The sequence below is a fragment of the Sebastes fasciatus genome, chromosome 15, assembly GCF_043250625.1.
Source record: "Sebastes fasciatus isolate fSebFas1 chromosome 15, fSebFas1.pri, whole genome shotgun sequence".
Taxonomy (NCBI): domain Eukaryota; kingdom Metazoa; phylum Chordata; class Actinopteri; order Perciformes; family Sebastidae; genus Sebastes; species Sebastes fasciatus.
Window position 1 is genome coordinate 15,509,921 of NC_133809.1, and position 288,358 is coordinate 15,798,278.

The following is a 288,358-nucleotide window of genomic DNA, read 5'->3' on the forward strand; positions in this document are numbered from 1 at the left end:
GAGCCGATCAGATGACGTATCCATTCTGAATTGAAAAGTTTACAATACTCACTGTGTGTGTGTGTGTGTGTCCAGCTGTTTTGCACAAACACAGGCTCAATTGGTTAACATGGGCACCATATTAAATTAACATAGAGACCGTAAGTTCACCTATAGACCAACATACGTAACCACTCAAAATTGTTCTCGGTGGTTAACCGTTGACATCCCTAGATGTGACGTAATGCATCATTCTGTGGCTAGTATATGTTTGACATAGGCTGAGAGAAGCAGCAACATTTAGCTCGATTTATAGTTGTGTGTTAAAGGGTAATTATGTAGCTACATAGCTGGTTTAGGTACACAGTGGATGAGGTATTCCTCCTCAAAAATGCAACTAGGCCCAGCCTTAGTGCATGTTGCACAGAACAAGTCAGTCAACGCTGGTTTCATGCTAATGCAGGCTCTATTATTATTATCATTTCCATCATCTAGCTTTGTATATACTCTATATATGCATGGACTTGTGCCAACATATTCAATATCTCACCTACAGTACACAACACGGTAGTCATGTGTGACTTAATTAGTGATTGGTTATTCCTGTTGTCTACTACAGACAGGCAAGAAGGTACAGCTAATGAGCTTTCCACACTCACACCAGGAGTCATCTGGAGAAAGATCGAAGCTCTCTCACACACACACACAGAACACAAGGTTTCACACAGGACGGATGTGCAGACTAGACAAGAAGATGAGTGAGAAGAGCGGTGGCCACCTTGAAACACCTGGTCAGAATCAATTAAGACTGAAATATACTATATAAGCTGGTGTCTGCTCTTACAGAAAATATAGTTTATTATGACCCACAGATCACAACTTTTCTGCCCCCCAATGTGATGGTGACACCAAGATGGATATATTCCTGGTGGCTCGGAAAGATGTCCATATTTCTGTACGAAACAGTCTGAATCCAATCTACCAATTCCTCTAGTGAAAGATCTACACTAAGACATAAAATACAGAACAAAAATGTAGCATGTAGTGACAACAAAAAGAGCCCTGATCCGAAGACAGCTAACCCGAATAGACTCCAGGATAATTAGTCCCGATCCAAAATGCAGTCGACCTGAACAGACCCTAATAAAGAGAGGACAGCAATGCTGGCAGCAGCATGATGCGTCAACAGTTAACAAGCAAAGGGTCAAAATGAGTAGCTATACATGTCAAGACTCCCTTCACTTCATTCTCGAGTCTAAAGAGCCGATAGCAAGTCTGCTCAGATCCCTTCAGTTATTAGACATATCTAAATACATACCTGAGACCCGCTGGAATACAATGGGACCCTATGGACCCGGTTAGACTGAATACAAACAAACATACTATGTATTTGAGACCTGTGAGGACCACCTGTTTGGTTCCGGTAATAAATATACATACAATGATCAATGTCTTCTCAGTTTTTCCTGTTGTAGTAAAAAATAGAAGCACAGCTGCATTTAAATGATCCTCTGCGTTCTGTATTATTAGCTCTAATTCACCACGACCGTTACAGCCATTACTCCAATGTCTTTGTTTTGAATTTTATCATCAATATATTGCAGTGAAATTTTCTCCAGTACACGGGCATTTAGTCCCCTTATTTAAATGCCTTTGAGAACACATACAATCTGCATTAATTTGGAAAATACTGGAGGATTTATGCAAACACACATACACACACTCCGAGATAGCACTGTGGGTCACAGAATCCTGTTTCAACACATCAGCATAAAGCCTAATCTGGAAGTGGCACAGTTCTGAAGGAAATTAATTATGCATGTGTTTTCATGGGATAATATGTCTCTTTTGGTGTCTTGCTGGATATGGTTGGTGGCGGGGGTTTTGTTGACTTGTGTCCTGCTCCTTAAAGTACAGGCCAGGTCAGTAGCTGCCCATGTGGGATGACAGGTTACCCTGCTGATGTCGGCCTTTTTTAGAGGTTACAGCGCGACAGGACTGGAAAGATTCTCTGCGTCCGCCCGTTGACATGAAATATCTGCCGTGACACCCCGTTGAGAGGGGGGAGATTCCATAAAACATTCTGCTGACACCTGCAGCCGTCGACTTCTATTACTCAGCAGACATCAGCAAAGTCATTTTCATTGGATAGTCTTCCAGCGTCACCTGTTTTGTCTGCTCTACTTGGTTCTTCACTTTCCTTTTCCTTCCTTCTTCTGTGATAAAAATAGTTGGCAGGCCAAATTTAAAGATTTTGTCATAAAATACAGATATCCCCATACCTTAGCATATCATTCATATGCTGTCCTTTCTATACATTGCTGTATAACTGTCAAGTATCTTCTTGGTCTACCTCCCCTTTTGCCCTTTTCTCCTTTAGTGAGAATGAGGAAATTTTGCCCTCCGTCCCTACTGTATTGCCTGACATTGGGTGGACATGGGTCACCAACCTCCATCAATAATACTGACAACTGGTGTTTAGACAGCAACTCCTCTGGTTAATAAAGAATGACAGGAGTGTCATGTAGTTTTCTAGCCACATCAGCAATGCAAACACTTTTTCTAGATGCTCGGAAAATGTGTCTGCTCAGTTAAATATATATTATACCCAACAAATATACAGTGTACTACAGCCTAAGAACTGAATCGTACAGTACTTCTGTAGCTCTAAGGGTACAGTTATGCTCTAACTAAAGAGTGTTTTTGCTGGTTGAACAGTGTCTGAAACCCCCTTTCAACAAATAACCACTTTCTTCGACGCCTGGCCAGGTGTGCAAAGATGTGAAAGTAAGGTTTGCACTTCTCTCTCAAGACACATACTATTTCTGGCAGTTTTTGTGTTTACAACCGAGTGCAACGCATTCTTTCCAGGAAAGATTATCCAAAAGTGTGCACCATGTTCGAACACGTCGTACAACCTAGTTCTTTTCAAGCATACCCCCGCAGTTTTTTTTAAGTGCAACAAATGGGCATGACCCCCATTCATGAACTGCTGTTCTCTCTAAACAATGCATGAACACAGTTTCCCACACCGCAACGCTTCTCTCTTTACTTCACTAGTTCTCTTTTGCAGCTTGCATCCAGTTCAACACTCAGGCACTAGCTTACAGGGCAGTGAAAGGACTGCTTCATCCATCCTCCAAGCCATGTTCAAAATCCTACACTCCATTGCATTCTACAGCCTTTGAATGATTGGCCACACCACATGCTAGCACTTATTAATGTCTAATGTAAAATAATAATAATAAAAAAACTCTTTAAGCACTTTTATTCAACACACTGGTCGTTCTTTGCATAAAAAGGAATGTCCTTACAATGTTTGACGACGTCTTGCTTTTGCTCCTATAGAGATGGAATCCACGTATTGTAAGTCACGTTTGGACAAAAGCATCTGCTAAAAGGCCTGAAACCCATCTTCTGTATTGTAAATCTCCACATGTAGCATACAATGATGCATTGACATATACGATGCGTCACCCTACACTAACATAGCACAGATGTGAATTTTGTTAGGTCTGTTCAACTATTACACATCTTAAATGTTGCCAACATTTTCAATTTATTTCTAGCCTCATGCTGTTATTTTCTTGGTCTTTTTTTTCTTGGAGCCGTAATATAATAATTTGACTCAAGGCCATAAAATGTCAAAAATGATTTATAATTGTGAGCAAAAGGCCATGAAACAATAATTAAATGACATTCAACAAGCATTCCTCCAAGAACACCTTATTTACTGAAATAATTACTATGATCCTAACTCACATGAATGACAAATTAAATGTTGATATTTACATGATAACATATCCATGATATTTATACGCTATCATTGTCTTTGCACTTTGCTGACAAAGCTACAAGGCTTATAAGAAGGTATCCCTCCCTACAGCTGATCCACAGTCAGTGGCAACCTTGCTGGTCTCAGCAACTGTTACTGTCTGAGACTGATCCTTTACTCCAACGGCTTTACGAGGAATTTACAGCTGTATTTTTGTTACTTGGCTGCTCAGATGAATCGCATTAAGACGAACCAAGCTTAACACAGGAGACTAGAACCAGGGGATTTTATTGTTCCCAATGGACCTCAAAGAGGGAAGGGATATGCCGAAGAAAGACAGCTGGATAGAGGACTGGACGATGGTCTAAATGGAGAACTAATGTGTTGTTCTGTATTTGTAAAGTACCATATCCAAAATCTGAGATGATATCTAGTCTCATATCATGATATCGATATAATATCGATATATTGCTCAGCCCTAATGCCAATAAGATTAAACTAAATGAGCAAATATCATCGGTTAGGTTAGCATAATCAGGTATTTCCCACTCATTTAAAACTGTATGAATACTGTTAATATCATGTCTATGTTTGTGGGTGTGTGTGCAGTGAATGTCATATGGTTTGAGGTTTCATACTTAATACCACAAACATTCATTAATTCAACCTCGAGGGCCAATAGAATCAGTAAAGCAAAGGCTATTAAGAGTGCTCAAAATGGTGTGCACATAATGGCTGCAGGGACAAGCTAATGCGCATTTTCATATCTAGATGTTCCTCGTTTATCTCTTTTTCAACTTTCTGACCCCTTTTTAAAATCTAACACACCACCGTCCTTCGTCTTTTTAAACGCAGAGTACTTTGATCCGGAAGTCAAGAGGTTTATATTGTGTCTCTTCCCTTACAACACAAAGACAAATCTCTTCTAAATTGCAGTCTGTTTGCACCCTTCTTTCTCTAACCTTAAGATATGTCTAGCGGCAGGTCAGCTGCTGAAAAATCATTTGCCCTGCTGCCACTCCAAAGGATAGAATAATTCATGTACAGCATTAAATATGACTATTTTGAGTCACCAGTTAGAAAAGTGTCAGCAGGTTGGAGGGTACAAGGTTAGTCAGGGTGACAAAGACTCCCTCGACAGACAGCCAAAGGTCTGCAGATGCCATTTCACTTGTCTCAGATACCATCTGCTATCCCCCTAGCCACTGATCCTTTCTTTCACACTTATTCTCTGTTTTTCTGACACTCTTACATCTACTTTATACCGCCCTTTCCACACAGATATAAATGTTTTTAGGAGAATCCATCTGTCTGTCTCCAGCAATAATCAGCTTCAACTCCCCACTTTTGTCTGTGGTTTGCATATCCCTTATTTTTGCTTCCAGCTCCATTTTAATCATGCCATGTCAAAAATATGAGGATTATGAGATTTGCATTGTTTCCACATGAAGCAGACTGGGGGGCTATTTTTTAGATGTGTCAAAGTGATTGCTTTGTTCAAAACAAAAAAGCACGCATGCACGTGTATACTCAAATCCAGTCGTGCACACACACCATACACACATTCATGCAGAGGTACAGAATTAGGGGTTTTAAATACAAGGCGAAAAGGCCCACACTGGGATTTGAGAGGGGAAGATCCCAGCAGCAGGCTTGCTTTGTCCAGCTCAGCTCTCTACAGCACACATCATTAATAACCTCATAGAAGAGGAGAGAAGAGCAACTGTTAGTCCTTTTGATTTATGGCAGAGCCTCTGTATTTAAGAGTGGATCCAGAGTTTCACAACATAAGCCCACGACCAACGGTGAGTAAAGCATAGTCCCCGGAGTGTGAAGGTCAAGGTTTGTTTTCAGAGAGGTCATCCTTTTCTGGATCAGAAGATGGAGCAAGACACAAAAGAGAGAGAGAGAGCAGGGGAAGGGGTGTGACTTCCAGACTGACATAACATCCCGCTGTTTTCCATTCCACTCCTGGAAGGTATTTGTCCCTCCAGCGACTCTCTGTGCCTCCGTCGGTGCTATTTCAAGAGCAGCATGCCTAGGGTTAGATCAATACATACCCAGAGCAAACAGCGAGTACTGGGCATATACCCTTCCCTACTGCAGTGCAGAGGGGAGGATGAAAGGTGTGCTAACTCCACAGTGTTCTGGGACATGCTGTAACAAGCTGTTCTACCTGGCGGTAGAGGTTTCCAGGTTTGGAGAGACCGAGAGGGCCGAGTCAAGTAGAGGCTTTCAATGTTTGTTCTCTCCGTCTAAACTTTATTCAACTTCAGAGATTGAAGGTGATTTTCAAGTGGTACTGAAAGATGCCAAACTTAAGGGAGGGTGTTAAAAAAAGTGCAACGAGTTTCCTGAGGAAGGAGTAAAGATGATGGAGATGTTTCTTTTTTTGACAGAGCGAGTGGGCACGGCATGCTCTCAACAACAGCGTCGGCTCAGAGACAACATCGACATGCACACGGAGGTGAGGATGGAGGATGTCTATCATGCTCTCACCGAGAACCTACCTGGGCCTGTCAGCTATCTTCCCCATATAGGCTTCCCAGGTTTAGAGTCAGAAAGATGAGAGAGCAAGCGAGAGGGACAGAGAGGGCAAGAGATAGAGAGATGAAAACATAAAGACAAAAGCAAAGACAGTGACTGAAGGGTATGAGCAGACGGAAAAAGAGAATAAAATAATGCAAAAAAAAAAAAGCCCTGACTCATGCTAGAGTGGGTAGATAAAGCCAGTAAATGTACAAGCATCAGCACAAGTGCAAAGTTAGGAATTTCTGTTGCAGCAGCAATTAATAAGCACTATCTCTTTGGGCATGGGTAGGAGGAAAAGATAAATCCTGATCATGTCAACTTTTTGGTGGTTCTGGTGGATTTGACAGCTCAAGAAAGGATCAGATTGAATCCTCTCATCAAACCTTATCGTTAATTCCCACATCGAACCGGAGTTTGCCTTGCGTTATCTCTGTGCATAATGAAAGCGCACTAAATCTGGCTTGGGGATCCTGTTTTCCATCTCCAGCAGTTTCTATTTTTTTTATTTTTTTTACATCACATCCTGGGAGGAGTAAAAGCTTGTGTTTAATTAGATTTTTGGTATTATCCTGGTTCCTTCAGGGGAAACACCTGTGAGCTAGATACCAGTTAATAATGAAAGAGATAGAATACAGATATAATGAGTTTAACAATTAACAAGCATATAATTAAGCTGGCTGAAAATAACACCTCTCTGTCTCTATTAAGCTACTGGCACTTGATGTAGCCAATACGGTACGTAATGGAGGTTTATTGATCTTACAGTGTAACACAGATTCACTATTATTTTCACTATTATTCCATAGTTGTTTGATGAAAATGTTACTGAACATCATCAGGACATGGCCATTTTACTATTATGCCTATTGATTTTTTATTTCATCTCTTTCGTCTGTTGAAACTACGGGTAGAAATTTTATTTAAACCTGGCACATTTACTCTGACATTTTTAAAAGGTCAGTCTTAATTAATGTGTGTTGACCACTAAAAATAAACAATAAACAATCTTAACGGTGCTATTGATAACATTCAGCCACTATATGTAATTTCCCTCCCCAGTTATATTGCATTTACTTCACAACAAGTCATTGCCAGGCACTTACTGCCAATCTTACTCAGCCATTTATCCGTGTTTTCCACACTAAATGAGATACAACGTGATACCAACGTTGTTTTACTATTGGCTCACAAGCCTTGTTAGAAGTGGGAACCAGACGTCAGATATCTTCCACAGAGATAAACAAAATTTTTCAAATGATTAACTCAAAATCATAATAATTCTTTTCAGGAAAATACGTACTTTTTTTGGCAGCTTTCTAAAGACTCTCTAGATGTAGTATATATATATATTTTTTAATATTCGTCTACATAAAAATGCTTTTAAATGAAAAAAAATAAATAAATAGCATTTTCAAGTTGTATCCGTGTCCCACTGTTAACTGTTTGATTATCTCTCGGTATAGGTCAAATATGTGTACATTTCGAATGTTTCAAAAATCAGTCAATGATTTATGAAAAATGCTTTTATAGGTTTGATGTCTCATTTTGAACTCAGGGGTGTATATACATAAATGTATCCTATCAAATGTGACTTTGGGCGACTAGCTAATCAAGCACTTCATATAAAACTGCACTTGACCGCTTCTGGTTTGAAGTAGCTAGCAGAGGAATATCACAAACGGTGCTCAATACGGAAGAACGTTGTTTACATTTCCAAAATTGCGTGGTTGAGGTCTAATTTAACAATTTCTCCCTCGTCCTCTTCCTCCTGATCTAACAAAGCAGGTGAGGGATGTGTGAGAGGAAGCCAACCGCCCTCTACAACTGCGCATCACTCCATATTCATAGAGCCACGCCCACTTCTGAGCGATCCAATCTAATCTGGAGGATTTGATTTAAATCACTCACTTAACTAAACCCCGCCCACACATTCTGTGACATATTTCACATTACCGCAGATGAAGATGCTCCAACTTCTGTTTCACTGGGACTTTAAGTACACTGTGCTATATTTCATCCAGTTATGATATCCTAACAACGGACCACTTGTCTCTAACCTTTTGACCCGAGACATGGCTTTTTCAGGAAAAATACACAGCAAGCAGAGATTTAAATTGGATTAAGGTGAACAGCTCTAAAATGGTATGTAATCCTCATGACACAACAGAGCCTGGGTAGGGTGGGGGGGGGGGGGGGGGGGGGGGGGGGGGAGATTTGGGGTGGAACAACGGTGACCTTTTACCTGGTCACCTCAAAGGCCAGGCTGCAAAATACCCCGCTGGTTCAAGGAATATCCCCCTCACCAGAAAAACATAATTCTCATATTGCCCCGCTGTCAACAGAACGATAGATCCTTTGTCAGCACTTTTGTCATATTGTGCTTTATCACAAGGTTAGCCGAAATGTCAGCCGCTCTCGCTATAGTGGCATTCAGTTTTATGGCTGCATTGTAGCTTACACAGAAATGGACTTAACTCAGTATTTTATCTACATGCACTCAGTAGTGGAGGGATAGCATCACAGATCTGTAGCACACCTGATACAGCAAATATCACATAAATAAAAAAAAAAGATTATAGCTCAGTTTTAAATCCATCACAAATAATATCAATCAACTAAAGGCCCGGGGTCTATAGAAATAATTTAATGTTATAAATTAAAACATGTACAAGCAAGGTTAGCATGAGCAGCAACACATGCCACTAAACAGTTAAAATAAATAACATCTTTTCTCCCTTAAGATGACAGAAAACATTCAAGGTTTCTAATGAAAGCTCTGATAAAAAGCTGCTAAGTGGACCTTGAGTCAAATTCAAGGTTTTGTTCATAAATGACTTCATGCAGTCTCAAAAAAACACAATTACCGCGTAATTGGTGGTTAATATATTAGGGGTGTACAGTGTGGCAGTCTTTAAGCTCCATTAACCCTCTATATAGATCCACAGCTCACTTTATGGGTCTTGTTGGCAGAATGCTTTCTATGAGGGCGATTTTTCAAGGGCCCTATCAATATCCAATGGCAGCGTAAGCTCCGAGGGCAGAGCAGTGAGTGATGGGCGCGGCGCTGTCATCATGCAGGGAAGGCTAATGGGAAAACAGTTCCAGCGCCTGCTCCTGCATTGCACATATGATTACAGATATGCGGTGCGAAGAAAGAGGTTGTGTTAAACGACGGTTGATGACAAGAATATGATTTCTCTAGCTCTAAGGCACAGTATCAGCACCATAAATACTGTAATCTGCAGCCTGGTGGATTTTCACAGAGGTGTAAAAAGGCGAGATTGAGTTACAGTGACCTGCCTGTTTCCCTGACGTGGCCTACAGCGTGTGGGTGGATGTGGCGGTGGGTGGAGAAAGACGAGTGTGTATGGGGTTGAAGGTGTCAAGGTTCCCTAGATGGGGGGTTGGATGGTAATGTGGAAGCAGGCGTAATTAATCTCCAGATGGGTGTGGGGGCGCTGGGCAGCGAAGTGTCTGTGTCGTGCCTCTCTATGCCGGGGTGTTTCGTGATGGCCCCCGCACCCTCCTCACCCTGGGCCCCTGGGGCCATCCTTCATTCTTATTTATGAGCTTCCACACGGCCACTCAGCTCTGCTGTACCACCTCTGCATCGATCCCTCAAGGTCGACAAGGAGCTAAGCTGCTGCCGGTGAGCTGTATGCACAAACGGCTATAAGAGGAGAGGTGTGTGCGTGTGTGGAGACTCGTTGCGGCTTCCGACAGTATTTCCGTTTGTCCTGTTCAGGAGGGGTTATACCCTTTGAGCAGCCATGCCGCAAAACCCCAGGGTGCCACACCCAATCCTGCTGCAGAACCACATCAGGACAAGGTTTCCTTCGTAGGAAACACGCCCTGCTACAGTATGCAGGATTCTTTAAAGCCTCCCGGAGACATTTGAAAACCTGGTACAACCGCGCATTACTGTTCTGAGGAAAGCGTCACAGGGGAAACATGAAATATCAAGTAATCCTTACCAAAGGAGATTAAGATAAAAGTATCCCACAGTCTTTTATGGTTCATTTTAATGTTGCTACACATTCTGTAAGTGCAAATTGCAGCAAAGGGCAGCAACACCACAGGACCCTCAGAATGCAATATTCTGCATTAAAATCCGGTGTGTGCATTTAAAATAATGCAGTATTTCCACTAACAGATGCATGCTTGAATCAGAGGATGGTTATGGGAGAAAATGACAGGCCTGATGACCTTCGTCCCTTCCAGCTCAAGCTTTTCTACTTCTTACAACTCTATTTTCCATATGTCAGAGCTGCTGCAGCCTTGAGCCTGTTATATCCTTCTGTAACTCAAATGACTAATCTTCCAAAACTCGGTGCTTCTCGGCGTCTGCCACAAATGCCCGCCTGGTACACAGTGACTATAGGCTGCAAAGTTTTCAGTCAAGCTGTGAGCAAAAAGTCTGCAGCGTCATCCCTCCTCTAATAGAACTTTGTGGCCTTTGTGCACAAGTGAGCGGCTCAAGGTCAGGGGTTAGCAGGGAGGGCGGCGGGATTCAAGTTGGGGGGAACGATGTCATCGCTGTATCCAGGCAGGGAGCTTCGAGCTGCGGGTAAGAAACTTCCTGCTCTCCCCTCAGGGGTGGACGGGCGCTGGGTGGGTGAGTGACGCAGAGCTCATAAAACCCCCTGCGGACCGAAGTGCTACATTTCACGATCTTACTCATGTTTCTCTGGAGCATCCCCTGTGATTGCCAATCTGTGAGTCACGCCACAGTCAGTGGTGTTTCTATTTGTTTCCGTTTGTCTCCTGCTTTGACTTTCATGAAGAGAGATGGCCATCTGTTCTATCTCATTTAAATGAGGGAGGTTATCACAGCAATGATCATATGAGTTTCTGTCAATAGAAATGATGCTCGGCAGTGAAAACGGAGGAAATGCTGTATTTGTAAAGACATGTGGAGGCAATGAGCAACAGCACGCTACAAATATCCCTGACTTTTCTCACCAAATATAAATAACAACTTCACACTCGTGTTTTTTCATATCTTGTAGAGTTTTGCTTTCTTTATTGTGCATACAGCACTGTGGCCATTTCCTGTATTTTCATTATATTGCCCACCCTTTTGATTTATGACGCATCTTAGCCGATATTGATGTTCAATAGAAAACCGCACATTTGGTCATTACTCTTCCAGCTTATATGAACATTGCTGTGTGGAACTGAATTATATTGTGTGTTGTACAGAACCTGCACAGTTTCTAATATTTTACTGTTTTCCAGTACACTTGCTTGCCGGTTTTAGCAGTTGTAGAAACATACTGGATGTTTATGTTATACCGTTTATCTCCTCTTGCAAAATGTCCCCAGGTGTGTGTTTAAAAAGAAGCATTGGGGTATGGCAGAATAAGGGCCAGTCTTGTCTCTTTTTCCTACTGAGCCATAATTATAAGAGTGGAAGGACAACACATTTTGGAAAAAACAACTACGTTCATGTAATTTCTATTCTATTCAATATATTCTATTTCAAAAACAGATTACATCTTCATGCTAGTAGGTGCTATGCTTTCATTCTATCCATCTTAATAGGGTACTGTAAAGCAGACGCAGACAATGGAAGCTCATTTCAGTTATTTGAATCATTCATAATCTACTGCGCATGTTTCTTTAAATAAAAAGCATCTGTCCCTTAATGTACAAACATTGCATGTCATAAAGGCTTTGGAAAAAATGTTTGCGCTGCTCTGATATGGTTGCCATGGTGAGTCTAATTAAACGTGGCTAATTTAAGTCATTCCACAAAATTGCATTATTGTCACAATACAAAGTATGAGGCAGATGAAAAATGCATGGCAAAAACACACGAGGGAAATCATCAACCTTGGTACCGCCTCCGTTCTTTTCCCCGTTCGCCACAGTGCCAATGGGCCTTGAAGATGCCTCACCATCGCTTATTAACGTCACTGGCATGCTAATGATGTGGCCATTGCTTTAATTCCATTTGCATCAGGAAAACTATCTAGCAGGCACACGAGCATGAATACCATTAGGGTGCAACTCATGAGACGCAAGCATGACAGGCAATTCACTGTGGAATGAGCTTGGCAAGTGTCAGGTATGATGTGAAAAGAGTGCATGCAATTTCTGAATGGAAAACACAACAGTATAATGTATTCGCTCAAAGTGATTCAAATTTGTGTGCCTTTTTCTGGCGACGGAATCTTTGTTGAATAAAAAGTGCCACTTTGAAATTTAAAAGTGGTAAAAAGGCGAGATAGTTTGACAACACAATCCTAGGGCTGCAACTAGCAATTATTTTCAAATGGTGGAAAATGCTGATCAGTGTTTACTGAAGATGACGTCCTCAAATATCTTGTTTTGACTACAACTCAAAGATATTCAGATTACTGTCATAGAGGAGTAAAGAAACCAGAAAATATTCACATTTAAGAAGCTGGACTCAGAGAATTCTGACTTTTTCTTAGAAAATTACTCAAACCGATTAATCATTATCAAAATAGTTGGCGATTAATTTAATAGTTGACAACTAATCGATTAATCATTGCAGCTCTAAACAACCCATGCACAAAGACAGACAGAAGTATACAATAGGTAAAATAGATGAATGGAGTTAATTGTAAGCCAAAATGAAGTGAAACTGCTGCCAAATTTAGCCCACTGAGTTGCAGAGCCTGCAAAAAAGCTGAGAGCATATGATCGGCTAAAAAAGTTAGGGGGCAGGACTTGCCAAAATCATTTCATGTAATTTGGAAAGAAAGTAAAACAAAAAATAATTTGACTTTTTTAGAATGGACACTTTTTTTTCATTTAACCATTTCTCTGGCCGTCTTATATATTTTTTCTACATACATTCAAATGATCATTTCCTTTATAATGTCTTATTATTTATCAAATTTTGGTTTATAAGGAGCTCCATAGAGGTTGATCATCATTTCCCTAAACAGCCTCCTACATTGTTCAGTGCATTTTGCGTCTTGAGGGGACATGTTGTGAAATACATGACTGTCCGTCCATTCATACATAATACTGTCCATGCATGCAGGTGTTCAGTTACACTAATATCTCCTCTCAGCACTATTTGACCGGATCACAATATGCTAGCAACCCAAATTGGCTCATGGAACCAATATGGCCGGCACATTGCATAGTGAAGAGGCCGAGCCGAGCTTGAAAAGAGCTTTGTGGGGGAAATTGAAGAATGCTGAGAATAAATGTTTGCTCTATAGGATGTACCGGCCACAGTGTGCTGTGTTGGTGAATAAATGATGAAGAGGAAGAAGGCGCTGTCCTGCTGAGCTTGTCAGCTTTGGACAGCTTTGTGTGTGTGTGGGTGTGTGTGTGTATGCAGAGCTGACAGGATAGCTGGCCCAGTTGGATTTATACAGAGGCAAGTTTCAATGTCAACATTTTATGGGGACTGAAATTATATATTGTTTTTTAGGTATTTGAAAAATTTGTACACTGAGAGCAGATTCTCCATTTTACAAGAATCGATTGTCTCAGCCGTGATCATCTTGTTGCATTTCCTTGTCTCTGTATTACTGTATCATTCATAAAGTAGACTTTATGCACATGGCCTACTACAGACTATGTTTACAGTTCTGCATCAATGCCAATTTTCAAGTGTTCATATTATCAATACAATGTTGAAATATCTAAAAACAAGACTAAGGCTCAAAATGACCCTCACTAACCCTGTTCACCATCTTAGTTTAGCATATACTAACATTTTCTCTCAGAAATATGACTGTGGCTATTGGGAAATATCTTTAGTTTTGCAGGTATTTTTCTATAAACAAAAATGTTGGATAAATTAAAACGTTCACCTTCTGGTGCCGCTAAATGAAAAGCCAGGGGATCACCTAAAAGATTACAATTCATCCTGAGGGGGACAGGAATCTCTGTACCAATTCCCTGGAAATTCAGTCAATACAGTACCTTATAGTGGTGATTGAGGAAAAAGTCAGAGGATGACCAAAGATCTTAGGATTTCTCATCTGGGTACCATGACTGTCTGTACATAATTTCATGGCAATCCATCCAATAGTTGTAGAGATATTTCAGTCTAGACCAGGGGTCTCCGACAAGGGGCTTGTGAGCTACAAGTGGCTCGCTACCTGTTTCTGAGTGGCTCGCTAAAGGTCCATAATGTCCATAAATTTGATAACACAAAGTCTTGTTTAAATTTCTATCCATTCAAATTCACAGACATCCCACCCTCTTCTGACACAAAATGATTATTTGCCAATGAGCTGTCAATTAAACAAGTTACGCTGCTTTCAAGTTTGGTTACATCAGTGACGCCATAACATTAGGCGATGTTAGCAGACTAGCAAGCGCACACCAGATTTGACAATGACCGCAGAAAATAGCCAGGACAACACATTCATTAGGAATGGGTAACAGAGTTTCTTTTTCAAGAATCTGAATGACAAATGTGTGTGTCTCTCATTTGCAGTGCGAGCGTGCCGGTAAAAGATGTAAACATCAAGAAACGTCTAGCGCCACTTCATCAAAGTCCACAGCAACTTTTCATGGGACTTTCTGGCTGATAGCTAGCAGTCTACAAACAGAGAAGGTAAAGGAGCTGAAAACAACGCTTACCAAATATACAAAAAAGGCCAACGTACATTAAGTGGCGCATATCCTAACGAAACACAAAAAGCCATTTGTCTATGGTGGGATTGTAATAGAGGTGATGACTGAGGTTGCTGAAATGGAAGACAGAAATGATGTCCGTTATTGGTGATGTACAACTTGGTGCTATAACTCTCTGCCACTTTCATTTAGTCAAATTAGCTCTCAGAGGAAAAAGGTTGGAGACCCCTGGTCTAGACCAACAGACGGCGTTAGCGTGGCCATAACACCTTTACAATGTTAAAATGTTAAACAATTACTATTAGCATGAAAAACTGGAAAACAAATTTTGAAATGTCACATCTCCTTGCTGCCACCTATTATTATAACTATTGCTGCTACAAGAAGTCATCTTCCCCACAGGGATAATTGCATCTTAGCACGGTTCAGTAATGAGATGAAAACAGGCGAACCGGTTATCCATTCTCCGTGCTTTGCATGAAGCATGACAAAATTTAGTCAAATGTATCGCTCCAAAGAAATCAATTGTTCCAGGTCGAGAGCTGGAGAGAAATTTTGCTGGCTAGCTGTAAATCTGATCACTACAATGACGCCTCAATACCTGTTATTCCCTTTTGGGTTTAATTATTGAAGGCTGAATTAGGCAGTGTCCTGCTGAGTGTTTGTGTGTGCACATGCAAGTACAGTATAAGCTATGTTAGACACACATGCTGCAATTGCTGGTAGTCTATCAGCATCACTAATGCAGCATGGAAACTGAAAAACTTCTCAAGTGCCTGTCAAGAGATTTCGCTCTGTAGCCACTTAAGGACTGCAAATTATACGCGGAGTCTCTGGAAGCTCTTTAATGTACGCTTCAGATGCATATGACAAGACTCTCCAGAAGTATTCTAAGCAACGACGTGTCAGACAGTCACAGCAGACACATGGTGGTGGTATGTCACTAATCCATCAGGGATTTAGTCTGTTGCTCCCTCCCTCAAAGACGCCGGGAAGTCAAGGACAACATCTCTGAAGTCAAACGGAGGATGCTGATGTTATTTTTTTATGGCACCAGTAAGATGATGTCACAGAAAGCTGACATGCACCAGCCCACAGAGAACTTTTGATACTTCTTGTGAACAAAAACAGACAGATCTGTTGAGTTATTTGTCATGTTCAAGACACAAGTTGATTTTTGAAGGTGTCTAAAAGACCTAGAACCACACCGACAAGGACATCCACTCCAAACTTGTGGTGTGAATGTGTATGTGTGTGTGTGTGTTTGCATACGTGTAGTATTGTGATGAGCCATGGAGGTGTCACCTGCTACTGCGTGTGGTTGCGTTCCTCTGTGGTGTTGACAGGGAGAGGGGGGTTATGGGATAGGAGCGGCGACAGCGGTCTTTCAGACTGCAGCAGGTGCTGTCAGCCCGCTGTGTTCCCACTGTCTCCCCCCTTCATCTTTCTCTCTTTCTTCCACCAAACTCCCTGTTTATTTGTCCTCATCCTCCGCTGTGTGTGTCTCCCTGGGCTCTCTAACAATGTCAGTCTCCCCAACAACATGAATCTCTAATTCACATGTGTGAATAGGAACTCTATATATAGTAGGTGTAAATCATTTTGAGTGACTCGGACGGCATTTTTTTTTAAAGTTAACCGATTTGTGCACAAATACTATATTTAGTATGATAAGGAAAGATGCCATAACATTTGTTCTGATTGGTCAAAAGTCTTGAAATTTGGTACACACATACTTTTTAGGTACCTTAAAAGACAACTTAAAATTTTTTTTTTTTTAAATCAAATGAAAAAAAACACGCTTTTATTTTATTTTTAGTCAAATTCAGGATTTTTGAAAAAATAGGAAAAACGCTAACATTGTGTAACTGTTTTCTACATGAAATAATTTGTTATACTCCATATGTGTGCATATCATTGATATTCAACTTGTTATGAGTTCATAGATACCAAATACGTGATTGTGCTGCTTGTAGTTTCTGAGATAAAGACATTTTCTTATCATACTATATCTAGTATTTGGGCACATGGGACTACTGTTATTTCCTAAAATATAATGGAGTCTATTGCAAAAACAGTAGTCCCATCCATGTGCCCAAATACTAGATATAGTATGATAAGACAAACTCACTTTTCAGCCAAACGGTTTGACCAATTTTGAAAATTTCCACACATTAAAGCTTAGGCAAGCCCATACATTTCCTCCAAAATTTCAGTTGTGGGCACAAATGGGTTAACTAGGAAAGGAAAACACTATCAAACATCAAACATGCCGAAGTCGAAGTCTGGAAAGTTATCAAGCAGCAGCTGTATAATGTCAAATTCCAGCGAGACAGCTGGAAGATTTATGGGATCAAGACTTCCAATCAAGCACAGGCATTTTCCATGATGGCCCAACAGATGGAATACCAGCCTGACCACATGTAACATGTTTAATATCATCAGATAAATGAACAAACATACCTAAGCCTGATTAATCTGCCGTGTCACACATTTCAGTAAACACAGCATACAGGATGCATAATCAGTTCTACACCGTACTTAAATATATACGAATATCCAACAGTGTGATTCGTGGTAGAACAACTGTACAGGGAATGATAGTAAGCTGACAGCTGTCAGTCAGTGTTTTATGCTCCACCAAGGATTAGTCTTTGCATTAACAAACACCTAATTACCCTAAACTGCTTTTCATTCAGATTCTATGAATATTTAATGGCACGCAGTAATGAAATTTCGTAGAAATAAATTCAGCAGTGCGGGGCTAAACAACAATGCAGAGTAAAACTGCAATTATTAAATGGCGCAGGCAATCTCAGCATGAGGCCTTTTAATTCAAAAGTAATTAAAACTTGGCCAAATTATTGACAGCAATAACACTCACTCACTGTTGAGGGATTCAAAACATGACGTACATGCAGTTCTTATCATAAATTTGTTTCGTAATTACATTCCTAAAGCGCAGCGTAAACACCAATGAAGGCTACAAAGTGGATGGTAAACACGTCATTTATATGCTAAACTCCTGCGCTGGTCAGTGAAGCGGCTCTCGGTTAGCAAACCATGCCCAACTATTAAAGGTAATATCACATCTTTCCGTTGAAAACAGCGAAGCCGATGCTATACCACGACCCACCAATTAGTGTCTTTTTTTTTTCTGGTGAAACCCAGAAAAAAAAAAAGACATCAGAGGGCTTGTTCCCTGACTTCAGCTGCGTGTTCACATGCATTGTCCTGGACAGCTATTGATCCACTGAGAAATGAAGAGGAAGAAAATCAATAGCTTTTACATGAATGCACATGAAGCAGTTTTAGTATGTGTGTGTGTGTGCAGGATGAGGGCAGAAAGGGTAAAACGCACAATAGCACTGCAAATGTGCACACTTGCAAACACATACTGTAAGTGTGTATATATGCACACACTCACATGACCTCAGTCTGGATATACGAGTGGATGTTCATGCAGAGAAAATAATAACAACAACGGTTGTTAGGGTCAGAACCTGTAACCTGCTGCTGCCGCCATTACCTCTTTAAGGGTGAGAAAGTTGGGCCGAGCTGGCCACGCTCCACTGGAGAGATTTAAGAGGTCTTTGGATCACAGCCAGGGATTTCATTTCTCTGGAGTATCAAGGCTGACAGTGGCTTAGTTTCCTAGTGATACACACATTAAAACCATCAAAATGCATCTCTCAGTTTCTGTCTCACACGCGATCCCTTCCTCCTCCCAACCTTCAATCCCGTCTCACTCTCTTTCTGGAGAGACATGCAGAGCATTCATAGGCCTGTGACAGATTAGGTCTAAATGACCTGTCATTATATTTGACCAATGGCCAATCAGACCAGATAGAGACACGGACAGACAGGCAGACGCCTGCCTAGATCTGAATCTACGAGCCAATGTGCCGCCATGGCAGAACGAACAGATCACCCAAACCACCCACAGTATCACCCATCAGCTGCAGCTCTTGATAGAGTTAGTACGGCAGATGTTCATCACAGGTTTTAGGTCTTGCAGTGCCGATGTAAGGGTCTGCGACCTTCTTTGGGATTATTTCATTCAGCCTTCCTGCAATGTTTTCCTCCATGTTTAGGAAAGCTGCTTTTACTATTTACAGTAGCTGCAAGGAAATTTCTGGCCAACTACAGCCTAATTTAGAACCATTTTTCAGACTAAAGGCCTGGTCACAGCAGCATTTAAAATGGCAAAAATCTTGTGGTGAAATAAATTAAAGAAAAGATAAAAAGATAAGATACAAAATTTCAATTCTGGGAAAACAGCAGGGAGAGATGGTAGGGAAGTCAAAGCGTTTGTGGGATGCATATTTTATCATTTATCAGATTCAGATCATATATATATAATATATAATTTATAAAGTTTATAGTAGATTATCACTGTGTTTTCTTGACAGATTTGCTCGTGGCATGCAGAGAAAGTAGACTAGATGTCGAAACTATTGCTGAAGATCTCTAGTTTTCAAAAGTCAAACCACTGCAGGACAGATGTTTTTATTTAAATCTGACTTTTATCCAATAGCTATGAAGAAAGCAGAGAAGGCTGTCATCAAGAGGCTGTGTTTGCTGTCAAACTCCACACATGTGGGTCAATTGCAGGTTAACATTTCACCGTCTTTGCTACGCTGTATACCCAATGGGGAAAATTGCGAGTCATCGCAAATCTGCATAGCTTGTATGCAGATTTAGGCGGAATATGATGGAAACTACCACAAAGAAAAGGAAGAGCAGTTACAACAAAGAGAGTGAAACTACTTATAAGTATTTATAAGCTGGTGGAAGGCGATTCTCAGAGTTACTTGTTAAATTTGCCAGTTAATTTTCTATTTCACATGGGGGGGAATACGACATGAAGCCACACAGTTCATGTGAGTCTCACAAGAAACGTGCGGCTCATAAAGAGATGTGCTGATCTATGGATGCATTCGGGCAAAGCATAGAGATGTTACAAGATAAGGGGCAGAATAGAAATGTTTATTATTTAAGTTAGATAGACATATCAAAATCGTAGACAGAGGAAACAGAGCATGTTAGCAGTTAGCTCTCAGTTTCAACAAAGATGTGCGGATGAATTTTACTGCAACACTTTCTGGTGTGATCAAGCCTTAAAACACTTTTTTACACATTTGTGTAAGAGTTGCGTACAGAGTGTATATTTTATTTGTATGTTTCTAATAGTTTTTTTTACCATGAGGTGTCTGGGAGCTGGGTAGCACAAACTTGTGGCAAAGGCATGCGCACAGCCAACAAAGTGACACATCAAAAGCTCCTCAGAGTTACAGTAATCAGGAGAGAGCCTCAAATCTGCCAGAGTCTGAGGCGGTGAGTAATTAAGCCTTTCTGGCAGAGCAAATGGGTGGACAAACGTTTGATTTCACTAATTCCTTCTCTCTTTGTCAGTTTAAACATGTCAAAGGAAACCTGTGTGTGTGCGTTCACATGTCTTTTCCCTCCTCTAGTCTCCTGTGGCTTCATACTAGCTGTACATTTAATAGTAGAAAAGTGTAATCATTCTGTTGAGTTAGTCATTCCAGTCATATCCAACACACACATACACACAGCTGTCAGCGTAGGGTGTCTTGCAGCTGGAACAGAGGCTGTCATAGGGACCTAATGTCAAACCAGAGCTGTAGTCACAGTTGAACCTGCAGGCATAACCAAAGTCCATATCAATTCTCCCTCTCTTCATTCTCTCCTTTTCTTCCATGATGAGAAAATTCAGACTCATTCGGCCCTATCTGTTTTTCCGTCACAGATCATAAGAGGTTGGTGTCAGTGTCTTTCTAAATTTTAAGAAGCAGTCGGTCTGATAAGAGATGTGACAATAGGGACCAGCGGTAAATGTTTGAGGGGGATTGGAGTCTTTTCCTTGTATGACACGTGTCTGGAAACCCATGACCCCCACAGCTCAGTGCTTACAGCCACATTAGTCACTATAGGCACATAAAGCCTGTCTTGCCTCTGCTTTGTCAGCTTGGGGAGTTGGATTACATCACATCTGAATCAGATTATTCTTCTCTGACCTTCTCTTTCACCTAAATTCAAATGAACAAGAGGAGCTCAAATACTGTATAGGTATGTCTCAAAGAAGGACAACTTTCTTTCTTTTTATCTGTTTTTGAATTCCTGAGGACAAATATAATCTTGCTTTGGTGCATACATGTGGCAGTATTTGTTATTGTCTCAGTTTTTATCCCTCCACTACTCTTTCTTCCTCTTCAGATATGCTAACTCTCCTTCCCGGATTAGGCTTTGTTGGGATTTTGAACACTCATCATTCAGTTTCCATTTTTGACGCAATTTGCATGAACATAAATATGAACCCCATATCCTGAGAGGAAAGTTGTTTTTTTTACCTTAACACAACAAATAAAATCAGTTAAAGTGGCAGTAGGCAGTATATGTTTGGCATCATTGTACAAAGATTCCACAATAACCTTTCAGCATATTGTAATTCAAGTGTTCTGAGAGATAACTAGACTTCTGCACCTCCTCATGGCTCTGTTTTCAGGCTTTATAAAATCTAGCCTGTGACAGGAGACTTTGAACAATTGCAGGTTATTTCATTGAGACCGGAACTTGGCGTTCCTTCAACAGATTTTTACAATGGCGGTCGCGTTACAAACTTTCTCATTTTACAGCTAAACAGTACAGTACAAGATGATTCTGAAAACATTTGAGCGAGAAATAGGCATTAGCGTAACATAATATTGATTCATAATTGATCAGCGCTGCCTAGTTCACGAGGGATTGACAGCCGGCTCTCATGGACAGCAGACCTCAGATCAGCTCTTACTGCTTGTTTTCCTCCGGTCTGTGCAGATGCCGTTGGGAGCACCAGAGGACACAGAGGCACATGTTTTTTTCAGGTTACCTGTTTCATGTACTACTGTCAAGATATAGCGACCGTTTTATAAAAATTGTAATCATATTTGCTCCAATCTCGCCTACTTCAGCTTTAATGGGGTAAAACAATATGAGGACATACATATGAAACTACAACTCTCCTTACTTTTAATACTGCATTTATACTGTACATTTCGAGAAATATTCTTATTTAATTCATATTTGTACTATTCTTGCATTTATATTTAACACACTTAATAGATCCCACCTTAGCTTTTACTTATTTGCACTGTGGTTATATGTTGAATATCTTTAATGCACCTACAAAGTATTGCTTGTAAATTAACTGATGAATGTAAAACAGGTTATCTGCACACTAAAAGTAATTCTAATACTGAGGATTATTTTCAAATATTATTTCATGCATATGTCTCTACAGGTCAGAAGCAGTAGAAGGTAAGTTTCTGGCAGTGAGAACTGATTCTCGTCTACGGCAACTCTCTTGGTTTCGCTCTAATAAATAGGTGCATCTCCCTCCAGCTCCTCGGTATACTGTAGACATGAAAACAGCTTGTCCTGCTACTGAAAAATGAAGACAGAGAGAACGAGAGAAACAAGTGTTCAGACCACACTCATCCATTTCAGAAAGACAAGGAGAAAATAGACCTATAATGAGAAAGAAAGTAGCACATTGTCCTGTGCACATTGTAATGGACTGCTTTGGGGTTAATAATCACATACCCAAATTACTTAAATATACTGTAACTGATTTGATACTTTTATCTCCACTTTGTAAGTCTCCATCCAGCCCTCTCTGTCTATGAAGGAGCTCTAATAATAAGGGCTGCTCCCTCTTAATCGACCAATCAGTCGATTTAGTCATAGTCGACTAAGATTTCTTTAGTCAATTAGTCGTTTTTAATAATTTAATAACTTATTTCCAAGAAACTTATGAGCACACCTCTGGTAAACACAAGATTTAAAGTGGTGCTTTTGTGTGATTCTTTGTGGAGGTACTCAGTTTCACAGATCTGTTCATTGAATCAACAGATTAGAGAAGCGAGCTTGAGACCGCAAGGTCAGCAGTTCAATCCCCTGGACCAGCAGGATAAATTTGGGTGAAAGGTGCAGCGCTTGCCCTTAAGCAAGGCCCTTAACCCCAACCGCTTCAGTGGAGCTGCTCAGTGGCCAGGGAATCAGACTGTGGTTGTACTGGGAAGCTTCCATGTGTGAATGTGTAACTGTGTGAATGTGATCAGGGCGTTCCTGAAAAAGAGAATATTGCTCTCAGTGAACCTCCCCCTGAATAAATAAAGGTAAAAAAAAAATCAGCTGATTGATTAGTCAAGATAATCATATGAGTGTTAGTCGACTAAGAATTTCTTTGGTTCGAGGACAGCCCTAGTAATAATGTTTTCTTTTTTACTCACAAGTGATTTGGTCACACCCATACATACATACAGTACATACATACATACATACATACATACATACATACATACATACATACAGTACATATAGCTACAGAAAGTTTTGAGGCTGCAGATGTGGATTAATCTCATAAAATACATAATTAGATACTTGAAAATGTTAAATTCCATGGAAGTTTATTTCAGAGGTTGACATCTAGTTTTGCAGCATTAAATATGAAACTAGTTTTTGAAACGCATAACATACTTGCAATGATTTTTTTTTTTCTACTAATGCTACTATATTCAGAAATGTATCAGAGACAAGCGTTTTCATAACAAGCGAGTGAAGATAATTATGCACCACTGAATCAGTGTTGGCTAATTGAGCTGTGACATCATCTCTCCCACACCCACACAAACACATCAAAGCAGGTGTGAGGGGGTGAGGGCAGAGCGGATGGTCAGAAGGGTGAGCGAACCTAGCAACTGTTGCCACACTAAATTTTTAAGTAGAAAGCTGGAAGTAAAAGGTCAGAGAGTCCTTGAGTGGATTTACAATCCTGATCTAATCCCCACGTCTAATGAGGAACAATCAGCTTATACTCTAAAGGCAAGCCTACAGTACCTGGACCTGTGTAGACACAATTTGCACAAACGAAGACATACAACTACAGAAACATTAGCTTATGTTTGTCTAAATCTCTAAGATCTTGTATGGTGTGAATGTGTGTGAATACATTTACTGGTGCACAGATGCGTAACCTACTGTATGGAGTCCCGGTAAAAGATAACAGTGTCATGACCGCTGTGTCGCCTGCTTTGCTCTGCTCTCCAACTGTGAATGTGGATGCTGTCCAGCAGAAGCAATGGTGATTGCCTTGGACAACTTCCATAATGAAGCACTGGCTAGCAACTCTGACACTAGATTACTCCCAGAGACACTATTTCCACCTGCTCGCCTTGAAATATCACAGAATATATGTGTTTGTTTTATCTGGTAAATGAGCTTCTAAGGAGGAACACAACCTCCTCCGCTTTCTCTGATTGCCGTATCACTCGTACTATGATTATCAGGGTCCTAACCCAAAAAACCTCATTACACTTCTTCCCTCGTGGTTACTCGATGCTTCTTTTCCTGCTGGTCCCTCCCCCCCCCCTCTCTCTCTGCACTATTAGTTTGTGCTCCCGGCCCCCATCAAATCAATCTCGGCTCCTTAGCGGTGTGAAGTTTCTCACCTCACTACACCTGCTGCTATGATTAAACAGACATGGGACACTCTTGTGTGACCTATCCATCATGCATGTCTCACGCTGCATGTGTGTGGGGGCTGGATATACTGTATGTAAGGATGGTGAGCTGATGTTTGGTTCCGCATGCGCAAATTAAAACATTTATCGAGTGCAGTTGCATTTGACTGGCTATAAATTTGTTTTTTTTTGTGTGTGTGTGTGTGTGTGTGTATTTGAAGGTGCTATTTTATTTGTAAGGATGTTTAAAGGGTGGGTCCATCTGCTTTCCGTTTAGTTTTTTTCAAACGGAAACACCCACTCAGCAATTGCAAAAAGCAGTGACGAAGGTTTCCAAAGTAAGCTAAGCTTTGAAGTGGGGCTGAATGTATACTCTCTTGTTCTGTGAGGTAAAATTACTGCTTTTTTTAATGTAGTCTGGTGGTTTTGAAGAGAGCGATATATCAGCTTCAGTTACTGTCAGAAAGGGCCTTCTGTCAACGAGGTAAAGCGGCTGTGGACAGGAGCAACTGTCTTCTAAGCCACCAGACTTCATCATTTCATCATCATCATTCGTCATTTTACCTGCAGAACACGGGAGTAGCTGATGTAACGCTGCATCAATCGGGTGTAGTTTATTTATTGTGTGACTTTTGGATCCGAACTAATGTGGCGTCCACACAGCAGTACATTGCTTAGCTTCCGTGCTGGTACTCCTGTCTGCTTCTCCAAACAGGGAGCGTGCTGACCGCCATCTAAGTCACTGTTTGTAATGTTTATATACGGACTAAGGATGTATATATACTGTATATGTAGCAGCGTCATCATGCATAAATCTATTATGTGGGAAAATGTTTTAGAAGGGATTAGAAAAATAGCATTTTGACGCTAAAACATACGTACTTTGACCAAAATTTTAATGTTTGGATTTGAATACATAAGGAACACACTACTGGGAAGCTACAGAATGTAACTTAAAAATAAATAAATAATAATAATAATGGACCCACCCTTTAAGTCTAAGACAGTAGGAATAGGCATGTTTTTTATGCATATACACCTACGTACAAGAGACAAGCTTTCATCACTTGGAGGCTGCACGTCAGACAGCTCAAGGTCTCCAGAGGTGACGCAGAGGACTTCAGTATAACATCTTATAAATCACCCAGGTGCTACTTCTCAATTTGTATGTTGTTTGTGCTTAAAAAAGCCAATATGTTGCATCTCTTTTCTTAATTACAGTAGACATGCAACATGGTTATCGTAGCGTGATGGTCTGGATGCTTCATGCATAAATGCGCTTTCAGTGAAGAAGTTTCGGTCTGTGAATTGGACAGAAATAAATCTGCGATTCCCACTCGCCTCCCTGCTGTGTCTACCTCACTCTACTTTAATTCTGCTTCCTACATGCCTCCCCATCTGGCGAGCGGCTCATTTCCATTCTTTGCATCTCTTGTAATTTAGTTTTCTATCCCCCTCCCTCCTTTGTCTTGTTTTTTTCTTTTCATTTCCTCCCTTGAATCCCTTTGCCTTGTTCACCTTGAAAGGTCTCTTCTCTTCTCACCCCCCCACCACCACCACCTCTTCCTGTGTGAGAGAGTATCTGTTTCAGAGCCAGGAACTCATAGAAATGCTGCTAGTGGACAGAACAGAAACATCCCCACCACCCTCACTCCCCACCCGCCTCTCCCTCCATCTCCATCCCCCTCCTCCTCCTCCTCTTCACAGGGATCCATGCTGTCTAGATAGATGTGAATGAAGGTCATCTTGTAGCTGACTAAGAGCCAAACACATTGCTGGTCTTCCTCAGCAATTCAAATACTGGAGCACTGCTCTGTTTTCTCATGCTTTAGCTATGTATACAGCTGTGTGGACAAACGGCATTGACAGTTACTGCAGGAAACTGATACTACAGGGTGTGTGTGTATGTGCATGTGTTTGTAACATGCATGCGTCAGTGTGATTTATATGTAAATTGCGGAGACCTGTGGTCGCAGGGGGGCGATTATAATTAACAGCTTAATGGTTGATGCAGACCAATCGAAAATGTGCTTGTGGCTACAGGCTAACACTTCCGTTATTGATCCTCAGTAGGTAACAACCACCTATGTAAAGTGGCTGTTAAAATGCCTGACATGGGCTTCAAAGGTAAAACAAAATGGCAAATAAGTGCAGAATATAGGAATATTTGAGTGAAGTGAATCTATACCAGCATCAGTGCTGCAGAGCTCTTATTTCTCTTTCAACAGTGACTGTAATATCACAGCAAAAACTAAATCCCCAAGCCCTAGCACAGTGAATAATGCTTGCATTTCTATGCAATATATAGCTTGCTGTACGTTCCCTCTCCACTGAAGCTGCCGGACTCCGCCTTGGCTTATAGGAAAGAAAATTAACAGGACAAATCGGCCTTAATGAGTCTAAATCCGCTAATAAAGAAAATGAGCTCTCAATCAGTCAACCGGGCAATTTTTATTTCACCCTCTCTCTCCCAAACGCTCTGAAGTAATGTAAGAGAGGACCTCGGGGAAGACTTAGCAGATATATTGCTCGCTGCATGTGTTCATTCACTTTCATAATCCCTCTCATATTTCAAACATTTCCGCAGAGCATCAAACAGTACATGTGCTCTCTGCAGGATGTACTGTAACTCTGGTCTGATGCTGATTTGCTACATGTTCTCCATCTTTTCCCAAAGGCCTGCACAAGTACAGGTTTTCCGGGGGAATTTAACCATCCCAATATGGAAATTGGATGTAATAGATAACACAGATATGTCTTTTTTTATCTTGGTTTCTTAGTTCATAAAATAAACATCAAATGGTCCCACATGCTGAGAAACTGCAACCGAGCAATTAAAAAGATAAGATGTACCGACTATTATAACCTCAACTCCACTCTTTAGACTCACTTTAGGCCCCACTGGGGCTGGAGGACTCTGCAGAGGTGCATTTGATGCTCGATTAAATCATTACATGATAATAACAAGGTTGTGTATTGACGTGCATTTTTGAAACAGGGTCATGTATTGATCTGCCTTTGATGAGGGTCATTTATTGACGACTTCCAACCGAGATCGATCTGCGCCCTTTAGACGGTTCAATAGTACGCTGCCTCGGACTCATCCTCCTGCATCTCTTCATCTTAGTTACTGTACCAAAAACTAAAGGGGGGATGGGAGGGTTAGAACAAGGGGGAACTGGTCTGAGTGCTGAAAATAAAACAAGGATCAAGATACGATTAGGGATGGGTATTGACTTTAAAGATTTTTAGTGCTAGGTCCAAAATATTACTTGACAAATTGGTATTGATAGCCAAAAAATTAGTAAATGTTTTTCAACAAAACCCTTTTTTTTTTATTTAGCACGTTTGGATACTAGTTTTCGATACTTGAGTCTACAGGCACATTTTGGTCAGGGTGGGGGGGTTGTTGAACATTTCAATAGCACAAGTAAATGCTGTACAGTAAATGTACAGAAATGATAGTTCTCCACTTAGAATCAAGAAGACAATATCTGTGAGTATCTGTTTGTTAGGGATGCCCCCTCTTAGTCGATTAGGTGACTAATTGGTCATTTTGGTCTTAGTCGATTAAGATTTCTTTAGTTTATTAGTTGGTCGTTTTGGTCTTAGTTGACTAGGATATCTTTAGTCGATTAGTTGGTCGTCTTGGTCTTAGTTTATTAGTTGGTCGTTTTGGTCTTAATCGACTAAGATTTTAGTAGATTAGTAACCTTTTATGCTTTTTCATATTGAATGACTTATTTCCAAGAAACTTATGAGCACATCCGTGTTAGTCGACTAAGAATGTCTTTGGTCGAGGACAGCCCTAGTGTGTGTTTTGTTCTCTGCCTGCAGTGCAGCCTCAGCAACCAGATGAAGTGTCCCTAATAGGATCCCTGTGGGATTCCTCAGCAGCTTTTCACAGCGAACCTGCACACTGTCAGCAGCCAGCACTGACAGAGCCAGAGTCTAAAACTAAAGATGGGACATACTACTCTCCCTCTCTCTCTCCACTAACACACACACACACACACAAGCGTACTTTCAGTATACAGAAACACACAACCATCAGTCATCAGAATGCATCTGTCAGCTTCCAGTGGAGTGTTGAGATGAGTAAGGCCGTCAGAATTATTGTAGCTTGCCAAAATGTTTACACCCTCGTCAACCTCCCAGAATAATTGGATGTGTCCTCCTTCCTGTTTTCCCCCCTCAACTCGTGCTCCAGTTGGTTGTTGTCTTATTTTCCCTCCTGACACAAACATGGAAACGGACAGCTACTTAACAAGCTCTCTAATGCGGAACTGTTTGTGTGTGTTTCCTTGACAGGTAAGACACTGTCAGAAGTAGTTAGACTTTCAAAGCCGCTAATTGGTGTTTGTGGCACCAAATAAAGGCAGCCATGAGGAAAATAGAGAGCACACAGGTGGCTTATTATTCAACTAACTAGGTTCTTTAAACTACCTTATCTGTGGCCCATTCAAATATCAAGTGGAATATGAAGGGAAATAAAATGGGTCCAGACAGAGCTGTTTTCGTGGGCTGTACAGGGGGTGCGGGAACATTAGCTGACAGAATAATAATAATGTATCTCTGCAGAGCCTGAAGGATTGGCTGGTGAACATTATAAGAAGTAATTAACCAGCTCCTGTCTTTAGCTAATTGGAGATTGGGAGTGTGATAGTCATTAGCAGCTCCCATTTTCTTGTCATGGCTGCACAGCACAAAAATAAAGAGAAAGGGTGAAAGCATATGCAATTCAATTGGAAATTTCTGGAAGCTAGCTGAAGACATGAATATAAAAAGACAAATTAACAGCACATAATACTGTATGAATGCCATTTTCCTATTGAGCCCTTCTAGCCAGAGATCGCTGTCTCTGCCAGCTGGCTTTAATCCTCGCTCACCCTCCATTGTACAACAGATGTAGTAAAGACATCCAGGATAAAAGACCAATTCAGTGTAGAAAGAGAATCGCTCTTAAAGTAGAGTACATATCACCACGTCTAACAAAGAATAAACTATTCAGAAGCCTTTTTGCACAGAGAATCAACATCTCCTAAAGGTAAAGATAAGGACACATCATCCTGCTAAAAATTACTTGGCATGAGATCAATGCTGCCAGGCTAAAATAAGCTGCCGCCATGCTTGGGATGATTTCAATATGGTGCAAATGTTCCACTTAAGGAAGGCTTGGGCAGCTTGGGAGCAAAGAACAGTTAAACCATGCCTCTTGTTGCTGTCTTTCTTCCCTCCTCTCTCTCTCTCTCTCTAGTGCTGTCATGAGAGTTTGGCTTGAGACTCTTAACTACCAAAGATGCAGGGTGTAAAAAGCAACAACAACAAGTACTCCACCCGAAACACACTGGAAACAGACTCAAGCTTTACAGATTTAAGGATTTTCAAATTCAATTCAATCTATTGTCTCATGATTATTTCATTGAGCGTGGATTTTTACACTAGCCTTGGGCTTGATTTTGTTTCACTGCACAGTTATTTTTGAGCATCATTTGATCATTCTAACATTATGCAAAGCACATTCATGACCATAATAAGAATAAAGATATTGCCTTTTATTACAAGAAATCTCTAACATCATTTTTAAATATATCAGGGCTGACAATCAATTAAATATTTAATGACGATTAATCGCATGATTGTCCATAGTTAATCACAAATTAATTGCCGATTTTTTATCTGGTCAAAATGTACCTTAAAGGGAGACTTGTCAAGTATTTAATACTCTTATCAACATGGGAGTGGAAAAATATTTTTTCTTCATTTTTATTTTATTTTATTTGACCTTTATTTAACCAGGTAAAATCAATTGAGAACCAATTCTCATTTACAATGATGACCTGGCTAAGATGCAGTAGCAAGAGTATAAAGACACAGTCCACACAGTCCATGCAAATGTATGTCTATATTTATTATTAGAAATCAATTAACAACACAAAACAATCACAAATATTGTCCAGAAACAGGTACTGCATTTAGCATAAAAAAATATGCTCAAATCATAACATGGCAAACTGCAGCCCAACAGACAACAACAGCTGTCAGTGTGTCAGTGTGCTGACTTGACAATGACCAAAACTGAATGGGATTATCATAAAGTGGGCATGTTTGAAAAAGGGAGACTCGTGGGTACCCATTTTCATTGACATATCTTGAGATCAGAGGTCAAGGGATATCATTTTTTCCTCACCAATATTTAGCATAAGTTTTGAGCATTATTTAGCCTCCTTCCTCTTTAGGTTTTCTAGTTTCATATGATGCCGGTATCTTCACTCTAGCTTTAAAACTGAGACCGCTACAACCTAAAAATCGCAAGTTGCATTAATGCATTAAATAAATTAGTGGTGTTAAAATCAATTTGCGTTAACGCATTAACTTTGACAGCCCTAAAATATATATTTTAGATTTTTGTTCAATTTCCCAATTTTACTTAATACAATATGCACATTATTCAAAATATCCACTATGCATTTGGGAATCAAATTATTATTTGGATTTACTTTTAATTTAGCATATAAGGTATTTGAATTTTGTATAAATTATAGAATTTATGTTTTTCAAAATTTCTAAACATCAAGTATTTTAAGGATCCAAACAACCACCACCCACAAACACACAGAGATTTTTCCTATAGCATAAGAAGAAAAACGGTCCAGGAGTCTGACTGTTAGTGTCTGGCTGTTTACATCAGACGCCTCCTCGATGACAGAATTACTCCTCAACACCTTTATTCTCTGACCGTGTGTGTTTGTTTACAGCCCAAGGACATCCATGCCACAAATGCACTACTTGTCATATGCCTGAACGTATGTGAGTGTGTGTGCACGTGTGAGTGTGCGAGCATATCTGGCGTGTGTGTGTGTGTGTGTGTGTGCCTGTTTGTTACATCCTACCGCCCTCCCAGTATCAGACACAGATCCTCAAGGTCACAAATCAGGCCAGGTGGTCATTCGGAAAGATTAAGGACACATTCCTAAAAAAGAGACACCTTTGATTTATCATATCACGCCGATCGCCACGGCGATCTCGGCTACAGGAGGGCAGCAGTTAGAGGTTATCAAGCGGGGCTTTCGGCAGACACCCAAGAGGTTTTTAGACTAGACTCCTAAACCCTTCTACGTTACACCCCAAAATGATGGTCGGTGAAAGCGAAGGAGGGGATATTAGGAGGAAAAGTGGGAGAGGGACAGAGAAGGAGGGGGCGAGGAAGAAGCAAAGAGGCAGAGTGTAAGCGAGACAGAGACATTAAACCCCCACTAGTCCCCCCTGACAGATGCTAGCTAGGGCGGCATGCCATGGAGGCGCAGTCTTAAGGTGACAGGCTCTGCCATAGTGAACAAAATTGATAATGCCATATGGCTAGAGGAGAGCGTCTGTAGATTCCAGTCACGAAGCCATGAACGAGGAATAATCTCCCTGCCGCTGTTGTAGGACATGGTTTTACTGCCCTGTAAGACTGGAAGGAGGGGAGAGGAAATGAAGAACTGGGAAGGAGGAGAAGGTGGAGGAGATGGAAGGAGGAGGGGCATGCTGCAGGAAAGGCCGCACTGATGACCCTCCTCCTCCTCCTCCTCTCGTTGGGTGCAACCCTCGCACTGAACAAGCAAAAACATCCTATCTCCTAACAGGCGGTTTCCTCTATAGTTACACAAAAGCTGACATAACTATTCCTCGTGTTATCTGATCAAAACGTGCTCGGATTTTACAAGAAAGGAACGCAGGTGGCACTGAGCATTTACACACACTATAGAGCAGGGATTGTGTATTGTCACAGTTTACACAGACGCTTTATAGAGATGGGAATTGTGCGAAATGCAGACTCACAGTTACCTTTTCCCCAGGTACACCGAGCGACCAGAGGGGAGGCGGCGGGCCTATTCTGGTGGCGAGAAACAATTAATTTGGAATGTGCAGCACCGGGAGCTCGGAGGTTACACTTAAATGGAGCACAGCCAGCTACAGAGACTGGGCTTAATTGTTTGATTGATTGGCCGCGACTGCAAGGCATATTTCTGAAGCCCCTCTGCGCCGATCAATGAGTCAATGAGCGCCTCGCCAAACCTCGCAGCTTCCCGGCCTCGCAATTCAATTAATGCGGAGGCCTTGGTGGCCCTTGCCTGCGATCGTGTTACAGCCCTGGAGACAAGCCTCTACTGCTCCCCCTCTTTCTCTCTCATTGAACTGGCAGCTTATTGCGGCAGATACGGGCAGATAGGGGGGGGGGGGTGGATGCGGGGTGTGTGGATGAGAGGAGGGGCTGAAAGGAAGAAGCAGAGGGGGCAGGGAGGTTGGCTTTATTAGATTGGTAACAGACACTACATACTGTATCGGACACAAATCGAGTTACCCTCCTAATCTGTCATTTAAACAAATTATCTTGGGTGGTGATGCATCAGCAGTATCGCTCCTCTCCAGGGGGTTGAGGTAAGGGGGAGGGGGGGATGGAGGAATGGAGGGAGGGAGCGGCGGTGATGGAGGGTCGAGGCTAATAGAGACACAGGAGAGACTGACACTTTGTCAGGAGAGCAATGGCGGGAGGAAGAGACGCTGACGGGTGACTGGGGGCAACGTTTTAGGATTCAGGATACGAGCTGAATTCATTTGGAGAATGCTGTTTATATTCACCTCAGTCCTGGTGACAAAACATCTGAAATATTGTGATTACTAGCAGCCTAGAACGCTACAGTATGCACTATCGGCATGTGACAAATGCTGAACTGAATATTCGGTAATCATGCAGGAATGTAAACACATTACTAGTACTGTACAGTCAGGCAAAGAAGAGGAAAGATAGCAATATTGTGAACTATGAAAAAAAGGGAGAATTCATGAAAATGTGTAAGTAGTGTGGGAAAGCTGAATAATTTTCCCGTTCCATCCAAACCAGCTGACTCCAAAGAAGGAGAGCGATATTCAAGCTGAATTGGAGGCGCTGGCTTTTAAAATGGTCGACAGCTCTGACATGACGTTTGGTCCAGGTCAGGGTCAAGGCTGAAGCCACCATTACTGAAGATTGACAGGTTCATTGAGGGGAAGACATACAGATAAAACAGGTCAACAGAAAACACCTGCGACTCAGGGGCTACCAGTGCATTATGTGTTCAATGTGTTGCAATGTAAACAAACTGTCACAGTGCAGAATACAACACAACAGAGCAGAAATATTCCATCCAAAACTACAGCTACTGATGTGGGAAAATGAGAGTGCAATATATAAATTATCCATGCAAGACTTAAAAGGAAAATAACCAATATTCGTACTGCTTTAGAGCACATTATAACAACATGGGTTTGATAAGGCTGTTAATTGTAATTAGTTATTATCCTAAAAGAACAAAACATCTAGAACAAACATCCAGAAGATACCCTACTAAAGAGCATAATCATCAAGCCAAATTCCCTGTTCATTACTGAATTTTCTGTTGGATCTCTGTTCTAATCAGCGGCACCAACTTGTGCTTGTTATGACAATTTCAGACCCCGGAAGCCCAAGAGGGGGCAGGTGGGGTGACAGATGAGTAAGGTGTAAATTGAAGTGAGTCATGTGAGGTTACGTCATTTCCCACTAGTTGCTGATAAGGGTCATAAATTACTAAATGACGTTAATACAAACTAAGACATGCTGCAGTTGTCAGAGTGAATGGCGTTCAAATAACCAATGCAATTAATGTCTGCCTGTGCTTTCATTGACACACACCGGTGCATTTTATACATTAGAGAAAAGTGCCATGTGGATTTAGCTCGAGACTACTGGCCCATTTTCTTTATGATAACTCCTGGCTCAATATACAAGATGTAAAATACACTGGAGAATGGTTAATGGGGCTTGCCAAGACCCCAAGGAAAATGTTCCTTAATCTGAATAATACTTCAGCCAGTACAAGATATATGAAAGCTTATCAGAACACATTCATATACCTGACAGGTATTGGAATTGCCACTTCTGATGTCTTGATTACACTGTATAAGGTATAAGGCTTTGCAGATAGTGGTTACGGTAGTATATAGAACATAATGTGTGGGTGTTTTATGTGACTGTGAGGTAGTGGCTTGTGCTTATCTGTATGCAATAATTGAACACATGGGATGTGGTAATAATCTGACAAGATGTCATGTATATAGTGGGCGAGCTGCATCCTCCATTGTTCTAATGCTTGTTTTACAACAATCTATATTGTCTTCTCAGTCAATTTATTTTACTGAAGCCATGTCCTGGTGCGTTGTAAAAATGCTAACGTGAGACAAACTGCTGATCAAAGACGCACACACACATCACAAAGTGAAGCGGTGTGAAAGCATTGACCAGGAGATGAAGGCAGGTCTCAGAGGCCCACTGCCTCCCTTTGACCCTCCAACCTCTGGAGCTCCACTTAAGAGTCCCAACTCCTCCCTCCTCCTACCGTACATCCTCTGCCCCCCTCAGCTCCCTCTGTACACGGCCGTGGGATGCTGCTGAGTGCACACTATCCAACTCTGCCGACTCAGGAAAACAGCAGGGTCAAGGTGCAAAGGTCAGCTTTAAATCTACGACCCCTGCCATTTACACATGACACCAGTGTCCTCTGCGGAGCTCTTTGCTTCCTATCGGGTCCGCTGGTTTTTCAAACAGCTCTTTCTCTGTATTTTTCTCAGCAAGGAGCATTTGCTGTGACCTCATCTACCTGTGCTGTAATGTGCCTCCCAGGGTGCAACATGTTATGTAAAACAAAAGCCAGAGCATTTTGCATAACATATACGTTCGTTCATAAGTCACAAGTTAAAAATATAATAAAGTAAAAAAGATATTTCAATTGGTGTATTTTTTTAATTATCTATAATTCCCTGTTTCATCATTTCAGTGTATATATTATTAATTTAATTAAATATAAATGAAAAAAATTTACGAACAAATAGTGTCACATACACTGAAATTCGGTAAAGAAAACTGCATCTTCGTCTCGGTGTGTTTTTGCTTCAAAATGCCGTGACATTCACGTTCCACAGCTGTCCTCATTAGGGCTCATACACCTGCATACAACATACACTATACAATTGCACACTCACTCACACATTCATACAAACAAAGACACAGTAATTGGCTGTTTGTAGAGACTGGCCTTGTTTCTCAGGTTCTTCCGAATCACGACCAGGAACTCACAAAAACAGGTATTTACAGTACACACACACACACATAGCATACATTAGCACATGGGATCACTCACTGTGCTACGGAGCTTTAGTTTCCTTCTTCTTTCTTTTGCTGTTTCTATAAGAATGATGAAGTACCCATCAGGCTACACTGACCATGACCTGTGTTAAGATTCATTTCTTAACAGGTCATTAATCTTATGGTTAAATACAAAATGTACAACTCTAATCTAGATTTGATGTATTCAAGAACAAATCCACAGTCACAACTATAAATTAATACTGTTATGTATATGTTAGATTTCTATAATAAAGGCTTCCCAGCTACAGGATCTGTTTCTTTACTTGATAAAGTGTAAATATGAACTGGAAACTCCTGTTTGAATGCTTCAAAACACAAGTAGTAAAATATTAGTTTGTCTGCTACACAATATTTGATATAACCTGAAGGGCTATACAGTGTATAAACCTCGCATTCATAAGTGACTGATTATGATTGTGAATCAACCTTTATGTACTTATATTTGTGTAGGTTGTTTTTGCTACAAATGTACTTGCAGCTGAAAATGGACCTATTTAATCAGTAATGTATAAACTATATATACTATATAAAGAAATATACTAATTACAATTTTTGTATGACATTAATTATGACTATAATGACTTTGCATCACTGACTATCTAAATAATTTGTTTCATTTGATATTTCCTTTACAAGTAAACAAATCCATACAGTAATACACTGTAAATGAACAAGTTGTTTATTAAAATACTTATTGTCTTGTGTTATCTATTGGATATTAATGGGTCCTTAATGTAAGGTTGGTTTCAGGTTAATGGGCATAAATGATGGTTAATTATAAAAACAATTTCACAGTTCCAAAGGTAACTTTAATGGGCCTTCATTTCAAAATGAATGATTTCTTTGTATGTAAAACAATGTTAAATTAGATAAAATGTGCAGTATACTGCTTGCTATTCCTGACATAATCCTCCAGTGTCTGCAAGATTGTTCCTTAAACTGTTACAGAAGAGATGTTAATTAATTAAAGGAATTAAAAATGATTCCTTTAAACTTAATCCACTAAACCTGACTACAAAGTATTTATTTAAACAAATGAGTAATACAGGCACATAGACATACAGTATGTTAGCATGAGTCACATGTTTTCTCCGTGAATTTGACTCACTCCTTTCCAGTAACACAGAGACGATAAATGAACATGGCTGAACATGTTACGTCAACCACAATGATGCTAATCCATACTACAGGTTTACTGTAGGACACTCTGACCAGCACCCGTTTCCAGGCTTACCAAAGACACCCAACTACACTTTAACATCTCAGTTTACTGATAACAAACTGAGCAAAACAGATTATTTTCCTCAAGATATTTGACATTTGGGTCTCTTTTTTTCTGGCTGTAAGGGTGCCAGCACTTAAAAATAATCAGCTCCAGAGCCAGAGCAATAAACTCTGCACACAAATGCGGAGATTTCATTTTCTCCTAATTGCTTCTGTGCATTGAATAAGTGAGTAGTTTTTAGGGCATGCTGTGGCAGAGTGCATCTCGACTCTGAATTTGACATTCAGCTTTTTTTTTTCTTCATCAAGTGGGTAAAAAAATGACTGTGCTGAATAAAGTTGAAGCTCATCATAAACACACAAACACAGAGTGAAATTGTGAGTGTGCGTTTGATGCAACAGGATTTCTAAGTGCTATGGTTAGTATTTATGTGTGTGTACATAAGAGTGTGTGCTCCTCTCTAAGTCAGTCTCAGTCCAAGTGGCTGTTGAAATATGAATGCATGGTGCAACTGCCCTGCTATCCCACTTGCAGTGCTTCTAAAAGTCACTGTCTTATCGCAACGAGCTGTGACAAGGGAATTCAGGGGGAAAGGGTCTGCTTCAAAAGCCATTTCTACTGCCACTAATTGTCTGTCATTCTGAGCTGATGGGCAGCAGGACACTGACAGACAGCGCTGATCGCTGAGATGGGACACAATTGGATTCTGCAAGAAGGAGCCTGTCTAAATGCCTGAATTGAGTGAAAGTTGGAGTTTCATTAAGATTTTTTTTTTTGTCAGTCTACACCTACACCCAATTATTGCCAATGGCGGAAGAAGTATTCAGATGTTTTATTTAAGTAAAAGTGCAAAGACAGCAATGTAAAAATACTCCATTACTGCTTTCAAACATAGTAGTAGTAAAAGAGTATCATCAGCAAAATGTACATATAAAAATATACTCATTATACAGAAAAAGGGCCGCTGTGACTGATATGTTATGATGTATGACATTATCAGAATGTTCATACTGATTAGGAGAGGGAATCCCCAGAGGCCCCAAGATACAACATTATCACGATACGGTCTTATTGCGATTTTAAATATTTTGCGATAAGATGTATTGTGATATATATTGCAATTTATTACCTTTTTTCAACTGAAATATTGCAGTTTGATACAGAATAGCGTCCGTCAGATTGTTAAGAAGTTAATAGTTTACATAATAAATTATCAATATTTGCCGTCCGTGTATCGATACATTACTGCCACGTAAAATATCTAAAATATTATGGGGTATTAATTCTTTCCCCCTCCCCTAATACTGATGTATCAATGTATACCGTTAGTATTACTCAAGTACAGTACTTGAATCACAAAATAGTGCGCATCCCATTCACTGATGTAGTTGTGTAAATTCAATTTATGTGCACAAATTGACTTTTGGTGTCTGCGTGTGGACGCTTTTCTGGTCGAAGAGTGACCTCAGAGGGAAGTCCAATCGAAAAAAGCCTGTCTGAGACAGCAGCAGGCGAACACAAACATTACATCGTTTGCCTCATTGCCCTTTTGGTCTCTTGTGGCATAAAACCAATTACAGACCATTAACACGAGGTGTACAGTAAAATATATCAAATCTAGAGCTGAATGATTAGTCAATTGATTAGTTGATTGGCAGAAAATTTATCGGCACTATTTTGATGATTGATTAATCGTTAAAGTCATTTTTCAAGCAGAAATGCAAAACTAGCTTTTCTGTATTATTTTCTCGACAAACATTTTTATCATGTCTGTTAAATATGTGCAGACCACCAATGTATGTTCACACATGGTTTGTTGTCCTGTCATCCCCGCCCCCTCTTTCCACCCTCTGTATGAAATTCCAGGTATGGAAGACATTTAAATTAACTCCAAAGCTCCAAAGTCCGTGTTATATTTACCTCGATGACGCATGGTGGGCATTGGATGACACTGATTCACCTGCTGTTCTGGTGTGGGGCCTGGCTGAGGTGTGAGAACGATACTGAACAAAAGGATAGAGCAGAATGGAAAACACCTGTCTCGCTTGCTTACACAGACCACAGGAGGCTGAGTCGACACACTCGGGTCAATGCGAAGCAGATGAAACTACTGCGGACGTAAGTCTGTGTATGTACCATCAATACCATGAATAATTCTCTGTGTGAATGTCTGAAGGTCTACCTTCAGAGTCGGTAGACTTGGAACTTTGCGCCACATATTTTTTTATTTTTCGGTTCTTTCTTTTTATTTCTCAGTCTCTATCTCTGTGTCTTTTTTATCTCCATCTCTCTGTAGTGGTGTACCCATGCTGAGACAAGAGCAACGTGTCTCTCTTCTCCGTGTCTTTGAGGATCTGTTGGCCGGGCAGACAACCCGCCGGCTCAGCTGACCCAGTCCAAACCAGATCCTGAAAGCACGGAGGGAGAGGGGGGCGTTCTTTTTAGACTCTACGCAGGCCTGGATGACAGGCCACCCTCCCTTTTGTCTGATCTGGGAGTACGACAGTCGCTGTTGTTTCAGCTGCATTGCAGTCATCCCGAACACGTCCATATTTCACTGGGGGAAAGAAGATAGATCGAAGAGAAGGCAGCTGAGGACAGCGCCGGAGCTGAGGAAAAAGAAAAGATGGACAAGAAGGTACTCTAGAGAGACAACAAAAAGTAAGAGAAAAGGACCGATGAACAAAGTCAATTTAAGGGGTTTTAACGTGCCTCATCCGTCCCTGAGTCATTAGCGGGCCATGATTTGTCTGAAGACACAGAAGGTCACATCAACATGTTACTCATCTCCAATCAGCCCTCAAAAATTAAACAATCCATGGACACAAATTTATCTACCACTCACCTCACCTACAGTACTCATTAGATACCTCCCTCTTACTATTCATGACTTCAGAGCTGCACAATTTACATCCCTGCAGTCCATCAGTTGAGCAGACAGCAGGCAGTAACTGTATTTCCGAGAACTGAGCTGCAGCAGGTAACTCATTTTCCTGACGCCCATTGGGAGGGAATTAAATAAGATGGACCTGAAATCGTCAGACAGTTGACCTATAAATCCACAAGTGGGCCACGGGTGGCGAGGGGAATGGACAGAGAAAAACAGCTTAAGGAAGAAGGGGATAAGGGGCTAGGATCAAAAAGATAGGTCCAAAGAGAGGGAGGAAAAAAATGAAGGTGACAGAAGAGGGGGAAAAAAATGACAGACACATATAAGAACATTATGTGCTTTTTATCCCGTCAGCTGTCAGGCGGGACAAACACACCCAGGCGGTGAGATATGACACAAGGGTGTGTCCCATTCGGCCCACTTTCCCCCAGCAGTTCCTGCGGATGTCTGGTTAGTCTGGCCCTAATCCTCTCTATGAGACTGACACCCCCGCCTACGCAAACTGGATTTATTTTTTTTCCCCCCTCTCATCTGTACTTTTACACGATAACAGGTTAAAGGATGCCGTGTAAAGAAGAATGATTTTCCATGCGGATAAAACGCTTTCATTCTTTTGACAATCACTGCAGAGATTTGCTGCAGCGAGGAGCCCCAGATAGACGAGGGAGAGTGAGTGAAAGAGGGAGACAAAGTATAAAGTGGCAGCAGAAAAGCACATCATTTGTGAGTGTTAAATGGACCGCAAGATGCAAATAACACTGAGCTTATCTGTGAATGTGATTAAAAAGCGATTGTTGGGACACATAATGTTTAACCTACATAGCCCATCTCCAGCGATTTTCCACCGAGAAAGTCCCTCTTATCTGCTAATAGACCTTGGTAATCCCTCAAACACGCATGTACTGCACACGGGCCGCTTCTAATGAATACTGAATGAGAGACCAGACTGCTACCAACAGATAGTTCAAACTACTGCATGTGCAGCCTACTGTTAGACATCATGGAGAGGCAAACTCCGGGTTTGTTCACGTCAGTCAGGACTCACAACAAACCAAATGGTTTATCAATGACTCTTAGCCATCGAATAACATTGACAACCCAGAAATAGCTCTGCTGAAGCTCAGGTTGCAGGACTGCTCCGGGCCAATCGTATGCCCCATTTGCTCGATAACAGCTGACTTGCAAAAATGTTGATTTAATCACTAATCATCAGCAAACAAAGAGCAACATAAGGATGAATCATCCAGGGCTCGCTGAAAATCACTAAGAGGAGAGTCATGCATAATACATCCTAAATGTGAACGGCTCTGCCACATTCATTTTAACTGGTAGGCGTGTATAACATTCAAGGTAAGATTGCAATTTAACTCGAATTACCCTTTGAAATGAATCACCGATATTTGTTATATCACACTTTGTAAACTGTCACCAGATCAAATTAGTGCCAATCAGTTACTTTTTTATTAGTGATGTGGAGGAGAAGCGGGAAAGTGCAGGCTCCGGGGGATTTGGGCAGAAAATGAGGACTGTGGAGAGAGAGATTGTAGAGAACCAGTAGTGGAGATCAGCAGTGTGACCGTATCCAGAAAATTAGATTAACTGAATTAGAGGGATTAGATTGACTACAGCTGGATTGGACCTGATGCCTCTAAGAAAGAGAGGAAGACGGAGCAGGCGAGGGAGCGCAGCGCACGAGAGACGAGGGGAAGGAGGATAGCCGGAAGAGTAAGATGTAAAGAAGTTTCTTTGGGAGTTGGGTGGAAAAGTCGTATTGCGGTAGAGAGAGAGGAGCGGAAGGAGGAGACAGCTCAGCAGATTTAGGTATCCTGGGTAACTTTTAGGGGCTGGCACTGAAGGGAGCCGCTGACGCTGTCTGCCGGTCCTCACAGCCGGGCTCTTCTGCTCCACAAGACTCAGCTGAAGCTGCAGTGCCCCTCAGTGGTTAAATATTGGCAGAATCTCTCAGCACGATATGGTCAAAAGAAGAGACATAGAGGGCATGAAAGAGACAAGAAAATGCTTTAAAAAACTTAAAAGCTACGATGTAATTAATTCTCTGAATAGATAAAATGTAATGCTAAATATGTGTGAATTAAAATTATGATAATTTTTAGGTTAGGTGCCATTGCGCTCTCTACATTTGACCTGTGTTTGACCTCCTTCTCCTCCTCCAGTGTAACAATGCTTGGAGACATGTGATAAGAAGTCATTATCAGCCCATTATCCTGGACAGAGCCCTGTGTCATGTATGAATAACAGGTAAGGTGTGTGAGAATATGCAGCAGAGAGAGACAGAGCTCTAACCGGGAGGGGGGAGATGAAGCCTAAATCAATGTTATTAATTCATGTTAATTGCTGCCCCCTGGTGTCAGTGCCGCATTTGTTGTTACTTTGCTGATACACACGCTTTCGGGCGCCGCCTCTTTGCCCAGAAGATAAATCTCCCACATCGATAGAGAGACAGATACAAACTCTTGCTGCTTCACAGCCTCACACTGCGGTTACCTCCGGCCCAGACGCAGCGAAATCTAAAAAAAAACTACACTTACGATAACTCGCTTTGCTCCCCCCCGCCACCCAATCCTCTGGTGGAATTTGGAGAATATTAACCAGGCTGTGGTGATGTATCACAGACAAACAGGAACTGACAGATTTTGTTATGAATTCTCCCTCCTGCATATTCCACTGTGATTTAGAGGCTTCACGCAGCCTGCACTGCAAAACTGTAGGGCGTTGTCTGCATACTGATGTCCTGCTCACTCTGAGGATCAGAGGCCTCCTACGATCGCTCTCTAACCGGACCAACTGTCACACGGCAAACAGAGATGTTACTGGGAAAAAAGATTGCATATAAGCATTCCTTCAAAAGTAAACTGATCTATCAAAAGGCACAATATCTGCAACACAGACAATAAGGTTGACTATGTTTGAGCTGATTCTGCCCCCTCTTTTTAAAAAATATGCACACACCATGCGAATCAGAATTTGAATCAGCCTATAGCTCCTCTGGTCACAGATCAATGGAAACCGATACTAACTGGATCTGATGATGTAAGGATGATTAATGGCCTGCAATAAGTCAAACCCAATGACATGATTTTGAGATGCAGGAGTGTGTGCATGTGACTTTTATTACTCTGCTCAACCTCATCCTGGTATTTAGGTTAACTTAAAAACACTGTTTTTCAACAAAACCTTCCCAAAGACTTAAAAACCAAAGGCCTCATTAATTTAGTGTTTTCGGATTAATAGATAAATATAATCTTACGATCATTTTATATGTGATTCACAAAAAAAGATCACACAAAAGATGCTTTAGTCTGTTTAAACAACAGGTGAAGTAGGATAAGGACTTGGCATGATTACAGTGTGTTAGCGACCAGATCATATATTCTTTATATTGTGTACACTATTGATATCTATCTCTAATGTTGATATAAATATTTACTGTCCCTTTGCATTGTCTGGATAACCTGCTGCTGTAACAGCATTTGGGATCAATAAAGTACATCTATCTATCTATCTAGATGAGCACAACAATTTAACATTTCTTGGGAGACAAAACCACTAGTTATGGACATTTCCAATAGATATCTCATCCTATTTTTCATTTAAAACACAAATTCATTTGATGATGCAAATAATATAAATTGTTCATAAATGGAGCCAACTCAAATTCAATGAAATTTAAGTTGTGTCTAGTCTAAAATTTGCATGGAAATACAATTTCAATTCAACGTAAGGGGTTTAGAAAACCTACTTGATAGGTTTCTGAATTTGACAACACAATAATTCTGTCAATGAGGTCCTGGGTCACTTTGTGCTGCTACGCTACGGTAAAGAGCTCCATCTGAATCTCCAACTAAAGCTACCAGTGCATGAAAAGAAGTGCATGAAAAGAAACAGCTCAGGTCTGCACCTTTGGGTGTGAAACAGCTGTATGTATCTGCACTGAACCGGAGAAACACCCTGTTTGATGTATGTCTTCAAAAGAGGCAGACTGACTCACATGATCACCTCATCCATGTGACGGTGCGAGAGCGCTGAGCGGTCCCAGAGGAGGGAAAGATTGCATGTCGCCGCTTGTTTGGAGCCAATCTGTTTCTTCAGTCAAGTCAATACTGTAACAGCTGGATAGACTAGAGGAGTGGGCTGCTGGATCAATAATGATGCCACTTTCTTACCATGAGACTCGTGCAGGTTTAGTATACAGTGCACAGACACACACAAGAAACTGCATACAAAAGTATTTCCTTTTTTCTATTCTGTATGTTGTCAAGGCTTAAGGGTGGTACAGACATCAAGAGAGACCACCTTCTTGTGATCACACACTACCATTTGCAGTTGTTTTCTCTTTCAATTTCACAGAAACCGCAAGCATCCCTAATGTGTTGTACCTTGTATAACAACAATAATCCTGTGTATACTGTATTGTGAACATAAATGGTATAAAAGGTCCACAAGGAAGTGGGCCACTGCAGAGCTTTTGCCTCCACCCCCCGTTTGTCTTCTGAAACTAGTCTCATTTCCAGCAGGAGCTTAAGGTGGTATTTATACTCTGTAAGCAGAGAAGATGCCTCTCTGTGCCTCTCCCTTCAGCTCAAAAAGATCCCTTTAGGTTTATTAATAAACACAACAAACGATAGTAGGTGTTTTTTTGCAGAATTACACAAAGCTAAGCTTAAAAAGAACAACTCAGTGAACAAAGGGAGTAAAGTTAGTCCATTTCTGACCCACTTCCACAGAAAGAGGACCGATACTAAAAAAGATAGTGTGAGGTGAGTGTGTGAGGTAGATACATATCAGGATAATGAATGATGATTCCAGCACGGCTGACATTGCACTCCACAGGAACTCAAAGGCAGAGGGGAGAATGGGAGGCCCGATTTAGAGCAAGCAGCTGTTGTACACTTCGCCTCGCTACACATCTGCCAAGTCACTGTGGGCGCTGAGGTGACTTCCCAAGCCCTACCAGTCAGTCTCTGCCTCTTTATTACATAAAACTCAAATTCTCTCTGTCACAAACTCACACTGGACATACGTAGTCACCTGTATAATTGAGGGAGAGTACTATTTATTAACGGGCCTGAACTGCAGTACTGGATTGTACGGGCTCGTCCCTCCTCCTTGGGTAAGCTCAGGAAGCTGCGTCACATGTGCTGACTCTGTGTGTCTGTGAGATGTACTTAGCTCTTGCTCGTTGGTGCCATGTGACTACACATAGCTGAGCTCAGCCAAGGTAAACAGCGTGTCATTACTCTGCCTAGGTAAATGCTACGTTGCATAAGATCAGGCAGTAGTCTTTGAAATGCTGCTGTTTAACCTATTGTCTGTTTTAAGTTATGGCTTGTTTTTTGTTAATTCCACTATGTGGAACCAAATGGTCCTGCCATTGTCCACCTGTGACCCTTTGGAGTACGGCTGCAGCAAACAATTATTTTCATTACAGTTTAATCTGTTCATAATGTTGTTTTTTTTTTATTTAATTGGTTTATTGTTTAGTCTTTAAAATGTCAATAAATAATGAAAAAAATGCTTCTTCAGACAGCTTGTTTTGTTCAACCAACAGTCCAAAACCCAAAAGGTATAATCATGAAAATAAAACATAGAAATGTGTGTCACATTTGAGAAGCTGGAAACAGAATGTTCTTACTTGTTAAAGGACTTTAACAATTGATTATCAAAATTGTGTTGATTTGCTGTTGATCAACTCGATTAATCGGCTAATCGTTTCAGTACTACATTGGTGCACTTGCACTTGTTTGCAGTTGATTGTCTGAATCTTCAAAACCAGTTTTAGTGTACGCTTTCCCACTTTTGTCTTGGATATAGTTAATAGTTTACACTTGATTTTAAAATATATATTTTTTTATTTATTTATGTTTTCTCTATATGTATTTTTTAAACTGTATTAAATATAATTTAGTCAGCCTACTCACGTGGTACCAAAACGATGCTAAAATTCAGAAAACATGACGGTACTTGTTTTTCTACAGTAGCACAGGTACCGTAGGTACCGGGGATCAGGGCTCGAGACTAACGGCGTCCTGCAAACGATAGTAAAATGTCCTGATAATGCTACATTGTAAACAACAAATTTGAGTTGAAATCAGCAGGAAGAGAGTAACATTGGCTGTTAGCAGCTGCTGGGCAGCACAGTCCTGCTTGGCTAAATAACAGAGCCATCAGCTAATGTACGGAGGTTGCATTGAATTCTATTATGATGCTTGCAAGCTCCATTCAGTAAAATGTATTGGTATTGGTAAAATGTATAAGGCTATGGTAAATTCTAACGTTATCATGATGTGTACTTGTAAAATTTAGTATTTGGTGAAAAACTTCGGATCATCAGGGATTAATAATAAATTCGCAAAAAACAGTATGCAAATGGTAATAAAGGAGTGTATGTTGAAGTACATTTTGTTATTTTATTGTGGTATCAAATTGGGTATCGAGAATCGTGGAATTTCACTGGTGTTGGTATCGACTACTACATTTCTGTAGTATGTGGTACATGGGACAGATTTATTATGTGAATATAGAGAATGACAGTTGATATTTGGCTTGTAGCCACTGACCTCATCACCTGCAAGCATACACCAGGTTCAGCACAGCAGATAGGAGAGTGACGACAATAAGCAGGAACTAAGATTCACGGTCTACTATCAGAAACCGGCTCACGCAGCAGCACACCAGCAAGCGTTTAAGAAGAATTTGCAAAGAATTAAACTCATATGAATCAATTCTGTAAAAGCGTCATAATGCACATGCCACACAACATCTTAAGAAAAATAAATATGGACAGCTACTATGAGAAATTTGAAATTACTAAATATTGCACAAAGGTAACAAGCAGCAGCAGCAGCAGCGTAAAAGCAGACATTGCCAACGACACCACAACATCGATCACAAGCAGATCAGCAGGAGAGCAATAAAACAGGAGCACCAGCAGCAGCTTCATAACGTTAGCTTACTGTTATTGCCGAGCACAAAAAAATGCTACCAAAACAGAGCAAGACATCACAATAAAAAAAAAAAAATCATTCATTAAAGGACACATTTGAGACCAATCAACTAGAATAGCTTTTTTTTCCACAAAGCCAATAAGGGGCAATATGATCAGACAGTTGCTTATGAAATGTTACATGTTCAGCAGCAGCATTTGAAGCAGTGATACAGCTGAGATAGCAATTTAGCAGTGCAGCAGCACAGCAGATCGAAAGAGGTTTAACAGGTTAAATAAATCGCCTTATGGAAAAGGGTGCAGTGAATATAGAGTGTATGCAGTATGTTGCAGCAAAGAGAGTACTGTATGTCGGCAGGCAAGGTGAGTTTGTCTGCCTGAACTAGCTCACAGAGGCCATGCTTCAGATTGCAATGGTTCATCAGGGTTCATCATGTAGCTCCTATATTTATATATATTCTGAAAATGATTCTATTACTGTAATACACCTAAATACACAAGTGCAAGTGGAAATCTACAGTACATCCAGTATATGTGTGGGATAAATGCTCAAGGTTTCACATTTTTATGCGACTTCAGCCTTTAAATATATAATCTTAGATACATTTCTTTCAAAGTAGGAGTACTGGAAATGCTAAGGCTACATTATGTAGACATAAAATACATTTTACTCATATAGTACTTAGTTTTCTTTGCTTAATTTATCACCAGGGACTGATTGTTGATGGCTATCAACAGTGTTAGTCTTATTTTATCAATGAATCAGCTGAGAAAAGTTGATTTATGGCTCCTCTCTTTATTTCTGAAGACACTGATGAACAGAAATACATTAAACTGTCTAATGCTAACTTTAATAAGGTGGAATTTCATGTACTGTAATATCAATTGTGGCCTAAATTATGTTAAAGTTTAAATTAGGGATGTCGCGATATAATTGTATTCACGATATCCGTGATATATAAAAAATGAAATATTGATATCATGTTAATAACACACATATGGTAATATCATGTAAATAATCCAGCCCCTTTTAAATCATTTTATATATACAGATATGGTCACAGACTCTCTCTCCACCTCCCAACACTTGTATTTTGAGTGTAATTTATTAGCCAAAAAAGAGGCAAAACACACAATAAAAAATGTCAAAGATGAATTTGGCTAATAACATTAGGCAACACTGCCACACTGAGGTAGAGCTAACCATGTGAAAAAAGTTCTGTAGCACTTTCTTTTACAGTTTGTAGAACTCCTATCAACAACCATTTCTCTGGATCCCAATTTCCAGAATACCCGAGGGACGCTGGCAATATCCTGCTGCGGTTATTAAACTTTGACTTTGAGGTGAAATCCAGTCCCGACTAATAGGACTACTCAGGAATCATTGCAGAGATTTGTATGTGATAATGAGAAATAGAGGTGCAGTCCCAATTCATTCAGCCTTCTCACCTCTGGGTGTAACTTGTAATTACTCCTGTGGAGCTTTGGGGAGGTTGGCAGATTAAAAAGGAAATGCCCCGAGGCCGGTTGGGCACCACCGAGCCTCTCCTGGAGTGACACAGACTCCCCGGCTGACAGGAATGTCAATGCACCTCTCAAGGTGACACCTGACCGGACATATTCTCCAGTTTTGTGCTGAGATCACTCACAGAAAAATAAGTACCTAGAGTGTGTCACCCACAGTGTTCTCTCCGCATGTGAAAATAAAGTGTTGAGATAAATGTTAATTAAAAGTTATGACATCTAATATGCCATGGTGGGATGTCACAGTGTGCAATTTTGAGGTACTTGTTCTTTGAGTATTTCCATTTTTATAGTCAGCAGTCACTGTGCAGATTAAAAACAGTGATGAATTTATAAAATATGATGCAGTGCTGTTTAGGGCTGTGTATTGGCAAGAATCTGGCGATACGATACTTATCATGATACAGGAGCTACGATTCAATATATGGCGATATACTGGGATACTGTAAGCACGGCAATATATTGCGCTTTTTTAAATCTAAATGCTAGGAAAACAGTCATACTATAAAGAACACACCACCTTATGCATAAAATCTGAGTAAAAAAATTTACATTTTTATGCAATCAGAACAGTGGGATCTGCATTTACATTTATCAGAATCCCTGTACTTTGAGAGGGCACATCTCATTGACTGAGATAATCTTTGCATGTAAACTATAACTACACGTATCAAAAATTTAGTGTTTTTGAGAGTCGATACAGTATCACAAAACACAATATCGCGATACTCGATATTTTTTTTATTTTTTTTTGAACCCCTAGTTTTGTAGATCAAACTACACAGCAGTCTATAAAATTATATATTATATTGTCAGTGATGTAGGCCAATCTCCTGTATAAAGAGTACTTTTCATTTTAATACATTAGGAAGAATTTACTGATAATACTTCTGTATATTTAAGTCAAATTTTGCCGGACTGTTACTTGTAAAGGAGTAGCTTTATAGTGCTGTATGCTACTTCTACTTAAGTAAAGGTCTCTGAATACTTCTTCCACCACGGATAATACGCAAAATTTGTATCACATACAAAGAAACTGATCAGACAACACTGACAAGTATTTCTATATCGTCAAGGTTTTCTACTGGTATGTGTTGTGCTCCGTCTGCAGGTTGGGTAAATGTTTGATGGCTTAACTGCCCACATGCTCTGTCCCGCTGTAACTCAAGGCCCTGTCAAGACATTTACTGTAGCAATTACTGACATTGAACAGCTTTCAATCAGCCCTTAATTCACGCCTTCAACCTGCAATCAATGTGCACATTACACTGAAATTACACACTGATAATCAGTTCTGCAAATCAATAAACCACCGGGCAATAAACAAGCTGACAGAGGTGATGTGTCTTTGTACGAGGCTAGTGCACCCTCCAGTGGTGTGCGAAGGTAATCTAACTGTGATTGATTCATGTAAAAGGTAGAAAACGTTTCATTCCAGCTCTCCAATGAACCAGGTTACGATCTTAGAGACAAATAATCACTAGCAAGTGTCGAAACATAGGCCAGGATGTGTGTGCTGCACAAAAGTAGACACTTTGGGACCTCGGTGTTGCTTGAGCTGGGAGGGAAAGAGAGAGGAGGGCTGAACGATTAGAGGTGGGTTTTAAGAAGGAGCCTGGATTGATTCACAGGAGTTGGCAGAGTGAGTAATGGTAGCAGAGTCCTGCACCGGGGCTTTTATGAGGTACTTACTCCCCCCCCTCTGCAGCACTAAATGCTATAGATCATGTATTTCAGCTCTGCTACTACGCTTACTACTGCCGTGCTGCTTGTCAGATTGGTCCGCATCATTAATTGGAAGATTATAATACTATTAAGAGGTGGCAAGGAGGGAGAAGATAGCAGATATGTTTTGATAAGAGTTCTGCTCGCTCGATTCTGCTATACCTTCGTATGTCTTTATCAATCAGGCTTACCACTTTCTTCCAACCCATTCTGTGAATGGGTTTAAAGCTCAGGGTGGTATGAATACAATGATATCACTGAGTTAGACAGAGATGCATCATGTATACTATTCTGTGCTGGATTAACATTTGATTTACTCGTATTGCTTGTGATGCAGTTAGGAAATGTGTGTATATCAGATGGATTATCTTGGATGTGTATCCTTATAAATTCACAGTCTAAAACTAGACTTACCGCCTCACGGTTGTATGCCTCCGCCAACCAGTGAAGATGCAGTTTAAATCCATGTCTGTCCAAAATGTCATCACTTCATCATTTTATCCTAGTAGACATTTGTGGCAAATTGTCAGAATTAGCATATGATTTCTTGAGTTATGGCCGAGAAATTATATATTTGACGTGACCTTGACCTTTGACCTTTTACCACCAAATTCTCAGCTCATGCTAGAGTCCAAGTGGACGTTTGTGCCAAATTTTAAGACATTTTTAAAGGCGTTCCTGAGATATAGTGTTCATCAGAGTGATACGGAAGAACGTACAACCCGAAAACATAATGCCTTCGGCCATGGCTGTCGCTGGTGCAGAGGCATAAAAAGTGATTGACGGAAAAGCTGATGCAGGTTATTCGAACAAATGCATAATGCTTAATGAACGAAAACTGGCTTGGAACTTCAAATGCTAAAAGTGGACTTTTTCTACCAATTTCTGATGACTGCACTTCACTCATACCACTATAAGAGCTGCAAACCTAAACTCAACTTGACATCAAACAAGACGTCCAAAAGCTAAAGGTGTTAAAGGGTGTTTTATGGTTGGATATTCACTGAGAACAACGGGTAAAAAACAAGGGAACTCAACAGATTATACACATAAAGGTTGTTTACTAGTCAAGTACTACAGTTGTATATCATCAGGGTTATCACGGCTTAGGTTTTGAGACTATACATCTATAAAAGCCTGCATTACAAAGTGGGGGGCGTAGAGTTTGAAAGACGTGGGGCGAACAAAGAGACACTATTGAGCTGCATTTTGGGAATTGTAAGATCCAGCAGTTTTGGAATTAAAGCCATATTAGGAAATAAACGTCTGGATATCGCAGCCTTTGTGGCATCAACTTTGAGAATTATTTTTTTTTTTTAAATATGACTCTTGCTAGTCCCCCGACTTTAAGAGCACAACTACATAACTAGAATACATTTCTAATTCTTTACAGACCAATTCTTAAAGGAACCATGTGTAGGATCTGGCGGAATCTAGCGGTGAGGTTGCAGATTACAATTTATTTCATGTGCAAAGCGTGTATTATTGCTACGGTGGCCAACGCGAATGGCCCTCTCTAGAGCCAGTTGCTGTAAGAGTAGAGTGTGTGTGTACGTGGGAAGTGAGTGGTGAAGCAAGAGAGAGAGAGAGAGCGGTGGTGACAGGAGCGAGTAACGTTATCGACTCCGGCCCAAGCAGGAAAAGTGTGCGAGAGAGATACTTTGGCACTGCTCCACTGACAGTAAAAGAGAGATATAATGAACAACGCTAGATATTACTCTACAAGGTTATGGACACACTCATATTTTTCACATTAACAAATCTTTATAATACTATGACCAATCATTCCTGAAGACCGTCTGTGTTTAATTGATCACAATACAAATGGTCGCTTTATTCTTGTTAAGATTTTCACTGATGTAGAAAAACCTTAAATGTATCAGTAAAAAATAATTAAAACTTAGTCATTGTTTAATGTTCCTCCTTGTATTAAAAGACCTAATCAACAAGAGTAGCAGGTTCCAATCATTTGTGGTGGGACTTTGGTTTACTGTACAGTGTGTAATACAACCTGGACTGAGGAAATAGTAAATAAGCCATCAAGCCTTACATTGCGCTGAATTTATACAACTTGAAGATATATGATATTTATTATGTTTTAGTGATGTACAGAGTTCTTCTCTATAAAAATGTCTTCATTTAAAATAATTTAAATACTCACACAATAGAACTAGTAACTGAATTTAAACCAGGTGAAACAAGACAGCAAAGGTAAGCATGCAGATAATATTTAACTATTTAGATATAAGATACAAGTAGTCATGAGTTATGAGACGTCATAACTTTGAGCAAATATGATAAAAAGTTATTTTTACACCCCTAATATTTGCTCACAGTTACAGACTGCAGCTTTAAGTGTGCAAAGTTTGACCAAGAAAGACTGTCACCATTTTACTTCCACATACTGTGATTTCTGCATAATAACCCTCCTCTGTAGTATAAACACTATTTCATCCAATTGTAACCAAAACCTTAAAATACTTTCATTGATCCTCTGAGGCAGTGTTACCCTGAGTTGACACATTAAGTATATAATAATAATATTAACACTGATCTGCAAACGGAGGTGAGACATTAACAGCAAAAGGCACTAAAAAAGAGCCATCTTTATTTTGATTGTGGACTTTATTTTACATCTCATAGTATTATAGAGAACTGAGATCAGTGTGATATGATGAGCATTGTTGAAGCATGAAGTGAGACTGGAAACATCAGACAGAGTAAACGGTATAACGAACCTTTAGACATTTTAACAGCTAATTGTTTATGAGTAAAACACACAAAGGCAATAACAATGATAAAGAACACCCCACAAAATAGATGTACAACTTCTGATTCCATTATTTGACGGACCTGTGAAAGCTGGTTATAAAAAGGACACTGACAATAATATAAAAGTTTTTTTCATACATTTTTTTATTAAAACAATAAACATCCAAAGTGTTAGAGAAAGCAATTAAAGCACACCAAGAGTTAGGCAACTGGAACGTTTCAGTATGAACTCAGCAGTGCTCTGCAAGATAAGGTTGTCAGTGCATCGTAACATCGTGAATTAAAAAATTCAAAACATGAAAAGAATCAAATACATCTCAATTGTGAGGGCGGTGTCTTGCCAGTGAGGAAGCCAAAGTTACAGTCAGCGTGAAAGCACTGACAATAAAATAAAGGTAATACTTCATTTTACAGGTCCGCAAATTTAAAGGTTAATAGGTGACAATTAGCAAGTAACCTATTTAAAATTTCTTTGGAGTTACTGCCAAATTACCCCAAACTTTATCATCAACATTATTTAATAATTATATTCCGCTATTTCCCAATATCTGGTAATTTATTTAATACATTTCAAGGAAAAGAATACAAAGTTAATTGATGTGCTTTATATCCATGTCTGCTTATAAATAGATCATAATAAGCAAATAACGTCATTGAAATTTCTTAAAAAAACTCCCTGAATCATGACATTAGCTACCAGGTTACATTTGTGTAGACAATAAACGACACAATGGTGAGATTCGTGCCTGACTGTAAGTGTCTTCTATTAGTTTTGATTTTCCACCTCTGATGAAGAGCAGCATACAGCTGCTTATCAAGCCTAAGGGCCCTATTTGAATGATTATATGCTATTTTAGCATATAATTATTAAATAATGTTTATAATAAAGTAATTTGAGGTAAATATTGGGGTAATTTGGCAGTAATTCCAAAGAAATTTTCAAATAGGTTACCTGCTAATTATCACCTAATTACCATGCCGTTTTGTGGACCTGTAAAATGTATCGTTACCAAAATAAATAACTACACACTGCTTCTGCAATTTGAGACATTTTGTCCTTCATCTATCAGTATACACATCTTTATAATAACCGACCCAATTTATACAAAAAGCATAAGGTATGACTACTGAATGTTTAAAGTTGAAATACAGCCAGGAGTCATTCCAATGTTCATGAGACAAATTAGCTCTACGGACACCGAGATACTAGAAGAATTACATGTTTTGCTTTTTTACAATGCAGAAGCTGGTTTAGTGAATTTAACATAAATTATTATACTTAAAAAGCTTATTTTCAAAACAGTTCTTCAAGTACACTTCCAAAAAATGTTGGCAACTGTATTCCATGTAGTTTTGGTTGTTTTTGTATGGTAGACAAATCGGACAGAGGAATAAAACATTTCATGGTTGTTATATATTGTATATTGTTATTTATGTGTGTGTGTGCAATTTCTCATATGCAATTTATGAAATATGTTGAAAACATTTTGACTAATACTGCTTCAATACATTTTGAAATGATGGACTGAACAGCAGACCGCAATGTCCGAGAGTCAAAAGAGAAAAGGAAACATTAATTTGAAAATTAAATACTTTGGGATTTATTAATGTTCAGCCGTGGACTGCATCCCGCTCTCCCAAATGTGTTGACCAAAATATTTACCTGGGTACAACCTAAGCATCAGATAAGAAAATCTAGGTATGTCAGGTGTTTGTGTGGTATACTGCCACCCAATCCAAAGTCACACCTGTGAAACCCATGAGAGGGTCCGTCACTCATGAATCAGAGTGCATAATCACCGCAGTGCTCATAAATAACTCTCAACAATTAATAACCGGCGAGACAAGCTGTTCCTTGTCCTGGAGTGATTGCTGATAATGACTTGTCAGCATGTGTTCTCTCACGTTAAGTGTTTGAGCATATGAAAAAGAGGAGGCGGTTATCACATACAGTCACGTCCTGTGACTTTTTTTTTGGCAAACAGAAGCATGAAACATTCTGCCGACAGTCTGAAGTAGCGTTGGTTACCTCTCTCTTCCTCCCCGCTGCACGATGCGTCGCCACCAGAATACAACAACCCCAACACATTAAAATGTTAACATTGTTAACAAAATAGCAATCAAATTAAATCTTTTAAAAAGAATAAAATCTGGAATCCTTCTCCTGTACAGCGACTGGCGATTGGTGACCCCCCCAGCCCAGTTGGTTTTTGGCAGTGGTCTAACACTTGTGCTTCATGGCAAGCTGTAGAAAAATCAGGGTGGGGGATAATACAATCAGAATCTTTAATTGCCTTATCAGCCAAATGCTACAGAGTACTGCAGATATATGCATGCAATAGCGACCACAGTTAGTAAAATGATGTAAGGTACAGATTTGATATTTTAGAAACGTTCCACAGAGGTGAAAAAGTTGTTAGGGAGAGTTTATTAGACGAGTGCTGGAAGGCAGCCAGGGGTCATAGTGTTTTTTTTTAGTCAGGCAATGACAAGGGAACTTAATTTATCTCATTAACAAGGGTCCTAATGGGCTTGGCTGGAGGCTCGTTAGAGAGATGGCCAGGCCCACCAATCTGATGCAAAGCTACGGGGTGTGGAGATGTGAGGATGCAAGACACACACACACACACACACACACACACACACACACACACACAGACAACAGAGTATGGAGTATGCTGCTGCAGAATGAGGAATTCTACAGACTGAACAAGTGGGGGCAGTAGAGCAGCACGCAGAAATGACGGGTCTCTTGTTTAAAATTGAGTGAGCAGCGCAGCGAGATCAGTTGCGGTCAAAAAGTGAGGCACAGAAATGAGATTGCAGAAGTGAACAGAAGAGAAAGAGTCAAGGTGACCCTCTCACAGCACTGCAGACACTTAGCACTTACAACACACGCAGATGGCTTGATCCTGTCAAGCCATCTTTAAAGCCATGCTCAGATAAAAAAATGCAATGGATGAAATGACAGTAATGATTTCTTTATCCATCTGTAAGGCCACCAAACAGCCTTTTTAACAGACGTGCAAAATTATGAGTCTTGATGATAACGTGCAAGACAAATGATAAGTGATAACACACAAAAGCGAATGGCAGCAAGTGAAATGAGAAAAAACGCCTGCAAATGAGTGATTCTTCACGGGGGGCTCTGCAGTCATTCTCTCGTGAAAACCACCAGAGCCGAGGCGTTTTGCTTTGCTTATCACAGTTTTTTTGGTAATTCATCACAGTGGGGAAGCTCATCTGTGAGCAGTAAGAGGGCCGTGCAAGGCTCCTGAAATGTCTTTCAATTATCCCACCATCACTAGCTCAAAACATGTTCAATATGGCAATGGATAGCTATGCCTATTAAAGTTATTGACATTCCACTTTAGATGGCACATGTCTCAGTGAACGACATGACAGGGCAGCAGGCCAGGGCTGCCTAATCTTACACAAGAAGCCAAGCTTGCAAAGCCAGAGATGCGTGATATACTGTGTGCTATTAGAAAGACAGCTATGATGATGATCATCAGGTGCGCTCGTTACAAAGCAATCGATTTTTTTTTTCTTTTGTTTTGCAGTAAAAAAACAAAAAAACATTATGCTAATAGCCACATTAAAGAGCATGCAATTAGTTTTCCTGACAAACAAGAGACACAGAATGGGGAAGATGGAGAATGAGGGAACACCCACTACTAAAGAGCGAGTAAATGAGGGAAGAAGAAAAAGACTATTATCTTCCCAGAGCAGAAAGCACCACTGCTGAGAAGCTTAAAGTCACAATGAAGCAACAAATATCCTCAGGTTTAAGTAAAATGTTTGATCTTTAGGCTGAACTAATAATGACTTTAAAATTATGACGAGATATTCCGTCATAACGAAATCAGAATTTCAATAGGCTGTATTAAATTAAAACACCTTAAGCCCACCCTGAGGTTATGCGTTGTTGTGTGTTGACTCACCTTCTGTGCAGTAACAGAGAACTGTTCGGCACTGTTCATCATGTCTGCGGTCCTCTCCTCGGCCCGGCCTAGTCGCTCGCCGCGCTCGTTCAGGGCCTGGCTGGCCTTCTGTACGGCACTCGTCACGCTGTCTGCGGCCGAGTGTAGTATACTGTTACCTGCAGATAAGGGCGGGAGTGAGTAGGCGAGATAGAGCAAAGAGAAGTGAAGAAGAAACGTAAAGTAGGACACGAAAGAGAGGAGAAAAGACAAAAGGGGAAAGAAAGTGTGACATGAGAGGCATGTAGTTAAATCAGTGACCATGAGTGTAAGTGTTAATGGTGGAAGACAAAAAGTAAATGGCTTCCATCAGGTGCAACGTGGGAAGGTGGCTAATGAGTTTCCTTCAAAGTTAATTTACGTCCAGGAAAGATCAAGTGAAATTAACCTTTTTCAAATGTCAAAGCATGCAACACCAACACCGGATTTAATGTCTCTTTTTTAAGAAAGCATGTCATTTCTGTGCTGCTTTTCTTCAATTTTGAACTTACGTTGCCAGCCCAGTGATTACTCTCCTCTCCTCTGAACTATAGTGTAATAAAGAGAGGATATGTGCTTGGCTGCATGAGCTGCCCTGGAGACCCAGTAGTGGATATAAGACAGAAAACACATCTTCCGATGGCTGTGGCAGCCCTGCGGATGTTTCCTCTGACAAGCCATTAATCTACGGCACGTCGGGACTGCTGCTGTTATGCGCCACGCTAGCAAGCAGACTGCGAACAGCAATCTTCCTGCTGCTTTATCATTGTCGGCAATACAGTTGTATTGTTCCGGAGGGGGATAAACTTGCAGCATGCCAGTTTGGGAAAAAAGCTGCCTTGATTTTGAAGTTGTCACCTACTCATGTGAACGGCTACCTTTGGTTGCCCAAAAAAGAGTCAAAGGAGAATTTCAATCTGTGATGGCATACTGCTTTTGTAAGACATATCTTTAAGGTACTTGGTGATGACCACCCCAGCCACTCCAGGAAGGTCAAATCCACCACAACTACACTGTTTGACTAACTTTAAAAAGCGGATAAATGAAAAATAATAATGAAAAACACCTCAAACACCCTGTGGAAAATAAGCTAGATTCGATTTTCCCAAGGTATATATCCTCGGATATACAGTAAATGAGTTTGAGGAGAAGGAACAGACAGAGCCAAGCTTGAAGGTACTGACTGTATTAAGACTTGACAAGCCAGATTCTATCTGCTCCCACAGGAAACTGCAATATAGTGAGTGTATGTCCCGTGGCACCCGGGCAGGTACGCTGAGTGACAGATAATTGGGACAGCCAGCTCTACTGCAGTGGGTTATATGACGGCACAACAGCAGCTGGTGTTCCTTCAAAAGAAGTTAACTCGATGAAGCCGAAGCAGTTTATGTAGAGACACACCTGTGCCGCAGACACACAGATGGATGTATAGATGTTCATCCACACAGCTGCGCACACAAAAGGGAATGGAAACGCATGCACATACACAAGAGCCTCCTTTAGTCAATTTTCCAGCGATTACAGTAAACTGAACCGCAGACTGCAGGCCACATTGCATATGACAAACAAATTTTGACTGATGATGAAATAAGCTTCACATATGTCAGGATTCCTTTTTAAAAGGTGTAAATTTAAGAATCTATCCATAAGAACTCCACAATCTACAGCTACAACATGAATGTAATATTTACTTTCTCAAGTAGGAAACTCTGCAGCCAGTAGCAAAGCATGTGTAATTATCAAACCTCTGAACCGACATACAGCAACCAAGCGAACTCTAGCGAATGGAGCGCGAAAAATTGTCCAGATATACTACGAGCAATGTCAGAGTGCTATAGATTAACTGTCAGTTACTGTCAGCGTCGATCTTGACCAGTGAAAGTAGGTTGGAGGTGCGCAAAAGTTCGCATAAATAGAGCCAGAGCAAGCGTTTTTTTCAAACAAGCGACAAGTCGCTTTGCTTGACGCAGAGAGTAGGTTAGTACATCTTTGGGAAAAACTGTAACAATTAGAGCTGTCAAAGTTAACGCTATACTAACGCATTAACGCAAATTTGTTTTCATTAATGCAATCGATCTTTCGAAGGTTGTAGTTCAGTTTTAAAGCTAGAGTGAAGATCCTGGTATCATATGAAACTAGAAAAAACAAAGTCAAACCGTGTCATACTAACTTGTCGGGAACAAGGGAAGGGAATAATATTCCAAATTTGCGCTCAATTTTGGCGAGGAAAAACTGTCGTGGCCATTTTCAAAGGGGTGAAAATGGGTTCTATGGGTACCCACGAGTCTCCCCCTTACAGACATGCCCACTTTATGATAATCACATGCAGTTTGGGGCAAGTCATCGTCAAGTCGGCACACTGACACACTGACAGCTGTTGTTGCCTGTTGGGCTTGAGTTTGCCATGTTGTGGTTTGAGCATATTTGTTATGCTAAATGCAGTACCTGTGAGGGTTTCTGGACAATATTTGTCATTGTTTTGTGTTTTTAATTGATTTCCAATAATAAATATATACACACATTTGCATAAAGCAGCATCTTTGCCCACTCCCATGTTGATAAGAGTATTACATACTTGAAAAATGTATGATTAATTTGCGATTAATCATGGACAAGCAAGCGATATTTTAAATCGATTGACAGCCTTGGAAACAATCTGATGTTCGCACATTCGCACGGTATCCAGTTAGGAAGAGGTGTCATGCATTGCAAAAGTGGATTCTGGTTTGCGTAGGCTAAAACACATTCCTGCTCTGCTTCTATTTGGAAAAAAAAAAAAAACTTTCTCTGAGAGGCTTTAGGTCATCCCCAGAAAGGATAAGACCTTTTCACCTTCAGATAGATTCCTCTTAATCCTCTCCTCCTCTGGAAGAGCCTAGGGAGTAATACTACCATCATCCTCAACGTAACCCCCACACACACACACACCATACACTCGGAGAACACCTCTCTTTATTTGTCTCCTTTCTTCTCTGTTCTCAGAACCGAGTGGCGGGCTGCAGCGTGGGCTCCCCCGGTGGAGAATGTAATTACAGTAAAAGGCAGGGTGGAGACATTCTGGAGAGCTTAGCAAAAGGGCTGCACAGCATCAGGAGATGAATGAAAGATGTGTAGGAGTAGATTATGTTATGTGGAGCCATCGCTAAAGTGGGAGCTGATCAGACATCAGTGTTATCAGCGCTACGAGCGGTTCTTTTTATGTTATTTAGGAGGAGTTATTACTGCAGTCATTTTAATGATGAAGGAGTTTAGAGGTTTTTTTCTGTTATGACATTGGTAAATCTAAAGGAGGGGGACGATTTTTTGTCAGCTTACATTGTTGATTAAGAATGATCTACAGTACCAGGCCAATCCTAGCACGCCTCTCTCAACAATGCAGGAGGAATTTTGTTGCTATACCCCCTGATATCATGTCAAGCCAGGGTTTCTCTAACAATGGAGAGTGAACAAAAAAGTTCAAGTTGTTTTCTGGCAACAAAATATTCCAGAAAATAGAAACTATGAGCAAAAACAAACATAGCGAGGAAGGGGAGAGTTCATTCAAAGTCAAGCCCTCCTTTTTCCAGCTCTGCTGTAAGCGGTAGATTACAGACTGCGCTGCTGTGGCGCTAATGAAAATAAGATGATGGTTATCAACAAGAACTTGTCAAGATACACTTCCCAAGATGCTGACAGCAAAGTCACATTTATTCTTAAAGCATATGGGATTGATTAGATTGTTAACTTCAAGAACAAAACACACCTACACGAAAAGATCCATTCAAACAATACATGCTACAGTGCCTTTATACTTTCGCTCTGCAGCGTTACATGGTCATATTATCACGGCTAGGATAATGCTGTGGGGTATAGTGTGTGGGTGTTTGAAGGGAGAGGGTGTCTTAGAATAATTTCTTTTAAGTATTAGCGAGCACATACTTATCTGCACTTCAACAAGTTCCATCAAAAATTCTCCTTATTGCCCTGATATTACCAGAGGGCTTCAGGCTTCTGTTATTCATCCAAAGAAACTTATGAAGCATTCTGTCAAGGATTTCTGTGAGTGATCCCAACCCTATACTCAAAGCTGTACCTACATATCCAGAGCCTCTTGACACTGAAGTACTCAGTAATTGCTGTTATTTTCAACTTGGATCTGATTTTCCAAGTTTCTTCTACTCTGAGATCATCATTAAAACATCTCATCACTTGTTCACAGAGAGGAAATGCAACATGATTCGATTTCCCTAATGTTAATTACAAGTGGAAAAGCATGTCAATTCAAGCAGTAAACAGCAGGAAACAAAAGTGTAAAGCTTTAAAGACGGATCTATCTGATCTAAACAGTCAACTGTACTGTGTTAAAAAAAATAAAAAATATCTTGTATATCAATTTTTGGTTGATTTAAAATGAATAAATACACAATTATGTCAAATGTGGCTCCAATGTGTTAAATCAAAAAGTAGAGGACGGGCAGCCATAAAAGTGAACAAGGAAGTGTGTGAGGAATACTAAAACAGTATCAAATACATTTCCGTATTATAACTGCCATTTTGTGATAAACCCCACCTGAACCCCAACTGTATTTACAATGTGAGTGTAAAGGTTTTTACACACCGAGGGCGTGACGAATAAACGACACGAAAATTTAGAAATACTAGCATGTGAATATTATATGTCAAGGGCTTTTATTGTGAAAGGTGGGAACAGAAAGGAGTGGATCTGGTCTGCGCTGCCTTTGTCAAGGTTGAAAGGAGTAATAAAGTTTGCTGTCCTGGTTCGGACTACGGAGCAACGCGATTGGTTGCCTTTGTTCGCGGTGTGAAAGCTCAGGAAATCCAACTTGTTCCAGAAAGTACGTCGCTTTTTCGCCGCTTAATATTTGTGTTCTGTGTGAAAATATTCATGACAAAAACAACAGTTTAAAAAATATCTATTGACATGCAAATTAAATCACACAAAGAAAACACAGCCAGTGTGTAACAGCCTTTACGGTGATAAAATAAAGTCTTTTTATTTATCTTTCATATGTCGTTGTGAGTATATTATGCTAATTTGAAAACTAGAAAGTCAAGTCAACTATAAATAAAGCAGAGGCTTGAAAGTAACAATTTCAAATAGATTATGCATACAGTAAAATAATAATGTATAAAATGAAAAACAAGAAATGGCTAATGTAATCGACATCGTAGAGGCCTAAAGACACAGCTATGCAGCTCCTGCTGCAAGATAAACCCCCGCTGCTGTTTCATTAATGCAAATCTTGACATTAACCGCTGCAGCATAATGAAACTATAGCAGAGGTTCAACCAGGAGGGCCACCTCCCTCCGGCACTCCTCACACACACCTATTATTTCTCTATTGCCTTTTATCCAATCACTTTTCTCCACATTCTTCCTGTAGTTATTCCCCTTACAGTTAATTCTCTCTTTCAATGGTCACTCCCAAACCTTTTATACAGGGCAGCTTTGTCTTTCTCTACATTCCTACCAAATCATTTAGCCATCTGTACATTTCAATCTTTTTCCAACACCACTCCCTCCCTATGAAATACAACTATATACACACCCTATTGTATATGCCTATCATTATAGAGAGGCGAAGTCACTCCCCTTCTGGTGTCCACCATGGGACCTTATTTTGGAAAAAACACGTCAACGGTGAGAGATAAATATTTTTTGATCCCGTTTGAATTGTGGTAAAGATAGAGAAAGATCATTTTGTCGTAGTATCATTTAGTTTTTTATGAGGAACCGCTCCGTGAACTCAATCTCATGTTGTAATGTAAATGTAATGTAATCTTAGCTGATGCGTTTCATCCAGCGACTCCTGATCTTTTTATCAGCCAGGAAGAGAAAGAACGAGCGAGACCCGTTGCTCGTGCGAGTACATCCCAGTACAAAAACACACAGGTATCGTAGCTTCAGCGAGAGAGACGTGACATGCGCAATTCAAACTCACCGTTGACTACCGTTAATATTGTTCCGAAATAAGGTCCCACAGTGGTCCACCGGATGGGGACAGAATTTGTCTCTCTATAACATTGTCTTTTCAACCATCACAATGCTGCTCCTCCCCGTCCCTACCACCACTGGCGCCTCGACTTGCAGTCACAAGCTACCTTCATTTCGACCTACATAAACTCTACTGCACTATCACTCAATTGTTAATGTAAAATGTTATGATGTCAAATGATTCAGTGCTGAGGTTCACCACTAATGATCCTATTATAAACAGTAATTAAGTCATTAATCTGTATTATCGCCTTGGTCCATCCTGCTTGAACTACATTTTATTCATTTTAATGTACATATTTATGTGTCCTGCAGATACTCACATTTACTGTGGAGGTAGACGTGTAGGCCTGAATGACTCCTTAAACCCCGTGGTTAACCACTCAGAGAAAAACAAGGAGATCACTCAGCCCCTGACATTTGTTTCGTGACCTTGCTTGCTCAGTCGGCCTTTAGTTTAGTCACTGTCATACTGGTTAAAAAGCAAGGCACTAAGGAAACCGATGGGGACAAACGTGGAACATTCTGTGCTGAATGTACCACGGAGCCGTGTCGACAGCGACAGAAAATAAATAGCTACTAGGTATTCATGAACAGCCTATTCTCAGTGGCTTTAATCAGCAGATAAATGTCAGAGTCACACAATGCATTAAACAGCCATCATTTCCATCATTATAATCTTGTCTAAGCTTAAATGTTAATGTGTGAAATGATATACAGAAGTACAGAATACTGAGGAAAGCATTAGGGAAGAAGCAGTCCATCATTGAACTGCCCTCATACGTCAAAATGATACGACAAAAGATTTACCTCTGCACAGTATTAGTCAGTGACTCTGCACACAGTCTGACAGTGAGGGGCAAGGACAGTGAAACATAACTCACATAACCTTTGGATGTAAAATCCCTTTCAGCATGTAGTCAACCCCGACAGAGACGACACAAACCAGGGACATTGACCTTGTGCTCAATGGGAGCAGACAGAGGCAAGCTGTGTGTGTGTGTAAATGTTAACTACAATATATACTTAAAAATGACAACACAGAGGTCACTTAAGGCCCTGAGAGCCAAGAGCAGAGCCCGAATTTAACAAGGCAGGCCTCATTTTAAACTTTTTTTAAAATCCAACTTTGCAAAATGACCCAATTTGAGTGCATCTACTGCCTAAAATAGCTTTAGATGTACTAAAGCTTTTTTTTTTTATTTGCTCAGTGCAAGATAATAGGTGTTTTCAGACCAGAGGAACTTTCTCATAGTTATTAGAGTTGTTTATTTATTCTTATATTACTAAAAAAGCTAAGAGAGCTTGTGAAACATCAAACAATCGACCTACAATTGTTGGGACTCATCACTTGTTAGTAGGGGACACACTTGTTCAATAAAGTAACTTTGATTTCTGGAGGAACTCAACACTTTTTAGTAAGGGGTATAACTTTTTTTTTTAATTTAGTCCAAGTAGTTTTACATACTGTACCACCGGCTTACCTTGTCCTAGTAGACGACCGTGGTGTGCAACAAATTCTTTCCTCTTCCTGTTCAAATAGACCTTGCAACGGAAAATGACCGAATCTACAGCTTCTTCTGAGATGAGAAAATATCAAACGACATAGTCAGCTTTAATGGTCAAAACATGATGTAGTTTTGAAATTAGTCATGGAGGGGTTACCGTTTTTTGGATTAATCAATCAAAAATGAGTATTGAGAGTTGAGTTGTAAATGTCATGCAAAAAAAAATAGTTACTGTTTGATTATTCATCCATCAATTGATTGTAAACCTCTCTAAGAATGAAAATTCACACACAGCATTTAGAGTCAACTACTGGGAGACAAGTTTGCCTTGTGCTGAGGGTTTAAAAGCATCCACTTAGCTCATGGATTTAACAATTCGTTTAGAATCAAGTCATGAATACGTGCCAGTGAGAGAGAAAAGCTCAGGCGGGAATTGGGGTATAACAGGGTGTAACAGTGTGGGCAGCGGCCCAAGTCAGCACTGATAACAAGGCAATTAGCTGCTTTTATTTCTGGACCAATTATATGCCCCATTAAGGATCAAAAACATGCGCCTGTGCATCTATACGGCTCTGACAGAAGTCTAAAAAACTCTGCCGTATCAGTTCATTTAGAAGACTCTTTACAGGATACAGAAAAAAAGCAGTCAAACATGTTACAAAATATCTTTCCTGAATTTAATTGAGTGTTATTTAAATGGTTTTGTATCATGATATCAACTCCCCCCAATTACTCCAATTAATTTAACAGGTGTCTTTGTGGCTCTATCGCATGTTTTACATTAGGAGACTGAGGATGATACCGGTGGATGATTAAATGTTAACAATATTACATTAAGGATGCGATGCACGGATAAGATGACTGTTGACTGCATTTTCAACTCTTGTAGTAGCATAATCAGCATGGGGAAACAGTGCCAGATTAAGCTCAAGTAAGAACAAAGCTGCTGGCATCTACAGACGGCTGATGACATTGTCATGACATCCTTAGCAGACACATGGGGAAACTGACAACTGATATCATGTTCAATCATTCTATTCTCCCCATCTTGAATGTCAAAACATGCTTGTCCTTCTAGGGTAATTAATAATGATGATGATAGTATATAATAGGGCTGATACGATACACCATTATCCTGATTTGATACTATCACGATACTTGGGTGCCGATTCGATATGTATTGCGATTTTTAAGTATTGCGATTCGATATTACGATTTATTGCGATTTTTGTTAACTTTTATAACACTGGATCATGGGAAAAAAGATGAATCATACACTTCTAGAGACTTTTACTTTGGAGAATATCTAAATTAATCCAGTAATAATGTTTGATTTTCAGCATGTATGTAGTCTGAGATGTCCTGAAGTCAAATATATCAGTCATTGTCAGGCATTATTTATTAAATGTTTTTCCAGCAACCAAAAAAATCCAAGAATAAAAGACATTTCCCTCACAAATTAGTGGTATTTTCCATTTAATTTATAGGGGACATGTAATGTTTTATACTTCTGGTGAATATAATCTAATCAATCTTATTTCCATATATGTATGTTGTATATACAGGTCCTTTGTTAACACCTTATTTTGAAAACCGGACGTAGTCACGTGTGAATACTTCTGCTTACTTCACCAAGTTTGTTTTGCAGAGTTTTCTGCTCTGTTATATCTGCCGCTGTCTGCTCGCTGCAGTCGGCCGCGAGTGACGGATACAGAACGGATATAACGTCATGTTACTCAAGACTACCACAATAAAAGCGTTAACTTCCTTCTACCTCTGCATAGACTCAAATGAAGCAAATATATCGATTCTGGCATTAGAAATCAATTTAAAAATCGTATTAAAAAAAGAAATCAAGATACATGAGTGAACTGATTTTTTTTCCCACCCTTAGTATATAACCAGAATTTTGTGCATTAACTATCTACCGTTTTTGTTTTCTGGGGGCTGCCGTCCCAGAGGATTCTGCAGATAGAGTCTCCCACAGTTATGGTCCCACACCTGAGCAGCGTCATGATTTTTGTTTTGCACTGGTGTGAGACTTAAACTGGAGTGGACAGAGTTGGCAGCAGGCTGGCATCCTCTCTGTTCCTCCTGTCACAATGTGCATGGTGAACTGTCAACTTTTTACGTCTATCACACACACAGCGTCCTCTACTCGCTGCGAGCCAGGAGTTCATTATCCGCCAGATGGACTTACAGAATGGTGTCAATAGCTCCATCAATGCTATAGCTGTTTCTACAAAAGCTAGCTCTTAAAAGTGTATTTTAAATAGGACATCATTTTGTGGGTGAATTTGTTCATATTACAGTACAAGCTTTTCTATCAGCAGCAGGCTATGTGTCTTATTATCATCCACAAGAACAATGCTGCAGGGCCTCTAAGTGTAATTTTCAGATCTACTGGAGGCGTGTAGTTGATATGCAACATTTGCACTCCATAATCCATCCTACTCTAAAGACCCCCATGTTCAGTGCTCTCGGGGACACCACTACCTTCCCACCTACACACACAGAGACTATAATATGCACCAGGGTCAGTCTAAGAGAGTTAAATACGGACATGGTTTTCATAGTAGGAGGGAGGTCAAGGCAACCTAACATAGCGCTGAAGAGAAATTTGTAACTTCTTCTTTTTTTTTTTAAAACGATCTATCTGGTAAGTGATTCTTGTAAATGCGGGCCAGATGGACATCCAGCAGGAAGCAGGTTCGGGATGCATTTCCATAAATAATCCCATGAATAATACAACAGGTTGAATGGTGTTTAAAGATGAGGGTTGAGGGGTAAACAGATATCTGATTAAACCGCTCAGGATGCTGCTTTCCCTATTCGGTTTGACTGTAGAGGAAACCATTAACCAGCACCAGAACTGAACCCTTAACCTCCTGTGTAACAAACACACAATTTGCAGCCAGGAAATGACCAATTATGTGGATTTAGATTTCCATTTTACATGTAAACATTTGGGAATTGGTTGCGCTTTGACTTGTTTGATCAGCCTGTTTTCACTTATTAGTTGTGGATGAAATGAATGTTATTTTCAAAGGGGGGAGGTTAGCTTTCAATTGACTGTTACAGCTCTCACTGTGATGATTTATGTTATTTTAAAGGGAGGAAAACAACTGAAAATAGTGAGTCTTGCACTTCAAGCACGCAATGAAATGTGTCAACATCACATAAATTAGGGTGAATTATTATTTAGTGTTGTATTGAGTATTTCTTTGTGCTTTAAACCAGTTGATCTGTGTCAGATGCTTTGAGTCACAGCTGATGCATTGGGTTGGACATCCTCATTGACCTCACTTCAGCGGAGCGCTCAACAGATGCCGTGTGCGAGGAATAAGCATGCATTTTCATACACACCAGATGCTGGTTGTCATCATACATAATCAGATTCAAACTGGCTTACAGCACAGTATGATGGCAGCGAGTCTGGCATAGCAGAGCCACTGTGTTCTGAACAGAAATATTAACAAGGAAAGTTAGCAGTGTTTTTTTTGTTTTGTTTTTAAAACTGTCTTACCCCCTAGCAGTTTGGACTGACAGTTGACGAACTCTGGTTTCCGTGCTGAGCTGTAGCGCTGGCAGGTGTGGTGAAGAATCTGGATGAAGGTGCACTTCTCCCCTGCTGAACCAGCAACCCACTGGTCAAAGGCATTCTCGAACATCAGGTCAAACTCTGCACAGTCCTTGCAAGAAATAACAGTAAGAGGGAGACGTGAGTGAGAAGTGAGTGGGTGAAGTCAGGGAAAAGAAACGTCTAAACTATGAGGGCAATAGACTGTATATAAGAAGTGGACGTAGTCAACGGTTTTGAAGCCTCGAGTTCAGCATTTCGCCATCTCGTTTTTTTTTTGGAACCAGAAATGACACGAGAGGGTGGAGCTAAGTACAAACAAACGCTAGCCACGACCTAAAGCATACCCTGCTTTATCATCTATTTGATTCTAAATGGGACCATAATTTACTAAATGAACATCATGCTGTATTGAAGAAGACTTGAAACTGGTGATTGAGACCATAAACTCATGTTTACAATGTTTACTGAGGTACTAAATCAAGTGAGAAGTAGGATCATTTTCTCATAGACTTCTATACAATCAGACTTCTTTTTGCAACCAGAGGAGTCGCCCCCTGCTGGCTATTAAGAAAGAATGCAAGTTTAATGCACATCTGCATTGGCTTCACTTCTCAGAACCAGAGGCTGCTGCCTGGACACAACTAGTTATTTTGTATCAGCAATAACCCCCAAAATCCCTTGGCTACAAAATGACTACATAAATAGGAGTGGGTTGAAGGGGACTAGAAATTACATACTTTGCTCGGGTCGATGCCGTTGACCTGCCGTAGCTGGTCGATTGTCCACTGTGACCTTTTTACGAAGGCAGAAGATCCCTGGAACTGCTTCACCTTAGTGATGGATACGTGGGAGGGTTTCTTATTCGTCACTGTGGAAACAAAAACAATAAAACACACCAGATAAGATTTAACAGCAGCATTAAATTACAGAATATGAGGTTTCTGCGAAATTTGTAGCTCCGGCCTGATGTTTTTGATTTAGTTAGAAAAGTCTAGATAGGATAAGTGGACGCTTCAGGTCACAAGATGATAAATATTATAGTCAAACAAAAGTAAGAGCTTCCTTCTGTGGGCGGCAGAAACAAAGGCATCCATTAACAATGGACATTTCACTGTTGGAGCCAACAGCAACAGATGATAACATTTCCTATGAGAAGACGCAGCTTAACCATGAGCAGACAAACCCTGTAGACGTGGATTTGGCTTTCATATTTATCCTGCCAAATTGTGCGTAATAATCTTATATACTGTACACTGTGTGCAATGAGTTTCTGTTCTATTCCAGCAACATTTTGCCACTCTGCTGGTTTAAAGAACATAAACACTTGGTTATATTGTTCCTGTCAAAGAAGAAATTGCTGAGCATTTTTACACTGTGCTGGACACATCTCATGTCTCTTAAAGAAAGTGATGTATTTCCTCTACGGCTGACTAAATCTAAGCGGGTAACAAATTGCATTGTGTTCGAGCATGGAGGTATTACCTTTTAAACAAGTCAGAACAGAAAAATGGACATAAAGATAACACAAACCAACAGGGGCATTACATTGTGCTTCCATTGCAATTATTAGGTATTGTGGAGTTGTATCAGTTGGTGCAATAACAATCATGCTTTTGTTGCTATTGTTGTACAACAATAAAGGTTCATAACATTTGTACGATACAGAGAAAAAAGTTGCTTGTATATTCTTTAAGCCATTTTTTTTGTACCTTGGTAAAGGTTCGCAGTTCAGGCATACACCGATAACATCACTTGCCCACTGCCCCTTCTGTCGTTTTGCTTTTACATAGAAATAGCAACCATTTAGTTCATTTTCGCATATCAGTGCCATGTTATCAATACATTAGTCGAACGACGGATGCTACAAACTGAAAGTGACTACTACTCTGTGAGTAAAAGTCAGATTTCACACACACGGGATGAGAGAGAGTTGTCCGACAAGACGATGGCGGAGGATTTGGCATCAAAGCGAAAAGCAAAATTTAAACCCATTGCTATAAGGGAACCATAACATTAAGGAGGCAATCGCCGTGCGGTGGACGGAGCGCTCACAGCCGGTGTGCGAGGCGCAGCAGAGAAAACTCGACAGGAGAGGCAAGACGCACAGCCATCCAACGTTAAAGGTCAAAGTAAGCGCTCTACATACAGCATATTGAGCGTCATCTCTTCTTGTAAAATGTCTAGTGTAGTCTGTAACACGGGTGTTGTTAACTGGTGGGAAAATTGTGACATCCCAATGATCTAATGAGCTTGTCTTACAAGATTAGTAACAAGCTTATAAACTGTAACTTTTTTGAATAACTAACTAAGGTGCCTCTGACTTTTCACCTCATGTCTGATGACATCATTTTAGTCTTACACATCAGCATTACAGTACCTTCACTTCTATTCCCACTGATCTGTGTTTGACTCTTCAACACCACCACATGTTTACAGATCATCGAAGCTCACAGTTCTATCATGTGTCCTGACTGCTGGAATGTGTGTGAGGCTGGATACTCAAACCTTTGTACTTCTCAGGGGCAACGTGCTCCTGTGTTGCTTTTTTAACCCCGGCAGTGAACCTCTGCTTCCGCTTTCCCACATTTGCCATTATGTCATATCAGAAAGAGGGAAGTGTCCGGGTCACTTTCACCTCTGTTGATCTTTTACTCTGCTTCTCATCTCGCAGAACAAAAACACTACGATACCAACTGGATTCCACGCTACATTTTGCGTTTTTGTTCAGGTTTGTTTTGTGAAAAATCTACCACACCTTTCTCTGGAAACCAATGTTACATCAGGTGATACATTCAGTAAGCAAATTCCCCTGAGAGGAGGGATGTTTGGATGTGTTTTGTGAATCCATTTAGACAGCTGCTGTTAATACTTGGAAGTGCTGGCCTGAGGTTGCAGGGTGGAACAGATCGACAGATACAATACAGGCAGGCAGGCGGTATTTTCTTTCTAATCTTTTCTTTGAGAAAGTATTTTTACTCAAACAGACAGCCACAACCATGACAAATAGATGAAGTGAGTGATCAGATCTGTCTTGGGTCACACAGAGGGGCTAATAGAAGCACTAGAAACCAGAAAATGTCATAAAGAGGGCGACAGCTGGATGTAATGAACCGGTGTGTTGAAGGGTAGGAGACCAGAAACTAAGGTCATCCAATTCGCAGCGAGAATAATTTCTCTGTGAGCTTCATTCGCGGCAGATGATAGACTATAGCACAGAACCACCACTTCCCCCAAACGGATTTAGGAGAAATGGGGTTTTATTGCTCTCACTTGATATGGGAGAACTGGTAGAGCAGCTGAGAGATCAGAGGACCATGAGCTCAACTAGAAACCTTCTCTCTCTCCTCGCCTCCATCTAATCCTACCAGAAATGTCCTACAGGGCTGGAACTGATGATTATTTTCAGTAGCAATGAATCATTTTTTTCAATGAACTGAAACTGCTTTGTCTATTAAAGGTCACAAAATAGTGATGAAAGCCCATTATAAGTTCCCAGAGCTGTGCAAAAGCTGTGCAAAATCACGAACTATGTTTGCTTATGGTAAAATGTACTGACTCAAAGCAGAACAATCAGTCACCGTAGGGGAATGACATATCACGAATCACGTACTGAAAATACAGCGACAGTAGTTTTTACTATAGCAACCACTCATGTCAAGGCTCAGCGGTTGTACATTTTTGCGCCTACAGCACACCGTAAAACATAATCATCAGTTTTATATCATCTATTATAAATGAGTGGGACCCTCGAGCATGAGAGGCTTTGACTGACAAGTTCCTGCATTAGCATACTCACTGCCATCATATCACAAGCTTTGTGGTGAGCCTTGCTTTCAAAAACAATTGTCCTGACTCCAGGATTTAATAACACTGGAGAAATGGCATGAAAAATGAGGAACGCATACTAAATGTTACTCACACGGGGAGGAAAATTTACGACTTGGTCAGTCGCAATCTTGTAGCGCCGTTCTGGCTATTTGTCTTTTTTTTTTTCAATGAAACTATGACATTACACTGAGACCTGACTGCTGAAATGTATCAGTGAATATGTGAAAGAGACGTCTCAAGGCCATGGAGCTTAATCATCAACACACCAACACAAGGTCTTAATCAAACTGCCAGACACCTTTGAGGCTCTCAAATCAATTTCATATTCAGCTGTTGACTCCCACCTTGTCTGAGTGGCTCCCCTGCATATTAAACAATTACCGAAAGTTAGAGGAGCTGAATTTATTGAAACAGCAATCAAGGAGAGGACTGAGAGAAAATATTTGCTCAAGCCCTTCTACTAAAATGAAACCTCAAGTTGCTCTCGTGATAAATTCAACCAGTTACTAGATACTGGGAGTGTGGAGAAAAATTAATTTAGAGAAGTCATTCTCAAGCAAAATAATGACAGAAGCAAGCTGAGATGCAACCGCTGATGACAAAACCATAGAAGGGAGTAAGAAATTAGTTTCACATCATTGAACATTATAGCTCATTTACCAACACGTGATATCCAGTGCCACAGTAAGCTTCTATTTTAGACTGTAGCTTGTAACATTTTTCAGCTAAACTACTAAACCAGACAACAACAGCCCGTCCACTAATCCCTCCATGCAGTGGTGTAATGTAACAAAGGAATAATACTTGGTTAAGAGTACTTTTTGGGAGTATCTGTACTTTGATTGAGTTTTTATACTTCTGTCAACTTTCACTTTTACTCCACTACATTACCTAAATAAATGTGTACTTTTACTCCGATACATTTCCCTTAAGCATCTTCTTTACTTAGTTACTATTGCAAGCAAGCAGGTTTGGCGAATCAGTGGTTCTAGCTTGCAAGTTACATCATTTACGTGACGGGCATGTGAGAGCAAAGTGTTCACAAAGCCGTCGTTAAGTTTTGATTTCCGCTCAAGTCCAGGCAGGCTGCATGTCAGATCATGTTACTTGCAACTACAAGGGAAGGACAAACTGGAGTTTGTTCTTTAAACCCTTTAAGTTGTGGAGACCTTGTTTTTCTTCAAGTGTAATGTAGCTTCCATTTTTAAGGTGGTGTACATGTTGAGAGGAATAAACTTCATAAATCTCATAATGCTGAATTTTTTATTTACAATATTTACTTGTACTTTACTTACTTTCAATACTTAAGTACATTTAATATCAGAAAATTACTTTTGATACTTAAGTAAAGTAAATATCAGACACTTTAAGACTTTTACCTAAGTAATATTCACCTAATAGGTGACTTTATCTTCTACTTAAGTCATTTTCTGGTTAGATATCTGTACTTTTACTCAAGTGTGGCTTTCAGGTACTTCATCCACCACTGCCTCCGTGTATAATTTGAACATGAGTGGTCATGACGCTGACGAGTTGAGACTGAGATTCACAGGCCAAAGTTCACTGAGCTTGAACTATTGTACAGAGTGAAGAGACAAAGATACAAAGATCCCTTCCTGAACATGAACTGAAGTGGATTAAATATTAAACTATAATGTGATACACGCCCCTGACTTGTTTCACTTTTACAAAAGCAAACACAATAATCGCAATCGCACCCTGAACACAATGTGAAAGCATAATAAACTTTATGAGAATGAGAAAACACCACTTGGCTAGAGATAATATATCTGAAAACAAGGAAAAAGCCCTCAACCACTGAGAGGCTGCCAAAGCCATTGTTTCCATGTGGGCTGTCAGAGGAAGGCCATGCAAGGTGTTCCTGTCCGGGTCTTTTCTCGTGCTCTGATGGTGACATGCTCGCACTTCCTCCAGTGGATCAGTCCCTTGTTGTGCTTGGCTATGCGGCCTGAGAGAAAACTCATATTGTAGTATTCACAGACTGCGAACACCACAGAGTAAACCGTCTAAGGATCAGCTATCCCTAAAGGAAATATTATCAGAGTTGCGGTTGTTAAGAGAGAAATGTGAACACTAGGAGGAGTTCTAGCAAAAGCTGTAATGACAAATATGATCATGTGAGAAGTGTGCAGGTTTTCGATTATGAATGCATGCAAGCATTTGTGGATATGTTTAATACAGCGCTAGGGAAACAAATAAAATCCAGTGCAACCAATGCTGTAGTAAGTGTGGAGCAACTATGGGATTCATGCAGAAACACTGGAGCTTGCCAATGACCTCAAGGACCACCCGCATGGGCATAACATTAATAACTTTCTTTCCCCTGATATAATACAACTTAATCCTCGTGTCAACACTGACGCTTATCAAAAAATCTCCATCCACAAGCCAGAAATATGAGAAACATCAGCATTTTTGGGCCATCCGAGAAGAGATATGAAAATGCAAAACCATGGAATAACAAAAAGATCACTTCAGATATGGAAGATAATGTGTAACTGCACATTCTAGTCAGGGAGGCACCGTGTTGCCCTTGGAATGATTGTTCTTAGACTCACCAAGAAGAAGTGAAGCAACTAATACACAAGATAGTAGTGTGGAGGATTATACTGTACAGTGCATATTACACATATACACACACACATTACACAGCTTACACATCAAGCCAACATTAGCTGACATTTTGGAAAATGGTGCAAACTGTATATCTGTATAGTCAGTATTGCAGCATCATGACAAAAGAAAGTGTTACCAGACAGACACTTTTGCTGTTTCTTCCACTGTAGGTGGCCCCCTGTGGCCACAAAGTTGTATCAGGTCTCTGTTTATGGTGTCCTTACTGAATGCTCGGAGTAAACGTCAGAGACAAAATCAGTTAGATTGCTTGTTTTGTATTGGCCGCGTGTGACGCAGTGCTGCACATCGCGACAGAACTTTTGTCTGACGCCCTGTTTCTATTCATTCCTGTCGCTCGCTTTGAAAGAGATGCAATGGACGAAGAACGGCTGATTTGTGAAGTTGAAATGAAGAGTTATCTTTAAGGACGCGATCGGGAGATCGGCATTAATGCTTTATAGTGGCCGTTACTGTTAGCAGCCGATGTGTTTTTATGTTAAAAGGATGGACTGTATCTTTTGTAGTGTGTAAACTACAAGACTGTGACAGAAAAAGAGCTTGAGTTTTCAGTTTAAATAAATAATTACATTTCCATCCATTCTGTTAATGGCACAGTTAGGGAAGGCTGTGTTAAGATGCATTAAATTACCTTTTCTGTATTGTTTTCACATACGTTTACAATTTGGCCACAAAAAATGTACTTTTGGCCACCACATTTAGGAGCTTGGTGGCCTTGGTGGGGCCAGTGCTTAAAAATATTAGCGTCTATCCCTAGAAAATATTTTTAAAAAAATATGAAAACATTACTGAACTTTGTATCAGCAAAATGCAATCGTGTTGCTAAACAGATTATTATGTTTATATTCCAATTTCTGATTACAGTTTGAAGATCGCCTATTAATCACCCTTAAGAGATGAACGCATGTTTTTACTAATTTGACTCCCATCTGTCCTACTTCAAAAGAAGCATTTCACAGACTCTCTCTCAACCAGGTGGGCTGAGGATCTCTTGACAAATCAGACCGCGCTCTGACAGTAAGTAGACACGGTTGCCATGGCAGTCTCATTTGCATGGCACAAAAGACACCTGAGAAGCAGAGGCTGGCACCTGGCCAGGAGGTTCATACGGGGACAGCGAGTTAGGGACGGCTCACATGCGGTTTTGATTTCCAGGCTGGATCACAATTAACAAGAATTCAAAGTCATCTGGGCCGTTAAGGAAGCCAAACTAAACAGCTGAATCCACACGGATCATTGTCAGCAGCCTGATGCAACATATGATTCTAAAGAGTTTATGAAAGATCAGATGAATTCATGCTTTCATCACTGAACTAAAGAGGCTGTGTTAAATGAGTCAAACTACATAGATGACATACTGCCTACTCCATGACCCTATCTCTTGAGAAAAAAAACAACAACCTGAAATGATATTCTGCTATATTTATATGTCCGAGATTGGTTTAGCGTCTTGGTAACAAGGACACTCTTACAAGGTAAATATTCAAACAGTTTGCCTTACAGGTTGAATTTTGCAGCGTGTTATTAGAGCTGTTGTTGAGGGCACGTCTAACACTTTTCACCGTCTGGGTCTGTGATTACTGGGCTATTTTAAAGCTGCCCCCTCTCCGCTTGAGCTGGAACACACTGTTATCTTCAGAAAGAAGCTGTCACTGGAATGAACCGCTGCACTGGCTAGACTTGCAACGCCACCCCGGAACAAAGGCCTCTACAGTCTATTCATGGGTTGGAAAACACAGTGACTGCTGTTTACAAGGCCTTCTCAGATAGGATGGTGCCCGTGCAGTGGCAAGGCACCAATAGTAAAAGGGAGTGCATAAAGCACGGTGAATAATAGCCGTAGAATAGAGATCAGCTTTGTGCTCCTATACAACAGATACAGACTCCATTAGCTTAACATAACAGCACTAACAATGGAGCAGTGAACAGTGGTACGTCGTCCTCTTCACTAAAGACTGTAACAAAGCAGTGGTATTAAATCTGACTTACTATAAAACTTGGTGTTGTATGATTTATATCAGATTTTTTTTTGACTTCCATCAACTTCACATTAATCCTAAATGTCTAAAAAGCTTTATTACTTTACTTTATGAAAGGATCTTCGATCAGCGAGCAGCAGACAGTAAGTATCCAACTTTAATCACAACCAAATTGCAGCGATCCTTTAAATGACGTTTCACAAATTCTTGATATAAGAAAATCATCTTTTGAATATGTGACAAATTAAGTTGTCACAACTGAGCAAGGTTTTACAAGGAAAAGTTCCTAATGCAATTTTTGTTTTGTGTGTTTTGCCACCTCGAAGTGTGGTTTAACTTTGATTTAAGACACTGTACAACCCCTAAAAACAACAATCATGCACTACTGCTAATAGCTGTAAATGTTCACAGTGGGAAAATGCATGGGGTAGAGTTAATGGCTGTTGAAATGACTAAAACACCAGGAGGAGACAAGGAATTATTGTTGAAAGTGTCATTTTTCACATTGAATAAAACAGAATTTGCATGTTTCCATTTTCATTAACCCAACAATGACTTACATGGCATTGATATAGCCTTGTTTTTGCATCATTTTCAAACCATGTGTTCAAAATAAAACGAGTCTGGGTCTATGAGGATCTTTTGAAAGCCAAGTCCTTCCTTTCATCCGAGCTCCCTTAAACACTCAGAGTTCAAAACCCAAATGAGCTTTTTAAAACATAGCTGCCTTTTGCCTCCAGTCACATCTGTTATCCATCCAATTATAACACTCACCCAAGGACAACACGCTAAAAGGATTCTGGAGGCTTGACAAATCATGTGCGTCAGCCATCCAAAAATGAAAACTCTCATTTGAGACACCAAAGCTTCTTTTGAGTTCAGTTCAAATCAAAGAAACTCAGACATTATGTAATTAAAGAATGTGGCTGAACTGAAATGTTGTTCTACTCTGCATTTTTTTAATAAACAGGTAAGGAGTGTATAATATATGTACGGTATGTAAGCAATAATTGTGATGGAATTTTCCATCAATTCCTCTCTTATTGGTAGAAAGGTCAGAGTGTTTGTCAGAGTGTCCCTCTGTTGACATTCTTGTTTTGGAGTCCTGTCTAGAGGAGCCACCGTTATCTGTACAGCTGTGCCTGTAGTGGAGACCGTAGAGCCAGTCGCTAGAGCAACCAGGGTCAGAGATACCAGAGGAACGAAGTAAGTCATAACATGATAAGGGGTAAGACACTGAGCACCGGGGAGGAAGGGCAGAGTTGTGAGGCCTTCACGCAGAGAGCATCTATTGTGGAGACCTGACAATTCTCCTTGATCAAGCTTCAATAAACCTTCTTTTGTAAGACATCATCAGCTCCGGACCTCTTCCTTCCAAAGATAACTTGTGTATCAATTATTCCACCACAATAATAATGTGGCATTCCTTTATTTAGCCAGTTATCAGTCTGCAACACAACTAGAGTTACTCCAAATGGATTACTACATGTCATATGAGTGAGCAAAAAACTAAAAGTATCACTAATTTTAGGTTAAAACAAATAGTTTCTGTACATTATCGCATAACATTTGTGGCAATGCCATATATTATAATCTAAATAACTATGTAAATATGATCTCAGCTCTTGTTTCTCACTTCTGTTGAGATCACAGTTTGATTTGATACTTGACTTGGCTTTAAAATCATAAAACTTTTAAGTCTTTAATCATAGCAACTGAACTGTAACATGGTCAGACAGCAACACTTTGGTTCTGGGGGTGATGAGATACCATGTTGACAGCTTATGATACAGTGCAAACACGCTACTGATCACTGCGACATCTCCCTTGATGTCTGACATGTGGAGTGCAGCTTGAGGAGATGATTAATGAAGTAACGTGAAGTTATCACAGAGTAAAATAATCAGAGCAGCAGCTAGTGAAGAGATGAAAAAGGAAAAACTGAAAATGAGGGTCCGCTGGGAGATAAGGTTAAGGAGGGAGAGAAGAAGTCATCGGAAAAGCAGTGGCAACGAATGCTGAGAGTTGTTGAACCAGTTGGCTCGTTCAAGGCTTCAACCTCCCCAGTAGGTCAATGCAAAAACTGCCTAATGACAAACTCACCAAATGATTGTCACTTAGCAATACACAGGACTAAAACAAATGATATTTTTTTTGTCTTATAGCAGGGGATAAATGGTTTCACATCTACACTACATCAGGCGTAGATTACATTTAATCACAATGAAGGACAAGCAGTACATCGCAGAATCCTATGAAGAGGAACCAAGGAAAAACATCATCATCAAACACAGAGGTAAAGAACCCAATCACACTTTCCACTGAGGCAGGTCATTGTGCTTCTCTTTCTCATCTTGCTTTCCGCTCCTGTGCACATCTAGGGAGGAAACACAAGGTCTCTTGTGAGGCCTGTATTCCACATTATGACCCCCTGAGCTCGTCCATCACACAGTGCTCCATTGGCCACTTAATAATGCAGCTATTGAGCCTAAGCCCCAGTCCACATAGTAGACATTCCTCTAGAGCCAGAGCCCACGGATATAAAGAAATATTTAATTACACTGGGGCACCGACCTGAGGCTTCTCCCCTACTCTGACACGATGGAACCAACTTCCCATCAGCCTCCCCATCATGGCTCCCTACTGGTCATTTGATACCTGAACGGATTTCAGCATGACTCTACCAGGCTCAAAACTAAAAATGACATGTTTTTAAGTTTGTTTGTTGGCTTGCAATTTGTCATTAGTCAATTCTTGAGTCATGGCCTAAAATGTATTTTGTGAGGTCACAGTGACCTTGACATTTGACCACCAAAATCGAAGTCCTTCATCCTCGATTCCTAGACATTTATGCCAAATTTGAAGACCTTCGCTCAAGGAGTTCCTGAGATATCATGAGAATGGGATGGACGTGAGGTCAAGTGACCTTGAAAATTGACCTTTGATCACAAAACTCTAATCAGTTCATCCTTGAGTCTAGGTGGACTTTTGTGCCAAATTTTGAAGAAATTACCCCGCGGCGTTCCTGAGATATCGCGTTCACAAGAATGGATCGGACGGACAACATAATGAAAACATAATGCTTCCGGCCACGACTGTCGCCGTAGCGGAGGCATAAAACAGCAAAAGAGGTGGTGTCAGGTCATTACATTTTGAAGAACAATTTCTCAGCTCAGTGTGAAAAGAGATAAAATGCATACAAAAACCTGTTGCATGTGCCAAAACTCTGGTGAGTGTTGATACACGAAGACCTCATAGCAACCTAATCTGGATATAATCACGCAAAAGCATGCGCTGGTATTTCAAACAGTCAAAACAAAAGCGCATTCCTCAACACTTACTTCTTGAAAGATGACCTAAACTGAAATCTTTTAACCAAAAACAAACTCGGTGTCAAACCTGGGTCACATAGTATTGGAGAGAAATGGTAAGTGATAACCTGTTTGTAAGCACAAGACGGATAGTGCTTTTAGATCATTCAGATGAGGTCAAATGTATTGTTCATCACAGTAGCATACTGTACACTCATAATCATGAAACATGTCTTTAGGAATCATTTCAAAACGGCTCGTGTCATTTTCCTATTAAACTAAATCCCAACTTTCTGTAATTGTATCCCCCCCCAAACAAACCGCCGTTACTAATGGTCACTCTGGAGATACAGGACTATTTACTTCTTGTCTGGGTGGTCTGGCTTTTGGTTCTGTGATGTTTGCAATCTAGGAATTTAAACCCGCTATTCTACTACTCCACTAATGTATCTATTATCACAATATCTTAAATTGCTCAGAGCAATTACTGAACCGTCTGTTGGAGTTGGATTAATTACTGGTGAGTCATTCCCAGTGAATTCTACCTTAAGCCCTAGAAAGTGAAATCAAATGATGAATCAAAGCATTACAGTTCAGGCTTGTTTCCAGATCTCATTTCCTGGCCCATCTGTTCTCTTTTAGACTAGGTCTAGTGAAACACCGTCTGTATTTAATAAGGAAGGAGAGACATGAAGATTAATATTGCACAACCCACTTCAAATATTCATTGAATACATACTGCTTTCAAGATAGCCTTAAGAAAACAGACAAGTTTCCCTGTCATGGTTCTGATAAAGGTAAATTCAGAGAAAGATATTTTTGGCACTACAAGAGCAGAAGACATTTTTTGAATAGCAAAGAAAATGATTGCTCTGTGTAGTACAATGCTGCGGGGCACTTTGTTCTTTCAGCTTTGACACACTGTCTACTTTTCATAAGATTAAAGCTAAAAAAAAGCATTGGCATTTGTTTGCTGTTTCTGTTTCAAAGGACGTGCTGTAGCTTTTGACGAAGGGGAAAACATATCTTATTATGTATTGGAAAAAAAAGTGTGTTTGTGTGTGGATAATGTATGTCGAGGGTTGCGTTCACAATTCCTACCACGTACTGTATTCAGTCGGGATTAGAACCCCATCTGAAATTACTTCTCAGGATTATATGGTGAGGTCAATATTTCATGTGGAGTAAATACAAGCTCACATATTATAAAACTTTACGTGGTATCTTTGAGTTGCCATGGTTAGGTTAGGACCCCAGCTCCGTGAGCAGCAGGTATGAATATAATAGTGCTTAAAAACTGGCCTCCAACTCATGGTTTTCAGCCAAGGGTGGTGTTTTATCATAAAGGTTATGATAAAACACCACCCTTGGCTGAAAACCTGAATGCTCTCCTTCAAGCAAGTGGATGAACATCACTGCTACACCTGCCATTAAAATCTTTCTTCAATCACGAAACATGCATCAGCAGGAACTCTTTAAGCTTTTGTCTTATGCCAAGTTTTGGGGTACGTGATAAATGTGGCATATCACCAAGGAGGCCTGGATGCTAATGAGCATCCATCAGTCTTTCTCAACGGGTGACAGAACCCCTCAGCAAGAACCTCCTCCAGAAATCCAGACTAGAGTAGGATTCAAGGTCATGAAGACAGTCAACTGAGCCACAAATGACATTTATAAAAACATCCCTTTACACAGAACAGAAGGCTCCATTATGTATCCTCCTTAACAAACCCCAGGAGGTATTATAATAGCATTTTTAATTCCAGCACTCTGGATTAATTCCTTTACACCAACTGTAGCTAGACAGCTAAACTTGTGACTATAATAGGAGCCCAGGGGGGCGTCATCTTATGACTCTGCTGGAGAGCTTTTTCCCCCCTCACAGCAGTGTTTCCTGTCTACATTCACAATAGCGATCTAAAAGATAACACAGATGACATAACCTCATCTCCAAAATGACGCAATGGTGACATATGTGTGCAATTAAAGGGATCTTCAAGACACATGTGTCCCGTATTAAACTGGAAATTGATGATTAACTGAGGGGGTAGTTCCTAAAATGACTTGTTCAGTAGTAAAAATCGAGTGAATAGTGGAAGGTTATCCCAAACATGAAGGTCACTTGATTTACGATGTTATAAACATTCTACTGCACCATCTCCTTTTGCCTTTAGTCTCGTTTTAAATCTACTCGTCCTGTTCTCAGGAACATTTGGTCAAAGTGGAGAGGAGGAGGAATAATAAAGGGTCATAGGAAAGAACAAAGAGACGGTGATCTGGCCACATCAACATATACAATTGCACACTAGGAACACATTTGTCCAGGGATATATTAAACAAGGGTTGACACATGGCTCTGTAACACAACCTGGATCTGTCTCATGGAGTTTATGATCACTGTCACAGCAGACGTGTCTAAAGAAGAACTGCAGTGTGCGGCCTGTATCTATGACCAACAGTACTGTGAATCATTTGGTTACACTTTATTTGTATTAATGTATGATGCATAGGGCTGTGTATTGGAAAGAATCTGGCTATACGTATCATGAAAGAGGGGTAACCATTCAATATATTGCGATATATTGTGGTACTGTAAGCAAGGCGTTATACTGCGATTTTTAAAATTTAATTTTAGGAAAACTGAAAAATTTAGCGTAACTTTGGAGCATTATTTAGCCTCCTTCTCGACAAGCTATGACAGCTATGATATACTTGGTACCAATGGATTCCTTAGGCCCCAAAAGGGCGAATAGCAGCCGGGCCGGTTAGCAGGTTAATTAAAAATCAATAGTGTTTTGGAGAATCGATATCACACAACATAATATCGTGATACTCGTGTATCGAAATGTTCTTACACCCCTAATGATGCGATCTTGTGTGATGTTGGGAGGTATAATGTTGAGCTATTAAAGAAGGAAGGAAAATTAGAGGTAAGCAGCTCCACTGGGTGTGCTTGCTGCCACTGCATTAGGAGATAAAAGGAGTGACTTTAATGGGGTGAAATATTGGAAAAACTCACCAATGTCAATAACAACAAAGCTGAAATCCAGATCAATACTTTCTTCAAGTATCCAATTAGGGGCTGCTGGCTCACTCACTGGATATTTATATTGGTTTTCAGTCACTCCCCTCCTTAGGGACACCTTTGTGGCTGATTTATCAAACTTTTAATTCATCTTCAAGAACTTTTGCAGAAAGTATCATCATTTCCCTCAACTCGCATCTTAAAGAGACAGAGTTCTTTAAGACAAAGCCCCCAGCAAACACAAACAGATAGGATACAGGAATATGATACAGTACACAACAACACCTTGACAAACACTATACGCGCTAAACAATAAGCTGTAAAGAGAGGCTGAACAGATGTCTGACACTATTTGAAAAAGAGTCCGATGGCATCAGATGAAGGACGCCTCCGTTTGCAGCCCCCAAATGAACAAACCGGTGGGGATAACATAACTATAAATGATCAGGGTGCACAACCGCACATACAGTTTTTGGTCTAGGTCTCAAATGTGATTTATGAATTGATGTTGCTTTTCAGCAGCAATCGATCACACAGCAACCACTAAAGACGGCAGAGTCTGCCCATATAATAATTTTCTCTGGCAGAAAAACGCTGGCAGGGCGCTGGGGAGTGCTTCATCCCAGCGCTGCGTTAAAAAAGTGTTCCCAGCGTCTTTCTGACAAGTTCAGAGACTTTCAAATAGAAGCGCTTGGAGCAGCCGCACAAAAAAGAAACCCAACCCAGGTTGCACTTGCTCAAGTGGCTACTTTTTGATCCAACGAGACATTACATGCTTTGTACATATACGGCAGTTTTGGATTTGTTGGATGGCAGCTGGTTACCCCTGCTTCATCTTTAAGCTACTATTAACATCCTGACCAGCCCCCTATGGCAAGCACAGAAATGAAACTGATCTTGATCTTCACATCTGACTGAAAGTTTAAGGGCAAACAAGCACACTTTCCCACAAGGTTTTCCCGTAATGTGTCAGACATTGAGATTAAACCCCTTCTCTGATGGATCAGAAGGAGTTACAGTGTGATGACCGTATGACTCCGTGGTCCAGACAGAGCACTGAGTGAGAAAAGACAGCGAATGTGTCCCCTGGGGTCCTGTCACACACACACACACATACAAACGCACACATAAAAACAGTGTCATTGAAGGGCACAGATTGCTGCTCTGCCAGGATGGATCACAAACATGCAGGAAGTTTCATTTGTTCCCTCAGTCACCGGGTTTCCATCTGGCCTTTTCATGGATGGCTGTTCCATGTGGCAGGAAAACAGCTGGGGGGGTTGTGAGAATGATATTAAACTATAATATCATTCTTCCTTCCCTTCTGTCTGTAGCGCGAGAGAAACAAAATGAGACCCTCAATTTTTGTTTTTGGCTTCCATTCATCTTGTAAAACTCACTAACCAGTGAGACGGGCAATTCCCAACAGTTTAAAAAGTATCCTCATTTATTCTGACAGCATCTACCAATTACGCATAAATGAAAGAAACATGCATTTTCCTGCATGTGTGTGTGCTTGAACTCCCACTAGTACACAGCGTGTACCGATACAGCACTGTCAGGGAGTCTGCAGGGATGCTAAGCCATGCCCTTAATGTGAAATACCAGAGCAGAGCCCACCCGGCGTCTGACAGAGGGAGTCCCAACAGTAGACCACTAGAGTCCCTGCAGTCTGCTGTCACCGGGCTGTTCAGCCACACAGTTGCCTGGAGAGAGTGAGATGCCAACGTGCCAGCCCACATCCTATCTAACCTTTAAATCCCGATGAACACTAAGCTTCAAGTAAGTTGTCTGACTGCCTGGTGTTGGCCTGAACTATGAGAAAGTTCTGTGTAGATATATGATCTTTATTTATATATAAGTACAGTACTTTTAGAAAGTGTTCCCTACAGTCCCTGCAGTGCATCAGCAACTGTTTGTGAAGGTACTGGACTTATCTGCATAAGACTGTTTTGTGCAGAATGTCTGCCATCATCTAGTACTGTATGTCTTATAGCATACAGTATCAGCCTGTTTGACACATTGGCTCTTCATATGTTAGTAGCATTGCATTAGGTCACATTTTATTACATGCATTTTTACTCTAAATGCACATCACTTTGTACAAGGTGAAAGAGCTGCACCCAATTTGGCATCAAAACAAACTATGTGTGCTCAACAAGCATCAGGGACTGATCAGTAGTGTGAGGAGGTTCTGTAGCCCCTAAAAAACACCAATCATATATAATCCAAACAGAATTAACATAAAAGCTCTGCTGTTGGTATTCAGTAATTAAAATGTACACAATCCTAATTGTAAAAGCTTAAGGCTTAAGAGAGCAAACTTGAAGAGTGCTCAACTATAAGCATAATCATTAACAAACCAATGCACCATATGATTGATTTCCCTTTGCATTGCATGGTAGATATTATGTATTAGATTGTCAATCTCACTACTCTCTCAGAAGCTGTGATAAAATAAAAATATGGAAAACATTTTGCAGAGTGCTGCTGCCCAGTAAATCCAGGCGTCTCAGAGTTTTATGATTCTTGCATTTTCAGATTAGGTAGAAGCATTACAAGTTGAGGAAATTCTCCAAACTCTAATGCTCATAAAACCGCTTCAAAATCCTTTGGATTATCTAAAAAATGAAATGTCACCTTGCTCAAAACAAGGTTGTTTTTCTCACTTTGTGAAAAGTTGGCATTTTGAAGATAAATGGTTTTCAAGACGGCAACAAGAGGCAACTGAGCGAACCTATAATGGATGTTCGACACACACAGTTGCACCCCCCAGATTTGTGGTCTTAGAGGACGGTCAGACGGAGACAGGAGTCGCATTGAAATGAGGAGGAACCAGATGGTGTGCTGGTCTTTTGGTGAAAATTTAGTCTTTAATGTTCACTTTGCACTGAGAATCATCCCAGGACATCCCAAGGTCAGAAACACAACTCCACTAGGATGTTTATGTTGCTACGTTATCCTGATAGCAATTAATTGCTGAATTTACTGTATCCATACTTGCTTGATAGCAACTTGAGTATATCAGGGTTGTGTTTCTTTGAGTTTATTTCTACCACCTCTCTAACTATCCAACTATGAAGCGAGGAATCCCTGTCTGTCTGTATGTCTTTCTTTCAATCGACTTCACACTTGGCGGGTGTATCGCTCAGGACCCAAGGGAGTGCAGTATCAAATGTGGTACAATTTGGCCAGATGGTGGCGCTATAACAATGAACTTTACGATTTGGCCTGTAACTCTTTAACCATAAGTCTCAGAAACTAAAAAGTTCAGACGAATCTATCCATACAAGCCACGCCCAGTTGCGCCTAGATCAATTTTCTGCTATTTTGAATAGTGTCCAAATCAGATTTTTTTGCTACAACACATTTTGAGCAATCATCACGAAATTTGCTACAGAACATCTCTGAACCAAACCGTGAAAAGTTACATTTTTGTACTGTTGATGTTCCATACAGTTTGGCTATAGCTGGCGCTCAAAGTTAGCTCAAATGCTGTGGGCAGGGCAGGGCTTTTATTACACAAAAATGTCCTGAACACTTGGTGCTATTGCGACCACATTTGGTGGACATGTGTAGATATGATGTCTGAGTGACCATGACAAATGTGGTGTCATTTGGCCAAGAGGTGGCGCTATAGCAGCATCATCTAACTATAAAGGAAGGATTCTCTCTCTGTCTGCCTGGTGTATGTATATATGTATGACTGTCCTTCGCACATCACAAGAGCCTTTAATCCAATTCACACTTGGCGGGTGCAAGCAGCCATTCTGCAGCTCTCGACAACGAAGCAAGCAGCACTTCTGGGGGGCCAAGCAATCGGCCCGTTCCAGATGGGCACGTGCTCTGAACGGTTACTGATCAAAAATCACTTAATTCAACTTTAAATAGGAGCACAGTTTCTTGCGAGTTCTGTCTCACTTAATCCTAGTTTGGACAGCGGACCTCATAGTATCTCAGATATCTTGCATGGCTCCAGGCTCTGTGATTGAATTTCTCAGCGGCAGTCCTGGGAGAGGTGCGAGGTGGTGGGTGGAGAGCATATGGTGTTTTTCGGTGTCCTGGTGAGGTTCACGCCAGGCAGGAACTTCCCTGCAGGGAGTGTTGTAGATACAGAGAAGGACTCCAGCTGCTCCTCTGGGTGACCTTCATTACCACAATTAACATGCGTGCCACTCAGAGGCACGCTAGGCTGGGGTGAATGCTGCACTTTAAGTATGGGCAGAGAGGAGATGGGCAGAGGGGCACGACACAGCTGGCCAGTGATAAAAAACTAAACAAATGTTTAAGAAATGGGTTCATCAAAACTATAACGAGTGAATAAAAAGATTTGATTTTTCAATGTTAAATACGAGGTCATGCATTTATTCAAAGTACTATACTATATTGTTGTGTACTTTGGACAATTGAGACCATGGTTGAGCCTAAATCAATACACAGGATATATTATATTGCTATCCCTTGTGTGATCAGAGCATAGACTGTATATATATAGATGGACGACCCGTCTCAACATCCTCCCACTGTACACAAGTGAAGCAAAAATATCCCGGATACAGGAGCTGTAGAGTGTCCGATCAGACTTGAAGCTGTTGTTGGCACTTAGGCACGTTGTTCCCGCCAATCTAGATCCTTGCTTGTGTTGTATGAACTCTCAGATGTACGTCACTTTGGACAGAAGTGTCTGCTAAATGAAATTGTAGAATCTTGAGATTTTGACGTCATTTGGAGCCAGAGTCTGCGCAGTAGTGATCGGGTGGTGGCGCCACAATATCGAGGTCACCCGTCCGAACCAATCATGAGCCGAGCACGGCCACAGCTTGTCAGGGAGAGAGATTCACAGCTGCCAATCATGACGTCTCACCCCTTTCCTTTTATATCATTAAATAACTAATTAAAACCAAACTTATCATAAAAATGAACACTTGAAGATACATCTGCGTGATAAGAACTACCTAAAATGACAGGAACCATCTGAAAAAATGGATTTGATGTGTACTCAGACTTTTTAGTTTATTCCATGTCCCATCCGCTAACATGGAGGAGGCAGGATTTAAGACCTATACTGCAGCCAGCCACGCCAGGGATGATCGAGATATTTTGCCTTCACTTTCGGGGAGCTGTCATGTCGTCCATCTTTATATACAGTCTATGGATCAGAGGTTAATACAATAATGAGTTACCATGCAAATGGAAACTGTAGAAAACATCAGGCCTCCCCTTAAGACTACGAGACAGGCAGATATATTTTCCACTTACTCACTTGATCTATCAGGGTGAGTGAGTCATCGGGGTTATCAAGTGGGCACGTCCCCCACCAATGTTTTGTTGCATAAGACCCATGAAACCTCAAAAAGGCAAAATTGCACAACTATATTGACTTTTTAATGTTCTTGCAATATGAATTCCCACAGTAAACATATTGCAAAGGGCAACCATACCAATGCAGAAAGAGACTCATAAAGCTGGACGCCCCTGCACCCCCTCTGCCTGCTGTACCAGAGCTGTAATAAAATCCAGCTCTCAATCCCAAACTTAACTGCCAACAAAAGAAACACTGAAAGATGCAATAATAGACGCAGACAGACTTTTTATCAAGTGACAAGAGAAACCCTTCATTTCTGGAAAAAGCCAGACATGAACCACAGAGGTGAGGCTTAAAAGATTTTGCAGTGAAGCAGTTGCAGGTACACTCCATTTCTTGTTAGCCTGGAATGACACAGTAAGTCTAACAGGCTGTATAAGTAGAGCACATTTCAGCGATGTTTTTCATCCACATTTCAAGTTTCATTTGCACTTTATTTGTGCTACGTGCATAAAAGTCAGTGATTGTGTATTGTTGGCGCTGCCAAAATGTGGCTTTTTAGCATAGTTTCTCAACAGATTGTAACAGGATATCATTAAATGCAAAATAGATATATTATCTAGTAACAAGTTGAACATTATTTGATTTTATTACACTACCGGTTCAGTCAAGGGTCTATATTTGCAGCACATACATTTAGAGACATAGTGAACTGCAGTTTTTTGTATGGTAAATCTTTAAATCATTTCTTGGATATTGTGATGGTGATATGGGATGAGTAGAAATACTGCACATTTTCTCCCAATGTATGCGCAACATAGCTGGCCACCAGCCCTTAAAAAAATGTGCTTTCTCTGTCAATTAAACAAATGAATGAACACTTTTTGTCCTACAAAGAAATGAGGCAAGCTATTTTATGGAGCTACACATATGACATCAAGCATCAAATGTCTCTTCACAAATCTGTCATATCCATTGAACAGTCTAATGAAGCCCAGACTTAAAGCCAGAAAGTTGGGTTAGATCATCTAAAAAACGCCTATAATCTGAGTTACAAACACTCCGTTTCTGTCAAAAACCCTGACTATAAAAAAATCAATATGGAAAAAAACAATCAGCTTATTGCACAACAGCTAATGGGCCCTTTGTTCAGGAACTTTTGCTTGTTATTCTATAGCTGGTCGATGAAAGAACGCAAGGCCAAGCAAGGTGAACACAGAGACCATTACCTCCTACTTTCCACTGCTTCTCAACACGGACCCGGTACAGAGACAAACTAAAACAAAGCTTAATTAGTCAGTGAGAGGTTCTGATTTGTAATGAGAGAAGAACAGAGCAGTATTAGACTGCTGTGTTGTTTAGACAGAAGACCTCCCACATGTGTTATTGATCTGCCTGTCTGATGGTTAGAGACTATAGAGGAAGCTGATGAAGAAAAATCTATGTGTGAGAGTTTGGTTATTACATGTGAAAAACGTGCTTTTTACAGTGTTGATCTTCAAAACAACACTGATCTGGAGTACACTTGTGCAAATGCAATTGATTTTTTGATAGAGCTTATTCTTCAAATAGTGACCCAAGATCAGATGACGCACCCTTTTAAACATACTGGTAAGTTAATATTTGACTGGCCGCTGCCCCAAACCCATAGACTTTTATTGACGTGCAACTGGCAGCCGAGTCAAAGTGAAACTGCAGCGCTGTTATTCTCCGACGTGAGATTTGGCTCCCTGTCAACAAGATCACTTAAAAGTCTAACACCACCATGGTTTCTACATAAAGCTGTAAGTGACACATGAACTAGCACCTCAGGTCAAACCATTATTAAAGCATCAAGCATAAACCCTTCAGTCCTTCACTGAATGACGCTCAAAACAGTATGCTCATAAAACAAAAAGAAAGTACTTATGACACAGCCTGTGTCCTTAATAATTGTTTTAATATGAAACACTTCTCAAACATCATGAGGCTTTCCAATATATACACCGATCAGCCATAATATTAGGACAGCATGGGCACCCTGACCGGTCTGCGGCAGCCCCATACGCAATAAATATATACATACATTGGCATAAAGCAGCATATTTGCCCACTCCCATGTTGATAAGAGTATTAAATACTTGACAAATCTCCCTTTACGGTACATTTTGAACAGATAAAAAATGTGAGATTAATTTGCGATTAGTTGCGATTAACTATGGACAATCATGAGATTATATATAGCAGTCCCCTGGTGCTTTTGCTGGGCAGCATTTGTCTTCCTTAGATTCAAATCCAAAAAAAACTCCAGCTCGTCATTATGATAGAGAACCAAACTGAGGAAGTACTGTAAGAAGGAGATGTGGGAGATGAAGACCAACAGATGTTGAATATAACAAGGAGAAGGTCAAAGATATGAAAGTCAATAAAGTGAGAGGGGGTATGAACGATGAAAGGGGGGGAGGAAGAAATTGAGGAATAGATGAAAGAGCTATCGCAGAACAAGACAGGGAAAGAACACATTAAAGTTATGGGCAGGATTAGTCGTATCTCTTTAGCCCCAGTTGTTCCATCAGAGTTATGGGTTGCATGGGAGGAGAGAGTAATGGGAAGTCAACTCCATTTAAACTTTCATCAATGTATTCAAAGGTCACAGAGCAGGAAAACAGCTGGGTGGACTCCTGTTATGCTCTGGAAAGAGTTTCATCACAATTCCTCGAATTCATGTGTCAACTGTGAATGACTACATAAAAACAGAAAATCAGCATGATGTCATTAAGTTGTTAATAAAAAGGCATTTGTCCAGCAGTATTATTTTTTGTTCTTTTTATCTGTTATTATAATCAAAAAACTTGATTTTGATAATTTCATTTCACAATTCTGATCTGAAGTTTATCAGAAAAAGGCCAAATTCAATTTCCGTGTTCTTTATTTTGGCAAGACCTGCAGCCTGTTGGTTCATTTCATGACCATCATGATATGCCTTGATTAAAGAACATCTTGTTCAAAAAGAGCACGGCATAACCGATCGTGTTTAACGCCTGCCAATCACGAGGAGGAGGGCAGATAAAAATGTGTTTTCCTTTTTAAATAAAAAAAACAAAACTCTGAATGTTGATGACTCAAATTACAAATGTGATTATAGAAACTTCTATTTTCAAGCTTTCAAATTGTATTAAAATACATGGACACTGTTCCAGACCCTTCACACCCAAAAGCAACTTAAACTATTTGGTTAAAAGAAACAATAAGGGGCCAAGACTGGAATCAGTAGAAATTTCTAAGATGAAACCTCTGGGTAAACAAAACTATCACCACAATTCCTAAAAAGGCTAAAAGAAATTTTAGTCAATCATATGAAATAAATTAGATAAAGTATACTTAGAGGCTCTCCGAGAGTTGCAGATCGCCTATTTTGAAAATAAAGTCAGTCCAGAGATTTTAGACCATCTAACATGTTTCTGTGAAATGTTTCACTGAGGTGAAAGTTACCAGTGGAATTTGCTTCCCCTTCTGTGATAATAAAGCACTCCTTAGTTAGACTGTGGCTTATCTGAGCAATCTCTTTTTCTGATTACCTGACTGGAGTCTGACCCCGATGAAGTTCAAGATTTACTGGCAAAGACGAAAATCTTTACTTAAAAAAAGCCATTTATTCTAATCACACAACAAGCTGGCTTTTATCTGATAACTGTGACAAAAGTGATATTATGGGAAGCAGTGTGTGTGTGTGTATTAGTGTGTGTGGGAGTGCTGTCATGAGTGTGTGTATTTTCCAAAAGTGGGTCTGATGTTCCCCACAAGGTCCAATTACTCAGGCTCAGTAGATTCAGTGTCTGTTTGCATCAAAGCTGAGCAACATCTAATGGCCTGATCTAACCAAACACACAGGACTGCGTTCACAAACAAACACACTCTCATCATCCAAACAAAACAGCAATCCGTTTAGGACCACCACTGTGGGGCGGTCCACATATGTAGCCTGAACACCTGGACTCTGGCCTACAGTACCTGCCAGACATGAAACCGGCAGCACGCTGGACAAGTGTCCTGCACAGCTGTGCACATGTCTCTTGGCACTTGCCTGAACGCTGCTCTTCTCCAACAGCTCTACACTACAGTCACTCACTCTCTCCAGTTTTACTTTCAGTTCTCACTCAGTCACTCACTTGCTTGTGGTCTGATTAGAAAACCAGGGATCTAGGAGACCGTCTTGGACTTTGTCCCAATCGCTAGCGTAAGCACCATGCACTGTTGAGCACTAAAGTTGGCTCATGTAGATTCAGCCTCGAGTGCATGTTGCTCAAGAGCCACAAATCATTCACCGTGTTAAACTCCCTACTAAATCAGACACAACAATAGAGTTGTTAGGAGTCTGTTGACTGAAACAGTCGTTATTTACTCCTCGTTTCCAACACTGCGGCTCAAACTCTTCTTTAATACGGAAAAATAACAAGCAATAAAAGATGAACATAACAAAGGGTATAGTATGCGGTATCAAATCCGACTCTGCACCTCATCTTGTAGACTGCAGCTGGAGATCTGCTTGGAAAAGCAGAATTCTCTCAGTTTTGGGGCTGTAGATAAATCCACTCTCCCTTTAAAGAGACCGATAGAGTTAATTCCAGATACACTGGCTTAGCAAATCCACGTGCTTCACTTCAAAAAATCAATACTAGCTGCTTTAGAATGATATAAGAATCATCAGGCTCAGCCGGCATGTAACCGTGGAATCAGATACGGCACTGAATTCATTCCATCTGATGGTATCAATCCTGCTATGCCCTATTAGAATCCCTCACACAGAGAGGCTTTTCTCACTATACTCAATTTAAATCTTCCCTTGTTCCCTCTGGAACAGCTGTAGTCCGACAGCATACCAAGGCAGAGAACATTGCTGCCAAGTCGTAGACGTAAAAACTGAAAATCAACTGGGATACATCACAGCCTCAGAAAATAGTCACCTGCGGCCAGCTTTTGTAAAATCAAGTCTATTAAAGTGTATTTTCATCAGTGACTTCAATAAGTTCACCACTGACAAGAGCAAAGTAGTAAGCATGTACAGCATGATGCTTTTATAAACAGAATTTGGCCCTATTGTGTGTTGCCGTCACACACATGTATGTGGATTATTATGGTATCCTCCATTCACAACCTATAATAAATGAATGACACTAGCCTTCTACATGCATTCTATTAAACTATCTCATTAGACATACGCTTTACTTAAAGCCTGCAGGACAAGAAGATACAGATTTAATTTATCATGCTATCACTGAGAAGAGATTTTAGGGCCGATACAGAATTAAATAGCTGGATTGGGCATCGACAAAGGGAATGCAATTCAATTAAATGTTTATATACTATATATATTATATACTAAAATTTTAATTACTGTTTAAGTTTTGACCAATTTGTTGCTGCATTAAAAAGGTTTACAATTGAATTGTAATTAATACAAATAATTTCTGTTAATTTTGAAGATTTTTTTTACCAAGTTTGTGGTGTAGGATTTATTATTTTAATAATAAATAATTGAGTAAATTTATCTATTTAACCTCTATCTATTTATTTGTTACATTTAGTTTTTACAAAGTTAGGAAAGCAATGTTTAAGTCAAGCCTCATGTTGCCTTACACATAACAGAACGATCCCAGTCACTTCCACACAATGATGCATACAGTTTTGTTAATTAAACTCTGGTATCGGATCGGTAGTCGCTATCGGGACTGAAAAAGTTGGATCGCTGCATCCCTGGTAGGAGCATTGAGAGGCTGCATGCTTCAAGAAATTCACCTCTATAATATAGTATGTAGCAGCAAATTGGACTTCCTGTAGTCAATGCCCAGTTTGCAAATAGATTCAATATCCAATAAAATGAAATGATAATATAAACAACCTAGATGCATCTTGCAATTCATGAGAAATGAGACATGCCAGCGGTAGGATCCTTTGAAACTGCCGAGGTATCAGTTTGTGACATGACTCATGAATTAAGAAAAGGGAAAAAAAAGATAAAATAGATGTATAGCTATCTCAGCCCTGGCAGACAATGACCATGAATCGCATTGATGGAAAGGATGGATCAGCACTTCTACTTGGTCTCTATATTTATGAGTAGAGATGGTGGGGGGGGGGTACTCAGTGTCAAATGTTTGCTTTTCCAAAGTATAATTCAGCATATGCAGTCTGCATTGTTCTGTAACCTCGGGGCTGGAGGGAGAGAGACAAACAAATATTTACTGTGAGAGCTGCAGGGGATTTTCTGCAAAAGAGCCTAATCGATAATTCTCAGTCCTCGCTTTTCAATCACTTACAGGCAGTTAACAAGCCAGTTCCTCTCCCTGAGCAATGGACACACAATTTTATAGCACAGAGACTTGGGTTTTTAAAAAAAGATGATAATGCCATTTTATTTCTCTATTTTACGCATTCATGAAGGATGGTAGAGGGGGGGATTTGGGGAATCATTAACTCTTGGTTGGAGAGCTGGAAGATTCACTCACATAAAATGATTTAGCAGAGGTGGTAAGTCAATCAGATTCTGACACACCTCGTATTGTTAATTAATAAATTACATATTAATTAACTATGGATTGCATTTTCTGTGTGTTATGCACTGCACTGTAAACATGAATGAAGTAATATTAAATCAGGCTTTCATTCAGTGATTCAAAGGCTTAAATCATCACTTGCCAAATACTGTGATTCTAATGTGCCATGGATAAGCCATGTTCATTCATGTTCCTGAAATCCTGAACTCAGCCAACATCTCTGCCAGAGGGATGGTGACACTATCATGCTCATATTATGAAACACACACACACCATCTTGCAGTAACTACCAGAGAGTAAATATATTCCAATGGGAGATAATTGGACAGAGAAAGAGAGAGAGAGAGAGAGAGAGAGTGAGTGAGAGAGAGAGAGAGAGCAGGCCTGCTGAAGTAGAAGAGCATGATTCTCTTTAAAGTTGTCCAGCCAGGCAGATGAGTCTCCAAGGTTAATGCATGGAGTTTCTAGTAGAGATGGGTACCGAAACCTGGCATTAAACAGGCACTGGTGCTAAATTATTAAAGACCGTAGTATAAGCTCCGATGTTATCTGTTTACCAGTAGTACAATTTTTTTAAATCACGCTGCAGTATCTCCTCTGTGTCGGGGCTGAGCGCCTCAAAATACATACACACACACAAAAAGCCAATATTTCAATATCAATACACCTGTTCAACAAGCATGAAGATGTTAACATGTAGAAAAGTGATATGTCAATCTGCTCTGTCCGCAGTCTCTCACCCACCGCTGCTAGGTTTTACACGAGCAAGGCACGCTAGCTCGGCTAATAGTGAATCGTAACGGCTAAAAAAAAAGTGGTCTGTTTGTAGTCTTAACTGTTTAGCTTAGTTTGCCACCTATCTTAAAAATTTGGCAAATTTTTGTAAACGTATCTGCTGGCTGAGACAAAGCAGCAAACATAAGGCTGCATTCACACCAGATCAGGCAATGCGGCGGTGTGGGAGTGTCACTTAAATGGCCCATTTATTATATTATTATATATTTATATATATTAAAAAGCAATCAGCAATGAAAAAGAACCGATAAACGTATAGACAAAGAACCGAACCGATAAGGAGTATCGATAAAATCCTAACGATACCCATCTATATTCTTTACAATCTCCCTTTTGAGAAACTTTGTGAAAGGAAGGAAAATGACAGCGATACTGAGCAGCACTGAGAAACATGGATGTATATCTGTGTGCAGAATGGACAAAAGAGAAGCTGTCAGTTTATACAGGACATGCATGAATTGATCAGCTCCTTTGGTCCCGGCAGATATTTTATGTATGCAGCACTTGAGATATTAGACACCTTTCTGGCCATCAAAGGAATTGTAAATCAAGGTAAGACACGCATCAACAACACCAGGAGGGTGTAGAAGAAATATGTCTCTTAACCTCAACAATACATGTATTGTATCAGTAAGAGCTGGTATGAGGAGAAATACGCTATATAGATCATACATTTTCATTGTGGTGCACATAAATGATGATGCCTTTACTTCCCCCTCATTATGTTAAATTCTAAAGCAGGGAAATAAAGTGACACAATTAGACATAGACGATGCATCCAGCAAAGTCATTTCCGAATCATTATGCATCACAGCTCCACAGTTCTTAGACTGACCATTACTGTACAGTAACGCACAAGCCAATTATTAGTCTTTCCATTCCACATCAAGAAAAAAAAAAGCATTTCTGACTCGTGTTACACTTGGAAAAACTCATCATGGTAGATTGAGAAAAGTAATAGCTTTCCAACTTTTACTTTCCATTTCAAACCCTCCTTCTTTCCAGTAAAGACTATCAGAGGTTAGGACCCTTGAGATCTTTCCCTCCCTTTCTGCACCGACATCTCTGTCTCTTCCAGTACCAACAGCTCCTCCCTGTCTCCTACTATCCCAGGCTGTTTCTCTCTACTGAACAGAGTTAGTGTCTGCACCTGTAGACTAACACAAAGGAGATGCAGCCAAACTCAAATTTGTCATTTTCTATCCATTAACCCTCTGAGACCCACAATAGACCTGTTTTTGTCTTTTTTTAGGGGAGTACAGGGGGTGTTTAGGGGGAGATAGCAGGTCAGCAGTAGATGTCACATAGAAGTGGTGTACATCATCTGAAAGCTGGGAACCTGAAGATTAATTTGAGATGTAGTTCCAGTCATTAATCAGAAATAAACATGAATTATTTAATACATGAATTATTCAAAATAAATTGTTAAAGTGTATAAGAGCTTAGAACATTATGAAATACGTATATGATGACCATCCCCATTCTCTATTATGTCTCATAAGTTGTTGCAGCAATTTGTGGATTGATACCATTTGTTAATTGTAAATTTAACCATTTTTACCACTCCAGAATTGATCAAAAATGATCAATAATCTCTCCAAAATACAACATTAAGACACCAAGTCCTTGAGGAACACCATAGAAAAAACCAAGCTGTGGATTTCTCGTACCAAAGTTGTTTGGATAGTACCAATAGATTGGGTTTTTCTAGCTTCATATGATATCAGCAACTTCACTCTAGCTCTAAAACTGAACCTGCTCCAGCCTCTGAAAGACAGTTAAGTCGGTCAGGATCGCCTGCAAGTCTCAAAGGATTAAAGTTAAATCACTTTTATTCATGGAAATTTGGCCTCTTCCAAAGAAGTCTTCCATTTCAAGTGTTGCAATCATAACTAAATTACTTCCAAAAAAGTTGAATAAAATCTTGTGATGGGTATTTACTCAAGCACACATCACAGTGGAATACACATCAAGACAAATACCGATTATTTTTGTACATTTCACTTTTTAAAATGTGTATAGTGATAAAAACAACTTCAATGTACCCAGAGTCTTCAACTATGCCATCTGGCAGCTTTTCACACAGCTGGATACTTTTTGCAGATGTACCAAAGCTTTGTCTGCCAAACTGATGATTGTGAAGTGTCAATTTTCAAGCCAAAACTCACTTTGGTAAGTCCCCGTGTGCTGATATCCGTCCAACAGAGAGCAGGTTGAACTGTTGAGCCAAGGTCATCATCATATGTATTCCCTTTTAACTACAAAACATTTTCTAATTCGTTGCTACTGTTAGATATAAGCTGCTACTGTTAACAAAACCGCTCCTTCGCTTGTTCTCCCTTTACTCCCTTTCCTTCCATTCCTGACCTATTCTCTCCTAATGATGAAGTTCATTGTATTGATTATCTACTTTCCCCTGCTTGCAAACAAACAAATGACCCAATCAAGTACACTAAAGTCCCTGCAGTCAACCGGAGACGGGTACATAAATTACTTGAAAGCACAAAGCATTCCGTTTGTGCCTATGTAAAGGCTTGACAGACGGATGGCACCGGTCGCTGGGAAAAACGTTATCAAGCTCCATTTTTTGAAGGAGTTTTCATCGGGGAGTGCTGGGGCTTGTGAGACAAAACGTGTTCCTTCTGCAGTGTATTGAAGAAATGTGTTGCAACTGCGGCTGGCAAACACCTAACACTGAAAAACTCAATGTTAGTGAACTACTGCCAGTAGATGTTTTGCCTTATTTGAGCAATCGGCTTAAATATTTCTCAGCAAAACCGAATACTACAACCAGAGTCTTAAACCTGAAAAGTCCAATGCGAGTGAGTTATAAAAAAGAATGTGGAAGAAAAGGATATGGTTAATTTAGACCAAATATTTGTTTCATTCATACTCCATATCATTCATAAACTGATTCCCCCAAGCACGCAGCAGCCATGTGAGACAAACAAAAGTCCTGTTTGTTCAATTTACTGCTTGAACAACAACAGACCATTGCACAGAGAAAGAAACAGTGGAGAGAATGTACGTCAGCTGAATGGGAGGCAATACTCTGCTAGGGGAATCCATCTAAAGGGGTTGACAGAAGAGGTTTTTAGAGAGTAAGCAGTCCAGAACATTGACTTTGACTTCATTGTTGGCAAAAGTTTGCCTCTCCAAGTGAACGTCAAGTGCAGTTGTTGAAAGAGGGCCAAGTGTAGCAAAGAGGATCCTGACAAGATTGAGGACTTGAATTAAAACTGAAGACAAGGTCTCAGGAGTGTTAAGGACACAGTCTATCAGGTTTGTCAGGCCTAAAAACAAATGACAGCTAGTTTCTTCAGTTTCCTTCATTTGTCTTAAGATTACTGCATATATAAAACAGATCCAAAATGAATTACGCTCATATTAATCTTGGTGTAAGACCTCCAAAGGACCAATTCGCCTTACACCCGGCAGCAGGTGGCTACATTTTTCCATTAATCAGGCGACTCCTTGACCTAAAGGAGGAGTTATTACCTCCTAATTGCTGTGACAGAATGAGAAAATAGCTTTGTAAAATGTCTAGGAATACAAAGCGCTGTAAGGACATTTTGTAATCATCAAGGAATGTCAATACATTGAGAAATAAGAATGAACTCTGACGGAATAAGCCTTATTTCTTTAACACAGACGCGGATCATAAAAATATTTTTCTTCATATGAGCCATTTGTATTTTCAATATCTTCTCAGACAGTTTTAATACAGCCACATAAAATGTGTAGGAAAGTCAGTTGGATTGAGTAACCGAAGTTGGTTATTAAATGTTTCGTTGTGAAGTCTCTCAGTTTGACAAGAGCAGAGCATCAGCTAATTATACGGATGGCTGACTTTTATAAAGCTCTTTGCTCTTTTTATTACAGCTCTCTCGTCTTTCCTCCTCTCCTCCCCTTTATTCGCTTCATTTCACACTGCACAGATGAGAGGAAGGGTCCGGGGGTACAAGCTTTGTTTGCACAAAACAAAAGCTGAGAACACCGCAAAGATGACTTCTTCCAGGTGCGCAGGGAATTGTGTTGCCACGGTCTTTGCTCTCATCAGTGAGCCAATACATATGGTCAGAGTACACAGTATCAAAAACATGTGTGGTGTGGTCCTCTTCTCGAATAATTACCTCTTCAATGGTCCCTAAGTGGACACATCACCTCATCTCCCTGGGCCATTCCCTGCGGTCGTGTGCCATCAACACTTTCACAAGATTCAGAACAACAACAACGGTACACCCCAGGAAGGAGGCCAGAAACTAAACCTCTTCGCTCTAAACCACACTTCTGTCAAAACAAGAGAGAAAAGTCTGCAGGTTAAGAAGAACTAGCCTAGATGTGTTGTTGTTATGACAAGCTGGGACTGTGAGTGAACCCCCTAGGTGGGAACAACCTTTTTTTTTTACAGTTAGAAGTCTTTGTTTATCAGTCCTATGGATTTTTTGTCTGCCTCCCAGAAATGTTTTCTGCCACTTTTGAAACCTATGCACTAAATAACGGAAAAACATTTCAGATCTGTCATTCAATGTCCAATATATTTTATATAAAAAACATCTGCATGGTAAATTCCGGTGTTCGGATTACACTGTAGCTTCTGGGAAAGCCCTATTTTTCAGGTGGTGGGAGGGTACTGTACACAGTACTGTACTTTGCTATTGTCATCTATGGTGGTTATTTGCATAAAAACACGATTATGATTATTTAAAGGGACTGTTTGTAACTTTTTAAGCGTATACATGTAGCGGGTCGGCACACATGCACGTTCGCATATGCGCGCTCGCGTGTGGTCGTCTCCTTCAAACATCTCCATTTATTCAAGTTTCTCGCCAAAAACTACATTTTACGAGATTACAATTGAACAAATCGTGATAACGTTGTAATTTAACTTCGCCCAATTGTCCTTTTTACCGAGCAGAGCATGAACGCTTCATGGTGCTGCCCACCGACTTCTAACAGGTACCCTGAATGTATGATTGAAATAAATCTCACCCAAAGGATTGAAGTACATTCAGAACAATTTATCTCAAGACTACCTAAATTTAGGAAAATATAAAGGACAAGAAATCCATTCCTAACCCTATACACAACAACTATGAACAGCTGTAAACAAAATAAATGATCTGCAAACCACAGCTAACCAAAAATAACTCCCTTAAGACAAATATATTCTCAAAGCATGGAAGGTGCAATAAAAGAATACCCCCAGTCCCTTGCTTTAATCTCACATTTACATCTCCCGTCTCCTCTGTGTCTCCAGTGTAAGCAGGAACCCTGCTGTTGTAAACACAGAGTCATGAAGAAGGAGTGGAGCTGCACCAAAAGCAAGCCAAAGAGTGAATGAGGAGTTAGAGGGAGCTGAGGGGAGTCTTCCAAACTAACAACCACGCACTGCCTCCACCACACCAATCATCACATTCCTGCTAGAAAGAAAGCACCCTACTGTTTCTGCTGAAAAACAACACACACACACACACACACACACACACACACACACACACACACACACACACACACACACACACACACACACACACACACACACACACACACACACACACACACACACACACACACACACACACACACACACACACACACACACACACACACACACACACACACACACACACACACACACACACACACACACACACACACAACTTGTAGGTTTGTTCCATGAACTAAAGTTCTGTTTGGATAGAAGACAACAAGGCTGAGCTGGACAGTCCAGAACAGAGGAGGGGCTGATGCAGGAGGATGATAGACAGTTTGGCTTCAGTATAGAAAATCACTATGAAGAGAGCTGTCAGAACCACTGGGGCATTTACCGATTTTCCGACATGAACACACACACACTCGTTCTCTGTCGACTGGATGAAACACGCTGGACGTCTATACAGAGGGAGGTTTTTGTATGCACAACGGCACACACGCCTCAGTCCACCTGCAGAGCACCTGAGCCTTTCATCTATCCTGCTCCACCTGCTGTGGATGTGAGTGTGAGTGTGTGTGTGTGTGTGTGTTCTATGAGTGAGCAAGTGAAAGAGATATCAGAGACCATGCAGATTGGATTATGCAGTGGCCTGACTGCACGTCTTCAAAGTCAATGGGCCTCTCGCACAGATGTTCTCATCCTTTCCATTTTCAAATTTAATAAATTGAATAAAAGAAAAAAACTTCTGAAAAACGTGTGAATGACTGATGTGTTTGTATCCAGGTAGAAATGTTGGTGAATTAAATTTTGAGCTCACATATGATACTGTAGCCTAACAACTATTAAAAATATATATTCTTACTCCTGTTACTGTAGATTTAAAAGAAGAAACCAAAGAATGTCTGTCTGCTGTCAGGCCTTGTGTTAGGGCCACATAGTTACCAAACTTCTGAAATTGGATGAGCGCATTGGATCCAGAATTGGAGGCTGAAGTGCCTTTGAAGAGTGATAGGAATGGAGAACGACCAAACATCTGCAGGCATTCAAGTGTCAAGGCCAGGTATGTTGTAGCAAACCAAAAGATTTCTGTGTGAAAACTATGTTTTTGGAGTTGGCCAAGAAATTGTTATTTAATGCCTTATCCAATACCCATCCACACTCAAGTTTAGTTCTTACGAACAAATAGTTTGGACATTTCTGGTGCCTTCTCTGCCTCACTAGGATGGCAGGCTAGCAGGTGCGGCCTCAGATTTGTTGTCAATGTAGAGTTAAGCAGCTGCTTTTTTACAAAGCCGGCAGGCAGCCTTATCTTTATTGGTAATTTTGCCATCTATGGTGTAGAACCCAAAAAACTTCCACACACTGCTTTTCAGATGCTTCAGTGTACTGATTATCCAACAAACATGGTTTCCTCTCTAGTGTAAATAATAGTGTAAAACGTATTTTTCTCACGTTTGAACCAATGTTAGAATTTTGAATTAAAGTGACAGTCCTAGCATATGTTGAGGTCTTTCCCTGCATACTGTTCCAAAACAACCCTGTCTCCTACAAAATTACGTTCCCATACAACTAAACTGCATTCTCAATTTCATTTCGAGGGAAGCGTATTTTCTCCCGGATTACGATCTCAGTTTTAAACTGTTTTAAACACGTGGTTAACATCGTAAATTGAAACAAATTAAAAAAAACACAACAAAACTACTTGGTTAGGTTTAGTAAAAAAAACATCATGCTTTGGCTTTAGATAACTATGTTTGTTATGTTATTAAGCTATGGATGTAAATCAAAATAAGTGAAGGTTGATTTTTTTGTTTCATACAGGACACAAACAGCGGTCTTCTGGGTAAAAGTCCTGTGTTTGTTGGACCCATCCACCACCCCGACCTCCACCTTACGCGGACTATCATTACAAACACATTTGTGATACAACAAAAGCAAACACAATCCACAAAAAATATGTTTCCCTCAAAGCCAAATTCAAAATGCAGTTTTGTTGTATGGGAACGTAATTTTTAGAAGACAGGGCTGTCCAAAGCTTCCAATAGATTGCTATTCAAGAACTTTTCATTTTGCCATCTGCCCTTCACTTGTCTTACCTTTTACCTACTGTCTTAGCTCTCCTCTCCTAGGCTAAGCTCAGGTCACTCAAGACCCTCATCTTGGCCAAGAGGAGACTAGTTTGAGGGGGAGGCCAATATGATAAGAGGGGGCGAGAGTGAGGGGTGAAGACAGTTCATGTTTTAAAGAGTATTCTGGCACAAAAATGAGCTGAGCTGCTGCAAGAGCCTAATTAGTCTAGATAAAGACTGCCGCAGCACACTGATACAAAGAGGTTTTGGTATGGATGGCAAGCGCACACGGACGCACACACATACCTTAACCGGGAATGTGTTATTAGTGTCATGCTGATGTATCTGGTCCTGTGTGAGTGGGCTGTATGTCTCTGCTCTCAGTAAATACTGGGAGGCCAGCATCAGTCACTGCTGCTACACTGGCCCTGTGAGAAACCCACAGAAGGCAACATTCTTCACAACAGAGCACAGACCACCCGCACACCCACGCCTGACTAAACCTTGTTAACAAACATTTGTCCAGACTCCCTGAGATGTTTGAAAAAGTTCTATCAGTTTGATGCGATGTGGAAGTAAAAACCAAACCAGTAAATGCTGAAAAGAATGTGGCCCGACACTAGTTTGTTTAATCTTGTTTATTTAATCCATTCAAAACCAAAGTGTAAAAACTAGGGCTGTCAATCGATTAAAATATTTAATCGCAAATTAATCACACATTTTTTATCTGTTCAAAATGAACCTTAAAAGGGAGATTTGTCCAGTAGTTAATACTCTTACCAATATGGGAGTGGGCTCACAGGTACTGCATTTAGCATTAAAAAAGATGCTCAAATCATAACTGAAGCCCAACAAGCAGCAACATCTATCAGTGTGACAGATGTGATTATGACTTGACCCAAACTGCATGGGATTATCATATAGTGGGCATGTCTGTAAAGGGGAGACTCGTGGGTACCCATAGAACCCATTTTCAGGTCAAGGGGACCCCTTTGAAAATGGTTATGACAGATTTTCCTTGCTAAAATTTTGCGCAACTTTGGAGCATTATTTAACCTCCTTCGTGACAAGCTGAAAAATTAAATGGATTCTTTTGGTTTTCTAGTTTCGTATAATGCCAGTATCTTCACTCTAGCTTTAAAGCTGAGCCCGCCACAACCTCCGAAAGATCGATTGCGTTAATGAAATTAATGGCGTTAAAACGAATTTGCGTTAACGCATTATCACGTTAACTTTGACAGCCCTCGTAAAAACGACAAGTTGTAGTTTAGTTGGGGGTTATGTGCCAGGCTAGCTGTTTACCGGTTTCATTTCCCGAAATGTTGATCTATTCCTTTAAGTCATAGTAAGTTCACCTACACCTTAACATAGCAATAACTATTTTAGAAACATTGAATTGTATCAAGTTTTTGTAAGTATTTTAAACTCATGTTTGTGGGTATCTGTCTCAAAGTCAATCTTCAAATGTGCCGATCGAGAGTAGTGAAGCCAAACACAATTATTCACATTGTGATCTACTGACTAACTGACGAAAGCAACAGCGATCCCACTGTTTAAGTAAAAACATTCTGGATCAAAAGTTCTGGTATTGATAGTAGTTCTTGAAGTTGTCCATTCATTTCTGAAGGAAACATTTATGTATTTCCTAACCTTGAACTTCATACCTTCTGTATATCTCTAAAAAACATGAAATATGTTTTTATGGGCAGCGTTAACATCTCCCAGATCTTTATAAATATGTATCCATGATCTCTCATTTCTGTTTCCATCTGGACTTAAGGATAAGGATGGGCTCACCTTGGGCAAACCCACCGCAGCCTAATATGTATGTACATGAATACAGAAAGTCAGACCGATGTGTTCTTGGCCTGAGTAACCAAGGTCATAACTGATCTGACTTTCTAAGCAGCTTAATATGCCAGTGAGCTACACAATGTGCTCGCCCATCCATCTCACCATGTAATCAATAGCTACGAGGCCGCCGATGATGAATGGAGTGAAGTGGAAAGTGCAATACATAAACTGGTGTGGTAACTGTGGAATCATAGCCTTGGAGACAAAACACTGACACTGGGATCTGTTACTGAAGTGTTTCTTTGACGGAAAGTAAGAGATCTGTGTCCCTCCGACAAAGACACATGGGTGCAATAGATGGGTGCAACTGTAATATACACAGTTGTCATAAATCACCGGCTCCGACTAAAGATATTAAAATTAAATAATCCATGATCATCATATGATTAAGTAGATCATTTCTACTTTATGTTGTTCAACCTTCAGCTGATCAGTTGTGACAGAAAAGAAACTTAAACATCAAAATCAAACATAAACAAACGCTACATTAAACCACACAAAAAGAGATGCACACTAACCAAAACAACAGCATGAGATTCTCAGAATATGACATACATAAGATACAGCCTACGCAGTAAAATGTAAACCAACCCACAAAATAACATGCCTGCATAAACACACTGTGCATGAATACACCCATAAACCATGGACGCCAACATGCTTCCCACAGAAAATTCATATGTTAACATGAAGAATCAGAGTTTGTTTACATGCGCACAAGTATCCCAGTTATGATCGAGTGTTTCCTGTTATGTGTTGGACGTTAAGCTTACATCGATCGAGCAAAGTTAGGCAGTGGAAAAATCAAAAGGCAGGCATTCCCTAGAATGATTTAGGAGCCAACTGATGGCTCCCAGGGATAGGCGCTAATATTTTGACAGTAAACTTATGTGAAAACAACACAGTGAAGGCAATTTAACACAACTTAACACTCCACATTCCCCTCACTAAAACCCCCCAAAGCCAGCAACCTGTAGCAGTTAGATACAAACACAAATGTAAACAACAAGTTCAACCAGAGGTGTGAAAATCCTGAAGATTGCTCGAAGGAGAAATGAGATATAAAAGGAAGAAAATGTGTTTTCCTCGCGGATCAGAAAACAAAATGAAATGAAAACATGCAGACTGATAGGCTACTTCAGTGAACTTTCAGTGTCTTATCTAGCTCAACTGGCCTCACATCTCTCCTGCCAAACATTCTGTGGGCGGTCCAGTGTTTCAGTGTTTCAGCCCTGAGGTCCAGCCATAAAGGCACCGCGTGAAGCCCAGTGATCAAAGAGAACGCTCGCTAACCAACTTGGTCCGTGTTGAGCTTTCTGGCTTCGCTCCAGCACTCTCCTATGTCATCAAGACCCCTGATGCTGTTGTGAAAAGCGCTAACATACGTTTTCTGTGTGTAGCTGAGCCACTCTGTGTGAACGTGTGTGTGTGTGTGTGTATAAGATCAAAGACATCATAGAAATCTCATCACAGCACAGGCTAGGAGCGTGAACTGGTCACAGAGGTGAAGCGAAGCCAGAGCAACACAGCACCTAGAGTTTAGTTTTTATAACCACATTTAGAACAATAAGTCATATGACAAAGTCAATTTGATACCATGTCAAATACAATAAATGATACACAAACTATTTAAATGCTTTATGCTGGGACCACTTGTTGCATTTTAGCTCTAGCCGTTACTCTTTCCATCAATCACTGAGTGTGCTTTGGTCAAACTCAACTGTAATTTCACCGAGTTTAATGTGAAAAACGCAGAATCTACAGTCTTCGGCCTTGGCGGAGGTAATAACGGCTTGAAAAATAGGAAGGAAATTATACATACTGACTTCATATTGCAACGTGATGTTGAAAATTGTTACCATGATCAGTAAAAGAATCAGGAAAATCAGTTTAGTTTAGTCCTAAATTTGTATTAATGTGTAACTCGGAGCAGCGGCTTGTCACTAAAATGAGAATAGCTGGTCCACCTTAACCGTCAGCCCATGAGTTAGTCTGAGCCAAAGTTGTTGCTAACTTCAGGGTTAACCCTCATCACTTTAAATCAGCAGGTGACAAGACACGGGAACTTAGCTTAGATCTTGAGGAGTTGTAGCATTTATTCACCGACGGCCTAAACTGTAAACACACTGCACTGCTACGTTTACTGCTAATTTCATGACACTTGCTAATGCACACAACCTACACACAAGTTATTCCTTAAAGGAGTTTGCTACTTGCGTAACACATTTTAGTTTTAAAAACATCTTAACGTACATAATTCCCGATGCTGAGGCCCAGCGGGGAGTGGACTTAGGCCCGGTGGGCCGCCAGGCTTCACTGGCAGAAACCCTGATTATCACATGATCTTGTGAATCATCTGGGTTGTGTTCTCACCCCAAACCACACCAGAGAGATTTCACTCTGAAGCAGACTAAGATCCAGACCCAGGCTGGAGCCCACCAGACTCAAAGCAAAGGGGACAAAATCACCCAGTTTGTCCAAACCAGTTTAATCACGCACCCAAAACATGTATAAGCCTTTTGTCAACTACCGATTCAGGCCTTGTGGACACAAAAAGCCTCCTCTAATGGAAACCAGTTTATTGCTACAGGCAATTTCAGAATATTATTGTTCCACTCTGCTGACATACAACTGTCTGATTTACAGGATTTAACCCTGAAGCCAAACAACAGTTCTTGTTTTCCTGGAGCCACATGTAATTTTGAAACAAGAAGCACTAGTCTTCAAGTGGCAGCTGTCCAAGCCTTGTTGTTCGACTGATGGATGCAGCTTTCTACCTAAGACAAAAAGACATGTGTTCAGCCAATTCAAAGACTCAGACCTCACCCACGCTGACTGCTGTGGTTACAAGGTCAATTGCATAACATCCATAACATGCCTGTGAAAGCAGGGATTCATTCCAGACAGATAAGAAACACATGCAGGTCATTTTTCTGCATTTCCTGTATAAGTCATATGAGTTGAAAATATCTTTCTTTCTTTTCATGAAAATGACAGTATTGGAGCAGATGATGCTTGAGTTAGAGCAGCAGTGATGGCCTGGTGTTTCATCCTGGCACCCTGCTTGAGAGTGAAGTGCCCGTAGCAGTCTCTACAGCACAGCTCGTCATGCTGTAGGCTTCCTTTAGCCGTGACATACCACACATTACATAACTCTGCCACTGTATGGCCCCTCATCCCTCAACTATCTGCTACTGTAGCCACGAGACTGTCAGCGACCCCTTGGTTATACAGTATGCACAGGAACTCACACAACTCGGAACAATGCTTGGCTGGCTTTAAGAAATGCCACATGACTAAGTGAACTATAACAGTGCTTGCCTTCACTACTGTGCTCCATGTGATAAGAAAACAGCAGCTTAGTCAGGAGACTGTTGGCTGACTAGCAAACTAATGCAGGACTTTGCAGTGATGCTAGTACTGGCCATAAACGCTGCAATTTCCTGATTTGTTTTAGAAAATTATGCAACATCCTGCAGCACATTGTAACTCAAAAGGTTACAAAATGTTCCTTTTTTAAAAATGATCAACACTGAATCAACAAAAGGCTTTTCAGCAGATGGATGAAATAGCTTGATGTCTCTGCTCATAATAAGCAAGATGGCAGTGAATGAATGGAAGTTTGCATGGAATCCATGTAAAAAAAATAGCCTTGACTCCCACTTACATCAAGCATATACCAAAACAGAAAACGCACCTATTCAGCTGGGTTATATAAAAAGTATGAAAGAATGCAACAGCCCACAGTCCCTTTAGTCCAACATTAGGCTGGTCCATCCTTACAGCAAGGTTGGAGTCACTGACTTTATCTTGCCCCAACCAGAAGGTGAAGAGATCTGAGGTATAAATTCTCCACTGATGGCAACTTTAAGACAGTTTAAATTGGCCACCCTTCAACGCTTCACAGAGGATTTAAGACTGGCCCTGGCTCAGTCATTCTGTCTGTCTCTCTCCAGGTTACACTGACACACTTATATAGACAATAAACTGGCCAGCATCCCCACAGCTTTGCCGTGTTAAAGAATGAGCAGTCACACTGACACAGTCTGAGGTCATGTGTGTGATTACAACATAAAGAATGGGAAATCCTACATAAATACATCATTTGCCAAAATTTGTTATATTTCTATGTCCAAGTTAACGACAGTATGTGATGGTGAGTAATCTAAAGTAGCGATGAATAACCTATTATAGTTGTTTAATCAATTAGTTGAGTTAAATAAGATGAGTTAATTATTTTTTTGTGGGATTTTTTTGCCGTTATTAAAAAGTGAAGAGTAGACTGATGCCAAGAAATGAGAAGACAGATGGGGAATAACATCCAACAAAATTCCCTGGCCAGACACAAACCAGTGACACATTGCGATTCATGGTCAGTGCCATAAACCTCTGGGCTACCCCAACTACTAATAAAATTGATAACCAATTGAATCATTTATCAAGCAAAAAGGCCAAGCAATTGCTGATTTCGATAGGATAATTTACTGCTTTTCGCTGTTTCATAACACTGTAAATTGAATTGGATTTCTGGACTGTCCGTTGGGCAAAACAAGCAACTTGAAGACATCACTTTGGGCTCTGGGAAATTATAAATGGACTAAACAATGAACCAAGCTACATTTAGGATTCAAAACAAACAGCTTTCCACTCAAGACCAATCTCCAATCTATCCATATAATGTCATGTATTCTGTTATAATCATTCTTTAAATAATTCAAGGACGCTAACAAGATCAGATAAGTTATGCATTTCAATTATGCCATGCAGCCTGAGCAGTTACGATATCCGGTGACTTTAATAGATATTGGAACAGCAGAGCTCAAATTAGGCACAAAGGTGAACGTTGCTGCTGGGGACGTGATGACACTGGTATAACAACAAGTGGATATCAAGTAACACTCATTTCCACATCAAAAGGAGAAATGACTCATCATAAACCCCTCAGAAAAACTGTGTCCGCTTTCAGAAACCTGTGGTGGCTAATTGTCACTTGCGCTTGATACAAATGGCTTTTTATGCGTTTGTGCCTGAGAGTGTAAACACAGAAGATCAGTGTTGAGTAGCTACCAGAAGGCAACCTTGAATTTGAATCTGCACAGAGAGTTTGTACTGATTAAATTCCTCCTCGTCACTATTAAGCAACTTTGAACCTTTAGTGATGGAGTCTGCTGCTGCCAAAGCAGAGTTTAATACACATTCAAATGGTAGGATTAAGAAATACCATTGATCTTCATAAGCAGTTCTGCTGGCACTGAAATTAATATGCTCTAGCTATTCTCGTGAATAATATGCATGGCTAATTCAATTAACAAGCAATATCTCAGCTAACATTCAAATAGGGGGGAAAAAAACAAAATAATTAAAACCTCAATTTCTGCTGAAACAATTATTCACTTTCAGCGTAAATCTAATCTAAAAAGGATTGACCTAAAGCCCAGCAGTAAATTGATCTAGCATGTCATTCTATTGGCAGAGGAAACATAAACATGCTCATCAGTGTGAACATTAGTGGGAGAATTAGGGGAGACGTGCTGAAATGTGACTTTGGGTGGCAACAGCACCAGCGACGCACATATTATACAAACACATAAAAAAAACAATTTAAACACAAACAGATCTGAAGAGAAGAGAGTTTCATTTGTCCTCTGACCTGAGACGCAGATGAAGGTCATGTAGTCTCCCTGACCACCAGTGGCCAGGAATGGGATCTTCTTCTTGGTCCTCCGCTTCACCTGCACAGCAGCGAGCATCTTCTCATCGTGGGGTAGGAAGACCACCTTGTTGATGGCTGACTTGGCACTCATCTCTGAAGTCGGCAGGAGTGAACAGCTGGCAAACAGTTCAAAGTGGAGAGGATGAGATCCACCCTTTCACTGAAAGGGAGAAGAGAACAGCAAATTAAATTAAGCAGAATAGATGGATGGACCAGGCTAACTACTTACAGTACACACAAGTCTGCCTTTCTCACTTTCCAAAAGTCTCCTAATTTGGCTCTATCATCGTCATTGTGACTGGCCACAGACCACTGATGTGACTGCCAGAGAGGATGTCTATTAACCACCACACCCTCTGATCTTTATTCCACTTCAGCAAGACCTTCTGCACTTCGTTCTGCTGAACATACACGACCCAAAACAGCAGGTGCGCTTGGAGACACCCACACAGTCGGTGCGCCCGAGGCCTACCGCTTTGCACTTGCATGATTAAATTAAGGCCCAAAGCCATTGGTACGTGTGACCCCTTGACACCGGTTGTATGTCTGAATAGTGATTGTGGACTACAGATTTGAAGACTCGAGTTCGGCATTTTGGCTGTTGCCATCTTGGTTTTTGGCCATCGCTATCTTGTTTTTTTGCAACTAGAAGTGACACGAGAGGGTGGAGCTAAGTAAATCCGAACACTGAATAAGACATTTTTAGGCGACCAAAATGTTACAACTAACTTTCGTGAACTGAAAACACACTGCGATTAAAGTTTCAAGACGAAAACACGGACAACTCCAGGACCGGACAACACTGTGGTAGCAAGCAGAAGCCACATCTACCCAATGAAATTACAGTTTAATATTCTGTCGGTTCAGGCTCCCGTCACGAGGACGCCGAAACTGAAGTAGAAACGTTTGAATTTCTCCTCCAGCCAAGAGAACGGCATTATACAGTATGTCCTGTTTATTGATGTTTTTATTTTTATCTGTATGATTTATTTTACTTTTATTTCTTTTTCCCTATTTGGGTTGAATTTTTGAGTCGGTCTCTGCTGGCTATTAGAAAAAAGTTTAAGGCACGTCCGCATTGGCTTCACTTTTCAGAACCAAAGGTTGCCTCCTGGTCTGATGTGTACAGTGATGTGGAAAGGAATTTCCCCTTGGGGGGACAATAAAGTTTAAAGTACAGAAAAGCAGAACAGGCCTATCGTTTTTTTTCTTGCTTCTGAAGCAACCCTTATAATAAGATAAACACAGAGAGGCTGAAGTGAGTAGGAGAAATCATTCTGTTAAAGAACAGTTCAAATTGTAAAGTTTATGTCTTCTGTGTGTCATTCTCAGCCTCAGGCCAATCCCTACCCTTGGTCTCCAAAAGTACACAAACACACGACCAATCTAAATTTATACACTCTCTACTGCGCACAGTGTATGGCACGTTAAAGTAATGACAGAGGGAGTTAAAGGGTTCCAAAAAGAAAGAATAGTTGTGTCTCCCTGTGTTGCAGACAGTCTCCACGCTCCATCTCTTTAAATGCTTTGCCAATGTTCTTCTTGGAAGCGCCGCCACTCGCAGAGATGAAATGACTTCAGCTGAAGCTGTTAAGAGTACTGGTAAGTCTCACTGATACAGAACAGCAATCATGTTTCTATTATTACAAGCCAATGTCTACTAGGGAATGCATTTCGTGGTGACTGGGAATATACCACGAGAGACGCTGCAGAATGTCTGACGGTGTCAGGGAAAAGTGTGCTTAAATGCAGCCAGATGCAGTCATAAAGAAGTGGGTTAATTAGGTCCAAATGCTCTCATGAGGACCATGGAGCTTAATCATTTTCTAAGCCGCACACGTTCACTTGAGAGACACACAAGCACTCACAACAACCACATACCGCACACAGGCCACCCCTGATGAACCCATCTATCCGTCAGTCTCAACCAGTCGATGAATTACTCTGCAGTGAGGCAAAGTGAACCACCCTGCAAAAAATGCCTTCATCAAGCTTGCTCGCTAATAAATAACAGACCACAAACACTAAGTTGTTTGCTCACAGCGCAGCGAGCTTTAAAATGAGTGCTCAGCAGCTGAGGAGAAGCAAGTGGAGTCAAAGTTTCACTCGCTGATCCTCATAAAAAGCAGAAAACCTGCAGGGCTACAAGGTTTACATGGATAGTAAAAAGTACACAAGCCAATTTCTCCGCCCCCCAAAACTTAGTGGCTGAAAGGCTGCCATTGTTGACTGGTGGTCATTGTTACAGAAGGATTACGTCAGGCCAGAAGGAACACTTCAACAGCAGTGGAGCAGAAAAGCTTTGGACACAATACCATGGCTACAATATAATGCAATCTAATAAATAGCACTGCAGTAAGTAGTACTTCCATTACACTATTATTGTTCAATTTTTGGTGAGTGTGTCAGCTAATATGGTGGTATGTGAGACAGCATTTAGTAGTGATTTCATACTGAACTGCATTAAAGGCAAATTTAAAGCATGTAATGTGTACACAAAAAGGACAGTCACCCACAAAAAATTTACATTACAGGTTTCAAAAAGGTAAAATGTATTGCAAAACCACCGTATCATACTGCATTATGATGTACATATGTTCTTGTAATTGTCATTGTCAATTGTCAATAGACATATGAAAGGCTCACTGCATTAGTTCTACATTTACAAACTTTGTTTTGTGCACTCGTTTCTGTTTTAGGCAGTCAACGGTCTAATTGAATATCCTCTCCTTCTATCCATCTCCCTTCCTCTCCGCTCTTTCAGCAACGCAAGACTTCACAGTAAACAAAAAACCTGGGCCAAGATCTTGTGGAAAGTAATTAGAGAGGCTAATAAATATGCCTCCGGAATTTAAAGAATGTCTAACATCCCAACATTTTGGGCAGAAAAAAAAAAGACCTAAACTTTCCGATAAAAAATATGACACCCGTGATCACAAGCGCAACGTTGTTTTTTTGCACACAACCCTCTTTCTAAAGCAGGGAAGCTCTTTCAATCAGGGGCCTTTTCAGGTGAGCCAAGCATCATGTCAAAACTGTGCTTTGAGCTGTGTGTGTGTGCACGTCGTACTGAACTCTCATACAAAGACTGCACGACCTGTACTGTGCCAGTCCGACCTCAAAGTGCACAAACAAAAGACTTGGACATCATGTCCTTTGAATACATCATATTCACACATGCACAGCCCTGTTTTGTGTATGTATGTGCTGAATGCATCCAGCGCTTACTTCTTCATGTAAAAACTGTGCTTTGAGATGTGTGTGCATGTTGTACTGAGCTCTGATAAAGACTGTACTGTGCCATTCCAACCTCAAAGCACTCAAACAGTACAGCCATAGAAATAAAATAGGAGTAGAAGGGTCATTGAACGGTTTGCTGTGGTAATTGGACGAGTACGAATGAAAATGGCGACTGTTGTTAGTTGTTATGGTGACGACAGAACCCACGTCAATGGGACCGTAAAGTGTGTGGTCACAGCTCGCCAAGAAGAGTTTTCCGTAACCAGTGCAGCTACAGCTATCTTCTAGCTAGCTATCTTGCTAATTCCACCATGCTTCAACGCCACACTGCTTACCGAAAACGATCCGAACAAGTTGCCACTCATCTGGCGATAGAAATGTGCTTTCCTCCGCTGTGACAAGAGTGTGTGAATGAAACATTTAGTTGTTGCAATTTGACTCATTTACATTTTCTATGTGCCTCGTAACGTTGCTACTCCACTGTTAGTTTCGTCGTAACTGCAAAACTTCACCTCAGCGGGAAAAGGAGTCTGCGACTTGCCGCAAGTCGGCTTAAGTTTATGCAGATGTCAGCCTGCTACAATGGTCGCTATGGCAACGGTACACATGAAAATGTCCGCCGCTGTGACCGTCCTACTACGTTGATTTGAATGGGAATGTCCGTCCTTCTCCTATATTCTCTTTCTGTGAGTAAAGCACTCAAAAGACTCATCATCATCATGTCCTCTGAATGTATCCAGCATTTACATCTTCACCAAGGACGGTAGTTTAAACTCTTATGAGTATCAGAGATTTCAGCACTTCCGACACAATTTGAAGACGGCAGAGACTGACTGTTTTCTGATAAGGATTTTATATTTCCTTGTTGAGGGGCAAAACGATTGCACAATTGTGCGATTCATCATCATATCATGCATCAACCAACCTACATAATACTGTACACATCTGTATTCATACTCATTTGCATATGCTCACTAACTGCCCTAAATAAGCCCCTTGGTATCCATCTTTTAATATCTGTTTCCCTACTTGTTCACTGGATGGTACAATGAAGAACACAAAAACTGAAAAATCAAGGTTAATTGTTGGAAAGCCACTCTCAAGTCTTTTTGCTCTCTAGAACAAATCTGCCCAGCGGAGTTGCTCTCCGTGGAAGCCCCTAATCCGTAACATCCATCCCCTCTACTCCTAGTTCCTCCAGCTGAGAAGGAAGGCTTCCCACATCTCCCTGCAAGCTGTCACCAGGCAAAGGGAAGCACATATCCCCCCCTCAGGTGGCCCGCTGAAGCATGACGGGAAGGAGGGATAAGGGGATGGGGGATGCGAGGAAAGAAAACCAGAAGGAGGAAGAGGAGGAGGAGGCAGACAAGAACCTCTAGGCAGTGAAATGTAGCCAGCAACAATGCATAGCTTACGGTTTGACTTTGAGCAGTCTTATGCAATGCTCACAATGCAGGGCTTAGCAGATGTACTTAGGCCAAGGAGCTGCTGTGGCAGTGAAAACGACGTACATATATTTTACGGCTGCTTATCACCCCATTTCCGAGCAGAGCCCCTTTCAGGAACACTTCATTAACGGTGGCTGTGTACTGCCAGGCAGTCAACGGAGCAGCTTGGTCCTCTCTTTGCCCAGCGTGTTAATGTGAAATCTGTTCAGTCAGTGCTCATGGCTCTCCCGGGATCTCATTGGAGTAGGGTCTTTGAGCTGGCTGCACAGCTACTTCTTAAAGCATCAACACAGTCCTGCTCTCCAGCCTGTGCTCACAAGCCCATGGGAACCTGCCACTGTAGCAGAAACTGCAGAGACAGGGGGAAAGGGACAGGTGGACGATACAGGCCTCGGCACACGGAATTGAAGGTGTGTCTTTCATTTCCTGTGGAGACACATAAAAACTCAAAGCCAAACCTTCAGTTGGCACGGGCTAATAAATCCATCTAGGGAGGAACTACCGAGCATATTTGCTTTTCTGCTCATGAAATTGAAATGCTGGCAGCTGGCGTGAGAATTATCTAGACAGCGAGCCATTAGAGATCGATCACATAGTAGTGAGCTACAGTATGGTTGTGGGACTCGTGAGCTAAGGCAGACAACACCCACCACTGAATGGGGAATTATAACTCATCAGCTTTTTATATGATTTTTTTCATACTTCTCAGTCTCAAACATATCTTACCATGATATGTGACATGCTACTTCAGTACACTATAAGAACAAATATTCCTGTTACCACTACAGAAAATTGCAAATGAACATTTAAGATCCAGCAATTCCCATTATAGACACCACTGCCTACCCATGTAACAATTGTCATTTTCTTCAATTATTAAAACTCCTTAAATATGTTGCTTGTAAAAAAGTGTTTGCTTGAGCCATGAAGGCCCAGCACTAGGGGGGGTGTGACGAAATATCGTGCCACGAAATATTGCGACATAAAAAACGTGACGATATGCATCGTCGAGATGAAAAACTGAATCGCGATATCATATATGCGTACATACAGGCTCTGGGGCTAAGCTGCAGCCTCTTCCTGCTGCTCTGCAAGGCCTATGGAAGGAGGCTGAGTATGCGTCATATGTTTCGGGTACAACACATGCGCAGTAAAATCTGGTCTGCCCTTGCCAAAATTTAACCAATCGCAACGCACAGCCGCAGCTTCAGTTACATACGCATGTGTCATACCCCAAAAGCCATGCCCGCCCGTGATCCAGCCTCTTTCAATAGGCCTTGTCGGACCTCCACACGCGTCACAACACACAGCGCAGTCAGCGAACAGCTGATCAGAGAAGCCGCGATGGAGAAGAGCTGACAGCTATGCCCGTTGCTGTAAGTGCAATAAAACCTTGCAAGTGTAAAGCCAAGATACGTTATCACACCTGTTCAACAAGCATAAACACGATGAAACGGTTAAACCTGTAGGAAAGCAACGTTTCAATCTGTTCTGTCTGCAGTCTCTCATCCTCCGCTGCTGTTCACACAAAAGCAGAGCGCGTTAGCTCGCTGGCAGTAGGCTGTGTAGTCGTAACTGTTTAGGTTAGTTTGTCATGTATCTTACTGGTAAACGACAAATCTACCAACAGCAGAGAACAAGAGGGAAAGCAATGTTAGGGCAAAATATCACTTGCAGTTGGAGTGTAGACTAAACCTTGAATTATGTACGAAAGAGGTTTTTGGAACATAATGACATCTGGCAAGAGAAGACCAACTCAAACAGATAAAAGATAATCCTCCTCCAGAAGCAATTCATCCCCTGTATCTACTCCTCCCACTCACATTTGACTGACTTTGGAAACTTTCAAAGACAAAAAGTAGTTTCTTTCATTCCACGCTGCACTCTCAAAAGATGTCTGAAAGAAATAAAACACTTCGCCTCATCTGCAGCTTCTCATGCACGTCTTCCAAGTTGATTCATGGCTCTGTAAAAAGGCCTTGATTTTACCGAAAAACCTCCCATAGTGCGCACATCCTCATAGATTACATCTTTAGAGAGTGATGTCACGCGACAGTGTCACTTTGAAGGAGCGGCATCCAACAGCGCCACATGAACAGATGGTGAATGTTACCTCCCATAAAATAATTGAGAGATTACACTGTCTACCCTGCTGTTTTTCTGGTGTCAACGCCAGCCTGTGGTGTATTGAAATCTAATCCGATGTTAGTGTAGCCACAAATAACAGACATGCGCGGCAAAAAAACGTTTCAGTCACAGGTCACTTACAAGTATCATGTTGGATGACAAGAGCCAATAACGCCAAGAATTACGTTGTACTACACATTCCAGTTCATGCTGAGGGAAACCTCTCTTTGGTATTTCATAAGACATGAAAGTCAGTGAGTAGTTCTACAATGTACTACTCCAAAACCGCACATGGGGGAATCTTAAATCACTCTCTCTCTCTCTCTGTAGTAGCTCTACTTTGAGGATGGATTGTGAAACACTAAGTAAAATATTTATTTTTGTGTCTGAAATTACCTTGTACAGAGTGCACACCAGGACAGCTGTTACTAAATTAAGAGTAAGACTTCAGGCCTGATTTAGCTGTCAGCAAAGCTCATTCACACAGTTGCTCTGCCATCGCAGACTTCCACAAATCTTCAAATATGCTTAAAGCTTCAGTAGGCAGAATCTTCTTGGAATCATTGGGCAAAAAATTCAATAATAACCTTTCAGCATATTGTAATTCAAGTGCTCTGAGAGATAACTGGACTTCTGCCCCTTCCGCATGGCTCTGTTTTTCGGGCTTTAAAAAAAATCTAGCCTGTGATGGGAGACTTTGGCCAATCACAGGTCATTACAGAGAGAGAGCGTTCTTATTGGCTGTACTCCGGCTGGTGGGCGGTGCTTGGTCACAAACTCATTTCACAGCAAAACAGTACACTACAAGAGGTTTCTGAAAACATTTGAGGTGAGAAATAGGCATTACAGTAACAGAATATTGATTCATATGTGATCAGCGCTGCCTAGTTTGACCGTTTGATCGGAGTTCGCGAGTGATTGACAGTCGACTCTCATAGACGGCAGCTGGACGGCAGACCCCAGCTCGGCTCGGACTGGATGTTTTCCTCCGGTATGTGAAATCTTGCAGATGCCATTAGGAGCACCGGAGGACACAGAGGCACCTGATTTTTTTTTCAGATTACCTGTCTCATGCACTACTGTCAGGATATAGTGAACATTTTATAAAAATAACTTCTTTTTAAATCATATTTGCTCCATTTCTACCCACTGCAGCTTTAATTTAGTCAAATCTGCTATGCTGTTTTAGTATGTAAAGACAATTTGAAAACCGTACACAGGGCAGAAGGAGTGGAATCTACAATACTAAACATCCTTATTAATTATTTCTCCCTACAGAAATGACAAGCAGTGCTGCAACTCAACCATGTTCTCTGAATCCAGCATCTAGCACTCTATTTTCTTTGTTGACACTCAGGTTCTGAGTGTCATTTTTTTCTGCCTTCGTTTTGGAGACAGCAGGGCATCTAGATTCCTCACAACTAAATCCCTGAAGAGTCTTTTCATGTGTAACTCCAAGCCTGAATCACGCAGTTTGCTGTGTGCATGACGACGTTGGCGAGACAAGAAATTACAGGAGAGAAGGTTGTCTAATTAAAGTCTCTAAAGAGTTTCTAGGTTTTGAAACTGATTTTCAGATAAGAAACAAGGAAAGCCATGTTAGTTTGTACCACTAAGTGGCTATTCTGAGAGATGCTACTACTGTAATTTGTAGGCCACTTTATTCTCGAGGGAGCATTACAGCTGTCTGTTTGAAATGCTCTCAAAGAGGGGAGTACTTTCGAGGAGGAGTATGAGGGAGGAGTGGATCATCAAAAAACATTTTTGGCTTACGATCCTTCTCATAACTCCAGTATTCTTTTTCTATCCTGCCTTAGAAATTTGTAGGGGTGTAAATCACAAGTTTATTCACGATACAATATTATAACGATTCGTTGGGCAACAATATGATATTTGCTGATATTACAAAGTCTGCCACAATACGATTCGATTCAATTCAGGGGCCTGCGATCAATATGAGACTACATCTTGTGCCCATTTAACACAATCGGTTACATTTGCGCTTGGATGGAAATGGTGACACAGACGTGACATGGGAATTTAAAAAAAAGGTGTATCTTTAAAGATGACGATATGTAATCGATGTTTTCACTTTGCGTCGCTGATCATTGAATCGATATATTGGTTTTGTTACACCCCTAGTAATTTGTGTCTTTAGTTGTATTTTTTTTCTGAGGTGACCATGGATGTATAAAGAGAACAAAGCTGACGGGGGGAGCTCAGAGCTAGCAGCAGACTTGGCAAAGTTAGCAAAAGTATACACGTATGACGATGTCCGGTTTTCAAAATAAGGTGTTAACAAAGGGGACTGTATGTACAAAATACATATATGGAAATAAGATTGATTGGATTATATTCACCAGAAGTATAAAACATGACATTTCCCTTCGGATATATTTCAGGACATCTCTGACTACATGCATGCTGAAAATCTAATATTTTAATGCATTCATTTAGATATTTTTCAAATTAAAATTCCCTAGAAGTGCATGCTTCAATTTTTTCTCATGATCTGATGTTAAAAAAGTTAACAAAAATCGCAATAAATCATAATGTTGAAGCGCAATATTTAAAAATCGCAATACATATCGAATCGGCACCCAAATATTGTGATCGTATCGAATCGGGAAATAGGTGTATCGTCCCAGCTATATGCTATATGTCTCATGTTATAAAGTAATGGAAACCATTGATCACAAAAAATGAAAAGCTCTCCATCAAAGCAGCAGGTTGAATGACTCTTTTACCTCAAAAAGGAAAGATATGGGACCCAAATAGAATGGACCCATCCATTTTCCTCAGCTGCTAGTAAAGGTTATATAGTGCCATGGAGGTATGGGGGCCAACCATGAATCGATGAATGACAAGCAAGACCCCCAAAATTATCTCATTCTTTCTAACCCAGCACCTTATATTATGACAATAACCCATTTGGGAGGGACGGGACAGGACAGTGGTAGGTAAATAGCAGAAAAGCAAACATAGAGCACTTACCACTAGATGTCTCAAACGCAACTGCAGGGATCATTACCACAATGACTCATTTATATACTGAGGCAATGGCTCGAGGCATTCACAATACACAAGTGAATGCAGAATTAGTTTACATAAGCTAAAAGCGAACAGCACTGTGTCAGTGTCCATAGCCAGAATAATAGATTTGGATGATGTACTTTGAGCAAAATCAGCAAAACTTCTGAGGTAAACAGACAAAAAACACACAACCAGCCTTGTGTCTGAACGTACTACTTCTCCATTGAATGTTTTGCAAAACAGAGGTGATGCTTATGATCAGCATATTATGAAAGCACGCAGGGAGGGAAACCACAGTTTCAGTGAATCAGACTCCAAATCTTCATGTCATTTTGTCAGAAACACTGACAGGCTGGTTTTTGTTCCACTTTTCAATATATGGTCCACTATAGAATCTTAATGTCTTTATGTCTGCCTTCAAAGATATGGGTCCTCTTTGGCAACAGAACAAGTTGAGAGGTGGTGGACACACAGGGAGGAAAGCCAGCTAGGCAGTTTACATTATGCTGACTGTAATAGGACACTGATGTATGGGGAGAGGTATAATCTTATCTTTTATGGCATGCCGGAGCAAATTAAGCCCTGAACTCTTGCTTAGGAAGAAGCAATATTTTAATGTAAGTGGGTTAGTTAACGCCACTGGGAGGCACAAGGGTAGGATTAGGTGCCTCACAGCTAATCTGAACCAAACGTCCCTCCAGGTCCCAACCTGTCACGTAGATAAAGTGGTGGAGACATGTGGTAATTGGCCTACAGAAATACAGGCATTTAAATGAAACTCTCTTTTTTCCATCTTTGGCTTTAGCAAAGAGCAAGCCCAAGCATTTTTGGAGGCTTAAAAAATAACTCATAATTAAGTATAATGAAATTTGTGAAAGAAAATGTCAATTTGGTTTCTTTTTCTAAAAGAAAAACAAGACAAAACCTGTTAAATTAACTTTAAAAAAAAAAGTACAGGACTTCCCATTTGGTCACTGTGAAGATTCAAACCTTGTGTCTCCACTTTTGGTGATATTTAAATATTTTGAAGGACCCTTTGAATAATAAGCACCATCCCAACCAGCCAAAACAAGGAGGCTTCCAAAAATATGACATTTTGGAAATGCAAGGGTTTCACCTAAGAACATCAATATGTCATTTGCTAGTTTTGGGGGCCCTAAGCAGCAGCTTAGTCTGCGTATGCCTTGGGCTAGTTCTGCTTTAGCAACACAAGTACAGCAAACATATATTTCAAAACACAGCACCAATAACACATTATCAGTGTCGGCTGTGGCTCAGAGGGTAGAGCAGGTTGTCCACCAATCGGAAGGTCGGTGGTTCGATCCCCGGCTGCTCCGGGTCACATGTCGATGTGTCCTTGAGCAAGACACTTAACCCCAAAATTGCTCCCGGAGGCATAGCCATCGGTGTGTGAATGAGTATTTAGATTAAATCCTGATGGGCAAAGTTGGCACCTTAGTAGCCTCTGCCATCAGTGTATGAATGTGTGTGTGAATGGGTGAATACTGACATGTAGTGTAAAGCGCTTTGAGTGGTCGGAAGACTAGAAAAGCGCTATATAAGTCCAAGTCCATTTACACTGAGAGAAAAGCAACCGCCAAGGACTACGTTTACTTGCACCAAATATTCCGGGTTTTGCCCTTATTCTGGCAATATTACTACTAAGCTGTTTACATGGCTAGTGAACATGAATATTCCACTAATATTCCCGTTTACATGCAGCCATGCATACTCTGAATGACGTAAAACGTCCCCATAACTTACGTCATGCTGACCTACAAACAATCCGTTTAGCTAAACAAGTCAGCTGGCTAGTTGTCTTTTTCCCTATTCTTACCATCATCATCATCATCATCATCTGGTCCATTTGAGGAGCTCAGAGCATCCCCCTGGGCCGGTGAATCCCACGTCAACGTCATTCTCGGCTGTGTTTGACAGGGGTCAACGTCACAACATGCCGTTTATCACATCAAGTGGAACGACAGGAGCCGCCTGTATCATTTTTTCTTTGTTTTTTTCAAAGTTTGGACTTGTTCGACCGTGCAAACACAGCCTCCCTCTTTCATTCGTTCAACCACCTTCTTCAAAAGGTCAACGTTGAGATATTTGCACATATCCAAAAACCTGTTGGTATCCAAGAATATCATAATAATTATAAATAGGTGTGTTTGTCCTTCTTTTCGTTTGGGCATATATTCAGAATAATAGTGGAATATGATTGTGCATGTAAGACGTGTAGTCAGTGAAAATCCAAATAATGTATTTAGCATTTAATGTTAAACAGATATAGATTTTCTCCAGCATCAAGGTTGATCATGCCTTTAATAGTTGAGTTGGTTCATTTGCACCAGTGCAAACCACCATCATCAGATTTCTTTAGATCCTTAAAAATTGACAATAACGTTTTGAGACATGTGAGGATTTCATGATCTTGTAATTGTGATCTTATGATGGAAGTGTCTCATATTGCATTCATGAGCAAACACACTGATGACACAGAAACACATCCTGCAATCATCATCTATTCAAGGTGGGCTACACCCAAATCCACTTGTCTGAGGTTCACACGAATTACACTGGAATATTTGCACTTCCAAGTTTATGTGTAGAGACGGTAGCCCACTGACAGCTCCTAAACAAGGAGGCGCGGTTCACCTCCGTCAACATCATAAAAAAACCACACAAAAATGTACAGATAATTAACTTGAATTATACTAATTGTTGTCAAGGCAAAGCAAGAACACGTCAACACTAGGGATGTCATGAGAACCGATACTTCGGTACCAAGTCGATGTCAAAATTCTAAAAAAGTGATGGTACTCTTTTTCTACAGTACCGAATGCCTGTGTACGATGCCTGTAATGTTCGTTGGTAGGGATGTGACGGTGAGGAAAATGTTCCCACCGGTTAATAAACTTGTGACAACACCGGTGTCACCGATTACACAAGAAAAGATGATGGTCAACATGTGCAGAGCGCCGACTCTGATCTTTACCGTTGGGTGGCGGTGTGTCTGGCCTTTCCAGTAGCGCTTTTGCTGCGGGGGTCTACCTGACGCCGCTGCTCCGTGCACACCAGCTATGACGGCTCCATCAGCTTCGCAGCGATTCCCTCATTAACGTCATGGTTCCCTTACAGCGTCGGGATTAAACATGAAATATTGCCAAATACGTGCGTTTGCTTTTCACTTCGACAACAAATCCTCCGCCATCTCTCGGTCTGTCAACTCTCGTCCCGTGTGTGACTCCTGCTACTCTGAGCTGACAGACCAGATGCGTTCACGGTCAGTATGTAGTGTCCGTCGTCTAACTATCAATTGATAAAATGCCACTGATACGCCAAAATTAACTAAATGGGTCAATTATTTTTATTTATTACTCAAAGGCTAGATGCCTGTTTTTTGTGAGGTTCAAATGTTTTTAATAAAAGAGTGCGTTGCGTGTTGAATTACAGTAAAGGGGATTTATTGTTGTTGTTTGTTTTTTTATCGTGGTATCGAATTGATATCGAGAATCGTGGAAATTCACTGGTATTGGTATCGACTACTAGATTTCTGGTATCGTGACATCCCTAAAACAAACATAGATTTTCTCCAGCATCAAGGTTGATTATGCCTTTAATAATTGAGTTCATATGGTCAATTTGCACCAGTGCAACCCCACCATTATCAGATTTCTTTAGATTCTTAAAAAAATTTACAATGTTTTGAGACATAAGTGAGAATTTCATATAATCATATAAGTGTGATCTTATGATGGAAGTGCCTCATATTGCTTCATGAGCAAACAGACTGTTTGTTTGTTTATTTGTTTTGCACAATTTAAGACTATACAACATAACAAAAAAATAATAATAATAATATACAGTGCAGGAAGAGACAAAAAAAAACACTGGGCTTATCTGAAGATTAATATAAAGATATAATATGACTACATAATAGTGATAACAAACAATTAGGACAAGATATATATAATAACAACAATAACAATACAGTAAATAAATTTAAAAAAAGACAAGTGGAAGTGTATGGTTAGTGTTTGTGAGGAGGATATTGATTTAAATATCTATAAAGACTTCTGGGAAATCGTAACCAAACAACAGGATGACTGATGACACAGAAACACATCCAGCAATCATCATCATCTTATTCAAGGTGGGTCCTGTTGGTAACCAAGAATATCATAATAATCATAAATTGGTGTCCTTCTTTTCTTTTGGGCACATATATTCGGAATAATAGTGGAATATCATTGTGCATGTAAGACGTAGTTAGTGATGATCCAAATGATATATTTAACATTTAATGTTAAACAGATATAGATTTTCTCCAGCATCAAGGTTGATAATGCTTTTAATAGTTGAGTTTATATGGTTCATTTGATTTCTTTAGAACCTTAATGTTTTGAGACATAAGTGAGGATTTCATGATCATATAATTGTGATCTTATGATGGAAGTGTTTCATATTGCTTCATGAGCAAACACACTGATGACACAGAAGCACATCCTGCAATCATCATCTTATTCAAGGTGGACTACACCCAAAATCCACTTCACACGAATTTCACTGGAATATTTGCACTTCCAAGTTAATGTGTAGTGAAACTGACAGCTCCTAAACAGGGAGGCGCGTCAACACCATAAAAAAAACACACAAAAATGTACAGATAATTAACTTGAATTATACTAATTTTGTCAAGGCAAAGCAAGAACATTCATCACCAAAGTTTGCGTCCGAAAGCCCAGTAGAAATGTTTATAAAACAACGCTTAAATTCATAAAGTCTGCACACAAAAAAAAGATACTGTAAATTTCATATTACAATAACACATCAATTAAACTTTTTCCACGCGGAAAACTACTACTGTGTGAATTGAATTAGCCAGTGTGGAGTTGTGCGTTACTTACCGATGTGTTTCAGTGGTGACTTCCACGTGTGATCGGTTATAATTTCTCCAGTTGCTGTCACAGTTTCACCCTCTTCTTCCAGCAGCCTCTTCCTCGCTATAGCCCGTCTTTTCTCAGACTAAACGGTGGCTTTTAGTCTTTACCATCGCGTCGACTTCACTTCTACTTTCTGCAGTTTGTTGGGTTTGTAAGCGACAGGGGGAGAGTTTGTTTTCCCTGCTGCTGTTCCTGCGTGGAGACCGTCTGACTGACTGACTGCGGCTGAGTGTGTGTGTGTGTGTGTTTGTGTGTTTGTGTGAGTGTGGATGAGAAACCAGTAGCAGGTTCCCAGACACACAAACTCCCTCCCCGCCAATCACGTACAGTGTGACGTCACTACGTAGCCTGCACTTTCACTACGAAGAGCTTAAGAAGAAGAAAAACCCAAGCTACAGGGGGCCATAGTAAAGTCCTAAAACATTTTAGTGCAATTTTCCATTTGTGACGTTTTAATAGTGCCTGGTTATGGGTTTTATAGACTCAAAACTCAAACTTAAAGGCCCCATATTATGCTCATTTTCAGGTTCATACTTGTATTTGGTGTTTCTATTAGAACATGTTTACATGCTATAATGTTTTAAAAAACACCTTTATTTTCCTCATAGGCTACTGTCAGCTTGAATATGCCTGTATTTACCATGGATGTATTAAGAGAACTGGATACAGCGTTGGAGGCGGGGCCCCAGACATTCCTACGAGAGTTGCTCATTGGCGCATGAAGCCTAAATGGCTCGACTTCCGTCTGGAAAAGTACCCGTATCTTGGCGGATCTTGGGCAACTGGGACATGCACAGTAGCGTCCGCTCGGTCACATGACTCGGTCAAGGGTCCCAACGTCACGCCGTCGTCACGGCTTGCGCTCCAGCCTCGGTCTGGGTAATAACTCTGGTTTCAGCTATTAGGGCATTTTACAACTTTAAAAACTTAATTTTTTAAATAAGGGCTATTAGAGTGTTCATACTGGGAAGTTGATTCACCTCAAAAAAATGCATCCGCTGAGTTACAGACGTCTCTTTCCCAATGTAAGTCTATGGGAAAAAGTATTTTTGGGCCCAACGGCATCACGTGACTGACACGGAAGTTGCAGTACTGCCGTTTGGCCACTACGAAAGTCCAGATCGTCGACCGGCGCACTTCCCGGGGGCTTGATTTTGACAGAATTGCAACAGAATTGCAACAGAATTGCAACAGAATTGCGTTGCTAGGCAACAGCTTGGGTCCATGTGTCAGCTGATGACATTCACATACACTGCAACCAGGAATAAACTGGGACACATTTGGAACGTTTACGTTTAAAATTGTGTCAAGGGACTAAATATTGTATATTAGTGACATCACGAATGGACAGAAATCCTGACAGCTTGTTTCAAATGCAGAGTTTCTAAATACGGGCTGTGTGTATTTCCCTGTGGATTGAGTGTTTCAATACTTTCACAGTATTTATATAGGATTTAAGCCTGCTTTATAAAAAAAAAAAAAACATGAAAATCTAACTTTTTTATAATATGGGACCATTAAAGGGGAACACCACCTAAAATTAAAGCTGCAGTAGGCAGAATGTTTTTAACATCATTGGGCAAAAATTCCATAATAACCTTTCAACATATTTTAATTCAAGTGCTCTGAGAGATAACTAGACTTCTGCACCTCCTCATCTATTTTCAGGCTTTAAAAAGTCTAGCCCGTGACGGGAGACTTTGATCAATCACAGCTCATTTCACAGAGAGAGCATTCCTATTGGCTGTGCTCCGGCTGGTGGGCGGTGCTTGGTATTTCCTCAACTGATCTCACCATGGCTGCCGGGTCATAAACTTTCTAATTTTACAGCTAAACAGTATACTACAAGATGTTTACATTCTGTAACAGCAACAGAATATTGATTCATATTTGATCAGCGCTGCCTAGTTTTGATCGGAGTTTGCGAGTGATTGACAGCTGCTCAGAGACGGCAAGGCTCCAACTCGGCTCTGATTGGATGTTTTCCTCCGTCTGTGAAATCTTGCAGATGTCATTAGGAGCACCGGAGGACACAGAGGCACATGATTTTTTTTTTTTTTTTCAGATTACCTGTCACATGCACTACTGTCAGGATATAGTAACATTTTATAAAAATAACTTTTTTAAATCACTCCATTACTACACACTGCAGCTTTATTCCAATATGTTATTTCCGTGGCCTAGGAAAGTTCAATCAATATTTGTGAACATGAGTAAGTCTGAAACTTGTGTTATCAAAACTGATAACAGTTTCTATGACAGGCTAAGATTAGCTATTGGACTAAAATAGTAGCACATTTGTTTTATGGTTTTTATTAGTATGACTCAAACCTTTATCTTTGATTATAGTGGGCATTCCACACTCAATGAACATGTTCAGGAGCTATTGCATAAATCCTACATACTGCACCTTTAAATAAAAGTTGTTAAACATATTTGAATTACTTGTTTAGACAATTCTCCACAACCAAGTACTCATAACAAAGACACTTTGAGTCCTTATGGGGATATTATAGAATGAATGGTTTTATTACCTTGTCTGTGTGAATCAAAGTAGCTTCCAAGGGTGTGACTGAATGAATAACTGGGACATTCCCAAGGCTCACTATATAAAAACCAAAAGTAGCTTTACCTTTTTGAATTAACTGTTTGGACAGTATACTGAGTGGCCACATAACAATGACTTTTATAAGACTATAAAGGTCATATTTTATAGCTTTATCACACTGTCTCTTTGAGTCAAACCCTAAATATCTCTGATTACTTCCCACATTAGGCCTATATGAGTGGGAAGAGTAGGCTTTCCCTAAGGTTACCATTGCTTGTTTAGACAGGCCTGCACTAGCTGAATATTTTCCAATAGTTCACTGCTGGATGTGTGGGAGGTGTCAGTGCTCAAGACTGTCCTAAACTGCCAGCAGCACTTTACTACCATCTTTTGTTTCTACCGTCATGCCAACAGATATTTGTTCCCTGGGAATTCACAAACACACACACACACACACACACACACACACACTCACACACAGAGGCTGTGGATCTGCATGTGTCTTTCTAATGTTTTGCTTGGCTGGTTGCAAGTCATCCAAATCCCCCTCTCTAATTCCTCTCCTGGTAGATTTGATTTCTTTTATAAGGCCTGTCTTCATTTTGAGCACACTTGGACGACGCTGCCTCATCTGAGATAGTCCAAGTTTTATGTGCTTCTGTTTCTTTTGCCTCTGGGTCTCTGCCACTGATCATTAACATGTTGCAGAGGGATAGGATGAGCATTTAAGCCATCATTATTTGTCATGATATAAGCAGAGGACCGGTTTGTTGTACCGTAGCAGATGTCTGTGAGTCAACTGAGAAAGCTGTGATATTAAATGCATGATAAAGGATAAACAAATCCACTTGTGGCTTTTCCAGACAGCAGTCCAGTAATCAAATGGGAATGTTTCGGATTTCCTTCAAAACATTTGCAGAAGTTTGTCTCTGCTACGGTAATCTGCTGCAACACCGGAGTCCTTGGTGTCATTTTAAGCAGCTGTATTAATTAACGGCAGATGTCATTCAGTTTCTCACTTGTGAATAAAATGTATTTACCATCTAAAGCTCCCAGACAAATGATTCCCTAATCCACGCGGCCGAAAAACAAAAATCACCCAAATAATGAAATATGAAAGTTCCTTCTTCCTCCAAGCCCTTGAAGCCTCCTCTGGATCACATTACCGTTTGTCTGGCTTTGTGATTACACACTAGAGCAAGCTACTCAACCATCTGGTAGAGCATGTGGAAATAGTTCATTTCAAGGATTTAGAATTGAAAAATGTTTGCTGTGTCTTCTGAGACTCTTTCTTTGCACTTACCTTCAGATAATCCACTTTGATTTACACGCAGGCTCTTCTGTTGAGTGTAAATTTTGGACATGGATGGGGAGTGTTTTGACTGCAGGACCATTGGGACAGCAACAAGAAAGTATTATTGGATACTAGACTCTCTTAGAAATACTGAACTGTACCTCAGCGCTCCCCCACATGAGCAAACACTGTAATGAGTCACTTTTTCCAGGTCGAAGGGAAAAAAGTGAGTGGCCAGAGGGGGAAAAATAGTACAGGCAACCACACAGACACAGAGAGGGTTAAAAGGGCATTAGCTGTTTCCTGCCTGGTGAGTCTGGGAATCCAGGCAGCTGGGTCTCTCTGGGGAAAGACGCAGCCGGTGATTGCTCTGATGAAAGAAGCAAAACACAGAACCAAGTGTTTTTTTTTTTTTTACTAATATGGCACTACCAGTCACTATAACAGTCCAAAGAATGATTGCCCAACATATATGCTGAAAGTTTGACACTATTGCTCAATTCCAAAGCTGAGGTTAGCGTTTGGACGCATGACACACCACAGAGGCTGAGACATCCTTCAGGTTTTGCTCACGTGGCTCCAAGTTTTTCCGCGATGTGTTATAGGAGTGGAATCTGTGGGGAGGGAATGGTGGTGGAAAAGTAACCAGAAATATCTTATACAGTAGGCTACTCTCGTACTGTTTGTTTAGTGCACTTTTGGAATTCATAAGGAGTTATTTATTTAGTTTTACAGGAGCTGTGCTGTGCTTCTCTGACCCCAAGTACAGTTTATCCACTTCAAACTCAGAGTTCATGCTGCTGGATGTTCTGTACCTGCTTGTTGCGGTGCTTCATCACTCATATATTAAGAGTAATAGTCAAATCTAAGTTAATTTTTTTTTTAGGCTTCCATGCACCACTACATAAAGAGGAAACACTTAAATGACTTATGCATCATTTTATACGCATTTTAAAACCAGAATGTCATATTCCACGCTCACAGTACGGTTGTAGGAAAGTATTGAATATATCGAATATCGCAATATTATGTTTTGTGATACTGTATCGATTTTTAAAAACACTGTATCAATTCTTAATTAATACTTTACATGCAAAGATTAACTCAGTCAATACTTTATTACATTTGCAAAGATATGTGCCACCTCAGTGTATGTGTCCTCTCAGAGTAGTGCTATGATGTTGGATGTTGCAGGGACTGTAATAAATGCAAATGCAGATCCCACTGTTCTGATTGCATAAAAACATAAACGTTTTACTCAGATTTTATGCATACGGCGGTGTGTTCTTTATACTATGACAGTTTTCCTAAAATTAGATTAAAAAAATTACAATATATCGCCTTTCTTACAGTATCGCAATCTATCGCAATACATTGAACCGTAACCTCTACATCATGATACGTATCGCCAGATTCTTGCCAATTCACAGCCCTAGCTCACAGTCAGTGAAATATTCCAACACAGTCTCACGGCAGTTCCTGAAATAGTCACGAAATTTAATCTATTTGATTTGTGTACAAAGACACCAATTTCCCTTTTTTTGTGATGCTCAGCACAACTTTCAACAACATATTTTTCATGCTTTTTCCTACGAATGTCCAGCAACACGTGACGCACATGTCAATTTTCACTCCAGTCTTTTCAAAATAAAACGACTTAGTTAGGTTTAGGAAAAGATCAACTTGGTTAGGCTTAGGCAACAAAACCACTTAGTTGTGTTAAGGAAAAGATCGCGATTTGGGTTTAAATAACACCGGAAGTTGCGTAACTTTATACGGAAGTTACGTGACAAAAAACACTTAGTCAGCTTTAGGAGAAGATCGTTGGTTTGGGTTAAAACAACTCCGGAATCGTGTAACATAATTACGTAAGTAACAGGAAATCAACTTTGACTTGTGGTTTCACACAGGACGCGAACACAGGTCTCCTGGGTGAAAGTCCTGTGTTGTTTGACCCATACATCCACCCTGACCTCCTCCCTTCACAGCATTCGCCACACTCTATACTTCTTGGTTCACAATTACGTGGATTATGTATAATTCGATGTCATGCTGACCATCATGAAAAAAAGGTAAAATGTTGTCACTATTTCACAAACCGCTGTGCGACTGGGCTGAATATTCATATCCAAGATGCCTCAAGGCTGTCCCTTTACATGAAATGGAAAATTATAGATGCAGCCACTTTCTGCACCACTTTATACATATTTCCTTGTAATTTTGTAGGGAGTATTAGGCATCATTCAAAACTTTGGGATCTTGTTTTGAATTTAAAAAAAAGAGCTTGTGTGAGTTTGAGTATAGATCATCCGCATAACAAGCTTTTAATGATGGACACGCCAAAGAATCCACAGGGTTGAGATGTTAATCTGTGTACTTTTTCCATCAAAAGCTCTCCCACATGGAGGCAGGAGCTTCTGTCAGAGCTCTACCTGGCACTCCTTCTCCCCTGGCTCCATCCCTATCTCACCCCCTCCATCCCTCCTCCCAAAATCCTGGAAAACATAAACATCCTTCCAACCCGTGGCGTTAGACAAGGAGCTACGGCTGGCTGGATCAGGGGGAGCGAGGTGCAGTCCCCGTGGTGAGCAGGGTAAACATGGAGATCTGACGATAGAGGAATGGAACGGAGAGAGGGATCCTTCGCTCCGACCACCGGCTGCCTCTCATCTCCCCACACCGTCCAGATGGCTGCTACAGTACACACTCACACACTCCCCAATGCACTTTCTCTATTAGTCTGTATTTTTTTTTCTTTCTCTGTCTCGCTGCTGCACTAATCAAACACTGAATTCATGTGGTTTGTTGTTTACTCTTCACAGTGTCAGGCATGAATCACGCACATCAGACACTGGTTACAGAGCTGCATGAGAGCTCACTAGAGAGCAAAACGTGTCTCACTGTGGTCGAGCTGACATGCATGCATTACTTCAAAAAGTGTGTGTGTGTGTGTGAGGAGTCGCGTGCTTTCATTTGATGTGTTAATTTTGACGTGCATGTTCCAAGCAGAGAATATCAAGTTTGATTTTCTTTCATCAGAGATGTTTGGTGGTTCTCAGTAACTTCGTGGAAAGAACTCGCCACATTCAGGGGAGGTGGACTGTGTGTTTATGTGAGGAGGGGCGTCTGAAGCCTCTTGTTTAGGTTTCACTTGTCAACTGAGGAAATAAGTGTTTGCCATTGTGTGTGTGTGTGTGTGTGTGTGTGTGTGTGTGTGTGTGTGTGTGTGTGTGTGTGTGCACTTCGCTGCACTCCTCATGCTCATTTCACATTATCGAACCAGGTCAAGTGTAACAATCCACTTTGCTAATCTTGTGTGAGTAAGTGTGAAATAAGAAACATATTTGGACCTCGGGTCTGGTATTGATTTGACCTGCTAGTGCCTGATAGATTAACCAGCTCGTTCTTATTTCCAGTGGCGTCAAATACCGACGCTTTGTCACGGCCGTCGGCGTTAGATACCGACGCTTAAGGCACCCTTTTTCATCGGTAAGTAAACTACAATGTAAACCCATCCGCGTCAATATTAAGCGCTCAGGGAAAGTGCGCCGGGAGCGTGGTGACGTCGCTTAGGAGCAAAAAGACACACCGGGTGGGCGGGAAGGTTTTCATCCAGGAGGCTGCTGTTCGTGTCCCGTGCATCACGTTCAAGCCCCCAGGAAGAGCGCAGGGCTTTGAAGCAAATATTCGTAGTGGCCAAACAGCGGTACTACAACTTCCGTGTCGGTCATGTGATGCCATTGGGCCCAGAAAGACTTTGTCCCATTGGCTAACATTTGGAAAAAGATGTTCGTAAATCAGCGGATAACTTTCCAGTACGAACACACACTTCATGTGAGTGAGCCCCAGACTGAGGCTGGGCCGCGGGCTGGGAGGCGGGGTTAAAGGAAACGCTACTGCGCCTGCTCTATAGGCCCAATGGATGCGGAAGATCCGGACAATCTGGACAATCCGGGTACTTTATCACTCGGCAGTTGAGCCATTTTGGCGTCATGCGCCACTGAGCAACTCTCATAAGAATGAACGGGCGTCCGCCTGCAACGCTGTATCCAGTTCTCTTTATACATCCATGGTCATGTTACAATCAGCTGTCCGTTCATCTCCTCTGTTCAAAACGTTCAGTAACATTTTCACTTTACAAACGTAGTTGTTTTAAGCCCAACCATGTTGTTTTTTTTCCTCTAACTATAGTGGTATTATTGCCTGAACCTAAGCATATGTTTTTGTTTACTTCACAACAAGCACGTATTTACTGCGACCGAAAAGAGTGACGCCAAAGGGTCTGACAAAGCATCAGAATATGACAGATTGGGATAAAAACGCATTGCAGCATCTCTCACATGTGGCCCCCTAACCAATCACATCAGATACACTCAATTTATGTTATGAAGCTGACCTATGTGTTGTTTTTAAGACATTTACTGTTTTGTCTTTCTGATTTCACAGAGAAATCTGTGTTAAGGCAGAACGATTTTTTATGGCTATTTCATACTTTCTAAGGCATATTGCTTTTACGGTGAGTCATTCCAGGATGATGGTTGTCAAAAAAGCTTCATCTGATTCGTCCATAAGATCTGTCAGATTATAGGATTTATCTATTTGACCTTTCAGGCACTGCTGGAACAGAAAGAACCTGGCACTTTTATGAGATTATCCCAACAACTATTCATTTAAGTGCTCACACTGATGTCATTTTTGACAATGGGTTTTGCTTTTTTAAGCGTGAATTTTTGGGACCAGTCGTTGGAATATACCGTTGCCAGAGACAGCCTCTTTAATTAGATTTCATCATCTGAATGCGCGGCCAACCACAAGTAATGACTTTCATGCTCAGATCAATCATAGCTGCTTTGTCGCTTTATACAACATAGAGAAGACATTTGATTTGAATCCCTGTTCTGAATTCTGCATTACGAATATAAAGCTGGTTGTTTAATCAATGACACATTTAGTTTTAATATAAAAGAAATCAATACGTAATTACATTCAGACTGTAGGTTTATGAGGCAAAGAGGGAGGTTGGATGAGACTTTATAAAAACCAAAACACGTGTCAGAGGTGGAATTATCTTTTGCATTTCAGATTGGCATTATAATATGAAAGCAGCAGTTAACATCAAAATTGCTGATTGCAATTGCTAATGTTCTGCATCTGGTGGAGCACGAAGGAAGCCGTGACTCGCTGTAACTGTGAGATGTGTTTCTGTCAGTCGTCTCCATTTCCCCCTTTGCCTGCTATATCACGCATCGTGCCAACACATGGAGAAACATTTAATCTCGCTTTGCCCACAGGCAGCAGCTTAGCTCAGGAGTGAAAACAGGATTTTTTTTTCCGAAGGAGAACGCATCCTGAATCAAAGTTAATACTCGGGGGTGTGCTGGAGTCAGATTTCGGAGCAACTCGCCTGGGCTAAAGACTCTGTAATGGAGCCACGCGCCATTAAACACCACAAACTACATCCATCTCCATCATGGCAGTCAGACAGCTGAATGATAGGTGTGTGGAGTGCGTGCGATTGTGTGTGTGGTATTCTTCAACACACCAAGTCACCTCTGTCATTATAAACGATTCAGGCACCTGAAAGCCTCTTTGGAGTCTCTCAATCCACGTTATATTGACAAAGTCCTTCAGTATGACCCCTTATATCTTCCCCTATAAGTACAGCATTGCAAATGTTGGGATCCATAGCATACCTGTATATCAGTTAACACATTTGATAATGTTTTTTATGATATAAGCTCATTCAGTTTGTCACAACCACAGTCTGTCTCTCTGAGGCCTCTGTCCTCTGTCCTGTGTCCCTGCCTGCCACTAACCCACTCCGGTAAAAGCAGCTAATTTAGCCGATCAATGAGCAGAACCCTCTGGGTAACACAAAGAGCCAAGGATCCAATTTCATTTTTAGCAAGTTCCATTTGGTCTTTATTGTCGGCAGGACGAGCGGTGTCACTCGGAGACGCTGTCGTGGCCGTAACGCCACAGGGAGATAATGTGGCGATACATGGACACGGGGGGGACTGACTGACTTATTTTCTATTAAGTCTTTGATATCTGAGAACAATTTAGGGCAAACAGGTAATAAAACGGGGGATGAAATTGAGGGAGAAGGCATCAATGAGGTCCAGGAAGACGAGAGAGGCCTTTTTATATATTGATCCACAGGGATTGATTTTCAAAAAACACCTGAATTATCTCAATATGTTACACTGAGGCGTAGTTCATATTAAAATACATGCCTTTATTAAAGATAAATCTGTCCCTAATGTCCCATTTGAGTGTCATTTTTTTCAAGAGCAAGATTCCTATTGATTCTTGCAGCTTTATGATTTTGACAAAATATCTCCCAGGAAACCTCTATTTCTTTCTTGTCAGACAAGTCGGCATACTCCCATCATGCCCCAGGCAAAGACAAGTTCTTCCAAAACCACGAAAAGGAGAAAAAAAAAAAGGAATCCAACACTTGTCTGTTTGTCCCAGACGTATTCCCTAACGACGACGGCCTTTTAAATTGCATTAACTCAGCTGAAAAACAAGATTGAGCCCAGACAAAACAGGTTTTAGTGAGCGAGGCGATGCAAATTAACCAATTTTGTGCAACAGTGCTTAAAGCCAAAAGGTCCCAGGGGGAGAAGTGGATTACTTTAGAAAAGACTCCCACAGTAAATAGCCCGAGAGAAGATTCAACTTGAAATGTTACGTGAGCTGGAATACATGACATCTGTAGCTGTAATTTGTTGCACACCATTTGTGTACGCTTGTGTACTGTATGCATGACCGTAAAAATTGTTGCGTGCTGCAGAAAGTGATGATGCAAGCGTCTTGGCTCACAACAGGCTCATCTCATCTCTATAAACACCATGTGACATGACCTCATCAGCTGAGAGGACACCCTCCGGATCAGCTCTGAGACTTTAATGACATGCTTATAATTTCTGCAAGTGCATGCGTGATGTCCACGACTTCAAGGCAAGACTAACAAGGTGGATGACCTAAGGCTCCCAAAAATCATCCAACAGATGAGATGTAACGGTGTCAAATGTTGATTATAGTTAAGACTGTTTTCATGTTTCTATTAAGGCATGAAAAGAAGATGGATAACCTCTTTTGTAGCAATAAATGAGACGACTTCCAGTGTATGCGTCAGCGCTAAAGACTTCAGGACAATGACCAAGATGTAAACTTTGCTCCATAAAATCTCCCTAAAATAGACACCTCCCCAAGGTATCTGAAAGGCCTTTACATCTGTTAACAACTGGATTAAGTGATGGCAAGAATGAACACTATTTTGTGAGTTTATAGATTTCATGTTTTAACATTTGAACTAAAAAGAGCTCAGACTCGAACATGTGTTTTCTAGAGCATTTAAACTTAGCAGCTCCAGACTGTAATGATGACATCAAGATAAGAGTCTTGGCACATGTCAGTGTTGTTTAGCCCAGACCGGGCCTTTTCCATGGAAACATATCTAGAACGAACTGACCAAGATAATGGGAATAACATGTGTGAGTCCTTTTTAGGGTGGATTTTTTTGGTGTGCTTTAATATGTGAATCCAAGACGTCAAGCGTATAAACCCATAAAGCCCATAAACTGCGTATAGTGACGTTGCATGGTGTATTTAAAATAAATGGAAAGGGACTGGAAAAATAATGAGTCCCACATTATTTACACGCATTTTGACTTTTAAGGAGAAGGATTTTTCATTATCCTGAGTATTACATACATTAATTTTTCCAGCAAAGAGGAAAAAAATAGTGTTGCTGTGCTGTGTGGGTTTCCAAAATGGTTTGGCTTGCAAAAATCGCATAACGTAATTAATGCAGCGCACACCCTGGAAACACATCAGACTACTTTGTGATTAAAGTTTATGCCATTTGTTGTTGATTTACAATCCAAAATATCCAAGGCTCTCAATTATGCTGAAAAACGTTGCCAAGTTAACTTATGGCATTGATTAAAAAAATATATGAAGATAAAGTATATTATGTTTTGCATCCAAAGCAAATTAAAGAAAAATGGAATGGATAAACTTTAAGGTGCTAAGATTGGGTCGTGTCTAGAAGGGAGCCCGCAAATTGCGAAATCTGATCTGAGATCTGCAAAAACTTGCAAAAACTCTCGCGAGAATCACTGCCTGACGACTTATCCTATCCTAACCCTAACTATTTTATGTCGATGCCTAACCTTAACAATCTTGCGAGAGTTTCACCAGTTTGCTGGTTCCCTTCTAGCCACTACCCTAAGATTGGGAGCATTTCTATTGCTTCTGTACGGCTCTCAACATGGCGACAGCTGAGCTGGTGGCTCGTAGGTAACGGTGCTAACGAAGGCAACAGTGCTTACAGCAAACAGTATTTACCTGAGTTATCAGCTGTAACTGCCGTATGAGCGCAGTGCAGAGCGGCGGCCATGAGCTAGCCAGTGGGGCATGTTCACATGCGCGAACATCCAGGCCGGCCCGGCTATGTCAACACTACACAGAGAATCTCGGATTACAACACACACAGAGGGAGAGTGACTTCATTCTCTGCTCAGGTAGACATTCCTCCTCTGTATCTTTACATAGCAAATAGTTTGCTGCTATATTAACGCTCTGGATATCATATAGAGAACCTTTAACAAGACAACAAGTCTACAGCCATGCTATGGGCTCTGTGAGGCTGTACTCAGGCAAAGTGTGGTGCCTTAAACTAAAAGCTAACATGAGCATGCTAACATGTTCACAGTGACAATGCTAACATAGTGATGCTTAGCAGGTATAATGTTTAGTATGTTCATCTTGAGGGGGACATGAATGTCTGTACCAAATGTCGGGGTAATCCATCCAATGCTGTAGAGACAGCTCACACAAAATCTAATGGTGACGTTAGAGGAAACGTCAGGGGTCCACCAATATCATAAGGATTTGAATGAATGTATATACAAAATTTGGTGCCAATCCATCAAGTACATGATGAGCTTTTTCACTGGATAAGGGAAAACGTCGGCCTGCTGGCACTTGATGAAGAGTCAGGGACTCATCAAAGTCGGTAGGGTTCATCCTCTTGGTGTAATGAATGTCTCTACAAAATCTCATGGCAATCCATAGAATAGTTGTCAAGACATGTCAATAGAAACTAAAAATGTCAACAAGCTGGTGGCGCTAGATGAAAGTCACAGGATCACCAATGTCAGTACGATTCATCCTCTTGGGGATCACGAATGGCCATGCATGGTTTAAAAACCTGCAAGATCTCCTCATTTTCTATCAGCAAGCATTTTAACCTCCAGCAAAAATGACATACTGTATACTCGGACAATTATTGACAGTTGATGTCAGCAGTTGGAAAAAGAGAATAAAAAACAATTGATCTAGACGAGGTCAACACACTGGTCTGAGGAGAAAGGAGAGTTTCCTTCGAGGAAATTTGACCTGAAACCGGCTTATCTGCTGTCATGGCTGACATTATCTATAGCGCTCTGCAGGCGATGGGGGTGAATGTCAGAAACACTTTCCTAGAGAGAGATCCCCATGACATTAACAGTTACTTTAACCAGCTGTGAACTTCAGGAATGAGGAAAGCAGAGCAGCACTTAACTTGAAACAGAACTATATGCGCTTGGTTCAACCAGGAAGCTGCTGTGATGAATGGCGACGTTGCTCGGTGTATTGTGTTACTTCTTTTGTGTTTGTACTTCCTGTATTTGAATTGTTTGTGAGCGGCGCAATCTATAAAAGTCATCATCAAGTGCCTTCGTCATCCGCCCAGGGGTTCTGAGGAATTCCAAAGCGCTATGCGGAGCCACCGTTGAGACGTCTTTACTTCCCGTGCACTACGTGGCGTGAACACAATGGGCCAGATCCCACTTGGGTACGGACTATATAGGGAACATCAGAGGCCGCAAAAGAATAGGGGTACGCTTCCATGTCGAAATCCCATCTACAAATGTCTTGATTCGCTGTGCACTTCAAAAGCTTTCTTGGAAGTTACTGCTGTCAGTTTAAGTGTTGGATTGAGACCCACACTCCACACGAACAGGATGTTCTCGCAGAATTTGATTTCCCGCTGCGATGCTGCACACCTCATCTGATCTCATAATTGACTGGAGGTTTGGAAACGAGCTCAGGGGGGTTGTTGAAATGCAGCGTCAGCTATATTAATGATTCGATACTTTAGGGTTGATTGCAAGAATCTACTTTAAAATTTAATTATAAGATGAAATGTGCACAGTAGCGGGGCAGATGGACATTTTCAGATTCAAAGAATGTGCCATCAAGGCCGAAGAGTCTGCAGGTTTTTTATCGCACCAACCAGAGAGGGGAAGATGAATTTATTATTGTAGTTTTTGATCGCAATGAAATAAGGAGTTCTTTTCTTCACAATTATTGTGCTCCTGTCCAGGCTGTTTATCTGTCCTCATCTAGCAATTGTCCAACCTTTTAAACTGTCATTTGGTGCTCACAATCTGTGCTCACATCTTTCTAAAAACATCCTTATTTGGCCCACGCCATCCTGTGCTGCCATTCTAACAGTACTTCTGTGGACATCAGGTGGTCTGAGCATCTCCCCAGCTATCACGGCCACTAACACCTCCGTCTCCCAGCTGCTCGGCAGGTGACAGACGGACGTGCGCCGTGTCCAAAGCATGCAAATAGACAGACTGTCTGCGGGCGTTCTCTGATCCAATCTCCTCCTCAATCTGGCACTTGGTTTTTCTTCTGGGATGCCAGGTAAACATGTCAGATCTGGGCAAAGAAACCTTTGGAGAAGTTTGGAATGTCCACTGAGAGATGGGGAGTACAGGTGGTTGAGCACTGTCCTCTAGTGGAGAAACGTAACCGGTGCATATATAGTATGTATGCAGGAGGTGTGTGTTGATGGTACAGTAGTTGAGTAACACAAGAAAATAATATTAATTTATTTGCCTTAGGTACAGTCTGAATCATTAATTTGCCTTTGTTAACATAACAAAACTGTCAGCTTGTCGGTTACACAAGTTTTTCGAAGCAAACCTTGTTCTCCATTAATGTATGTTGTTTATTTATCTCTAACCCTTCTTGATCTTACTTTGCTTTTTGCTAATTTAATGTAAGGCTGTATAATCATAAAACATACATCTGTAGGACAACAGTGCACATTGTACATTATTACTTTTTGTAGTATTAGTATGTGATTCCGTGCAGTGAACTCTACAGTATTGAGAGTTTTTAGCCAGTAGATCTGATGACGCATCTCAGAAGCTCAGAAGAGCACTAATATATGAAGACCCTAAAGGAGACATGAGCCAAAACGTTTTTCCACAAGTTCATCATGCTCTCCATACTAAAGAGGCCTTCGAGACTAAAACAGATTCACATTTGACTTACTTTTCCTAAATATACCATGATCTGGAGGACTGAGAACCTTAAAGGATAAATCTGGCAATATCTTATTCTTACTGTCAACAAATCTCATGAAAAGACCAAATCCAACAATAAATTGACCCTACAAACAACTATGATCTCTGCAGCCAAAGCCTGATCAAGCTAATGCTATGTTTGTTCCATAGACCGCCATTGATGCCCACAAACTGTTAAAAACACGAGTCGATGAGCCACAGCCTTGCTTTGGCATGTTCCTGCATTACCATGAACATGGACATCAACACAAATGTGTATTGAGGTTGAAAATAGACCCCAACAAATGCATGTTGTACTCCGGTTTGAGTAACGTTTGCTTGCCACAGACAGGGTTGGGATGTCACAACACTAGCACTAATGCATTGTTGGTTTTGGTCTTTTCATTGTTGACAATACATAAAATATAGAATCACACCAGTCTTATTTTATGGATAATTCATATTATATTCAATGCAAAACAATAACAGTACAGAGCAACTGAGAAACCGTACAATTAACCCAAATAGTGAATGCAATAACTGCAGGAAGTTTGAGTAAAACTAGCGATTTGGATGAATTTTGAGCAGATTATTTCCTGTGAATATTCCATCAGCGATTAGTTTTCCTGTTATTTTTAGGAATTTTTAATACAATTATCTGTACTTTTTTTATTTTTAACAATCTCACGTACTCAATAGGTTTCTTTTTTTGGTGACAAATTCAGTGTTTTCTTCTCCCTGATGCTTGGTCATTGTTCTATTAGCTCTTTGATTGTTTTAACTGCTTACTTCTCTAATGCAAGATGAGGCTGTTTAGCAGAGAGGAAAGACTTGTGTTCAGGTCTTCACGGTGCCCTTATCCTGTGAGATTTTTTTAAGTTTATATTTTAAATAATAATCCAAACTTTAAAAATAACATTTTCATTTAGTTTTCTTCACAGAAATGAATGAAATGCTGACAAATGGGCCAACTGTATATTAGGAAGTTGTTTACACCCCTTAAAATCAAGAAGGCCTTGCGACCCCCTGTGAAGCTTTGGCGACCCCTAGTGGGGGTTGGGACTCCAAGGTTGGGAACCGGTGCTCTATATGATATTTAGAGCATTACATAGCAGCAAACAACTACTTGTGATGTAAAGATATAATGGATTAGGTTTTACCTGAGCAGAGAATGAAGTCGCTCTAGCAGCTTCTCCTTGCTTTGTTGACATAGACGGGCCGGCCGTACATGCTTTTAGTCGCCATGATGAGAGCGCGGTGGAGGCATTAGAAAAATGCTCCCAATCTCGTATTTACTGTACATTCTGCGTCCGGGAAAATGACAGAAGACGCTGTTTTTAAATAAAAATTACTTTATTTTTTAAAATAAATGCATTTTTTACAGTCAGAAAACAGAGCAGCAGGACATGCACCGCTGCTCCTGACACTGGAGGCAAACAAAAAACAACATCAGAGAAAATAAAAACTGACTAGGCTTGGTTTTCTCTTACCTCTGTTCACTTATGCCGTTTTGTCTCAAACTCCAGGGTCTAAACAATGTGGGTCTCCTTCATATGGACATTATTAAATGGCACACTTCAGTTGTGACAAAAACCAGACAAATAAGTGAAGTATTTTTAAAAAGGCGCTGAGCAAATCAGATTTGCAGCAAAAATTAAGTATCACTGTCAGCCTAAAGAGGGAGCTAAAAACACAACTCGGGGCCACAAATGGACAGAAGAGAAAGCGGAAAAATCAATAAAATGAAGGAGAAATGCAAGAAGAAAGAGCACATTGAAAAGGCATACGTATTTAGAAAAAAAATTATAATATGTACTCGACAAATATCTTAATCAAACCTGGAGTTTGAGACTAGTGTTATCTTCATATATATATTCATATTTATCTTCATCTGAAAACTCAGTAAGGACACAACATAAGCAGGCACAATTCTGAATAATACACATGTTGACAGATGGCGGCTTCCCCCATTCGTTTCTGAAAGGAAAAACTTCCAAACCCCCCCCCCCCCAAAAAAGCAGAAAAAAACTGTACAATTCTATAAAACGTTTGTGTTTTTACATTAGTTACAAAAAAATAATACTTCATTTACTGATCCTTCATACTGAGGACAGAAGAAAAGAAAACTTTGCATATTCATTCTTCAAACTCTGTGACCTTTTGCTGGTGTGTAATGATAAAAATGATAATAATAATAATAATACTATATGGTGTGAGAGACATAATGGCAATACAGTTAAAAGGTGTTACAACAGAGTAATGATACCTCCTGTTACGTAGTGCACATGCACGTAGCAATGAGACGTCAGGGGTTTCAAATCTTTGGAGGCAACATGCTGTTGAGATTTAGCAACTTATAGCTGTGGTCAGAACAGCATGTTTGGCAGAATATTAATGCACTTTTATAGGCATATTATTTTTGAACGCCAGGTCAGAAGATGAAAACACCTTTTTCTTCAAAATGCCTAAAGTTGGGAAAAGATAATGAACATCTTGAAAAGTCATGTAGCTTCATGTTAAGTCTTCAAAATATGTTTTTAAAACAAGGGGATGAGATATTTTTCAGATTCTTAATCAATAGTAATCTAGCTTAAACTCATTTTCAGGAAACATTAGATATACTGAAAGAATTAATGACTTTTTAAGATGACATTTCTTTTTTAAATCAGTTGGAAAAAGATTTTCAAAACCACATGACACTCAACCAAGTGCTCTGAACTGTAGTGTTATCAGACATGCTCTCTATTAGCATTCTATTAAATACAAAACTCAGGCTCTCAATGTCACACCCGTCAGCTAATACAATGATAATGCATTAGAGAGACTCGACCCAGAGGAGCTAAGGGACACGAGCTCCGAAACAAAGACATCTAAAGCAAAAGGAAATTTAACAACAGCTTATTCATTAACAGGACTGTATAGTGTACAAGTGCTTACATGTGACTTCAAAGAGATTAAACCCTTCGTAGAGTGGACAGGATGGACATGTAGTGCTGCGATCTGCTGTTCACAGATGGCCTTGTGATTGGACTGTCCGTCTTTTTTAGGATAAATAATTCGATATATAACTGTAGGTATCTGTGGCGCTACGATTACAATATGCTTTTAATGACAGTTTGATGTCAGCTCCTTTAGTCCAGCTCTAGAAGAGAGAATAAAAAGGCAGTGAGAGAAAAAGAGTGGGAAAAAAAGAAGATTCTTTGGGATTAAATCTGGTGTTTGATTGGTTTTTAAAGGGTTTGTCATGGACGTAAGTTGATGGCCATCAGTCCAGGAGAGGAGGAGGAGGAGGCAGGTGGTCGGAGGAGAACAGTTTCCCGGTTCAGGTTTGTGTAAGGCTTCTGCTCAACCGCAGGAGTTTTAGCTTCAAAAGTTCATCTGGACTGCTTTCACCACAATATTAGTGTTGTAACAAATGACATTGTCAGCGTTAAAGCAACAAAACTATAACAATAAAAACGGTGTCAGTCATGGCAATGTTAGAGCGGTTCTGGACTCATTCAGCACAGCTCCAAACCTCCAAACAATTAAACAGACTGAGAAATAGTAGAATAAAATAAACCCCATACACCCCCCCAGCCACTCCCCTCCTGGCCCCTGACCTACAATCGTTGGCCCCCTGGTGGCTTCGGGGCTGCTCAGACCCAGCCGCTGGTCAGCTTATAGAACATCTCCTCGTCTAGAGACTCGTTCTGGTCCTTGGCACGCGTGGACAGGAAGATGTAGCCGCCGATGAACTCGTGGACCACCTTGCAGTCCACCTCGGCACAGATGAAGGACAGGCTGGGCTCGTCCGCAAATTCCACCGTCACCTGAACACACGGCAAAGGAAGCACATCAGTCAAGGCAATGAAAAGTGGCGAAATGGACTTGTGTTTCATTAATATGTCTTTTTATTTTCACCAGCAGTCCAAAACCCCACATATTTACATCTGAGAAGCTGGAACCAGTATATATTTTAATTATTTTTTTACATAAAAAAAATTACATTTGTTTTGAATACTAGTCATTTCTTAGGAGTACTCCAAGAGTACTCAGATTTAGCATAGTATTCCTATAACATTGTCGGACTCACGATGGACAGAGTATCAGAATCGATGCAGGAGAACCAGAGATAGCGTATTTTTTATTTCACGTATTCTTCTTCCTTGTCAAAACCTGCCGCCTATATTATCCACAATGCAGCTCGGTCACCATCAGTTCGGTTGGATTAAGCTGCTTTCCATTTCCATCGGAAAACGGAAGTCGGAGCTGGAAATGACCCGAGTTGATCGCATTCCAGTACATCAAGTCAGAAATCTTAACAGGGTTTGCTCCAGCTACAATTAATATGATGGTGTACGGTCTAAACTTGCTCTATATATAAAGCATCTCAAGATCATTTCTGTTATGATTTGATGCTATATAAAAATAAATTTGATTTAAATTAATTGAATTAGCCTTTGTTAGCAGCATTAGCATTACGCAGTATTTTGCGCATACAAACACCGTAGCAACATGTCCACAGATAGAAGTTGAACGGTACTGTGTGTACGACTGATTTAATGAGACACAACTAAGATAGAAAACCTGATAAACAGTATATTACTACAGCTATTTTACTGTTGATGTGCGGAGGTCTGATAAGCTCACATCTTTCTAACTCCACACCACCAGACCTTTTTCAAACTTGTCTTCATCCCAAACTGACGCTGACTCAAGTGACATCACATGAGGCAATTTTATCCGATTTTGCACAGCTCAAAATGTTTTATACAACCTTTTTTTCACATCTCTAAAGGAAACTCTGATGTGTAAAATCAGTGGAGTTCCCCTTTAATCAACCAATTGTTTCAGCAACATTAACTTCCAACACTCTGAGGGACAATATGCTGCGAATAACTTTGTAATATTGAAGGAACACCTATAACATTGAGATGGGTCATATTCAACGGGTTCCCTACCATCTTGATCTCCCAGTTGACGTTCCACTGTTTCATGTTGCTGAAACGCCAGGTCTTGATAGCATCTCCAGTGTGGGCATCCATCCGGATCAAACGGTTGTAAGTGATGCCGATCAGCTCCTCCCGCTTCCCACCCTGAAACCTGCAGAGAAGAAGAAGAAGAAGAAGAAGAGAATCCACAGTGAAATTAAAGTGTGCAGATTAATTGACAACATGAGTCACTGTCACGCACATAGGCCTACAACTGAGAGAGTGGGCGACGGAGATAGAAGGGTAAAAAACACATCAGCTTACTTGGCGAGGAAATGAGTCATTCCGAACTCAGGCAGGGACTGCCACGCCTGGATGAAGCGCATCTTGGCCTCGATGAGACTCATCTGGGCCACATTCTGGTGGGCTTCAAGGATCCGGGCTGAAATCTGACAAATACACAATCACAGACATTACACACGTGACAGTTTCGGTATGCTCCCGCCATCTGAGTCTCGACAAACACCCAACAAACTCCCCGCTGTAAACAAATGCATCCCATCACCACACTCCAACCACCTGATGCACCCAAATCCACAAAACACACTCGGTGCGTAAACAAGCTGTGGCTAATTCCATGAAGCCATCAGCACACACAGCGTCAGCCAATAAGCAGAAGGCTGTCACAGTCAAACTCTACTTCACACCGCTACAAAATAAACAGACAAACAAATATTAACCTACGAGTCCCCTGGAGAGCCAGACTAAGGTTAAGGTGCGAGTGTGCATGCATGTGTGTATTCCCCTACTCTCCCTACATCAACTATTTCAACTGGAGAAGCGGTGTAGCAGAGACATCCAGAGGAAGTAATAAGTAATCCATCACAGTGAAATTCATTTTGCCAACCTCCCACATTTTACAGAAGAAAAAACAAATATGGGTGTCGGGAATTAATTGATGAGGTTGATAATTTTGTTGGTGTTCAGAAGCAACACTCTGCAGTATGATTCAACAAATAACTACAAAATAAATGAGCTTTACTGTGATGGATCACTAACTCTCAGCAAGTTTCTAGTCTCTACTTTCCATATTTTACAGATGGAAAAATAAAACACATAACTCACAAACCCATTAAAGCTTCCCTTAATCAAAAATAACTTATGATTTGCTTTGTTAAATGTTCTGCATTAATATTATGTATATAAAAATAATGTTAAATGGGCTAAACATGCAAAAACACCTGCATGGTTCATTTATTTTACTGAATATTGTGGTTTTTGTAGCATCACTTGTTGTCCCTACTGGTAAAGAAAACTACTAACACAATAGAGTGCTGCAGGGATGATGTATTTTGGAAAACCAACCAGGAAGTTAGCATCGTCATGGGTTCCCTCAACAAAAAGCCAATGAGATTTTTCCATTGGATTTTGGATTATTGCAGAAAAATAAGCTCTGTGGCAAACACATGTTTACGATACTATGATTTTTGAAGTGTGAATGCAATTGCCAGAAGTACAAAGCTAACGTTAGGCTATAAACTACACAACACTCGCTTGAGCGTGAGTATACACAATGAGGTTGTAATGATGACGTTTTGTAGTCTATATTAGCCACTTGTTAGCAACCACCTTTTTAAAGAAAAATAAAAGCTTAAAAATTCACGAGTGGGATATTTACGTATTTTATATCGTAGAACAAAACGTAAAAATCTCTTCAGCTTGTGTTAACCACAGACCTTATTTCAGGCATCTAACTAAAAGCCCATTAAAAAAAACCCATTGACTTCAAAATGAGGGAATCGGAAGTGCTAAATTGCACTTTAGAATAGATGCTCTATTATTGTATCAATAGAATTATGTGTCATTTGCTTGTCTTATGGCACCCTGAAGACATTAGAGCTAGTAACAAACAAACAAACAAACAAATAAACCAACAAGTAGGATTGTATCTATTCTACTGTGACTACCAGCCACTATGACATGTTAAACAGCTGCACTACTTTTGGTTAGGTGAGGCAACGCAGACACAAAAAGTGTTCAGAGTTCAAACAAACATGCACATACATGAATCTAAGGTTTTAAAAAGGCACCCAGTGGACACATAACTCAACTTACCAAGTCCCTGATAGAGCCTGGCTGAAGGTGGGAGGTGGGAGGTGGGAGAAGGGCACAGAAGGAATGAAGGAGATGCATACAAGAAGAGAGGGAAAGAAAGACAGATTGGACAAAGAGAACAAGCAGGTAAGATCAATGTCGAGGGAGGAAAGATCCAAAACAATAAAAGTAGGAGGCCGTAATTGTAATAACAGAAACAAAGTGGGGAGAGGGGCTGTGGAGGTCATGCGGTATTCAGCCACAAGAAGGAGAGAGAGAGTACAGCAGCAGTCAGAGACACTGTCTCATTTATTCTAAGAGAAAAGAGGGAGGTTACACAAGGAACTGTACATTTCATAATGGTTTATTAATAACATACTTTCACAATGGGCCATAAAAAGAAGCACACAGTTTCTCTGTAATTCCCCTTTCAACCACAGGATGGCGGTATCTACCAAGCAGCAGGAGGAGCGCCATGTCTCCACTCTCCAGGAGTTTATTATTGTGTCTTTAATGCTTGTTTTCTCTTGTGTAAATTTATCGATTTGGCCAGAGACCACACCGCGGTCAGAGTAATCTAAAAATTCCTGTGTGTGTATCCGCTGGGAGCCACGGCACGGAAGTCTCCCCGGTCCAGTGTCGCAACAGGAAGTCCAGTTTAAGGGGGGCAGGGAGGGGAGGGGTCGCAGCTGACTGAGAGCGAATGGGCTTTTTCTCACAGACACTTTTCCCGCGCAGCATTCCCAGGCACGGCTCATTTCCTGATGCTCCACGCCCACTACATGTGTGAGTGCACGGGTGCATACACATACTGTACATGTGTCACTACTCTTTCATGTTGAGTGCCTGGGGATACCCCCTATCAGACTGGGATTAATGAGGGAGACTGGAGCCGGAACCAGAAAGAACCATGGCCCCAGTTGGACACACACCCTGCTGGGCTAATACCACTAAAAACTCTAATAAGTCCTGCCCCCTGTTCAAACTAGCCTCTATTCCAGGCAATGTCTGGATTTGTCTTTCTAAGAAAACCTAAACATGATACCGGAGTTTTCTGTCCATATTCTAAAAAACATAAACCATCTGTCTGTACAAAATGGGTCAGTGGAAAGTAACATTTCAACAGCTCATGAGTCTAACTAAGATTATTATTACGTTAATTACAGCTCCCACGAGGTTTTGATGGCATGCATATGGTTCATGGGAGCTGTAGTTCTTAAATGCTAACAAAACATTATCGTTTCATCTTGATTTAAATGAAGAGCTGCTAAAATATCACTGCTCAGCACAGTCTGTCACTGTAGAATGAATATGTAAAGGAAACCTCACTATCATGTTAAACTAATGTATAGTGCAGCATATAGTGATCCAAATGCTAGTGGAACAGAAACTAACCAAGCCAGGACTTCTCTCTCTTTCAGGCCAACATACTGACATGACATGGGTTAAACCCACATAACCCCTCCTCAGGTTTGGCGAACCGGCTTTACTATTAGAGATGGTAAATTAATTTCATGTTAGACTGTTAGATTCCACCGAGATGCACTACAGGAGCGCCACAGGAAGTCATTCCTCTGAGTCAATAGACCTGGACTTATTTCACCCGTCAGCAGCTACTACCTCGTCATTTCTTATTATTCTCATGTGCAATACGGATTAAACTGTACCATAAATAGTACAATAATTCAACTGTGCAATACTCATTCTGTCATTAATAATACATTTATACTGTACATTTCAAGAAATACTTGTATTTAATTCTTATTTATAATATTATTGCATTCATATTTAACAAACTTAATAGATGCCACTTCTCAGCATTTTGTATTTACACTGCACATATTACACTGTGGTTATATATTGTATGAGTTTGATGCACATATTTCTAATTTCTTATTATTTATATATTTCTATACAGATGTGTGCAAACTCCTTTATTTCTATTTTCTCACATTTCTTTATGCTTTTATATAAAAGCAACTGTGACGTCCAAATTTCCCCCCAGGGCTCTAAGTATTTCCGATTCTGATCATTGACGTCCTCAGCTATATTTAAGGGATTCCCTGACTACTAAAACCAGGAAAAAATGAAACAAATAGAGAAATAGAGAACTGAAACTCTATTTGGTACTTCTGCAATTTTGGATTAACTCTTATTTTTAGCAGCGCTGTATGTGAACTACAGCTGACGTTCAGATATTAACCTCTGACAGCAGTTCCACATGAATGGGTCAAAAGAGCCACGTCATATTCGCGTTTCCTCGGTTTCAGGAGTATCAAAGAAACAAAGAACAAGTCTGGTTTAGATTGTGGCCCACTAGAAGTTCCCTGCAGCATACTCAACCACCCATTTACAGGACATGAATCCATCTTTCTGTCCACCTCTCTCTCTCTCTAGACATCCATTATATTTCAGGCCCAGACTATTTCTGAGTCATCACTTACGGTACTACCAACACCTTCCCAACATCCCTCCAGCCCTCCTAGCACCATTCCATTTTTCTACTTCAACTTTAACCAAAAGCAGACTGAGTGAGTAAGCTCTCTCCCTCCCTCCCCCATCGCCAGCTAACACAGCTATGGCAGCCGTGTACTCAGCTGTTCCAATGTACACACACGCACCAGCCTGTTGCTTACATGCAAATCTGCCGGGCACATTGTAGAATTTTCCTACAAGAACGTTAATTGATTCTCAGTGTTTAAATTCCACACCTGGTTATCAAGATGTTTGCCGGCGGCGTGCTGCCGTCGCTCAGAAGAGGTGACCGCGTTTTATCACCGGATTAACCGAGCACCTACGTACAAGCCCAGCGGCTGAGATCTCTACGCTTTTGTCTACGAGCAAAAAGGCCGCGAGAGCAGAGACGGTATCCATTACGGTCTGATATGAGCAGCTCTACTGTAAGCATGTTGAGTGGTTTGGACGTCTGCTGTCCTGGTTTCCACTCGGACAGAGAGGTGGGGGGTGGGGAGAGGAGAGGAAGGGAGGGAAGAGGAGGAGGAGAGTAAAGGAGGGGGAGTAGAGGGAGGCTACATTCCAGTGCAAGACAAGCCTGATGCCAGGAGGCGCCCATCTGGGAAGCATCAGACGCTGCTCCATCTAACCCCGCAACCGACTTATCAAACAAGTAAACAACCTCACACAAAATACACATTAGAGTTGCCTTCTGTATGTCTGTCTCTTTTGTAACTACACACTTCCACGTATTCAGAAGCTGTGTGTTTGAAACGCAGCTTGCGTGGCTTACCTGCTTGTTCCTGTACTTCTTCAGGTAGCGAGGCGACACCAGGCACTCTGGGTTGATATCGGTGGTGATCGGCTCAATGATCTGAGGGTCACGGTTCATGTGTTGCATCTTGAGGAAGGACAGGATGTTCTGGACCTCCAGGTTGTAAGAGCTGTCGGCCATGGTCTTCCCTTTAGAGGCCAAGCGACACGCGGCCATCCAGTGGGCGTACTGTTTCTCCTGGAGAAGAAAGACAAACACTGATAATTAAAAAAACAGTTAAAAAGGACAAGAACTGATCTTAAACGGTGCACTAACTAACTTCAGCCTTACCGTGTCACACCGAAGCCAGATCTCATTCATGCCATCCGCCACGGGGATTAGCAACTTGATGTTGAATTTCTGACCCGAGATGTTAACATCTGGAGTTACCTCACAACCTGCACACGGAAGCCAAAATGCAGAGCGGAAGAAGAGGTCAAAGATCACACCCATTTCTTTAGACAGAAATAAATGAAGCATTGCATTCTTGCACAGGCATGAAATGACAGATTTTTGTGTTGTTTTGCACCTCTAAGATTCATTTGTAGAGCAGGTGTCCCGTGTGCCTCCTCTTTACTCTTGTAACAGGAAATTGTGATATCCTTGAATGTGCACCAGTACTGCTTATAGCCCTTCAGTGTCAGTTTCTTGGGTCTGGAAAAAATATTTGACAGAGAGAGAGAGACACGTCAGACTACAGATGGAAAAAAACACAGATTTTCTTCATAAGATTATAGATCATAAGCAGAGCTGCAGTACTCCAGTCTGGTTTCAAGACCACTTTTTTTTTTTTAAAGTCTTGCACTTGTCTTGGTCACGTGCCTTGCTGGACTCGGCTATTGAGAACTGGTCAAGTTGTTCCTGGCTGCTGATTCAGGATCAGTTGTACAGAACTTTGGCTGATTCTACAAACATGATGTGTGAAAATACGGACCTTTAGAAACGATCCTCAAACCTAAATCCTCCATCCTAACTCCTTAATCACTATATTAGCATTGGACACTATCGCCTTCAACACGACTCGATTTGCTCTGGACTTGGTCTTGATTCTGACTCGATGGGCCTGGCCTTGTACCAGACTTGGACTCAATTCAGTTGGTCTTGACTACAGCCCTGATCATAAGTGAGAACAGAGCAGAAAAGAGAAAAAGAGGGAGAGCTTCTCAAGTGCAAAGTCAGCAAGGTGAATAGGAAAGGATCCAGCATTGGACGTGAACATTAATGGAAGACCATTAAAGAGGAAATGCCTCTTGGTATCACCCCACCCGCCTATGGTTTTTATACATTTTATGAGACAACTACCCCAGGTGCCACCTGCCAGTCAGCAAAGGCTTAAAGCCAAAAATTAATATAGTTAATATGCTTGGTCCAACTGTAATCACTTTGAAAAGCTAAACTGAAAGCTCAGCCTGTAAATGTCCTTTGGCAAAAAAAATGCGGCCAATTACACTGATGAAAACCAGACAACTGCTCTCTCTCTCTCTCTCATTTAGCCAGAAAATGTTATTTCCCGGTTCTCTGAGAGACTCAACATCTTTCGGACAAATGCTTTGCACGCATTCATACACGGTGTTCTTTTGATAACAGTGGAAAGATCAGGTAGCTCTGGATGTGGACTTACTTGAAGACTTTGACATAGTCCGCTAGCTCAGGAATAGATGTGATGTCACCCTAGGAGGAAGTGAAAAAACACATTATCAGTATAAACCTGGAAGATTTTAATATAAAACAATGGTTAAACAAACAAAACAATGACCTCAGGCTCAACTTTATGTGCAGTTTCAATGTCACTGCTCACTAGAGTATGCTAAGGACAACACGTCTTATCTAATATCTCAAAGCTCAGTTTCCTCTGATAAGCTGTATAAACTTAACAAGTTCTTGAGGCGGGGGCTGCGGTAATAATGGACACATATATTTGACGTATCCATGTAACACGCAGCCTTTGTTGGGTTTGTTTAAGTGTCAAATATCTCACGCACCCAGTCTTTTGTCAGATGCAGGCCTCATGAATTACTGTGTGAAATTTAGCACTTCCAGTGAAATTCATTGTGATTTCCCCTCCCCTGGGTTCAGTGTTCAGTGTCTAAGCTCCTGTTTAATACGGCTGATGAATACACTAGAGAAATAAAAGGACCAAACAAGACTGCCAAGCTGCTGCAATTGGGAAAATAAAGTCAAATAATGAGTTTGGAGCACAGCACACGTAATCCACAACCAAAAAGTATTTCCTGTGGTGAATGTGAAGCTGTGGCGGTGTTGTGTCATACCAGTGTGTTGGACGTCTTCCCTCCCTCCAAAGTAATTTCCAGGTCTGACAGGGCTGCATCCACCTCATCCACCTCCTTCTCGCTGTTATTCATGTGGTTGTCTGAAGACATGATTGACAGCTTGTTGATGTGGTACTGAGGAAAAGAAAGAGATAACCCCAGTTAGGTCCATTTTTAAAGTATTTTGTACTAAAGTAAGCTGTGTTAAACCACAGTTTCTACACATTTTCTATTTTGAGATTACATTAGGGGTGGGGGGAAAAAAACGATACAGCATAGTATTGCGATATTATGTGTGGCAATATTGTATTGATACAGGGATGTCAAGAATCGATCTTTTATTATATAAACTATTAACCTCCAAACAATCCAACTGCCGCTATTCTGTCTTTCGCTAAGTAACGCTCCAAAGTTGCGCAAAATTTTGGTGAGGAAATACTGGCATGGCCATTTTCAAAGGGGTCCCTTGACCTCTGACCTCAAGAAACCTGAATGAAAACTCTGAGATGAACAGAGTGAAAACTGTATCTTATTAGATGAAACAGATGTTGACAAACTGCATCATTTGCAGTTGAAAAAGGGCAATAAATCACAATATATCTCAATATATTTTATCTCAATACTATAATAATACTAAAATCGCAATAAGATCGTATCGTGATAGTATTGTATCGTGGGGCCCCACCCCAAGATTACATATTTCCAGACATTTAATCTGTAATTTTCCACTTCGGTCAAACAAGAAATTATCAAACCAATTGTCTTTATGTTTATAGACTTCTCAGTCATGCATATGAACCAGTTAGATACAGAGAAATTGAGAATGTTTTTCTTAATATCCCACTTTTAGACATACATTTTCAGTGTGCACTCCAGGGGTTTTGGAGGGCTAGTTGGAACAAAGGTGCTGTGGACAAGGTTTCAAAGTCCTGTGCTCACAGAACTGTTAAAACCTACAAATCTTGCCAGTTACAGAATCATGTTATCCACTAGAAAGAAAGTCCCAGAGATTGATTTAAGAAAGTAAAGGAGGAGGTAATGGCTAAGAATATCTCGAAAAGTCTCCAACTCCAACTCCTTCGTCAACAGTTTTGCTGATTTCTATAAAGTTTCCTGCTATGTTTGCTACCGGTGCAGAAACCCTCCAACTTTATCTTATAAAAGCGAATTGGCCACATAAATACTTAAAGATGTGTTGGCATTTACGTTAGCCAGTATGCACCATTGGGTTCATCAGTGATGAAAGATGAGGAGACTAGTTTCAAGGTGAGGAAAAGATGGTTAGTGATGATGATTCACTGACAGAAATAAGGTTTGAACACTGTGTTCTCAGCATGTCATTGAACTGTAACAGGCTAAGAAATTGTTTTTACTTGAAACATATGTGAGACTGGAACTATAACGATGAGAGAAACACCAATTAATCGGGATGGGCCCATTACCGTAAACCTGACCGTGTTTACCTCTTAGTGTGAGTCACAGACACTAAATACAACCTGTTGACAAATGGTATTTATAATGTCAACCCATCACCAACCCTCCACCAATATATGAATGAACAGCTGTCGAGAGAGTGAGAGATTCAGAGGCAGAGTTTGAGAGAGAGAGAGATATGTGAGGCTTTAGCCCAGCTAAGGTTACAGAATGCGGGACAAAGAGCTCGCCGTGACGCTCCACTCCTCCGCCTCGTCCACTCTGACTGTCTTTTTAAAAAAGCTTTAACATCGGTTTCCTGTTTGTGTGCATGAGTGTTTGTCTGCTGAGGTTCAACCTGTGCCCAAAGTTGGTGACTATGAGGTCGGTTACTGTTCTTGAGTGCCGATTACCTCATGTCTATCTACTGCCAAAGTAAAACCTCCAGGTGATTGCATGCTAACACAAGCCAGCAACATACTGGATGTGGACAATCACTGCTCTTTATTTAGATCATGTGTATCTACTCTCACCAGTGAAACCTTAGCCAAAAGCCCTGAGCTCATGCCACCCAGCTGAAACACAGTAGTAGCTATCAAAAGTGCTAAAAGACAGGTAGCGACAAACCGCCAGTCTAAACACCCGGATTAGCATCTCTCTCAGGGGGAGTAACAAGACACCAGTTAGGTGTAATTATAACGGGTCTGATGAAACACACCTAACACCTCAGAGTGTAAAGTGAGCAGGTCTACGAGATGGTGTCTTGCTGGGGGTGGGTGGTCTGGGGCCGAGGCACCGGGTCCTGTGGCCCAAGATGCTCTATAATTACCCTGGGGGTGAGGACAGAGTGGCGTCCTCGGGTCTTGGCTCCCACAGTTTACGAGGGTCAGAAATAGCAGGGCCACCACCCCTAGACCTGAGGAGGGCTAAAGGGACTCACATCTGTATATCACTTCCACTGCTCCCCAGTTCTCCTCCTCTTGATCTTCCATTAAACTTGTGTGTCTGATGGCCAGACCAGCTCCGGATGAGTGGCTGGACATGATGTTTTTATTTCTTTGTCATGATGACTCAGCAGGCCTGGTTTCCAGACATTCAGAGGCACACTCGATTTAACCAAGTGCAGTAAAAGCATTAATGTCTTTCAAGTTAATTGTAATTAATTATTCATAAGAGGTATTTTTGTTCAAAAGGCTATTGACTCCCGTTTTTCTTTGAACTATGAGACAGAAATAAAGGGAATTGATTGATATTGAGGTATATTGAGAAGCCCAGTGGGAATACGTGCGATAATGTCCCCATTAACTCATTCTGCATCGATGTGCGATAGCGAAGTTTTAGTGTGCGTGCAGCAGAACTGGCAGCCAGATGTCTCAGCTTTGGGCTGGAAGCCCATCCAATTCATTAGCTTGCGGCTGAGAAAGCAATGTGCCCATTTCCCCATGAAAAGAGGACTGCGGGTCTTCAAATCTCAGACCCCGACAAACGAATGCTGAAACGGGAAAATTAACATCAGGCACACACACACACAGACGCAAACACACACAGGCTCTTTACCTGCAGGGCAGCAAACATCATCATTTCCTCCTCCGTGCACTCAATTTCCTCCAGCAGGATGGCCCACTTGGACTGCTCATAGAGCTGGTTCACCCGGATGGCATCATACTGTAGAGAGGTTTGTCCCAGAGGTTAACATACAAACAAACAAACAGTGAGTAAACACAGACTCTCACGCTCTCTGATACACACAGAACACAACTAGATTTGTGTGAAGCACCAGTTAGAAGTTGTATGCGGTTAAAGGCATCATGACTGTTGTCCACTGACTTTCAAAAAGAATTACACCAATTTAGCATGGCACGAATATTGTCGGACTCTCGATGGAAAGTAAAAAAAGGATGAAAATCAATGCAGAAGAATCAGAGATTTAGGGCTGCCCCCTCTTAGTCGATTAGTCGACTAATGGGTTGTTTAGGTCTTAGTCAACTAAGATTTAGTTGATTAGTAATTTGTTATGCTTTTTTTTTCATGCTGAATTACTTGTTTCCAAGAAACTTATGAGCACATGTGTGGTAAACACGAGATTTAAAGTGGTGCTTTGTTGAGAATCAGATCTGTTGATTAAATTATCTAATCGATTAGTCGACTTAGATTTTCTTTGGTCGAGGACAGCCCTAAGAGATCATCTTTTTTATTCCACATATTCTTCTTCCTTGTCAGAACCTGGTGCCTGCCTACATTACCCACAATGCACCTCGATCGTCGACAGTGTTTTGTGTGTTATGCTAGTAGTGGCTAATGTATCCTCAGCCTGGAGCAGAGATGAGGAGCGGGCTACGGAGTAGTAGTAGTACTGGTAAGCGTCTTTCTAAATCCACAACGCCAGATTGTTTTCATTTTCAAACTGAAAATGAAAACAATCTGAAAAAGTTTTTTCACATATTTTGCATCGCTCCCTCTGGAGCCATAATAGGCTTCTTTTTTTTTTTGCAACCTTTTCACATGTGCGGTAGTAAACAGACTGATGGGTAGGTCTCCTTTAACTTATCAGTATGTTCTTTATTGTAAACTTTACAGGATAAAATCCCTGCAATTATATATATATAAACAAAAAATACTCACACTAACTACAGTACCTTGCCAGTTTTAGTATCTATGCTGGTTGTGCTCACTCATGACACTTGTTGAGGATCCCTATTACACAACTCTGATGCCTTTCCGGCACACCACGGCCTCAACAAATGTCCTCAGGGACTTCGTTGGCAAGGTGAAGGTGTACTGCAGGTGTCTATGGGACGTACCTTAGGGTTGAGGTCAAAGAAACTGTGGTATTTAAACCTCAGCAGCAGCACCTCATTCTCCTTTACATCCTGCTCCATCAGAGATCTGGATGAGTCCAACCACCTGTAATAGACAGTGAATATAATGTCTTCTGAAACAAACAAACTTTCTGATCAGCAACACAGCCCTAAATTTACTGCAATCCCACCGCAGCATTTCTGACTAGGAGCAGTTTAAACAAACCACCTAACCACTAAGCAAAGACATCTCACCCCTGGTTGATCTTGGCTTTGTCCAACAGGGACTGGGGCTTGTAGAGTTTGACCAGGATGTCTGGTGAGGAGATTGGCTGGCTGACAGCAAGGATGCTGGGGTTGCCCTCAGACAGGGGACTGTCCCCAAACCAGGCAGTGGTGGGCGACAGCGGGCTGCCGTCTCTGGAGTCATAGGTGGGGGTCATAGTCTTACTGTACAGGCCTGGACTGGAGTAGATGCTCCCTGAAAACACACAGTCATCAGTTAGTCCCTTATAGCGCACTGAGGAAAAAGAAAATGATCACACTCATTAAAGGAACAATATAACATCATCTGTATATAATTGTTGTCTCACACTGACACTAATGAATGCTCCCATTTCAAAGCAAAAAAAAGTGCACATTTACAAATACTGTACATCCACAAGAACAGCAAAAACAGAGTGAACTTTTCAAAAAGCACACACACACTCGCAGCCTAGCCAGGCCAGCTAGCGGTCAACAACACCATGTGACTACCAGCCCACACTTTGCAGATGAGTGGCTTCAACTACGGTCCTCCTGCTGATGGTGGGATTGATGTGGATCAGCATGCAGATGACGCAGAACACGATGATCAGGGTCACCCACTTATTCACAGTCAAAAAACCTGCAGGAATGCACTGCACACAGCAAACTACTGCACAACTCGCCACAGAGAGGAGATGGGGAACGCAAAGATATGGGAGGATATATAGATGATAAGAAATTGGAAAAATATCTTCAACGAATAAGGGCTCTGAATTATTTAAATGTCGATATATCTGTATGTTTTACTTTTGTTTTTCCCTTTAGTTTCTAAATTAGTCTGAATTTTGGTTGCAAACATCAGCAAGCCACCAAAGTGAAGCTGTTTGCACTTCCTGTTGGCCGGCCTTGTGGTAGTATTTTTGGCCCCGTACTCCCACGTTCCCTCTCTCCCTCTGTGGGGCCTAGGTCAAGAAGCAACACTGGCTAAACCACTAAATCCCTTCTGAAATCAGGAAGTGGGCTCGGTTTGTGTTTGCGAGTGTGCACGTGTATGTTTGTGTTTGCGAGCTGAGGTCATGAGAACAGGGTGCAGGCTGTGGCCACACATCCCTTGTGGGGGAGTAGGGGGTGTTATTCAGTTGTTCCTTCAAGGTTTTTTCCCCCCAATGCTGAGTGCATCAGGTCAGGGAGAGTACTTCCATCTCCCAAAGGGTCTCTTGAGGAATCCCAAATATCCAGAGAGACCATGCATAAGGTGAAAGCTGGCAGCCCATTAAAAACACAACTAGGCCTCCTCCATCCTGTTTACCGACTCTCCAATGCAGGCGAGAAGGAGAACGAAGAATGTTAAGATGACTTGACTCCCTAATGCTCCCACACTGGGGATTCAGAGAGGGCTTAGATGGATGGAGCTGGACATGGACCACCATGGGCTGTTAAGACTAGAAGTAAACCATGAGAGGGTTGTCAATAAATGAAAGTGTCTCTTGTGGATTTGATTTCTACACAAAGCTTCTGTGTGGGCTATTGGTTGTGGCGTGTATGTAGGATTATGGACCAATAATCCTTCTGAACTTCTTTAAAAAGCAGAAACATCTAATAGTTTACGATCTCAGTAATCACCATTTTCATTTTCAAGAGCTAAAAAGGTGATCAGCTATCCTGCAAAAACAGTCAGCAGGCACAGTGAGCAGGTCTGGAGTAAGCTGGAAGAAAAAGTGAGCTAATTGCTAATGAGAGGCAAAGCCTTTATCATGTGACCACTCGAATCAGCTGACTTCCTCTGGAGGAGCAGTCAGGTGACTCGGCTGTTAGTCCCGAAGGTTACAGATGTCATGTGGCCTCAACACTCCAGCTGTGGGGAGGTGGAGTGGTGGGTAGGGAGGAAGGGGTGAGGAAGCAGTGCTGAAGAGTAAAGGACAGAGGAAGAGGAAAGCTTACCTTTGACAGGTCCGATGTATATTACCTCAGAGGCTAGGATGAAAGGAGAAAGAGTAAGAGAAAGAAAGACAGGAAAAGAGGTGGAGGGAGGAAGCGGGATGGGGACAAACAACATAAAGTGGACAGATTTAAGATACTGAAAACTCTACAAAAAGGACAGGAGGAAACAGAAGAGGAAAGTAGAGAAATACGAGAACGGGGAGATCGGTGGCATTTCCACGGGCACCGCCAAACTCAGAGTGGATGACTCAGTTTACCCTCTTTTCTCAGAGGGAGATCACCCTGGAACGACCAGTGAGGTTCTGTCGTTTCCATCCAACACAGCATGTCTGATTGAAAATGCAGACAAGGCGTTGGTCAACGTGACCCAGCCATGCATGTATAAACTGCAGCGCAAATATATACAGTAAGTACTGAATGTCTGAGATCTCCACGTTGACAGGAAAGATAATTAGATACAGGGGTTACGTCAAGATGTGGTGGGCACAGAGGGACTCCATGGGCTGGCATCATCATGGCTCTTAGTCTGAGTCAGGGCAACAGTTGGGGATTAGTAACATGTTTCCTGTAACGAAATGACCGATTCTGTCGGGACATGAGTGTGAAGACAGACAGAGGACATGGGGTTTCCTAAATGGTACATTTAAGGATAGACGTTGAGGTTTTGGAAAAGGATTGTCATGTCTTTAAGTAGAAATAATTGGTCATGTACTTCTTATAACTTTCCACCCGTGTCATTTTCTTCTGAGGTCAGTGTGGACCTCACTGTACAGTATACGTACTCTGTACTGTATGTGTCTGAGCTACTATATGAGGAATCTATTTCTTATTATCAATGTGTTTAATCAGCATTGTCAATTGCAAACAAGTTTTCAAAAGGACGGTGAGGTAAAGGCAAAAGGCCCCTTAAAGGCCAACTGTTGTGTCGCCTCCTGGCGCCTGTCTTTTGGCCAAAAAGCTGCTCTCGAACACATCACAAAGACTACAGCCAACAGCCGACTACCACGTACGTTCTGCGCTTTCGTGAGATGAGATAATTCTCCCTACCAGCAGGCGGCGGTAGACCGTATTCGTCATTCGAAAAGGGAAACCGGAAGACCGAGGACGGCGGATATGCAAGCCGTTGTTATGATACATACATGAAACGAAGCAGCGTTTGCCGACCATTTTCACTCCACTCTCACTCATTCCAGATGGCCATGTCGCTGTGAAAATATCTGTGTACTGGAATGATTAGATATGAATGAAAAATGAGAAGAGTCTTCTGGGTGTGCTCTCTTGACTTTAGTCGTTTGCTTGCTTTCCTCACTTCCGTTTCTCTTCTCGTTCATTGATTCGTTTAAGCTGAACAGCCAATCAGAGTGATTTCTCTCACCGACGGGCTACGCCGCCGATTCAACATGCTGAAACGGCCAAATAACCTACGACACGGGCAGACTAGAGCCGACAGTGCGGGACACACCGCAAAAACTAGGCCAACAGAAGCTCACCGACGACCCCAAACTGTCCGACAGCCTTGGTGTGTCAGGGCCTTAAGGTAACTGGGAGAAATTTTGGTTTAGTGCTGCAACTAACGATGACTTTCATTATCGATTAATCTACCGATTATTTTCTTAATTAATCATTTAGTCTTTACAATGTCAGAAATGTGTGGATTCTGTGAATGTTTGCCATTTCTTGCTTGAAAAATACTTTAAATGGTTATTTTGAGAATCGACTAATCGGTGCAGCTCTAAATAAGATTACTGTAATTCTGAAAGAATTTTGTTTACCAAGTCAAGTTAGACCATTGCGAGCTGCAGTGAGCGCTCCTCTTTTCATCTCAACGGTGGAGCGGAGTGTGCAGAAGCAGTCAGCTGCACAGGAGAAGCCTGTGCTTCTGATTGCATCGCTGCCTCTCTGCAAAGCCTTGTGATTCTTATCAGGAGACCTGAGCTAAGAGGTCAGCCCTTCCCCATGAGAGACGGTATAACGGCTTAGAACTTGACCATGACATATGCTCTCTGACTGTAGCATGTGATCTGATAAGGAGGACGCAGGAAGTGTGTAAAGAGATTGTGCACATTCCTTTTTGAAACTCCGTTTCTCTGCACAACTTAATAGTTTGACAGGAGTCGCCCATTGAAAACAAAATGCATCTCTACCAGAGGCATCACGTAGCACGCCCTTGAAAAGTAATGATGCAACTTTGGGTGTGAACATCATGTGCTGTTTTCTATCACTCATTTTATTTTGATATATGGGCCAATAAATATCCCTCTTTCCACTCACATGAGAGCGCATACATGCATGTTGAGCTGAGTCTAAGGAGCCAGCGGACAGACCAGAGGCCGGGGGAAAAGGAAGAGACTCAACCCGCACAAAGAGTCCCATTCACCCTGTCTCATAGTGTTAGCAGTTTTGGGTTAATGCTAACTCTGTGACAGCAGCACAGCCTGTTTTGTTCTGCTCCTCCCTGCTCACAAGATTGTAACTCTCCCGTCGCTGGCGGAAGGAGGGAGGAGGGCCAGTAGAGAACTGTGTAGCCTGGTTTGGGTTTAAAATGGCAGCGTGACCAACTATGTGTGGAATCTCAACCATTCTTCCTCCTCCCTGCCAAGGAAATCAGGAGCCAGGGTTGTGGATCCCATGCAGGCCTCAAACTCACACATTCATATTTGGTCACTAGAAGCAGGGCGCAGCGATCTGAAGTTATCTTAGTGGTTTTGGAACCACAAGCGCGATCGGACACAAAGACAGAGTGCAAGACGCTCCGTAGCAGCCAAGTGGAACCTGTTATTCAACCTGCTGCTTGAGGGAAACGAGATTATCACTTTTAACAATGAAATACAAAAATAAAACTCCATAATCACCTCAAAGTAGACCTTGAACCTAAACAAACTGAAGTTTGCATTAGCCAAATCTTAATCAACTCATCAGTTAAACACGTTAAGTGCAAAATTTACACTTGCCTCTTTTTGTTTATTAGTATTCCTACTAACCTTTTTACATTCAGCTGAAATATTTTGTGTGTGTGTGTGTTCTCCATGTTGGAGCTTACTGTCCATCAGCTCACCTGATCCAGGGGTTAACAGCGGACCCTCCAGCTCCAGATCATCCTCCTCTGCCTCCTCCAACTTTTTCTTCTTCTTCTTGGGATCACGGGGCTTACGCAGTAGAGATAGCTCCTCTGGGTGGCGGATATCTGGAGGGAAGGAGAGCGAGAAGGTTAATTTGATGTCATATGAACATAACCTTGCCTCACAACAAAGCAAAGCCAATCAGGATACCAATAAGTCACTAAAAACTAGGGCTGTCAATCGATTAAAACATTTAGTCGCGATTAATTGCAAATTAATTGCACATTTTTTATTTGTTCAAAATGTACTTTAAAGAGAGATTTGTCAAGTATATGCTCAAATCATAACATGGCAAACTAAAGCCCAACAGGGAACAACAGCTGTCAGTGTGTTAACTTGACTATGACTTGCCCAAAACTGCATGTGATGATCATAAAGTGGGCATGTCTGTCAAGCGGAGACTCGTGGGTACCCAAAGAACCCATTTTCATGTCAAGGGACCCCTTTGAAAATGACCATGCCAGTTTTTCCTCTCCAAAATTTAGTTTGAGTTTGGAGCATTATTTAACCTCCTTCACGACAAGCTACTATGACATGGTTGGTACCAATGGATTCCTTAGTATCTTCACTCTAGCTTTAAAACTGATACCGTTACAACCTCCGAAAGATCGATTGCGTTAAGAAATTAGTGGCGTTAAAGCGTTAACTTTGACAGCCCTACTAAAAACATAACAGTAATTTGTGTTGTTTCAAATACAGGCTTAAAATAAACCAACATGACCTCTCATAGAGCACACAGACAATGTGTAGAACATGTAATATAGGTGAATACAGCAACATAAACCCAACTTCAATTGAAGAAAGTTTAGGGTAAAAAAGGGGACCAGTGAGAACGGAGATGGTTAAGAATTGTAGACAGCGGTGCACACGAGTGGTGGAAAATTGCAAATCCCTTTTCTCAGGGCCTCAACAAATCTTGCTTTAACTCTAATCCCCAGCTGAGACAGGGCAGACACAACCTCTATCTCCTTCTTACCCTCCGACTTCTCCTCTCACACACATGAAAACACTATTTAGTTGCTGTTGGCGAGTAATAGGACAGCGCAGCTTTCACAAAAACTCAAAAAAATTCATCCTTGAATATACGAAGATACCATAAATGAAATAAACAACCGCTTCCTAACAGTGTGTGCAAGATCCCAATCACACAGTAAGACACCACATTGAATATAATGACTAAAACAGAGCAACCTCTCTCCTCAGCTCCTCGGCCCTCCCTCGGGCCTGGAGGCCAGGGAACCATCACTCAGCAGCAGCAGTGATGTTTTAAGATGGGCTTGGGATGGTTCTGGTGAAGCAGACGGCCAGAGTGTGTCAAGACCAGAATAGATGGTTCTAGTCTGGAAGGGAGCACATCTGGATCCTCAGCTGGATATGGTTTCCATATAAATCAATTAAGCGAGCTGATATTTGAGAGCCTTATTTTATTATTTTCACCTTGTTTTGAGCAGGACTGTTGAAAAAAATGTTAATTTTCTGATATGCACTGAAATAAATCTCTCTTGATTTTTTTTAAAGATGAACGATTGGAAAGGTGTTGCAGACTGATTGAAGAGGTTGCTAAGGGTGTTGAGGAGAGCAGGAGGGGAGAGAGAGAGAGAGAGAGAAAGAGAGAGAGAGAGAGAGAGAGAGAGAGAACGTCTTGGCTTGGTGAGAAAGCTTGTTTGGTTTGTGTAACTAAAGCAAAAGCATTCCAGGAGTTTTAAGAACTACCAGATGGGAGCTCAACCTCTCTCTCTCTCTCTCTCTCTCTCTTTCTATCTGCCTCCCTCCTCCTTCGTTCTCGCTCTGCTGCTGCGGCGGTGAAGCGCAATCCCTGTGCCCTTATACAGCCATGTGAGTTGCAGGCGTGCTGCCGAGCTTTAGCCCCACTGAGCTGTGCGAGGAGGCCAACACACACACAGTAAAGTGTGTGTCAAACTGTGCGTACGTAGGTAGGACTGCGTCTCTTGGTGAGGCATTGCAGAGGCATGTGGCGTTTTACTACGATGTCACTTTCCATGTTCATTCTTATGACCTCACTGTCACCAACACCAAGGAATTTATCTATAGGGGAAATATCTACTAAGCAATCTGATACGCAATAAAACGTCTGACGTAACTAACATTCATCTTTTATTTCCATGGAACTGTTGCTTCCTGACTAGAGATGTTCAAATACCATTTTTTCCGCCCCGATACCGATTCCGGTACCTGAACTTGCGGTACCGGCCAATACGGAGTACCGATCCAATACGGCGTGATAAAAATATATAACTATATATATATATATATATATATATATATAAAGTTATTATTATTATTATTTAATAGCTGTTTGCTACATGGTCAGTAGTATGTATGATAGTGGACAGTAGTTGCCAGTGGCAGCCACGTTACATCCAGGGCGACAGCACAGTGAAGGCTACTGTTTTGATTTTGGGTTAAACAAGTTGATTTTTTTCTGGTTAGGTAAATTATGGATGCATTATGAGTGCATAGACTGGCGTACTCGCCGATAACAGATACCGAGTTTTGGACAGTATCGAACACATTTCCGATACTGGTGTCGGTATCGGAACAACTCTATTCCTAACATATTATAATCCTCTATAGATCAAAGTATGGCTCCAAAGATTTTGGTCACAAAATAGTCATCAAATCATTACCTTTTTACCAGTCGTGAAGGGGTGGGAATAACCAGAGGCCCCACGATACGATGATGATACTTAAGTCACAATACAATCATATTGTGATTTTAAACATATTGCGATAAGATATACTGCGATATTAGGGCTGACCCGAATGCTTCCAAGCTTCGACCTTTGCCATGGTAATCGAACTCCACATCAGTATTCGAATGCTTCGTTTTTTAAAAATATATATAAGTATGTAATAATAAAGTATAAATTCCCAAATAGCCCATGAAATAAGGAATAACCCCACAAGATTCTTCATTATTCATATCTAACATTGATTATTATTAGTTATTCTCAGACGGATATCGCTGTTTCTTGTGTGTAGAGGTGAGTGTGTGTACAGTAGTGCGGCAGTGGCACTCGAATACCTTCGAATATATCTCACCGAAGCTTCGAAGTCCAAAAAACTGTATTTGGGACAGCCCTATGCGTTATATTACCTTTTTTCAACTGCAAATTATGCAGTTTGTCAACATCAGTTTTATCTAATAAGATACAGTTTTCACTCTGTTCATTTCAGAGTTTTCATTCACATATCTTGAGGTCAGAGGTCAAAGGACCCCTTTGAAAATAGCCATGCCGGTTTTTCCTCGTGAAATATCAATCTGGCTTTAAGACTAAGCCTGCTACAACATCGAGAAGACAGAATAGCGGCCGAGTTGTTTAGTAATAGTTAGGTGGATAGTTCTAATAATATCTAATAAAAGATAGATACTTGACGTCCGTGTATAGATACAATGTTGCCACGCAAAATATTGCAATACTATGCTGTATACATTTTTTTCCCACCCCTACAATCGTGGTAAAAATCTGTTTTCTGTGACAGGTTTAGGATCCATTATCAGAGTTCAAACTATGCCTGTAAAAGTAATATTTTAGGTGTCTCCACTGAATTGCCTGGAAACAAGAGAGGTGGGAAATGGGTGGGAGGGGTAAAGAAATTGACAGATATGCATTTTTTGTATCATTCCCATGAAGGGAGTAGAGGTGTAGTCGCTATGATGGAGGTTTCATGTCAGCTAAAGTATGAATACCATCAGACACAGAGATAAAGATGACCAAGTTAGACTAAGGGGGAAAATACAAAAACGCTCCACTAGTATTTTTCAGACGGGGAAGCATTACAGTCAGTTTCTGCTGACATACTCAGTTGAGTGTTGAATTGTATGTTTATAGTGATAATTTAAGAATCATGATCTGGTGGGAAAGACTGCTCCTACGCTCACCACATACTTGTGGCCGGTGTCAGGAGGAGAAGGAGGAGGAGGTGGAAGAAGGGTGAGTGATGGCTAGAGTGCTTACAAAAGCTTGGTGGATTTCCATTAGCAGAAATGACACCTTGGACAATAAGACCCCAATCTTCCATCCTGCAGACATGTGACAGTAAGCAGGCCTAGAGCCAGAGGCGAGGGGGGGTTGACTGAGAGCCAGCTGGACCTGCAAGATCTACTCCTTGGAACACATGATTCACTGCAGTGAGTAAGGCCAGCCGCAGAAGAATCACAAACACCGTCACACAGTCTAATTTTACAGCACTGAAGTTTACCGTACAAACTGTTTGAGACCCTACATGGACAAAAGAAATTAAAGAGGTGCGATTTGACCTTCTGTATCCCCCCCAGCATCCCTCCTAATGTTATGAAGAGGCACTCACTGGGATGCAAGGCTGGCTGATCAATACTCAAGAGCAATAAATCGTTTGTCCAGACTAAATAAAACGAGGGGTAAAAGATAACTCGCTGCCCCCCCGTCTTAGATCTCTTTCATGCTGAATGACTTATTTCCAAGAAACTTCTGATCACATCTCTGGTAAACACGAGATTTAAAGTGGTGCTTTTGTGCGATTCTTTGTGGAGAAACTCAGTTTCCCAGATCTGTCGATTAAATCAACTAACCGATTAGGGCTGCACGATTTTGAAAAAATATCTAATTGCGATTATTTTGAGTGATATTGCAATTTCAATATGATTTGCGATATTAGAGGGTATAAATCATTTTTACGTCGTTATTCTCATTCATTGAAAAACAAGTCTGTAGAAAATGATGTGTACGCAGGACATCTCTGCAGCATGACAGCAATTAACTGAAAATGATATTTTAACACAGATTTTGCCTTTAACAAACATTGCGCCTCCTGCGATGTGAAAATTGCAGTAGGCCATATTGTGATTTTGATCAAATATTGATTAAATGTTCAGCTCTATAATCGATTAGTCGACAAAATAGTATGAGTGTTAGTCGACTAAGATTTTTTTTGGAATATACATGGTGGTATACATGTTTTGAGAATTTAGCTGATGTCAAGTATAGTGAAGTTAGATTTTTGGCTTTTAAAGTGACTCAGTGTCATCATATGAGGCACACAAATAGATCACTTTTGCTATATTTTTTTGCTCTAACTTAAAGGGAAAAAAAGGCATTAATTGACCTCAGCTGCTTAGTGTCAAAGGTTCCCTTCATCTATCAGACAGGCGGCTAAAAAGGTGCTAAAATGACACTCAAAAAGGATAATAATGCACTTTAATTTAGGAGTTGGAGCCGAGGCCAAACCGCACTCCTCCTGTGTTATGACAACAGTTCTCGGGTCAGTCAAGCAGACCACAGGTTGATGTGCCATAAATCTGCTGGACCAAAACTGTGAAGCAACAGTCCCACACAAATCTGAAAAGCTCTCCGGAGGACAAAGACCAAACACTTCACTGCAATACGCCCTCTCAACGGTCAACATCCTTCTTCATCCTCTTGTGTTCTTTGTGTTCTTTGTGTCTCGCGATTTTGACATATATTATCTCAATTATTTACCTTTCCTGAATCCTGGTCAGCCCTTATCTCATTTATTTGACTCATTGTAACATCTCAGTGCTGACAAATGCCAAAAGTTACAGTATTGCTACTCCTTTTCCCACACATGGTAGCAAAAGGAGGAATGCTTACTAAGAAAACCCACAGCGCTTAAGTGGAGCAGCCTGACTCTTGTTATCCTGAAGTGGTGCTTTGCTGAGAGAAGCAGCCTCATTTTTTTGTGCTACCTCAGGCCCCCTGGTCCACCACCGTCATGTGCTAGTCAGTTGTGAAGAGTACATTTTGTGTGCTGGCTCGCAGGAAGAGTAAAAGAGAATCCTGTCAGAGGGACGAGGTGTACGAAAGTATTTAATGTGCTGGAAGTGACCCAGGTTGTCTAGACGGGACAAGCTCATGTCTGACTGTGACTGTTCACTGGGCAAATTAACCTTTACAGACGCCAGAGGAGCCAGTTCAGTGCCATTCATTTTCTCCCTCAAATACAGACCTGACTTTTTGCATTTCATACAGATTTTAGAGCTGAAATACTTAGTCAATTAGTTAATAGTTGTTTATTTTTGATAATCTATTACAAAAAAATGCCAAATATCTGTTTTATATCATTGTACACTGAATATCTTTGGGTTTTCAACTGTTAGTTGGAAAAAAACAAGTCATTTAAAGATGTCAGCTTGGGCTCCAGAAAGTTTTAACAGACATTTTCCACTATTTTCTATTGAAAAAAATAGGGCTGCCCTCGACCAAAGAAATTCTTAGTCAACTAAAAGATGATTGTGTCGATTAAATCAACTAATCGATTAAATCGAAAGATATGTGAAACGGAGTTTCTCGACAAAGAGTCACACAAAAGCACCACTTTCAATCTTGTGTTTACCAGAGATGTGCTCATAAGTTTCTTGGAAATAAGTCATTCAACCTGAAACAAAATCATAAAAAAATGACCAATCAACCAAAGAAATCTTAATAGACTAACACCAAAACGTCTGATTAGTCGACTAATTGACTAAGAGGGGGCAGCCCTATAAAACATAATCAATAGCTTAATTAATAAAGGAAAATAATCACTTGTCGTGGCCCTACAGCCCAGTTTCAGCTGGCACTGTAACACAACAAACACTACAGCTGAGACATTAAGACTTCAAAAAGCACAGTCTCTCTTAAGAGTTCAAAAATGTTGTCTTGCAACTAAAAGTGGAAAATCCCTAATGCATTTGCTTCATTATCAAGAGAGTAGTACAGCACAGGATGTGAGAGCTGCCAAATGTAATCAGAGGTCAAAACAGGAGTGAAACTGAGTGAATTCCATGTTGTTCTCTATATCAACCTATTGCTGGGTCCACTCGGTTCCCAGCCGGCCCAGATGGACTGTGTCTGTGTCAGGACACAGCTGCCATGGACATGGGAGAAGCACAGCGGTGATAATTGGTTATATACTGTTAACTTGGAGTGTTACGTTGATTTTCTATGGTTTTCCACTGTATGGGACACTCGCTGTCAGAGTTTGAGTTGTGCTAAAGAGACTGAATCGCAGACAATGTTAATATAAGGAAGAAACAGACAGAAGGTTGTCAGCATAATATCGTTCTTAAACTGTAGAGCGTAATAATAAAAATAAACTACAGAGGGGGTGGGGATAAAAACAGTCAAATACTATACTGAGGACTGGACTTGTTTTGGAACAGGAAATAGCTTCTGTGTGGCCATCTGACCGGACATGCTACAGCAAAAAAACTCCAAATAAATGAGTATGGGAAAAAGGAACTGGGGCCAAAGGTGAGTTGCACATCGCTGAAAACAGAACAAACCTCCACCGACTTTCTCTCTCTGTTTTTTATCTTCCAGTATCTCTCGCCCCTCCCTTTCTGCTGTCTGGAGCGAAGGCCAGTTGGACAGGCCTCGTCTCTTCCTGTCCCATCTGATTTTCTATGCTGTGCAGCTCACAGGGAGTCAGCAGAAAATTTGCACAGGAAATTGTAAAACTGAAAAGTTGCCCGGACAACAAAAAATTAAATGCTTCCGGGCCGGACCAGCTGTAAGTCAGCTCAGTCAGCTGTCATACTCAGAGTTACAGTTAAGAACTTTCCAACTGTCCGTTAGCTTAAAAAAGGGACTGTATGTACAATTTAATCCTTTTTTATTGCCAATGTGTGAACAGTTTGTAACCTAACCTAAAAAATTAGACCCTCTGCAATCTTCTGGGTTTCCTCTATCAGACTGTGGACTGTTTTTAATGTGAAGAATGCGGGCTGGTTTTTCCAGGAAAATCCAAAGGATGTGACATCATAAGCACTCGTGAGTGCCTTCTCTTTTCAGCTCTGCCTCAGGGCCATCAGTGTGCAACCATAGCTAACGTTCGGTTAGAAATGGCGTCCCCTAATGTTAAAAACAACCAGCCTCCACCAGAACTCAGACTCCAACACAAACTCCACGGAAGCACAAAAAAAAAAAAGTTATATCTAGTGAAGCCTGTTTTGCAAAACGGGAATGTGACGACGTTGGAGGAAAACTAGTGTTGTGGGAGTGGCGTAGGTCATTTTGGAGAATAGCAGAGTCAGTGCGTAGATTGTGTGTGTTCATGTGGGAAGTGAGTGGTGAAGCAAGAGAGAGAGAGAGAAGCGGCGAGTGTGTGAGAAAATGAGCGAGCAGTGGAGCAGAAGAGAGGTAGATTAGCTTTGAGAATATCAAGTGAATGTACAAGGAAGTTGCGGGAGTGACAGGAGTTAACTCCGGAGCGAGTAACGTTATCGACTCCGGCTCAAGAGACCAAAACTACAGTGTCTCCCCTGTGCCTTCTGACCACGGTTGGGAGTCTAAAGCAGGAAAAGTTAACACTAGGATCAACATCGGCCGAGCCTTCGATTCATGGAGGGACCTTTGTTTGGTCAGCTAACATTACTGCAAAGCATGTGAAATATGTGGTGATATTGTGGTTTTAGCTGGCTAATGATGCTAACGTTAAATCAACATGATCCCTGTCAATCACGCCACAGGTGTCACTGTTAACAAGCAATTTCTGATTCTTACATTGAGTCCCTTTAAGATCTGCTTTTTGCAAATAATAATGCACAGTGACACAAATACAACTGAAATAAGACTTATTACAGAAGCAGCACACATTCCTAACTAGGCCCGTTTCTCCCCCCACCTCTGCTTTCAAAAACAGCCTCTTTGTATATTTACACTAAATAAAATGTGTTATTTGTTCTTTTCATTTCATAGCACTGCGTCTGACCCAGTAGACTTCTGAAAAACAAGGTCTAGTGCTACCTGTAGAGGCCAATAAAAACAGGAGAGCTGCCACTGGAGCCCCTGATCCTGCCTGCTGAACACAGTCCAGTGACAAAGACACAACAGGTGTTCAATGACCCTGCCTGTGACAGACTACAGACTACTGGAGACAGTGACTGGGAGGCAGGGGCAAGGGGTGAAGTCTGAGCTAAGGAAAAGTGGGCGTTAGCAGGTTAGAGGTCACTGGGGTCCAGTGTGTGACCTCTGACGTTGTGGTGCCAGTGATGGTAGATATCGATAGTGTGTGTGTGTGTGTGACCCTTGGGTACTACTTCCACCATGGGGGACAGTTAAATTTGGACATGATATTAGTAGAAGAGATTGTAGGCCAGTCATGTGAGCACGAGTATGCTTTGGTGTGTGCCTGTGTTATAAGCCTGAGACAGATTGATAATCTCTGTTTACTAAACATTACTGTGAGACCGATGGAGCCCAGGTTCCAATGACACGACTCCTGAACTAACAGTGAGTAACTACCAGTCAGGAGACGCGACTCCGGCATGCAGAGCTCAGAGTGTGTTTAATAAACACAACAAATTGCCAGGGATAAAAACAAAGTGAGAGGAAGGACATGATTAGCTATGTTTGATGTAGAACATTTCCAGAGCCTTCTCAAAAACAGTCTTACAGGGAGATCTTTTTTGGTTGCGCAGGGTGGGTACCTTCAGGAGGGCCAACTTCTTCCCTTAACTCTTCGTCACACCTCATCTCACATTTGCCTCACGACTGTTTTCCACATCTCGACTAAAATTACGAGCATCGCTCTTCCAGCTGTCCTGTAAATGAGTCGAGTCGTTCCACTTACTGAAAGTTTTGCAGATGTCGGACACGGCCTTGAAGACGCGGTCCGAGAAGTTGACCTTGACCTTCATGTGCTTCATGTTGGGCAGCTGGAGGCGCAGCAGCTTGTGCTGCGGCGTGAAGAGCAGCCTGGCGTCGGCCTGGATGCCGTACTTGTCCAGCGTCCAGTGGGTTTTCAGCAGCCATGTCTTCTTCTTCTCCCACCACAGAGCATGGTCTGACCAGTCCTTCTTCACATCTATGGAGGGGAAGAGAAAAAAAAAGGAGTAGAGTGGATGAGTTTTGGTAATAACTGAACAGATGCAAAAGAAAACACAGCAAAAGACTGAGTAGATGTATTTTTTATTAGCATTCTCTTTGCTAAAGCACAAGTGTTTATTTAACATGTCTCCATGACTTCATCACTATTTTTTCCTAGTAGTGAAAAACTATCTATTGACAGCAAGGTGAAGATATTTTTGACAAATGGAAAGTGTAACTAGAGCGTTCAGTCTGTATCCATCACACTGTACTGACCTGACCTGAGCACACCATATATGTCCCTCTAGGGCAGAGGGTCACATTTGAGGTTGAAGGAGGCACAGGAAAGATTTGCACGGGGGGGGGGCGGTGATGTCAAAGTGAGAGGGAGGAGATGTGAAAGACGCGGCTGTTTGTGTGACACTTTGGGGATATCGGGTTCATACCTCCCTCTTTGTTCAAAAGTCACAATGTGATCCCTCTTAAAAGCAGACACAAGCCACCCAAAACCCCTCATAGCTCCCAGGCTTTCGCTCCGCAGGGGCTCGGCAACAATGGGGACCGACCTGTGGACTGTGTGTGTGTGTGTCTGACTTCAAGGGGAAGGTGAAAACCGCTGGGATTTAAGGGAACTCAGAGCAGCTGTTTCTGCAGATCACCTTGCTCGGTTTTCTATACGAGCAGCACTGTTGATGGGCTTAACTTGTGTTTGAGCTGCCAATCAAAGCGAAAGGTAAAAGTGGAAAAGGGATACATACATACAACATACTTAATGGGATACTTTCAAAAAGACTTCTCTTCGAGTGTAAAAAATATCCATCCAACTGTTTATGTAACCCCATACTGCGCATATGTTGTTTTCTGTTCAAGCGTAAACGCCTTAGCAGACTATGAGAGTTGAGATGGAGTGAGTACGCCTTTAGTTTTTAGCCTATTATACTTTCAGATGTCCCCCCCCAGAGAAGTGATGTCATTACTCCGGCATTAGTCCAGGAAGGCACTTCCCAAAGCGGTGTCTCATTTCCTCCGCCCACATACCCCTTCATCGCTTCTCCAGTCTATCCTCTCTCTCACTCTGGGTCTGTCTCTCTCCTCTCAGAGTCACTGTGTCCAGACACAGGCATCCGTTTGCTCCGTCATCCTTTAATCAACACAGTCTATCTGAGCTGTTTCAACTTATACACTGCTGTGTCAGCAAGAGGGTTCAAAGGTATATATATACACACAGATTTAGATTAAAAGGTTGTCATCTACAGCAGCAAGAATGGCAAGAATAGAATAGTATACATACTGTGTATTATCATAACACTAGGTTAGCCACTATAAGAGTTTAGGCAAGGTCTTGTTTTAATGTGCCAACTCTAATAGTGAGTACTTCTCTGCCATACTGTATCTCTCAATAATACTTCAATTTATTATGTCAACTACCTTAGTACTACTTAGAAAATGGTGAAAAATGTCGATCAGTATTTCCCAAAGCCCAAGATGACGTCCTCAAATAGAAAAGATATTCAGTTTACTGTCATAGAGAAGTAAAATATTCACATTTAAGAAGCTGGAATCAGAGAATTTTTCTTAAAAAAATTACTCAATCCAATTAATCGATTATCAAAATAGGTGGCAATTAATTTAACAGTTGACAACTAATCAATTAATCATTGCAGCTATATACTGCATTTAGAGTAAATCAATGCTGAGCATTGCTGAGGTTAAAAACATCCGAGAGCCTCATTAAGAAACGCATCTACTTCTGTATTCAAGGCTGGCAGCACATTTTCTAAATGTGGCATCAATACATTACATTTATGTATTACATGAGGAAGGACACAGCTACTAATGGATGGACTAAAATTACTGTCTGATAAATGCCGAGCAAACAGCAGTTAGGAGACACGGAGGTTCGGATTTGTTTCCATCATAATCCAACACTGACTGATGCACATTACTTCTGCTCATACTGAAAGGAATACGGTCATAATGTTAAAAAGACAGGGGGAGCGATCTTGAATGTTGCACAACGTTGACCTCCATCTGTCAAACAGCTTGGTGCCATTGTAATCTAAACCTTTGAGTGTCCCTCTGTTTCCCTGCATGCTGCTATTGTTTCCCCTGACCTTAACTTTACATAGGGGCATCATCCATATGCAGTGTTGACACTCTCCTGCTGAATGAATGGGATTAGCGGGTGAGATCGGCTGCTTAGAACCAGGAAACAAGACTGCTGTGATGTGAGCAAAGCAAACTGGGATGAGGAAGAGATTACACTGACTGTTTTAGAAGAAGAGTGGCCACCAGCATCTCAATGCAGATTGTCATTGTGAAGGCCCAGGCCTGTGTGAATTGATTTGGGGAGGAGTTGTTTGTCAAGCTGTTGGGTTTTAGACGCTTTACTGCGGGGATAAACACTTGGTACTTGAGAGAAAACATTCCAAGCTTTCTTCCTGAGACCCAGTGTGAGTTACTCTGGCAGCATGGGGGTCTAGCTGTCATCGCTCCACTCTGATGCCTCAGCTGTGCAGAACACAACTTCATTGCTACCATCAGAGAAAAAACTGCTCCCTTAAGTGCACGGCAACTATTAAAGGCTGAGAATAATGAGAGGGAGTGAGGACAGGAAAATTTAAAATAGAGCCGAGTGTATTTTCATAACTCTGCTCACAGTTTTTCCTCTCACAACCTTGTAATTTCTGGTGTCTGGGAGCAATGCAGAACAGCTAGCATTAACATTTGGCACTCAGGGTCTCCACCGCAGTCCACGTTCTATAGAAATGTCCTCATACTCAGCATGCATGACCACCATACAGTCTGTGGCAAGGCATGAATGCTGGCTGGTCCCAGTTACCCTCAACACGCTCTCAATGGCCCCTGTTTCCTTGTCGCCAGCGCCGCCCACCACCAAAACCTTAACGGACATAGCCTTTCCTTCTGCTCGCTTGTGTCATTACGCAGTGGTTCGATGTGTTGTGATTGGATGAGGGCGGCTCGTGTAGGCGTCCATTGGGTTCTTTCAGCAACAAGGTGGTAACTCAATCTACAGAGAGGGAGGGAGAGAGGGCCAATGGCATCTCCAAGCTAAAAATACAGCCTGCCAAGTCTGACGTAATGCAGCAGCCAGAGGAGCGGGGGCCTAAGTAATTGGGTACATTAAATGTGGACCCACAGCCCCTCAGTAGAGTGATATGTGTGTGTGTGTCTGTGTGCACAAGGAGGGCTTGAAAGACAAGGGGAGGGGAAACAGAATGGGAAAACCATGTTTTATGACCTCTGCAGGATGTGAAAGATGATACTGAGATTGTGTGTGCGTTGGTTTGGGGATCTGTGGAAGAGAGGGCGTTCTTATCCATCCATTAACTACATTAGCTCTGCGTGTTTGTGCGTGTGTGTGCTTTAACAAGCCAAATTAATCCATAAATTCTGTCAAACTGAGTTCTTTTCATTCACCACCATCGCCGCCACCGCAGCTCTCGAAACAAGACCACTTCCTGTGCTTTGTGCACCAGATACAACCGCGAGAAATACTGCTTTAAGAGAAGACATACTGAATATTGTACAAAAGCAATTAAGCTAAAACGCAAACAGAAATTGTACTTAACGTAATATAGAAGGCACAAAAGTACCCAGTTTGCAAGGCTTTAATTGGAATAATACAGTAAAACTGAATTGTCCCTCCTCCCCATCACTCCTCTTTGCTGTCTCCATCCCTCCTACTCAGTCGAGTATCTGTGGTGTTTACATTAGGAGGCAGCTATGTTTATGGAGGCCAGTCTGTGAGGGGGAGGGGACGGGACGACAGAGGAGAGGATGAGAGAGAAGGAACAGGAGAAAGGGTAAGAAAAGGAGAGATGAGGAGGATGAGCAGAGGACAAGGGAGGAGCTCTATGTGGGGACGCAATAATATGAGACAGAGCGAGCGAACGTGAGGAGGAGGAAAGTCAAAATTAAAGTTTGCATGCCAAGAATACTAAACATGTAAATAGCAGTTCCGCATAAAATTGAAAAACTGCCTTTATGTCTAAGACAGACAGTATGCATCTACTTGTTGCTGACACACTCTCAGCTGCTATTCTTAAGCTATTCTGCATTTTTCTGTTGCTGAACAACATTATATTTGATTGATTGACATGATGTTGGCAGTTCTGTATAAGACATTTCAATAAAATCAGAACATAGAGATGGTTAAGTGTAGGGCTGCAACTAGCAATTATTTTCATTGTTGATTAATCTGTAGATTATTTTCTCAAATAATCGATAAGTTGTTTGAGCTATAAAATGTCAGAAAATGGTGAAAAATGTCGATCAGTGTTTCCTAAAGCCCAAGATGACGTCCTCAAATGTCTTGTTTTGTCATCAACTCAAAGATATTCAGTGTACTGTCATAGAGGAGTAAAGAATCCAGATTTAGATATAGATAGAATATCCAAATATTCACATTTAAGAAGCTGGAATCAGAAAATTTCTACATTTTCACAGTTCATATTTACTCTTTATTTGGCTACAACCAGCAAAGCTGTGACAGTCCGCTGACACCTAAAGCAAAAAATCCAGGCTCATCTCTAGCATCATTAATGGATGTGATCTAAGAGCGGACACACTTACAGGTCGGGACTTTTCCACTGCGTTTGCAAAATGTCTTTCATAAGCTGTCAGTGCCAAGCTGTTAACCATCAGTGATAACCACGGCCACGCAGTGCAAGGCTTTGTCATTTTCAGCCACCAGCTGATAAAAACATTACAGCTGGGTGAGGCTGGTCATGCCGTTTCCTTGGCGACTCCTGGCTGACGCCGCAGGGGCAGTGGAGCGAGGCGACAACTTGTTTTCATACACAACAAAGACACAGAGCTGCAGGTTTGTCTTATTCTCTCTCTCTCTCTCTCTAGCACACACATGCAGTTTATCCCGCTCGACAACATGAAAGCCCATCTCTTTCTAAATATATTCCACGTCCGAGGCAGGGTGAAGGTCGGTATTGACAAGCAAAGATACAGGAAGCAACTGTTCTGCACTGTCCTTAAATTAGATCAACTGTAAATGGCCTTTAGGCACTCACTTGCGCCTCGTGCAGTCGTGTTAGATAGTATCAACAACATCAGATACCCAACATGTGTACAACAAGTTCGATAGAGACAGGTGATGACAATATCTGTACGGCAGACACAGATAGAGTCACATGGGATTACAGCGGAAGATTATCACTATATGTCAGAGACGGGAGTGGCAGCGGACGAGCAAACAAACTTGTTTCTGGACTTGTGACAAATGATCAACAGATAAACTAAACCTAGAAGTCATACTTGCGATGCATCTGTTCCATCTGGTACACGACCAAGAGCATGGAATACTGGCAACTAGGACTGGGTATTGTTTCAAAAATGACGATGCCAGTACCAATATTAGTACCCTTAAAGTGATACCAATACCAATACCAACAGATTACTTCATTCGATCATGTGAATGGAAGCTGTGTTTGTAACACCCACCCTCTGGTTCTCCGATTAGCCCTGACAGCACTGTTGCCGCTGTTAGCACTGTTAACTGCTAGCCGTCAGCTCAGACATCTCCATGTTCAGAGCTGTGTGCAGGCAGGCAATCCCGGCAGTATGGGTTGAAACTGCAGGTGCAGTGGGACAATCACACGTCGCATTAAATCGAAGAACGCTTGTGGTGATTGGCTGCAAGCAAAACCATACAAATAGTCTTTTCTTTTCTAGATCTTGACACAAAAAGGATCAATTGCAGGTACCGTTTGAGTGGAGAAGTTTCGATACTACTTGGTACTGGGTTATTTCGGTCGATACTGAATCCCAGTCCTACATCATTTTTTCCTGACACCCGTAAAGGTGAAATCATTGATTCATATTTGATCTATTCCAGCTGTGTCCTTCGGGGTATTCACTAACCAATACCATTAAAGCTCAAGAGCTTTCCATCGACACCCTGAGTTAAACGAGGCTAGCTGAGCTTATTTCAGTCAGTTATTATACAACAGCTCAGCGTCCTGCCAATAGTCAATCCAACAGGCCATTAATCACTGGCATTAAATATGCAAAACACATCTGAACCCTTTCAAGCTGTCAAACTTTACCTGACAAAGCATTTAGACAAAAGAGACACTTAGTGCTGCCCATTAAAGCATTTTAGGCTGCAGAAATTAGAAACAAAAGGTTCATCAAGGTTGTGTCCGGTGTCAGGGACACACAGCTCACTTAAGTGAGAGATCCTATAAGGTCATGGCTGGCCTAAAAGGAGTCAGAGGACGTTGTGGCAGGTATTGATTCGACTTCACCGCAGATACACACAGTCCAAATCTAGATAACTTCTATTTTTCAGAGAAGAAAATGCTCTCTGATTTGACAACACACACACACAAATCCAAAACACGCTCCTCTATCTATAGCCTAAAGAATATAGGATGAGCCAGGGCTATGCTTCAGGAGAAGCCCTGCCAAGCGCTGGTAACACTCAGGCTTTACATCTGAGATTGGACAGAACACAACCTTTGGTGCGTCATGGTTCAGGTCTCACTTCACCTAACAGCTCTAGAGGATGAGATTAACCTGCTTTGCTAGAACTCAGGTCTACAGGTGAAGAGCTGGAGGCAGAACCTATACCAGTAAAAGACAGTGAGTGAAATCTTAACAGGAAATCTGGGAGCATCCAGCCTGTTAGAGTAAGAAGAGAGTGCAACAGTACAAGCTTTGATGCATTAGGAGAGGCCAGGAGGGCTTTTAGAGGAAACCTCCTTAGAGACAGTTTGTATCCATTTGTGTCATAATACAAACACAGCAAAACAGTGGGGGTACTCCCCCTCCGCCCTGACACAGCTTTATACAATTAAATGTGCAGGGACCCGGTGGAGTAATGACATTACAAAGAAACTCTGGGACTAAGATCAATGGAGCAGATAGGCAATATTCATCCGTCCTTCTATGCATGTATGCATCCTGCCAGACGTCCTCTCGGGACGGTGATAAGCCGTCCCACTGCTCTGCCACTGGGAGTTCAACAGGAAGCTCAGTTGCTCCCCAGTTTCTAGCTGAGGAGAACTTGCATGGTAGAATTACACTTGAGGCTGCTGAGCACAATTGCTTCCAGGTTCAATATTTGGACAATCTACAGCAGCACTGAAACAATTAGCAGTTAATAAATGAACAAACTAATCTGATAATCAATTAATCACTTTCATGTACGAATACAAAAACTTTCCTATTTACAGCTATTTAATTGTGAACATGTTCTGCTTGTTTCTTTTTATTATAAATTTAGGGCTGCAACTGACGATTATTTTTATCGGCGATTAATCTGTTGGTTATTTTCTAGATTATTAATCGATTAGTTGTTTGGTTTATAAAATGTCAGAAAATGGTGAAAAATGACGATCAGTGTTCCCCAAAGCCCAAGATGACGTCCTCAAATGTCTTGTTTTGTCCACAACTCAAAGATATTCAGTTTAATGACATAGATGAGTAAAAATATACAGAAAATATTCACATTTAAGAAGCTGGAATCAGAGAATTTTGACTTTTTTCCCCCCTAAAAAATTAGATATACCAATTAATCGATTATCAAAATTTGCTGTAATGAAATCATTTAAACAATTTTATCTCCGTCACAACTGCCTTAATAAAGCCTCTTCCCTCGGTTATGAAAACGAACACCTCGCTCTGTAAAAGGGAGAGTACAGAGAGAGACTGTGAGGCGGGAACGGGTTTAAATGAATGAAATGGGGGCTGAGAACTTAGACAAAAACATCATATCAGTTTACTCCAGTGGCTCACAGGTGTGTGGTGTTACAACAACAATGTGCTGCTCTAACATTTCCTTCCAATGGATCTACTGCCCTGCCACTACAGGAAGGGGAGAGGGACAAAAAGCAACAGTTCAGATTCCCAGAGGAGCCATGAAAGTTTGTTCAACTGCATGTTTCAGATGCCAAACATGACTAATTAGAGCGTCTCTAACAAGCAAAGCAGTCTCACCATGAAAGTTGACAAAGAGTAATAGAAAAAAAATGTTGATCATGCTGAGCTTTTCAAATACAAATTTGTAAAGTGTCCACAATTTCTAGATACCTTACTAACCTGTTCAGCATAATGCATCAGGTGATATTAACCCCTTAAAAACGGACCTCAGACAGATCGTTGTTTGCATGATCCTGTTTAAATAGATCTAAATTAAAAACCATAATAGCTAGAGCATTCATTCTTTTTACAGCAGAAAGCTAAGGCTTCAGTCTTTCGTGTCGTCACATTGTGCGCTCATTATGACATCATTACGTTACGTTGCATGCATTACAAAACGTGGTGACAACACGCGGTGGCGCCAGATTTCCCCGCAGAGAGATCGATCTAAAATGAAAAACATAATAGCTAGGGCATTCATTCTTTTTGCAGCAGAAAGCTAAGGCTTCTGTCTTTAGCGTCGTCATGTTGTACGCTCGTGATGACATTAAGTTATGTCACATGCGGAATGTTATTAAAACGCTTTTGCACTATACGATATGCTCATTTTAATGAGCAGATCTAAAAAACAAAAAAATGTGCATAGTTCCAATAACTTATGTAGTGTTGAAAAATGTTTTGTTCATGTTTCTACATTTAGAAATCTTTTGGATCAATTATTTTATGTTTATTTTGTAACATTTTATTAACAAACATGTATATTTTTTTTAATTTATGACACAATTTCAATACTTTTGTCAATTATTATGGTTTATTGGCTTATATAACCTTTTAGCTTAAGTTATACAGATTTTAGGGATATGAAGAATTTTGTGAATTTGAAGATACTCCAAGAAATGACATCACAATACGCAAAAATACCAATGTAGGCACTGGCGAACCACTTCAATTGCAGAGTTCAAAGGGTTAAGCAGCTGATACTGTTCCCACATGACCATTCATCGAGGGACTACATTGAAACTGAAAGCTGTCAAAGTCAAGTTTATTTCAGTCTTAACAGAAACTTGGTAGGATAGCACAGATTTACTACAACAGCTGGTTTCTTTCCGTGACACCGTCTCCTTTAAATTCTCTATCATAGAACTGAAGCATCAGCCAAGGACAATTTATCTAGTCCATATGGAGGCACATGTGACATTCTGACTGCATTTTTCATTCAATCCACCGTCTATGATGCCAAACAGAATATTGATAGAAAGAAATAATGAACATATTCTAAAAATATTTTTAGTTTGTGTGTGCTGCTAAAATTAACTCTATATATGTAAATATACTGGCCAGTGTGTCCATGTGTGAGCACAAGTCTTGAGTGCAGAACAGCACAATCACTGCAGCATCTTGCTGCTGAAACAGGAAAGCTCTGGCCTGGGCAGGACCGCTACTTAGGCTAACTACTTCCTGTCAGAGAGATTAGAGAGCTGGATGATCACACAGGCTGCCAGGTCGTTTCTCACTTCATAATGCCAGACATTTAAGATGGCTCCACAGTCACAATAATGAGTCTCATTACACACCGTGATCTATCTTAACTGTGTGTCATGGCAAGCCGATACGAGGAGAGGGAAAGTGGTTATAACCATCTATCAAAGAAATCACTCTCCTGGTGTGCGACATTGAATGTAAAGACGTTCACAGCTCTCCCATCATCGGGACAGATATGACTAAACTATCTAAGCTCTTCATCTCTCTCTCTCTGTAGGGACTGAAGACCCATCGTTCCCCTCAGCCCAACAGAATCATATCCTTCAAAAATTGCCATAGACACTGAGAGAACAGGAAGGCGGGAATGCGAGGAAGGCACAAGGGAGAAGGCGCATAAAAAAAGCCCAGAGGAAGTTCAGCATCCTGTGTTAAATCGCGTCTGTTTCCTAACAAAGCCTGCACTCCATTGTCAAACCGAAGCCATCTCCCTTTGGTCGCCAGCAGTCAGCATCTTGGCATCACAAAAAAAAAAGGACACAGAACTCAAATAGCTGACAGCACTATCTTGAAAACCAAAGCTGCTCAGAGGAAAATCACTTCTAATTGAACATTATAGCTTTAACTTGCTGTTTTGTTAGGAGGTGCATCTGGGGTAAGTTATTGTTACTTACAAAATTCATTTCACACATGATTTGCTCTGACAAAAATTGAAGTGAATGTGGGAGGATGACATTCGCCCGATTCACTCGCGATGGGAATATATGTAGGTCATCGCAAATACAAAACACACATTTTCACTGACACGCAGGGAAAGTTCTCTGCGGCTGGCTGGCTGGTGGTACGGCGGCCAAAAAACTGCCGGCCCCTCACTGGAAACAACCACATGAACTATCAAGAGTCACACTAGGCCAATTAGTTTGCACAACTTCTATTTATGGAACACTGAACAGTCAGCGTACATGAACCTGGTCCAGAAACCACCAGAAAGTGAACAATGTGTACTTCAATTTCTATTGGTTATTAAGCCTTGCTACGTGGCTGGAGGAGCGGATCGATGGCTGCCAAAAAAAAGTGAGACAAAATTAAAAAAAATATATATATTTAGATGAAGGGGGGAGCGAGAAAGGAGGGTGAACGCAGAGAGAAAGGAAAAGAGGGAGTTGACAGGGAGAGAGGGGGGGGGGGAGGTGGATGAAGCAGGCAGCGGAGAATCCAGCAATGACGGCAGCGACCAGAGAACAACATGCCAAACACTGGAGGTCATTTCCTGCTCCATCGAAGACTTTTATGGAATTCTAGCAGCGTGGCTAACGTCACAACGAGGAGAGACAGAGAGAGAGAACGCTCAGGCCCTTGCTCAGTCCACACACCTCCCTCCCCCCTCTCCCTTTCCCTCCCATTTTCTCCTCCATCCAGTCCCTCAGCTGTCTTTTGTGAGGCTAAGCAGAGCCAATACTACCAGGGTACCTCCAGCCAATCATTCACGTTTGCTTGCTACTCATGCTGCTCATTCCAAGACATGCCTTTTCAGTGGTTTTGCACAATTAGCTAAAATGTGCTATTCTTATCTATACGCTTGACAGTCTTATGCTACATGTCAACAGCCTCTGTCCTTTCCACGCAGCCCATTCATTGTCTATGTAAGCAGCCTCTGGTGGCGTGGCGGTGCGATTCGAGAAACGGGGGCGCCACGTTCGCCGCTCCTCATTTGCATAAAGTTGAGGTTTAAGCTACTTTATGCAAATCACGGGCGTCCGGCACGACTCGCCGCCTCTGGAAACTCCCCAGAAACTTTTAAACTAACCGTTGTCGATCCAAAATAAAGACAGATTTAGCAACTGCATGGCTTATTTCTCCCATAAAATGTTTTCAGTAACACATTTCGGTGAACTAGTTTCGTAATACAAGACAAGAAAGTTTCCAAACAAGCTGTCATGTTGGTTCCGGTTTGAAAGCTGGGAGCAGCAGTCCACGAGGGAAAGCCTTGTCCAATCGGGTGCCTAGTGCCTTGTGTCTCGTGGCAGCCCATCAAGCGCCCAATGCAATAAAAAAACACCCCTGTGGACATATACCATGAAGCCTTGACTCCAGGGGCGTGGAGTACACCATTATTACTAAAAAAAAAAGCTGGCCTTTCCACCTCAAGCGTGTGCAAAACAACAATGCATTTGTGTGAAACACTGATCACTTACTGTAAGCCACAGTTCACCAGACATACAAGCAATGTAACTTGGGAACAAACCCTTCAAATCCAATAAATCTCCCGCCAGCTAATGTTGTTTGTGCAATATTTGTTTTCCCTTCTAAATGGCGATATTAGCTTTTAGAGAGGAAGGGCACCACTTTTGGAAAACATCAACAAAGTCGGAGAAAGCAGCAGTGATGGTAAGCAAGGAGGGATGAAAGGATTACAGAAGCGGGGGACCAGGCGGTGGTGAATCAACTGGCTTTAAATACTGCTCTCTTGGAGGGCTGCGGGGGAAATGGAAGCAGCGTTCGCCGCTGTGATCAATAGCTAAGTGCCTTCCTGGCATTTGTCTATTTAATCCATTATCGAAGGCCATTTCGAGCGTGCACGCAATGTGGACGAAAGATCCGCAGCTGACAGGAAGAGTTGAAAGATGGATGCAGGATACATGTGGGCGACAGACACACCCACCGACCCTCACAACCCTGCTCACGTGTGGAAACAAGCGCACAGATATTACTAATGAGAACACAGGCCGTCGTACAGAAGACAGCTGACGGGACATTTTCACACAAACGTACTGCTTTTGCATTTACAAATGACTGCGGTAAAAAACTCCAGCATGCAGCAACAAATGTGGAAAGCAATTACTGAATCACAAGAGGTCCTTCATTTGGAGTGTCAGAGACCAAGGACAGAAAGAGAGCGGGGAAGTACAGAGAGAGATTCGTCATTGCACCAGGATGTCCTTTCAATGTGAGACGGACGCATCGCCTGCCAAAACTCTGTGGCATCTACGTGTCTTCTCTCACAGCGCCATTTATATGTGCATGTCCATTTGCACATGTACAGTGTCTATGTATAACCACCAGATCCAAGCTATCAGCTAATCCAGCAGAAGGTATGTGACAGCACTCCAGAGGTGTCCAGTGAGGACTTGTGCAACACTGTCACCAGTGAGAGCTGGGAGGTATAGAGACAGCTTACTGACACAAGAAAGACCTGAAGGGTGTCACATGAGAACAGTTTGCCTCCCATTTTCTTTAATCTCATAACGTTTAATCTCATTATCTTGCACAGATTGTTTCCACTCACCTCAGATTGTAACGCTAACACTTTAATACATAGCGTGGTGTTTGGTTTTTATCAGGAATTCTCCACTGAAAAAGCATTTAAGATGTTCTTACTTGGACACATTTTAAGCGAGGGTTTTGTCTAAACTGTCCCAAATGATCACTAAGAAAACGTATATTTTCTGGACTCTACTGGACATTGCCTGTTCCAAAACACAAAGTATTGTGCGTCACATGAATAGTGTACAGTTTCCTGCACTGTGTGGCCATGTGGAAAAACCCACGTTGTCGACAGGTTAATGATTACAACGGAAAACAACGTGTTGACCGAGGGTAGGAGGGAGATGGCAGTCAAATGAAATGTCCCCACACCAGTTAAGAGACACAAATACACTCTCAAACACTCACAGAGCAGCTTAATGTCCGTTCTGCTTCTCAGTAAGAGCGTCTATTACCTTTAAGTATACTACAGTAAGCTAATTTAACTGCAGTAATGGTGGTATTAGTACAATAAAGTGGAGGGGATTTAAGAATAGTAACCAAGGCTGAAATTACAGTACTTGTTTGATTAGACAGTGGAATAACCATGCACACCCATGTCCTGTTATTTTACTTTGACGCAACAACAGCCAACCATGGTCAACAAAACTATTGTCAACTGCAGACGTCAACATCACAAACCACCGGAATCCTGAACAGATAAAAAAGGACAAGCCAGCAGCAAAACAGCTACATCCTTAAGAAAAGCAAAACAGAAATTAGGAATGAGGAAAACAAAAGGAAAACTCCCATCACACCATAATGACGCATGTCAACTCCATATAACTGTAATACAACTGATTCAATTCCAAACACAAAGCAACATTTGATTTCTATAACAATAAAATTACAAAGTTAACACACTTTAATGCCTCATTTATCCAACTTTTATGAAACAAACAGCCACCACTGACTTTCCCCACACTACACCTCAGAGAAGGTGTCACATCAAGAAAGGTCATACCCTTCAACCAGACCTTAACAAAAAGCGCAAACACAACTCAAACAATGGATAAGGCCTTGAGTGGAGCTGAGGTGGGAGGACCGATGAATTCACGTCATCCCACGCGCGGCGGCGACGCCGCACTCGCCCAGCATAGATGCTGCTCAGCTGCACAGACGACCACAGAGAACAAAGACCTCAATTATGCGGAGCTCTAACAGGAGAGCTAAAAATGGGACCACGGGCAGGGAATAAAACCTTGGAGCGCTGCAGGAATGCCGAGCGCTCAAGCACCATCAAAACACAACACACTGTCACTCCCCAGATCGCACTGCCGCCGCTGAACTTTCTCCAGCCTATATGAAACAGGGCGGTGTTCAAGTGGCTGGAACAGAGGACTCTTATGCTTACTTGCACCCAAACTTGTCAAGTGCGTAACTTGCAGTTACAGAACAGTGTGTGATACAGCGGGGGGAGGGAAGCTGTGTATGGTTTCTTTATACCTTGGGTTACTGACCCATATACACTGCTGGGTAACAAAGAGGAATATTAACCCCTGAGAGGCAAGTCCACAAACCAGTGTTTGAGCTGGTGTCATGCAACAAAGGTCAAAGATAGCTAAATCTCCATATTCATTAAATAGTCTGCTGCACAATAAGTCTCAGTGTTTCTGGCAGAAAGAGTTCCCAGACTTGACAAAGATGTCTGTTTTTTAACTTTAGCGGGTATTGAGAAACAGTTTGTAGCCTACCATAGAAGAGTGGTATTTACTTACTGGAATCTCACTTCTCAGAATGGTAACTATTTTGAAAAAAAGAGGTATTTATAGCCCAACAAATATGAACAGATAACACAAGTCAGCCATTGACACATACAGAAATCCTGCTTTGGCAGGATGGTACGGGGTCAGAGGTCAAAGGAAATGGCTTTCAGTGCTGCTCACCATATCCGCTCTATTGCAAATCTGAAATCTGCAGACTCCTGGTGAATTGCTGTCATTTATATAGTGTCAAAATTAGTCAATAAAGACTAAGATCAAGCCTGTTTATTATACTTTCGATCAGCTGCTTTGTGAACTGTTCTGCCCCCAGCGTGACCGCAGCATGCATACGTACCTAATTTCTCCACGAGTTTGAGCATGACTCCTCCGATGTGGATTTCTCCAGTTACCCTCAGCGACACGTCCCTTTTGAGGTCGGTGACATGCATCTTCAGCTCCCACGTCCCGTCGGCGTAGCAGCCATCGGGCATCCGGATCCCGTCCAGCGCCATCCTGCCAAACAGACCCACACAGTCAGGAGGGGAGAAGGTCCAGCTAAACTTCTGTCACACTGGAGTGAGGAGTGACCTTTTGACCCTCCGGAAAGGAACACATATGGTGCAAAGCCCATGCATGCAAGGTCTTGAGAAAGAACTGTACCGTGTTAAACATCAAGCAGACTCTAGGCTGATGGAGTGTAAAATTAACTTAGGTTTACTTGAATACTGTTCTTCAGCACAGTACTTTACTTAAGTACTTTCATTTCTAAATATATGCTGAAACTATACATTTATACTCTATACTGCATTAACAGTACCTGACAGCTGTAGTTGCTGGTTACTTTGCAGATTTTACATTCAAAACGTGATTAATTCATAAAACGATGCACTTCTTTAAACAAACCAAAAGGGAATAAAAAAGGGAACTGGATTGGGCACCACCTAGACATACTATGCTATTAAAATAGTGATTATACAGAAAAGCATTAATACTTTCAAACACTATAAACACATAGAAAATGTTTCTACCATCAGAGATTTTGCCATACCATTATACAATAATGTGGTAGCTATCCTTTTAAAGAAGGGGCACTCCCGCGATATCTACGTTGGTATTACTCAACCTGGTGTGTCATGTCTGGAAGAGTTTTCCAAAGTCTGAAAAAGGAACCCTGATGGTGTCATAGTGATGTCATCAGGGTTACTGTATGTCAGCTGGGACTGGGACCACAGATTTATAATAAAAAGCTTGCGTCACACGGTGTGGAGTTTGAGCAATGTGGGCGAGGTACAAAACAAAATCGTAGGAAAAGTTTATCTACGTATTTGAGGGGGATACAATACACTGGATTTTCACCCGATTTCTTTATCAATAAACACTTTTTCAATTGATTTTCCATCGATATATGGTTCCTATCGCAATATAGGCTAAGCCTCATTTCTTTTTGCTCTATAATTTCACTTAAACAGTTATGCTCATATTGCACTAAAGTTCTTCAAATGAGAAAATACTTTTCATTTGTCAAGTATTTAATTCACACAGGAGTGTACACAAAATAGGCTTTACCATGTTGTTATTGCATATAGACTAATGGAATTGCCAGAAAACATGCTATAATGTGATATATATTGTTATCAAGATATGAAATTACCTATATCGTGATAGAAGATTTTGGCCATATCACCCAGCCCTAATATAGGTATATCAATAATCATGATATAAAATGACATACCATGATAGATATTGATAATGTCCACTCCTAACAAGGTTCATCCTTCATTGTGAGTACTTTCAATACTTATATATATATATATACAGTAAATATATTTTGCTGCTGATCCAGTACCACTTTGAAAGCAGAACTTGGTGTACTTTTCCATTCTGCTATTGTTATTTTTACTCTAGTAGTGAAGTAGGTAAAGTTAGAGGTACTTCTCCTAACATTAGCGTGCAGTTATGAGAATATAGTGGTATAGCAGATGAGGTATTCCAGCTCACTAATGCACATTTGACCCTCAAAAAGGAGTTAGAAAGGGATGAAGGTGAACTAAACCATCACTGTGGATCTTTGCTTTTCATTTGTCAAGTATGGAATTCACACAGGAGTGTACACAAAATAGGCTTTACCATGTTGTTATTGCATATAGACTAATGGAATTGCCAGAAAACATGCTATAATGTGATATATATTGTTATCAAGATATGAAATTACCTATATCGTGATAGAAGATTTTGGCCATATCACCCAGCCCTAATATAGGTATATCAATAATCATGATATAAAATGACATACCATGATAGATATTGATAATGTCCACTCCTAACAAGGTTCGTCCTTCATTGTGAGTACTTTCAATACTTATATATACAGTAAATATATTTTGCTGCTGATCCAGTACCACTTTGAAAGCAGAACTTGGAGTGTTATTCCATTCTGCTATTGTTATTTGTACTCTAGTGAAGGAAGTAAAGTTTAATAGAGGTAATAGATGTACTTCTCATCAACATTAGCATGCAGTTATAGGAATATAGTGGTATAGCAGATGAGGTATTCTAGCTCATTAATGCACATTTGACCCTCAAAGAGGAGTTAGAAAGGGATGAAGGTGAACTAAACCATCACTGTGGATCTTTGCTGAGGAATAAGACGCGCCCTTGTTGTGTAAAGTGAAGTCACTGCCAAAAAAAAAGTTGCATTAAAGCCTATCTATCTGTCATCCTCTTGATGTGAGGTTGTCCAGCACACACAAAGTGGCCTGGTGATCACAAACAGCCAGTCTGATCGATAAACCCTTCGGAACAAAGGCTTATAACAAGTTCAACAAGCAGCTTAGGAAGCCATTATATCCGCTAAAGTGCCGGTTCACCTGTTAGAAATAACGGTAAAGGACAAATAGGGAGTTCATTATGCAAGCAGAGGCTCGTACTAAACAGCTCCAAACAGCTACATGCTCACTCACTCACTCAGTCGGCTCGTTAAAGCTGTAAATTAATGTATAAAGTGTGTTTAAAAAGGCAGAAAAAAACGCTACAAATGAAGTAAAGAGTTGTCAACTGGGTTAAAATGTAACACACTCGACAACAGACTTCATATTTCATAGCTAGCACGAACATTTTGTTGTACTCACCTTCACAAAGAGGTTAAAAACCACCGCCGCTAAAACAGTCGACTAACACAGTACACAACAAGTTCCCCGTCTTTAAATCATGTAGAAAGTGTTTTTTTAGGGCGATAAAAACAGAAAGAAATCCCCCAGAAGAACTCGCTGAAGAAGTGAAGTATCCCAGTAACAGTTTTCCTGTGGAGGCTTCAGGCTTAATGGAGTCCAGCCGTCCTCCTCTCTCTACTTCTCCCTCCTCCTCTTTCCAGCAACAGGATCACGTCACACTGCTACAATCCCACTTTTCCTTTCAGATACTGGGAGCTTTATACTGGGAGCTTTATACTGGTCTCCTACTGGTGTACTGTCACCTCACACACACACACACACACAATCAGGGAACCTGTGAGTGGGAACTGTGGGTTACTTCCTTTTATATTCACCACCACCAGAGAGCCACTATGTAGAAAGTACAAGTCATGCTATTCTATCATTATTTGATGAGTAATTTGGTCTGATAATCAGCATATTTTTATTAAGGAAAATTTGAAAAATGTTTCCACTCCTGTAATTTCACTAAAGACAAAAAAAAAAAATCTTGTATTCATGTGATTTTTATCCCCTATCTCCTTTAACCCTATCATTCGGATATTACATTTCATTATGGACCTTAAAGGGGCTTTTTGACAACATTTTTATGTAGACAAATATTTAAAACACAATAACAACACAAATAAATTACGGCTTTTCCTGATAAATTAATCATTTTTAAAGGGGCTTTTTGACAACATTTTTACGTAGACAAGATTTTAAAAACATAGTGTTAGGGAACTGTGGGTTACTTCTCCCTTTTTGACCTTTTATATTCACCACCACCAGAGAGCCACTTTGTAGAATTGCAAGTCATGCTTTCTATCATTATATGACCAGTAATTTGGTCTGATAATCAGCCTTAACATATATTTTAAAACTGTTAAGAACAATTTTAAAAGTGTTTCCACTTCTGTAATTTCACTAAAGACAAAAAAAAAATGGTATTCATGTGATTTTTTATTTTAATTTTATTTTTCTTACTACTCCACATATTGTTGGAGGGTTTAAACTACAGAAATCCTAAATATTTAATCATTAGGGTTAGGGTTAACCTTATCATTCGGATATTACATTTTATTCTGGACCTTAAAGGGGCTTTTTGACAACATGTTTACGTAGACAAATATTTAAAAAGAATAGTGAGTGGGAACTGTGGGTTACTTCTCCCTTTTTGACCTTTTATATTCACCATGAGAACCACTTTGTAGAATTGCAAGTCATGCTATTCTATCATTATTTGACCAGTAATTTGGTCTGATAATCAGCCTTAACATATATTTTAAAACTGTTAAGAACAATTTTAAAAGTGTTTCCACTTCTGTAATTCATTAAAGAAAAAAAGAAATCTGGTATTCGTGTGATTTTTATTTTTATTTTATTTTTCTAACTACTCCATATACAGTTGGAGGGTTTAAACTACAGACATCCTCAATATTTAATCATTAGGGTTAGGGTTAACCCTATCATTCGGATATTACATTTTATTTCTTTTTTAAGGGGCTTTTTGACAATATTTTTACGTAGACAAATATTTAAAGGGACTGTTTGTAAGAATCAGAAATGCTTGTTAACAGTGACACCTGTGGCCGTTAAGTCAATGAAAGTCAGCGTTGGGTTTGCGCTTGTGCTCGCTCTAAATAGACATGAACTAGCATCGCTCAAAACAGTGAGGCGACACACGTCAGCTAAAACCACAATATCACTCTATATTTCAGCTGCTTGGCAGTAATGTTAGCTGACCAGACGAAGGTCTCTCCATGAATCACTGCTGATCCTAGTGTTGGCTTTTCCTGCCTCAGCCTCCCGACCGCGGTCAGACGGAACAGGGAAGACACCGGCACCCGGTCGGAGACGATAACGTTTCTCGCTTCGGAGCCCCGTCACTTCACAAGACACGGAAAACCTCTGCTGGTCTGGAGGAGCTGCAGCAGTTATTTCTGCACAAACGTCCACTGTACATTCACTAAATATTCTCAGAGCTAAACTAACTCTTCTGCAGTGTGTAGTGTGCGCGCATGAACGTGAGGTGGAGTGAGCTGAGTGAAGGCAAGCAGGCAGAGGAGCAGAGACTCCGGCCCTGGAGACCAAAGCTACGGTCTCCCGCGCGTCCTCCGACCGCGGCCAACACTGTTTTGCAAGACGGGCCTCACTAGATATAACTTAGGGGTTTTGGTGCTTCCGTGTAGTTTGTGTTGGAGTCTTGTCTGAACAGCGTAGACACACGCAAGCGCGCATATGCGAGCGCGCATGGGACACCGACCCACGTGTAAGAAGTAACAAACATTCCCTTTAAAAAATAATAGTAATACAAATAAAATTATGGCTTTTCCTGAAAAATTTATAATTTCTTTAAAAATTGGTGGGTCTGAAATGAATGTTTTGTTTATCTCTGTGGAAGATATCTGAACTTTTGGTTGCCACTTCTGACAAGGCTTATGAGCCAATAGTAAAACGACGTTGCTATCACGTGGTAACTCAGTTAGTGTGGAAAAAAACCGGATAAATGGCGGTATTGACAGTAAGTGCCTGGCAACGACTTGTTGTGAAGTAAAAGCATTGGAACGGGGGAGGGTGAATGTGACATCTAGTGGCTGAATGTTATCAATGTTATCAATAGCACCTTTAACTAGTGATTAAAGGCGCCGGCAAGTAATACAAACAATATTTACCTCTTGACATAGACTTTTAAGAGTTATCTGCCAAAATCAGTGTGAGTGTTAGTGTCAATATCACTTTTAGCTTGCTAAAATATTAATAACAATAGCTCTAAGCAATACTGTATGTACATGTGAACAGTATAAGACATGGCTTGCGTTTGAATATGTGTTTTATTACAGATTTGGTCAAACTGCAGCCCTCTACAGTACAAAAATCAACGCTATGTGGATAATGGACATGCAGTGAAGATCTCAAGCTGCCTTTTATGGCAATAATGCTGCTGAGCCTTGAAGCAGCAGCATCCAGGGACCTCTGGGTCTTTAGTCCCGGGACGGAGTTACAGCACAAAATAACAAGACATTCTGGTTTTGTCACTTTAACAGTTTTTAATAACTGAAAGATTTCTCCATTTAAGTGTTTTTCCTTTCAATGTAGACACATTCATTTGGACTATAATCCCCAGTGGAAGACTGTGAAGTGTAGAAATTAGCCAAGGTATACAGATATATCTACTGACACATCACATTATGTTGAAGCAGCATGCTGTTTAGCTGGTCCAGGTGGAAGTTTGTCAAACTATTTCACATACTCTTTGGGGTTTTAAAGTGAAGAAATACATGATATTCATTATTTATTTCTAATATATAAGTACATACCTCACAAAATGCAGAGGAGGGAAGTATAAAGTCGGCTACCAGTGTTTCCAAATTGTACTTTAAGTACCACAAATACATAAATATACTTGGTGACTTCACCTGATTGCACATATGAAACTCCTTCTCCTGCATGCACAAACTATATTCAGCTCTCACACAAGGCCAGTCATTACCAGAAAGTCATTAAATTACTGAAACTCAATAACAGTTGACTTTGATTTGCCAATAGACATCTAAAACCGTCTGCAGTAGTCTCCCAAATATAGCCCTGTACCTATGAGAAAATAACCCTGTGCAGGTCAACATCATGTGTTTATGAATGTTTTCTTACGTGCACCAAATTCAAAATTGTAATTGTAGATCACAACTTTCTTCATCCATTAAATAGCAAGACACTGAAGATGATATCATCTTGCAGGTTGTTGCTCACGTCTTCACCACTACGGATGAATAATGGCATTTTTATGAGTGCATTCAAACAAATGATCAGCTGGGGGCTGCTGTCTCCTTTCTTTCCAAAGCACAATACGCACTCCAACACACACACTCTCTCCAATTGGTCTGCAGTATAAAGACCCATGAATCATCAGTGTTTCTGGCTCGGTACCGCAGTGAACTCGCTCAGCTCCAATCCTCCAGCTCAGGAATCTGGGCCTTCAGACTACGGGCTGCATCAAAGCGATTTATAACCTCTCTCTCCTCTCCTCTCCTCTCCCTGCAGCGCTGACCCCCTCGTCAGTGTCTGGCACCCGACCCATTGCCTTTTATAGGCTGTGTTTTAATTGCAGAGTAAACATTTGAGTCAGTCAGATGCAGAGCAGGAGATGGAGAGGAGAGTTGGCTCGGCTGCTGTGGATGATGTCGATGAGGAGGTGAAGGGAGAAAGAAGAGATGGAGGATGTGAGGGGAGGGTCTACACTGTCTGCATGAGTCATATTTGGGGGGGAAAAAGTCTGTTTTTCAGCATTTGGATTGTAGTTGGTATATTTGAGAGGATAAAACGTATTTAATGTATGCCAATTTAATACTTTTTCCTTACATTAGCATTAACAACTGACAAAATAGCTCAATTATAAAGGAAATAAATGGAAATAGGGGACAACAGATGGTCAATGGGGGTCTTTGTTCCAGTATTACCTATAGATGACTGACCTCTTCTGGCCAAACATAGAACAGCAGGGCCAAATGCATTATTTATGAGATTCACCTCTGTTCTAAATGGTCCCATCTGTGAGCGTTGCCTTTGCAGATGTTGCTAAACTGCATTAAAGCGCTAGTAACTCATATGGAAGCGATGACTGCTTGTGGATTACAATGCAGCCTATTCACCATCCATAAGTCAGCTTTGTTATTCACACCAGGGGGTGCCTCGGAAAGAATGCGATCTGAGTTTCAGACGAAACAAGCAGCTCTATTGTCCTCCAAAATCAGTCTGGAAATGAGCAATGAGACCATCTTCCTCTGGTGATTTCTACCTCCTCCTACGCGACAGCAAGCTCAATAGTTTTTTCCCTATTATCATCAGTGGGATGTGTTTAGACTGAGAAGAAGAAGTAGTCATTGTATCCAAAAAAGAAATGCTTTAATAAAAGGAAATAAATACAGTGCTTTGGATGGCAGTTAGAATCCATTACAGGCATGGGTTATTGCACAGCTCTAAGGACAGACAAAAACACTTTTCCGGACATCCATTCAAATTTAGAGCAACAGTGGTTCACAAATTTAACACATCTCATTCAATACGCCCCAAATGTCCATGCTTATTCCTCTTTCTCACCCAGTGACTGATTACATATGGCTGCAGGCCCTTCCTTAATTAGCTCAGAACATTTTAAAGACTGACAAAAACACATCTGTGACAATTCTTTTACTTAATAATGTCTTCAAACTGGCGTCAACAGCGGTGTTGAATGGACAAAACATGTAACAGCAGACATGTCCCTGATGCTTGTGGTGCCTCAAACAAGAAAAATATACTGTCATCATTCAAAATGCTGTGCATTAAATGCTCATATGGTCAACAGTACGATGTATCTTGAAGGGGACATATCATGAAAAACTCACTTTTCCAGTGCTTGTGCACATACATGTGTGTAACTTGAGTGCCTAACAACCCACAAACGTGAAATAAGATGACCCAGTCAGTTTTTTGTGGGGCTGCCTACATCAGAAAACATGATTCAACAAGCCAATCAGATTTAGCTCCCCTTCCTATGTCACATACAGGCTCATTAGAACAAAGAACGTATATTGCCAAAGTCAATTTTTCGTTCCATTTCAACATCAGCGCCCAGCAGCCGCCATTTTGGACTGAAAGTGACTACCAGACGCCAGTAAAACGTCCGCCTAAAAAGTGCCGTACAAAAGTAAAACAAAATGATTTCTATTCTATTGTAATATTCTACCGAAATTGCCAGTGTTAATCAATGAAATACTATAAATATAATAAGCATTTTCAGTCCAAAATGGCGGCAGCAGCCGTTGTCAAAATACACCAGAGTTTCGTCTCTTTGCTTCTATACTCTTTGATTAGAATATATCACCCACGGCTTGAAAACGACCTTTGCAACATATTTTTCTCACAAGCCAATCAGAGCAGGCTGGGCTTTTTTGGGATGGGGTGTTTTAAAGGGACAGGCGCTAAAATGGAGCGTTTCAAACAGAAGGTGAATACAGGTATATTCAGTCAAACAGTATGAGAGAAAAATAGTGTTTTTTTTTAACATTAAAGCATGTAAACATGTTCTAGTAGAAACCCCAAATCCAAGTAGGAACCTGAAAATGAACATGATATGTCCCCTTTAATGCTCTCCAGTTTGCAAGCAGAGTGAACAGTTGAAAACCTGTGCTTGAATCAAGAATTGCTAGAATGAAAAATGTGCAAAAGTTCACATACATTTTGGAAACACTGGCAGGAACATTGTTGTCAGTGTTACGACGATGGTCTGTCCACACAGTGTGATTTAAAGATACGGAGGCAACAGTGGAACTGTCCTTGTATTTTGCATTACATTGTCTAAGGTCGCCAAGGTAAACTGCATGCCTACTATCCAATGTTAAAATCGCTTTCTGTATCTACTGCTGCAATGTAACACATGCTCAGCAAAAATAAAATAAACAACGGGCGGTTTTCTACATAATTTCTGTGCAATTCATGGCAGATGAATGGGCAAGATCCACCAGATTAGAAATAGAAATGCTTTCATATCACTCTCCCTTATTTGTCACTACTTCCCGGTGACCTATCTGGTCGTCTGAGAGGCAGCCTGGTTTCAGCCAGTAGGCCTTTGCATAATTAACACAGACATTAAATACCAATAAATGGATTCCATTCAGTGGTGGATCAGTCGACAACAGCCCTTGATTGTGTGGAACAGTAAAGCAGCATCTTGCACCACAGCAAATTAAAAAATAAGCTCTTTGAAAACTACGATATTACAACAAGTAGGACACAAAGAAAATTTGACACTGACAATGATCAAGTCTGTCACATATGACTAACTCCAATCTGGGGGTAATTCCATTTCTTCATCCATTGCAAAATGTCTTGATTTCATTAGAAGTCCATAAACAATCATGAGTGGTTTTCTACTCGACAAAGAACACAAAGCAGTTTTTTTTTTAGATGTGTCTTGGCACTCTCTGCAATGTCTTCTTGCTCCAGCATCCATTTACTATTAATATGACACCATGCAAAGTGAGTCTAACTTCTGCATATTCATTACTGGGCGTGTTTTTTTTAAACAGATTCATCTTTGCAGGAGTGATTTTTTTTAATTTTTTTTTATAACTGCTCCGACAAACCTAAGGCAAGAGTCATGACAAGCAGCAAGTAATTTTTTCAGAAAACAAAAATCATCTCCAGTTGTCCACATTTTTTCTTTTTAGAGTAAAATTAGCAAATAGTGTCAATTAGGCAAAGACACACGTCTGGTGGCTGGAAAATACAGTTTTTTAAGACTAAAGAAACCCTTCTTGCACTCAAATAAAAAAATAAGCTGACATATCCGTTGCTCAAATGAGGAAAATGTGAGTTGGTCACAAAGAAGGCAAAAGAGATGCAATTAACTTTTGTGTGCCATGTAGCTATTTTTACCCTATAGGCCAATTTTCCATGAAGTATGCCTTAGAATGACTAATGCCACGCAGCTAATAAGCTAGACACATAAATGTTATTTGGCCGCAAGTTTGAATCTCACTTTCCCAGAGATGAGATCCAGGTTTATATCCACAAGAGCCTGAAAATCACTAGGAAAATATTTCTTTTGTTTTTAAGAAAAAATACATCTAGTACCACTGATTTCATCTGGATATCAATATAAAGATATAGCACAGAAAATTCTCTCCAGAGCGCATCCTTAGTATAGAAGCATTATGACTGTGATTGTTTTTGGGTGAGACCTCGTCTTGTAAATGACATCAAGAGATTTTAAAAAATAAACTGGGTGTAAGAAAATAACTATACATGTCCGACCTCTTGTTTGAGAGTTTAGACATGATAAAAATGCCTCATGTGGTTGTAAACCTCTGTATGTAAAGCAAATGGGAACTAATAATGTCCTGTAGGATGTTTAGCTGTCATTGTTGTGTTAGTAAGAGACATTGTGTGCCTGCTACTTTAACAAAAAAATGTACTGTTTGCAGAAAATGAAACACATTCTGTTTTAGTTGACCTGTAGTATATATAAAAGTGGCGTTTTGTTCATGTTTTATTTGGTGCATATCTATTTTCAAACAATGTTAAAAAGAGGCAAACATAAAACAAATCATAAGATGAAGAAAAACAAACTAAAAATATAATGTTTGTTATGTCTTTCTTCATACTTCCAAAACATTATTAAAGGGATAATGCCCTAAGTTTTTGTTTGTAAAACTAAACAGAAACATTCTGCACGAGTAGTATTATTTGGCTAATTTTGAAAAGGCATTGCATTCGCTTGTTAGCATTAAGTTTTTGAGATGTAGTAGCTGAAAGGTTTATTCTAAAAGATAAAACTAATTTTTCTTTTGACAATTATATATTTTTTCTCCTTAATGTAAAAACAAAGGAAAAAGCTAAAAAGAAACAGACACAGAACTCGAAGCCTCAGTGACCGAGAGTCAGGCAAGTGTGTCACAAGGCTCCAGGATGAGTCTGCGGGACGGACGCTAGATTTAAGCGCTGATCAACAGGGAACGTATGGACACTTTATCAACAGGCTGCAGCTGTTTAAGGTTGAAGACTTGGGGACGAAGCTAGAACTCTTCCTCCGTGTGCAGCAAATTCCTCTGCATCATTAGACTCTTATTCCATGTGTATATGTAGCTCGTGGTCATACTGGCAAAGGGTGCACCTCCTTAGGGGTTCCTAGTCCAACATTGTCACCCTTAGGGTGTGCAACTGTGTACAAACTACACAAAAAGAGACAAAAAAAATGCACATTTTGGAATTAAGTCAGTTTGTCAGTAATGATTCTCAAGTGTTAAAAGAGCTGGATCACAGGGAGATATAGGGGAAAAAAAGATTATTGTATTTGAGCAGGTTGTGTGCATGAAAAATAAATGAATGAGGTTTATTGTCGTGTCTTGTCAAGAAGGCGACACAAAACCCTTCAGGGTTATAAGACACCATTCAAGTGTGTATGTGTTGTAACCAGTGTGCTGCCTCAGTCTGGATCCGGAGCGTCTTCTGCTGGGTCAGAGGGTGTCGTCTTCTGCGTGTATATGAAGGTCAACAGGAAGAGCGCTATGTCATGTGAGCACCAGTAGCCTGTGTGTGAGGTCACCGCTGACCAATAGCGACTCTCCACCAGACCCTCTCGGAGCTCAAAGTCGACACGCCGCTCCAGCTCCACTGGAAGACAGAAACAGAGACATTATTCGCACCTTCTCAACCCACCAACAAATGTAAGTCTCTCTCTGTGATTGTTTAGCGTTAAGTGAACTAACATGATGTGTCAGTAATGGGCGAGGTGGGCCGAATCAGGGTGGAGAGGCCGTATGCTGACTGGCTTTCTGTCCGCTTCTGCTCTTCTTCCTCAGCGTTCGGCCCTCCGTCCAGTCCTAACGAAACTGAGGGCTGGCTGTTGGAGCGGGAGAAACGTGAGAAGAGGATGCCTCCGATGCCCTTCCCTATGCTCGCCGCTCCTACATTGTGAGTATGGAAGAAAGAGAGAAACAAAAAGAGATATGCTGCTGGGTGGGATGTGGTTCAGAGCAAGACAAAAAGAATGGTAGTAAGGCTTTTTAATTTTCATATTTATTTCAAAGTATAGGGGAGGCAAGGTGTATGGCCCATTCTCCATCCCTCCACATGATGGCACTGTTGATGTAGTAAGTGAGCATCTCACATTACTTCAAATATTGAACCTCACAAGAGAGAATAGATTTTACTTATGCAATAAGGACTATCTCCAGAGTGAAATTTAATTTGCTCAGCTCTTTTTCTCCTGGTTTCCCCATTACTGTCTATGCTAGTTGTAGAAAAAAAATTATGTATTAAAAAGAGAATATCTTCACAGACACCTTTCATCATAGTAGTCTATTCTCACACATGCTTCAGTAGTTAAATACGGCTTTACTATTGGTTTTATTCAACAATTTTTACAACTCTTCTGAACTGGTAGACAGTAATCATCATATTACACACATAAAGAGTCCTAAATACTGTTAGGTACTGTATTCCTCACCATGAGGTAGGCCTGTCATGATAACTACTTTTGTTGGATGATATATTGTCCCAGAAATGATTGTGATAAATGATATTATTGTCCTTTGAAGACCATTTTATGCCACTGATATAATAATAGCATAATAATGCAAAGTACACCCTTTAAAAGAGCAATGAACTTTTAATTCTTAAAGATATTCAGACATTGGAATAGGAATGTGAAATTTTGTTTTAATTATTCTAAATAAATAAAACATATATACATACACAACCAAAATGATAAATTAAATAAACTCTCTGAGTCTGTTAACAAAAATGTGCAATGTCTGTGCAATGCACCAAGTCTTATTATGGTTGGGAAAAAACATTTATTCTGGCATCATGTTGGATTAAATGTTGGTGAAATTCTTACGAAAACAAACACGCATGGAAACACAAAGGGCAATATTGTGTTCAGCAGAAATGATCAAGGTCATGTCCATAAATCACGATAAGTTGCTAACGTAATTATCGTGACAGGCCTACCATGTTTTAGTCATGTACGCCATCAGAGCCGAGTTTGGACCAGAATTTTAAAAGTGATGGTAGTGTCTTACCCATTATGCTGGCCTTGCCCAGATTGGTAATGGACTCTCCGTAGTGCCTGCGGACGAGTACAGGAGAAGTGCTCGGGCTGGGGATGCTCTCAGTGTCAGACGTCGGGTCTTTCACTGGGTTCAGGAAGGTAGGCCGGATCTCATCGTATGATGTGGCGTTAGTGGCGCTACACCTGATAAGAGAACATGTACACCCAAACATTCAGAACATACTCTGAAAACAATATGTGCGTATGTACAAGGGATAACATCAAGTGTTACAGGATGTAAGGTCTTACCAGTTTATCTGAACAGGTGCAACATTGCTGTAATGTTTGAGGATGAGGGGCTCCAGTCTGTAGGCCTGAACAGAGCAACACAACTTCAGTTAGCTTACAGTACAGATAAATGCCTTCACTATTTCAAGTTGTCAAATGAACATTTTGAATTCTAACATCTGACTGAGTGAGTTGCAAATGTCTGGTTTCTATTAGCAGAGTGCAGTGGAAAATAGCATATCCAGTAAAAACAGCAAATTCCTACTTATGAACCCACACCCTAAATGTGTGCGGGCGAAGTCGATAATAATTAAGAAAAGGACATTTTGACTTGGTGTCGTAATCCTCAGTGAGGGAGAGCATCTGTATGGGCTGCGGCAATCAAAGGAGACTGACCACAGGGTCTGTGGGATGGAAGACGTTGAAGAGCCTGCTGCAGAGGACAGTGGGCAGGATGTGGTCCTGGTGGCAGCTGGTACCAGGACGGATCCCTCTCAGAGCCAAGAACACCGCCAGAGGGGAACCCATGCAGAAGAAGTTTTCCACCTGAGAGACAAAAAGCAGAGAATGAAGTATCTCTCCCTTTGTGTGTGTTGCAATCAGTGCTTCTCCTCACTTTCTTGACGTCACTGGGCTGGCTGTGCGGGCTTTTAGTGCATGTTTGTGCATGTAAGCGTGCCCAACTGGCTAGCTCACAGCCCCTGCTCTACATTGCTCTCATACGGTTGTTACATATGATAACGTCGTCCCGTCGTCACCGTTAGCTCTGTCAGCACTTTCACTGTTGTTTGCAGTGTTAGCGCTGTTAGCACTGTGAGTCGCCCGGCTCAATTTAGCACCTTTATGTCGTGGCATTTTGGTGGTGTGCTGTTGCTCCGAGTTGTTTAGTAAATATCTTTGCAACTAGGCCTGTCACGATAATTAAGTTATCAACTTATCGTACGATCGTGGACATGACCTTGATAATTTTTGCTGACGTCGACATTGCCCTTTGTGTTTACATGTTAGTTTATATAAGACATTGGCATTATATATGAGTCCATTTTATTGTTTTGATTTTTATTCATGTTTAATTTATTTAGGATATTTTAATATTCCACTTCCAATGTCTGAATATTCTTCTGAATTAAAAGTTCATTGCTCTTTGACAGGGTGTACTTGCATTATTATGCTATTATATTATCATTATATCAGTGGCATAAATGGTCTTAAAATTACAATAATATCGTTTATCCCAATCATTTATGGGACTATATATTGTACGACAAAAGCAGTTATCGTGACAGGCCTACTTGCAAAATAAAAGCTGAAACCATTATTATTTATTGATTTAGAGTAATGAGTCATATTGTAATGGTGCACATAAAGTATGTTCAAATAATTGAGCATCATACCTTAAATTTGAGGGCTGGGCGTGATGAGGGTTTTGAGGTCTCCAGTGTGAGGAGTCGACTTTCCAGCTCTTGTAACCTGTTAAATGAAAATGCATGAACAACTTCTCTGAAACCATAGCTTGAAAATCAGTCCACGTAGTACAGTCCCTTTTGGAATATCCATGTATGAATTATTATAACCTCAAGCTACCTAGACATACCGAGTCTCCCATCAGGTACAGAAAAACAATCTCAGCACCGCTCGGATCAACAACCTTTCATTCCAGCGGCTTCTTATTTCACTGAGGTAATGGTGCGCACACTAAATGATAATGCACACACAGAGCGATGGGTGGTGCAGAGGAGATATATTAAAAGCCTCTTCCCTTCCATTTGATCAGGAAGCATCACAATACCCTGCTGCCTCACAAAAACAAACAGGAAACACAACTTGGCCACCTGAAAATGGATAATGTGATGAGCAGCACACATAAAAAGAGGGTGATGGAGGGTTTGATAATGAATTTGGAGGAGAGAGTGGTTTGAAAGGTATGAACAGCCGGCATTGCTTGTTCATATTGATAGCAAACTCACACTCATATTATTAAACCATGTATTGTATATCAAAAGTTATATCTCAAGCCTCCCTGAGATCACTTTCTCCCCAAAAAGAACCCTTACAGCTAAACATGCATTCCCTGAGACCAAGCTAGGATTCACTGAAGAGTTATATTAGCAAGCCCTACCTGTTCCTCGTGAGCTGTAGCTGCTCTAAAACGTGCTTCTCCTCATAGGACATCCAGCGCAGGTCCAGCTCCTCGTCCACAGCGTGATGCTCCTGCTGACAGAAACGCACAGGGTCCCATCCCGTCATGATGTCGTAGGTGATGACGCAGCCGAGGGAGTGAGACACCACGGACACTTTGCCTCCCCTCTCCTCATACTCTGGGTTCCGGGAGCAGAAAAGTGTGTACAGTCTGTTCAGCTCCTGTGTTAGGCCCTTGGTAATCTGGAGAGACGGGGAGCAGAGAGGTTTTAAGTAGAAATAGTGGGTCACAGAGAACTCTAATTTCTGGTTTCTGAAAGTGTGTGACTCTCACCTCATCCCGGTAAAGGGGGCTGTTGTAGTACATGATGTCCATGGCACTGCTGTTGAGAAGATCTCTCAGTCCTCTCACTTTGTCTGGTGTTATCGAGTCTACTGTATCTACAGAAACAAAGCACCGATATCACAGTATAAAACAGAGATTTAATGTCACACAATGGTGCCTGAATTAACACACTCAGTGGCTACTTTATTAGTCATACATATTAGGGCTGTCGAAGTTAACTAGATAATAACGCTATAACGCAAATTTGTTTTAATGCCACTAATTTCTTCAACGCATTAACGCAACTTGCGATTTTTAGGTTGTAGCAGCTTGTTGTGAAGGAGGCTAAATAACACTCCAAACTTACGCTAAATTCTGGTGAGGAAAAACTCACCAAGCCATATTCAAAAGGGGTCCCTTGACCTCTGACCTCAAGATATGTGAATGAAAATGGGTTCTATGGGTACCCACGAGTCTCCCCTTTACAGTCATGCCCACTTTATGATAATCACATCTAGTTTGGTGCAAGTCATAGTCGAGTCAGCACACTGACACACTGACAGCTGTTGTTGCCTGTTGGGCTTGAGTTTGCCATGTTATGATTTGAGCATATTTTTTATGCTAAATGCAGTACCTGTGAGGGTTTCTGGACAATATTTGTCATTGTTTTGTGTTGTTAATTGACTTCCAATAATAAATATATACATACATTTAAATAAAAGCAATTATATTTGCCCACTCCCATTAAGGTACTTTTTGAACAGATACAAAATTTGATTAATTTGCGATTAATCATGATTAACTATAGACAATCACGCAATTAAATATTTTAATCGATGACAGCCCTAATACCTGTAAAATGTAATGCAATCCAATACAGCTCAGCCATAAATTCTACCTTTACAAAGATAATAACGTTCAGTTTTGATTGACACTGTCAGAGAGGTATTAATTCCACTATATGTTTATTATTGGGTTTGTAGTTTGCAGTGGTGTTTTAACTGACCATGATTAGGACAGGTTACCTGCTGTCCACACTCTTATATAAATACTAATTTCTGCTTTATTCATTATGATAGCAAAGATTGAACAACTTGAATACATCTCAAACCAAGTAAATAAAACACATTAATACTGGCATGCACAGTCTCAAAAACACACACTAACCTCCATCCAGTGCCAGCTTGGAGCGCCACTCCACAGGCAAGAACTCCACATGCTCGTCATTGTGCTCTAAAAAGTGCTTCTCCTCCATCTTCCTCACACCCTCCCTCAGCCTGAACAGACACATTACAATAAAGACCATACAGAACATGAGGACAACATTGCACATGGATATCTTTATGACGTTAGAGTTGGGTATATGTTGGCTGATATGCCAAAACATTCAGATACGAAATGCGGTAAAAGTGCTTCATTCAGAAACCATGTCATCATCACATTGTCTGGGCAGCAGTGTATTATATCCAACCCTGCTAGAGACGGACTAGGGAGTCTGTGTTTGCACTCGCTCTCTCGCAGTCTTTAATGACTGTCGGGAAGAGAAGAACGACGCCCATTTTGCTACTCCCTAATGCAGCACACACACTCACAATAGCTGCAATGCTACTGTGAGGGGCAGCATTAGCTCACTCTAAATACACAAAGAGAGAGTGGGAGAGGTAGGGTGTTTACACGGGTAAATGGAAGCAGAGAGAGGCTTTTAGGTGGCTGGTCTGTGAATGGAGCACCTAATGCAAGTTTTGACAGGACTGTCTGCAGGCTAGTGCGTCTGCAGGGGAACTTAAATGCTTAGAGGGTTGAGCCCTGCATTACAGAGCTTTCTTTGTTGCACCCATAAGGATCCGTTAGCTTTTAGGTTGGGCATTAATTGGGCAGCAGGCTTTGACATCTTAGGTTTAGCTAAAATAGGTTTTGAAAAGACACTCTGCTTTTGTTTTAGAGCATAATAATAGCCTAAACCCCCACAATTCCCTCTTTCACTGCTGCTGATGACACTCAGGAAGGCACAGAGTGGACATTAATTTAGGTTTAAAAAAATAAAATGAAAACAAAACCGGCTAGACTTGTCAGGTTGATCTTTCCTCTTGGCTGAGGAAGGCGTGTATGCTGTAATCCACAGGGAGCTGGGAGTGAGGCTTAAAGTGCTCTGCAGCTTGACTTGGTCTACTTTACCTGCTTAGCTGGCCTAAGCCGCAGCCAGTAGCCCGACGATAACTCAGTTACACATGGCTCTGGTCCGCATGTTCTGTACTACTGCCTGTAATGCTCATGGACCAGGGCCAGTACAGTGGTGCCATTCAGGGTCATGTCTTTACACAGTACACCACACAAAAACACAGGAAAGAAAAGGACTGTGCCTAGCTTAAGTAAGCAATTCAAAATACACTGATGAGCTGCTGAGAGACTTCATTGGTGTTTCGCTATTAAAAAGGCAAGAACAATAGAGGTAATTTGCTCTATTAGGTCTCTTAAGGCGGGAAGTGATGATTGTGGGCTGTTATTGTAACTTCCCCACTGCGGCCTCTACACAAATATCTACTATTGACAGAGTTCCTCATTAAAACGGTAAGCCTTTGAAAGACAAAAAGAACTTGGCAGGCTGGTTAAAGGATCAGCTAGCGGCATCAGGTCATGATGAGAATTTTTTTTTTTCACATTTTGGTTTGATGTGCCAAGGTTGTGAGATATCCATCTCTTAAAGTTGTGCCAGCACCCTGATAAAATGGGAGGGAATTGAATTCTGTTTGTGCTGCTCAAAGCATTCAAGAGTTAAGACTTGGCGCACATGGAAGCAAAGCTTGAAATGTGGATTCATTATGTTGGTGTAACACTGAGAAAGCATAGATCACAGTTGTTTGGATATATACAATTCATTTAGATTTCTGTGCATTATTAGGATGAACAAGTGTATTATGTTCCCCACATAATATTTCCCTTATGTGGTGTTGCATGTCTCACCAAATGCAATGCATCAGGCAAATATGTGTGTATATAAAGTAAGAGGAACAGCAGGAGAAGACAAAGAGGGTGAGAGAGATGGAGAGAGGGGGAGGAGAACAAATCACAAAAGCTGCAGGTTCAGTGTTATCAAAAGAAATGCTTGAAATAACTTCCGCTATGGGTGGCCTTGGATGAACAAAGCAGAGGGAAAAAGTGTGAGACGTTCAATGGCGGTTCTAACGGGGGGCCGGTGCCACTGTAATATTAAGCTTAGACCCCCCTCTTACTCCCCCAACTGTGGCGAATATTTTCATAAATTCTGAATGAGTATTCTTGTGTTCTATATTTGTATATCATATTTTGGAGAACCAAACCTATGGGGTTGTTCGTGGTATGTAACAGTTGTGCTTAATATATTTGGTACCCCTAAAATCCTCATTTAGTTAATGCAGTAATATGCCACTTGTATTCAAATGCTTCAATAACAGCTGTGAATATGTATGAACAGTGCCCACATTGTTCTGTGAGGACTGTAGTTTTGCATTCCATGAATACACTAGTTACATAGTTGGAAAAGGTTGCTGAACCAAACAGTTATCTGGAATCACAAAAACCTGCCAGACAGGTCGATATCTGAAACCCCTCATCAGTTGATAAAAACACAACATGCTCTATAAGCTTAATCAGGAGGCCAGGAGACACAAAGGAAATGCTATTGCACAATTGATAACCATTTAAAAGAACAAGATATTATCACGCTTTTGTTGTAACAAACAGAGATACAAAGTAAAAAGAAAGAAGAAGTGAGTCAGAATGAGAAGTGTGAGAGACAGACTATGTCTGGGAAAGAAGAGAAAAGGGAACAGCAACAGCAGGGAGATTTGATTTGTGTTTAAATATATTTAAATCTGCCTCAGCCCCTTTATAAACTAATGGAACGAAAGTGAAAAACTGGTTTTACTGACATAAAACAGCATGCGTACAAGCAAATCCTCAATCAAATTATCTTTTTGAAAACTCACATTCCAGTGTTTTTAATAATGCGTCCCTGGTCCATCTTCTGTCCGATCCCATGAACCACAAAGACGATGTGTGTAGTCTGAGGGGGTCTGTCCTCAGGCGAGGCCTCCTCAACATAACCCCGATGGAGCCGTGTTCCACTGCTGGAGGCTGGAAGAGGACAGAGGACAGGGTTGGACTATTACTTATCGTATCTAGCTGTTAAACTTGTGTTACGCACAATAAGAAAAACAAAACAAATCTACATTTCTTCAGTAATGTCTGTACTGTATTTCTAAATACACACATTCCCCACTGTGTTCACTAGAAGGCTATAAATATCCAAGTGATGGTGTTTAAGTAACGTGCTGTTTTGAGTCCAAAGAGGCCAGTAGGTGAGACACAAAGCCCTTCTGTGACTGCGGCTCAAGACTCCAGTAGAAGGTTGCGTGTGTGTCCTTATTTAGAATCTATAGTCTGGTCCAGTCATGTGCTGCAGTCTAGATAGCACTAAGGAGATTTACCATCACTGAGCATTTGTGTGTCAAGGGAGATTGACATAACCAGCAACAACTCCTCCTCTTATTATCTGCGAGCAGGAGATGAAAATGCTCCGTAGAGCTGGGAGACTGCAGATCAGATTAGAGTCATCCACGGATCAAACATCGGACATGCATGGGGTCAAACCACAGCTGCCATCTTTTCAGTTACACTTGGGGCCAGTTGATCAAACCTCGCCCCCTGAGAAGAGCAGATGGACACTGCGTGATTTTTCTGGGCTAATCCAGTTAAGAGACTGAACTGTACACAGACATGTTTAAACAGTTGAGTAATAGAAAATGGCGGCACACTGTGAATGCGGCTTTAAGTAGTATATCGTGTCTGCATCAGATGGGAAGAAAAGTGGCAACAGGTGCGGAGCTACTGAACCAGGGAAGCAGTAAAGGTTTTAGCCACGCTAGCTCTATGGATGGCAGTGTTGATCTGTTGTTGATCGGCCCACCGCTGTGGTCCAGCCTGAAATGTCTCAAAAACTATTGGATAGATTGTAGGGCTGCACATTATGAGGAAAATATGCAATAACGTTGTTGAATATCACGGAAACAATAATACAATAATACGATAAATAAACAGATATTAAAGTGAACTCAGTTCTGCCTTTCTGCTGCTTTCAGTATACTGCTAAAATACAACAAATTGCATGTTGAATTAAAAAAATGAAATAAAATTATTCTTTTATTGAACAAATAGATGAACACAAAAGGCACCAATTAAAAAAAAAGAATGATAGTTACATTTTAAAGTGCCGTTTTCTACTGAAACCCTCTTTCAATTAAAATCCCTGAGTGCAATATGGCAGTTTTTTGCGATGTGTTTATCAGGCAATTTGACAATGCGAAAACGATAAAGTAATATACAGTAATATATACAGTAATCTGGTTCTAGTAGTGAGAGTAAAACAGTTAGAGTAAAACGGTTGGAGCAAATGATTTAAGCCATTAACCGGTCTAACAGTGGGTTTCACATTAATTCAGTACTGATACAAGTACAAACACGAATATACAGTATGATCAGGGAAGTGTTTCTGCACCTTATTATCTGGAAAGATAATGACAGTGTTCATTACAGACCTTTGGAGAAGCCCAGCTTCTGGGTGACAGTGCGTGCAATTTTGGAAGTGGTAGCATCGCTGTAGAGGTAGACCTCGTCCACGCTGTGCCAATCCACATGGGTCCGACTCAGCTTCACACTGTGGATGGCTGTAGGGGGGGCAGTGAGAGAGGAGTGAGTGAATGAATGGACAGAGGGAAGAGAGGAGAGCATTGGTAGATGGAGAAGGGAAAATCAGGGAAAAGGTTCACCAATGCAAAGGGATGTGATTACAAATTTCAAGGTGAGAACAGAAGGAGAGAGATTGAAGACATGGTTAAGAATTATACCAAGTTGTTGTACGCAGTACAAAAAAAAGCAAGGATCAATGTATTCACAGCCCAATCAAATGCAGTCTGGAGCATTGATCTGCGATTGGAAAGAAAAACACATCAAACTATCACACACCATGATTGCATATTTCAGCTCTTGCTTGTCTGTCCTGCTTGATGAGATATTTTATGTGCAGATGTCTAAATTTGTTTCACCTTCAGTACAATTTCTCTCCATGTTGTTGCTTCAAACTGGAATGCAGCGGCTACGGCAAGTAAGAGCAGAGGTATGGCTAGGGAGGAGACACCATTTGCTACAGAAGCTAAGAGCGATAAATGAAACTGGTTGACTTGAGAGTTATTTATTGTCTCTGCAGCATGTCCTTTAAATGTCCTGTGTGCAGTCAAGTTCATCCGGATGAAATTGGTGGAAGACGTTGGCGTCGGTCCAATGCAAAGTCATGGCTCTGTGTACTGCTCTGAACCAATCTGGGGATTAATCCCTTTAAGAATGGGGTAAAGTACTTGCAGAACTGAAATGACCCAGATTACTTTTCTAACAAACTTGTAACAATATAGTGCCACAAACAATGTGGAATGAAATGCTACGAAAATATGATCATTGTATTGTTATGGCGCTTAAAGAAGCACACTGAAAACCTAAGTTTCTGTACCTTTCATAGAGGAGTGAAAACATGACTACTTGTGTCATGTGTCAGACCTTTCCATAGGTTTTATTTCTTCTCAGTCATCCTTTAATATTTGGACATTTAGACATTCCTTAGTGCCAAGTCTACAGGGAAGGATTAAAGTAGACATTTGTGAAGAAGTAAAAAAAATTTAGCTGTCTCTCTTTCCACTTCCCATGTAAATTAATAAAATAAGATATGTATATTAACAGAGCCTATGTGTTTGTGAGTCACATGGTGGCATTAAGCTGTGCCTCTGTAGCCTGGCAGGCTAATTTCGTCATTGGAAAAGCATGACTGGTGGGTAATGTGAGGACAGGCAGTGATTTCACCTTAGCTGTTCACTCTGAGGACAACCAGTGTGAAAAAGAATGGCTGCCTCGAAAGGAAAAAAGACAAGCAGGAAGAAGACTTTGCCACAAGGAACAGAAGTGTTGAAGTAAAGGGCACTAGTTCAATCTGGAATAACAAAAGGAAGGACATTGTTTTTCCTAGCCAGATAAAACAATAAAGCTCATGTCCTGAGGAGCATGACGTGAGAGACACAGTCTCCTCTGTCACACGTTTCCATTTATCTTTGCAGATCCTCAAATGAAAACCCCTCAACAGCAAAGCAAACATGTGCTTAACCTCTACCACCACACAGAATATCACTACATGACTCTATGACAGCAGCAGTGAAGGGGAACGATCAACTCTTCTGGGAAGGAAACCTTTCACCATCTGGTTTGGCTTCATCTCAAACAGTTTAGAGTGGCCTCCTTTCCTCATCTACCTCATGGTATCACAAGCAAGGACAAAGGAGAAAAGGATGTTGGCAGTTGCCATGACACCTACACATTGTTATCATACAAGGGTGGGTCAAGCCACTACAGACTGTTGAGCGTCATTTGTAACCGAGTCCACTGTAAAACAGGAGGTGTTAGTCCAGCTAGAATAGAAACTACAGTATGTTTAACTTCTCCGTTTAGCTGGCTTTATCAATACAAATATTAGTTTGATGGGTTTTACAAGCCGCCCGCACATGATCAGTGGTAAAATGGCTCTGCGCTTGCTATGCCATTGTTTTCCTATGGGGAGAGCGGTGCTGCCCGACTTGGCGTGGCACACTGCGCCAAATTGCCACTGAGCGCTGCGCTCAAAGTTCAAATTATGACAACTTTGACCGTGGTTGCTGCTGACCTTTCAAAGCGCAACCAATGAGATAACAGTCGCAACAGCCGCAGCTGTTGTTGTTGCCTAGAAACAGTGAATGGCGTTCCTTGCGCACTTTTTGATGACATGTTATTCCTGCGCTGCGGTTTGCCTATGTGCAATACCTTGCGGTAAACAAATTTCTTATCATGTGAAGGCAGCTTTAGGGGTTGCATAAGGACACTTCCTGTTTTACAATGAAAGGCAATGCATTGCGAAAAGAAGGGGAAGGCAGGGGATCAAAGTGTACAGAGGAGCTGGTGGTCAACCAAGAAAGGTTAAAGAGTTTACTGAGGGAGTTCTCTAACATTGCTATGGCGAATTACTGAAGGACACACAGGATGAGGATTAAAAAGTAAGGGATGAGGGGCAGAGAATGTGACAAAGAGTGAGGAGGAAATGGGTGAATTGTGGAAGTAAAAGAGAAGCAAGGAACTTGAGTGAGGGAGAGTTTGGGAAATATGCAGGAAGCAGAGCTGGGAAGGGAGGGGTGAATGAAACGAAAAGGAAGGGCTCCTCAAACTAATCACATCTACAATGTGCTATGATGCTGGTCTGGCACTGGGACATTTGTCCAACGAAGAGCGGCAAGATACCAGTTAGGGTTCGTTCACAAGCCAACATGTAGTCCACTTTAATCAAACTCTGGCGTGGTTTGTTTTAGGTTAACATGCCTCACAGCAAGAGGGTCGCAGGTTCAAATCCGACTTGGGGAGTTTGAATATTCTCCCCTTGTTAGCCTGCGTTTTCTCCGGGTACTCCGGTTTCCTCCCACCGTCCAAAGACATGCAGGTTAGGTTAATTGTTGACTCTAAATTGCCCGTAGGTGTGAGTTGTCTGTTTCTATGTGTCAGCCCTGTGATAGTCTGGCGACCTGTCCAGGGTGTACCCAACCTTCGCCCAATGTCAGCTGGGATCGGCTCCAGCAGAGGATAGGATAAGCGATTATGGATAATTTATGAATGAATGAGAGGACTGACCTGGACTTCTGTAGAAGTCCGACGTTTGCTTGACATCTGGGCCAAAGAGAACATACACAATATGCTAAATAAAGTCCACAAAAATAGTGACGTTTCTAAAGTCATAAACTGAAGGAGAAAGGATTCGTGTGCAGTCCATTGATGCCGAGTCAAAGTGAAAAAAGGTTTTCTGCGTCTGTGATTTCCTGCGTAGAAGTGGCAGCTCTCGAGATGAAAAAGATAGTCGCTTCTTCGTACACGCCCCTCAGCAACTTTTTTTTTTTTTTTATTTGGTTCGCTTTGATTTGTGCACTCTGAAACCGAACCAGACTAAATAGGAACAAAAGTATCAATTTAACTCTGATTCGGACTAGCCAAATGGACTATGGCTTGTGAAAGCGCCCTCACAACTTTTTCTTGGCTGTAGCATGACAAACATCAGCTGCACTCCCTTCACAAGGTTTTCCCACCTCTTGTATAAGGACAAGACAGAATATTAGTGCAATCTTAATGTAATGTTAGTAAAAAGTGTACTACTTGCAGTACTGTAATGCTCTCAACCCAGTCTCTGTTGAGGTCAATGGTCGCTTGAGTTTACTATGAGATGAGGACACAGACCCCGAGACTGCTCTACTCAGCATTTTTGACGAGGGTCAATACACCCAGAACTAGGACAGTGATGGACCTCTAAGAGGGCGACTCTACACAACATGTTAGGGGGCTATAGTAAAGGGCCACAATGGCTCCACTGTTCATCTCATCACTTATGTTTGGCTCTCAACAGAGAGCTTTGTTCATTGCTCTTAGAGCGAGAGCTGGTTGTTTGGAGGGTGGTTCATTAATGACGGTACTGACATACTGCCAGAAGGGATGAGAGAAAGAAAGCAATGATAGAGAAAGTGGGAGACGGGGCTGGAGAGATAAAAAGGGGTAAAGAGGGGTGGCTTTTTGAGGACCAGCTTATTTATTTCACATCCACTGGTTTAAGGGGCCTTGCCCTAGCAGTTGAGTAAACCCTGTCGTCTATTCACTATCCCATCAAATGAGATGAGACACAGATACAGAAAGGTTTCCTCAAAAAGCAGAAACAGCAGTCGCACCAAACTATGGGTCACAGAACAAAGGGGGAAGTTCTAGCAACTAGGCCCAGTTAAGGCTGCAATGGAGAACTGGGAGAGCAGCCTAAAACCATTTTAACACAACCAATTCTAACTGAGCCTAGGTCTAGTTCTAGATATGAGATTGAACGGGTATGAACCACACCAGAAAGGAAAATCTAATTCCATAAGGACCTAGGAATGACTAGGAGAGGGGACACAAGCTAGCAGATCTAATACAGCAAAATAAAAAAGAACGTGGCATTTCACAGTACCTTGGCAGCGTTTGCGCTTGTGACATGTAGTTCTAGCACTCGTCTGATATCCGCTCCATTTGAACAGAAAGGGGAGGTAGAAAGGGGGCAGGTGGGAGAGAACTAACAACCAAGAGAGAGTGAGTAATGGCTATTACCTTGGCGTCAGTCACACAGGCTACCGCTGTCATCACTCTTGAACAGGCCAATCTATCAAGTAGCGCTGCTATCAGGTTACCACTTCAAGGCCCTGAACTGTGAAGCCTGTACTGGTAACTGATGGAGCCTGGTCAGACCCTCAAGCAATGCCTTAGTAATAGGCTGGGGTAATGCAGCGCTGCTTGACATCATGCCTAAGATGACTGAGGTAGCATCTGTTTTACACTCATTACAGAAATCTACTGTCTTCACTGTAAAGATCAATATGTCATGAAGTTTACCACCTTTTCAAAAACATTTGGGAATGTGTAACACACTTAGGGCTGCAACTAGCGATTATTTTCATTGTTGATTAATCTGTTGATTATTTTCTTGATTAATCAATTAGTTGTTTGGTCTATAATGTGTCAACAAACGGTGGAAAATGTCAATCAGTGTTTCCCTAAGCCCAACATGATGTACTCAAATGTCTTGATTTGTCCACAACACAAATATATTCAGTTTACTGTAATAGAGGAGTAAAGAAACCAGAAAATATTCACATTTAAGAAGCTGGAATCAGAGAATTTTCACTTTATTTTTCTTGAAATATTACTCAAATTGATTATCAAAATGGTTGGCAATTAATTTAATAGTTGACAACTAATCTATTAATCGATTAATTGTTGCAGTTCTAAATATACTGCTACTATTATAAAAAAAAGGCAGTATCCCTGGAAAAAAAAATTGTTTGTTAAATACCTATATTGTAGGTGGAGGTTCCTTTTCCACACAATACATGACTAAAATAATGAAAAAAAAACAATAAAAACAACTATATTGTACATTAAGTTGCACAACAACCACACATTAGTGAACATTGCAAAGAAATGAAACACAGATAATAATGATTAACAAACACAAAACCTTCAGCGTTCCTGACAGCATATTGTAGTACTCATGTTTTCATTTGGGTTAATAAATACAATGATGGTTAATATTTTGCATATTAGAAATATTTTATGAACCGATGTTGAATCCACTCATAGAGGAAGGAACATGCTGACAACAAACAAACAAATATATCTATAAGAGTATAATGTTACTCTTACTTGGAGCTGGACAGATGAGAAAAAATATATGCAGTGTTGTAAAATACAATCTTTCTGTAGGGAGGACAATGGGTGAACTGTAGCATTTTAGAGAGAGATAAGTAAAGATGACATTCACTGTTATGTTATTTTACTTTGAAAAGTTATTGTAGATTAATAAAAGAATGTAAAAACATAATTGATGCACCAGTTCTTGTAATTGTGCTTAAATGTTCCAGTAACTGGAGTCCAGGCACTGGTATAAGAGTGATACGATGGGAAAGAATTTCTCCTCAAGTATGAATGACTTTATAACATAATACTAAATTAATCATGTGGCAATTAGCTGGACCAAATAATGTTTTCTGTCAGCAATTTAAATCCTACACTGACAAGACTTTATGGTTTGATGGTAAACTAATCCAAATTTTATCATACTGTTCAAAAAATATTTTAAAATGTTGTGTGCTATGATCTTAATAACACACATCACAACACTTACAGTACAAATATAAACACTAATGAACGGAGATTAAATGATAAGTTATTTATAAAATATCATAGATATTGGTAAATATTGGTTGAATTGAAATAATTAGTCAAATTCAATAATTCATTACATACCAGATAAAATCAAAACCAAACTTACAGCAGATCTATATTCATTAAAACCACTCAATCGGTCGTAATTGGATGTCTTGATCTGACATTTAAAAAGACCTTCTCTGCATTTGTTAATCAAATCAGCAAAGTCTACGTCTGACTAAACCCCACATCCCGTGATAACACAGACATTAGACTTGCAAATGTCAGCAGTGTCTTCCTAAGCAGAGGTGAGAGGCTGAAGAGGAGGAAGAGGAGGAGGAGAGACCTGCTGAGTGCACAGGAAGTTTTGCTGTAAAAGCTATCAGTAAAGTCCATTTGAGCATTACAGCACTGATGGATCCATCCATAAATAGGTGTTCCCTAATGACTGGAAGATCTACTACGAGCAGAATCCTCACATAATGAGAAACAATTCATTGTGGTAGTTTGCAGAGTATGACCATCCTTGGGGTTTAGATCACACTACATGATGTTTGGGGTCACCTGAAGGCAAGTTTAGACAATCTAATATTGATTTAAAGTGAAAGACTGATGATGATTTCAAACATATTTGATATCTTACATACATGTGACGACCAAATCTAACTGACTTCCGACAAGAAAATAAATATATCAAACATTTTAAAAATCCAAAGAGCTGGTTATTAGATGAGCAATTTCCGTTTCTTTAAAGCATGTGTCAGTCATCAATCATGCAGTGTGTTCCCAGCCCCATGTGTTGATTCAATAAATATGCAGCTGAATATGTATTGTACACAAACGAGCACGTGGGCCTTGCCTACCTCGAACATACCAAAAGTGTTATGCTGACAGATGACCCTGTGCCAAGCCCGCTGGCTTCATTTTTCCTTTGACGTCTGAGCGGCCTGACAGACTGGGACACACCCTGTAGTTTCCACCACAAGCTTACATACATACACACGCACGCACACACACACACACATACACACACACACACACAGGAGATCCTTAAAGTGAAAGGATGCCAGGGATCCTCCTCTAATTAAATGTTTTGTTCCTCATTCGTTCATCTCTGTAAATTACAAATAGGGTTGTAACGGTAAAACGCTATCAAGGTATACCGTGGTATGAAAGTTGATGGTTATCATACCGTGTACATTTGCTCATTAGTGTGTGTGTGAGTTAAAGGTACAGACAGTCTGGCTGCACTGTCGCCCACCTACAGTATATGTTAATTGTTAATTTTCTTAAGACATTAGTTCAAAAGTTCACCGCCTGATATTATTTTTCATTTAGTAGTTAATGACATACTACAGTACTGCTAACATATAGAACTAACATGCTTTAGTTATATAACATATTATAGTGACATGCTATTTCTTTTTTTAATCAGGTTTATAATTCGGTTTATCATAATTCTGTTCTCATTCATTTAAGGGTCATTGTAACTGATACTTCTACTAGGGCTGCACGATTATGGCCAAAATGATAGTAAAGATTATTTTGATCAATATTGAGATCACGATTATTTATCACAATTATTCATTGATTTTAGTGACGGCATATTTTTATTACTGCACTTTCACATTAAAATAAAAAAGCACCGCTTTCACTACAAATTAGGGCTGCACAATGTTGGAAATGAGAAACAATGACAATGCACTATTTTTTTTCCTGCAATATGAAAAGTACAGCAATATTCATCCTACCCCTTTGTTAGCTACATTTTAAAGTTAAATGCATCAGTCTGGTGCACTTTGAGAGCAAAACTAGCAACATTAAGAGGCTAGATAAACAATGTTATGCTCTCAGTTTAATCATAAACATATTGGTTGTATAGATAATACCTATCCCAAAAATGAAGCCAAAACATCTTGATCGCCAGCTGGTGACTGGCTGTTAGTTTAGGAAGCGCTTGATTTGATATGCAGCAGAGTTTTCTATGAGCAGAACACGCATTTTAAACGTCAATATTGCAGGCAATCGCTATTAATATTCGATTAATTGTGCAGCCCTAACTACTACTACTTCTACTACTAATGCAAATTGTGTAATACCATATACAAGGTTATTATGAATCCATGATATTTTCTGAGATAGTTATCATACCTTGAAAATCTCACACCGTTACAACCCTAATTGCATAAACATTTTCCTCAGTTTTGGTTAGAAAATAGCATTGGCACCATTAGGCTAAGAAAAGAATCTGCTGATCAAAATTGGCCAATGGAAATCAAAACATTAAAAGACATTTTCAGGCAACTGTCAACTTTACTCTGTGCTAAAATGGCAACAGTCACTCTTTAAAGAGAGCTAGTAACAGTAAAACAGAAACATTAATAAGGAATGATGAATTTGGGAGGAGAAAGACAATTGTAAATTGTCTATACAGGTAAATACTGTAACTTTTGATCAGACATCGAAGCTCTTTTGATTGAGGAAATACATTTGTGAAGGATAATTTATCATTTCAAGCTCACAAAAGCCATCAAATCCTTATTTCTTCTGATGTATGAAAGAACTACCACTAGTTCTTTATGACTACAGCACTAAAACTGACCATTGATCTTTCTTTAGTAGAATATACTACTAAACCATATCACGCATAAATTATTTTACTTCTGATTCTGCCTTCCTTCTTTACGATTCATTAAGAATAAGCAGAAAAGTACATTTGCATCATGAGGGAACAGGACATTCGTGCACTTTTTGTATCTAGCAGTCCTGCCAACGTTATGATGTTATGCCTGCATAGCACGCTGTAATGTCTCCCTGCTTTACTAACCTTTCGTCTCAGCGAGCTACTCAGACACAAAGAGATAGAAGAGAGGAGAGAGTAGAGATAGGGATGGGGAGAGATAGCAAGGGAAATGTATGTACTGCAGCACTGAGTGCAGCTCACCGGCTTTATGGTCCATTTATCAATTGTAATGCAGTTCAAGGTAGCCCGCTTATGGCTCCAAGTGCTTCAGATTATTAGCTCCAAGATGAAATACTCTACTGTAAAGGCTCCCTGTAATAAAGACCGAAACAGGGTGAATTAACAGGATCTATCGCTCACTTTGCTTTCACACTCTGCTAAATATAGGAGTGGAAAACAATCTGCCAACAAAGGCAGCAGGAGGCTTTCAAACAGATGCTCACTGTTTCTGGTCCCATGCATTAAAAGGGAATTATACGAGCATGTAAAAAGTAGGGGTGGGAAAAAAATGTACCTATGTATTGCACTTTTTTTTTTTTTTTTACAATTTTGAAATCAATTTTTTAATGCCAGAATCAATATATTTGCTTCATTTGAGTCTCAGTAACGTGACGTCATATCTGTCCCATATCTGTCAACCAAAACAAACCGCAGCGAGCCAAAATGTAGAAAACGTCTGCGTGGATAAGACCTGCACCCTCACATTTTAAATTCAGAGTGGTAAACACTACACATAGAGTAAAATATGGAATCACTTTGGGTTTCACACTTTGTATGAAAAGCAGAGCTAGACATCATCTGGTAAAGCTGCATGCTAATTCTGTCATGGACAGGAAACGTCATGGTATTTTTGGTAAGGGCGTCACTCTCATCTCTGTGGTTAAATTGGCCGACTTTACAACTGTAGTGCACCCATATACTGACATTTATGTTAAATGCATTCAAACGGCCCCGATGGAGCTGATAATGGATGTATAAAGAGAATGGAGCTGGCGGGAGAGCTAGCGACGGATTTGGCAAAGTTAGCGGAAGTATACACGTGTGGCTACGTCCTTTTTTTAAAATAAGGTGTTCCCAAAGGGAACTGTATATAAAAAATACATATATGGAAATAAGATTGATTGGATTATATTCACCAGAAGTACAAAACAGTACATGTCCCTTATAAATTACAAAGAAATACCACTAATTTGTGAGAGAAATGTATTTATTCTTTGATTTTTGGGTTGCTGAATTTTTTTTTTATAAATAATGCCTGACAATGACTGATATATTTGACTTCAGGACATCTCTGACTACATACATGCTGAAAATCAAACATTTTAATGTATTAATTTAGATATTTTCCAAAGTAAAAGTCCCTAGAATTGTTTGATTTAACTTTTTCCCATGGTCTAGTGTTAAAAAGTTAACAAAAATCGCAATAAATCGTAATATCGAATCGCAATACTAAAAAATTGCAATACATATCAACTCAGCACCCAAGTAGCTTGAGAGTATCAAATCGGGAGATAGGTGTGTCGTTCCAGCCCTAGTAAAAATACAGCAGGGATTGGGTTTTAATAACATATATTAAGGTAAGTGTATGTACTTATTTCTCAGTAACGGAGTAGAATTATACTGCACTATTCACCCTTGCAGAAGCTCACCCACTAGACAAGCTAAGGTCATATGATCTGTGTGTTGTGCAATAGAGGGCCCCCTTCCACAATATTTCACACTGACCTGGCTTGCAGATAATCTGACTGTGAGCCTTCTGTCCTCTGTGACTGTTTATATGCCTGCTTCCACAGTGTCCATGTGTACATGTACACAAATGCTTGCGGACCAGCCGTGACCCTCCAGTTTTAATTAAAAACTTCTGTGATTCAGTTCAGATCAGTGCTGACAGCTACGCCGAAAACATGACACAAAGAGTGACGATGCGAGCAAGGCTGTAGTCACTTTCTTCTGCTCTGTTGATGTCTTTATTTATAGGCTTTAATTTATTCTGAATAGGGCGGAGTGACAGTATCCTGACATGTCAGTTACAGTGTGCTAGAAACAAGGCAAGCAAAAAAAGAGACCTACTGAGGCTTTGTGCAATTAACAGCAATTTAACAGTTCATTATGCAGTTATTATTTAAATAGAATCATTCAGGGTTACAGGAAACAAGGTTAATTTGATGATTAACTGCTATTAATTGATTTTCAAGCTTTGCATAAATGTTACAGATTATATTTGTGATGATTTCATGTCTCTCACACATATTTGTTCAGTTTTAATGATGCAGACAGATAAATATTTTCTCGCTCACTTTAACAGTTGCTGTGTCTTTTTCTCTCTGCTTCCCTCTGTTTATCTGGCACATTCACACACCCACACATTCATCACCACTGAAGGTCCCGTAGATCTGGCTGCCTTAAGGAGGCCGCTGAATCAAAGAGACTCTTTCTTATTGCCCTTCACGGCCTAAGTCTGCTACATTTTGTCTGAGCCAGAGAGACGTGCCTTAATGTACGAGCTGCACCTGCTTTGCATTGGGGAGGATGACGTGACAAAAAACCTACAGTCACGTGAATGGGAGCACCTGCGCCATTCATTTCTGTTGACTGTGTATCGGCTGTCACATAATTCACTGTTTATGACTCACTGTGCTTTTCTTCTGCTTTTGTTGTGTAAATTATGACTTTTTAAGGGAATTTATTACAAAGAATGCCAATGAAAGCAATGCATCTACTCACTGCCCTAACACAGCACTATATAGGTGTGCTTTTACGAGATACTGCCAGCCTGGAATAAAAATACTGCAGGGTTGGTGAATGCAGCAGTAAAGTACTGAGCAATAATGTGTTTTGGCCTACCCCACACCACACTCTGACTCTATCACAACATTCACTCTCAAATGTAGTTAAAATCAAGTTATCAGCTGTGTTTATTTATTCAGACTTTCATTACCAGAATGGATGCTTCTTTGCTGTGTTGTCTAAAAGATCTTTCTAGATTTAATGGCTTCTGCCACACATTCCTTAAAAAAATCATACAAACTTCTTCTTCTACCCTTTCCCTTCCCGTTCTCTCACCATCTTTGCTGTCGACGGTCCTGACCACCAAGTCCGTCTCGAAGCTGTCCTGCATTTGTTGTCCGCGGAAATGGTTCAGGTGCTCGTGCTCGATGAGGTCGCTTTCCTCTTCCTCTAACGGGAGCCAGGTGCCATCGATAAACCACTGGCCTCTCATGACTGGAATATGGTCTTGTTCTGTAAAAGACAGTAATAATAGCAAAGATTTAGATACAAAAGAATGGCTTAACTGTGGGGATGGACATTTTTGGAGCCATGAGCCTATGGTGGAATATTTCAGGGCTGCAACTAACTATTATTTTCACTGTCAATTAATCGATTAGTTGTTTGGTCTATAAAATGTCAGAAAATGGTGAAACATGTCACTGTTTCCCAAAGCCCAAGTCCAAATGTCTTGTTTTGTCCATCAAAGATATTCAGTGTACTGTCATAGAGGAGTAAAGGAACCAGAAAATATTCATATTTAAGAAGCTGGAATCAGAGAATTTTGACTTTTTTTCTTAAAAAATTACTCCAACCGATTAATCGATTATCAAAAATATTTGGCGATTAATTTAATAGTTGATAACTAATTGATTAATTGCTGCAGCTCTAGAATATTTACCTAAATAAAGTAATTTTACAGTTTATTTTGCTCTTTATGGTGCTGTTGTGAGTGTGGGGGCGGGTGACGCCGTGCACTCCCGTGCCAAATGTTTCACACCAATCTACTAATCTAAAAGTGGTGGTAACATGCCAAGTTATGCAGAAATGTGCTAACAAAGACAGGAAAGAGGAAGTCTGCAAGCTAGTAAATTTCCATGTAAACAATGCTTGATTCGAAATGCTTTAGTCACTTTTTAGTAACTGACTGAGTGCATCACTTTGTCTTTCAGAATGTGTGTTAGATGACGGAAACTGATTTCCATTTAACTCAACAAGTCTGGCAATTCCAGTAGGGACAAGTCTCAGTGGCAAATGGAGCGAGGCCAGTTTTGATTACAGTCTTCAGTGACATATTATTAACTGATTCTCTGGTGGTGAATAAGATTGTAATGGCAGTTCTGCATGTAGGCATACTTTTCAAAAGACAGAGTGAGACAGCTCATCTGGACAAATGTAAAAACACATGAGCATACTCTTATTTATGGACAGAGAGGCCCACAACAACGCTAAGGCTAAGATAGACCCACAAAAAAAGACACAGATAGAGGCTCACAGTAGATACTATTCACTCGTTTGTTAAGGTGGTTCATGTCTGGTCAGAAAAGATAAGTCTGTGCGCTTCACATAACATGATGTTTCAAGTTCCCATGAAGTGATAAGGGACCTTTTCACCTTGTTAGAACATAAAGCCTTTCAAAGCCTTATTCTTTGTATTTTTATGGATGTTTTACTTCTTGGATTACAGTATATCAACATCCTCTCTTCTCCACGTCTCCCATTATACGAACCTCTCTCTTCCTAACTGATATGCTGCATTAGTTTCCATCTCAAAGGGTCATAAATGTCAACATGACACTGTGTCTACAAGCTGAGGGTCTGAGCTGACTAAAAAAAAAAAGGCCTTACATCCACAGCATGAACATTGAGTAAAATAACTGCTTCTCTAAATGTCACTTGGTGTTAACCTTCAAAAAGAACCAGCTACCCATAAACCCTTCCATCGAGGTCAGGCTTTTGCGGAGGCTCTATAGTGACCGCCTTCGTTTGTTCCCTGCCTTTTCCTGGAAATCTCCATGAATTAGTTAGCACAGATCAGCTGAGCCCAATAGACTGACTTCCTGGGTTGTTTCCCAAAAGACAAGGCCAAGTAATTACTTAACCAGGGAGAAAGAACTGTGAAACAATGCAGGAGGCAGCCAGTAAACTGAACTGAGTGGATAATCAAATGCTAGTTTGTGTCTTTTACTGGAGCAGGGATGGATGTTACATGGAATAAGCACCTGACTTTGTGAGTGGCTGTGGGTCATTAACCTGCATGATGTCAGGCATCAGAATATAAAGTATATATTTAAAACAAATTCTCAGGTCCATTCTTACTCAACCCGGCAATCTCTAGATCTTCATCCTCCTAAATTCCTCACTAGTAGAGGTCAATTTTCGATAAGATTTAGGGGAACCAAATTATGGAGTAGCGTTTCACATCTATCGATAAACTGTTCATCTGTCAAATGTTTCAAAAGTCGCTTTAAAGGGTCATTTAATTGCTATCTTGTAATTGCTTTTCCTCATGTTGTCCATGTATCTGTTTTTATGTTTTTTATTTTTTCCCACTCACAATGTTGTTTGGTTATGATTGCCCAGAAATCATTATAGATATTTAAATCAATATCCTCCTCACAAACACTAACCATACACTTCCACGCAACACACACAAACTCTCACACACACACACACCTTTTTTGATATATTTACTGTATTGTTATTGTTGTTGTTATACATATATCTTGTCCTAATTGTTTGTTATCACTATTATGTAATCTATTATTTCTTTATATTAATATTGTCTCTAGGTGGATGCTTCAGATAAACCCAGTGTTTTTTTTTTTGCCTCTTCCTGCACTGTATATTATTCATTTATGTTTTTTGTTATGTTGTATAGTCTTAAATTGTGCAAAACAAATAAACAATAAACAATATGAGGTGTAGGTGCACAACAGGAGTTATGGAAATGCAGTGTGATGCTTTTGAGACATGCCACCAGGAAATTTGTAACAACTGCAAAGCAAAAAATATGATATTTAAATGATACTCACGCTTCCAGTAAACAGGATTGCACTCCCTCTCTTTGACATCCACCTCATAGAGCCCTCCTCGGACACACACAGGCTCCACGTTGATCTCAATGCTGTCAATGTCCCTCTCCTCCGAGGACACGGTGGATGTGTCCAGGGACCCCTGGCCTCCGTGCACACTGCTGGTCCTCGTCTCCACCTGCACCACCACCGCTGCACCGTTCAGTCCTCTGCTCTCCACGCCGTTATTACTACCGCACTCATCCTCCACACCACCACTGATCCTGGATCCTGCTGCACCACCAGGGTTCAGCTCACAGTATTTCCGAAACATGCGCTCAATGTTAAGCGAGTCATGCCCGACAAAGCACTTCCACGTTTTCTTGTCCTCCTTGTAGAACCACCGCACCTCCTCGGCACCGAGCTCCGTCACCACCTCGTTGAAGCGGTGTCTGGAGCTGTTGGACCGAGACCTCTTCCTCCTCTCGAACAACGGACCCGCGTTGTTCCCACCGTCGTTGTCGCTGTACTCCAGAGAGCTGCTGTCCTCCAGGAGGAAGGCTGCCGTTGGAGAGGTGCTGCTGCTGCTCAGGTCCAACAGCAGCCCGTCCTGCTGCTGCTGCTGGTTGATGGTGGTGTTGTTGTTGTTGTGGTGTCTGGTGGCGTGGAGCACCAGTCCCGTCTGGACCGAGGACATCCCCGCTTGTATGGTGTCGTCCATGGGACTCATCTCGTCGTCGTGACAGCACGGAAACACATCGCTTCCCAACAGATCCCACTGCTTCTTGTTGTTGTTGTTGTTGGTAGCGTCGTCGATGCTGAGAGGTGAGCCTCTACTGTCGGTGCTCAAAGTGGAGGTTGTGATGTTGAAACTGCTCATAACTAACATGGGCAACCCAACCTCACTGTCTGCTGCCACTTCACATGAACACAAGCTCTCACTTCACAACAGCAGCTATGACAACAAGGTTTCATACTGGTGTTAAAATGGTAATTTCAACTAAATTAAAACACCTCCAGCAACGCATTACCGTCCCTAACATCAGCTAGCTTAGCTTGTTAGCATGCTAGCTATGCTAAGCTAACGAAGCCGGTTGTAGCTTATTAGCAAGTCCGCAACGGTTGCAACCGGAAAACCAACCGTTTCTCCTCTCCTCTCTTTAACTAACTCACATAAAGCCTTTGTCACACCACTTTCCTTTAGTCGCGTTAAGTCCAGCTTGATAACACGACAGTCTTCATACTTTCTGTGTGTTGTGTGTCTCTGTGGAATAACAGATTCATTCGTTGTCCAAACAAACCCTCGCATAGAGACAGCAGCGCTGTAGTGTGCGTGTGTGCAGCTTGACAGCTGACGCATAGATCACAGGATGCACTCGTGAACGCGTACGTAGAAATGCGCGAACGTGCGCGGACATGACGACATCCACTCCCGTTCCTTATAATAATGCATTCTTCTTATTGTCCGCTAGTGATGTGTCGGTCACGAACGAACCGGCTAAAAGAGCCGGCTCTTTTAAAGGGACTGTTTGTAACTTTCAGAAATGCTTGTTAACAGTGACATCTGTGGCTGTTTCGTCAACGAAAGTCAGCGTCAGGCTCGCGCTTGCTCTCTCTAAATAGACATGAACGAGAATTGCTCAAAACAGTGAGGCGACACACATCAGCTAAAACCACAATATCACTCTATATTTCACCTGCTTGGCAGTAATGTTAGCTGACCAGACGAAGGTCTCTCCATGAACATGATTTAGATCTGATCCTAGTGTTGGCTTTTCCTCCTTCAGCCTCCCGACCAGGAAAAGGGGAGACACTGGCACCCGGTCGGAGACGATAACGTTTCTCTCTGCGGAGCCCCGTCACTTCACAAGACACAGAAAACCTCTGTTGGTCTGGAGGAGCTGCAGCAGTTATTTCTGCACAAACGTCCCCTGTACATTCACTAGATATTCTCAGAGATATTCATATCTGCGCATATGCGAGCGCGCATGGGATCCTGACCCTCCCCATTCATTGTCTATGTAAGCAGCCGCGCAATGCATTCTGGTAGCGTGGCGTCGCGTTTTCGAGAAACGGAGCGTCACGACGCCCGCTCCTCATTTGCATAAAGTTGAGGTCTAGTCTACTTTATGCAAATCACAGGTGTCCGACGCGACTCGCCGCCTCTCGAAACTCCCGAGAATCTTTTAAAATAAACGTTGTCGATCCAAAATAAAGACAAATTTATCAACCGCGTGGCTTATTTCTCGCCTCAAATGTTTTCAGAAACACATTTCGGTGAACTATTTTCGTGAAATAAGAGAAGAAAATTTCCAAACGAGCCTCCATACTGTTTCCGGTTTGAAAGCTGGGAGCAGCAGCCCACGGCGGGAAAGCGTTCGTCCAATCAGGTGGGGACAGCCTTGTGTCTAGCGACAGCCCACCAAGCGTCCAATGTTGGAAAGTGTCGCGTCCCCTCGCGATAAAAAACGCCCCTGTGGACACGTACCTTGACTGTGACTGACGTTGTGTTAATGATGTCGGTGCGACCAATCAGGTGATGACAGACAAGGCTCATACCATCAAGCAGCGAGGGGCGGGGATGCACGGCGCGCTGATGGTCTACAGGTAAAGAGCAGGAGGTTTAGTATAATTATATTGAATAATTTAAGTGATATATGCGCAAACATACTAATCAAAAATCAAAACAGTGCTAAATTTGGCTGCATTATAACAGGCAGAAGTGGTAAATTGAAGAACCGTTTGGGAGCCGAAAGAGCCGGCTCTTCTTGGCGAGCTGAGTCAAATGATCTGGCTCACTAAAAAGAGCCTTCATTCCCATCACTACTCTGCATCCGCTCCGTTCCTTATAATGCATTCTTCTTATTGTCCACTAGATGGAGACAAACATCTATTAAATGGTTATCAGCCTTAATTTACAACATGCAATGACTTGATTGCAATGAACTATTGAAGGGTAAGGTAATTTTGTAGTCAATGTGTGTTTGTAGGCAGAAAAATGTGGATGAGACTATAGTTATATATTAAGGAACTCATCATGTGTAGACCTACATAAGAAAATATTGGGTCCACCTTGACTTAGTAGTCACATTGTATCATATGTGTCTTTACTTTAGTCATCTATGTTTACCTCTCATCTCCTCTTTCCTTCACTTCCTTTAAATTCCCCCTCCCATTTTTCCTTTTTCTTCTCTTTCTCCTCCCTATTGATGATGTGTCATTTCCTTGTTTTTCCACCAATAGGCTCGCTCATTGATGGAGAACCACCCTCCCACTCTACTGATTAGTATAACACAATATAGGTGTGCAAGCTACTGCTGAATGCTCACAGTGACCCTGATGAAGACCTATGTTGGTCGCAACGCGTTGGTCATTTTAAACAATTATTGCCATGTAAAATAAAGGCATTTTAATATTGTCCAAACACTACAGTGTGCTTTTGATTATTTTTGAGGGAGACTTTCATTTTGTACTTTTTTCCACCCATGCAATGAGCCCTTCACAAGACTGAATGAGCCCAATACACCTGAAGGATCCAAAGAGCTCCTGTATGTTTTACCACAGAGACCCGACAGCACTTCTACTCCATTGTCTTCATGCAATGACTTGATATTCCACTAGACGGCAGCAAATACCTAATAATAATTAGATTAGAGTACATTTGCTGTCTAAAAACACTACTACTGCAACGTTTGTAGTCACAGGGGTGGACAAAATAACATTAATAACAACTGTACAACACCTCTCTAGGGGGAAAAGGAGGACGGTCTGCAGGACAGATAATAATGCACACAGTGAACTTTCATTGACTAATCTACTTTTTACCACCAACAGCTCTACTCTGCACATTTATAGACTGTTTTTTTTACTGTATTTTACCAATAATGTACAGTTTTATTCTGCACTTTAGTATATATTTTTTTTAAAACTCTCTACCTCAGTTCTCATCCCACATTATATTCCATATTTTACATTTATTAATCCCCTGGTCTCTACTGTATATCTCCTATCTCCTATATTTTATTATTCAGCTCTATATCACTTTTTGCCCTATTTTCACATTTTTAATAGTCCTGTATCACAGTTTTTACCCTGCACTATATTCAGTTTTAACAGTTTACTTCATCTCTTTGTATTTTTTTATCTGGTATATTTTTTTTGTACTTTGTACTTTGCACTACTAACTTTTTTACTACCTTTTTACTAACATGTTTTGCACTATGGATCTGTGATGCTGGAAACTTGATTCCCTCAGGATCAATAAAGATACTATCTATCTATCTATCTATCTATCTATCTATCTATCTATCTATCTATCTATCTATCGGCAGTCCAATACAACATCACTGCAAGCTTTGGTAAAGCCACAATATTTTAAATAGAACAAAATAATCACCTTTCTGACACTCCCTTACGAAAAAGTAGTACACTTGAAGTATACTTAAGTAAAGTTCAAGTATGTATTTCCCAGGTATACTTTATGTATTAATTTATTAATGCAATAGTCATATACTTGTAAGTGTACTACTTCTTGGGACTAAATTGGCCCACTTTTTAGTTTATAAAAGTATACTTTTCACTATACTTTAAATGTAAGAATAGTAAACTTTGAGTTCACAACTAGTTTGCACCTAAGTTTTATTCTGTACTGCAACTATATTATAAGTATACTGATAATTTAGTAGTTTTATACTTGTAGCCCACTTTTTAATTTATGAAAGTACACTTTAAAGTATAGTCTCAGTAAACAACTAGTTTAATAGTGTTTATACTGGAAGTATACTTGTATGTACTTGTAGCCCACTTTATAGTTTATGAAAGTACACTTTAAAGTACACTCTCAGTAAACCACTAGTTTAATAGTTTTTATACTGCAAGTATACTCTGTATTTGTAGCCCACTTTTTATCAGAGATGGAGACTCGAGTCTGCAACTTGGACTCGGGTCACACTTAAGTCGCACACACTTGAGACTCGACTTGTTATTATATTATTGCTATTATTATCATATTATTATCGTGAACAGATAATCCAAAACCATAGAAAATTCTTGATGAATTTAAGTAAATTCATATCAAAACATCCTTTTAAAAATTCTCACACATTTTAATAGGCTACTCTATCTAAAAGTAACCACAACTACAAGCCAAGTATACTTAAGAATACTTAATTATACTTTTTTAAGTACATCTCGATCAAAAGATTAAGTACAAGTAGACCTATAAGTCAAGTATACTTAGACTTTTCTGTATACTTGTCAGTATGAGCCAAGTATCTTAGACTTTTCTGAATACTTGTCAGTATGAGCCAAGTATACTTAAATATCATTTTGTTAAGTATATCTCTGATAAGTACATAAAAAGTAAACTGAAAGTATACTCTCTTATTTTAAGTTTAAAAGAAGCATAGGCTACTAATAGCACACTTGAATAGACTTCTTTTTGGTAAGGGCTGTCTCACCCTCTTATACTATTTTGAGATACAATCTAGATAGATACAATCACCCCCTATAATGAAAATCAAAATGAAGCAAGTAGCCACAAAGTAATTGCCTCTCAGTTTAAGTTCAGCCCTCAAGCCACTGGTGTCATTGAACTCCAAAATCTATTTGTAATGCATCTGCTCTACTGCACAACCAGTATGTTTACATCTGTGTGTGTGTGTGTGCATGAGTACAGGGTGAGTTTGTATCTGTGAGCATATGCATGCATGTATGTATGTATGTATGTGCTGGTTTGTTTGTTTATGCAAGTGCATGTGTTCGCATAATGTGTATTTTGTGTAGCGCCATTTGTGTGTGTACTGCTGGTCCAGGTGATCCCGAGGCCGTGGTGTGGTCTGTGGGGAGAGCAGGAGAGGGATAGGAGAGAGGCCCAGGCAGCTGTATTTGGGATAAACAGACATTACCCTGCTGTGTTCTAATTTACTGCAGAGTGGGAATTAAACTTTAAACTTGTCCCGCCCCTCTGCAGTCCAATACTCCACGCTTCTGGCCATCAACAACCACTTGCACAATGTGCATTAGTAAAGTGTTTCTCTGCCCAAGATCAGTCTTTTTAGTATGAAATTTACACCCTCTGTAGACTGGTTGTAAAAAATGTTGTCGTTCACAGCAAGACACAGCTTCCGGAGGAGCTCTGGATTTTTTTTAAAGGCAATAGTACAATATGGAAGCAGCATTTGTGGCTCTATTTTGGCAACAATGAAGATAGTTTGAAACATACTGGGATTATGAGTAGACAGTTGAGAAGTGGATTATTCTGCAAAAGTGATATGAGATGCTTCTGAGGATGGAAATCATTGTAAATGACTATCAACTCTTTTCCTAGCCTATTGGGGGTGAGTTTTTGATACTCAAAAGATAGATTAAAAGCAGGACAATTTGAGTCACCCCTATAGTCATTCACAATTCATAGCCCACACGATCTTATAATTGCATTTTAGTATCTTGATAGTAGAACAGAACAGTTTAAGGCCAAAAAACTCTGAAAAAAAAATATGTGACACATTTCTTTTTTTTTTATCAGTTATATGTTGCTCAATGGAGAATGCTCTGCAACCCCAGTCAACTCAACATGGACGTCCTAATATTGGTATTTTCCAGATGATAGTCATTAAAAATGGCTCCACCATTGCGTAATTATGAGTGCAAGACTAATTCACATTGCAGTAATATTTAATCTGTCCGGCCAGAATAATTACTGGGTTAAATATGCAACAAGATCTTGCCAAGATCTTTCTCCCACTGCAGGTTTACACTAGAGGATGACATGTGGCTTTCATATAAGAATTAGTGAAATTCCTCATCTCTGGCAGTCTAACTGAAACAGGTTGGCCCCTCTCTCTCTCCCCCCCTCTCTCTCTCCTTCTGCTCTGATGTTTTGCAACCACCAGGCCCACCACCTGGATGAGTGGATGACAAACAAACTGCAAATTTTCCTTCCAGTAACTGACCAAATAGATATTTATAACCAGCTGGTCACCTCCCCCACCCACTGGGCCCCCCTCTCCTGCAGCCACGGCTGTGAGAGCTCCCTTTAAAGACCAGTTGTGTCACTTCTGGCTTTGTTCTTAAACAAAGAGAACTGCCCCTCATCTGCCCGTAATTGGGCCGACTCTTGGAATGTGCTTGATGTCTCCGCCGCGCGGGCCATTGCCGCTCCAACAGACAGGCAAGGGTTGCTGGGACATGAGAGATGAATGAGTGGAAGTCCACCCTTACTCTGTTTTCCTTTGCTTTCCTTTTCTTCCGTACCTCCTCTCTTTTTACCTCTGTTTCACCCTCTCTTAGCCGCCTATTTTCTCAGGATGGACGATCTCTCGATTGAAATAAAGAAATCCCACACTCACGGTAAATGGAACAGTCTGCTGATTGACTTCACTGGGTCTGTTTGGTCTCTCTGAGCCGCACCACCTCGCTATAAGGTTGGGTGGTTGGACGCACTACAAGGCCGATCTGCGGCACATGTCACTAGCAGTTACCGACGTGATGTTGACCATGGGCAGATGTTTGAGAGGGGATTGGAGGGTGTTTACGGCATTGTTACTAAAGGGAAGCAATTTAGAGAGTTCAAATTCCACTTGCGAGGGAGGGAAACATTTTGAAACGGTAGTTGGCAGGCTACCAAAAGCCTGAGCCCCTAATTGTTTTCATTAATAGCAAATAATCTCAAAGTGCCTACTCCGTATTCTGGGAAACATTATGGTGTTATGTTCAAGACGTGTACATCTGGGAAGCCTCTGAGGATTAGGTTAGAAATTTGTCTGTAGCAATCACACGAACCCCAGGTGCTCGTGCGAAAGTTGTAGGACTTTTACGCTCCAACCACAGATATGTTAGTGTCTTTATGGAGGTGTTGTGAACCGTTTGGTGTTCAAGCAACCTTGTCCCCAGAATCCAACCCTTTGGTTTTTGGTCATGACTCATTTACTCCTGAATCCTTCACCTTTCACCCCCCACCCAGCTCCACTCTCCATGTCACTCGCTAGCAACCCTGGATAAGTAAATACATGATGTAATGTGTGGTTTTCTCTTCCATCCCCCCAAAGCCCCCACACGCCTCCACCCACATCCAGAGGTGATTAAACCGGAGCACAGCAGTTTTAGGTGGGGATAGCTGGGTGTGGTCAAGAGGCCGTCCTGAAGAGGAGGAGCTGGTAGTAGATGAGTGGAATTTAACAAGGCTGGTTTTGGGCAAATATAATGGAAGGGAGGGGCACATGCAGGTCACCAACAGGGCGGGACTTAAAGCAGAGAGACATCACAGTCCCGGTTGATCCGTCTGGGCTGGGGCTCCTCCGTCCCTGCAGTCTGTAGCCGAGGTCAGGCCAGCGGCTCCACCTCCCCCCGGCTGTCTGGGCTCCACGTTCAGGTGGGAGATTGGGGCTATTGACTCCAGCACACGGCAGCCGCTGCCTGGTCCTGCTCCCCATAACGATCTCCTCCAGGGCTCCCAGACCCCATTGTCATTCAGACTCCCCCGCTACAATTCACAAGTCTGATACCCCTCCACACTGGAGCCACGGCCTAGGATGGGCTGCCTGACTGCTGTCCCTGTATTTGTTTGTGTGAGAGAATGTGAGTCAAGAATAATAAGCCTTTATATGTGGTGGTATTTTAATTACAATGCATTCTTACAGGTGACACCTCTTACAGTAATAATCAAGTCTATTGTTTGTTCTTGTGTCTGTGTTGCAGTCTCTTTTGTTATTTTACTTGAAAAACAAATAAAAAAGACTTAAAGGGGAACTTCATGTCATATATTGTCATAAATTATTATTCCTATGGTCTAAGACAGTCCAAAAATATTAGCAAACATGAACAACTCTCTCCCAAATCCAAAAACTAGAGTGCTAAAATTAAAATTTGTGATGTCATCAGGTATAAAGCCTGAAACTGCTCCATAGACGGTTAATTGGGAGAGTTATAGATGAAACTGAGAGCAATCAGAGGAATATTCTGAGCATATGGGTACATTTTCTTATTCACAACTGAGGGGTATAAAATGAATGTGACATTTTTTAGTTTGTCCGAAACCTTAGTATGAAACCAAAAGGAAGCAAATTGCATACTATTCCTGGTGAAATATTACAGCATGCAAACACTGGACACTACGCCGGCATGAATATTCCACAATGCAATGCGGTAGTAACGCCAACGTCATCATAACAGACAATGGTGGACAGCTCTGCAACGTCCATAACAAGTGTAAGAATAATATTCCACTTTGCTATAGGTGTAATATAGTTTTTAAATTAGTTCAGGCTTTACGATTCTCACTAATCATCGTTTGGTCACGTGAGGTTGTTACGGGTTACCATGGTTACGCATCTCCAACCGGCAAGGAGGCTCTCAGGAAGTGACGTGGTAACACTTCAGTGTGTCCAAAAAGATACATACTACTGGTTATTCACTCAAAAGTTTGTTGAACGATAGTACATATATTGAGTATGTAGCGCATAATATGCAGATGAGGCCAATGTCTATGGAGCAGCTCTTTACAGTAGCTCATGTTCACGTATTGTTTGAACTTTCTTTCTTGCATACCAGCAAGATTAAAGGAATCATACACTTATTTGCTTTCTTACCAAGATTTAAATGAGAAACTGGGACAAGGAGACAGTTAGTTTAGCTTAGCATAAAGACGGGAAACTGAGGGAAACGGCTAGCCTGGCTCAACCAAAAGTTTCAAAAGTCCACCTGCCAGCCATCTCTAGCGCTCACAGACTAACTAACATGCTGCATCTTGTTGGTTTAATCCATTGAAAAAAACAAAGTGTGAAAATGACAAGTTGCGGGTTTTATGTGGAGTTATGTGCCAGATTATTTCTTGGCCAGGAACAGTGACTTCCTGGAGATTCTGCTGGTTGCCTGGAAACCTTACAGTGAGGACAAGACTCAAGGGAGTCACTGCGATCTTCTCGCCTAACTCACTGCAGTCCATTTCCGGAAATGTCGGACACTTCTTTTAACACACACACACACACAACGCACCACCAGACCACTGCTTCCTTGAAACATTTATTTTTGTCTACTTTAATAGTTCAAACGGACATGCCGCACCGTTTTATACGGCGGACAAGTCTGCCTGCCTGGTTTGTGTCTGCAGACGGAAGTCTTTCACTTCAGTAAAATAACTTGGTGTGAGTGAGTCAGAGCACTTCCATCTTTAGACCACAAAACTTATCAGGAAAACTCAGTAACTGTACATGTAAGTTTTGACGTGCTCTCTTTAACACGTCATAATAGACTAGCTTCACTCCTTAACACGCCAGCCAGGAGAAACATATTGGGAATTCTATTTTAACATACGAGCAACGCAGAGGGCATGAAAGAGTTCAGAAAATAGGACGGCGTGTAAATTACAAACTGTGTAAATTATTACTTGTGGGTGACGTTGAACATTTTGCATTTTAAGGCGGCCGTTTGGGTATCAGTCACTTTCACCTCCACGTAAAAGTAAACTTGCTGGCGAAACAGACAGCCGTGGAGTGGAAAGTGCCAGGACGATTAATGAGGTGTGTCTTTCCTCTCTTTCACACTATCCTTCTCTTTATCCCTGTGTTTGTCTGTGGGTCCGTGTGTGTGGGGTCCATGTGGGGTGGCCCGATGGGGTAACATGCTGAAGTAAACAAGTAGAGGAGACAGCAGGGTGATGTTCCTCTCACTCAGCTTTATACACATCAAACAGGGAGCTAGTGTTACCTTGTTTATACAAACACCTTCTCCAGCTCATTTTCTTCCATTTTAATTTTCTCTTCAATCCACACACTGCTTATCTGTCACTCTATTTTTCCCAGCTAAACTTGTTTCTCTTGCCCCCCAAAAAAAGACGTATTAAAGGAATAGTTTGACATTTTGGGAAATATGCATATTTGCTTTCTTGCTGAGAGTTAGGTGAGAAAGTTGTCTCATTTATACAGTATGTCCATTAATGATAGGGCTACAGCCATCAGCCTGTTAGTTTAGCTTACCATAAAGTTTGGAAACAGGGGGGAACAGCTAACATGGATCTGTCTGAAGATAAGGCAGAACTTTTTACACTTCGGAGATATAACATGTTAATTAGTGAGCTAATCTCACGGGAAGGCGTATAAATAGCATGACATTACAAGGAAGGACATTCCACGTGTCATGAGGATGAATTTTAGGTTTTTCATGTGTCATTTGTACGCAATGCAACAAAACTACAGTAACGTCCCACTCACTTATGTTTAGGCAACAAGGCCACTTAGGATTAGGAAAAACTTCATGGTTGGGCTAAATAGAATATGTACGAAAACAACGTAACATAAGTACAGAAAATACGTCACAAACGTCACTAATGTAACTTACAAAACAAAACACCGGTTTTGAGCACTGGTTTCCTGGTTGAAAATCCTGTGTTTGTTGGAAAACGTCATGGTTGGGCTTAAAATAAGTATGGAAACTAAATAAAATATATATGGAAACGAAGTAATATGAGTACGGAAAACACGTCACAAACACGAAGTCCTGTGCTTGTTGGATCCATCCGTCTCCTCACCTGCCCACCATAAGTGGACTCGCTTTATTCTACGTCACTAGCTCTGACTGTGGCATTTTTATGTGGATGCGTTTACATTGCAGTCAGTACAGAGTAGGCTACATGGGGTACAAATGACACTCCAAAAGCAAGAAAGGCGTTCTTATTGCACGCTAAATGCCTTCTGCATTATCGTGTCATTCATACACCTTTTCGTGCGAACGGGCTGTTTAAAGACACTGCTATGTGGGTTTGGTTACCATTGAACAGAGCTGCTTCGACTGTTTCCAGTTTTAAGTCAAGCTAAGACATATCAGCAAAAACGTTTCTTTGTCTCTGCACCTGCATTGAAGTGTGCCGCACTGCTTTCAGGATAACTGCCTTTTAACCTCTCTTCCTGGAAGGATGACAATCCCTGAGCACAAAGGTGATGTTTAACACATTGTCCATGAGAACACTTTCTCTTTTTAGATCTGCCTGTCATTTACAAGGTGAGTGTTCTGCCCCTAGGACCTCTGTGGCCCTGCACGGAGACCTACATGTGTTGGGCAGATCCTCGGTGTTTTCAGATGATGTTTCACACTGTCAGGGTTGACTTATCTGAGTGGGGAAACGTTCCCAGGGAATAGACAGATCCCACAGACAGCTTTGGAATGTTTTTACAGAAAGGCCCGGGGACCTTCAAAGACAGGCTATGATCCAGACTCTGCAAAAACTGCTGCTGTGGTAACCAGAGCAAAGAACATACCTATTTTTTGTCTACTAGGCTGCTGTCTATTCGTTACAAGTATTGCAATTTGTTTATTTTCTATTAATCTATTCGGTTTATTGTCAATTTAACTATTTTAGGGCCTGTTTGGTTACATGCTATAATGCTTGGTAAAGTAGAAATACATACCTCAAAACCCTTGGGTACTTAAGTCATTTTATATGTCTGTTCTAGTGCCCCATCTGTTCAGATTTCTTTAGTGGACATTTATATGTGTTGTTTATACTATTCTCATACACCGTTCGACGATATACCTATTAAAACTAATGCACTGTAATTACATATTCCACAAAGTCAGTTCGTATGTAATCCACGTAATAGTGAACCCGGAAGTATAAAGAGTGACAAACACCATGTAGGGACGAGTCCAGGGTGGATGGGTGGGTCAAAAAACACCGGACTTTCGCCCAGGAGACCACTGATCGTACCCTGTGTGAACCCAGAAGTCAACATGGAGTTAATGTCACATAAGTTCCGTATTTAAGTAACACCACTTCCGGTGTTATTTTAACCCAAACCACAATCTTATCCTAAACCTAAGTAAGTATTTTTTGTCGCGTAATTTCTGTACTTAAGTTACTCCACTTCTGGTGTTATTTTAACCCAAACAGTGATCTTTTCCTAAACCTAAGTAAGTCCTTTTGTTGCCTAAACCTAACCAAGTCAATCTTTTCCTAAACCTAACCAAGTGGATCTTTTCCTAAACCTAACTAAGTCGTTTTGTCGCCTAAACCTAACCAAGCTGTTTTCTGTGAAGAGGGAAATTTACTTTGTAAAGACTGAAGCGGAAATTGACACATGCGTCACGTGTTGCAGGACATTTGTAGAAAAAAGCATGAAAAATGAGGAGTAACTTTTCCGAAGTTATAGCATACGAACTGTTGTATGAGGATACATTTCTGTTGTTGAATTGATTAGACTATGGTATTATGAGAAATAAATAGGTCAATCATGTTGTGTTATATTAACTTGGTAAAAAAGAGTATGCATATGTTGAAGTGGTTGGGTTCCCATCTAGAGGAGAAAAGTCTGGACCAATATCTGATTGTCAGAAATATACAATTTTTTCAATCTCTTTCGTCTTCCCCCTTCCCTTCCTTTCTTTTCTAGGAGAGGAGCTGAGAGATGGGACCGCAAGTCCCCTCAGAGGCTTGGTCCTCCATCAGTATCCTTAATGGATTTCAGATGTGTGTGAGAGGAGGCCGTAGCGTGAGTGTGTTTCATGTTAGTTCTCAGCGTGATGAGCAGGGAAGCAGCTGGATATGAACAGAATCTGCCCCGGCCTCCTTTACAATACCTCCATTTTTTATTCTGTCCTTCCAAGTCATGCTCTCCTGCTTTTTTCCCCAGCGTAATATATTGGTATTAATAACGGGAAAACAAAGGCAAACATTCTGTAATGGGAGAGGAGAGGAAGATATTTTGGTTTCCTGGAGAACCAGACAGCAGCCTCTTTACTTCTTCTCACTATAAATCTCGTGGCAGTTTCAATGGTCGGATGGCCATGCTCTGTGTTAACGTTTCCCCCGAGTTGATTACAAAGGAGTTCAAGGCGAACTGCTCTGTTATTGCTTACAGCCATGGTACCTAATAGTATGCTACAGTGGAGCACTTCAATCGCATGCGCTGTCATACAATATCAATTTGGACCTCTAAAGGAATTTGTTATTCACCAAAGCAATTGCTGCACAGAGATGGTTCTTTACTGTAAGTGGCATCTGAGTGAACACAACTGAAGGCCTATCCCCTTCTGGCAATGCAGCTCACGTCCCAATTGCTTAATAGGAATTTGAGTTTCCCACAAACGTCTTTGTTGGAACAGCATCCTTTTACCACAAGCATTTAACACTGCAGCTCACATTTCTTCTGCCTTCTCAGTAACATTTTATTTGCACCATTTGAGGGTTTCTCTTCTCGATATTGCTCCTCTGGGAGAGCCGGGGATGAGGACAGTGCCGGAATGCTAAGCCCTAATGAGTGAGTAATACAGCGCGATGGCGTATACAGTATGATGTTGACTGCTTTTTACAAGGTGACGGAAAATAAATAGCTCCAGGTGTTTTGTGAAGGAGAACCGATCTAATGCATGAGTCAAAGTGAGTATTTCCCACTCGTCAACAAACAGACTTGCTCGCAGTGAGTAAGACTTGGGTGGCTGATGTGTGAGCCAGGCCACTAAGTGGAGCAAGGGGAGTTGAGGAGTGTTTGTATTTGTGTGTGTGTGTGAGCTTATGACTTTGTCTGGAATAAGCAGGCTGTATACAAAAACAGCATTTTTTGTGTCAAAACGATACGCATCCACACTCAGGTTTTTTCAGGTTTTCGCAAAAGTCTTGCTCTACACTAAAATTCCAAAACAATAGGAAAAATGGTAAATGTTCTTCTTCATCATAATTCATTTGACAAACAGCATTAAAATATTAAAAAGTAATTTGATTGTGGTTTTTGATTAGCCGTTAACCAGGTGAACAATATTTCCTGTGCTGATGTGGTAAGATGTGCAGCAAAATGATTTTGAAGCCATCTGACGAAATAAAGTTAATTACATCAATTACTCTCCATATTCACATTTAGAATAAATGATCACAGAGAGGATCAGAAGCAGTAGGCCACCACCGGGTCTGAAAAGTAAAGCCAATACGGAAGTGCCTTAAACTTGCATTCTTTCTAACAGCCAGCAGGGGGCGACTCCTCTGGTTGCAAAAAGAAGTCTGATTGTATAGAAATCTATGAGAAAATGATCCAACTTCTCACTTGATTTATTACCTCAGTAAACATTGCAAACATAAGTTTATGGTCTCAATCGCTAGTTTCAAGTCTTTTTCAATACAGCATGATGTTCATTTAGTAAATTATGGTCCCATTTAGAGTCAAATAGACCATAAAGCAGGGTATGCTTTAGGGCTTGGCTACCTTGTGATTGACAAGTCGCTACCACGGCGTTGTCCAGTCTGACAGTTTTCATCATAGAACTTTCCCTAACTAACCCTTTCACAGTGTGTTTTTCTTTGCTCCATCCCCTCACATGACTACGTCCACTTCTTATTATGCACAGTCTATGGTCAGAGGCCACTGACACAATGCATAATAAAGCACAAGAGTGACGTTGACGTTCGTTTTTCCCATTGATTTGTGTTTCCCTCTTCCTTAACCTGAGCCCAAATTTATCCCTAACCTCAACCAGTCATTTTCTGTGATGCTTAACCTCAATCTAACCCTATCCTAACTCCAGCTATCTCTGCAACGCCCAACCATAACCTTACCAAAGACCAAAATTATTCATCGTGGAGACAACTTTTGAAAAGCTGAGTGTGGACAGAGGGCCAAAACAGAGAGGAAAAGATGCATTTTCAAATACGCCTATTTCGAAAACACATCTTTCAATGAACCCAAATAGCCATAAATAAGAAAAAATCTAGATACAATGAGACAAGGGTCAAGTTTGACAGTGAATCAGAGGATGTAGTTTGTGAGGGAGTTGAGGGCAACTGGGGTTGAAGCAGGTTGGTGGATCGTTGGAGAATTTGAGCGGGCGGCCAGTTGGTAGGCGTCCCTTTGCTCTGCAGGACGGGGGCGGAGGGCCTCATTATATCTCTCTCCATGTCGGGCCCTTAAGTCCGTCTCCTCAGCGCCCGTTCTGTTTGTTTAGAGAGCCACAGCCTTTTTAAGCTACGTTTGGCCTAATGAGCCCATTATCTGTCAATGATCCACAAAGAGGCCCTCCTCTCTCTCTCGCTCCCTCTCCCTCCTTGCGTAGTAGCTCACCCTGCTCCCCTCCTCTCACCCGATTTTTCTGCCACTTTCCCCCCTTTTTCCTTCACAGTCTGCCCTCTCTTTCTCCGTCCACCTTGTTTAGCTCATTTTCTCCTCCCCGCTGCCCCGCTTTTCTTTTCCCAAACCTGTCACACACTGTGCTCATTTCTCCCCCCCCCTCAGGACAACAGCGCAACCTCCTCCTCCCTTTTAAAAACACCCGCCTCCACCTCCTTTGAGGCTGTGCATTTTATTTTATGTCGTTGTTGGGAACTACTTTGGTCTGGTTTCAATGGCCTCACACCTGCAGACAGCGTTGCCTCGCTTCATCACAGCTGAGTTGACAGTATAACAACGGAGGGTCTTCAGGGAGAATGATGAGGAAGATTTGCGAGGACCCCGCAATGGGAGCGTGATACCTATGATGACCTTCACTTTGGGAATATGGCTGCATTTTCATGTGTTCATCCATGTACACTCATATGGCCATGAGTGGTATTGCAGGTGTTACAGGTGTGCATTTGTTTCTCAGACACCCCTTTTCCTCTATATACTCAGCATGTGGGACCCCCCTCCTCATTTCTAGCAGTAGCCACAGGAAGCTGGTGCGGATCAGCTCTCTGTCCAGACCCGGCTGCCCCGTTAACACTGAAGACTTAATTATGGTGATCTGGTAATAGCGGAGAAAATGGAAGGAATGCTGTCCTCATGGCCATACTCACAGCAGGATTAACTGCACGAGCTGCACTCTCCAACCTCCACAAGCTCGACGGCCCCTCTCACAGCTGCTTTTGTCTCGGACGGAGGGTGTGAGGAGGAGGAGGGAGAAGGAGAGGAAGAAAGGAGAAGAAAAAAGACAAAGAAAATTAATCTGCTGGGTGCAGGATCTTAATTCGATTTAATGAAGGGAGCTTTAAGTCTGAGAGGCTTTGCGCTCGCACACCTCCGCAGACACGTACACATGCACACCCACACATGTAGGTCCTATTGATCTGTTGGAACAAACCCTATCATGGGCAATTATGTTATTTGCCAGCCATGGCAAATCCATTTCTTTGCTTTGATTACTTGCTAATACATGTTAGGGAAATCTATTAAGCTTGAACGTGATGCTTCCTGTTCGAGTGTGAGATCGGAAATCTTTGTTTCCGCCTCGCTGTAATGCTTTTGTCTTTCATCACTTTGAACCTAATTCTTGAGAGACTTCAAAAGAACAAAAATGGCAATTTTTTTCTTGTTTTCCTTCTCAGATTTGGGTCAATTTTGACTCTAAATATCTAAATTTTGTGGATGCATTTGTAGTAGCTTGTGTTTAACTTGCAGAGCTGAGAATCATGCAGTGCACCAGACCTTGCCATAAAGCAAAACAATCACAAAAGAAGGCCTCTCTTTGCACCCCCTTATTGCCTCTTTTCCCTCCCTTAAAAAAAAAAAGAACAAGCAAAACCAGTCTCTCCATCTCTCCACCGATGCAGGAGAAGCCCATTACTATGTTCATCTTCTCAACGTTTGACAGGTGGAAGTAGAACTTTGGGGTTTATGTTTTAATTATAAAGAATTCCAGATGTGGAGGGGGGCTCATAAATTAGAAGCAGAGCTACTCAAATGTCTTTTTTCAAAGGGACCAAGCGGGTCAGCATCTGCTTCTCATTGTAGCCAATGTTATTAAGGGCCCTGACTACAGAAAGGCCCAAGTCCCCCGTCTGGCCTCACAATAATTGACACTATTAAATGTGCCTAAACAGATTTAGAGCGTCCAGAAAAGTTACATTTGTCTTGCAGAATGACTCTAATCATCTATTTTAGATTGAAGGGGACCTAAAGGAGGAGGAACCCACCACCTAATCTGGTACATGACAGAGAGGGAGCGAGAACAGAAAGCAGGCAAAGCTGGAAAAAAAATGCACAAATACAAACAAATTAGGGCAGAACGGCTCTGTGTAGGAATGTCAGGGAGGGCGGGAGAGAACGGCGGAGAGGAGGAGAGAGGTCTGAACTGTATTACCACACTCCAGACCATGCTGCTTGGGCTGGAGCGGGTTGAGCTGAATGCACATGGATGGCTTTACAAAAGCACCAGTCATGAAAGACCATCTGCTCCACTCCTCTGGTGATCTTTTAAACCCACATTAATGCTGTTTTTTCTCTCTTCCTAGAATGATGTGATACATTGAGCGATTTTCTCTTTTCTCTGGGGCTCGATTAAGCCTGTTGGCCAGTGTTTGAGAGTGGATATATTTAACAAGGTATGAGTTTGATTTCTGACACGTTACTGTTATTTCGGACAGGCATGTTCGAAGCCCCTTCCGCTGCTGCAGAATCAGGAGCGGAGGCAGAGGGAGGTCCTGCAGCCTGATTGGCTGCGCAACTGGTGTTTGTAGTCGGTTTTGCGAAACGGGGTGCAACAGGGGGGGATGAGATGCATGGGGAAGGGTGTAGAGGGTCATAAGGTTGCGCTTGGGTTGGTGTGAGGGTGCAATGTTTCTCTACGGTGCAGGGCCAAAAGAGAAAAAAAAGGGAAAGGATGAAAAAAGAAACAACTCCTTCATCCAAAAAGTGGAGCCAGATCGGCAGAAGTAAAGTGGGGCAGGAACTCTCAGGGGTGTGATTGAAAGGGTGAGAAGTTAATTTGGCAGCTTTTCCTCCTCGCTTTGCTAATGTTTCCTCTCAGGACTAAACACCCTCAGCACCCCCTCCGCCACCTCACCTCTCCAAACTCTCTAACCCCCAGACACCCCGCTACCCCACCACCCAACTTCCACTTCCAGCCGCTTCCCAACACACACACACACACACTCCTGCCATCCTACCTATGCCATGCTTCGCTTCTTCAAACATCCACACGCCTTGTTTCCATTTCTCGCTACCCCTCCTCCTCTCGGTTTCCCTCCATCCTCTCACCATAAGCTGACCGCCCCCCCCTCCTCCCTCACACACCCTCGTGAAAAAGCACCCTCCATCGCAGCAGTGCACGCTGACCCGAGACGAAACCTTTTCTCCCCAGGAAACATCCTGCTCTGAAACACTTTGGCTCAAGTGTGTTTTCTCCCGGGACATGGAGAGGAGGGTGGGTGGGGGTTTCTGAGGTGATGGCGGTGCGGTACTTGAGCTAAATGGAGACCATGTTGGTGTATCTTCACGGCCTGTCAATCAGAAGCCCGCTGATGTGTCTGGGCGCTCTGCTACAGCTCAGGAGAGCATGAAGGGTCATGTGGGGCAGTCGCGGAGGCGGTGGTGGTGGGTAATGGGGTCGGTGGTGTGTACACAGATGTGTGTACGTGCATTTGGTGTGTGTGTTACGCAGGAGAGAACCACATGGTGTCCTTGCTCTCCTCACTCACCACATGCAGGATCACACCCATCAACAGGAGAGTGTTGCTGCAGAGAGGAAGGGGTGAGGGGGGGTGAGGGAGTTAGGCCATGTTTGCTATTAAAATGCATCTTTTTCTCTCCATTTTGGCTTTCAAAACTAATGTTTTTGAAAACACAGTCCAGAGAGGACATGTTTGAAAACTCAAGTTAATCTTCTGACATGGCTGAATTCTTCACTGAATCATTTATGAATCCCATATGCTGTCAGCTGCAGCTCTCTGTGATTGTACAGCAGGTTATGTCAATATGACTGATGCTATATGCCGATACAAGTGGTGTCATATCTTACATTTTTAGCCACTGGTTTTATCCACTTTGCACATAAAATCCAGAGTGGGAACGCCAGAAACTGGAAAAAGTTAGCTGACATTTTGCAAAAAAAAGTTGCCTTATCACAAAAGAGAAAATACAGTAACGGCTGAATATATCAAATACATATTGATGTTGCCTCTGCATCACCTTTAGAAAAAACATTCATGTCATGTTACATGCCTCCACTCCACCAGAAAATAAAATAATAAAGAGCAGGGTCTCGGGGGTGCATGTAACTGCATTGTCTTCAGTTCAAGTCCAGACTGTTGTATATATATATATATATATATATATATATATATATTTGTCTAATTACTAGTCAAAATATCTCTGAACACTTAATATAAGACACAATCACCTAACAAACAACCTTTCAGTTAGATATATGGACTTGATTTTAGACAATGCATCTTGAATATCTTGTTGACAAAATACTACTTATGAGAATTACAGACTTATTATGACACACAGCACTTCCTAATACTAGAGAAATATAGTTCAAAATGAGTTTTCCCAGTTCATTTCAAGTTCTCTTTTTATCTTGAAAGGCTTACATATTGCATCTTATTTCAAGAAATCTTGCCAAAAGAATTTTTACTTGACCCATTGGCAGATTTATTTTATTTATTACAAGCAAAAACACCTTGTTTTCATTGTTCTTTATTTCTTTATTTATTTTGTACTTATTTTTAGAGTGGCTTCTTGCAGTGTGGCTTATAAAAACACTTGGACCAGAAGAGACAAATTCCTTCATAAAGAAAACACCCCAAACATGCCATTTTAGATGGAAAATGATGAAATGCAACGCAATATTTGCATAAAGATGGAAACACACATAGATTCACATTTTGGTTTGCAGAAAATGTACTTCAAACCTTGTTAAACCTCTCTGAGAGTTTGACTTTATTGCCATTTATACATTAGATATCAAATGAAGTTGGTAATGCACAATCATAAATAGGGGTATAGAAGAAGAGATTTAATGTGCAGCGATTTTAGATTTTTGTGGACAGAACTCGTAACCTTCAAAGTCAAATTTCTTCAAATGTGTTTGTCTTAATGTGGGCATGGGCATGGAAGGGTAACAAGAAACAGAAGTCCTAGGCAGGCTGGTACATCCTCTCTTGGTTCAAGCCACACGCAGCTCAGAACATGGAGCAGATTATCTTCAGTTAAAGCCAAACATCTTCAGTCGTTAGACTGAGGGAATGAGGAGGGCTATTGAGTGGGAAGGTAATCGACAATATATTAAAGTAATAAATGTTCCGTGAGTCATACGCAACATAAAACTTTACAGTTGGGAATGTGGCAGTGCACCCTGAAAATACCTCTGAAACAACTTGATAAAGCCTCAGAAAGATAAAAGTCAAGGTCAGCGACATGCTTATCATTATTTGGACATGGAAATTGAATTTGGCTGGAATATCTGACGTATATATGTGAATACACATCTGAGAACACCAGTGTAGTTTTTAGTGCCCCCCTAGTATAAGGCCTCCAAGCCTTTTTAGCGTGGAGGGTGGGGTTGTGCTGTTGGGTTCCAATAGGACTGACATCACCTTGTAGCTGTAACTCATTTTCGCTACAGCGGACCCTGCTGCATGCAGCGCAACACTAATCAAACATACTTGTTGGCTGAGGCCAGTCGCTCGCACAAACGCCCATGATCTCACACATGTACCTATGGACACACGTGTGCACGCTTGCACACAATCTCAAACACCACGAAGCATGATCTCACACATGCACAGACACACATGCTCATATAGGCAACGTCCCGTAAATTTCTAGTCGCCTCCATTGCCCCGTAAGTACCACTGGGGTCCCCGTTGCGTGAGCAGTCCTTTTTAGCTGTGTTTTTTCTCGACATTCCCAGACAATGTCTACGGAGGGATCGCAGGAATCTCCCCATGATGTAATTAGAAATGACACGCTAGCTGCAAAGCGTGAAAAGTGTTGTTATCCTTAAGCTAATAATATCAGAGAGATAAAGGGAGGATGGATGTAGCATGTTTGCACTGCTATTGGGAGTTTACTTTCTCTGGATACATGCATTTTTATTATTTAATTAATGTATGTGTTGAATTTGCAGAATATCAATTGTGTCTGTGCATACATGTGTGTGTTTACATGCATATGCATTTTCCCCGAGGCCAGCCAGCCAGCCAGCCAGCCAGCCGTGGGTGCCGGATAGGAGCACACGCGGCTAACACACTGCAGGTTGCAGTGTGAGACAGGCCAGGTCGGCTGGTGACAGTGTGCAGCCCCTCTCCTGCCTCATTTATCTGCTGTGGCAGCGGACAGAATGCAATTTCCTGCGAGGGGGAGGCCGGGGGGGACGGAGCGGCGAGGGGGCTGGGGGGATGCAAAGAACATCAAAGGCCCCTGAAAGCTATCAGGAACTTGAGTACTGCCAGCGCTGCGTGCCAACTCGCCAGCCCTCCCTCACCCTGTGGTGCACCCGGACGTCAGCCATCCATGGCTATACACACCATTCACAGTGTTTGTTAATATGTGTGTGTGTGTGAGGATAAAAATACCCCTCCATTTAGAGGCTCAGACACCTTGAGTCGGAGCACTCAGGGCGGCCATTAGGCATGTTGCAGTACGAGGAGAAGGTCACAGTTTATCGCCCCTGCCACCCTACCTCTCCAACACAAACACCCGCTCGCCCTCGTCTCCCTCCCTCCCTCCCTCCCTCCCTCCCTCCGCCGCGTCCTCCAGTCGCTATCAGTGAGGCGAGCGGACAGGGCAGAGCGGGGAGGTTCGATTAGGACCATTTGGTGGTGTGCATGCTCTGGAGAGGAACCTCTAAATGAGAAGCAGCTTGGCTCAGTATGCTGTGGTTGTGTGTGTTTTAGTGTACATGTGTTTAGCTTCTGTGCCCATGCTGCCTCACTGTGTCTCAGTTTTAATTCCTTTTTCTGTGCGCTGACAAGAAAGCATTAGAAGTTCTTGTTTTCAGCCTATTTGTACGAGTGCTTCTGACTGTGTGAGCGAGTATTTGCACTTGAATTTGTTTTAATGCACATCTGTGTGTATATTTGAATGTGTTCTTGTCATATCATCTGTGAGGGAGGAGGGATGATATGACAGGAAGTAATAAGGCTGCCCCCACTGGATTTCATCTGTGCCTTCCCTCCTAACTTCTTTTTTATGTGGCGTTAAACAGGCCTACTCTACAGAGCGGAGGAAACGGTCCATCCATGTTGGGCTCATATGACGGCACCTGTACCACAGATATATAGCTCTTTCCTTTGAGTTTAACCAATGCAAATTCTTTGTGACAAAGTCTTCTTTCTTTCTTTTCCCACTCACATTTTTCATTGCCCTCTCCCGGTCTCCTCCCGGGGTCACAATTCTCCTGTATTTCTCCTGATTTAATACAAATGTTCACACTTTTCTTTCTTCATTATCTTAACCTATTTCTGGCACTGTACAGCGTGTATAAGCCTTACTGTTACCACCCGGACAACGATACAGCTACACCTGATGTTGTTTACTGGCAGAAGAGAGATGCTTGCCACCCAACTCAGTTTGAGCTGAGCTCACTGCACATCACATCACGCAGCACACAAAGTTAGTCTGCGTTACGGCAGCGAAAAGCCGTCGTGGCGAGGTGCAAGCAATTGTAAATAACGGGTTTCAGAGTGCAGTGGTGCTGTTGTCACGTTGTGTCTGAAAGGGCCTTCAGTGAGTGAGAGAAGGAGAGAGAAATGGAGAGTACTAAGAAATAAATAAGTAGGGGCAAAAAATGAACGAATGAATTAATAAAAAATTATACATTTAGAGATTTGCACACCAAAGGGGTGAATTATTCTGTATTATTTCCTGAGAATTAAAAGTAAAATTAAAACTAATTAAGATTTAAAATGCTGTTGCATTGTAGCTACTTATTATTTTGCTATTTAATTTTTCAAAAGTCACCAGAATACAGGAAATAAAGTCTCTGAATCTTAAAATTTTCTAGGGGCGGACCCCCAGACCGCCCGTTCTGATTTCGAAATCCTCCCTATTTTTAGGTCTCAAGGTTGGCAAGTATGAGGAAGAACCTCCTTTCATTCATGTAAAACAAATCGCAAATGCGTGATGACTCTTTATGCCTTTCTATTCCTGCTGTATACACAGAATACATGTTGATGATCATACAGTATGATAGCAGCTGGCAGCTGGTTAAACAGTCAACAGCACTGACCTCTGTACATCCAAAAATGTTTGCATTTATATGGCCGTGGCTGGGCCTCAGACAAACACAACATTCTCTGCATACAGCAGCCAGCTGTGTGGAGTAGAGTCCTATACAGGCCCTATCTAGAGCCTATCACTAACAGGATGGCTGGCATTGCCTATGGAATGCTTTTGTCTCAGTCTGTGCATTGCTATGTGTGCGTGGGGGGTCATATAAGTGACCTCCACTCGTTGCCTTCCGCTTTCACTCAGTCTGCTACATTTGTGCATTTCAGCGCGAGACCACCTTACTTCGTCTTTCAGTACCGGCTCTCGGAAGGATGGTTAACCTGGTTACTTGAAAGGCCGGAGCTGGCGGTCTGGTCGGGGCTAGAGGGGCTGGACACCGGGGGTGGGATATCTTATCACGGCCATCAGAAATGCCTTGTCGGCAGCCATTCATTGGGCTTAGGGAAAATAAACCAAACTGCCCCCCCGCCCCCTCCCCCAAATGACTGAGTTAGACAGATAACAGCAGACCAAGGGGGTCCCCTCTCTCCTTTCCCCACCCGTCTATCACTCTTGCTCCCCCGTCTCTCTCTCTCTCTCCCGCTCTCTGGCCGGTTTTATTGGAGAGGAAACAGAAAACAGAAAGCCTCAGTGTGGGAAGCCACTTGTTATCTGAGAGTCTTGGGAATCGAGGCCTCGGCAGAGGCTTCACTCAGCGCACTAATGAAAGCAGGACGATTTGGCCGCTTTCGTTCCCAACATAGTTAAACCCCCCATCCCCATCTCGGTGCAGGTACTCCTTCTGCTTCCATTTGCCTCCCGTTTCCAGCTTCCTTCTTCCTCTTCAGCTGCTCCACACCTTGACCTCTGGTGGGGCAGAGCGACCCAGTAATCCCGCTGATAGCTTTTGTTGGGCAAATCTTTTGGAAATGCTCACCTGTTGCTCTAATGCCACTACTTTTTCTCTATGAGGCACATACTTGGAGCCTCTATTTGAGTTTCATGATGAGCGAGATGAGCAGGGCCTTCACTTAAAACCTTAAAAAGACTTATTCAATAGCAATTTGTGTGATAACAGGCCTTATAGTGTAGTATCACTTTTAGTGCAGTTGCTGAACATTTAATTTCACTCTCTCATAACAGATCCTGTGCACAGCCTGTTTGTTAGCCTGCCCCTATAGAAAGCATGATGGACAGGTTTTTAAAAGTCACACATGGCCCCTTGAACCATAGAAAATCCGCTCTATTCAACAGTTCATTAAGGCTGGAAGATTTAAGTTTCCCCAACTAAACAATGCTGCAGAGATCCACTAAGTTCACCTTTGTTTGCCACATAGCTGAGGTTTAGCGTCCCCAGGTGAGCGACTGAGAGCTCCTCTCTGTTCAGATTCCCTCCATGCCGTGGCTCTCCCAGCGGAGCCGGGGCAGGGAGGCAGCGAGGCCATGTGAATGCCGTGTAGTAAGGTAAGACTTGGCCGCCGGGCATCCGGAGAGAGGGCTCAGCTCCCTTTTGTGGTGGATCCCTGACAGGTTGGGGCGAAGCGCAGACCAACCCCTCCCATCCACTTTCACCTGTGATATTGTCCCAGGTGGAGGGGTGGAGGAGGAGACAGGGGGGTTGCAGAGGAGGCACTGAGATGTCCCCATAGGGCACGGCTTCTGTGTAGCACGATATCCCAGTGGGCTTTGCCGGCCTCCAGAGAGAGGTTAAATGAAGCCAGGGCTGTCTGACGGACAAAGGCCGCAGGTCAGCACCCAGCCCTTTGATCCGTTCCTGCCCTCTTCAGACCACAGAGCCAGACCTTTTTGTTTCACCTTGCTTTTCTATCCCTAGGGCTAGCCCCCTTTTTTCCTCTCAATCTGCCCCCGACAATGGAGTCACTTACAAAGCTCTGAGCACTGTATGGTCTGCCAGTCACCAGAGGGGAGAGGTTTCAAAGGGAAGGTAGTGGGGCTCAGTGTCTCCCAGGTCCCCAGTGAGGAGATAGATACTGACTCTTTCAGTCCCCAGCACTGGGCCACAACCCCACAGCTGCACCCAGCACTTTAGAGGCCTTATCCAACAAAGGCGCAGCAAGGGAAGTTCATTTATGGGGGTAAACAGTGGAAAAAAAGAGCAGAGAAATTCGTCGACACATGCTTGACTCCAGCTCAGCACCTTACTGTGAGAGGTAATTTTTCACTTTTTTAAAACTTCACTTGGAAGTGTATGGTAATGACAAGCAGGCCAAAAACACAAAAGTATTTAAAGGAGTTGTAACTTTGCGATTTCAGTGCCAGAAAACAGCTCGCTGAAATATGACTTTCAGTTTTGTGTTGTTGTTTTTTTTTTCATTTCTCTCTAATGGTCAAAAGGGGGAGGAAAGGGTTTATCTTGGAGCAGCACATGCTCTTCAGCAGATGTAGAAATACAGAGTAGAGCTAACATGTTTTGAGTTTGTCTCCAGCCTGTTCTCCGGCCAAAACACTCAGGTGGAGCCCCGTTCAGAGACCAGAGTCGTATAAAAGCCCAGAAGTAGCTGACACTTCCCCCCCTCCTCTGCCGGTCCCACTGTGCCTAAAGACCTTGAAGTGTCAGGACATCACCGCCTCATCGCAACGGCTAACTTTCATGTTGGCCGGGTCCCACTAAAAACAAAAAAGAGATGTCTCTCTGAATGGGAGCTTTCATAGGACCAATATTACTTGAGGAAATTACAGTTACTGTACATATTTAGATTTCATCAACTTTGGGTCAGCCCGCTCTCATTCCCAGGCATAGGCGCCGGACTAGGGGGGACACTTTTTGTCCCCCCACTTTCCGGTGTTATGGTCATAAAGTGGTAACGTTAACGTCTAAGCCAGGTAGAACGTTGGCGATAATGTCTATATGGCGTGTTGGACCTTTATCCAATCACAGCCATTGTGTAGCCTAATTCAAATGAAATCAAAGTGTTCTGACATCCAGCCCGCTACAGTTTCATAATGATCCGAAAATATTTTCCACTTAACAACAGGTGGGGCCGCGCAGTCGGCTTGGAAAGGCCTGGAGTGAAGGTGGCTTGCAGCTCCGACCATGAGTTTTACAGCAGCCCTTGCCTGGACTTCGTCGCTCACCGGGCCCGTGGAGTACTCACTGCACGGTGTGCCCTCTCTCTCTGCGATGGAGGGTCGAGGCTCCCGGTGTGTCTATCAAGCAGAGCGGACTGTTCTCAGTGCGTCAGGGATCTGCGGAAATGTGTCGGCAACCCACCCGACACATCTTGTACCCCGTCTGCTTAAATTGTTTTCTAGAGCACAAAGTTATTCATAGATCTAGCCTCTTAATTTTGTCTCAAAGTGCTTGAGATTGATGCATTTAGCTTTTTCCTCCTTCTGGAGGACCATGCCCCCGGACCACCCTAGATGTTCCAAGGTCCACGCACCTCAGTCTCACAAAATCCTGTGAGAAAAGCTGTATTACCTCATCCAAAGTTGGATGCTCCTTAACTTCAAAACACATTCCGTCGCCGCAGTTCCCAGGGCGTCAAATACCGAGGCTTTGTCACGGCTGTCGGTGTGTGATACCGCCGCACACGACATTCTTAAGCGCCAGAATGAGACGCAAAGGGCTTTCCATTAACTACAATATAAACCTATCCACGGCGACAGTAAACGCTCAGAGAACGTGCGCCGGGAGTGTGGTGACGTAGTTTAAAGAGCCAAAAGATACACTAGGGGCAGGCTGGAGGAGAGTTGGATGGGTCCAACAAACACAGGGCTTTCATCCAGGAGACCGCTGTTTGTGTCCCATGCGTTAATTTTCACTTATACATTACAATCAGCTGTTCATTCCTGTCCCGTGTTCACAACGTCATGTCACAATTTCACTGTGCAAACGTAGAACTTTTAAGCCCAACCATGTAGTTTTTCCTGAAACCTAACTAAGTGGTTTTGTTGCCTAAACCTAAGCAAGTGTTTTTGTTTAATTCCCAACATTAAGCACATGTTTCTGCGACCGAATAGGACACCGATGGGTCTGACAAAGCGTCGATGTGTGACGAGTTGGATTGAGAATGTGTCGTTAACGGTATTAAAACAATGAGTGAGGCTTGATACTGTAGTTCACCTTGAAGCACATTGGCGACCAATATAGTAGGATATAAAGATAAATGCGTTTGATAAGGCTATGGTCAACATTGTATTAGCATGTGCTATTGTTCATGTTTTTGCCAGAACAATAGTGTGGTGTCCCCCATCAAAATAGGTATAGATGTGTGTGCGACTGTGTGTTTGTGTGTGGCGGGGGCCCTCAGCGAGGGCCACAGGGGCAGGAATGTAAAGGCTGCCCTGGGGGCCTCTGTGGTGCTAATGGATTAACAGGCCAGCTTGGCATGCTAATGGAGATTGTCTGTGATGTAATGAGCTTCTAATTAGGTCACCTCTGAGCTTGACCCTCTTGTAATGAGGAGGGCAGAAGGGAGAGGAGGGGCCGGGGCTGGTGATAGCACCCTGACCTGCAGGTGTGAACCGGCCCGGGCTGTAAACAGGGCTGGACATTCCTGGCATTCTCAGCTCAGCATCCCCTCCCGAAACTCCCCTCCTCCTGCCTGCCAATAACCCTTCTCCAGCGCTATGGGTGGATACACACACAGAGAAACAATTGGAGCCACATTTCATGCTCCAAGGTGCTTCACGGTTTGGCTGAAAGAGGAAAAAAAAGTTCCCTCGAATTCAGCCATTCTTTGATTGTCAGACACTATTTTCCTTCGTGATATCCTTTCGCAGGGGTGTCGCAGCGTTACGCTGTGACCTGGATTGAAATGCTAAAAGGATCTGCAGGAGGGGAACTATCTAATTAAATGTGTAAGATTCTAATCATCCCGTCTTATTGTGGTGTCTCATCCCTTCCTGACTGCTCTCAGCGCTGCCATTAATCATTCACTCTTCTAAACTTCTTCTTGCCTCACTCGCTCTCACTTCTTTTTCTCTGCCTTGGCACAAAGTGGCGCACTGATACCACCCCAAAGCCCTTTTCTGCTCGAACAAAACGCCTCTTTATTTCTGAGAGGGAGAGTAACACCCAGTGTGCCACCGAGTGAGTGAAGAGACCAATCCATCTGCAGTCATTAGAAGTGCCCAGTGAAAGGACTCCAGGACTACTGCCAGCTCTTTTATTGCACTATTTATTGGCATTGCATTATTATAAGTATTGCAGGATTAGTTTAACTGCGATTTTACAATGTGGTTTGGAGGATAGTGTTGGATAAAGTGTAAATGAGGAAGGCTTTATGATATTTTTCTCTCCTTTTCTACTTGAACGATTCACAAGATTTTTGAGCATTTGGATCTAATTAAGATTATAGCAGTGTGTGTGGTTTGTGAATATTTGTACGTCTAAATACGTGAGCACACTTACCACAGGTGGGTACGTAATGCGCATGCATGCGTGTGTTTAGGGCGACTTTAAAGGAGCTGGTGTCAAGATGTAGCGTTTGTTGTTCTCAGATAGGATCAGTGTGGTTTATCAGTCGTGTTGGGCGGTGACCAGGATGCATGGAGCTGGAGGGGGAGTGGTGTGACGAATGACCTATAGGAGCTCATCACTCTGGTTGTACTGTGGGTCTTATCAGATGCCGAGGGCCCATCCAATCACTTGATTGGAGTTCAGTTTTTTGCCTTTGGGGCAAAAAAGTGTGAGTTGTTGTTGCAGGCTGTTCTGAGAAAATAATGTGTGATGACTTCAAGCGTGGTGTAAAAATTGAAGGACCTGTTGTGCAACTTGAGAAAGCAATCAGTGGTCTGGTTTATGATCAGAGACCAGTGTTACCTCAGTAGCACATTTATCCTGCTCCTTAATCGTATTAAAGGTCATGGGGAGGTTTCAGTGCATTCCAACATATATTGGGGTTAAACGGAAGGACACACATGCACTTGACGTGAGTCTACAATTCACACAATGTTTGCTTCTTTAAAGCTGGAGACACACCAACCTGACATCAGAGTACTAGCGGCGACAAAGGCCGCTTGTTACGTCGCATCACGTCGCCTTTGTTTTGGCCGACATGTTGCAACCAAATACACTGCAAAGACTACAGCCGACAGCCAGTTAGCAAGAATGTTCTGCGCCTGCGTGAGATGAAATAACTCTCCACACCAGAAGGGCAGGTCGCCAGTAGTCTGTGTTTGTCATTCAAAAAAGGAAACCGGAAAACAGAGGACTGCGGATATACAAGCCGTTGTTATGCCGTTGTTACCACTCAGCTTCATTCCAGACGGCCGTGTCGTTGTGAAAATATCTGTGTATTGGAATGATCAGATGAGATGATGATGAAAAATGAGAAGAGCCTTCTGTGTTTTCTTCTTGACTTTACTCTGCTTGCTCTCCTCACTTCCGCTTCTCATGCACTGATTTGTTTAAGCTGAACCACCAATCAGAGTGATTTCTCTCACCGACGGGCTCCACCGCCGATTCAACATGCTGAATCAGCCGGAAAAAAACTCCAACAGAGCCAACAGTGCGGGACACACCGGAAAAACTAGGTCGATGGACGCTCGCCGAACTGTCCGACGGCCGACCGTTGGCTTGGTCTGTCAGGGCCTTAAGGGACTTCTGTTTCAGGATGAAACTCCACGCAGAAAGGGGCCATTAATAAAAAACAGAATCTTCCATTGTGCAACAACAGTGCTCAGGACAAATAAGTTCTTGAATTTGTCTCCTTGGCTGTGCGTGATTTTTTACCTACGAAAGGAATTGTTGTGATATTTTCCGACTAGACCTCTGAGGGCATGGAGGTGCGGAGACAGGAACCCCAAAGTAGTAAGTGGACACTCTCTTTATCAGTCCCTCGTTCCCTCTCTTCTTTTAGTGGCCTAGACTCATTAAGCCGTCTATAAATGGTCCGGTCTTAATGAGGAGGCTTTTATAGCGCTCTCCCTGGGCCTCCGGGGGATAATCAGACTCCAGTAGGAAGTCGTCTGTCTTGATAGCCTTCCCCTTTTCTCAGCGGTGGTCCGGCCAGGCCGAGCCCCAATCCAGCGTACAGTCACACCACTGATCTACCTCCATCTCAATTTCTTTCTCTTTCTCCACCTCTCTCTGTCTTTGCCATTGCCCCTTGCATGTAGTTATTTCATGACACGATAAAAGTCAGCTGGTGCCCAGCATTCAAGCCACTTGCGGGTCTTTTAATTGCCTCCTTCCTCCCCCTCGGCCTAGCCGGCTGCGGCTCTTTTACGAGGCCCAGGCCCCGGACCCAACGGCTGCTGCTCGCCCTTTCAAGGGTCTTCTCCTGAGGGATGTCCTCCTGTCTCCTCGAGGCACCGAGACTCCAATTGTCTCCGTTTTCAGACGATGCAGTAGAGCCGTACCAACGTGAACCGTATTTGGCGACGAGATTGAGGACAGATTAGACGTGATGAAGAGGAGTTGGTTCTGACATAAAGTAGGACAAAGCTTGACACTCTTCACCCCAAACCGCTGTGATATCTAAGACTCATAGTTTGTGTAAACTCTCGTGGATTAACGACTTCACAGCGAACTAATCACAAGCTTGAAATTCCCGTTTTGTTTGTGTCAATACAGCTCGCTTGTACAGCTTTACTTGCGGCTTTGGTGCTCACAAGACAGCGGTGTTTACTTAGTTGCTTAAGTAGATAATGAAGATTCATTTTATGTGTTGCTTTTGGTGATTAAAAGCATATTCATCAATGTCATGTCAGGCGGTGCTCGAATGAGGGTGAAAGCCTATCCCCGAACAGATGTTTACCGCAGAGGTCAGAGAGCACGCTGTGTTTACATCAGCGGGTTTAGGACGGACATGTTTAGAATTGGAAATGCTGCTGTAGGCAACGACTTTAATCAAATTACCTTTTTCCTTTCCTCATCCTCTCCCCTTCAGTCTATCGTCGCTCTTAAGAACTTTCTTTTTGTCTTACAAGATTCAAAACAACTGCTGCTTAGCGTCACTGAGCGTATGTCACTTCCTGCCTTAGGGTGAGTGCGGCCTCTCCACTTCCTCCCTTATTCATTCCAGAGGAGGGCTCTGAAAACGCCGCTCCATCTGAGCTAGCAGAAGGGCCTTGTTTCAGCCTCAGGGCTTTCTAAAAGGCATGCAGTTTGTGATTTGGAATAAGATATGTAAATCTGGAATGGCCTTTGGTGTGTTTCTGAAGAGGAAAGTTGCTCAGCAGCTGCTTTTTGTAACTGTGTCTAAAGTCATTCCTTTTAATTCTTGGCAAGAGATACAAAGAGGGGCTGAGAGGAGAGAAGGGAGAGGCATGGCTTATGGGAAATGGAATGATAGCTCAGACCAAAACAAATTGTTTCTGGTTTCACTTGGGCCCGACCCTATTATCAGGCTGAGTGTCAGATCAGACAACTGCTGGAGCGGAGACAGTCCAGATGGAAGAGAGAGAAAAAAGACCACTCGGAGACGGTTTGCACTTGTTTAAGCGGTAATGCTGGTTTAAAAATTTAAATGCAAAAGTGTGTGTTTGTGTGTGTACTGTGGAGGGCCAGTAGGTTGGAGGTCAGGTCTAAGGCCACAGTTCTTGCTGGGGGGGGGGAGGCGGCCGTTCCCTCTGAGCTGCGGACATGAGGGAAAAGTAAAATCCACTCTCAGATCCTAATGATGTTTTCTTTCGGAGTGAAAAATCTAAACATGTCCATTGCTCAGTAATGTGACCCGATGTGGGGTCGCAGTCTGGTCACTGCAGGAAAGGCTTGTGTTTCAGTGACTGAAGCTTGAAACAACACATTTGCTGGACAAAACTAAAGCGTGGACGTGCATGTGAGTGCAGGCCGAGAGGTGAGAAAGGAGCCTCTTCAAGATGTACCTAAAGGCCCTGACGCACTAAGACGACGGTCAGCCGTCGGACAGTTTGGGGCCGTCGGTGAGCGTCTGTTGGCCTAGTTTTTGCGGTGTGTCTCACACTGTCAGCTGTAGTCTGCCCTTGTTGGAGGTTTTTCGGCTGATTCAGCAGGTTGAAATGGTGGTGGACCTCATCGGTGAGACAAATCACTCTGATTGGCTGTTCAGCTTAAACAAATCAGTGCACGAGAAGAGAAACAGAAGAGAGCAAAGCAAACGAGTAAAGTCAAAAGGAAAAACACAGAAGGCTCTTCTCATTTTTCATCTTCATCTCGTCTGACCATTCCAATGCATTTTTGGCATATTTTTACAACGACATGGTCATCTGGAATAAAGCTAAGTGGTGTGAAAATGGTCGGCAAACAGCACTTTGTTTCATGTACGTATCATAAAATCAGCTTGTATATCCGCCGTCCTCGGTCTTCCGGTTTCCCTTTTGGGTTGACGAATGCAGACTACCACCGCCTGCTGGTGTGGAGAGTTATTTCCTCTCACGCAGGCGCAGAACGTACGTGCTAACCGGCCGTCGGCTGTAGTCTTTGTGGTGTGTTCAAATGCAACTTGTTGGCCAAGACAAAGCTGACGTGAGGCGACGCACCAGTTTAGTTCTTTGATGTCGCCTTGGTGTGTCTGGGCCTTAAAAATCACTAGATCAGAGGTTATGAAGATACAGCAAAAAAAATACGAAGTTCAGTGACTGAAAAAAGGGTGAAAAGAGTAGCTGTGTTTATGGGGATGAGTGGGGCATCCAAGCAATAAGTCACATCAGACACCAGCCAATGATGATAATTTATAGTGTTTTAATTGGGGGGTGAACGGGTGTGTGGGATCCCTCTCCAAAAAAAAACCTGTGGTTGTAAGTGATACTTAAGCGAGAAAAGGAACCACTTGAGATCTTTTTTTTTTCGGTCCTCCTCCCCTCTCCTGTTTTACTCCTGTAATTGCATCATCACACCATGTCTTCACTTCCTTCTCCTTCGGTTCTCTAGTGACACCTCTCCGCCTGACTCACAGCGATACCTACGTGGTGTTATTATGGCTACCGAGCGGAGCATTTGGGTGAGGCCCACTCTTTGTTGTTGACAGGATAGCGGTGATTAACGTGCCTTCTCCTGACCCCAGCTGCAGCCCGCTCCCTCGTCCCCTCCCTCCTCGGTCCCTGCTGCTCCTGATGCCTGAACCCGCGGCCCTGGAGACAGCCTCAGCCTCCGCCGTGTATGTGTGTGTGTGTGTTTGTGCACATGTGCGCTGCTTTGTATGTTTGGGGAGGCAGTAACGACATGTGAGAACGATGGGGGGTTTGTGTAGGTTTCTTAATTATTGGCTAATCGCTTCCTATAACTTTATAGTGTTTCCACTGTTTTATAGAGAATAGCTTCAACCGTTCCTTTTTTTTTTCTTTCATATGGAATTTGCCTAAATGGTGTGATGTCAGCCCCCCTCCCGCCCCCGTCCAACCCGCCTCAGGGCACCATAGACAAGGAAAATTAGAGGGGAACTTTCACATAAAAGACGAAGGCTTGGCTGGTTTCAAGTCAGGTGATGCGAAAGAAAACAGGTATTCACCGGCCGGGTTCATTTCTGCTGCTCGGTAGCGACAAAATTCATTTTTAATTACTGAATAAACATCCTGGAAGTCGTTTCATTTTCCAGCCAGGGCGCTGTAATCAATTTCTCTTCAGCGCGGCTTGGTGGAATGGGTAGTTGACCACAAAGCCTGCAAGTTAGTTAACCGCATTAAAGTTGCTCTGTTGAGAGACGTTGGATTAAAGAACAGGCCTTAGGGGAGCTCCCCATGCCGGCCCTGAAACCACCCACTGTTCCTTGTGTGGTTCAAATGCATGTGGGTGGAGATGTGCATGCAAGGTGTGTGCGCCTGTGACGTGTCTTGACATTAAAACGTCTACGTGTGTGTACGCACGCTTACCCAAATTGCCACTGCCCAGAATGAAACTCGCCACAACAGGCTGTGTGAACTTCCATCTCTCCTCACTGTTTGCCCAAACACAACTTTGTTTCAAGGCAGAAAACAAATATTAAATGCACAGCTTTCTGCTTTTTCACCTCTCCTACTGTGTGCATCTGCCCGGCTCTCGCTCGCTTCTGTTCCTTCACGTCCCAGATATAATTATAGCTGTCCGAGGGATGATTATATGTTTACTCTGGAAGCTGGCCGACTGCCTGTCCCCAGTCCCTGAGGAGCTGCCTCTCAAAGGGGTTCCTCTTGAAAAGCACCACAAAAAGACTCTTCGGCCGTGCTAAGGGGAGCAGATAGAACGACTCAAGACGGGGAGGAAGACACAGCAAGAGAGAGAGAGAAAGTGGCGGTGCCTTTATGTTATAATTTCTATTTAAGCGGGTCTATCCACCACCAACTCTGCCTCTTCCCTCGGACGGGCTAGCGAGTCTGGCCAACGAGCAGCAGACGAAGGGTGGGATGGAGGTTTTGGGAGTCATGAAATGAATGCCTTTAGTAGACGACAATACACTTATATTTATACAGACATCAATCCGTCTAACATGCCCCGGAGATATATGTCGTTGCTGGCGTTGAGGCTGAGCGAGAGAACAATGAACAAAAGCTTTAATAATACCGTTCATTCCTCGTTTGCACAAATAGCTTCTGTTATCTTTGCATTGTTTAACATGTCGCCGCTTTTTAGTCAGCAAATAAGTATACAAATTATCAGTTATTTTGGGTAGCCTAGCATTAACAGGATATAATTTATATAGGTTAAATCATAGCTTTACAGAGCATGAAGTTCTGGTGTCGGCATGGCCAAATGAAGTGTTTTTAATGACTTGAGGACAGAATTTGCAGACCGCTCCTTCATGTTGCCTAGCAATACCTATTAATCTCTCCGTGGCTGCTATGCATAAAGGTCCCTTTAGGCCAGGCAAAGGTCATCATTCCACACCTAATTAACACTCCCCACACACTGACACCTCACTTACGCCAAATGCATTTTCTTTAAATAAAATCAGCTTGTTTGAGGGGTACAGTAGAATGTCAGTCTGCAGCAAAGCTGGACCAAAACATGTGCTTATGTCATGCTTTGACTTGTTTACAGTTTGGTATTTCTGAAGGCAGGCAGGGCTGACCTGTAACTGTTAGTTGGCTGGTAATCCTTGGGAATTTGCTACAGCTAATCACCTACCAATCATCAACATGCTCAGAACTGTGGGCCAGTTTGACAGGAATGAGGAGCAAAAGTTGCGCACAAAGAAGCAAAAGCAGGAAACTCAGTGTCTGCTATCAAAATCGTTTCCATCGGTGTGTAAACAACTGGATAGTTTGTTGCCGCCGGGCACCGGGAGGACGGAAGGACAAGCCAATGGCTGACTTTGCAACATTATTTTTGTTGAGCTGTGACCGTCAACATAATGTTTGCCCGAGGGGTCCACAGAGTACATGTTGGCTCCAGTAAGGTTAAAAGTTGGATGTGCACAGCTTGTATATTTGTGGATGTTTGGTTGTAAACTGCTCTTGGTTTCCAGTTACCTCATTTCCTGAATGAGAACAAATAAATACACACTTGCATAAAGAGACTTTAGACGACTAAGCACACTCCAGTTTTATCGCCATAATTCTAGCTCTTTTTTTAGTGGACATACATCAGCAAGCGGACGAGTATCCACACAGATACTCCTTTTAGCTGCAGACATAGCGAAGCCCACGCATCCAGGCTCGCCTCAGTGCTGTCCTTGTAATGGGCGGTATCAGTGCTCCTGGAGCTCGCGAAGGACGATAAAAGCCAGGATAGCTGGGTTTTATCTGCTCTGCTGAAAGTCAGCCATTGACACTATGCACTTTAGAGGAAGTATCACTCAGTAGGAGTGCTCATCTATCCTCTCATCTCCTCAGTGACAGTTAGTTCCCCTTTCTGGGGCAAGATCCGACATATAGACAGCTATTAAATCTATTACTATCAATACAAAATTAAATATTTAGTGTTAAATTGGATTATAGACTCATCAGTAACTCTGCTCTCCTGTTTCTGTCTAACAGATGTTAAAAGAAAATTCTGGTTTCATACAACCTGGGTCTTATTGTCATTGCACACCATGTCCGTATTTTTCGCCTGTGTTTTTTTTAATCAGTCATCCGTCAAAAAATGTGACGCGCAGAAACCTGGCACGCTGAGTCTGGTGCTTTTTATTATTCTATTCCATGCGAAAATTTGAAGTAGAAGACAAAACTGAATTATTTCCTAAAAAATAATAGCAAGAAGCTATCATTGAGCTGCGTAGAGCACAATCACTACTGTGTAATGTTTCGTACATCTTTTGTTTTGCAACCATCACGATTCCAAGCTGTTCTGCAATCACCTGCCACAATCTATCTTTAAATTCTGCATCTCTGTATTCTTTTATTTCTTTATCGTGAAGTGCTTTGTGCTGGGAGACAACTTAAATGTTTCTAATGCTATTTTGGAGGATGACGTTTGCACAGACGGTGGCTCTGAGTGGTCAAACGACACTCATTTGGCTTTTGACGGATGCGAAAACTTTAATGATGGACGAAAGTTTCGTTGTACGTGATTGACACAACGTGAGGTTAAATGTGCAACAATTTCAGATGAAAAATACGGACTTGCAGTGTGCAAAGGCCTTTATTCTTGTAGTTTCCTGTCATTCCTATTGGTAATAGTAGCCTACTGCTGTACATGAGAAGTTAAGAGCTGAGTAAATTAGCTCCATACAGCTGCTTTTAACAACTGTAAATGACAGGAAGTGCAGCGTGCTTGACAGGGAAGCGTGTGAAATCAGAACGACCAGTCTTATCTACTGCATGGTGTCCACACTGGCTCACTTATAGCTAACAATGACTCAGCGTCTCCCATTTAGACTCTTTATCCACCCAAACTGGTTGATTTTGGTCAGCATTGTAGTGAATATAATTCTTTCGCAATCACCCACTTCACCAACGGCAACCTCGACAAAACAGTCAATCACGGGCAGCGCCTATTTTTTCACCAACAGACAAAAGGAACAAAACCGGAGTCGGTGGGTTTGTTCGCCATAATTTGATTGCTGACAAGTAAGGGGAAAAAGGTCTGTCAGCTTAGCGGCGATACCCGACAAAGGGCAATCTCATTGTAAACGTTGTAGCACTCAATTGCTGGATGATGGGGCGCTGGACAATGGAGCAGCAGGCGGCGCTGGGCACGGCGAGGACCCTCCCCGTGGCTCTCTGCCGCAGTAATGACAGCCTAAGTGCCAACAGCAGGTGTCTTCCATTCAAGGCTGGGCAGGTTAATAAAGTTTCTCCCTGAAAGTCAATAAACAAGAGCTTGTTCACACACTGGCTAATTGTGCTCGTTCTTGTCCCCTCGCTCTCTCTCTCTCTCTCGCTCTCTCTCACTATCTGTCTCTCGTCTTCTCTCTGCACGTCTGCAGTTTGTGTGGAGAGGAAAGACACGATACAAGATAACAATATAGACCAGACCTTCCGAGTTCTGTTCCTGGAGTAAGAAAACCAAATTCAACTAGAACTGTAACAAGATTATCTTATCTAATGTATGTTACGTGGTCAAAGGGGTGGTCCTTTTTAAATAAATCAATAAATAAAAAACAAACATGCAATATTATTAATATTTCAATTTTAGCTGCCTTTAATGAACACCATTTCCCACAAGGCCAAGACTGTTGCAGATTAAACATCACCAAATTAGTCAGAAGCCAGTCACTGCACTTTTTAGTTCTTTCAAACTCAGCATCATCTTTGCATCAGATATGGTTTGTAAAAGGGGATATGAGTGAGAGGGATTGCCTTTGTGTATGTGTATGTGTATTACTCATGTGGTGAGGACATAAATCTGTTCACACACTCACGTTGTGGGGACTCGCCTTCCTTTTGGGGACAAAATGCACATCCCCATAATGTAAATCATTACAGTTTAGGGAGAAGACTTGGTTTAAGTTTAGGTTTAGGGTTAGGGTGAAGTTAAAATTAAGGGTTAGGATTAGGCAAGTGGTTAGGGTAAGTCTCAAGGAAATGAATGTAAGTCAATGTAATGTCCTCTAAAGTGATGGAAACACAACTGTGTGTGTTTGTGAGAGAGAAGCAACCAGTGATGATCAGTGATGTGTTCACAGTTCCTGGTATTAGATTTAGTCAGTCTACTGTTCCACGAAGCAAGCAGCTCCCTGAGGCCAGTCACTGCAGGAGACAGGAGTTTGCATCTCGTCACAGACACAAACTTTACCTAACCATGCCTTGGCTAACCTTAACCATATCCCACAGTTGCCATGTGCAGGTATTGTAGAGGGAAGTATTTTAATTTTTTTTGTTTTATATTGTCATTGTCATTGAATGTAATCTGGGGTTTTACAGCATCATCCAATATCATGGTTCTTTAGACAGCAAAGATTAAAGCAACAAAAAAAAAGAAAAAGGGGGGAAGTGACGTTAAAAGAGAGCATGGGTGGATATCAAAGATAAGGAGGAAACAGTTATGATGAATTGTTTTTTGAATGCTAGCAAATTAAATTTTTTGGGGGATTTGTGCTTTAGTTGATACTTATTCATCTTAGAAAATAAACAATAAACCTCAGGAACATGTTGATCTTTTACAGAATGACAGATGAAACAAGCCCTCAATAAGGTCCAATGCCAATGTTTTAAAAAATTCTTGCATTTTACAATACATACGCAGGGCAAATACGGTATGGTTAAGGAGCTCAAATACATAGTAATTAAAAGATGGGTTTTATTGTGGACTCCTGCATAAAAGGCCTCATGCATTGGAAACGGTTTGGAAAAGGGCAGGCTCTTTCAAAAAAATACTTGGCAGGTGATTGGATGAACCATCTGTCAATCAAACACTTGCTGAAGCCAGTCGGGAGAAGAGCGAAAACATCGCCTTCAGTACATTGCTCTTCTTTCAATGAAGAAATACAGCGTCTACGCTAACCTCTTCAGGAGCTGCCATTGTTGTCGCCTCTCCGTAACGTCACACGCACCAAAGCCATGGCCGTAGCTGCCAGAAGCTGCTCACAGGACGCTGATTGGTCCGTGAACTGGCTTGCCGGACACAAACACAATTGAAGCCTGACAAGATGGACTTTTGTGTGATATGTGATCCTGCGATTCTAGCGTGATCTCATGACATTGCAAGAATCCAGCTGCCATACAAGGTGAACTACTTCCTGCATTGGCGCTGAATGTCGGCAATAGCCGGTCGGTAAATCACGACGCGTGGAAAGGTTCAATATGGATGTAATTCCTAGAAACACTGAGCCGCTCCTTCTGTTGTTGAGAAACAAGATGATCTGTGCGAGTTCAATTAGTGCACGGGGATCACAAATTATAAACAACTGTGAATTTCAAAATACGTCTTTCTGAAAATCCCCAGATACTTCCTCTGATGTGGAACTTGTCAAATCTTGTTGTAATCCCCTTTAATGCACGCTGACCGTCTCTCCGTGTTATGCAGATCTGTCACGTACATGTTGTTGTCATTCACTCTAACTACCTCAAGTCTCTGAGGCTTGTGTTCCATCTTTAACAAGAGCCAAGTAAACAACTCCTTATGTTAAAGAGAAGAAAAAAAAATGAGCGCAGCAGCCGGGAAAGTCAGTGGAAAAGCTTTCACAGCGAGAGAGAGAGAGAAAGAAAAACTCCCACACCACAACCATGCAGCAAATTGGTTCAGTGCAGTGAACCTGTGTTCTGTGTTTGGGCAGGCAATAAGCAAAACGGGGGAACATGAAATGATATCTCAGCGCATTTATCTTGATAAGAGCGGAGGATGTTGAGGCGTAATAGGAACAACATGGCTGGTAATGAGAGGAACAAGGCATGATGGAGGAGTAGACATGGATTACCAGCATTCCTCTTGATGGGGTTTTATGGAGGAAAAAAAAGGAAAGAATAGAGCTCCCTCGTTTATTTGATTTTAGAGGTTGTGGTTGGGGAGGAAAAAAAGCTAGATAAATGCATGTTTCATCAGGGCTAAATATTTCCACCCTGTGAAAAAATGCCGGAAAGCAAACACAAGCCAGATTGTGGACTAGTGGTAGGACGATTGTGGGTATTTGTTTACATGCTCCTCTGTGTGTGTGTGTGTGTGTGTGTGTCTTTGCAAATAAATACCAAGCCTAACCGCTCTCCGTGGCATAGCAGGTGCTTCTAAAACAATGGTAGCTTAACGTTACTGTTTACCGAAGCTGCTTTTACTGTTTAAGTGTTAAACAAATAAAAGAGAGGAGGGATGAGGCAGAAGATTGATTGGAAGTGTTGGGAAGAAGAAGGCTGAACGCAGTCATCGCTGACAGGTTTGCTAAAAGGCTTCCATCAAAGTGAAAGAGTCATAATCTTCCCCGTCTCTTCAAGTGACAGAAAATCAGTAGCGTTTTTTTTTTTTACTCACTCTATCTACAGATCCTCAGCCCTTTCCTACGTTCAAATCTTAAATCTTTTCTTTCACTTTTTAGCGTCATCTTTGCATCAGATATGTTTTGTCAAAGATCTACGTGCGTGCGTGTGTGTGTGTGTGAGGTCACACAGACACAATGTTGCAGCTCAGCGGCGTGTTCACAGTTCCCGGTGTTAGGTTTAGTCAATCTCCTGTTGGATCCACAAAGCGAAGCAGCTCCCTCGCATTTCTGGAATGACTCACATTTCTTCCCCTCTCTTTTTAATTATTGCTGATCTTCTTATGAGTTCCACGCCAAGATGCCCCCCCCTCTTCCCTCCCTCCCTCCCTCCCTCCCTCCCGACTCGTCTTTTCTGCCGTGTCACTGTCGGAAACCGAGGTGAGATCAAGAGAAAGCGAATCAACCGAGCTGCGGTGAAGGAAACCCATATTCCTCGCTCATCTGGACTCCATTTTGTTTCCTTTAGATGCTATCTGTTTGTCAGAGTCAAACAATAAAGTGGCAAGATTAAAAACAAACCCCTGTTATGGTAGCGGATTAAAGTGCTTAAAATAAACAGGACCTGTAAAATGAGAACTGTTCATTTTCTCGACACTACATCACCGGTGCCAAGTCTTTATTTCATAAACAAGATTAAATACCACTTGATGTCATCAGTGAAACGTGTTTTTCCCATGCCCTCTGACAGCAGGGCTGGTACACCAAAACACATTCATGTCCAGAAAGTGGAGGGATGAGATTATATCCTACTGCTGGTCTGAGAACAGAAGCAGTTAGTTAAGTGAGATGATACAAATGGTGACTATACAAGAGGTACTGTGGCTAAAATGTGGGGAATCTTTTATTTGTTATTAAGTGTTACCGTTTAAATTTAGTTAGTCAATAAAATGATTTCTGTTTGGCATTCAAACAAGATTTAAAGTGCATGTACATTTCAGTGGATTTGGAGGATGTTAATTCTAATTCAGGGCCACAGAAATTACTTTATTTAAAGCTAAATTCTGGTTTATTTTAAGTCCATCCATCCATCTATCCGGGGTCAGGTCTCATTGGCAGACCCAGCCGTGGATCTTTCAATTATTCCGAGGCCTTTCCAAACCAGATTAGATGTATAATCTCTCCAGTGTGTTAGCCCGGGGTCTCCTACCAGTTGGACAAGCCCAGAAAAGCCTCAATGATAGGCGCCAAGGTAAAAAAAGTTTTTGCCATAATTTCTATCAGCTATGATAGCATTTTACCCAACAAAGTATTTGCTGAGAATTGCATGGCAACATTGCTAAAAAGAAGTAAAAGTAGTAAAAACCACGAGTGGTCAGACAATCAGACATGTTGGAGACAAACCAACATGTTTAGCCGGGTTATCTAAATATTCATCACAGCTACGGCAAGCCCAACAGGTCAGAGTTTAACCATGAACTCCTTCAGTAAACATGAATGGATTTCTACAACATACAGTGGGAATCATTTTTACTGGTTGCTTTGTTTTCTCTTCACAATACATTTGGCTAACCTGGAGGTTTGTTTAAACGCTGTATGATCATCTGACTGCAGACTAGTTTTTGTGACGTTACCAGATTCCTTGATCTCAACATTTTTTTGCGTCCAACAATTTTTGTAAATATCCGAAACTAATTTAACAAGTATGTCCACTTCACACAGTAATTGGCCAGGTGTGCAGAGGTGAGCAAGAATGCATGTTCAAACTTTTCTCTTTCTTCACACAACTACTTCTGTCACTTTTCGTATGTACAACTGAGAGTGAAACTTTTGCCTTTAGACGTGTTTGTGACGACACTTTGTAACGTTTGAAGCAAACAAAACCCATTAAGGTGCTCAAAAATCACAGCAAGATTGAACAGCTCCGAGACAACTGAGCAAACACGATCTGCTGATGAGGACTATGTGATGCAGGCGAAAGCTCTAGTAGTGGACCTTAGGCTGTTCCTGCCGTGCACCATTATCCATCATCTGCCCAGAGCTGTTATAGTATCTCAGCTAATGGAGGAATGTTTGCAGCGGAGGTCGATTAGCTTGAGTCTCACCTGCAGATTTATTTTCTGGGAGCTGAAAAGTCTGATGGCAGAAAGTAACTCAATACTTTCACACATTATCCTTATCACCTCAGCCTCCAGTTAAATCACCACTGTAATGGCTGCTGTGTTTTCCTAGCTCGCCACCATCAGTTATCCCGTTCTCTCTCTTCCTCCCCTGTGCATCGCCCCCTTTTTTTCCCCGTCGTTGTTTTTCCCCTCCTCTTTTTTTCCTTGATTTCTTCCAATCTGCCCCACGGAGACTGAGCCGGAGCACCTGCAAGTGCTCACTTTGAAAGATGTTGCAGGCCCAAGAATGCGCGCAGTAAACACATGAGAGCTGTATTTATAATAAATCAGCTTTATGGCCCTCTGATGGAGGTGATATCAGTGAAATTTATGCTGAGAGACCTCGCCGTCCTTTTGCAAAACAGCTGCGAGATAGCACTACACCCCCTCACCCTTCACCCCCACCTCCCCGCCACCACCGCCTCGCCTCGCCCCGCCCCGGCGAATAGCCTGGTCTGACTGGGGTTAGAGAGCCCAACACAGTCTTCTCTATGTGGCGGGGCCTGCGGTCCCTGGAACGGTAAAGTCCAGACTGAAATAGAGTGTGGGCAGGGTGGCGGTAATGGGTAACAGTGTGTGTGTGTCTCTGTGGTTGTGTGTATGTGCAGACATACGTGTATTTAATGTAGGCTGGGTTGCACAAATAGCATAAGCCTTGTGGACGAGACCGGACGAGTGTCAGAGAGTTTTAAGGTTCGTCAGCGCTCCAGCGACTCCAGACTCGGTGTTATCGCCGCGTTTCTTCAACATTTTCTCATGATCTCGCACATCGTTCTCCTGCAGCTTTGCCACAGATTTATAACTTAAAATCTTACAGTGAATCCCAAAATACAAGCGTTTAGTAAGAATGGGCACACATACTGTCCTACTATCACACACACACACACACACACACACACACACTGCTACTCCCTTGATCATCCACCAGATGGTTTCCGTCACTGCGAGCGAATGCACAGAAAGCAAATTTAAAAGCAATGATGTCACAGCCATGTCTGCGTCGCACGGTTTCACCTTACAGAAACCCATTCCCATCATTCCATGATGAAAGGTGACCACCCGCCATTATTTGGTTTTCAGCAGATGCAGGCAATAATAACAACGGCCGAGGGCCCCGCTGGTAAGAAGTGTTCTTAAAGCCTCTAAAACGCTGTGGAGTTACACACAATCAAGCCCCGAAATAAACCGCGTAAACAGTGAATTACTGTGTTTTCCTCTGATGTCATCTCCTGCCCGTCCTGCCAAGAAGGGTGCAGCAGCTTCTGTAAATGTTTGTTGTCCTTTTGTCAACAAGCCCTCTTCTTCAGGAGCCTTCACTCACACGTGTTTGCCAATTTGGTATCGCGCCGAAATGACACGAAGGTGGATGAGCAAAATCTGGGGAGTGAGTCACGTCGGCCCACTGTATGTCATACTGATTACATAGTGGAAGAGCGTTACAGGGATAAATGTGTTATTCTCTCTTTTAGAAACCACTGCTGAAGTGCCTTTGAGCATGGCACTAATAATAATTTCTCAGAGGCAGTGAAAGACTGCAGCACACAAATCCTCCAGGTGTGAATGCCTCCAGCTGAAGAGGCTATTACAGGAAAATGTCACATATTGCGGGTGCTAAAGATACCAGTGAGAAAATCAAATATGATCCAGGAAGTTGTAGTTATGTTGCCAAAACACTCCACAGAGGCACTGATGGAAAGTAATGAAGTACATTTACTCAAGTACTGTACTTAAAATGATCTGAATACTGCCTCCATCATTGCACAGTGGGTTATAATACTATGATACAGGATTTTACTGCTATGGAAAATGATCACTGTGACAGTCATCGCCATGTTTGTGAAGAATAATAATGTGATTCACTCTACCAGGCAGGGCTGGAGCTACTACTGAGGACACTGAGGTCATGTCCTTGGTAATATTCTTGGGAAATTGGAGGGTTTAGTGACATAAGTCATAAATTTACAGTCAACCATATATTACATATATTTTTTTTGAGGAATTGTTATAAAAAAATATTGAAAATATCAAATATCGCGACATTGTTTTGTGATACTGTATAGATACTATAGATTTTTATTAATAGTTTACATGCAAAGATTAACTCAGTCAACGCTTTATTACATTTGCAAAGATATGCGTCCTCTCATTGTATGTCCTCTCAAATTAGTGCTATAATGTTGGATGTTACAGGGACTGTGATAAATGCAAATCCAGATCCCACTGTTCTGATTGCATAAAAAAGTAAACTTGTTTTTTACTCAGATTTTATGCATATGGTGGTTTCTTTATAATACCACAGTTTTCCTAAAATTAGATTTGAAAAACCCCCGCAATATATCGCCTTTCTTACAGTATCAAAATACATCTCAATATATTGAATTGTAATCGCTGTATCATGATACGTATCGTATCGCCGGATTCTTGCCAATACACAGCCCTAGTAATTATCATACAATTTAACTGGTTTGGTGGCAAAAACACATGAAATCATTATAATATAATATAATGATTATAATACCTGGCAGTTCAGAGAAGACTTGAAACAACTTAAAAACATAATGGATGGTGATACAGTTTACATAAAATATAACTGAAAATATAAATGAATAGATATAATGTGAAATAAAAAAAGTTTTGTATAAGCGTCTGGGATTCTGCTGGTGGATTCATCACCTCAGAATTTTTTTAAAATATTAAAAATGTGTCCTTGCATGTATTTGATTGGCCGATGCAGATGAGTTTGTATTGTGTTGTAACAAAAGCTGAGCCAGGTTAAACTTTTTTTTTTTTTTTTGCAATGTGATGACATCATCAAAATGAATCATTCATGCTGAATATGGCCTTCAAGTTTGGGAAAATACAACATGGATCTGTAAATAAAACAACACAGCAAAAACCATGACCCCTTTTAGCTTCTTGTGTATTATGTATGATAAATAAATAAGAGCCAGCTAGAAGCTCTGAGATGGGAGGAGAGAGAACAGGAAACCACGGAGAACCGTGGTGTGATTTTACTCAAAGCAGCACGAGGAGGGATGGAGACTTCTGGGAAGTCACTGGGTTGCTCTCTTTCCCTCCCCTCCCTCTCTCGTCTCGGTGTTCTCACCTCTTCTCCCCAGGCTCCCCGTGGGTGGGGCAAAGTGTTGCAGGGGAAACCGGCAGAGTAACGCAACAAATTTGGCAGTTACCCCAACACCAACCACTGGTGTGTTTGAGCAGTTGCCATGGTGACCAGCGGGCTCCCGCAGCAGGGTTTGGGCCTCCCGTTTTTCGCACCTACAGCTCCAGAGGAGAGGAAGCAGACTTGGGATGGAAGGTGTTTGTTACAGGAACAAAGAGGGAGGGAGGGAGGGAGGTTTACTCACATCCACTTCTCTTTTTTTTGTAGTTGTGTTCTGGTTAGGATCAAATTCAGGATATGTTTATACATATCTTTTTCTGCTCCCGGATATCCCCAAATAAACAAAACATTTCAAATGAGGCCTCAGATACCATTTAAAGTGTGCCAAACCGCTGAAGACAACAATAACTGGAATAACATGCACACATGCATCATTATCCTGGCTAATATCACTAAAACTGTGGTCCTTTTTTCCCCCAATAAGCTTTTATTCCATGAGCTTATTTGGGTTTTTGTGAAAAGGATACGATGTTTGCATGCGTCAACACAGAAATGTCGTATTTGTGTTTCCTGAACGATAAAGGGATATTCATATGCGTATAAACACACAGTCATTATAAATTAGATTTTCCGATGGGGAGAAGGACTTTGAGTGCACGACTTTCTACTTTGAGACGTTGGAAAAGAAAATCCAAACGCTTACTGTTAGCATTCGGTGCTCTAACCCAGCGGGCCCCTCGAGGGCCTGGCCCCGTCTTCCAAGTCTGTGTGTGTGTGTGTGTGTGTGTTTGTGTGATCTCCAGCTGCAGCCCTCAAGTATGCTCTTGCAGTAAAAAAAAAAAAAAAAAGGCACAACCACTCTTAATGCTCCTGACTCATTTTGGAATCATCAACCCTTTGTGTATTTATTTATTTATTTTATTGTCAGCGGAAAATTTGTGTCATGTCAACGGGCCCCGGGGACCGGCGGTGAAGCACAGAGAGGAGAAAAAATGTGGCTTCAGTTAGCTGGATCCGTTACCACGTCTCTGAAACTACAGCGGAGAAATCGGACTGAACTTTCCTCCCCGCTTTAGCTTTATTTTTTTGGTTTAAAACCGGGTTTGTTTGAGATTGGAGCATCTTTTTTTTCTGGTATTCCATTGCTCGGGCATTACGCATCCTCTTCTCCGAAGCAGACTTTCAACAAGAAGCTTGATTTGACGTGGAATTACAGGTAATGTGACTAAGCATGCTTTTAAGAGCTTCCCAGCAGTCAACAACTCGAGTTACATCTGGCCTCTTAACTATCTGATTTAGGATCTGCACCAGCCCACCAGAGGTGCAGACCATAACTTTAATGAGAGAGAATTAAAACGAGCCTAAAGATTGATTCACAGATCGGATTCAGCTCAGCACCGGTACGGAATTAACGCTGATGATATTCTATATTTTTCTTATTGTCAACAATTATTGTCAATTAATTGATCCTAATAACAAGTCTTTGAGCCATAGACCTCCAAAAACGATTAAAAACACATCAACGAGCCACACTGCTGTACTGGGTGACGTGTTACTTCAGTACGAGGAACCTGGGCGCTGTAGTTTATTTTTAGTCAATCCCACATACACCGTTCTGCTACCGTAAATACTCAGTCACGCAACAAATCCGAGCTGAAAATAGTACCCCAAAAAATTTACTATTTACTCCTGTTTGAGTGATATTTGCTAAAACATACAGATCCCAGCTGTTTTAGCCTGTTTTTATCAAATTTGAAAGTATATTTATGACCTGTTTTTCAGTAAGAACAAATGGGCTTGGGGCTGAGAGCCAGAGGCCGTGTTTCCATTCAATTGTCAAGCGAATTTTAAGCAAACACTTGAAATGTTGCAAAACAGAAATGTGTATTAGGCACATTTACATCAACTGGTTTAGAGCGAATAAACTAGACGGCATAGTTTCATCAGAAGTTGGCAATATAGGCTACGCTTTACGTGATGATCATGTGATTTAAATGTTTGCTTTTTTGACAAAAAACATCTGAAGTGAGCTTAACATTTTTTCGGGGCAATTGAGAAAGTTTTATAAAATTTTGGTATTCTAAAGTGAAAAGCAAAAACACATTTTTTCATTCACTGGTCAATTTTGAGATTTTTGCTTCCACAACATGTCTTCTTTCAGACTAGTGAAAAGAAAACTTCCAAAATAAACATTTATGTGTTTATTTTACTACTTTGTCTATTTGTGTCTGAGGATTTCTCCTAAATTCACCAAAAGTTAACATCAGATAATGAACCATTTGCATATTTAAAGATAATATTTCAGAAAACTTGTAATACAAAAAATAATGTCTTAATATAAGTAATCAACTGGGGATGTTTTATGATGATATATATTAATTAAACTGTCCTGCATAATGTATATAGTTTTAAAATATCTTTAAAGGCCGTTTTCTCAAAATATTTTTTTCTCATACTGTGAACCAGAAATCTCCACTTCAGTAGCACCAGTATCCACCAAACTTTACAGATTAATTCCTATCTAATGAAGGTTCTGAGGAGTTTGTTTCATATATCATTCATAGCCTGATTTATAGAACATTTTATTCCTAAAAACATGGCAAAAAAAATATTTTTTTTATGGCTGTCGACAGTATTTTCTGATTTATGGAGTGATAAAAAAGAACTCCAAAATTCCCTCAGTAATAACCTTTGACTCTATTATGTCAACAAAATGAAACAAGAATTTTGAACCTGACGTGATCCAATGTTCATTGATTCATGATTTCTGTTCTGGACATGTATACAAATATGCACACATTTCAAATAATAATGCCTCATTTGCATATTTACACACAAAATTTCCGGAAAACTTGTATCACAAAAAATAATTGCTATAATGTAAGTAATCAACTGGAGAAGTTTCATGGTGATACCAAATTTGAATTTTACCCTATTCGCCTGGGGTGTCTCCTTTAATAGGATTCTTCAAGATGAGCATAAAAATATGTGAATGGAAACACGGCTACAGAGGAAGAAGGAAAGAATGGAGAGACAAAATAACAATTTGTTGGTATTTTCATAGGATTTGTTGACCGTGAGAAAAATATAGAACCAGCCTTATTATTAACGTGATGACCTCTGGTTCCTCATGCATGTGTGCATGTCTGTGCGCGCTCATACTGTACAGTGTGTTGTGTTAGCGTGCCTGCGTGAGTGTATGTGGGGTAAACTGTATCCCACCCCTGAGCTTCAGCTCTCAAATCAAGGCCCTGAAAGTAAACAGTGCGCTGCCAGAGGACCTTGTTTATCAAATCTGCAATTGCACTCATAGAGCAAAATGACCTACAATTACAAGCCCAGCTAGAAATTAAGTTTTCAGTCAGCCATCCAGAAAAAGATCATAGGATATCCTGCAAAAGGGAATTCTTCAGTAGTCCTCCCCTTCTCCTTGTACCTTTTTTTTTTCCTAAAACGCCATATCGTCATGGCTGCTTCTGTGACTTGCTTCTGAAATATGTTCCTAGGGTTGATGTAGTTACCATGCACACCAACACACGGTGGTTGAAAGTGTATATGTCACATCATGGTCATATTTGTAGAATTTCCTCCCAAAACAACCACAACAGGCTCATTCTTCCAGGCACGAGAGCTTTGTTGCTACCGGCTTCGCCAAGATATTCCGACCACTCCTAAAACGTCAACCGTTCCAGCTAAAGCAATTACGAGCCGCTGCCCTGAAAGCAAAGTGGAGAGGTTCTCTCTTTAAAGTGTGTAAAATTCCCTCCTAGTTTAATTATGTGGTGCTGGGTGGAACCTGGAGGCTACTCTCTTCTCTCTGCTTTAACATAAGTGCATTTTCCATCGCACAGGCGCGCAACATATCGGTTCCCACAGCGAGATCGGAAGCACGGCGGATCCCAAAAAACCTGGGTTACAGCATTCCTGGATCTCTGAGCAGTGTGGTGACCTAATCGCCTGACCACCTACTGCTCCGTGCCAAATCCCAAGCAGCAGGCCAGACACCCCTGAGAGTAACATCCGACTACACCATGAAATATTACGTCAGGAGTGAGTCATTGGATACTGAGCCTCGGTTAGAACAGCTTTACATACTCAACAAACACAGGAGCTTTACTCAGACTGGATTAAACCGGTGAGTAAACCGTATCACTGAAAGGAAGCTTGTCGTTTCTGGCAGCCATATTGTTCAGTTTATAGACTACAGAACATTTAAAGACCAAAAAGTGACCGTGGAGATTTTTTTTTTCTCACAAAAAAAAGTCTTATGTAAGTTTATGGTTATGTGAAATCTATGAGCTATATGTAATAGCTTCAAAAGTAATTACAAAATCAGTTTAGAAAACAAACATGTATACTAACACGCTCAAGTCAATCACAAGTATTTCTTTAAATTTGCACTGTGTCAAAAGTCTCCCCTCTATTCTGCATCCAGCTGTTGTGCTGTGTTGACATTACAAACAAATTTACTTTGACGAATATCAAAGCTGGAGACCCCGAGTTTGATAAACAAATCTGCCTCTCCTAATAAATCAATTCATGTTCCTTTTATTAGTGTTTTGACGTATCAGTCAAGCACATAATCAGTCAGCAGATTACTCACAAAGCAAGCAAGACCGTGGCCATAGACCAGTAGTCCCGACCTCTGAATATATGTACAGTATAAGACATGTATAAGATATATCATCAGAATCATGCTTTATTAATGTTGTAACCATTTAATTAACTGGTGATAACAATTCATAGAGAATCATGTAAGCAATGCAATACAACAGACATATCCATCATCATTGTGATCATACTTTTTGCCATCTTGATTATCAATTTTGAATAAAATTTAGAAGCATTTCCCCCAAATGTCTACCTGCTTTTGAGTCAGCTCATACGGGACTAACCAAAAATGAGCATTTCTGTTTGAATTCAATTGATGTTGAATTTGAGTCCAGCTTCCTGTTGTTATTGACACAGATCAGAACTGACCATTCGTTAAACTCCTGCCCTGAACAGTGATTGTCCAATCATAGCTTAGCAACAGTAACTAAGCACTAAGGCTGTATTCTAAGCTACATGCTATACCAGCAGTATGAACTGATTTGGCCAAAGTGTAGCATGTAGTATGCAGTATGCAAACAAAAGCAAAATCTACATTACGCCAAAAATACCCGGATGTCGTACTGATTTGGAAAAAATCTCCAGTATCCATTGGACGAGTCTACCTCGCCTACCGTACCCCACAATGCAAAGCGTCGGTACAGTCCAGGTCTATGGTCACAACGACAGCATACTGCAAAATAAACTGATTTAACAGCTTCATACTACTGAGGAACGCAGTATGCAGTATGTACTGTATACTGCATACCGCATCCGTCAGCAGTGTGTAGTAGGCGGTTTCGAATACAGCCATAGACTATAAATAAAGATGGACGACATGACAGCTCCCCAAAAGTGAAGCTAAAACATCTCGATCGCCCCCTGGTGGCTGGCTGCAGTATAGGGCATAAATCCCGCCTCCTCCATGTTAGTGGAAAGTCAAATAATTTTTTCCCAAAGATGGTTTCTGTCATTTTAGGTAGTTCTTATCACACTGATGTATGTTCAAGTGTTCAAGGTTAAAATAGAGTGTGACGCCATGACTGACAGCTGTAATTCTCTCTCGCTAACAAACTTCGGACGTGCTTGGCTCGTGATTGGCTCGGCGGGTGTGTGGGCGGGACCTCAATACCGCAGCTCCACTACCCGATGTTTCAAAGGGGCTTCTTATGATGTTATTTATTTATTGGTGTATTGTGAATACTTTCTTGTATTTGGAGAAGTTTACACTGACGTTACATGAGATAGCGTTTACGTTCAACACATCAGATCATCCTCATCCTAAAGCCTTTTCTCTTGAAATGTTAAAAGTGAAAACATACTGCTTGGAAAAATATGTAATACGCAAACAGGTTAGAATGAAATAACAGTCTGGTACATTTTATGTTTATAATACTTATAATAATATAGAGGACAATCTGGCTCTACACTGCAGTACAAGAATGCTGCGGTTTCTTTTATTTCCATGTCTTCAAAATAGATTATCATTCAACTGATGAGGATGCTGACTTCTAGCCGGGGCCATGCAGCTTTAGCCTCATTCTTTTAGCTCAACATACATGTAAGCTGTAGCTATTAAGTGCATGTTTAAGACTCCTTTTGGTTCTTGTTTTAAAAGTCAGAAATCTGTTTATTTGGCCCAAATGAAATGATTGAATGGCCTGCCTGCGCGCACTCTGCCCGTGCACTCATTGCGTGTTACTGAAGTATTCTACAAGCTGCTAACTTGACAGCTGTGAGTACTAACAATAGTTATGTTCGTGGTTTACGTTCAGAATGATAATTTTGGGGGAGTGGCTTTGGAGGGAGGCCTGAAGGGACGGACTGTCAGTGTTGCCGACTTCTAGATTTAGGGACTTATGGAACTATTGGGCTGTTTTTCGGTTGGACAATTTTCAAAATCTGTTGTAATCTTACTAGTTTCTCAAGATTACCGACCCTAGCTTTAAGTATTTTTCTGTTTCAACACTCCCTCGCCTCTCCTGTTGCCCATGGTTCGCCCACACAGGGATGTTAGCATATTCCAACTGCTTGGAATTCCTTCCTGCCGTCTTGGGAGCACACACTGCGTTTTAAAACTTGTTGGGCCCTTTCAAGTTTTATTTGAAAGTATGTAATTACATTCTTGAAGGAATAACGGGTCCCTGGAGTGATTTACATGCTGTATTATATGTCATGGTTGGAAAAGACGCTGTTGACACTCACCCAAGCTTCTTGATAGCCTCAAATGATTAGACAGCTTTGGACGACACAGATGCAGTGAAAATATAATACCGAGGTAGGTTTGGTCGTAAAGTCTTGTTGATGTCTTACTTCAGAGTGGTTTGTTGGGATGTCTGCGGCTGGTCTCTGGTCCATTTATAATTTATGAGGTTAAACCCCTTTGCCGCTGATGGAATTAAAAGCTTTAGTTGACATGCAGTTTGAATTATATCAATAATTGTGACACTTTTGCACTTTCTGCTTTCATTCAGGGTCAGTTAAGGTGGTGCATGACTTCCTGAAAATCGGATTAGCTGAACAGCAACTTTTGTACTGTAACCTCATAACCCGATTTCGAGAATAAAGTTTGATTGCCACACAAAGAATTCCAGATATTCAACTTTTAAACTCTGGTCACAGGACCTGTCATCAGAGTCTATACCGCATCAATTTCCATCTATTCAAGTCTAATCTGTTTTTCTGGAGCACCAGCACAAAACACTTGGAAGGTTCTTCGTCACAAAGCAAGGGCCACCGCCGGAGAATTTATTTGGCCTCCTCTTAGCTTGGCCTCTTAGGGGACCGCGGTGTGGGCAAAGTCAATTCCCCCTCTCAGATTAAAGGAGTATCTTCAAGTGCCAATCCAAATGGTGATAAAAAAGCTTTTTAATCCATTGAGAGAGTTTACCGGCGTAACCCCCCAGAGTCCCGGCATCAGGCGTTGCCCCACTCAGGCTGCGTCTGGACAGTGTTGAGGCCCGAGTGTGTCTCCTTGCACCCTGACAGAGGGAGAGAAAGGCCTAAAAAAAGGCCCCCGCCGCCACTCACTTGACCAGCCCCCTTTGATAACATCTGGCAGGGGCAGGTTTGCGCCAGCGACAGCAGGAGATGGAGGGACATTAAAGTCCTGTCACTCACTTGGCAGGACGGCGGTCAGTAACTCCACATCATTCGGCAGACCGAGCCTCAATCGCTTACGCTGGAGTGTCACTGATGATCTCTCTTTCTAATGGGCCTGATGATTTTCTCCAACAAGAGTGTTATATGAGATGATGGCTTGGCATGGCTGCTTTTAATTCTGAAATCCCTTTATCTTATCATTAAAATAACTTAGACTGCTAATACCCACTTCAGGCCAAACGTTTCTGTACAAAAAAAAAAAAACCCTGCGACTTGAAACCTAAACATTCTTTATAGAAGGAAACTTATAGTGTTTATCTAAACAGCGATGTCTGTTGAAGGAGATGGGCCGGAAAAGACTTCGACCTATCTTTGTTCTGGGTGAAAGGGTGGGAGGGGGTTTGCAAGCAGTTTAAATGTGAGTTTCAACACAGCTCCCCCCGGAAAGGCTCAGACCAATTCAACATCCATCCCTCTCCATTTTCTTTCTGTTTACTTCTCGGTTCATGAGTTTACATGCCAATTCCATTACAGGGATTAAAATAGTTTGTCCAATCCATCCTCAAACTCTGCTTCCCTTGTCCTTCTCCCTTCCCTTAACCCCTCACGCCACTTACAGGCTTTCAGGTCCCAGGGCTGGGTTAGGGGATTACAGGACAAGCAGCGCGAGCACCCAGAGAAACACGAGGCGGCCGCGTTGAAGAATGTTCCAACGAGATGTCCGAGCATTAGTGAAAGCTGAGGTTTGATCAATGGCTGTGGCGCGTGTCTGCACTAGTGAGCACTTCACGGAGTGTCTGAGAGAGAAGAAAGAGAAAATGAAGGTGTGTTATGACACGGGGCTCGGGGTCAAGGCGGCCGGGTCACCTTTGAGCTGCTGCTGATTAAGGGCTGGTGTTCACAGGTGAGCGGCTCCGAGCAGGATTTAGTGACACAGGCACAGAGGTGAAATCACCCCACTCTCCGGGCTAACGTCTAAGCAGCAAAGCACTGCTGACCTCTCCCCTAAATGGCCAAAGGCAAATGTCAGAAGATATGTGAGCTCTGTGAGTCTGCTCACGTAAAAAGAAAAGTGACGGCAGGTGAACTTTTCAAGTTTTTAAAGTCAATTTTCACCAAATTATGTACCAAAAAAAGGAGAAGACTTTTTTTGCACTGTTTTCTCATCCACACACACAAAGACCCAGACTTTGGGATCAGAGGTTCATATTGTAAGTAGTGAAATAAGTCAATAGTGAGTCGCTGCCTGTGGGTCTAAACCACCCGCAGTTGGTAATCTCCTTCGGAACTGGAGGGGCTCAAAGGGGCTAAGCCTGGTCAACACCTAGGAAGGGACGACCACAGCATATCTTCAAGTGCTCCCAGCAGCCTGGTTGGTAAAACACAGCTGAGGAGGCTTCATGTGTGGGAGAAGCCCGTATAGGCCGCGTCGCTGGAGGACATACGACTGAGATTTTAACTTATTAATGATGGAACAAAACTTAATAGAAACGTTTCAGTGTGCAACCACAACACAGTCTCACGGAAGTTCATGAAATAGTCACGGAATTGAATCTATTTGATTCGCGTACATAGACAAGAATTTCCCTTTTTTCCCGTTTTTTTCCGATGCTCAGCTTGACTTTCAACAACACGTGACGCACGTGTCAAGCCTTAGTTAGGCTTAGGGAAAAGATCAACTTGGTTAGGCTTAGGCAACAAAACCACTAAGTTAGGTTTAGGAAAAGATCAGGGTTTGGGTTAAAATAACACCGGAAGTGCCGTAACTTAAATACGGAAGTTACGTGACAAAAACAACTTTGCCTAACAACTTGGTTAGGCTTAGGCAACAAAACCACTAAGTTAGGTTTACAAAACCATTGTGTTTTGGGTTAAAATAACTCTGGAAGTGCCGTAACTTAAATGTTCCAAATAAATCAACTTTGACTTGTGGTTTCACACGGGACATGAACAGCAGTCTCCTGGGTGAAAGTCTTGTGTTTTTGATCCACCCCAACATCCTCCCTACATGGTGTTCGCAGCACTTTATACTTCCCAGTTCACAATTACATGGATTGATTTCGTGCTGACTATCACGACAAAAATGTGAAAGTCGTGTCTGTGTACACGGATCAATACATTACAATTTTGTGACTATTTCACAAAGTACTGTGCGACTGGACTGGCAACCAATCTCTTAAAAAAATAAATAGTGAAAGAGATCGAAAGAAGGCCAAATGTTCTTTAAAAAATGAATAAATGCATAAAAAAATACACTGAAAATCTCTCAAGTCCTAAATAACAAAGAATAGATACATTAGGTAGCTACAGGTATGCTGCTTATTTGATCACTGAAATACAGTTTTTGTTCTGAAACAAGGGTAATCATTTATGAATGAAATATTCATCTTTTTTCTGCATCACATCCATGACATGGAAAACATGATTTTACACAAACTGATGAATATATTTGTGTGTTCTGGCAAGAAAGAGAAAGACAAATGGATGCTCTAAAGCAGGGGTGCACACACTTTTTCAGCATGCGAGCTACTTATAAAATGACCAAGTCAAAATGATCTACCTACTATAAAAATGCAAAACATATATTTATTTATAAATATATTGAGTATTCTTTATATGTACAATATATGTTGGTGTACCTTGCATAACTGCATGAACCCATATTGTACAATATAACTCTGTACATTTTTTGTCATTACCTTACTCTGATGACTTGCACTGAATGGAATCAGCCAGGGATGCATAGTCCGGACAGTAGCTGCTGATAGCCAGCCTCAAGCACACTTAATGATCATCAGTCAAGGTGGAATGGTATTTGGACTTAATAATCTTCATGTGGGAAAAGGCTGACTCGCATAAATAAGTGGAGCCGAATAATGCAGTCAAGGAGGTAGCACATTTCCTCATGTTGAGGTACTTTTCCTCTGTGAGTAAGTTCCAGAACTGTCCATGAGCCCTGGACTTAAGCTGAATGTCAGCTTGTAGTGTCAAAATCTCATCCTCCACTCCAGATGAGTTCAGGTGAAACAGTGTTGCAATTTGTTGGCTGACGTCTATTTAAAAAAAAAATAAATAATAATTTTTTTTTTTTTTTTTTTTTTTTTTTTAATGCCATGCGATCTACCCACACTACCTTTGCGATCGACCGGTAGATCGCGATCGACGTATTGGGCACCCCTGCTCTAAAGAGTAAGATGATCCTCAGAGAGTAAAATTGGAGTAATAATCATAAAACTAATTTCTCAGTTTAAATGATAAAGAAAAGTATCAGTGACACAGATCCTCCCAAATAAATAATGTCATGGAAATGTTTCTTTGTTTCTACAAACTCTCCTTTTTCCGTTACAGGTACATGCACAGGTACAGATTGATCTTTGTGTTATCTGTCCATCACAAATTGTTCCATAACTCTGGTTTGTTTTTACGTGTTTTTGAGGCTTCTTATCTGCGGTTTGCATCTTGTAGTCTAAAAGGTAATGCTGGTGTCATCTTACCTGCTTGTCTTTGACACAACCACAGATTACAGTACGTGTATCATGCTGACATATTACAATATCTCTTACATCTCAAAACATCCTGCTCTAAAATATGTTAGAATTTGCTCATTGTTAGTTCACCCTACAGACGTGATATTGTAATGTCTCTGTTACACTGCACCAGTGTCCTGTCACTCATTTTATGCACAGTCACGCGACATCACATGTCTAACGACTTTGCAAATGTTTTAAATTAACTACAAAAAAGACACAATACAACATGTCAGTGATGTTAAGCTGCAGCAATGTTCAATTCAAAGTGTGATATGTCTTTTTTTTATCAATGTTGAAATCAGTAGAGATGATTAAATGACCTACACTGAAAAACACAACCTTGAAAACAGTTCCAATACTTTGTGATAATAATGTAAAATATCTATCTATCTATATTGCCAGTGAGCTGCGACACTTGTTGACCTTTTAGAGCCTTCAGCTGTATTCAATATGAAACTGTGGCTCCAATAATCGAAAGATATGAAACCGTGCAATGTGGCTGACGTAAAGGAACATTTGATTGTAATACGATGGTGCAACATCAGGTCATCAGCACGATCAGTCACATTAGTCATTAGAACTTGAAAGTGAAAACATGAAATATGGATTCCACAAGAAAGGCTGCGTGATTGACCAAAAATAAATTGCCCATGACAAGGTCCCCATCAAAGAGACAAATGGTTTTAGTAATAGCGTTGAGATGAGACGATCACAGCCAGTGTCATGCAGAAGATATGAGCGTAGAAGGTGAAGAGTATGACGTGGCCTGAGTCACAAAGGACATCCCAAATGCCACACATTCACACATACAAACACATGTGGACACACGCAACATGCCAATTATCTGCAGTTTTTGCATAACTGTTTTGCGCAGGGATTTATCCTCAAAGCCAAGCAGTTAAGAGGTGAGCGAAGAACCAAAGTCTGTCACGGTGACTGAGGAGATCAATAATGATTAACAAAATTAATTATCTGATTTAAAGGAGCCCACGGTGCAAACAATGTATTGGAGTAGAACCACACAAGATGACAAACAATGTCAGATTCAGACAGTTCAGTCAACATGGCCTCACAACCAGAGCAGATTTAAAGCATGAAAGAATCCCTGAAGCCAATTTATCTCCATGTTTCAGCAATAACTGTCACACCTATGTATATACGGCATTAAATGTTTGGTGGAAATTAAACTTTCTGAACTATTTTCAACCAAATCTGTCTGAAGCTATCTTTAACTTTCTTGTTGCACTCTCATTGGACATAAAATCAGTAAAAATGTTTGAACCAAACGTAATGATTACCTGAGGGTAAATCCTCAGGCTGTGACAACGACACTTCGGAGATATGCAGCTTATCAGTTAGTTATTCTACTCCAGCAGCATTGGTCATTATGAGTACGGAAATTCCCAAGAACCTGGAAGCTTGACAACATGTTGCACCTAAAGACAATAAAAAGCTCCTTACTTCAAACAATAGCAGACCAGCTCCGTATAAACTATTGACAAGTGCAGTGTGTAAACATCTACGGGGTTATATTGAAGAGAATGACTTATTTTTTGAAAGTCTGCATACCAGAATAAATGTGCTATTCTTAGATTTTAGTTAAGGCTGTCAATCGATTAAAATAGTTAATCGCGATTAATCGCAAATTATTCGCTAATTTTCACACATTTTCTTATCTGTTCGAAATGTACCTTTAGGGAGATTTGTCAAGTATTTAATACTCTCATCAACATTGGAGTGGGCAAATATGATTGCTTTATGCAAATGTATGTATATATTTACTATTGGAAATCAATTAACAACACAAAACAATGACAAATATTGTCCAGAAACCCTCACAGGTACTGCATTTAGCATTAAGAAATATATGCTCAAATCATAACATGGCAAACTGCAGCCCAAAAGACAACAACAGTGTGTCAGTGTGCTGACTTGACTATGACTTGCCCAAAACTGCATGTGATTATCATAAAGTGGGCATGTCTGTAAAGGGGAGACTCGTGGGTACCCATAGAACCCATTTACATTCACATATCTTGATGTCAGAGGTCGAGGGTCCCCCTATGAAAATGGCCATGCCAGTTTTTCCTCGCGGAAATTTAGCACAAGTTTAGAGCGTTATTTAACCTCCTTTGCGACGAGCTAGTATGGCATGATTGGTACCAATGGATTCCTTAGGTTTCTTAGTTTGATATGATACCAGTACCAGTTCAGATACCAGTTCACTCTGGCTGTAAAACAGAGCCCGGTATAACCTCTGGAAGATCGATTACGTTAAAGAAATTAGTGGCGTTAAAACAAATTTGCGTTAACGTATTATTATCGTTATTATAACTTTGACAGCCCTAGTTTGAGTGCAACTTTTGATCACAGGACTACAGATGAAATTGTTGTACTATCATGAGATCAATTACAGTGTGGTGTGCCACAGGTCGGCTCCCTGGGTCTCCTATTTTTTTTCAAAGATTCATAAAATATATATCTTCTGCTTTGACTAAATGTCAGACAATATTGTTATTTTGAGCAAACTATCCCCCTAAGAAAATAAACGGTGTCACATGACGTGTGCAGATGTCTGGAGAGGTGCTACAAGGGGAGACATCACTGCAAACAACACGAAACAGAGCTTCAATTGTTATTTTGAAATGCTGCAATGCTTTTGGCTGTTGGATCGGTCAGACTGACATAAATAGGAGCAGAAAGTATTGGTTCCATCTCTCAGACATCTTAAGGAAAAACAGATTTGTTTCTTTCTGCCAAACAATAAATTGAATTAAACAAGCAATGTCTGAGAAATGCTTTTGAAAAGTATGAAGAATATTAAAGATGCAATATAAAGATACTAAAGATGAATGTGTAATTGTGGTGTTCTAACCTTTTCTGCATTTTCAACATATGACAACATGTTTACATGAGGTATCGTGGAATGAAATGATTAAAGGGTGTTTTTTTTTTGTTTTGTTTTTTTGAAGAGCTCTTGAAAGAGTAGCGCAATGACGTTTCTAATCAAATTCCTGTTTTACAGCTCCACATGTACAATGGGAGTCACTCCAAAGATATTCAAGCACACTGGTTTCCTCTGGGGTTTACACTTATATTACACCCTAATGACCATCAGAAGCTGTGTAGCAATTCCTCAAGGGTTCATGTGCACAGTATTCATGTAGCTCTAACTCTTCTCTAATGGGGTTCAGGGAGGAAAACTTCTAGTTTGCATATTTGTTTCGGGATCCATGAACTTAATCAACAGAGAAGCTGTTGAGTTGTAAAGGACTTCTTTATATCAGAACTATCAAGGCAAGAGCCTCATTAACACCCATGATCACCTCTATAGAGACCAAATCTCTGAATAAATGTCCCCACATCTGCTTGAGGACAAAAGAAACAAAAAATACTTATTTTTTTTCAGGGAAAACTATTTATAGCTTGACCGCCCAAAAATGTAATTTGCCTGGCAGGATTTTCGGTGGATGGATGAATTAGCAGCAGGTCAACAACAATTCAAAACAGAGTCCTGCAGGGAACGTTGTTTATGAGAACGTGTCTAGTTTTTCATTTGATTTTTGACATTTTAATGAGTCTGATTTGCTTATTTACTAATTGCTAAAATTTGGATATGGTCAACAAATGACACTCAAATTCTCTTTAGACGTATTATTTACATCTGCAGGTACACATGGGGTCCCTTTGCCACAAGTAGGTTTACTGTCTGGATCCCAGCATTTAAATGCAGATTGAGCATTTGAACCGTCTATTCACAGTCAAATTACAAAGTTTCACATAATGAAAAAAGAAAACTTTTTTCATTATGTGAAAAACAAGGTTCAGAGCCTGTTTATGAGAATGTGTCTAGTGTTAGTTTTTCATTTGATTTCTGACATTTTAATGAGTCTGATTTGCTTATTTACCAAATTGCTAAATTTGGATATGGTCAACAAATGACACTCAAATTCTCTTTAGACATATTATTTACATCTGCAGGTATGGGGTCCCCTTTGCCACAAGTGGTTTACTGTCTGGATCCCAGCATTGAAATGCAGATTGGAGGCTGTTATTCACAGTCAAATTACAAAGTTTCACATAATGAAAAAAGAAAACTGTGCGCTCTCTTTATTTAAAGTGGAGGAGGAAGGAGGAGAGAGAAGGGGGGTTATCCAAGGTGTTTGAGACAGATGAGGGAGGAGGAGGAGGAGGAGGAGGGATGAATAGGAGGAGGAGGAGGCAGGGACGGTAAATTGGGCGGACACATAAAAACTGCAAGGGGCCATAGATGCTGGATCATTTGGTAAAGTCTTGCCGTCCTCTGCGCACCAAAACGAGCTGAACAGGAGTCGGATAGGAGACCCGGAGCGTCTCCTCTGGTGCGCGCAGAGGTGTCTGTCGCTAGAAAAAGGATTAATGAGCCAAAAAGGCATCCAGCTGCACCTTTAAAGGCTCATTTCGGCGCTTTTACGCCTGGACTGCCTCACACCTTCCTCTTTCATATTCATATCGAGGATACCTGTACCTCTACTGATGGTAAGCTGCTCATCTGCTCAACACATTCACACAGAACTGATCCAGACATGCGCTGCTTTTAGAAACGTGTTGAATAATACAGGAGGGAATTTGTGACTTTTTTTTTTTGTGTGTTTGCGCGACTTCACTGACAGTTTGGATAGGGTTCCCGGTAGAAATGTAGAAGGATAAGTGCCCATAAACATCTTACAGTCTTCCTCATTGGCACAGAAAAGAAGATAAAGTGAAATAAGAGCGTATTTAGAGACAGAATAGCGCAGTGATCCCGGTGGAGCGTTTCGTGCCGGAGAGTTGAGCAGTGACAACATATGAGGTCATTTCCAAAACGGAGCGTCCAATTGCTTTACGTTTGTCTTTCTTCAACACAATTAAAAATATTTATATTACTACCGACTTGTACTGTTTTCCTGACGTTTGGCACCGATTTGGCAATGATTAAACACCTGTATGTCAACGCGTCATCCCGGTGTGTAATATGGAAGATGGAGATGACACACAGCTCAGGATTTAAAAAAAAAAAAAAAAGTTGATTTCTTAAGCTTTCTTTTTTTTTTTTTTTTGAAATCTTAATTAATGACAGCTTTATGATTAGGTTCTCAACAATAAATCATTGCGTAATTGAGCCTGAGATTTTTGAAATGGCAACATCTCTTGTCAAGTTATGACAAAGTCTGCAGTAGGTGCCAACACACATCACAGGAGGCACAACCAGAAGTGATTCCGGTTTGCTATTGTTCGACATTGTAATTTAAGGTCTCGCATGTTTTCACCTGCTTCATAACAAATTATTATAAAGTGGAATTGCGTCATTTAATACAGTGAAAGCTGCAGCAGAGAAAACATATCGCGGCCTGCAGGCGCATGGCGTCCTTGGCACACTGCTGCACTTTATCTCTGCTGTAGTGAAGGAAACAGACACGCCAAACTTTTATAGACCTAAAACATATAATTATGTATTTAAAAAAAAAAAAAAATCACGTGCATCTGTCTAAGATGGGTTCAATTTATTTAGGTCATTTCAGGAGAATAATTTCTTTGATGATATTTGTTTTTTGGGGTATATTATTTAACATTTCTTCAACCTGTTATGCAAATCAGCTGAGAGCATTTTGACAAAAGTGATTTTATTTCCTTGTGTTTTAATTTCTTCTTTAAAAAAAAAAAAAAAGTGAAATCAGCAGAAGAAAAGTCATGCAACTCATCATTTCTCTGAGAAGCCACTACAGCAGCTAACAAAACCATTAACCTGGTTTCAGTGATCTCACTGACTGTGAATGTTCTTGCTCTTGAACTGCTCACTGGGAGCAAATAAAATCCCCAAACCTACAAAACAACAGGAGACATTACAGGCCTCTGGTTTATTTCTTTCAACACAAATGAGGATATTGCATTTTTGTTGGGCACACACAGGCTGCACTGTGGAGTTATTGTTTAAAAGCCTTTGAGCCAACTCAAGGTAAACAAACTCAAAAGTCTTTTTTTTAAAAGGATAGTGTTTGACTTATTTTTTTCTTTGCAACTACTATGATGATTTGGAGTATAGCCATCTGAATAATGAATACACAGTATCATTATGAACTGTAAAGCTTATTAGCATCAACCAGAGGAGGATATTTAACATGAAATATGGCAGCAGAGTGCAAAAACACAAGAGGTGTTACTGTCATCTAAAGTGATAAAAAAAAAAAAAATCAGGCCAGAGATTTGGCTGTTCCCGTGGTAACCTGTTGCCCTCCCTCCCTCCTTCCCGTCTTCCCTCCCACCATCACTGTCAAATTCCTCAGGAAACACATCTGAAGAGCCATGTGCATAGTCTGATCACATTATCTCTGGTCAGAGAGAGAGAGAGAGAGGCCAAGGGGGATCGAGCAAAGCCAAGGGCAGTCGACTGCTCCGGCCTAATTGCACCCTGGTCTGCATTTGTTGTTGCAAAATGTGTCTCTAAGTCTGTCGCTCGGTTCAAATGTCCTCTGAGTGTGAAGCCTCTTAAAACATTTTACAATCTGGGAATTCGGTTTTGCTGTTGATCAAGAGGAAGAGGAGTGAATATGAGTCCACTATGCAGATGCATGTGGTGGAAAATCATCAGAAAAATGAACAGAGTTTGGTGTAACTCCAATTTTTTTTTTTTTTTTTATCACTGGTGAAAACAGGCCAGCAAAACGGAACGCCATGACTTTTTTTCCAGAGTTGAAAGTTACTCCCCGTCTGCCTTACATCTTCTTTCATCATCATCGCACCACTTTGAGTGTCTGTCTGTTTTAGCCTGCAGCTTTGTCAGTGGCTGGTTACAGTTACAAGATGTTCTGTATGGTCAGTGTTTTTGAGTGCTATGAATCCCTGTAATCATGGGAGAGGCCCTCGCTGTACAATGAACGTTTGTTGTAAGAGATGTGCACACACACACACACACACACACACACACACACACACACACACACACGTTATCCCCCCACCCCATGGGTAATAGAGCTGATCATGTTCTGAACCCTCCTCTTGCTCTCTTTGCCACAGTTCTCACGAACATGCGAGCGGTGGCACACACTCACGCACGCGTACACCGTTTAGCTCATGCACACACTGCACATCACCCTTTCTTCACACACACACACACACACACACTGGATCTGGTGTCATGACCGAGAAAGGGGGGAGAGGGGGGTCAATCGGAGGTCAAAGTCTAATGCTGTTAGGAAAAAGATCCTTGATTGCATGTACAGTGAGCCATGCAGGGGCCGAGATAATCGCACAGATACAAACCCAGACATGCTCACACACACACACACACACACACACATAATGTTCCTGTTAATGTGCATCCTCACTGTGTAGTAATGCTTGGGTGCTCTCCAGTGATGACCAAAGACCTGCGTCGCTTTCACCGAGTAGAAACGTTTGCTTCGTGGTGGTGCTGTCGTTGTGGTCACTCAAAGTGATTTTATTAGTATGATTCAACAACATTTAGCGCATTTAAATGACGCGTAAAAGAATTGAGTCATTAGAGC

The 288,358-nt window shown here is 41.3% G+C and overlaps 4 protein-coding genes and 1 long non-coding RNA gene across 11 annotated transcripts in view; 1 reads left to right on the forward strand and 4 right to left on the reverse strand.

Moving 5' to 3' along the window:
- Positions 1 to 52,810: 52,810 nt before the first annotated feature.
- stxbp6 (syntaxin binding protein 6 (amisyn)) lies at positions 52,811 to 125,270 on the reverse strand. Of its 2 annotated transcripts, XM_074661611.1 has the most exons (6): positions 124,998 to 125,270; positions 110,180 to 110,402; positions 68,476 to 68,606; positions 67,682 to 67,847; positions 56,635 to 56,792; positions 52,811 to 54,935 (listed from the first exon to the last, which is right to left on the reverse strand). In XM_074661611.1, the coding sequence occupies exons 2-6, from the start codon at positions 110,331 to 110,333 to the stop codon at positions 54,912 to 54,914; spliced, it is 633 nt and encodes a 210-aa protein (XP_074517712.1). In that variant the 5' UTR covers positions 110,334 to 110,402; positions 124,998 to 125,270; the 3' UTR covers positions 52,811 to 54,911. The 2 variants fall into 2 exon arrangements, with proteins under 2 accessions (XP_074517712.1, XP_074517713.1); XM_074661612.1 differs by lacking the exons at positions 52,811 to 54,935; positions 56,635 to 56,792 and adding an exon at positions 63,994 to 64,227 and having other exon boundaries at positions 124,998 to 125,246.
- Positions 125,271 to 141,566: 16,296 nt separating this feature from the next.
- On the reverse strand, positions 141,567 to 189,990 carry fermt2 (FERM domain containing kindlin 2). Of its 4 annotated transcripts, XM_074661327.1 has the most exons (17): positions 189,616 to 189,990; positions 186,843 to 187,000; positions 171,868 to 172,101; positions 162,231 to 162,359; positions 159,176 to 159,208; positions 157,244 to 157,469; positions 156,992 to 157,094; positions 155,748 to 155,855; positions 152,778 to 152,912; positions 152,129 to 152,178; positions 151,037 to 151,161; positions 150,799 to 150,905; positions 150,487 to 150,705; positions 147,261 to 147,281; positions 145,470 to 145,594; positions 145,176 to 145,317; positions 141,567 to 144,044 (listed from the first exon to the last, which is right to left on the reverse strand). In XM_074661327.1, the coding sequence occupies exons 2-17, from the start codon at positions 186,997 to 186,999 to the stop codon at positions 143,871 to 143,873; spliced, it is 2,088 nt and encodes a 695-aa protein (XP_074517428.1). In that variant the 5' UTR covers position 187,000; positions 189,616 to 189,990; the 3' UTR covers positions 141,567 to 143,870. The 4 variants fall into 4 exon arrangements, with proteins under 4 accessions (XP_074517428.1, XP_074517430.1, XP_074517429.1 ...); XM_074661329.1 differs by lacking the exon at positions 159,176 to 159,208; XM_074661328.1 differs by lacking the exon at positions 147,261 to 147,281.
- Positions 189,991 to 194,552: 4,562 nt separating this feature from the next.
- On the reverse strand, positions 194,553 to 224,688 carry ddhd1a (DDHD domain containing 1a). 3 transcript variants are annotated; one of them, XM_074661618.1, is made up of 14 exons: positions 223,317 to 224,688; positions 220,579 to 220,755; positions 213,040 to 213,141; positions 208,535 to 208,663; positions 206,927 to 207,074; positions 204,129 to 204,238; positions 202,971 to 203,077; positions 202,617 to 202,879; positions 201,892 to 201,967; positions 200,894 to 201,043; positions 200,519 to 200,583; positions 200,241 to 200,413; positions 198,924 to 199,121; positions 194,553 to 198,828 (listed from the first exon to the last, which is right to left on the reverse strand). In XM_074661618.1, the coding sequence occupies exons 1-14, from the start codon at positions 224,182 to 224,184 to the stop codon at positions 198,641 to 198,643; spliced, it is 2,754 nt and encodes a 917-aa protein (XP_074517719.1). In that variant the 5' UTR covers positions 224,185 to 224,688; the 3' UTR covers positions 194,553 to 198,640. The 3 variants fall into 3 exon arrangements, with proteins under 3 accessions (XP_074517719.1, XP_074517720.1, XP_074517721.1); XM_074661619.1 differs by lacking the exon at positions 213,040 to 213,141; XM_074661620.1 differs by lacking the exons at positions 208,535 to 208,663; positions 213,040 to 213,141.
- Positions 216,099 to 218,933, reverse strand: LOC141783969 (uncharacterized). Its single transcript, XR_012597391.1, has 2 exons — positions 217,375 to 218,933; positions 216,099 to 216,699 (listed from the first exon to the last, which is right to left on the reverse strand). It is a non-coding gene; the product is annotated as an uncharacterized LOC141783969 (long non-coding RNA).
- Positions 224,689 to 285,101: 60,413 nt separating the features above from the next.
- Positions 285,102 to 288,358, forward strand: part of bmp4 (bone morphogenetic protein 4) — a 12,225-nt gene continuing 8,968 nt past the window's right edge. Inside the window, exon 1 of the mRNA XM_074660819.1 lies at positions 285,102 to 285,353. The gene's annotated coding sequence lies outside the window, so the exon portion shown is untranslated. The remainder of the gene's footprint in view (positions 285,354 to 288,358) is intronic.

Excerpts from the sequence above, each read along its gene's own strand:
- stxbp6 (XM_074661611.1), bottom strand. The coding sequence starts at position 110,333 with ATGAGTGCCAAGTCAGCCATCAACAAGGTGGTCTTCCTACCCCACGAT. Across the intron at positions 56,793-67,681 it reads TCAGTCCAAACTGCTAGGGG|GTAACAGTATACTACACTCG; the intron begins GTAAGACAGTTT and ends CCTTATCTGCAG. Across the intron at positions 54,936-56,634 it reads TCTCTGTTACTGCACAGAAG|CTTGCCATGAAGCACAAGTG; the intron begins GTGAGTCAACAC and ends ATTTTTCTACAG.
- fermt2 (XM_074661327.1), bottom strand. The coding sequence starts at position 186,999 with ATGGCGCTGGACGGGATCCGGATGCCCGATGGCTGCTACGCCGACGGG. Across the intron at positions 162,360-171,867 it reads CGACATCTGCAAAACTTTCA|ATATCCGCCACCCAGAGGAG; the intron begins GTAAGTGGAACG and ends CCTTCCCTCCAG. Across the intron at positions 157,470-159,175 it reads ATACATCGGACCTGTCAAAG|GGAGCATCTACTCCAGTCCA; the intron begins GTAAGCTTTCCT and ends GTGTGTTTTCAG.
- ddhd1a (XM_074661618.1), bottom strand. The coding sequence starts at position 224,184 with ATGTTAGTTATGAGCAGTTTCAACATCACAACCTCCACTTTGAGCACC. Across the intron at positions 202,880-202,970 it reads GCCCCCTTTACCGGGATGAG|ATTACCAAGGGCCTAACACA; the intron begins GTGAGAGTCACA and ends CCGTCTCTCCAG. Across the intron at positions 201,968-202,616 it reads CTACAGCTCACGAGGAACAG|GTTACAAGAGCTGGAAAGTC; the intron begins GTAGGGCTTGCT and ends TTCATTTAACAG.